The following is a 288,358-nucleotide window of genomic DNA, read 5'->3' as shown; positions in this document are numbered from 1 at the left end:
GACGTGCTATTCCCAAAATGCCGCTCTGCTCTTAAAGGAGCCACAACATATTCCACCCTTTACACCGTGTAACAGACACTCTCTTTCGGTAAAGCCTGTGTAAAGTTAATTAGTTTCAGTGTAGACACTGCTGCTTATAAACAGGTGCGGCTTATTTATGTTAAAAAAAAAAAATCTTTTTAAAATTCAGTGGGTGCGGCTTATATAAGGGTGCGCTTTATAGTCCGGAAATTACGGTAGATTAGATTAGATTAGATTAGATTAGATTAGATTAGATTAATAGATAGATAGATAGATAGATAGATAGATAGATAGATAGATAGATAGATAGATAGATAGATAGATAGATAGATAGATAGATAGATAGATAGATAGATAGATAGATAGATAGATAGATAGATAGATAGATAGATAGATAGATAGATAGATAGATACCTTTTTCCTCCCAATGGGAAATTTACAAATAGGGGGACTAAATCTGAATAAGATATTCATCTGGAACATATGGGAAAGATGGTCAGGTGTCCACAAACATTTGGCAAAATAGAATATACACCATATAAGTTGTATAAATAACCAGGCTGCTAGGTGCTACAGCTTATATTTCATTTGTTGTATCGAATCAGTTAAACCCTAATAATTTCCTCTGGGTTCTGCAGTTTCCCATTATCCACATTTTTTCACATATACTCACTATGTTCAGTTGTTTTCGAATGTGTGTGTGTGTGTGTGTGTGTGTGTGTGTGTGTGTGTGTGTGTGTGTGTGTGTGTAGTCATGGCATTCTGTGATGTACCGACATTAAATGTGAATTTCTATAAAGATGACTGAGTGAATTAATAATCTCTTAGAGAATTGTTTGTTTACAGCACACATACACACATGTATACCTGTCGTGCTATACCTGTGAAGACCCTTTACAGGCATCATTCAGTCTCCAGTTCCCAAGATATATATATAGCACGCAAACACACTTGCAAGTCATAATTGCGGTTGATGTTATGTGAACTCAATGGTGTTTCTATTCCGCAAAAAAAGTTGTGTGCATAGATGAATGCAAATGTTTAGGTTGCACTCCTGGAATTAAAAAAACGAAAATGACACAATGGTATGCAAAGACCAGTTCAACTCGCCAGGTGAGCCAACGTCTGTAAGGAAGAAGTAAACACAATAATTATAATGGGACTGGCATTTAAAGCTGGCAGGAAGACTGACCCTTAAAATCCTTCTTATCTGACAGGTTCAGCAAGGCAAACACCTTGGCTATAGCTGTCTTGGCTTATACCATTTAAAGTCATTGACTGGTAAAAAAAAAAAAAAAAAAAAAAAACCCCTGCAGTGACAAAACTGAAACAAGATTCTCTATAACAATGCCTTTTCCAGGTGTAGGTCATGCCAGGTCTGGGTTAAGGGCAGCTGAGGTAAAGAGCTGAGGGTCTTGAAGATTACAAAGACATCACACTATGGTTACAGGGCTTTATTTGAGGTATCCACCGCAATTTATTTGTGTATAATAACTAGTTATTATGGAGAATTGGACATTTATCGTCCAACAACCTCAACAGCACCAGGGGGAGGGTCAAGGATCTCAGTCAGGAGGCAGAAATATACAGAATGCTAAGGTTGGGGCTGATTTTTCTACCCCAGGCTGTGGGGAACATGTCAAATGGTTACACAGCGTGAAACCTTGTCTTGTTTAACTGGATGTAACAATTGTCAAGCAATCGTTGTTGTAATATCCGCAGAAATTTAAGGTCAATTATTTTGTAAAATATATTACACAAAATTTGTAATGCTTTTGTCACATGTATAGTGTTGGCTCAATGATTAAGGTTTGGATCTTCTGCTTGGAAGGTCATGAGTTCAAATCCCAGCACCATAAAGCTGCCACTGCTGGGTCACTAAGCACGGCAAATAACCTTTAGAAATTGACCTGTATAAATAAGATGAATGTAAGTCACTGTAAAAAATGGCATCTGCCAATCACACATTTTAAATAGCCATGGTCTCCCCCTAAGTGTGAGATTTGCATAATAAGGCTTCTCAATTCCACTTCATCTAAAAGATAAACAATCTAATTCTATGTAAACAGGTTTATTACCATATAACATGTTTCTCTGTACTCATTTTCAGATGCAGATGAGTTGGCTCTTGATTAAACTGCATCCAAGATTGAATTATAGGGTTGCTTTAGACTTGAACATTTGCTACTGTCTGCATACGACAGAAAAAAAAGGTCAAGGCAAAGCAACAAAGAGATGTTTTTCCCATATGGAAAGAATTCTTTTTTGTCCCTCTTGACCTTTTTTCAGCAGCAACGTGCTGTCACAACGGTTAGATTGTTTATTTAATGAAATTCAATTACGTGTCTGTTTATAAGCCCTCCCATGGAACCATTACTGACCAAAAGATGACACCAAATGGCCCTGTTCAGGGCAGATGAACCCCCGACTCCACTCCATATTTTAAAAACAGCTTAGAAATTGTTTAAAGCAAACAGAATACACTTAACAGGGACAACTTAATAGTCTTTTTGTTTGAGTAAAAAGTAACCTTTTCATAGCATTAGATAAAGTTCTTTTGAGTAGTCATTTTATTCTGTTTTCCAGGGTTTAGATTGAACGAAACACACACACACACACACACACACACACACACACACACACACACACTTGCTGGTTGAAATTCTGCCTTATACCCCCTACTCCCCTAATCTCACACCCAATGATTTTTCCCTCTTCCATCACTTTTAGGAATGGCAGGCATTTAAAAGACGATGACAAGGTAATTACGAAGGTGGAACTTTTCCTTAAGATGGTCTCCACCAACTCATCCATCGTTTGGTAGAAGTGTGCCACCTTAGGTGGAGGATATGTAGAGAAGGACTAAGCTCATGACCAACGCTTATTTTCATTAAATAGTTTTTTCTTAACAATAATAACAATGTATATATACAAATACCTCTAGACTTATATATTTCTGTGACAATACCTATTGTCACATCTCCCCATGGCTCCGCCCTATCAACACACCCACCCCCACCACAATATAAATAATTCACAAGCTTCCATTAAAAAGAAACACATTTGATAATCGTTGCAAAATTGCCTATAATTAAGTATGTAAACATATACAGTGGTACCTCGACATACGAGTGCCCTTACATACAAATTTTTTGAGATACGAGCGGTCACTCGGTCGATTTTTTGCTTTGATACGCGAGCAAAAACTTGAGATACGAGCTCGAGACGCCGCTGCTAGATGGCGAATCGAAGCCAGAAAGCGAAGATTGTGACAAAAATTAAGATAAGCAAAAAAGAAAAAGTTAAAATTGTTAAGTTTGGGGATACGTAGTGTGCAGGAGTTATAGTAAAAAAACGAGTTTTCCCTCCGCCTCCGCATATCGCCTCTACCCCCCTCTCCACACACACACACACACACACACACACACACACACACACACACACACACACACACACACACACCCCACCGGCGTTTTCTTTAGCTCAAGTCGTCTCATCTCCAACGAAAATATACTGAATAAAACCTTATTATATCTTTACATTCTATCTTTACAACTGGGGTGGCATTTTGGGGGCTGGAACGGACTAATGGCATTTCAATTAATTTCAATGGAGAAATTAGCTTTGAAATACGAGCAATTTGACATACGAGCAAGGTTACGGAACGAATTAAACTCGTATGTCGAGGTACCACTGTACTGTACATTAATCTTCAGTAAAAAAAAAACTTCACTGAAAAACGACAGCTGGCTGCACCCTAGGCGACTGCCTGGTTTGTCTATGCCTAGAAATATTTATACCCCTCACATTTCAGCAAATGTTTTAGAATACCTTCTCAAGGGACAATACTATAGAAATGAAACTTGGATATAATTTAGAGTAGTCAATGTGCAGCTTGTATACCATTACAGATTTTATGTACTCCGAAAATAACTCAACATACAGCCATTATTGTTTAAATGGCTGTATGTTGAGTTATTTTACCGTACTGCTATATATTGGTTTTAAAGTCTTGTCTGAGCCAGATTAGCTGAATTCTTATAAAGCGAATAAATGTATTACATGATTATAGACTTGACTCTGACTCTGGTATAAATAATGCTTGTAGAATCAATAAGTAAATGAGGCCTTCTGTTGGTTAACCATGACTAAAAGTGGAAGTGGTACATCCACTAAACTACTGCTGGGCCCCAAACCCTCAACTGCTCAGCTTTCTAGATAAGATAAATGAATAAGGGTTTCTGCCAAATGCTGTAAATGTAAAACTGAGTACTACTAAATGAGTATTGGCTGTTAATGAACACACTGAAGAAAACAGTGCTCTTTGGAGGATCATTTGTTACAATATACTTGGATATGCACATGTTTTTGTTTACTTTCTCACAAAAAAGAATAGTTAAGGTAGCTCAGTTAGGGGGGAAAAAGCTGGTAATCATAATCTGCTATTGTGCAGCGTAATCTTTTTGAAGCCTGTGAGGCTATCGCTGTGACCTTTAGAGAAGTGTATTAGCCACATATCACAAAGCTCTAGATTTAATCATTTGATAGTCCAATTGTGTGCCATATGTGGCTTTTTTCAGCCTCCACTTTTAGGTGAGTCTTTGAGATATGGCTTATATTTTTCTCAATTGAACAGAGATACAGGCACACTTGCGACCCAAAGTTCTTAGGTTTAACAATGAACCAAGCAGGACTTACCAAGATGGTTTGGTAAAATTTGAAACTAGGTTTATTGTAGGTGAATTAAACAATATGGACAAAAGTATTGGGAACACCTGACCTTTTCAGCCAAATAAGCCCCCAAAATGTTGGTGACGCCATCGCATGTGCGTGTGGCATGGTGCACATGAGAGTGGTAAAATGGTTAATAGGGTTATAGGCTTCACATGTGCTGCTTTCCAGGTAAAAGATGGAGTATCATTCATTTATAAAGTAAATCTAAATGCTTGGATAGGATTGCAAATTTCTTGTACTCGTGTTGTTTACTGGAGAGTGATGTATAATGCAGTAATTTGTGTGGATGCAAGATTTCGAGGTGCAATTGTTAGCATAGTGCGAGCTTACGCATCACGTCAGTGGTCTCGGATGTATATTAGTTTAAAAATGCATCAAATGTGCGATTTGTGTTTTTTTTTCTAAAAAGAGATTTCAGAATTTTAAATGTTCATGAATGTGTTCATTCATGTAGCACGAGCAAGCCATTCGAGTTCCCCTGGTGTGTTCGGCCTATTGGATATATATATATATATATATATATATATATATATTGTTAATTGGAATAAAACAACCTCAGTAGAATTTGTTGGTCTTCTGCATATCATTGCAACGGCCACAAATATATGGTTAAAATGACAATAAAAGCTTCTTGACTTGGCTTGACATTTGTCCCTAGGACTATTATGTTCTACACAATTTGTAACCTTTTTTTTTTGCCCTTTTTCTAATACAAATCCAGTCTGGCAGGATCACTTCAACTTGTCTAGCAGTTGGATAGAAAATGTGTAAGATGTAAGTTATTCTTCCTCTTTAAAGTTTACAGTCCATATACTGCAGTTTAGCATTACCCAAACATTCTACATTCTCTCTTTGCCAAACATGCCATGGGAGTGTGAGTGTCCTACAATACGTCACAATTCAGTCTGAGGTCTACATCCAGCTTTGACCTTATATAACCCCTGAACGTACATGTATTGCTACAAGTGTAGGAAATAAGACTTCCTCTTTGTAATGACTTTTTCTCTTTCTCATTCTCTCTCTCTCTCTCTCTCTCTCTCTCTTTCTCTCTCTCTCTCTCTCTCTCTTTCATTCTCTCTCACACACACACACACACACACACACACACACACACACACACACACACACACACACACACCTATACACTTGCCTCAGATGCTCACATGCTGATACACCACAGATATCAGATATTGCTATGATTGTGAAGGAGAAGGCTTAGATACAGCAAGCTATAGTTGTGCCCTATTAAAAGCTAATTCCATTTGCCAGGTCTGGATGAAAAAATTTTTTTAATCTTGCCATCCACATAACCAACCCAAACAACCATGACAACAAAACATTATATTGCTTTTCTCTTACAATTAAATGGTCAAATAATCAGATATAAAATCATGTGCATTATGAACTTTTACAAGTTTACCAACTTTACCACATCACCTCAATCCCCAGTGTGTTATAATAATAAAAAAATATAAAAATAATGCAAATAATTTTAATTAACAACTACAGTGGAACCTCGGAGCTCGCGGCCTCAGCGCTCGCGACCTCGCATGCTCGCGACTTTCATTCCGACCGGCGACTCTCATTCAGATCGGCTTGTGAGCAACCGCGAGCTGCTCAAAACGCTAGTTTTAACATTTCTAATCAAGGTTTATCTCATTAAAATTGTCTAATAATTAAGTGTTATGGAGTGAAATAGTGTTATTTACTCATTTAAATCGATTCCGTATAGTGTTCTTTGGGTTTTTACTGGGTTGGAAGAGGCGAATCAAAAGGTCGCGAAAATTCGGAACTCGCGACCGGTCTTGGTCCCTAACCCTCGCGAGCTCCGAGGTTCCACTGTATATATAAACAATTAACAATGAATCAATAAATAAATAATGTCAATTAAAAACAGTGACTCAAACCGCATTGTAATAATAATAATAATAATAATATTCATAATAATAATAATAATAATAAATTAATTAAAATTTTTAATAAAATTAATAACAATGGTGCAAGTTTGCCTAAAGCCTGCAAAGGCCTGGAGCCATTTACTGCAAATGTAGCAGTAGCAAGGGTGCTCTGTTACATCTGTGATGCTCTTCTTGATAAACTTTTGTGATCTTAGCCAAATCACACCAAAGCAACAGTGTCTAGTTCACACACCAGCTTAAATACCCAAGATTAATCACCCTCTTTTTGTATAGGCTGGTAGGTAGGTGTGAACGGAACTGCTTTGTTTATTTGAGCACTAATACACCCTGCAAATCCAATCATAACTAATGAAAGTCGACTACTTTCTGTTTTCATTTCCAGCCTGTAAAATGGGTGAAAAACCAGTTCACAAAGAAACCAAAAACAAGTTGTTGGGAGATCTGCTGTAGTGATGTAGTGTGTTATCCAGATTGTGGAAATAAGCCTAGCACAAATATAAATGTCCATGTGTAAGGTCCTGCTCAGTTATTGTCACTAAAACCTGGAGTCTGTCTGGCAAATGGACGGTGCCTTGACTGTCTGCTAGGTATTCATGGAGCTAAGCACATTTTCATCTACTAACATTCAAAGGCTAAAATTCAGATACCTTTACCCCATCCCCCTCTCTCTAGGCGTGCAATTCAATCCTGGCCTTGAAAACGCTGTAACTTTACCCACCGTTCCTAACCGTACAAGGCAACCACCAGCGGGTTTAATGGAGGCCTGAAAACATATAACCAGTGGGGGGATGAACAGACATTTCTCTATAGGGCCACTGGCCATATGGAGAGCAGGACTAAAGGTGGTAATTGATGATATCTGTCTGTGGCCCTCCGACCCAACAGACACACCGAAACAACAGGATGGAAGTCGAAGGAGGAAGGAGGCAAAAGCTAGTGTTACATCCCTCCTGTCCCATTCATTTGTTCATTCATTCATTCATTCGCATAGGGAAGAGGGGGGTCATGATCACAAAGAGTTAAACCCACTCTCTCCCCCACTCACCCAAGCCAACAATAAGGTCTGTGGTAAAGGATATAGCTCAGCTCATGATGCCACACAGCTACTGTATGTTCATGTGCAGACACACTGCACTCTACACTTTTAACCTTTTACAAACTAAGGCAGCGCTGACAAGATGGTGGTTGAGCTGTGCTTTGCAGATGTGGTGGTGACACAATGCCAGCACAAACTGGCACCATATGGGGCAAAACACTGCTATTAAAAAATCTAAGGGAATGGCCATGAACAACAGCTAGTGTACATCTGGCTTTCCACAGCTCCACTGTATGGCCATGATACATTTACATACATATATATTTAATATTCTTTAATATTAAAGATACTTAAACAGAACAGCTGAGAATTACATTATTGCACAAGAGCCCAAAATCTGCTCACTTGCATCACTGCCTCACACTGACAAGACTGAGAAAAGGCTAACAATTCATTATCTATCATATGTATTTTTATATATTTGTTCTGTAACCAAAAATATCACATCCGAAACAAATATTTGCCAGACACTTGACTGATGAACACATTTTCCGGCCACGGAAATGAAGGGAAAAATCTTATTAGTATTAGAATTGCACATTTAAGTTGATTTATATGGCTGTCAGTTTTTAAAATCTAATAATATACAACACCTTCATGACAATATGTTGATTGGTCACATTGGTATAAATATTCTCTCCCGGAGTTTAGCTCCCAAATTGCAGCACCTGAATTGTCACATGGAACATTTACTATTTTGTCACACATACCATAAGCTTATTTGGTCATTGTCGAGATCTGCATACAAGAAAGAAACCCTGATAGACACTATGCTCTATTGAAGGGTCGTTTAGATGGTTAGTGATCCTAATTGAATCAATGTATTTTAGCCTCCAGCTGCTGCAACCAGATTGTAGGCTAAATACGCTGATAGCAACCATACAAATGTTATATTTACATACAAAGCTTAGTGCACCTACCTTATATTTTGAGGCAGACCTTCCACATGAACATCATGTGAGTCAAACCAGAGACCTGCAAATGTCTTCAAAGCAGGTTTATGTCTTTATTATTGGCTCTATCAAGAGGATGGCTGTTTATTTAGACAGTTGACTGTCTAGACAATTACTTTTTTTAGTAGCAAGTGAAGAGTCATATGGAGCGCTTGATTTTACATGCAGACACTCTTGGAGAAAAACAGCAATATAACTCCTTTATGTGGCGTGCAGTTTACTGGCTTGGAACTCATCTTTCTTTTGACGAAAGACAGAGCAACCTTGATTATAAAGGCAATCAGGGAACTTGAAATGCAAAAAAACATCCAATGAGGTTTATTGACAAGACAGTGACTGAGGCTCTAGGCCAGGATGCAGTCGCACACAACTGGCTGACGTCACTGTTTTGGATGACACTGCAGTCCATCCAACAGAATATGCCCCATTCTGGTGAAAGTTACTGATGACTCCATGAAGACTACCCATCCAATCAGACTTGTTATTTCAGAGACAAAAATCACACACACAGCAGACCCCAAATTCTGATGTTATAAGAAAAAAAGGTGCTTTACTTGTCACAAGGGCGTTGCTCAGGGGCCCTATGAGTGGCAGCTTGGTAATACTGAGGCTTGATCCCTGTGAGTAACCCAGAGCCTTAACCTGTGAGCTACCAAATCCCCTTTATATCTGCAAATAACTTTTGTTAGGTCTTACAGTAGGTTCTGGATGTGGTGCTGGATGGTTGTATAAATGTCCATATGAACCAATAAAAGGCCTGGGCATTAATACAGATCATCTCGAGGTTATGTATGTAACCCTAGTTCCCTGAGGGAACAAGACGCTGCGTCGAAACGCTTTGGGAACGCCTTCGAGTTGTCCACGCTCTGAATCACGTGTAAAATCCACCCAATAGGCCAGTCGTGACGTCATCGGCGGGCGACATCATGCAAACCAGGAAGCTACAAAATGGCTGAGCAATGGAGTATGGCCTTTTGACGCAGTGTCTCATTCCCTCAGGGAACTAGGGTTACTTACGTAACCTAGAGACGTTTCCTTTCAGGAACACGAGCTGCGTCGAAACAATTTGGAAACAAGTGTCCAATCACGCCGTACTGACCAGTCCCTGCCTAGTGTGTCTGAGCACCACCAGCGTGCAGGACAGAGGAGCCAGGAGTGGCTCTGATGTCAAGGTCATAAAACCTGACAAAGGTCAAAGGGGTAGACCAGCCAACAGCATTGCATATGTCTCGCAGGGAAACTCCCGCGGACCAGGCCATAGAGGCTGCCATTTCCCCAGTGACTGCACCGCAGGAGGGGTACAATAAGCCGTAAATGCGGACACGTGAACCTTCAGGATGGACGGAGCCAACCCTGTGGCAAACTGATCCTGCAAGAACTCCAGAACTGAACCAACCGGCCATTTGACTGGGTCTAACTGGTGGTGCTTACACCACGTGGTAAACAGATGTCATCTAGCGGCATACGACCTCCTCATGGAGGGAGCTCTGGAATGGAGGATGGTCTCAACCACCAACTTAGTAGAGAGACCAGCTGCTAGAAACTGTGCCCTCAGGGGGCCACAGCCATAGCCACAGCCATAGCCATAGCCATAGCCACAGCCATAGCCATTTCCCCTGCCTGCGAGAGGAGATCCCTCTTGGGAGGATTTCCCAAGGAGGTCCCTCGAGGAGGGACAGCAGGTCCGTGGACCATGGTCTGCCCGGCCAACAAGGTGCCAACAGGAGGAGACGTACTCCCTTCTAGTGGATTCTCTCCAGAACTCCCAGGAGCAGCGCAATAGGGGGAAGGCGTACAGACATAGCCTCGGCCATGTCTGCACCATGGCGTCCAGCCCCAGTGGGGCTGGGTTAGAGAGAGAGAACTAGAGTGGACAGTGCGAGGTCTTCCGAGTCCCAAACAGATCCACCTGGGCTCTGTAATATCTCTGCCATATCCGCTCCACCACCTCGGGGTGGAGCCTCCATTCCCCTGGCCTCAGCCCTTGCCTCGTGTCTGCTTTCAATGTATGAGACCACCAACATGTTGTCCATACGAACCAGCACGTGGCAATCTCTCAGGTCTCGGAGGAAGTTTTTTAGTGCTAAAAGCACGGCCATCATCTTCAGGCAGGTTATTTGCCATTATCGATGTAGCTTGTTTCACCAACCCACTTATGACCGCTCCCCACCCTGTGAGCGATGTGTCCATTGTTAGCGTTACGCAATAACAAGGAGCTCCCAAGACGGGGCCCTGAGACAGGAACGTATGTTCTCTCCATATATAGAAGGTTCAAAGAGCTCGCCTCGAGAGTGTGTATGAAGTGGGTTGCACCCTCTGTCTCTGAGCCACCACTGACACAGAATGCAGATGCCCTAAAGACGTAGTGGGCTAAAGCCATAATCATGCATTTTTAAAAGGGCGGGGTGAGAGTGCTAGGCCGAAGGGGAGGACCCAGTATTGGTAAGCTTCGACCCCGAAAGTAAACCTCAAGAACCTCCTGTAAGCAGGAAGGATGGCTATGTGGAAAAAGGCGTTCCTTAGATTTATCGTGACAAACCAGTCCTTGGACTTGATCTGAGACACGACCTTTGTAAGGTAAGCATCCTGAACCTGAGCCTCATGAGTGAGCGGTTCAAAGAGCGTAGATCTAGAATCAGCCGCAATCCGCCGTCCTCCTTCGGACCAACAAAGTACTGGCTGTATTGGCCTGACTATTTGACTCATTGTGTGAAGGCAACCCCCGGCCTAACCTGCCGCCGCATAAGCCCTACCTACTAGAGCCGAAGTGGCTTTTGTAGGCAATACCGGAGCGTGTCACGATGCATCACCTGGGGAGAGATAGCCAGCTCTTCAACCCTGGGCATCTCCCTATAGCCGCACTCCCTGAACCCTATTATATTCGCGTATAGGGAATGTGGGGCCACATATGGGGTCTCCCATGACCTAGATACCTCAGTGTGTAAGTGACAGAACGGTAGGCCCTTGGGCAGAGGCTGGGCCGAGGAACGCAGAAAACGCTCATCCAGTTCGCTGGGAACGCGTTTCTTCCGCTTCTCATCGGGCCAAGCTATCTCTAGCTTACCGACAGCCTGCACGAACTTCTGCACCACTTCGCCTTGGCTAGAGAGGACCTGAGCCACGAGGGAGAGCACTCTCCTCGGGAGCGCATAGCAACACGGCTAAAAATGCTAACAGTTGACTCTCTCTCACTCCCAACTAAGCATGCTCCTTAGTTAAGCAAACACATCGGCTGTGTGCATCTCCTACCACAAATGAAGCAGGGCAAGAAAAAACACACAGTCGGAATTCTGCTTGCATTTAAAGCTCATGGCTGCACAGATTCACACACAAAGCGCTTACCTGAACAATTAGAAGCTAATGTCGCTACCATCGTTCAGCGATTTTGTTTGTGCGACGTCACCCGTCGATGACATTAAGACTTGCCTATTGGCCGGATTTCACGTCATTCAGAGCGTGGACATTGCAAAGCGTTCCCAAAGCATTTTGATGCAGCTCAAGTTCCTGAAAGGGAACTCTTGCTGTCATCATTACATCCATCATTACATGCCAAGCCAGAATGCATGTCAGCATGCAGCATTTCAAATGATCACACCTTAACTTTAAGATGATTAAATAAACTACAAAATACAGCAGCCAAAGCATGTATCTAAATAACTACTGTATTTTCATGTTTTGAAAATAAAAGATAATTTCATTATTATACTACTTAAATACTTTTTATTTCTTCACAAACCTTCCATCAATTGGCCATTAAACAGCTATAGCAATAAATCTTACATATAGAGCCAGTTAACAGATCAAACATTCACATATAAAATCCCTGTGATCTCCCAGATAAAGTTTAGTTTAAAAGTAACCAACAGTTTAATATTTAACAGTTTGAGAATGACTCATTTTTGTATCCTAATTTAGTTACTTGGTGTTTGGTAACAAAGGGCTACTTTGCATCAGCAACACCGACTCAATGAAAAAAAAGTCATTCATAACAAGACGACTGATGGCACCTGCATTCATAGCAACTAGTTTCGAACTTATTAATCATTTGATCATAAATATACAAATATATTATGTGTCAGGCAGTCGTTCATTCAGTGGGATGCAAAATCATGATCCTACTAAACAGCTACTTCAATTAGGGTACAATATTGAGCAATCAGATATTTATTTATCAATCATTGGACACCTATTTAAAAGCTGGCAGCCCGCACATTTTTTACCTTCACCACCTTCTTGCATATGGATAAATTTTCTGTACTGATCTCAACAAGCCTGGGCAAAATACTGAGTGGGCACCAATCAGAGGCCGCATTTTTATGATGTTATCATGTACATTTCTTACAAAGTATTTTAGTGTTTTAAAACTACAAAAATACAAGATGCTAAAGTATTTTAATATAGAATATTAAGCCATTTTCATCATCCCTATCAAATACAAATGACAAAATCCTTTTTTATATTTGAAATACGTATTTGAAATACATGTATCATAAATACTGCCAATCCCTGGTAAGGTCAAGTTTTTTTCTATAGCGCTTTTCACAACGGACATTGTCTCAAAGCAGCTTTACAGAATTTAAGAGTTAAGGTGAGCGATGTGTATTTAACACTAATGAGCAGCCATGGCGACTGTGGCAAGGAAAAACTCCCTTAGATGTTATGGTGAAGAAACCTTGAGACTGATCAGACTCAAAAGGGAACCCATTCTCATTTGGATGGGTTTGATTGATATCAAGAGTGTGATTATAGTCTTTAAAACAATAAAAACCCTGGAGAGTGAGAACTAACATGAAAGATTATAAGTAATGTCCTTTCTACAGTCTTAAACAGGCATTTGAGGTTATAGAACCAGGAGCAAATCATAAAATAGCTCAACATTTGAAATCATCATAGAGCCAAGATCAGCTTCTCCATGCTAGAGCCTTTAAACACTCAAAGAGGTCCAACTATGGTCACACTATGGTTAAACCCAACACTACTCTCGAAAAGACTGACACTGCAGCATATTAACAACCCTGTTAACATACTTGCTATTGTAGACGGCACAAGCCAGTCCTGCAACCAGGGAGGGCTCTCATGCACTGTCGATTAGTGCCTGCCAACTGGAAGTCAATGACCAGCTTTTTGGAGTCACTCAGAGGAGGGTCAATTGAGAAGCAGCGACACTTAATTTACAGACTGTGTACCTTCACTGGATTGTATAAAACAAATGCTGTCATTACTTATGACTTCTCTGTTGTGTTTCAGAGATTAAAATCAGAACTGATCAGTAACTGATCCTGAGTAATTATCATCCATAGCCTAAAAATATAATTTCACTAATTCCTCTTCACTGCTTCTCTTTTTCTACCCATTCTAAGGCATCCAGAGATTGCGCCAGCTCCAGTTGTGTGCCATCTCATGAACATTTTGGACCTTTGAAAAGAAAATAACGACCCCGCGAGGAACCCCAAGGAATCTAGAGGTTGTGCCGGCTCCAGTTGTGTCCCATTTCGTGAAGATTTGGGACCTTCGCAAAGAAGATGCTGACCCTGCAAGGATCCTTCATCTACTAATGTTATTTTGAGTATTGATTAAGTCCAAAATTGTACAATAAACAATATGTAAGTGTGGCATTAAAATATATAAATATAACAATATCTATATTATCTATATAATATAACATCTCTATTGTGGATCAGCCGATTAACCCTCAGAGGGAGGAGTTATATAGTTTGATGGCCACAGGCGGGAAATGGTCTCCTGTGGCACTCTGTGATGCATTGTGGTTGTCTGTCACTGAATGTACTTTTCAGACTGACTCGTGTTTTATGTAGTGGGCAGGAGGAGTTATCTAAATAGAATGTACTTTGGACAGCATCCTTCTTTCAGACACTATCGTCAAAGTGTCCAGTTTCTCCCCAACAACATCACTTGGCAGTCTCAAGGTTTCTTCCTCATACCATCTAAGGGAGTTTTTTGACTTGCCACAGGCAACCCGGGGGATAAATCAGGATAAATACACAAAAATTTAAATATGTGAATTTTGTTCTATAAGTCTTACATTCTGTAATGCTGCTCTGAGACAATGTCCACTGTTAAAAGTGCTATAGATATTACATTGAACTGGATTGAATTTAATTGAGTTTAATCATTATCAGAAATCAGTACTACTGAGGGCAGTAGCAGTACCATGAAGAAGTTTCATTCTTAGTGTATCCTTAATAGAAATACTATCAACAAACTGATTCATATCCTCAAATAAAATCAGTATCAGCAAGTGAGTGGATCTCAACATTAAAAAGGATCAGCGGTATGATGAGCACATGTTATTCCTTCTAGAAAATGGTATCATAACACAATGATATTTTGCCAGTGTCAAACTCTTCTGATGGAATTGGTTACACCGCTTTAACTAGTCTACAGTATGGTGTGCCAGAGTACTCTATAAGGAAATAAAGAAGTAGGTATTCCCAGTTCTATGACCAACTGGAGTACTGCAAGGCCACCTGGGTCACATGGGCTGACAAAAACATTTCCATGTGATGTAGTGGAGGCTTTTTTTAGTCTACACACATGAGATCATAACCAAGGTCACAAGGTGAAGACTTTATTTTGAAAGTGTGAACAAATGGAAAAAAAAACCTTTTACTTCCTTTTAAAGGTATCTACCCCGGTGGCCTTCCATTCTGTAAGGAAATAAATTGAACAATTTCCTGATTTGTTTGCCACAAAATCAAAGCAATGTCACAGAAAAATATGAGTTTCTTCTTCAATAATGAGTCACATTCCTTCTTTCTGTCTGAGATTCACCAGAATTTGCAAATTTAGGAGAAACTGTAGAGACTCTTATGCAGATTTAAAAGCAGTTTTAAATGCAATGGAAATAGATGTTTAATATAACTACTATTTAACTGTGCTTATAGCACTTTTCCAGACATTATGGCTACATTCAGGCATTTAACATTTTGAACATTCACCTCATAGTACCTCAAGGATTTTTCTGCTGATGAGCCATCATTTTCCAAACCAAACCCTTACTACTCAACTATATAAATACAATTTTACACTTACAGAAATGGTAGATGTCCTTATCAATAGTGACTTATAATTATCTCATTCATACATTTTAGGGTTAAGGGTTACTCAGCATAGCAGTGATGGGATTTGAGTTTACGACCTTCTGATCAGAAGTCCAACAATATTTCTAAAATACAATCCAGAAAGTAACAAGGCTCCTCTTTCTTTTATTTTTTTTTAAATTGTAAAACACAAAACGGGTCAGAAATCCGGATCTACACCTGATGCAACCGGTTCCCATAAAACGAGTAGGTAGACAGCCTCAGTAATCCGGCCACCAGTCAGTGCTCTCTTCCTGCAAGGAGTCCTTTTGTGCGTGCTGTTTGCGTTGGTGCGCCCTGGCCGATTCTGTTTGCATGAGGACACAAAGTGATGTGGAGGTGGTGAGGAGCCTCTCCATTTGTTTAACTCTCGTCCATTCAACTCTGACAAACGCGGGCCGTTAAACCGCGCTGACGCAGCAGGGCTTCGACAAGCCACCAGTAAAATAAACGGTATACGGGCATCGTGAAGGGCTTTATGCTGTTTCAGCAGCGATAGCTTTGTCCTTACCCTGTCCAGCTGTGACTGTGAAATGAGACGGTTTCAAATAAAGCATTATGTTTATTAATATAATTTTCATCATCATTATTAATATTATTTACTGAAGCCTTGAAAATATTTTTTTATCTTTTGTCTGATTTTGTTAAATTATAAACAATTATTAATGTTGGTTTTGGATGAATATCCCGGTAAACGGGACAGTATTTGCCGTCCCACGCTCCCTATTTAAGTCAATGACAGGCATTTTATCACACTTGTTGCACCAGCCCAACTTCAGACTATTGAAATTCAAATGAGAGAAAGAGAGAGAAAGGCGAAGGGGGGGCTGGAGGGGTGTCCTAAAGCAGTGAGTAAACAAGTCCTCCAGTGTACGACGGGGACGTTTACACTCTCGTTTCTGCATGTGGAGGCCCTAAACTTTCTAAAGTACACAATCACCACAAAAAACACAAAAGCACACACACACAGTGGAGGCATGTAATTAGTGACCGGGCAATATGCAGGACTGTCAGTTCAAGGGTGTTTGCAAGTCTTCATAATCATCATAAGCAACATTATAAACAAATATCATAAACGAAACACAAGGTCACTGGCAAGTGAAGTAGACAAACCATGTAGTTGAGTTAAAGTAGAGATACTACTTCTTCTTCTTCTTCTTTCGGCTGCTCCTATGAGGGGTCGCCACAGCGGATCATCCGTCTCCATACCACCCTGTCCTCTACATCTGCCTCTTTCACACCAACTACCTGCATGTCTTCCCTCACCACATTCATAAACCTCCTCCTTGGCCTTCCTGTTTTCCTCTCTGCCGGTGGCTCCATCCTCAGCATTCTCCTACCGATATACCCCATGTCCCTCCTCTGCACGTGTCCAAACCATCTCAATCTCGCCTCCCTCACCTTGTCTCCAAAACGTCCTACATGCGCTGTCCCTCTAATAAACTCATTTCTAATCCTGTCCATCCTCGTCACTCCCAAAGAAAACCTTAACATCTTAGTTAAAGTAGAGATACACTCAGTATAATATGACTCCAGTAAAAGTACTTTGCGGACTTAAGTCAAATCATTTATTCCTCTCAAAATGTTCTGCTTGCTATTAAAGTGATGCTGAACTTGTTCGTGATAAGTAGATACCACCAAGCGCCAATCAAAACAATAGAGCACATGCTCAGCACTGATTGGTGGATTGCTGATGTTTGACCAGTTATTTTTTTATCCACTCAAATAAAAAGGAATGACTGATTTTGCAAAATGTAGTTGAGTAAAAAGTCAGATATTTGACATTTTTTAATGCAGTCAAATAAAAGTGTCCCTAAATAAAAATGTTTCAGTGAAGTTCAGATACACAAAAAAGGTACTCAAGTGCAGTAATGATTTACATTTACTTCCTTACTGTCCACAACTGCAAAACATCATCTAATAAAATACAGCGATTGGTTGGTGTGTCAATCATTGCATCCTGAAGCCAAAAGTGCTACTTCACACCAGAGCTGAATATTCATAGCCAGCATCTTACTCATACCATTCCATTGGCAATTGAATGCAAATGATGAGCTCATGCTCCGCACTTTCAATAGAAGTTGAATATGATGCCACAGCCAGTTTACACACACACTTTCTCTCTCTATGGGGTTGTGTAAAGGCCTAGAGAGAGTGAACTTTAGATCGACGTGAAGAGATAGTCAAGAAGGGGAGAAAAAAAAAGAAAAAGAAAAAATAATGGGGGAGGATCGCTGCGTGTCATTTTCTTCCTCCATATTCACAGTTCAAAACACAGGAAGTCTGGATGTACGACATAGCAGCCGCATAGCTGACATTCTTCAGTTACTGCATAAAGTCTCTAGAATGTTCCTGGTGTGATTGTTTATCTTTGCTAGAGAAAAAATTGACAGAATAATACAATTTGACTAAGACCAAAGTTGGGTTACGCTGAATTTGAGTTGGCTGCATTCAAAGTTGAGTAGTGAAAAAGTCTATTCTTTCAACGTTATTCCTCAAATACATACCACATACATGAAGTAACGTAGGGAAATTGTTTTATCTTAGCTTCTCCTTGTGCCTCTACTAAAGTAGATCAGATAAAACAAATACAATAGAGATTTTATATATATATATATACCTAACGTGTAGTATACAGGGATATATTTTAAAAAGACTTCCCTGTGCAGTATATAGAGAAACTATACAGTGGGGAAATTTCATAATGATTCATCTGTAATGGTGAATAATAGTGCAAATGTGTCCAAGTGCAAGTGTGTTGCTCCAACCTGTTTTCCCAAAGGGTTCCAGCACAAAATAAAACCTGAGGCCAAATATGACGCAAGAAAAGATGAAAGAGTCTGATTTAAAGAAAGTCGTGTATGACAGATTGAAAACAGATACAGTATGTGAGGGAGAAAAAATGGGTGAATATTACGGGATTATTCTGATGAAAAGTCCACTCGCAGGTAATTATCTTAAATTATATTATATTCAGGTTTGGTCTTCTAGTTCAAATGAAGAGAAAATTTCATGCACCAGCATTCAAAAATGTTCTCAATTGTGTTCCTCCAACTTTGTGGTAACAATATGGGGACGAACCTCATATGGTTTTACCTTCTCACTTCTGTTATTTACACTATACCTATTTACACAATGTGCATTTAATTACGATTAATCACATGACTGTCATTAATTAAAATAAAATCATTCTTAATGTACCTTAATACTTCTAAAAGTTTTTTTTTCTTTTAAAAACTTTTTCAAGTTTTTAATACTCTAATCAATATAGATAAGTATGGATGCTTTATGCAAATGTATGTTTATTATTATTGAAACCATACTTAACATGTAAATTCATCAGTCCACCCTGTTTCCACACAGACGGCAGATTTTAGTGCGTGATTTGGGACTTTGGTGGAGTTTATTTTTTTCGCCTTTTTCATATTTATTGACTGATATTTTTTAAATAAATAGTCATAAAAAATGTTATTTTGCATTAATCCCACATTAAGAAAATCAGTGCAATTAGTTAGTGTGTTAACATGCTAAAATTAGAAGCATATATATATATAAGAAAGTCTATTTCTGCATTCTAATTCATGTAAATACTGTGTGACTACAGCTGACTGAAAAAATTTATTGCAAAGGAAAATATTGTATGCTTCTGTATAGGCAATACAAAATAATACAAATTATATCAATTAACACTGATTATGTTGTTCAAAACTTTACACTCGCCCCCTTCTTAATGCAAAATCCAATTCTTTCAATTTGTAGATTCGGTACATTTTGTATGTAAATGTATGACTTCAACTGCTGTAAAAAAAAAAAAAAGAAAGAAAGAAAAAAATGGCGAGAAAAGTGATTAAACAACTTTTATATTCAATTCAATAAAACTGTTTTGATTTATTTTGTTTTCTTCAGCCTTATTTCTACCCTTTTTGTTACCTGTGGTAATAATAATAATAATAAACCACTCGAGGCAAGCCAGCACTCCGCGTTTGCTTGAGCTCTTATCTGGCAAAAGACCCAGAACATATCTGGATGTCATCCAAAGCTAATATTTCACAATGTGGGCCTGCCACAAACCTTCACCACTATCACCCAGCTTTTTCTGATAAAAGTTTTTTTTTGCTTTCTAACACAGGCACTTTGCCTGCTTTTTCATCTGTAACTAAACAGTGTGGGAGGCAAATGTGCATGGGACTCGACTGAAGGTTGATGTGAAAAAACTTGAACATTTCATATCAATTGACTCGCAGGTACAATAAAAGCGAGACTTTCACTCAGGTGTTGCAGTGAAAACTTGAGAGGTGAAAGGAGCGAGTGCATTGTTTCTGATATGTAGGAACAGAAACAGACCTTAAGTTTGTGTGTGAATAAAAAGTGGATTCAGTCTAATGTAATTATAAGACAAATTCCGATATTGATGACGAAGTAAAGAAAGCAAAAGATAATTGCTGATAGATCGACTAAGGGGTATGTGTGGAAAGGAAGAAAGCAACTGAGAGAAAAGAGAGAGAGAGAGAGAGAGCGATGGGGGGGAGCTTGAACTTGAATGTCAGCAAACAGAGATCAAACCACACCGTCTCATCAAAAAAGGATTGAACTGAGAGTCTGTGTGTGTGTGTGTGTGTGTGTGTGTGTGTGTGTGTGTGTGTGTGTGTGTGCGCGCGGAACAGCAGGTGTGAATGCCTTTTCGGCTTTGACGAGGCGAAGCTTTAAGATGAGTAACAGCACTTGTATTGAGGCCGTCCTGTAGGCAAGAGACCAGCTGTGTTGTACGACTGACATGGCAGTCATATACACACACACACACACACACACACACACACACACACACACACACACACACACACACACACACACACAGAGAGCCACACACCCATGACCTGCATGACCTTCATGCTAAACTGGACCACCAGCTACTTATTAAAGCCTGTCTCATGGAATGTGAATGTGTGTGTGTGTGTGTGTGTGTGTGTGTGTGTGTGTGTGTGTGTGTGTGTGTGTGGAGACAGACTTGTTCAAATGGATGTCTTTGCAACGTTTTAGTGTTTGCCTGCCCTGTTGCTTGTGTTTAGGCAGAAATTGCAGGAGGTTAATAGCACTTAGAGTTTGGAGAAGTTTTAGAAATAAACAAATAAGAGAATTAAGCTGCACTTTATTATTAGTTTTAGTTCGGTACAATGATTTATTTTCAGATTTGCTGAAGAGCAACGAAACTTTACAACTGAGTAAGTGGGAATTTTCTCAAAGCGTTCAAACCACATTACATCCTGCATCATAAAAAACACCCTCACACAGGCCACTTAACACTAATCATATCATTATATCGATATGAAAATATTAATATACACTGACTAGGCACAAATTTATAGTCACTGTTTAGACATAACATTATGAACACTTGATGTGTTGGTGCCACTATTGCTGCCAAAACAGTCGTGACCCATCGAGTATTAACATCATTTACTTCTTCAGTAATTTAAACTGCAGGAGCTCATCTGTTGGATCGAACCACACGTGCCAGCCTTGGCTCCTCACGTGCATCAATGAGTCTTGGCCACCTGTCGCTGGTTCACCACTGTTTCTTTCTTGGACCACTTTTGATAGATACTGACCACTGCAGACCAGGAAACCCCAAAAGAGCTGCAGTTTTGGAGATGCTCTGACCCAGTCGTCTAGACGTCACAAATGATCAAACTCGCTCAAATCCTTACACTCGCCCATGTTTCCTGCTTCTAACACACCGACTTTGAGGACAAAATATTCACATATAATATATAAATATCTATTCTCATGGGACATATTTTAGAGTAGTCAATGTGCAGCTTGTATAGCAGTATAGATTTACTGTCCTCTAAAAATAACTCAACATACAGCCATTATTGTCTGAATAAGCTTCTTAAGGGTCGATCAAAGAAGGTGAGTCCTCGTGCTGTGCGTCAGGTGCAGAAGCTGGCTTCAATAAACAGACTCATGAGTTCTGCCAGCATTGCTTTAGAGGTCGCAGAAGTTCACTTAGGGTGTACTAACTTTTGTTTCCAGCTATTTTGACAACAATGGCTGTATGTTCAGTTATTGTCAGAGGACAATAAACCTGTACTGCTACACAAAATGTGAGGGTTTTTATATATATATATATATGCATGCACACACAAACTGCATGACTTTGCAAAGAAGGACATTTATACCAAAACCTTTATAGAAAATAATATACAAGACACTATTTACGCATTCTGTGTGTGTGTGTGTGTGTGTGAGTGTTTGCACTTGGGACCCTTTTTTTGACACAAATCATAAACAGATCCCAGTGCACCTCTTTTTTTTTTTTTATAAGCAAAAATCAGCACATTATGTATCTGGTTAAAACACTGAACCACAGCAAGGGCTCAAATGGAAAAGCAGTGTCACCCTTGTTTAAAAAAAGAAAATGACTATTCAAAAAAAAGGAAAAAAAGAAAGCAAAAGACGTGTGTACAACCCTTTGAGTGCTGTGCCTCGGAGGGGTCGCACTCTTCTTATTATTTTGATGTGTGTGCAGAGCTAAATACAGACACACATGCCCTAGTCATTTGGGTGCACTGTGAATTCTTTGTGCTCCTTTTAGCCCACTGAAATCTCCACTCCAGTCGAGCATTAAATGTGAGCTATGTTAAAATGAGTTACAGTGTTGTCACGAAGACGCCAAAAAGCAAAAAGAAAAGCAGCACCCGTGTCTTTCAATGAGCTCGTTATAAAAACGGCGTGTTGAAAAAAACATGAGGTGTTAATATATCTTTTAACCACTGTGATTTTTTTATGCTTTGCAAATCTGGGACATATATCACCGAATTATGGAATAGTGTTTGGGGATGTTTCCTGTAGTATGCATACAGCAGTGCTTTCCTCTTTGCAGCGTCTTGGCAAGGAACGAGAAGCCGTTAGTACAGTATGTGAAAACATTGTGAATGTAAAAACCCTGATATATCAAAAGAATACATTAGGGTGAACGCGAACTAATGAAACCCATGCTGTTACAACATATAAAATGTTTCTGGAGAACCCCATCCCCCTCAGCAATAAACCCCACAGACACACACACACACACACACACACACACACACACACACACCAGCCTTCTTTTAGTTTAAAAAACTGCCCTCGTTCCAAGAGCGTGAAGTTGAGCCAGAGTTGAAGAGGCACAAAAGGAGCTGGGTACGATACAGAACTGCTTCGGAGCAGCATGCACAAACAGGTTTCAGTTTTCATGACCTGACAAAGTGCCAGGTTCTGTTTTTTTTTTTTTGTTTTTTTTTTTGTTTTTTTTTCCGAGACTGTTAAGTCGAGAACTTGCTTTTTTTGGCAAAACTTGTAGATCTGCCATGCAAGACACAAAAGCAACTACAACAAGCATTTAAAAACATATATAAAGCTTTTTAAGGGGGAAAATATCACATGTTTAAAGTGCTGATATGATCTCCAACCGTAGCTGTTTTTTTTTTTTTTTAACTATCTGAAGTATCCCAGTCATTTTAATACAGATATTATTAAGTATGATATGATGCATGCAAAGACAGGCTGATAATATGACAAATACATTGCATCTCTCTCGCATCCGTTCTAGCACACGGCACATGCACACATTCAAACACACACACACACACACACTGTACACCCATGCAGGTGAAGATGCAGGGTTGGGTGCAGCTGGCTTAATGACAGATATGCGGCTGCTCTGTGGCCTCTGTTTCACATCAAAGCTGTAATAAAGGCTCTCTGCTCTGCTCATCACACATTCCCATCAAACAGCAGCTGGTCCTTCAGGGCTTCAACACCAAGCCAGTGCCCCACTCATTAAAGCTCCAGCCTCAACTAGAGCAAATCCGTAATATACAAACAAAAAAACGCCCTTATAAAAGCACCAAACGAACAACATGGTTTTAAAATGCAGCGGTACTGTATAAATAGAATTAAATCGTCCTCTTACATTTTTACTTAAGGAAAAGTACAAAGTACTCGCTTTTTGAATGGATTTTAAAAGTGAACGTTCTGATCTACTGAAACTATATTTTAATAATTTGTGATTCAGTGTCCTTTTGTCAGGCTGCTGCACTATTTTCCTCAAACCATAATGCATTTCTTCTATTGTGCTGATCCTATTTTTTTTTTATCTTACTTCTTAGGTAAACAAACATATGTTACATTTATGGCATTTGACAGACGTCGTTATGCAGAGAGGTTTACAGTTATACAGCTGAGCAATTGATCCCAGCACTGGCAGCTTGGTGGTGCTAGGATTTGAACCCATGACCTTCCGAGCAAAAGTTTATCATCTAGGGTTAGGGTTAGTATGGAATGTGTTTTTTGTATAAGTATTTTTTTTTTTTGTATCGCATTTCACATTTAGTCTCAATATGCTCTTTTAATTCCATCTACTCTTCTGCAAAGATGTTGCACTAGATTTTGGAGTGTAGATTTTGGAGCCACAAGGGTGTTAGTAAAGTCAAGTACTGATGTAGGTGAGGTGAGGAGGCCTGGGGATACAGTCAGTGTTTTAGTTTACCCCAAAGGTGTTTCTTAAAGGAGCTCTGAAGCAGACCAATCAAGATCTTTCTCTCCAAATCATGTAAAGCATATCTTCATAGAGTTCGCTTTGTGCACAGGGGCATTGCCTTGCTGGAACAGGTTTGGGTCTCTAAGTTCAAATGAACTCCAAGTTCCAAGTTCAATTGAACATTCTGGAGAAGAACCACATATGGCAGGAAAGGGCATGTGTCACAATACTTTTGTCCATATAGTGTATCTACTAAGCTACCACTTCCCATGCATAAATAGAGAGTATGAGCTTCCAGACTGCCCAGAGTAACTTCTATGTCGAATACAGCCTACAGAATATACAGCTTGAAGAATAGTCTTTGTGGTAAACATACAGAAAAGATTTTGTTGGACTTAAGATACCACCAGCCTAAAAATAAGTGCTAGATTAGGTGTTGCTGGAATAAGTAGGTCTTCACCCATTGTTTGAAGCCAATGACTCAGCTGTATAGATATCTAGAGATGGTGGAATGAATTCGGTGCCAGAATAGAAAAGTCTTGATGTATACCTAACTCTTACCCTGAGAGATGGTGGGACCAGTCAAGCATTCCTAGAAGAATGTGTTCCACCTGGTCGAATCGATCATTCTATTCTGAAATGTACTGCAATGATCCCCTGCTTAAATATGATAACTGTGCTGCTTTTACTTCCTTCTACTTGAATCAAACTACAAAAAAACTCGCTTTTGAATGTATATAAGCATTTAAACACACACATGCGCCCTCTCATCGGCACTTGCGCTCATGGTCTCGTGACAGGTTCTCGTTTAATATAATTTATGTAGTGAGGAACAGCAAGATCAAATAGATTATAAATATACATATTAATGTCAAAAGATTTGTTTTTGATTATAGGAGATGGTAACAAAACGTTTCGAAACTTGCGCACTACAGATTCAGTCGCTTTCGCTGAATGTCCTCCCTCAGACCTCACTTGAAGCCTGGCAGTAGAACTTCCTATTGATGGGCTGGCCACTGGGGATGGTGAAGAGCGTTGCTTCGTCTCAGGGTTGTACCCGTACAACTAAGTTCCATCGCTGGTAATGATCCTTAACATGATGGACAGGTCTTTGATGCGATATTCCTTTTGCTCCTGGGTCAGCAGCCTGGGGACGAACTTGGCAGCAACACGGCAAAAGTTCATATCACACGTGAGGGTCAGCTGGACTGTTCTGTTTTCTGACAATCATTATGCACTGTTTGCTGAATGGTTTAAGCTCGTTGAAGGTCTTCCTGATTTCTCGTCATTTTCCAGTGATGTTCCTCAGCTCTTGGTCGCACGTGCCGCTTAAAACACAACTTGCAAAATCATGCCAAACATCTCTGTGGCAGATTTGCCCAGAATATTACATTTGCTCTTAGTTCTAACTTGCTGGGCATGATGAAATGTCTGGCGTGGTAACTCATGTGGTCAGAATAGCACCAGGTGCACAGCTGTACACAGTGTACACAGAACGATGTCTTTTGGCACACTGACTTATGAAATCGGTGCTCCCTGTGACGTATGCTGCCATCCGTTAGTCTCTAAACTTTTTGATGCCACACGTAAGTGTCAGTGGCAACAGTGGTGAGAAAAAACTTCCTGGATGGTATAAGTAAAAAACCTTGAAAGAACATGATTCAAAAGTTAGCGTTAGCATCTTACAAAACTAGTTTTGAAACTTTTTGATGCCACACATAAGTGAGTCAGTGGCAACAGTGGTGAGAAAAAAACGCCCTGGATGGTATGAATAAAAAAACCTTGAAGGAACCTGATTCAAAAGGGGCCCCATCCTTATTCTGAAATTCTGGTTAATGGTTAGGATTAGGATTTATATTAGATTGTTTAATATATTCAATGAGATCCAAGGTCTAACACCATGACAATGCTTTTACTTTGCATTCTTTTGTGATTTTTGTAGAAAATATTTTATTATAAAATATATTATCAGCATTTACTCAAATTAAATCCATTCCACACAGCTTTCCATGAAAAAAATTATAATATAACACGGCTGGTCTGATCTTTTCTACTAAGGAAATCATTAATATCCCAAATAAGTGCTCTGGAAAAGGTGTAGAAATGGTGAGTATTGATTATTATGGAGATCTTAACTACTTTCTTTCCGTCTAAAATTCTTTCATTTAAAATGAATACAGAAAACAAATTCCCTGCTTTGGACCCCATGGCATGCCCAGTAAATGAAAGATGATGTCATGGGGCCTGGAAAATAAAGATTCTTAACATTGGTTGGTTTCATCAAATAAGTCCCCCATTGCTACGGGTGCATTTGTTAGATATTTCAAATGCCTGCTTTTCAGGTGACCGTGCTTTCGGAGAGATGAAGAGGTTTGAGCTGGGCTCGGTTATGAGGAGACCGGCCGGCGCTCGAGGTCCCAACGTCACTCGCATCTAATCTGATGTAAGCGCTGGAGCGTAAAGAGCAGAACCACCTGGAGACAGACACTCTGGTGATAAGAGTCAGTGCTGCACTCCAATAGAACTCTGAGGATATTTAACATGCCAGGGGCGTTGATAAGAGAGTTACGAGACCTGGTGATTTTCTAGTCTGCAAACATGTTCAGAAGGAGTTCAGACTGAAATGAAAAAAGCTCAAAGATTTTGCACAACGGATTGCAATAGTTTCAAGCAGTTTAGGAAATAAACAGTGCAGCTTTATCATTGTACAGAGCCATCTGTTGATTCGGTTAACAAATTCTGCCTCTCAACTGGCATCTTATTTACAGTTTCAGACGTCTCCATTTCAATTCATTTCACGCCGGCTTAGGCCTGTCCCTGATGTTTTGGCTTGTTCAGACTCAGTTACTGCTGCTCGCGCCATAATACCTTAGTGTATTAGTGCTCCTTGTTAGCCTAAACGGCTAAATCTCACAAGAATGTTTTATGCACTTTTGATAAATTACTCTGAGCACAATCCCTTTAGTGTTAAAGGCCGTGGATAAGCAGTTTACATGGCTGGCAGGAGGGGGGTGAGGAGGGGAGTTGCGGGGAATGGCGTAGTGTGGTGTTGTGGTGCTTAGGGACAGCATGTGGTATTCAACTGAATACCCAGACAAAATGAGTTCTATGCAAACAAAGGGAACGGTTACACAAGAACAAATTCAATGCATCATGCATTTGCAAATACATGATGCATCGAATGCATTAAATGCATTATGTTAATGCATCCCCCCCATCATCATACCAGAGCTGAATCTATATTATATAACCTGTATTACTGTATTATACTATATATCAATATATTTGATCATCATATCTATTTTATTTTTATACCATGCTATCATTATTGAATATATTTTCTCATATATTATTTTTATTTAATGCACCATTTCTGAGTGGCCAATCAGGTTCACATTTCACTGAAAGTTATATTCTGCATATAACTATGTTTGTGACAAATAGAAATCTTGAATCAGTGTTGCGAGGAAAGCCCAATGTGATTTGGAGCAAAAAATATTCTTTCATCAGTACATAAATATCCCTGGTCATGTCTTAACTGCACTTCGATTGTATCTTTTAACATTAAAATAGAATTACGACATTGTTCCGAATAGAAATGTTAACATATACCAAGAAAATCAATACAAACATTGAAAGTTGAGAATGAGGGTGATCATAATGCCAGTCTAAATACTCATTACTTTTACAGGCTTGGAGCAGGAGCCTGTAATCGCTTTATCAGTACAAAAGCCCCTAGAGGGTTAACAGTATTGAGAAGGGGTGGGGGGGGGGGTGGTCACCAAGCCACTCCATGGCTACATAAGAGACTCCTTTTGCACATCGGTTCTAAACTGCCCTCGTCCCCCACCCTAGACACCTGTGTTTAAAAAAGAGCCTTTGTCCAGCCTGGCTTAATTTGATCTGACGCTCCCCCACACATGTGGAACAGCTCAGCAGCCCTCATACCCTTAGCTGATTATAGCTGGAGCTCGGAGTGTGCCATTAGACTCTCCCAAAATGGGAGTGTGTCGAGGGAGTGCGTGTTAAGCGATGCCTTTCGTGAGCAAGTATGTCTCTTCGTACGGGAAAAATGGAGCTCCACCTCCGCTCATTTTTACTTTCGTGATAAAGCAGGAGGAGGTGAAGGGAAGCACGCCGAGACGAGAACGTGGCAAAGGTCGGGTTGCGTCGGCGCGGCTCGCTTACACGACCCTCCTCCACCCCCAAACCCCCCACCTGAGGAGCCTTGGAGATTACTTTTACTTTGCACAGGGCCAGATTTATCAAAATATTTTCACATGCTAAATTCTTGACCCGCCAATGCCAGCGACGTGACAAACAGTGTCAGGGCTTGCGATGTATCAATGAATCACTGTTTTTCGAACTGTTCTAATAGGCAATAAATCAAATGTATAAACAGATGCTTCAGTTAAGCAGCGCTGTTACATTCACCTCATGGGAATGATTAGCCAATAGTACAGGAGGAAACTGTTACTCTTCTGGAAGACAAAGAAGCCAGTAAGTTTAAAGGAAATGTGTTATGACTTACTTATCAGAATTATACAGTGAGTTTTCAACTTGTGTGTTTTAGTTCTATTGAGTTATCAGGTGTCCTGAACAAAAATGTCAACCGAACTACTTCCTACTTGAACACAATTTTTAAAACTAATCTAAATCTACTCTAGATACAAAAAAAACTCAATCTAATAATCGATTACAACAACTCTAATACATCAATCTACATACAGCTTCATTCTAGTCTTATGACCTTAAGCTGATTTAAAATGAATGCAAATCATGAAAACTTGTTTTTTTTTTTTTTTATTCAGGGACACAATTTATAAAAATTCATCTAAATCTACTCTACATCAAGAAAATCTAAATCTAATAATCTAATACAATAAATCAAATACTATCATCTACATAGAGTTTCATTCCAGGCTTTTGACTTTAAGGCCATTTTAAATCAACACAAATCATGAAACTCACACACTCTAGTCAATCTATTTAGTTTATTAATAATAATAATTATATATATATATATATATATATATATATATATATATATATATATATATATATTTTTTTTTTCCTGTTCTGATTATTTTCATTAAATAATTATTTCATATATATATATATATATATATATATATATATATATATATATATATATATATATATATATATATATATATATATATATTTTTTTTTTTTTTTTTTTTTTTTTTTTTTTTTTCTGATTATTTTAATTAACTTATGCTCTAAGCATGAATAAATTCTTCTGTGGCTGCATCTGATTAACTAACATGCTCAATCATTAACCGCCTGGTTGTGCAAAGATTTGACCTTCTGATCAGAAATCCCAAAAGATTCAGCTACCACTCACTAAAGATATTGTGTAGTCACACTAATATGTGCTTTTTGAACATCTCGGTTTACATTTGGTCCAAATGTAATCATAATAATCTCCAAAATTCAGGAGAAAATGTACCCAGATTATTGCTCATTTACCCACAAGGCTGTTAGTAATTAGTATGTAGTCAGGTACTGATGTAGGTGAGATGAGGAGGTCTGGGGTGCAGTCAGCATTCCAAGTCGTCCCTAAGGTGTTTAATAGGGATGAGGTCAAAGCTTTATATCTAGCCACTGGACATCTTTTGCTTCAACCCATGGAAAGTTTGGGTCTCCTAGTTCAAGTGGAGGGAAAATGTCATGCTTTCACATCCAAAGACATTATTTACAATTGTGTGCCTTCAACCTTGTTGTAACTTTTTGGGGAGGAACCACACATGGCTGGAAACGTCATGTGTCCCAATACATTTTTCCATATTGTGTATTTACATTACATTAGCAGACATGTAGTGTCCCGTCTCCCTGTCTTTCCTCTACTCCTGCTATCACGTTGGCTTTGACAGTCTTGGCCTATATGCTTCACCTCATCAACACACACCGAAACTCTGCACCTCCTCCTTCACTACTGGGAGTTTGCTCAGGGCATGTTCAAAACAGAGTCGGAGCCAAGTACTACAGCAGCACACTAACGGACACACACACACACACACACACACACACACACACACACACACACACGAAGCGGACGGATCTTACATTGTGATCAAAATATATTCAGGTTCAGCCTGCAATTATTATGGGATCTTTTCCAAAATGATACTGGACCGTGTGGATTACAGTTTTTCTCAGTTGCTTTGGAGCGTTTCGATCAAATCAAATTCCCCAAACTACTTGTTCAAAATCCACATCATTTAGTCACTTGTGGACATAAAAACTTTTCTTGTTGCTTTGATCAAATTGCGAATACTTTGGTACATTCCTTTAATTGATTGTGTACAAGTGTCTGCGGTTTCCTACATTATCAATTGTTTGTCATGGTGATCAAAATATATTATACTGGTTACACCTGAACAGTCTAAACCCCCAAAACATCTCGGCATCAGTTCATTGCGTAAGTCATTGAACGCAAAATAGTTAAACAACTTGTCATCGTCTGTCATCTAAAATTTCTATCCAACGGTTTTTTTTCTGTAAATGTGTTCTAAATTGATGAATTGTGCAAAATAATCTTCAATGCCAATGAATCAATTCATTGGCATTGAACATCAATTCATTCTTGTGAACCTTCGATTGATGACAGAGCAAAACACAGCATTACAATTTCTAAATAAAGAAACGAACGAACACTAGTACAGTACAGTAAAAGTGTACATCCTGTCTGGTCTCTTGCAATCAATATAAATCAGATATGCAATTAAATAAATACATTTGTGCTGCTGAAATTCATAGATGCCAAACAGAAGAACTGCAAATTTGTACATTTTCAATCATCGTAATCCAAACCGTAGTTTACATCAAGAAATACCGAAACCGTGTGCCGACATACTGACAACATGACTAAACATGTTGACGGTCTTGTTTATGAACAATGACAAAAGGGACTTTTCCTTTTGATGGCAATAAGATATTGACACAAATACTTACTTTTGAGAGATGAACTTAGGATTTTACAGAAAGTAAAGGCATTTGCAAGAAATCCAATGTATTGTGCTGTTTGTACAAATAGTTTTGAGAAATGCACTTACTGGTTTGCAAATATTAAGGATGATTCGAGAAAACACTCCATAGCAACTGAGAAAAACTGTAAGCGAGGCAGGGACATATGTGGTTAGTGATTGGAAGCACATCTGCTTCGAAATGCAACAATGTGTGTTTAGGGGATTTTTTTTTTTTTTTTTTTTTTTTGGGGGGGGGAATGGGGGTCTTTGGGATGCTGTTGCAAACTTGGCCAACAAATGTCCAAACACATGTATCCCACGTGCCAAAGAGACAGCTTTCACAAACAGCGTGTTTTCATGCTTGGGCTAATCAGAGCGACAGAGCACAGAGATCGAAGATGTAAAAAAAAATCAAGAAAATAAAACAAAAAAAAAAAACAGAGAGAGGGGAAAGAAAAAGAGAGCGAGCGTGAGGATGTAGTTCGACACCAGTGTATCGCTCCAGATGGGAATCCGAACATTTTCTCTGAGTGACTGATAGATTTTCGCAATATTTTCACTGAACAAATGGCATCTAATGTATTACATTTCTCAACATCCTTTTCCTTTAGTTCCTACTAAAAAGCAATAAAGAACACGGACCCTTTATTAGTTTATACAAAAGAGGAAACTGTTTTCTTATAATAATGTAATAATTTTGCATCTTTTGACTTTATCCAGAAGAACTATTGAGACTCGTGTCCCAAAATAAAGTCCAGATGCTCCGGTTTTCCAATAATGTAGCGGATACCAGTGGGCTTTGGACTGACCCGCAGCAAAAGGGTAAAGCTCACATTGCACTAATGCAGGAGCTTTTCCTCATACCGACAGCTGAGATTAGCTGTTCCTCAAATCCACCTGATGTTAAGGAGACAAGCTGAAAATGGTTACGGAATAAAAAGCTTTTTTCATTACGAGACGTTTAGGACCATATAATAAGCGCAAAGTGTCCCTTATTATTATTTATTAACCCGACGCACGGAAAGAGGGGGAAAAAAGAGAGTAGAAATGCTCTAAGACAAAATACACTCACTCAACAAAGAGAAGGAAAGAAACTATTTTTTTCCAAACTCCAATCCAGAAGTAGTGGTGCACATTGATGTAATTTTTTGAGGGTTTTTTTTTTTTTTTTTTTGTCTGACAGAAAGACTACTACAGCAAGTCCCATTAGAGCAGAACTACATTCAAGATTGAGGTCTGTGTGCCAGATATGGGGGTGGAAAGTAAGAGAAAAGGGGAAAAGGCTTTCCAGGGGTGAGACCGACGGGGCACACACACTCCTTTCTGGCACTGGAAAACACTTGACAGCACTGTTTCCACTTTTGCTAGTCTGTTTCCTCTGCTTCAGGGCGAACGTTTTAAAATGGGCTCTATAGCAAATAAATATGCTACTCCGAGCTGGAGTGAAATCAGTGTGTGTGTGTGTGTGTGTGTGTGTGTGTGTGTGTGTGTGTGTGTGTGTGTGTGTGTGTGTGTGTGTGTGTGTGTGCACGTACATGCACGTACGTGCGCATGTGTTAGCATGTATGCACAGACAAATGCTGCTACAGCACAACCTGCTGGTTAATTTCCACAACAAAAACGGTGTAAACTACTTTTTTGATAGAAAAAAAAAAAATACTAGTTGTTGGTGCATTTCGATAATTCAGTATAACTGCTCTTAGTCCGTGGAAACTCGCTTCGTTTAATATCACTGGCACATTTTGCTCACTGCAGCCAAAAGCAGATGTGAAAGTAATTTAGTAACATAAACATACATGACCCAGACGTCTGGCGCTGACCAATCGCACAAAACCCATCTATGTTTCTCCACAGTAGGCCGATAGAGAGCGGTGCATTCGAGACGGCAAGGCCGCGATTGCTGCACTCAAGATGACCCAATTATCGGTTTAAAAAAGGTCAAAAGCAGATCCTTAGGGGCTGCGTAATAACTTTAAATGGGTTCCTTGGATATGTATGATTGTAACTGGTCCTTTTACTTTGTTCTTTTATCTGACTGAATATTTCTTTTAATGTTTCAATGGATGCGAAATGAACCGTTGGTTAAAAAAAATGGCGGCCATACAGCAATTCTATGGATTTATGCTACACATGCTGGACATCTGACCATCTTATAAGTACATCTCCTTCCATATTTAGTCTTCATTTGCTAATTTAATAAAGGAGGTTATAATTAACCTCCACTCTTCTGGGAAGAGGTGCCACAAGATTTTGGAGTGTAATAGTGCAGATTTGTGCTCATTCAGCTACAAGGACTTTTGGTAAAATCAAGGTGAGGTGCATTAAGCATTTCAATTCATCTTAAAAGTTTTCAATAGGGTTAAGGATTCTAGATCAGAATTCTATAGCAGGAAATCTTTCCAGATTTCTGCTGGAACAGGTTTTGGGTCTCCTAGCACAAGTCAAGGAAAAAAATTTCATGCAACCAAATTTAAAGACATCCTATACCCCCAACATTGTGGTAACAGTTTGGGAACCGCATATGGACAGGAAAGTCAGGTATCCCAATACTTTTGTCCATTTAGTTTATCTGTGATTATAATCACTTACATATATCTGCAGGCATAGCAGAATTTGTCCAAATTTCTTAAATGGAAATTTCCAGTAAATTTTTTTGGTGGACAAAACCGCCTCTGTATCGAATTTTTCCAAACCTTTTTAAATATTACTTTCGCAAAGTCATTACTTCGTCGGAGACTCATTAATCTTTCCTGCTTTCTCTTCATTGAAGCTGAATGAAAGTACCGTTTTCTATTCCTATTTACCACGAACATACAGTTCAGCGCCAGTTCAACAGTAAGCAGAACATTTTGAGAGGAATAAATGATGGAAGAATCTCCTGACTCGAACTCGCAACAACGTCTATGGGCTTATTTGCATTCATTTTTTTAAGTAATTGAAAAGAAGATTTGGGCTCATGATAATTTTAATAGAAATCAGTGTTTGACTCATTAGTATCATTCTATTTATAGATCGGTGTGATGAGAGTAACATTAGAGTCTTTTCACATAAACTGAGTTGATTAAGCAAAGAGTCTTGTGACAAAAATGATATTAACATTATAGCCATAATAAATCATAGTACTTTGGATACTTAAGTACATTTAAATGCAAATACTTTTGTACTTTTACTTAAGTGAATGTGTAAAGGAAGCACTTTTACTGGAGTCATATTTTATCTACTGTATCTTTACTAGTACAAGTACATGGTTTGTCTACTTCGTCCACCACTGGAGGAAATTTTCAAAATTTATTCGGAACCAAGGAAATAAATCTCTTCAGCAAGAATATGGAAAGCGCTCTATCCGTTCTATCAGACCGGTTCATTATTGCGCAGCCACGAGTGCGTTACGAATCAATCAATCTGCTGCTTGCCGTCTCTGCTTTTGTCTTGTCTTTTATTGTGTTTAAAGACGTCTTGCTGCGATGCCCCTGCTCATGAGGCACACAGGAAATGGAGTGATGCCTTCCTTGAGGCCCACTACCAAAGCTTATTGTGCAACGCTGATCTAGGATCAGTTCTCTCTGTGTTAAAAAAAAAAAAAAAAAAAAAAGTTTGGGGATTTCAGGAAAATAGTAATCTGTAGACAAAAAAAAAAAAAAAAACCCAAGGCAGGGACTTTTCTCTTTAATCATGCTTTAGCGATTCCGCTGCCTTTGCTGGTCAGAGGGATCTTACACGACTCAGCAGGGTGTCCAGTCTTATATGCCGTTCCTAAAAGCCCGCAGCATACTGATTCAAAAGCATTCCTTAACAAACACTAACATCCTACACTGGTGTAGAAGGTTCCTTTAATAATATGGTCACTTTTGGAGATGTAAGATTCGTTGAATTCTTGGCTTGTCATAAGTTTTATGGGGGCATTGTAAAAAAGGAGTTGACCTTATATTTCAGTCAGGCTGTATTTGACAAGCCGAGATATATATATATGTATATATGTGTGTGTGTGTGTGAAAAAGTAGTCATTTGAAACGCCATTGCAAAAAACTATTATAAGGCTGCTGACTCCCAGAAGCCATTTAGTTGCTTTGCTGCCTGATAAATGCATGTGGTCGAGGTTGAGGGAGGGGGAGCCCTGCTTTTCAACACCCAGTGAGACTTATTTCGAAACATTATAAGTGCCACTTAGAGCCAAAGCCCCTGGGAGAGTCCCAACTAGGGCAGTATGGACCTGATTAAGGCCAGAGTGTGGGCAGAAAGGGCAGTTCTTGCGTGGATTTGATTTGAATAATTCATACAGCATTCATATCGCTCTTACTATCTATGCAGCGAGACTGAAGGTCACATCTGCGGCTGCTGCAGAACAGAGCAAAGTGTATTTTTTTTTTCTTCATTATTATAATTAGGTTCAGATAAATCAAATGAGATATAATGCCGGCAAAGAAATAAAGAAAGCGCCTAAGACTCCGTGTTTTGCTTTTCTATCCTCAGTTCCAGTCAACTTTCCTCCTTTATCAACTCAACCGAAGGCTTGCCTTGTCTCACGCAATGACTCACTGACACTCACTTACTCATGCTGATACACTCCTTCAAACAGACAGACACTCGAACGTGCAGTGGTGGAATCTGTGATGACTGGATTCATTTTGTCCTTAGGTCACGAGCACAGTTTGAGTTGTTTTTTTTGCTCTCATTTTAGAAGGACTTCAAGGATAATGTTCTCTAATCATCTCGGGGCAGCATGACATGAGACAGGGAGCCGGGAGTGATTGCTCAAACATTTTCCCTGAACTATCCATCATACTGTAGCTTTATCTGATAGGGAATCATGGGATCAAAAAAAAAAAAAAACACGGCAAAAGATTGAGCTTTTAATGGTCTTAAAAAACAAAGCACTGGCCAGAAAATGAGCATGAATGAAACAAGTGCAAACGCGGGCTCTCCTGTGCTGCCATTTGATTGGAGTGAAATTTGTGCTGCTCTTTGCTTGGAGTGAACTTTTTGCATTCACAAGTTTTTTCAGATGAAGCTTATCAACATTGATCCTGAGTGGGTTTTTTTTTTTTTTTTTTTTTTTAGCAAAAATCTGTCTCACAAGACTTACACATTTAAAGAAACAACAAAAAAAATAAAAGCTATTCCATATTAAAAGCTTCATATTTCACTATTTGTGGCTTGGCCCCTTTTTTTACCCTCTAGTGTAAATATGCACAAGCATGAAGCACATTCCTTATGTCCAGAGTACCACTGATATGTGATATTAGATCTTGAAGATGATCATAGTCAGAATGCAGAGAAAAAAGGGTAAAACAGACACACACACACACACACACACACACACACACACACACACACACACACACACACACACACACACACACAGGACTAAAAAGAAATAACAGTTTTCTTGCTTGGAAAGCCGGAGTCCTGCAGTAGCTGCCACACACAAAATAAAACTAAGCTTGTAGAAAACCTGAGACCGAAAGCTTGATAAAAAGTATATTTTTTGAGTCAGAGTCAAGACCTCAGCATTCTAGAACCAGTTAAACTGAGTGTAAATTTATTTGGGCTGGCCGTTATATGTATTACAAAGTACAGACTTGGTTCAAAAGTCTTATTCCAGTCCACACTCCTAGACTAACATCCCTCTCTCTGCTCTGAACACAAAGAGGTGTTCATTCGCTCCAGGTGTGTCCTGTGGTGCAGTCAGCAGGAGAGCGAACAAGACCTGGGAGGGATCCTTTACTCCTGGGTCTGCATGTGTGAGCAAATTTATATAGATATATAAAAGAAACTGAGGCTGAATCGATTCACATCTCGATGCATAACCAATAATATGATACATTAAAGATACATATGCAGATACGATGCAATTTGATCCAATTTTGATTTGATTCAACACAATGTGATTCGTTGCAATATGATGCAATGGAAGAAATATGATGCTGTGAAATTCATTATGGTACAAATCACTTTTATATCGTTGTTTAGACAGACAGCAAATCATAATTTTTTTTAAATGCCATGCAAAAAATAAATCAAAAATAAATCAAAACCAAATGTTTCTTTCCTGTTGTTTCCAGGAAGATGCAACTCTACCTCTGCCATGTTAATCTGTATTCTATGTAACTTTAAGGACACGCCTCGGTCTCCGTAGTGTTGCGATACGTCGTATTCACGTAGCAGCAGCGGTGCTGAGAGAACGGAGGAGAAATCGATCTACATATAAAATATTGGTCAGAAATCATTCGTCACTTTTTAAATAATAAAAGTATAGTGTATCTACTATACTATAGAATGCTATATAAATAAATCAGCAAATATGTTCAAAACAATGCATCACGATGCAAATGTCAACTTGTATCCACTGCACACTTTTTTTAAATCAATGCATCACATCTTAAATTTTTATGCCGATGCACAAATGCAGAAAATTCACTGCTGACATAAACCTTTATGACCATTATGAACTTTAATGAGCAATTTTCTGATTGGCAAAAACCAGAACCGAAGCTGAACAGAATGTCCCAATAGTTTATTCATTAACATTTAGTAGCATGTAAATATGTTTTTGAGATAAATTATTGTAAATTCTGTTTGTAAACTAAATAAAAGTCAGTAAATATGTGTTTTTGTTTGTTTGTTTTTCTTTTTTACAGTAACACAGGTCAGGTAATATGGTTTAATTACAACCATATAGTTCATAGTTTTAACTAATGGAGAAAATAATGTTATTGAAAAAGGTATATTTTTATCTTAAAAAATGTTTTCTGTCTCTCTCTCTTGCTCTCTCTCTCTCTCTTTTGCTCTCAGCAGGTTGTTCTTTACACCCAAGCCCACCTGAACAAACCCATATTAAAGCCTTAATATCATGCTACCTGAACCCAATCCCTCTGCACCCGGTGCAGAGTTAGAACAGATAAACACACCACATCGAGAGCTAGGAACCAGAGCTGAGAGAGCGGGAGGGGTCTGGTATTTATACAGGTGCGTTGGAAACTAACATGGGCCAAAGGAACACCTTTGAAGGAGAGAATGAAGAACCAATTCAATTTTTGTGCTTTCTCAGAGCAAAGGCTGGAAATAGCTCAAACAACATGTAAAAAAAAACTTAAACATATAAGTATGGCACTTCTGAAATGATTTATCTGGCAAGCATGTTAACATGACGAGACTTTACTATTCCAACCCAAAGTTCATTTTTATATGGTCCTGTAACATGCTTATCTGGCTGTACGTTTGGCCCTTAATGAACTCACCCAGAGCGAGTTCATTCAACCGAATGAAAGAAAAACAAAAGAAAGCAGATACACCGGCAGGAGGGAAAGCGAGCTGGAGGGAAACTTTCATCACTTTCATCATGTTCAGTGTGGTGTGAGTGAGATTGACTTCAGATTTCGCTGAACACTTTTTTCCCCATTAGGATTTCTGTTTACTCAACCTACTGATTAAAATCAGCTATTAAAATTATATAAAAGAAAACAAATCAAATGCGCTGCCAATCACAAACTCCACCAATATAGTACGGAAAACAACGCAACAGATTACTCTCAGCTCAGTGCTAAGATAATGCAAGGAATTCAGCAAAACTTTTAGAACAAACAAAAACCTACCATCGATGTCAGTTTGCAGGAACAGGTTACAAAAACATCAATTTCCTGAGTATGTTTTTGCTTTCCAATTTGTGACAGATTTGTCATGTCATAGCGTCGACACAATTAGAGTGAAATCGGCACCCAGATCATGACAGCGAAGCCGTTTATAACAAACATTGAGGGTTGGGGAGAAGAGTTACCAACAATGTGGAACTTCAAGTAAAATTTAGATAGATAGATAGATAGATAGATAGATAGATAGATAGATAGATAGATAGATAGATAGATAGATAGATAGATAGACAGACAGACAGACAGACAGACAGACAGACAGACAGACAGACAGACAGACAGACAGACAGACAGATAGATAGATAGACACAAACAGACAGATAGATAGATAGATAGATAGATAGATAGATAGATAGATAGATAGATAGATAGATAGATAGATAGATAGACAGACAGACAGACAGACAGACAGACAGACAGACAGACAGACAGACAGACAGACAGACAGACAGACAGACAGATAGATAGATAGATAGATAGATAGATAGATAGATAGATAGATAGATAGATAGATAGACAGACAGACAGACAAATGTGGGATATAAAAATGTACAATATGAAATATGTACCGTTTATGTGTAACTGTACATGGTTCTATTCTATTCTATTCTATTCTATTCTATTCTATTCTATTCTATTCTATTCTATTCTCATATCATATCGATATAGTGTATAGTTCAGTAGCGTGATGGTAGATGGAAAAAATCTGCTTAACCTGCTGTTTCCAGTGCACATGTTCCTGTATCTCCTTCTGGATGGAAGGTGGTTAAACGGTTTGTAACTGGGATGTGAGGAGTTTGTGATGATGTTGTGAGCTCTGCACAGACATCCGCTGTGGTGATGGTAATATGCACTAGGGGTGATATTTGGAGTTGATTAGACTCCAAACTATTTACTCTTGACTGCTGACTGAGAGGCGGTTCAGCTCCAGTCACTTGCCTCTGGGCAGGAGAAGTAAAGATCCTGAGTAAAGATACCATGCATGTGCTAATCTGTATGGTGGATTTAATTATGATAATAGCAAAACAATAAACTAGGTCAATTTTTCTTGAAAGGACCAATGAATCTGGGATTTCGTTGCATACATGAATGAAGGCATGTATGGAAGTAAGTCTCTGGTGGACTAAAAGAGCATCTGGCCTAGGCGTAGGTTTTTGTACTGATTGTAACCTAACATGTGCTCTCAATATGTTCTCTCAGATCCCATGTACTCTTCAGGCTCATGCCTGACGCCATGGAAAGTGTGGAGGTTGGTCAAACGGAACACACTGGAAGGATTTGAGTCCCATAGAGAAGTAAAGGAAAAAATGTGTGCATCTTTTAGCTAGAGGAGGTAAAGACTGCAATCATGTCGGTTATTGGTACAGTATGGATTGAATCTACCAATTTCCTGTATTAACTCTTCCGCTTGTCTGTTAGTTTGTGGATGGTAACCAGATGAGAGACTGAAGTCAAGGTTACAGAAGCACAGTACTACTGTCTCCTGCACACACTCACCCCTAAAATGAGTATTTGCGACTGACAGGTGCGTTTCTGGTGCATTTGCTTTGCCACAAATCTAAATTAACAACAAAAGGCAGGAATATTTGATCTTCTTGGTCAGTTTCAAGACTATTGAAAGAGGTAAATGAATCATTAAATATGCTTTGTTCCAGGGTTGTGGATAAACCAGAGGTTGTTTAGTACTGACGCAGAATGTAAATAAGTGTAATAAAAATGTTATTCGTATGAATTAGGGCTGGCAGTTGCATGCCATACAGTTGGCATTTGCATCACAATGCATGATTTTTTACATATTTACATCAGTAAAACAACAATTTATTTATATATAATTATTAGTAGATGCGCTATACCTTTTGTACTTAGTGTCCAATAATTTGTGGGGGCAATATTTTATATGTAGATAGATTTCTACTTGCTAAACAGTTTCTAAAGTAGGCTCTCTCGGCGCCACTGCTGCTACGTGAATATGACGTATCGCAACACTATGGAGACCGAGGCGTGTCCTAAAAGTCAAATAGAATACAGATTAACATGGCAGAGGTAGAACTGCATCTTTCTTTAGACAAAACAGGAAAATAACTTCTAGTTTTATTTCATCTTTTCGATAGCTGCTTTATATGTATGTTTAATTCATCGTATCGTTGGCAATGCATAGAGATGCAACTCGCATCGGCCTCAAATACGGAGATGCACATCCCAAGTATTAATGCTTTTATAATTTATATTCAACAGAAAAATAATATCCTCAAAATAAGTTTTTCCTTTTCTGTTAGTTTAGTATGATTTGTCAAATGTCAAATACTAGTTTCGACTTTCTGGCTTCTAAAAAACTACTCCGGCTTCTAACAAACTACAGTATATAGCCTTGCAGATGTCTGAGGCTTAAAATCTTATCATTTCTGATAGCCAGTTCGAATGAATTGGATGAGTGAGACTTTAAGGTTATCAGCCTGAGGACAAAATGTCCTTTTCAGGTCAGCCTTTTTACGGTCACATTCTGCAGTGATTGTGCTGCAGCTGGTTGCATTCTCAAAAGAAGGTGATTATCCTTGGTTTTGATTTAAACAGATGTAATCCGTTTTAGCTGCTGCTTTGTTGGAATGAAGGTCTGCACCCGCAATAGCCAAAAACCTTCATTAACCTTTAGCTTGTTCAGACTGCCACCAGATTTTTTTTTTTATTTCTAATAAACATGCAACATTACCGTATTCAGATATTCAGAGAATAACCTGGTGCTTCAAGAAAGCCTTCACATTTGCCTGCAGACCCATAATCTTTTTCAGGTAGGGCTACACAAGGCTTCCATGTTTATTAGATAAATTGGGCATGTTATTTTTTGTGTAAAATGGCCTATACTTTATGGACAAAAGTATTGGGACACTTGACTTTTCCAGCTACATTTGGTTCTTCTTCAAACTGTTACCACAGTTTTGGAAGAACACAACTGTATGTCTTTGGAAATTTTCTCTCAAACCTCAAAGACTCAAATTTGTTACAGCATGACAATACCCCTGCGCACAAAGCCAGCTCCATTAACATATAGTTTACATGGATTGGTTGGAAGACCTATAAACTTTATTTACAAAATTAAAGTGACATTTCAATAGTGCAAAAATAATTGTGCAGCGAAGGAAAAGTGAGATGGTGTTTCCTGGTCTAGACACAGAAAGCTCCTTCTCATTCTCTCTGTGTTTGCCTTCAAGGATTGGAGATGCTTCCCTAAAAGCAACAGAGAAAAAAGGCCATTGTTGGGATGGCTGAGGTCCTTTACAATCTTCCTAGCCCTGCTCCGGAACGGCGTGCTGTAGCTGTAGCTGTCCTGTAGGTCAGGGAGCTCGGTGCGGATGGTATGGTATGTTCAGCTGACCGCACCAACCTGCCTCATTGTTGTTGGAGATCAGACCGACCACAACAGTGTCGTCAGCAAACTTGATGATGGTGGTTGAGCTGGAAGTGGCCACACAGTCGTGTGTACAGAGAGTACAGCAGGGGGCTCAGAACACAACCCTGTGGAGCTCCAGTGCTGAGGGTGAGGGAGAAAGTGTGTTTTCCCACCCATACAGCTTGTGGTCTTTCTGTCAGGAAGTTGGAGATCCATTGAAACAGGGGCAGACTGAGTCCCAGGACCTTCATCTTAAAGGTAAACATGGAGGGAATTATGGTGTTAAATGCTAAACGGCAGTCCACAAACAGCATCTTCGCATAATTCCCTTTTTTGCAGTCCAGGTGGATAATTGTTGTGCGTAGAAGATGTGCAATAGCAGCCTCAGTAGAGTGGTTTTGGCGGTACGTGAACTGTGGAGGATCCAGTGTGTCTAGTAGTGATGCATTGATGAAGTTTTTGACCAGTCTTTCAAAGAACTTCAACACTACTGAGGTCATGGCTACAGGGAGGTAGTCGTTGAAGCAGGTGGGCTGGGGTTTCTTTGGGACAGGAACAGTGGTGGACCGTTTGCAGCATGAGGGGACAACGTCTCTAGGTATGTAACCCTAATTCCCGGAGGGAATGAGACGCTGCATCAACAACCCTTTGGTAACGCGACTGCATGACCATGTTCTGATCCACATGCGTAATCTGTCCAATGGAAGGGTCCCGCCGGTGATGTCATGAGCATGAAGCTAAAACCGCACATGCAGTGTAGACGGCGCTAGCTTTGAAAAGGGATGGAAGCACTTGCAGGGATGCAGAAGGTGTGGCACCGAAATGCAGCATCTCGTTCTCTTTGGGAACCAGGGTTACATACGTAACCTAGAGACATTCACCTTCAGGAACTCGAGCTGCTCAACAAGGCTTTGGGAAGAAGAATACAACAATGCCAGACTGACAAATCTCTGTCTAGTGTGGATGGGCACAACTAGGTCGAAGGACTGAGGTGCCAGGAGTGGCATTAAGGTCAAGGCTGTAAGACCTTGCACATGATGGACCATCATTATGTACGAACCAGCACATGATGGCCCCTCAGGTCTGAGAGGAAATGCTTCAATGCTAAAAGCATAGACAGCATCTCCAGGCAGTTGATGTGTCATAAGAGTTGGGGCACTTTCCAGAGACCTCAGGTGGAGCGGCCACTTATTACCGCCCCCAAGCCCGTAAAGGGGAGGCATCCATCGTTAACACAACGTGACAACGAGGAGCTCCCAACATGGCACAGGAATCCAAGTTTCTTCCACATGTCTAAGGCCCGTAAGGCTCGCCACATGACCTTTATCATGTGGAGTGGGTTGCCCCTCCAGGAAAACCCTCTGGTCCGGAGCCATCACTGCAGGGGTCTCATGTGCAGGGGGCCATGCGGCACCACGTTGGACGCAGCTGCCATTAGATCTAGCAGTCTGCTTCACAATAAGTGACTGGCCTTCCGAACAGGAGACAAATTTGCCCAAATTGTGGTCAAATCCTCCACTACGCCTAGATAGGTGGTCTTCTCTGGGAGCGTAGCGTATGCATAGACATGCACACACAATGCGGGCATTCAGCTTCCTTGTTAGACGACCAAGTATCCTCCACTCTCAAACAAGCGACAGGCTGTGATAAAGCGGGGGCAAGGAAAGGCACACAGCCTGAAAGATTGCTTGTCCTTACTTTCCATTTTTTACTGCATGTGCTTCTATAGCTTTCTGGTCGTGAAGTCACCACGCCCCTCTGTTGGACAGATTACACACGTGGTTCAGTGTGAGTGTGCTCACGCAGAGGTGCTCGCAAAGCATTGTTGATGCAGTTAGAGTTCCTGAAGGGGAATAGATTGTTCCAGGGAGGGGTTGAAAATCTCAGTGAACAAGCTGGACAAGCTGGTCAGCACAGGCTTTTAGTACTCAACCTGTGATGCCATCTTAGGTGAATGGCAGGGTGGCACGCATTGCAAGTGTTTCTGTGTCAATTTAGCGGGAAAATATTATGTTTTCATTAGAGAACTTACAAAGGGAAAGAAAATGTTCTAAATTTAAAATGCTAAATACTCTTATATGGAGTATAATTATGATTATTATTATGATCATTATTATTAATATCATTATTATATGGATAGATAACATCCTTATCTTCCATATATAATATTTCAAAGGGACCAAGTTGCATGACCAGAAGAAGGACTAACATAAAGTGTATATGAACATATGAACACCTGTGGTGGGCCATGCATTTCACACCTAGGGCTTCAGTGGTGTCCTATCTAAATCAATCTACCTTTCCTACCATTATTATGACACCACGGCTATAAAAACCATTAATATTTTACAGAAATGCAGTGAGAATTAATTGCATTACTAAAGAAAGAAGCCCATTAAAGGCAATTCAGTAAGTCTCTTTTCACCGCAAGAACAACTGCTACGCCCTAATTTTTTCAGAACAGCTATAAAATCTTTATGAATATATTTAAACTTGTGTACTTTGCAGCAGATGCATTTTGATAGCTCTAACCATCCATTGAAAGGACTAGCTCTGACACATGTGAGCGGGCCTTTGAGTACGCAAAGCACAGTCTGATTGGTTAAAGCAACAGCTTCAAGCAACATCGATTTTTTGATAAACTGTGTTGTGCTGGTCTTCAAGAAATATGTAATGTGACGGCTGAAATCTGATCGGATAGAAACTCGTATACAGAGAAACGCTATGAAATTAAGAGTATAGACTATTTTGAATAATTTAATACATATTCATGGACAAAAATATTATATATATATATATATTATATAAAAAAAAAAGTAAGTCAGTAATTCTGATAGAGTTTAGGTCAGCAGAGAAGACTTAGCTGGTCCTGACACAAAATCAAGAAGAATAGCAACTATTAATAGTAATAGTAATATCTATTATTATCATCATGCACAATATCAAGGTGTGTGTAGACTGGCTGGACTGTATGAGTATCTTCAAGAGACATTGAGACAGTTGCTCAGAAACAGTATGTGAAAGACGTATGTGAAAGTATGTGAACAGTATGTGACAATGTATGACGAATGCAGTTGAAGAAAGAGTGGATATTGTTTTATCAGCAAGACAAAATAAAAACACAATGATGTACAGTGAAATGTTAACAGTGAGACACCAAGTACATTCACTAACACATAAACAGCGGAAAAAAACAGACCTCAGCGGATAATCTTATTTCTAACATATTATTTATAGGCCTACAGCACTATTTTTTTGAGTTATTGTGCTTTAAATTAAACCAAATTAAAATCATGTGATTAGTCATATTGTCCGATTTAGGCCAGCTGGCAACTCCAATTTCCAGCAAACATCACAACACACAATATGGTCCACAAGCTGCTTTCTGAAACTGCTCCTTTTCTCATATATAGTGCAATGTATAAGGTGTTGGCTATTTTGTAGTGGTGTCCGAATGAACAACTTCATTCCCTGCATTCGCTCACTCATTTGTACCCACAATGCACTCTGATTTCGAGCACATATCTGATGTACACTATAGAATATTTAAAAGAAAACAACGTTCTGTATGTAATACTATACAATTACAACATAATAATTCACATACTTGTATGTTATACATAAATATTTTTATTTTCTGTTGTTTTATTCAAAGGTAATAAAATAAACTTACGGTAATGCGTTTTTAATCATTTTTCATTTTTAATTAGTTTTACAGTTATCATATTTTTACATAATGAAAATAATGGTGAACAAACATGACAGACATAACCTACAGTTTTATGGTGGTTTTTATCCAGATAATAATACAGAGTAAGTGTAACATTTATGACCACGACTGCTTCTTCTCTCTAAAACATGATATTTGTGTCAAAGTCTGAATTTGCTTGTAAATCTTCATTTCCTTTTTACTATATAGTGCTTTTTCTATAGAGCAATACAATAAATATACTAGTTATAGCTACTAGATAAGTGCAGGTGTGCCTAATTACACACAAACACACAAACGCACACATACACACACTAAAAAAGATTTCCTTGCGACATCGTTTTAGAAAAACAACACTAGAAAAAAAATCTATGTATCCATGTTAAACTCGATGAGGTGTTTTCTATTTTCTCCAAAAGATCTAGCTTTTTTGAATTTGTAAATACTTTATCACAAGAAACGTTTGTGGTCATATTGCCCAAGTCTACAAACTCAGCTCTACAGGCCAAAGTAGACCACATATAACGTTAAACTTTGTAACAGAAATAGAACTGCTACACGAAAGAAAAAAGTCCCCTCTCTTCACACCCTTAATCCTCTTTTAGTAACACTGGTCTAACAGTTCTCACACAAATCATTAACACCTCCAACTCTGTGTAGACAACACTCAGAATGGCTTTTGCCAGCCAGTGAGGTCTCGGTTAAACAGATCTACAGCTTAAGTGCAGAATATGACTTTAAAAGACATGCAGTGGTAATAAATACAACTTAATCTGATGTAAAGAGTACCTGGAAATCACACTTGAGTAAAACTATAGATACCTTACTGCAAAACCTACTCCATAACAAGTTAAAAGGCACCAATTCCAATAAGACTTGAGAAAAACTCTTAGAGTATCTGATTTAAACAGGTCTTGGGTATTTGAGTCATATTGAAGTTAAGGCTCAAAGATGCACAAGTCCTCAACAACAAGACACGTGTTTATGCACAGCCAAAAACAGTTGAATTGTGAGGTTTTGTTTCCTTAAATACAAATCAAACTGTGGACCACAACGCTGCATTAACCAAAATCGTCACAACAGCCTTTTCAGCATGCCAGAATGAAACGAAGATAAAAACAAGTCAGTCAAAAAAAAGGTCAATGTAGTTAGGAAATCTTTTAAAAAGGGATCTTCAGAATAATTCAATTACAGTATCATGTCACAAAGTAGAAGAACGATTAGTATTTAATAGACAAATAAAATTAAAGTAAATAATTGAACATAAATTTAATATTCACAGCTGACTGTGATGTGATGCACTTTTCAGTTTTCAGGTGTATTATTTTTATTCAACTACAACTAAAGTTTTTTAAAAAAAATAAATTTTTTTTAAAAAAAATTTATTTGCTCAGGCATTGAATCCTTAGTGTAGTTGAATAGAGAGTAAATTGGATCATATATGTACAGGTAGTTGTCGACTTACGACCATGATTGGTTCCGACAGACACGTCGTAACACGATTTGGTCGTATGTAGAGTAGGCTATATGTACAGTACTGTGAAATGATGTTCTAAAAATCTTTAAGTAGTATTTTATCATCATTTTCTTTCATTATTGTTATACTGTATATATCATCATTTTCTAGTAGTGCATGGCATAATTATAAGAAAAGAAGAAAAGCATGCACCACATTGCTGGAATGTACATATTCACCTTACAGGTTTCCGTTTTAGCGTTAAGATGCCGTTTAACACAGAATTGAAAAAATGCAGAAGAAATGGAAGTGAAAATACCCGGTGCAACTGGACAATAGTAAGGCCTCGCTTATCAAATAACGACTTCTCAGTGAAATGAAAGTGATAAGACTGGCTACGAGAAGTGTGCAAATGAACATGAAAATGGAAAATGTGGCATATAATTTTTTAGTCAGAACTTTCAGATGTACTCGCAATTAGTAATGGATAAAGACTTCTTACTCTTACAACTATATTTAGTAGTGTTTTTTTATTAGTTCCTCTATAATTATTTAATTAATAACCTTCTTTGAAATAATTAATAATAATAAGTTTATTTAACATATAAGTGGTTAAATATTCTATCACACTGCCTTTATTGCTTGAGCTTTTACAGCATATAATGTTCAGTTTGTTCAGTGTGTGTGTGTGGTGGGGAAGTGGTGGTTGGGGGGGGGGTGTTATGGGACAACGTTTTCACCTGACTTAAATAGATTGAGGTTATCACACTTGACTTGCACTGTAGGCTACTATTTAGTAAAGGTTTAGAGTGACACTGTAATGACCAGTTGAAAATGTTGCAGTCTAGCAGCAGATGTTATTTCTTCAACTGTATTTAAAGTAATTTATTACGTTGAAGGGCTGACAGTTTTCTGCAAATGTTTCTCCTCCAAACACTAAAACACTGAATTAGAAAAAAATGTCTCAGAAAATACAGAAATGAGCATTCCAAAGAACTTTCTAATGTGTGAAACATAAATATTTTTATCCATAATTCATAACCACCCCTCCCTTCTTCTTCTTTAAGGCTGACAATGTACCTTGCGATAGAATTTTCTTTGGTACATCATACAGTACTCACATTATTTAGCCTTTTCGCTATAAATTGTTTAGTCTTTTGCAATTATTCATTCATTCATTCATTGTCTCCCGCTTATCCATAATTCAGGCCGCGGGGGCAGCAGTCTAAGCAGGCCCCCGCCTTCAACTGCTGCCCAATCCTCACAGCACCGTCCCTTATGGTCCCTCCTGCAGGTGGTGAGCCCACGGGAAGCTTTTGCAATTATTTGGTATAAAAAAAGATCTTGGACTATATTAAACCTGTCCAATTTGGCAATCCTGTTATTAACTGCTCTGTCTGCTAATAATTCCATGAACATGGGCAGCAACTTTCCTGCCCCAATGGAACAATTTTTGCACCAAGGCCTCTTGGGACAATAACACAGTACTATGGAAGCTATTGGAAGATATAATATATATAATATACTATAAGAAGATAGTTGCATTTGATACAAACATTTTTATATAAATACCCCTGAGGAGTAAAATAACATAACCACCCACACCTTTACACCATTTCAGGGCAAACAGTAGTTCAATAGGCCTCATCTCACATACCTAGAAGACTTAGAAGCATCAAACCCAAAAGTATTAGCACCCATTTTTGAAGGAAATAAAGCAGTTCACACATGGGAAGACAGGCTGTATAGACTCTCCACATAATGCAGGTATCAGTTAGCATACCAGTTGCATAGCTTTAGCCTTGGTGAATGCATTTCATTCTTGCACCTCACAACAGAGTGCACTAAAAGCCCATTACTCTGGATTCTGAAGTACTTAACACATCACTGAACCCTGAGAGCAGGAAAGTGCTTTAGGAGGACCCTGTATACAAGGGCACGTAATTAATGGGCCACATTCAGTGTGCGGACCTGGGCGGATATATGCGTCGACGAATGAATGATTCGAATTCATGGTGGATAATGCAGGAAGTACTGCGTACTCACTGTGAAGCATCTGTCACCATGGGGAGGGGGATATATTCACTGGCGAAGTCCATGTCTTCCACTAGACTGCTGGTGCGCGAGATATCAGGAGGTCCATCTAACTTTTTTCGAACTGTAAGAAAATAAAAAACAATTTGAAAGCAAAGGGAAACAAATTCTAATAAACTTGATAAACTACTGAGATGATCAACGGAATAAAGTCAGAGAACGGAAATGCAGTTGACGATACCTGGAGAAGGAGGACATGTAAAATTAAAAGAAGACCATGAGTGCTGGCGGTCTGTGGGCATGCATAGGAAAATGCAAAGCACAGACACAAAAACACACACAAAATACAAGCAAATGAAATACATCAGAAGAAAATATTTTTCCATTTACACAAAGAGCAGCATTACTTATCAAAACACACGATATTGGTGGAAATTACTATTAACTATATTTATCGCATTCGGAAGAAGCCCTTATCTAGAGCAACTTACAATTGATACTAATTTATACAACTGAGCAAATGAAAAGTGCTCAAGTGCCTAGCAGTGGCATGTTGGGATTTGAACTTCATGACCTCCTGATCCTAATATTGTAGTCCCTGAGCTACCTTTTTTCAACTAGGATCCAGATGTAGGTTTGAAACCAAATAGCAGCAGGGAAAAAAGTGAAATTGAGGTAGGAGTAGGCGTTTCCTTTCCTGGTTGCCAAAGTAATGTTGTCAGTGCCAGTGGATGTTGTTAAATAGTGTTAATATAGTATACTTTTGACAACAAATCAGGTCACATGCGCTCCACTGTCGCCACTCTTGTTGGCTCTATATTTGCATAAAGAGCATTAGAAATGCACACATCTAGTCACCAACATTTGTTCTCGCACAGGTTGGCTTCTAAGAGTTTGTTGGCTAAAAGTGAATGTGACATACATTATACGGACAAAAGTTTGTAGACACCCGACTACACATTTAGTCCCCATTTTGCTGTTACTGTAACCTCCACTCTTCTGGGAAGATATTCCACTAGATTTTGAAGATTTGTGATCATTAAGCCACAAGGGTGTGTTAGTAAAGTCAGGTGCAGTTGTAGGTGATATGAGGAGGCCTGGGGTGCAGTCAGTGTTCACATTCATTACAAAGATTTTTAATAGGGTTGAGGTCGGAGCTCTATAGAAGGAGATCTTCCACTCCATATCTTAATGGAGCTCACTTCCCACACAGGGGCATTGTCATCCTGGAACAGATATGGGTCTCCTAGTTCAAGTGAAGGCAAAATTCTATTATATCCAAAGACATCCAATGCAATTGTGTGCCTTTAATTTCGTGGTAACTATTTGTGAAAAAAACACATATGGCTGGAAAAGTAAGGAGTCTTAATAATTTCAATACTAGTCTCAAAGTCTTTATAGTGTAGATTTAGTGTCACAAACTGAACACTGCTTTGTGTTCACGAGTTTTTTAAACAAGATATTAAAACTATCGAAGGGGTCCTTCAATGCAAAAAAAGTTTAAAAACAATTATAAAAATCAATTATAGCACTAGTGCTAAATTGAATGTACTGTTTTATATTGCCGGATGTTTCATTTGGAAATAAAAACTTGGCTTGGAGCTGGTGGATAATCACATAATCGTCAGAGTAATACAGTTGGCACATGAGAGAAAGGGAAAAACAAACAGAGGCAGAAAGGATAAGGAAACATGCTGAATGAGTGGGTGAGAGAATAATAGGGGAAAAAGAAAACAACTCATTTTTATTAATAGCTCCCCAGTTTTGCACAAACACGATGGGTTATGTAGGGCCCCCGCCAATCCAAACAAACACAGTGCCTGGTGACAGCAGGGTCCTGGAGCCACAACCCCATTCAGAGATTGTCTCAGACCACCGGAGCAGATTGATAACGCCGAGATAAGCGGATGTTGAGCAAACTCGACCATGACTGAGTCGGATTTCTGAACACTGATGGTCCACAGATGCTGTTATATTGCAACACTGTTATACTGCTGTTCTTCATTGGCTGAACATATTAGAAAACTTAACTACTTAAGAGTTATAAGATTGATATCTATCTATCTATCTATCTATCTATCTATCTATCTATCTATCTATCTATCTATCTATCTATCTATCTATCTATCTATCTATCTATCTATCTATCTATCTATCTACCTATCTGTCTATCTGTCTATCCGTCTATCTATCTATCTATCTATCTATCTATCTATCTATCTATCTATCTATCTGTCTGTCTGTCTGTCTGTCTGTCTGTCTGTCTGTCTGTCTGTCTGTCTGTCTGTCTGTCTGTCTGTCTGTCTCTATCTATCTATCTATCTATCTATCTATCTATCTATCTATCTATCTATCTATCTATCTATCTATCTATCTATCTATCTATATCTGTCTGTCTGTCTGTCTGTCTGTCTGTCTCTATCTATCTATCTATCTATCTATCTATCTATCTATCTATCTATCTATCTATCTATCTATCTATCTATCTATCTATCTATGTCTGTCTGTCTGTCTGTCTGTCTGTCTGTCTGTCTGTATCTATCTATCTATCTATCTATCTATCTATCTATCTATCTATCTATCTATCTATCTATCTATCTATCTATCTATCTGTCCGTCTGTCTGTCTGTGTTTATCTATTTATCTGTCTGTCTGTCTGTCTGTCTGTCTGTCTGTCTGTCTGTCTGTCTGTCTATCTATCTATCTATCTATCTATCTATCTATCTATCTATCTATCTATCTATCTATCTATCTATCTATCTATCTATCTATCTATCTATCTATACACAGTGAGGAAGCAATCAAACCTCACGCTATTAAAGAAAAAGTCAGAGTTGTTGCTGCTGATGTACTTTGTTGTAGCTTATACGTAATACAATCACCCATAAAATCGCCTAGTAATGATGTCTGTACATGACGCTAGCTGCCACTGATGGGTTCCCGAGCCCCTGACCAAGCTTTCTCACAAGCTGGGATATGCATAGAAAGAATTTCTGTGTTCTGTTATACAGGTATATAAGCAGTGGTGGACAGTAACAAACTAAATGTAATTCATTACTGTACTAAAGTATCTTTTTCATGTATCTGTATTTTACTAATGTATTTTCATTTGGGGAGACTTTAACTTTAACTCCAGTATCTTATTTTTTACTCAGCTACATTTTGTGAAATCAGTCGTTTCTTTTTACTATGAGTTTGAATTCCAAACTTAACTGGTCAAACATGCAGCAAGCCATCAATCAGAGTAAACCGTGTGCTCTGTTTTGGTGGTTTCTACTTAACACCAACATACAGTTCAACAGTAAGCAGAACATTTTGTGAGTAATAAATGATGGTAGAAACTTCAGATTCAATTTATTTTTAAATAGTTAAAAAGAAGGTTTTGGGCTCATGATAATTTTAGTAGATATAAATCATTGTTTGACTCATTAATATCATTCAATTAATTGATTGGTGTGCTAATAAAAGCATCAGAGTCTTTTCACATTGACTGAGTTGATTAAGCAAAGAGTCTTGTGGGGAAAAAATGATAATAGGAACATTATAGCCATAATAGAGTTTAAGTACTTTTGAAGTCAAATACTTTTGTACTTTTACTCAAGTAAATGTTTAAAGGGAGCACTTTTATTTTCACTAGAGTCATATTTTACCTCAAGTATCTCTACTTTAACTCTAATACATGCTTTGTGTATTAGAGTACCTTATCCATGACTGTAGGTAAGTGATAGTGTAATGAATGAATTAGGCATGCCCACACATTTTTAGTGGATTCTAGGTTTTCATCGCATGCTAGCAGTATGAGGAAATGGAATTTCTTCTGATAAAACCAGATCTGCCAGATCGTCTTCTCCTCATACGATAAACATTAAGTAATTGACAGGAAGCTACTACAATGTGTTGTAAAATTGTGTGATACCAGTGGTGGGCGGTCAGGGCCAGCAAAGCCTTCTCTGCCTGCCTAAACACTATCAGAAGCACTGAACTACATTTAAAACCTAAATTCTAATATTTGTTCCATTAAATTGTATTAATTTATTTCCAAAAGTTTATTCTCCTCATTTCGTAGCGTTTCTCTTAGCTGCACTGCTTCCAGTACGTGGATGTGGATGTGGATTTTTTGTCCAATTAGATTTCAGCCTCTATGTACTGCCATGTCAATCTAATCTGCCCAGGGCCTGCAAGGTCTCCTCTGCTGGCTCTTTACCATTGAGAATATTTCAAACCAGTCTGTTTATTTAACCAATCAGATTTCAATTAGCGTCAGCATTTTTCTGTCCTCTGATTTGTTGGTCAGTGGGGAAACTGTTACAGCCAAGTTCAACTGGCAAAACATGTCTGTAGCCTGCACACATTAATACATCTAAGTTAGACTTTTTTATGCCTACGGAGGAAGAGTAATTAATTTGGTCTTGGACATACTTAAAAACACATTTTCCAGAAAAGCTAGACATTGTGAGGAGGTGGGCCAACCCCGAAGCTAGCTAGCGTGTCTCAGCCCAGGAAAGGGTTTGTTCACCACTTCCAGACCAGTGAATACGAGCGGTACCACTGGCTTACAGCCTCTGAGGAGCAGTGCAAATTATGAGTCTGTATCTCTGGTAAATAGGTTGTATTTTTTTTTTACATTTTATGTTTTTCTCATGTTATTAGACAAATATTGATTCTGAACTGCTCCAGATGATGTAGGTGGCACAGTTGTGGTTGTAGTGTAGAGGTTTGGAGTCTTAACTGGGTTTCTTGCTTTAGTAAAATAGTATTCACCCTCCATATGTGAAAATGTCTCTCTCTCTCTGTAATGCCACACCTTGTTATATTGCGTTTTTGTATTGTATTGATGGTTTCTATAATTGCGACGTGATAGTGGTGGTATTAAGAGGTGGATTAAGTCGGGTAAGTCCCCACTGAAGGCCCAGGTATCAAATGCACGGCACACCACTGTCTGATTAATCCTGTTTATAACCACAGTAATTTGTAGCCAGTAAAACAAGTTTGGGCCAAGCTCTGCCTCCAGGAATTGTGGTTCTGCAGTGAGAACATAACCAAATAGTTTTAATGATGAACCCGTTGGCCTTGAATATCATTATAGAGCAATTAATGCACAATAGATGTTCCTTGATTTTCAGTTGAGTAGAATTAGCTGCCCTGTATGTGAAAAGGTAAAGGTGGTCACATGCACCTTAAAGCACAGTAAAATTCTTTCTTAGCATATACCAGCAATGTTAGGAAGCTGGGGTCACAGTGCAGGGTCAGCCATGACACAGGTAGTATGGAGTACAGAGGACTGGAGTACAGAAGACTAAGAGCCTTGCTCAAGGCAAAAACCCAGAGCCTTAAACACCTCCATTGTGGAGTCCACAAATTCCACAAACTCGTTTGGAAGTGCAAAATGGGTAATATAAAGCAGGGGAAAACTGCTGTGAAACACAGAGTTGGTTTTCTACTTCTGGATTAGATTTTTACCACTTGTAAATCTGCTAGTGATTAACACTCTTTCATGAACTTTTTCATTTAGCTCTTTCATCATTACATAAAGATGTACATACTAGATATTACTAGATATTCACTGTTTGATTCTTTTACTACAGACTAAAATTACCTTGTTCCTTGTTTGTAGAATCATTTGGTTCTTTCCAATTTCCCCATCCATCCATCCATCCATCCATCCATCCATCCATCCATCCATCCATCCATCCTTTCAGCTATCTGCTCTGTATCAATATTGCGTTTGTTAGAGCATCTATTAGACACCAATGATATCCAGGAAGCACAAAAGTGTACAGCGGGAAAAAAAAATAGATCAGTACCCTATAAAAGCAGAAATCAAATTGAGATATGAGGCTCACCTGTCTGTCTGAACATCTTCGTGATACCTGTGGGAGAGAATAAGGATGCCATGTCAACCCAAGCATTTATTTTTTACATAATAATCTGCTGCTTTATTAACATTTGCATGTGATCAAGAAATACATTTAATAAATTAGATAGACAAAAGTTTGTGGACATCTGACCATTCAAGTTGTGTTTTTAAACATCCCATTCCACATTTATTGCTTATTAGCTGTTATAAAAAAAACCTAGCGCATATAATAACCGGCGTGCAGTCAGGGTTTTAATTTATCCCAAACATATTCAGTAGGTTTAAGGTCAGTGCTGATGTATAGCAGGAGATCTTCCACTCCAACCCATATACACCATAACTTTTTGGATCTGGCTTTGTGCACAGGAAATGAAGGGGAAAATTCTACTGCATCCGAAGGTATAATATGCAATGGCTTGAATTGTGTGGTAACAGTTTGGAAAAGAAACACATATGGCCGGAAAAGTCAGGTGTCCCAATTATTTTTTCCATACTGTGTAAATGGGGTGTTTTTTTAATCAGTCTTTCTGTAAAGTATTTTGCCTAAGCCAGATGATTCCACATCTGAACGCTGAATTTTTTCCCTTTCTTACTCTTAGATACCGCTACATCTTGAAATCTATTTTATTAAGCACCATGGTCAGTGTTAATGCTTAGGGTTTTCTTTTTTTCCTTTGGTTAGGTTCAAAGCCTTACAGGCATATGGTTCTATGCCATAATCTCTCCGCTAAACTAATTAAGCCTCAGAAGAGGGTTTTTTTGCCTAAGAACTGGTTTCTTTGCTCGGGACTGTATACGAAAATGTCTCCGCTTTTATGATAAAGCTATTTGACAGGAAGAACCTGTAAAAGGCTGTCAAACAGCCTTATTAACAGCAAGAAGGTGTGGATTTGTTTTGCATCAGGATGTTTTGATCGGAATTTTTTTCATCAGGATGTGTTCCAGTCACATGTGGAAAATGGAAATGCCTCTGCAGTATAGAAAATGATCAAGCGCTCTTTTTATCTGTTTAATAGTTTTTTTCTCTATATTACTCCTTATAGTGTTTACTTTAAATGCACAGGGTATAAAGACTGGAAAAATGTAATGGACCTTAATTAAAAGCAAGCTTGAATAAAAAAATTACATTTAGCATGATTGCTGACTAATTGTCGTTGGGTTGCCAAATACTATGACCTGTCAATAAGATTTGTTTCGAATAGAAACATTTTTGTGACTTAATAACAAGGATGCTAAAGAAACATTTTGGCAACCATAGAAAAGAAATATAAATAGTTAAATTATAGCGAAGTTTCAATAAAATGATCTTTTTTTTTTATTTGCTAATAAGATTAGAAGATATTGGCTTTGCATCTCGGATAATGCTCTTTGGACAAATGAGACAAAACTGAACTCTTTTTTTTTTTTTTTTTTTTTTTTTAAGGAATTTTATGTTCACCAACACAAAAATAAATCTTAAAAAAAAAAACAAGACTATACCTACTGTGAATACCTACATGGAGGAGGATTGATTACGTTTTGGGGCTGCTTTGTTGTGTTAGGCATTGGGGAGCTTTAAATCTGTGCAGAGCACTGCGGTGTAAAGTATTTGAGTAAATGTTCTTTGTTACTGTACTTCAGTCATTTTTTGTGCTACTTTCTAGTTTTACTGAGTTTTAAAAATGTAAGCAGCTTTTACTCTCTACTCAAGTGAAGCACATTTATCATTCAGTATGTGCACTTTTGACTTTATTATATTTTAATTGACAAAAAGCGTTACTTATTACATTTTGCACTTCTGTTGAAGATGTCATTAAGACTTAACACTCCTCTACTCACAGCTGCTGCCCGTGAGCAACTTTTTAACTCAGCTGGCCTCGTTGGAAAAAACTTTGAGAACCAGTTTTTGTTGAAGTTGAATAAAAAGATTTTTTAGTTTGCTCATTAAGAGTGGTCCACAGTTGGGCAGAGAAAATATTTGGTAAAGAGATTTTTGTCAAATCTTTCTTCCCCTTTATTCATTAATTAATTAATTTATTGCCATAAATTGCTGAATTAGTTTCTGTTTGTACCTGTGGATTCCTCCAAGAAGAAAGGCACGTCTCGCTTGTCCTCCTTGTCATCTATATGATCATAAGTAATCTGAGGGATGGACAGGGTTTTTTCTCCCGAGTTTCCCAGAGAACCATTATCGCGTGTTGACTTCAGCCTCCGCCTGTATCGTCTGTTCTGTACTCAAAAGCAGAATGGAGATAACAGAATTGCCAGATTGTGTAGGACCTAAAAGAGAAGCATCTGTTCTTAAATTGACGATGAGTTATTCCGAGTACCTTTACGACCATGGTATTTTTCGGCTCAACTCAAAAGAATATCTTGAACATAAATATGAATTATAGAAAAGCTTTAATAAAGTTAATAGTCAAAGAATGAAAAAGAGGACATTATGAGTAATGGTGATAAAAAAGCTCCATTTCTTTGAAGTCAAAGACGAAATTCATAATCACTTCGACTGTGACGCAAGTCATTTTCCACACAATTTGGCCAACAAAGAGTCACTTCAGCGAACTGATTCGAAATGTGATGCAACTGACAACTGCCTTTGTTTTGCTTTGGCATGGAGGTATCGAAAATCTGTGTAACTCGCATTACAGGTTCAGACACATTAGCAACTAAAATTAAAATGCAAATCTGCTCTTCGGAGAGAATTTCAATAATGTTGCATGCATCTGAACAGAGAATTCCTTGATTCTTACTGTATTCTGGTGTGTCTTTGTTTATCTCAACTTTAGTTGAAACTATTTCATTTTCACCTACAGAATTCTGAGAGAAAGCAGCTAAAATAACTTTCCCCCATTAAGAAATCCCAATGAAGGAGGACAGTAGATGGGATCAGTGAATGACTGCTTTTGGAAATGAGGCAGAAATGAATGGCTGGTTTGTGAACAAAGGACAGTCACACACCCATGCAGAGAAAGAGGTGGAAGTGGCGGAGGTTTTTCCCAATATGTTTGGAGTAAGCGCTACACAAAGATTTTTTTGTTGTTGTTGCGCTACACAAAGGTTTGTTCCCAGGAAAGAGGCGGCCGTGACATCATCTCAACTGACTGTGTCTTTGTGTGCGGAAGACAAAGGGGACCGAGGTCAACTGGGTGTCCAGGGGAAGCGAGCGAAAGAGAGAGGGAGTGAAAGAGATTGAGAGAGGCGGGCGTTTCATTCAGTGCCTGTCCCATGACTTTCGGTGCATTTGCTGAAAGCCGGCCAGAAAACAACATTATCATACTTTGTCCTACAGCGGCATTTGTTATTCAAGTCATATTCACGGCGCAAATCCCGGGCTTTATGCTCGTCTCTATGTTACACGCCTAAGATTAATTCAAAGAGGAGGACTGTTGTCGCTACCGACGATGTCACTTTTAATATGCCTCGCTCTATTTACCTTCACCTGGTGCGCTAAATAGGCAAATCATACAGTAGTGTCATGAGGTTTACCTCAGACCTACTATAGACGAATAACCAACAGTAACATTGATAAGTCACTTAAAAGATTTTAAAAAGCTATTTAAAACAAAAGAAAGCATTGTTCCTCACAAGTTTTCTGGGGTTTCCAGGACTGGAGTTTTCCGAGTTTAGAACCGGGATGTACTCCCCAATCAGGACGTATATTTTCCACGTAGCTGGACAGCCATTGGGTTTCTCACATGCATAGCATCGCCACAGTGTCTGCAAACAAGCCGAGGGATTGCACATTGTTTCTCAGAGATGTTTCACAAAACGAATCATTTTAGCATGAAAACAAGCTGTAGTTTCACAGGCACCTGTATTAGTGAAGCGGCAGCTGGGATTTGGCGGTTGAAATGCTTTTGTCTTTGCTTCTGCTGCACCTTCAGGGCGAACCCCGAGCCCAGAATACCCTGCAATGAGAAATGTTTGTGCCTCCTTAGAATTATTATGAACATTTCAAATGAGACTCATACTAGATCATAGTAGAAGAAGTCAAAACAAGCAGATTTTTAAATGCCCCATTGCATCAAGCTAGAATCTGAAATATAGATAAATATGTGAGATTAGCTGTTTGTAAACCCGTTTTACATGGTACTCAGCAAAATACATGCTTGCTTTGTGTGAAATAATGTTGCATTATGAAGAAGTGGAAATGTGAGAAGCAAGGCCCCTGGGGGAATGCTTTCACTTTAATGGACCCCATTAACCTTGGTCCCCATTACTGCATAGATTTTTGTAGGAAAACACTGCTCCAGGGCACTAAACAGGGTGTGTGAATTCTGAGATTTGTATGTGTGTGAGACAGAGAGAGAGAGAGAGAGAGACAGAGAGAGACAGAGAGAGAGAGAGGGGGGGGTATTTACCGCTGGCAAAGCAAAGAAGGAGATAGCAAACACACTAAAACAGGAGGCAATGGTTTTCCCTATCCAAGTCTGTGGAACTTTGTCTCCGTAGCCTATTGTGGTCACGGTAACCTGGAGAAAAGAAGCAGATGAGATTAGATTAGATTCAATTCAACTTTACGGTCATTGTACAGAGTACATTGTAATCCAGTTCATTCCAGAGCAGTTCAATAGGATTTAGATGCGGTGAATGGCCAGGCCGTTCCATGATAGATAACATGGTGAAGTTGGCTCCAATTAGTCACAGTCCAAACAAAATTGCATGGTGTTGAACCTGGAATAAGTCTCCAACTTTCCCTGCTCGAAAACAACCTCAACACATATATCTCCATTTTCGACTGTGGATGTGAGGCAGTCTGCTATCATCTTCTCTTCTGTTTTCATCTTACAGAGGTTGTTCTTTCTTTCAGACCTAAAAATATCAAGAGAACCTTTTTTCCACTCATTCACTGTTCAAATCTTGGATGTTCTTGTCTAGTATGTTCAGTGAGGATACATAAATACAAAGATTATGTAGTAATTATACAGTAAGCAGTGATGGGAAGTAACGAAGTACAAATACTTTGTTACTGTACTTAAGTAGATTTGTCTGGTCTTAGTACTTTACTTCCTACATTTTCAAACCAGGCTCGTTACTTTAGTTTTAATCTGTTAGGTGACAAACATTTTTCCTTTGCATTTCCTGGCTCTCACGCACCGCAGACGTAGGCGAGGCTATGAAGCAAACAACGAGCAAAGCAGAAGGCAGTGAGAAGTCTGGAGTTAACGTGGATGAGACAGAGGGAGTCAGTGATGTAATCATGACTGAGAACAGAGACATTCCTGATCACCTGATCATCATCGTCTTTTCTCTGCTTGTGTTCTATATGGTGGCTGTTCAGCTTGGATACATTCATTAGATAACAACATTTGAAATTATTTTGTATTAATAAATTAATTTGACGTGAGGTCCAGTTACCAGCGTGACTCTAAAACAGGTAGTAGTAATGGCTACGTTTTAATTAAATACGTGTCAATACGTGTTAAAACAGGAGTATCTGTACACTGTGTACTTTTGGCATCTCTGGTTTTAGGCAAGTAACACGGTCGTGCAAATGACAAGGAACGATTGAATAATTATACTAGAGAGATAGAGAAATCATCAAGAAAAAAAAAATACTGAAGCGTCAGCAGTTCCCTGATGCTGATATGCATTTAAATCCATACGTATTTAGAAAGCATCTTTCTTCTTAAAAATTATATATACACACACACACACACACACACACACACACACACATACATATATATATAATGTGTCTCAGATTAAGGTCATGTTTATTTCATGCTTTATTACATGCTAAAAAAAAAAAACAGTCAAAAATTAAAAACTCTCTTGTACCACGCGTTGTACCATGCGAAATGTGAAATTAAATCTCAGCGCTTGCTTCATTGTTTGTTTGGACAGGGAGGACTCTCTGTCTGACACATAACTCTCACAGCCCACGTTTTTCTGAGTGTACTCTGACTCATCAAACATCACCCAGTCTGAAGTGTGAAGAAAAAAGTGTGCACGCACACACACACACACACACACACACACACACACACACACACACACACACACACACACTGTTTCCTCTAATCCGTTATAAAGTGCAGGAATTCAGCAAACACAGGAAAACAAATACCTCTGGAGCCTTGTGCTGAAAGAGGAGCCAACTCTGACACGCTGAGAGAGCTCTCGGCTCACGGCAAGTGTGTCTGGGGCTTTACTTTTACAATACCTAGAATAGAAGCTGAAGGAGGCCAAGGCTCTTACACACAGACTTTGGAAGTGAAGAGCAGCAAGGAGATCTTAATCCTAGCTTTCAGTGCTCTCGGTCTCTCTCTCTCTCACACACACACACACACACACACACACACACACATAGACACATAGACACACAAAACACTAGCAAGGAAAATGGGCACGCAATGGGCCAGTGTTCATAAAGTTCAAGTTAGAAAACTGGCTCGGCGTGTCCAGGGCAGCGCCGCAGGCTCCGTCGGACACGTTTCGTGTGCACATGACGTGACATAATGGTATCCAAGGCTGCGAGGTCTGCAGATGCACAGTTTACTCAGACCATGAAGCCATGTGCATGAGCCACTGAGTCTGAGTGCAGCCTATGGTCTACGTGTGTGGCCAGGACAAAGCTGACATCTCAGTGTTGCTTTTGGGTGTAGAGGCTGCTGTGTGTGTGTGTGTGTGTGTGTGTGTGTGTGTGTGTGTGTGTGTGTGTGTGTGTGTGTGTGTGTGTGTGTGTGTGTTGGAGCTAGAGCGATGTGTGTGGCACTCCCAGTCAGTGAGTTGCTTATCTCATCATGTCTTAAACACATTTCTAGCACTCACACACACATACACGTGTTCATTGACCTATTTATCGTTCCATCTCCATTTCAAGCCTTGTCTTCTGAGGCTTTTTGTCCGTTACTTCGCTCTCAAATTCGCTTTCTTTATGAGAAGAAGGCTACGTGTGAACGTGCGGATTCATAGGACAGTGAGAAAGAGAGGTATGATTCATGGCGTGTCTTGGCTCCTTCCTCTTGCTTGTTCTCTGCACCTGCAGCTCCTATACATAGAACAAAATAGGATTACACCTTCCATTTCCTTACTAAAGCCTATAGACAACATAAACCTCTATCGCAGGCTCACAAGCTGTTCACCAGAAAAAAACGTGTAGAAATATACGTGGATTCGACTATCCAGTGCTTCACATTTGCAACGAATTTACCGCAATTCTACATCAAAAAATACAGTAGGCATCTAAAAAACAGGGTTCTTTCTCGCCCTCTATTTTTGCCCCTAACCTTCGTTTGCTCAAGCCCTTTCCCTGTCTGCCTTCCCGCCTCTCGTTCACCTCCCTCCCGCTCTCTGTCTTCCTCTCTTTGTCCTGCTCTCCTTCGGAAAGTTCGTTTCCTTTCCCTCTCATCATGCTCAAGTTTACAGTTTTGAGGGGGAAAAAAACAAAAGGGAGCAAATCCCCCTGTCGAGGACTTCTCCTCGCTACCGCTCCGACACAAACAACCCCTATTGTCCTCCATTACACAGAGCTACAGGAAGCCTCATGCTTTCTGACCCTCACCACAAAAAGGTAGAAACCCTGTAATTAAAGATTTAATTAAAGACGCTGACGCCTCCGAGTGTTGGCGAAGGGAAAAAAAAAACGCTAGAGAGAGAGAGAGTGCTTTCAAAAGGAAAGCAGGCGAGGTGAAAAGAGGTGAAAGGAGGCCATTGCCAGGGCTTTTGTATAACCCCGATCTCGTGTGCAAGCCTGTGATTGGTGTCTCATTACTCTTCGCGTTGAATGAGACTTGTTAATTAACTAGCCTGGAAACTTTATCTGAGAAGCATTCAAACTGCCATTTGATTGAAGAGTTTTGGATTAGTGCATACTACAGTTACCGCATTCTGCGCCGCGATCACACTCTGTTGCTGATAAACAAGATCTATTGAACAACTAGCGCTTTTCTGTTCTAACCAGCACTTTAAAGGCTTAATAGTTTTAATTAGTGGTTTGATATTACTATAGAAGCCTTACACAGGAGCTAAAACAAGTAGGCAAAAATATGAGTTTAAATAATTCAATTAAATTCAACAAACATATACGTCGGTATAAAAGATTTAAAAAAAAGGGTGCATTGGATACAAGTTGGCATTTGCATCACGATGCATCATTTTTACCATATTTTCATTGCTAAAAAAACTATTCATTTATATATAATTATTAGTAGATGTGCTATACTTTTATTATTTAGAAAGTAACAAATAGTTAGTTTTTTGTCGCTTTTGTGGTTTTCAATGTTTGGATATTTATTTTATGCATATATCATGTAATTATTATACAAAATTTTATTAAATGATATTCTTGATGCGTAGTTCTTCACAAATGAACATAATGTCTGTGTTTATTTCTTTCAACAGCAATTGTCATAATGTATTATATTTTAGAATTATTAATTTAAGCACGGTTGTCAATTTGCTATCTGCATTTATCATTAAAACAATACAAATGTTGATTTACACAAATTGTTTAACTTTGCATACTTAAATGCAGTTTTTTGCTTTTTTTTTGTTGTTTTTTTACAAAAAGAAAAAAATGAAGCATGAGTGAAGTTGTTTAAAAGAGAAATTCCCCACACACTCCTTAACACGCAGCCACTATAAGATTTCAAATGTATAAATTAAAGCTACAAAATGTAGCCTTTGCGTTTTTTTCAAAGTACACTTTATACATAAATACTTTGAATTATGGTTTTATATAGTTATAATAAGCAAAACATACAATTTTGTAAAAAAAATCCAAGTAATCGATTAATCAAAAGAATATTTTTTTTCTAATTAATCATCGATCAAAATAATTGTTAGTTGCCTAATCCCTAATTTCTATGAATGCAGAAGCACATATAGTAGGATTTAGTCTGAGACAGCAAAGAACAGTAAACAAGGGCAGGCAGAACAGTTTGCAAAATATTGTGGAATGCAATTGTTCCCACTCGCAAACGTTTTTTTTACGTTTTTGTATGGCTGGTATTTATACTCATGATCTTTGGATCCAAGGTCCAATGCCCTAATCACTAAGCTACCACCTCCCCTGTCAAGATTTATCAGTATGAGGTTGAGTCTCCCTATAGATCATACACTATAGACCATACTGTCATAGAAACATAATCCACTTTAGAAGGTTGCTGGAAGTTTAATCTGGAATACTCTAAATGGATAAAAACACTGGGACAGTTGACTTTTCCAGCCATATGTGGTTTTCCACAAACTGTTACCAACAAAGTCGAAGGCACACAATTGTATAGGATGTATTTGGATGCAGAACCAAACCTGTTCTAGCATGACAATGCCCAAAGCCAGCCAGATAGTTTACATGGGTTTCCATGGGTTGGAGTGGAAGATCTCCTGCTGTAGAGTCGGGCCTCAACCCTGTTGAACACCTTTGGGATGAATTATAACGGTGACTGCACCCCAGGCCTCCTCGCCTCACCTACATCAGTATCTGACTTTACAACACCATTTTGGCAGAATGACCAGAAATCTCTCCAAACACACTCCAGAATCTATTGGAACATCTTCCAAGAAGAGTGGAGATTATTATAAGTGCAAATGGAGACTAAATGTGGAATGGGATGGTGAGAAAGCACATACTACATTGTGTGCTTACAACACGCTTAGGTAAATAAAATCATAAATGCCAGACTTACAACGCCCCACCAGAGTGCATCTGCATAACTCGAGAAGCCAGTCTTCCCCTCTTCGTCCACCGTGTCTTTCTCCGCCAGGTACACAAAATACGAGGAGAAGATCAGACCCAGGAAGCCGATATACAGAGTCGTTATCAGCTCCTGTTTCCGAAAGGACACACAGTTTATAAGGTTATTAAAAGACATTATTCCGAATACTCTGATTATCTTACAGTTACTTTGATACAGAGTGCATACACAATCAAAAATACCTGTTTAGTACCTAATAATTTAATACAGTTTTATAGCCCTGGTATTGTTAAGATGCCACTCTTGGGGCCCCTGAGCAAGGCTCTCAGTGCTGTATCATGCCTGACCACAGCTTCTTACATTACTGGGATACGCAAAGAAAGAAAGTTTGATGTGACAATGCACCTTTCTTTTTAGCTTACATGTATATGAGGATAATAAATGCATACTGATATGAGTGCTCATAAGTTGCACAAAATAGCAGAAGATTCATTAGATGTTTGGAAATTGTATTTTAAATCGTGACAGACATTTCCAATGCTGACTTTCCTCTCTTGAGGTGCTTTCGCCAGACCGTGTAGTGGCTTGATTGTGGGTCTTTCTGGCTTCAGTTTTACCCTACACTTCGATTACATCTTGATTCTTGAAGTTTAGAAAATGTTGTATTTTTTTTGTCCAAATATAGAGAGAGAGATGACTCCATAGCATGTGTTGTATTGAATGTTGTGTACCTTTCTCATGGCACTATTTTTATATTTTGTGGATGGATTTAGTACATAAAAATGTTCACGGTTACCAGATCCTTTAATGTCTTTGTTAAAGTGACAGTACATTTTATTAATAATAATAATCATAATAAGATGATGCAGAAAGAAAAAAAGTCTGTCATCAATGCTCTGTATGTGTGTATCGACCTGTCGATGAATAAAGACTACAGAACCCAGAAGTCTCCAGGTGCCTCCCTGACGATCCACATGGAGCATGCGCAAAATCTGCAGGAAGCGGATTCCCCTAAAGATCGAAACCTTGGGTTGATATTCTGTGCATTTTCCAGGCATCATTTTAAATACAAACATGTAGTTTACTGTTGTTTTTGGTGTAAGTTGTTTTTTTAGGGCTAAATACTGTATTTTACAATCACAAAAAAAAAACGTCACGAAACATGATTCAGCTGACAATTTAAAGCATGAATACCTTATTGCAGAGGTGGCGAAAACTTGTCCGTTTGAGCCCACACTGAGTACCACAACTGAGGCAACCACCACTATTAGATCTGCTCAAAACCACACAAACACAAAAGGGTTTTCGGTTAGAGATGTTAGCAGTTCTGTTAGAACTTTATGTCGATGACGTGCATTTTATTTGTGGAAATATATGAAGCAAAATCGAACAGCAATATCATCATCATACACTGATCAGGCATAACATTATGACATGAGCGGTGAAGTGAATAACACTGATTTATCTCTTCATCATGGCACCTGGTGGTGGGTGGGATATTATAAGTCAGCAAGTGAACAGTTTGTCTTTAAAGTTGATGTGTTAGGAGCAGGAAAAATGGGCGAGTATAAGGATTTGAGCGAGTTTGACAAATTGTGACGTCTAGACGGCTGGGTCAGAGCATCTCCAAAACTGCAGCTCTTGTGGGATTTCCCAGGCTGCAGTGGTCAGTATCTATCAAAAGTGGTCCAAGGAAGGAACACCGGTAAACCGGTGGCAAGGTCACGGGTGGCCGAGGCTCATTGATGCATGTTGGGAGCAAACTCTGGCCCATGTGGTCTAATCCAACAGACAAGATCCAGTAGCTCAAATTGCTGAAGAAGTTAATGCTGCTAACGATCGACGGTTTTGGCAGCAAAAGGTGGACCCACACAAAGTTATGCCTGATTGGTGTATGTATATCTGTGGATGATATACTGGATGACTGGGTGTACCTATGATGGAGATGGGTTTACGAACATAGCGCAGTCTACCCACAATGCCCACGTATTTGCTCCTGCAGCCTGCTGACCACAGCCGCACCATGTACTCCGTACCAAAAAACACCACCAGCACTATTTCCTAAGGGCAGCAGAAAAAAAACCACAGGGTGTATATCAGCATGACTCCATGATGAGTGATTGTAAATTGGGTGTGGTGAGCAAACTGAGCTGTATCTTGGTTACATCTAGGCAAAAACAAGGAGACCAGCAGGAGGTGGCTTCAGAGTGGCCTTGTGTTATCGAGAAAACATGAAACCAGTTTTTCTCCTCTCACCACCCGCTTAGAATGAAGTGACCCCGACTGGCAGCGTGACCTCTGAAACAATGCGAGCACTGAGCTGGCGTGGGGGCCGAAATGACAGCCTGCTTACGCCGCAGATGTAGACTGTATCTCAGATGTAGTAACACCACACACATTATTACTATTACTTATACTACTAATTATAATAATAGTAATTATTTTTTTATAAATAGTAATAATAATTAGCAAGTCATTCATGTAATCTGCACATAGCATCTGGTATATTCAATTATTGGTAAGGAAATGCAAACAGCACCCAGAGTAATTTATTTTTATAGGGGTGGCCAGGCAGGGAGCATCAGTTACTCTGGGGTGGCACAGAAAATATTATTATGCAACAAATTTCCAACCTTTAAATTATAATTTTTTTGTATTATTGTAGGTGCTGAAAATCACAATGATATACAATGTGTATTTGCTACAGGATTTTAATTGTAATAAAAATAAATATAAAATTCACATCAAATATATAGTCATAATTTACTCACCCTTATATTTTTCAAAACTATATGATAGTTTTTTAAATAAAAGTTGAATTACTGCAATGAGCAGGGTGGCCAGTGGGGTTGCTCCGCCCCTGGTAATTACGAGGTGGTATCAAATAGTTTCAAGACTAGTTTTGTAACAACAGATGGTAGCACAAGGCTGCACAGTCACAGGGAGCACCAACCTTCATAAGTCAGTGTGCTGAAAGACATCGTCCTGTGCACATCCAAAGCTGTGCAACTGGTGCTCCTGTGGACTTCACTTTTAAAGATCCAGCTCAAAGGTCACCGTTTTGACACCGTTAATCATAGTAATTGAGATCCAGCGCAAATCGCAGGAGGTGTATAAAACTCTTCGAGAAGAAGACTTCCAGGAGACATTCCAGAAGTGGCCGGAAAGCTGGGAGCGCTGTATTGCTGTGCAAGGGGACTATTTTGAAGGTGATGGTGTGTAAACATTAATAAATTAAGTGCTTTCTTGTAAACAGAGCTAGTCTCGAAAGGTTCTGATACCACCTCATATATTTTAGGCCTCATTTATCAACCATTTAGATTTCCAGATTACTTGCATGCATATGCCGATGTCGTCGTTGGGTCAAGTCACACGTAAATTACCAAGCACAATCGATCCGACAAAGAATACGTGTCAAAGAAAGACACAGCATGCATTAAATCTTCCAATAATGCAGCTCAGCAATTGCAGTACATAAACCACCACACTAAAACAGTAACTCTTTTTTCTTAGTATTGGGTGCTATTTCTTTTGTCCTAATGCAATAGCTTTATACAACCCATGGACCAGAATACTTTAACAAGTGGTGGTGAAGCAGGATCTCTCTGAGGATATATTAAAAAAAATATATATACTGTGTGTGTATATATATATATATATATATATATATATATATATATATATATATATATATATATATATATATATATATATATATATATACTGTGTGTGTAAATATATATATATATATATATATATATATATATATATATATATATATATATATATATATATATATATATATATATATATATATATATATATGACTTGAATGAATTAGCTTGTATTCAGCTTAGCAAATAAGGCCCAGTGTTAAGCAAAGAGGTTTGAACAAGTATAGCGTCAACGCGAAAAGGTCTTTGGATTTGCATGTGCATTTTTTCATTATTGAGTATCAAATGTCAAACAGGAATATTTTATGCTTTTCTGGTTCTCCTTTTTTGTTATTATGCTCTTACTTTTGAGTCAGTGCTGCTTAGGTCATGGGGTGTTTCTACCATTTTACACTTCTACTGAGCCTCCTTCATGTCATCCTGCTCTTTAAGAAACATTTACCACAAGCTGATAAAATATTAATGGCTCTTAATATTTAGAATAAACTGATGATTAGTACTGAATGATTTATGTACGAAAGGGCACTTGGCAGTGCACAGATTTCTGTTGAAATTCACTGTGACAAGGCTCGACATTTTTCTTTCTGTAGTTTAACACACGGTTTGCAACCATCCAAAAAGGAAAGAAAGACAGAAAGAAAGAAAAAAAGGCATGACTTTTTGTTGATAAGTTTCCTTAGTAAGATATACCATCTGGTGGAGGCTTATGGTACTGCAGCATACAAACCCATTTCATATTGAGCTGAAGCATGTTGATGTGCACTATATGGACGAAAGTGTGTGGACACGTGACCATAAGATTGGCTTTTTAAACATTCCATTCTACATTTAGTGCCCATCTGGTTTTATAATAACCTCCACTGTTCTGGGGAGATGTTTCACTGCATCTTGGAATGTGCTAGTGGAGGTTTTGGTCATTCAGATACAAGGGTTCTGGTAAAGTCAGGTACTGATATAGGTGAGGTGAGGAGGCCTGGGGTTTAAACAGCGTTCCAACTGATCTCAAAGGTGTTCTCCAACCTTGTGGTAACAGTTTGGAGAAGAATCCCATATGGTTGGATAGTGTCCCAATACGTTTGTCTATATAGTGTATTTTAACTCAGATATTAAATTAAAAAAAATATTTTTTTAACACTTACCATCCAGAATAGAGTCCCAGTGGCAAATTCTGCATACTGTTCAATGGTGGAGAGCACACTAAAGATAAGGCATATGAGGACCATGAGGAACCTGGAACAGGAAAAAAGCTACACTGAAAAACAAAACAAAAAATCCTGAAGTGTCTCATCTATGCTCATAAAAATGTAAGTTCATTCATTCATTCATTCATTCATTCATTCATTCATTCATTTATTCATTCATTCATTCATTTATTCATTCAATTATTCATGAAAATTAACACAAGATACCATAGAAATTTGAGTAGAACAACAATGAATGTATACATCAGCTATGATAAAGACACATCTTTCCAAACATTTTATAATGCACCAGCCTTAGGCCTTTAAGTCACCAAAAAACAATTAAAACAGTCCACATGGACAGTCCAAAGATTCATGAAGTAACTGTGGAGCATTAAACTGAAGAATCATGAATATGGATTTAGATTGTAATTAATCACCAAGAACTGTTTTGTATTCAAGCATCCATCAGTGAACAGTGAATAACCTGAAAAATGATGGAACTATAATAAATAGACTTTAGGTGTCATCAGGATGAGGATGGTTTCCCTTCTGCATCTGGCTCCTCTCAAGGTTTCTTCATATCATCTCAGGAAGTTTTTTTTCCTTAACATTGGTTACACAGTTTACACAGACTAATCTAGACATTTACAATTTGTATTTGTGATCTATTTATGACTGTAAAGTAGCTTCAGGAGACTGTTATAAATAAAATACATGATTTTAGATATAAATAAATCTGAATTTAAAGCATCCTATTAATTATGCTCATAATTGCTTACAGTGAATATAATTACCTTACATTATATACATTTTATCAAACAATTTTAAGTCACTACAGCATTTAAAGTTTTGAAGGAATTGTAATAGATAGATGGATAGCATGGTAGTTTACTCCTGGGCCCCTGAGCAAGGCATTTAACTGCTCAGTAGTATGAATGAGATAAATTTAAGTCACCCTGGATAAGGGCATCTGCCAAATGCTTGCTATAGACAGCCAGCCAGACAGCCAGACAGCCAGCCAGACAGCCAGCCAGCCAGCCAGCCAGCCAGACCGATAGATAGATAGATAGATAGATAGATAGATAGATAGATAGATAGATAGATAGATAGATAGATAGATAGATAGATAGATAGACAGACAGACAGACAGACAGACAGACAGACAGACAGACAGACAGACAGACAGACAGACAGACAGACAGACAGACAGACAGACAGACAGACAGATAGATAGATAGATAGATAGATAGATAGATAGATAGATAGATAGATAGATAGATAGATAGATAAAAGACAGGCAGGCAGGCAGGCAGGCAGGCAGGCAGGCAGGCAGATAGATAGATAGATAGATAGATAGATAGATAGATAGATAGATAGATAGATAGATAGATAGATAGATAGATAGATAGATAGATAGATAGATAGATAGATAGATAGATAGATAGATAGATAGATAGATAGATAGATAGATCTTTTATTTGGTTGTTTTACTAATCTCAAAGACATTTCAGGTTGTTTGGAATGAAAAAAATTATACCAAAAAATAAATAAAATGAGAGTCCCGAAATTCCTTATTATAAAAAAATATGGAAACACTAAATCGCTTCGAGACTCAATTAATTATCTTCCTGTTGTTTGGAGAAATGCATTACACCTTTTCTTTACACATCTCTGAAAAAATCTTCCGACGAAAGACTGTGAATTTGTATTATCATCCATAACCATGACCATAAGCACCCTGATAAACAAGGAGACACTGAGACTCCTCAAGACTCAAATTAATTCAATCATTTAATGAATACAAATTTTGTAACAAAATTTTCACTCATCCACTTTCCAGATACACTAACAAGAGAACAAAATATTGATTGATTAGATACGAGAGTCTGGATATGAGCGGTGTATACATTTCATGTGGATATTCTTACGACCAAACAGTGTTGCTGAAGACATATCAAGGATTTTCTCTCCAGATGGTAGTGAGATCTTGTGAGGGATTATTTTTACACACACACACACACACACACACACACACACACACACACACACACACACACACACACAAGCAGAAGTTTATAAAACATCCTGTTTTCCTTTCTTTTTTGCAAACAGCTTAGAAAGATAATGGTTTGTTTAAAAAAATAAATACGAATCCCTACACTTGTCATTGCAACTCATCTATTAATCTTTTGTTCATATTTTTTATACATTCGAGATTTCTTATATTCTACCAGGATGCCAGATGGTAAGACTTGCTAACAGGCTAGTATTGATTATTTGAAACCATTTAAAGACATATCACTGTTAAGGGATATATAGACCACCCCATTTGAGTGCAGTCCCAGTCACTTGCCCTATTAGGTACTACACACTTTTCAATCCAAATTCTAGCCCAGATATTCTGTAATTCAAAAGAAGTCACAAAATGTATATAGAGAGCTGCGCCTGAAGCCAAAATAATCTCAGGTTTCCTTTTGTTTTGTTTTTTGTTTGTTTGTTTTTTAGCTTTTTCCGTTTAGTTTAATCCTAGGATAAAAACTTATTCTCCGGCATAATCTAGATCAGGGGTCACCAACATGGTGCCCGCGGGCAACTCATCTGGTCCTTGCGGGCTGATATAGATGAATATCATTAATTAAAAATAATAACATAATTAAAGGTAAATTGAGCAAATTTGTTATTTCAGAACTTGTGTGTTATTTCGACTTGTGTGTATCAAACTGGTAGCCCTTCACATTAATTGGTACCCAAGAAGTAGCTCTCAGTTTTAAAAGGTTGGTTACCCCTGATCTGGATAATAAAAAGATAAAAAAAAAATATATATATATATATACAGTACAGACCAAAAGTTTGGACACACCTTCTCATTCAAAGAGTTTTCTTTATTTTCATGACTATGAAAATTGTAGTCACACTGAAGGCATCAAGGGCTATTTGACCAAGAAGGAGAGTGATGGGGTGCTGCACCAGATGACCTGGCCTCCACAGTCACCGGACCTGAACCCAATCGAGATGGTTTAGGGGTGAGCTGGACCGCAGAGTGAAGGCAAAAGGGCCAACAAGTGCCAAGCATCTCTCGGGGAACTCCTTCAAGACTGTTGGAAGACCATTTCAGGTGACTACCTCTTGAAGCTCATCAAGAGAATGGCAAGAGTGTGCAAAGCAGTAATCAAAGCAAAAGGTGGCTACTTTGAAGAACCTAAAATATGACATTTTTCAGTTGTTTCACACTTTTTTGTTATGTATATAATTCCATATATAATTCCACATGTGTTAATTCATAGTTTTGATGCCTTCAGTGTGAATCTACAATTTTCATAGTCATGAAAATAAAGAAAACTCTTTGAATGAGAAGGTGTGTCCAAACTTTTGGTCTGTACTGTATGTATGTGTATATATATATATATATATATATATATATATATATATATATATATATATATATATATATATATATATATATATATATACTATATTGTTTAGGGAAAAAATCCATTTGCTTGTTGATCTGGTTTTGATTACTAGATATTATAGTCTCTTTTATGGAGAAAGTCTCAGGTATTTTCAGTTTTAAATTTTTCAGGAGTTTGTTTTGCAGTTATATCACCGCATCCTATTTTGGGGCCAGATCATATTATGGCATCGGATATAGCCTTTATATGTCTTTGCAAACCCATCTAAATGATTCATTTGTTCATCATAGGCATCCAGTATACAGGTAACCAACTCATTACATGCCAAGTAGAATTAAGAATAAATTGTTCCTCTGTAAAGTCTCAAGGTCTTTTTTTTTGTGGCATCAACTTAACAGCTGAAAGGCATGTGAGCAATTTTAATAGTGAGGACAGGAATTTATTTGTTTTACAGAAGTTCCACAGCATTTAAAGTGAATTTTGAACAGTTAAAAAGGGCCAAAGTGACACTTATTAATAAATAAAGCTTTTATAATTGGCAAATGATTGTGGTACAACCCCACTTCCAAAAAACAGAATGATAAGATGCTTTTATTTGACACATATGCATTACAACACAGTGAAATTTCTTTTTTGCAAATCTCTTCAGAAAACATTGTAGCGTTAGCCTGGAGCACAAAGGGTTAAGGGCCTTGCTCAAGGGCCCAAAGAGTGGCAGCTTGGCGATACTTGAACCGCCGACCTTCCGATCAGTAACCCAGAACCTTAACCACTGAGCTACCACCCTGCCCCCTGCAAAGAGTTGCATTTATTTCATAAATCTATAATCTATTCACAACAAAACAAAAAATATACCAAATGTTCAAACTGAGAATATATACCATTTTAAGGGGGGAAAAAAAACGATCATTTTTAATTTGATAACTGCGACAGGTCTCAGGGCCATGTTTACTGCTGTGTAGCATCACGTCTTCTGTCCTATACTTCTGGGAATTGAGAAGACCTGCTGCTAAATGTTTGGCAGAGGAATGTTGTCCCATATGTGTCTGATACTGGATTCCAGCTGCTCAACAGTTTTGGGTGTCCTTTGTTGTATTTTTCGTTTCATGATGTGCCAATGTTTTCAAATGGTGAAAGGTCTAGAAATTAGTCAGGCCAGTTCAGCACCTAGATTCTTTTACTACGAAATTATGCTATTGAAATAGATGAACTATAAAGAATTAGGAGAAGAAGAGAAGAAAGCTTGTGATGTTTGTGATCTTCATTTAACTGTGTAAAAGTTTGTGTTCTCTTTAAGCTCTCTATTAATGCATTAATGCCTTTCCTCATTAAACACAATAGCACATATTCACTGGCTATCCAAATAAACAGACAGGTCATTATGCTGTCCAGCCTGATGCACTAAGGTCTTTATAGACACACTTTAGATTTGGCAACCAGAGCGAGAGCAAAGAACAAGAGCTTGGAATCGATAACCATCGACAAGTAAATAGGTTAGTTAAAGGAACACTGTGGGTTGTCAGTTAAAGGAGCTGAATTTTGTAACAGGCTGAGATCAAGTTCTACTTAACATGCTGCCATAGTGGAGGTTCAGTTACAAACACGGAAGCTAATCAGACAGCCATATCACACGTACATGTACACATACAGAGCGCAAGGTTTCCTAGTTTCCATAACTGAGCCTTGCCTCACTCAACTACAGAAAACTCACTCGTAAAGGCTCTATTATTAAGGCTCCTGAAGCTCCTAACAACGTCTATTACTCGTCATACAATCATTCCCGATTTCAGAGGTAATACTCGCTTCAAAAATAGTCTAAAAGATTTACAAAATGTTCCACCAAATCATCCTATAAATCATCCTACCCTGATTATCTGTGTGCCAATTTCTGCTTAACATTCATGCCCTGTGTTTCCATTATAGTCCCATTATAGAAGCCATCACAACCCTAAAGAACAATTGAATATAACACAACATGAGAGGCTTGAACATGGCACATTGGATGACCACACACACCCTTCCCATTCAATTAGCATGCAGAATTCAAGTTTGAATCTTAAAAATGTCTATGATCTATAGCCAATTATTAGAGACTGGGAGATGATGTAGAGTCATCGAATTTCCAGTTCCTGACTCAACATTCCCAATTTGTCTGGCTAGAGAGGAATATCTAAAAACTAGTTGTTGATCCTGAACTTGAATCAAAGTACAAATCCCCACAGGTTTTTACTTGATTAAAAGTCCAAATGTACTTTCTATTTAATAGACTTAATTAAAATTTCAATTAAAAAAGGAAAAGTACTGAGTTATAAGAACTATATTAGAACAACAGTAGTTCAGAGCTCCATTCTCCTGCTCATCAGACCTTTTCATGAAGAGTTTTCTATTGTTATAGCGCCACCTTCTCAATGGAACTGTAGGGTTAACCTTGTAGTCTTATCCCAGCTAGTTAAAAAAACGACATGTTTTTAAATGTAATGAAGTAAAAAGTGACATATTACACATTAAAAATGTAGATGTATATTTAAATCAAATGTAAATGTCCTTTCTTTTGATCATAAAAGAACGTTTCTGATAAAGTACAAATACTTGAAAAATGTCCTTAGATACACTATTTACACTGGCTGGCCATCAGGTCCAGCAAGGCTTTCTCTGAATCACTAGTCTATTCAATATCAATAATCTATCAATAGTCTATTATCTTAATTTCATAGCTTGTTTTTCAGTTGTGCTGCTTCCAGGAGTGTACGTTTATGTTAGAGTTTCTATCCAAACATATTTCAGCCATCATGTGTTGACAGGAGTCTAAGAAATCTGGCTTGAGGCTTTTAGAATCAGCAGTGCATGCACCTGTAGCTCAAAATACATAAAACTGATACTGCTGCTTTTAACCAATCAGATTTGAATTGACAACACCGGGGCCCTCTAGCAGGTGTACAATAATGTCAGCACTTTCCCGTCCTTTGATCGGATTGGTCAGAGCGTGTACTAGTCAGAGTGTACTAGCTAGAGCTTTTTTTAAAAACGTTTATACTTTTGTATTATTTCCCTGTACAATTTGCACAAAAACACACAATTTGCCTTAATTCCAAATCCCCAGGAAAACCTCATGCAGCTGTGGTTACAGTGAAAAGAGGCTTGTTGAATTGTGCTCATTGGGTTTCTTGCTTTAGTAATGCCATTCATTCTCTCTACATGAGATCCCTCTCTGTGGTGCAGTGCTCAGTTATACCGCACTTGTGTATAATATTGATAGTTTCTATAGCCATGCCATAATAATGATGGTATTAAGAGGTGGATTGATTCACGTAGGACATCACTGAAGGCCTAGGTGTCATCTGGGTATCTGACAATACCAAACAACAGACTACATTACGACTTTATATTCAGTTTAAGGATAGATAACACCCAGAAATTGTGCAGTTACTTAATAGGCTTATGATCAATGATAGACTGTCAAATATTTATCTCAGAAGCTACATCTATAAAAGACATGGTTGAAATTATTTAAAGATAAGCTTGTGTATGCACATAAGTTGCAAGGAATTTTCGATTACCCATAAATACTCCTTGGGCTTAACTCAGGTCACTCTACGCTGTTTCTGTACATGTTCTTTCCATTCCCATGTGGATTTCCTCTAAGTTCTCTGATTTCCACCCTCCTCCCAAAAGCATGGAAGTAGTTGAATTGGCTCAGATGATTTGCCCATGGGTGTGAACTTGTGTGTACACGGTCCACTGCGGTAGACTGGCATCCCATCCTGGCTAAAGTCCTGCCTGAGTTTTCTGCCAAATCAGTGCTCAAATTGAGGTGGGCTGGGGGGATCCGGGACCCCCCATAAGGCATTAGGGACCCTCATGACAAGTAAAAAATAGACTTAGGGGGTCCCCAAGATTATTTTAGTAAAAAATATATAAATTACACAGCAACTGGGGACCCGATAAGACTCGACCCAATTCGAGCACTTCCTCAAATGACTTCCAGATCAGAATAATACGGTTACTGAAAATGAGTGAGTGAAATAGTGTGGCCCAGTCTTGTGATCAGTCTAGAATACACAGATATGAATAAATTTTTTCAGGTGTCCCAATACTCCTGTACTTTGTTTGAGTTAAAAATACTGTTTTGATGTAAATCGTTTAATTGGAAAGAAGAGAGTTGTAACTTATAGTGTAAAAAAGAGATGCAAACAATCTTACAGCCAGGCTTTGTCCTTATGGCAACTGATCAGGGATAACATTATTACCACCTGCCTAATGTTGTGTTGGTTCCCCTTTTGCTGCCAAAACAGTCGTGACCTGTCGAGCATTAACACCATTAACTTGTTTAGCAATTTGAGCTACAGGTGCTCGTCTGTTGGAATGGAACACACGGACCAGCCTTCGCTCCCCATCAGTGAACCTTTGCTACCCATGACCCTGTCGCCGGTTTACCACTGTTCCTTTCTTGGACTACTTTTGATTGATACTGAACACTGCAGACTGGGAACATCCTACAAGAGCTGCAGTTTTGGAGATGCTCTAAACAAGTCGTCTAGACATCACAATTTGGCCCTTGTTAATCTTGCTCAAATCCTTACGCTTGCCCATTCTTCCTGCTTCTAACACATCATCTTTGAGTTATGTTATGCCTGGTCGGCATAAATCCCAGCAAACACAAGTTTGATTAGTGGGACCCATGATCTGTGGAAAACCATGTTCATTTGTATTCATTATGGTCTGTATGAGACAATCTGTCCCTGTAATTCGGAATTGTTTCCAAAAATGTACCCCAGAAGACTACTTGTCAGGTGACTTTTGAAAGTCCTGATTGAATTGTCTTTCTAGCCAATCAGAGAAGGGATTACCATGATGGGCTCTGACATAGGGTGATTTGGCAGACCAAAAGTTAGCCATTGTAAAACAGAATTATGGATTGTGTTACCACATTTCACCAGGGAACTTTGGAGACCAGCTATTGTGCAATGGCAAACCATGACAAAATCAACAGACCTGCAAATTGATGGACCCAAAGCTGAACTTATCCAAATCATACCTATTTGCAATCGACCTCAAAACAAGTGAATTTACTCACACCAGGAAGTGATAGAGGAAGCATTTCCGGCCTGCGGGTCTCTCTAGGAAATTGTAGACATCGCCCTGCATGCTAGTCTTGGTGCGGTAGGGTTTCGGTTTGAAGGGAGTAGGGCTGCTGGAAAGCGATGGAGAGGAGTAGGAGCAGGGTTCCCTGTCTTCTTTTCGTGGTGGTAATTCTTTTGTTTTCCCGTCTAGTACGCCTGGTCCATTATTAACCATGGGTTTCTGTTCTGCTGAAACAGGAGAGCAGCATAAGCTATCTACCGGGGCCTCCGGCATGGCCACTGAAGCTTCTTCTAGACTGCGCTCGGAGTCCAGGCTCATCAGAGTGTGTCCGTTTGGAGTGGCGATTTTGGTTACTACAGCGTCGTTGCTCACAGACCAATCAAAATGATGTGTGCGACACAGGAGACGAATGTGACGCCCCTGAAGCTTTTCCATGGCTCTTAGAGAAGATGGATTAGATAATGGTCTGACCACCTTTTATCAGTGACTCCAAAGCTGTGAAAGTACAAATGAAAATAAATATGAATTCAGGTTAATTAAAACTGGCTAGTGATAGAGTACAGGAATATGACTGTAAAAATTTCGGGTTTGGGAATTAAGAAGGCTTTATTCACATCCTATTCACTATGTTTAAATAGTGCCATACATACATATTGCACATATGATTTTCTATCTATCTATCTATCTATCTATCTATCTATCTATCTATCTATCTATCTATCTATCTATCTATCTATCTATCTATCTATCTATCTATCTATCTATCCATCCATCCATCCATCCATCCATCCATCCATCCATCTACGGTATGAAACATGAAAAGGAATCAAGCCATGTAAATAAGGTGGGTGTAACTGCATACGTTGACATAAAGCCCTGCATATTGCATGAGAATGATTAACAGTGGTTACTGGACCACACATTACATGGAGATAAAATATCTGATGTGTTCATGTCATCTGTCAGACAAAGCGAGATCCCCTCAGGTGCTCTACATCTGAACAAGAATTAAAAATTGGTGACAGTTGCAGTCATTAATGTTACATACATCATGTATATACAGTCATGTACTATTTTCAGCAACAACAAAAACAAAAATTATTTTTAGGCACTATCCTGCCAGTTAACTAATGTCTATTTCCTATCTATTTATCAGACCATCAGGAACACAATTGAGGCAGGCTAATTCTCAAAAAGGTCAGTCGTTTCCTCAAGGCCACCATCAGTCTTTGCATGATAAACAAGCGGCTGGACATTTGGCCTCTGGAAACATGTCTTTGTAAGTTTAAGAGGATGGAAACAAGAGCCTCGTGTCCACTCATTCCCCTGTCAAGCAGGACAGCAGATGTGCTGACAGAGTCTACTAAACATCTACTGTCCTTATCTGGATTGGGTTTCATAGTCGTTCAAGTTCACCTAGACAACCAGGTGAACCAGAGACACAGAAGCACAGTGCATGTGGATTTCAAATGCTTCAAGTTAGCAACAGATAGAGAGGAACACAGTTCATTCTGATGAGGCCAGGATTGGAATAAGCTAGACCAAAACTAAACAAGAGTAGTTGAATTACCACCATTCCACAGCACATATCCATATGCACTTCTACTGTACTTTACTGTACAGATTCATTTTTCTGTTTCTACACTGTTTACACTGTATTACAGGACAGGACTGTGAAATGGAATTGGAATTAAGAATTTTTAATTCACATCCTATCCACTATATTTAAATTGTGCCATACATACATATTGCACATATGATTTTTTTTTATCTATCTATCTATCTATCTATCTATCTATCTATCTATCTATCTATCTATCTATCTATCCATCCATCCATCCATCCATCCATCCATCCATCCATCCATCCATCCACCCACCCACCCATCCATCCATCCATCCATCCATCCATCCATCCATCTATCTATCTATCTATCTATCTATCTATCTATCTATCTATCTATCTATCTATCTATCTATCTATCTCTCTATCTCTCTATCTATCTACACAGCCTTAATGACAAAATAATGCTTCAACTTATGTTGTTTTTAAATTATAGTTTGTGTTACAGAGGCACAAGAGTTTTATCACAGACCCACAGGCACTGATCAACTACAAAAAAATGCTAGTTCTTTCCATTAAAGCTAGCTAAAAGTGGCTCAGAGTTTGTACAGTTGCTATTTCCAATTTCTTAGAGCTCAAGCATTAAGCCTGATTATTATTCACCACCCATTAAAGACCATAAAGACCCATTAAAACATACCAATTGAACTCTATGCACATCACTAGCTATATGACACCACACAGTTTCTTGTTAAAAAAACTTTAAACAGGAAAATGTATATATAAAACAACATCCAATTGTGAATTGTAAGGGTATAATAATATAGGGAAAAGGAACCAGAAGGGGGAAAAAAAAAAACATTTAAAAATAAAGAAGATAAGAAAACAAGAATTGAGTTTTTTTTTTAAGATAATCTTTAAGATAGCAGACTTGATGTCTAAGTAGGACATCTGGTAGTGTTACAATATGCCATAAATGCAAGGGGGTTGGATACTGCAACTAAGAGGATACAAAAGCTGTTCAGAGGATAGAAAAGAGGATATAAAGGAGGTTGATGGTTGTATTAAGGCATTGGACATAAAAATATTGTTCAGATTTAGCAAAGATAATGTTACATGCATAGATATTTTGGCCATTTTGTTTTTTAATCGTTTTTATCTTTGTTGTGCAGTTTTAAAGTAGTATCATATATTCTTCTGTATCCTAAAGTGCATTTTTCTATAATGTCTTTGGTTTAATTTTTCCATAATCATCATATGCTAGAAGGAATAGCACAACAGGATAGTCCAGGAGGATAAACAAATTCTTATTGTTTTTCTTATCATTAAATAGAAAATCGGTTTAGCCTGAGGAAAAACGATCAGTCTTCAGACCCACCAAACTGCTCCAAAGATGTGATTTACTGTTAGTAATATCTGTATTTTTTTGTTTAAATAATGGTAAAGATAACATCATAAATAATGTCAGTAAAAATATTAAATTTTGTTGCAGAGATGTTAAAAATCTCCATTTCATTAATTCGAGTTAATCTGTACTTTTCAATCAAATAAAATAATTGATATTTCTAGAAAGAAAAGGCAAATTTACCTCTCTAAAGCCAACGAAGGTCCAAACACTGTGAAGAGAGAAAACTGTGTGCTATCGATAGACAGACTCTGTGCAGTGATGCTGAACTTGGAAAGAGAGAGGGAGGGGAGGTAGGGGGAGAGAGTGAGAGACAGAGAGAGGGAGAAATCCATGTTGCCTTCTTGTTAATTGCTTAATTGACATCTGATAACATAAGCAGCAAGACTGGAAAACGGAAGAAACCACTTTATACTATACTACACTACACCACATTATACTATACCACACTACACCACATTATACTATACTACACTACACCACATTATACTATACCACACTACACCACATTACACTATACTACACTACACCACATTACACTATACCACACTACACTACATTATACTATACTACACTACACCACATTATACTATACTACACTACAGCACATTATACTATACTACACTACAGCACATAATAATATACTACACTACAGCACATTATACTATACTACACTACACCACATTATACTATACTACACTACACCACATTATACTATACTACACTACACCACATGATACTATACTACACTACACCACATGATACTATACTACACTACACCACATTATACTATACTACACTACACAACATTACACTATACTACACCACACCACATTATACTATACTACACTACAGCACATTATACTATACTACACTACAGCACATATACTATACTAAACTACAGCACATTATACTATACTACACTACAGCACATTATACTATACTACACTACTGCACATTATACTATACTATACTACACTACACCACATTACACTATACTACACCACAGCACATTATACTATACTACACCACAGCACATTATACTATACTACACTACACCACATTATACTATACTACACCACACCACATTATACTATACTATACTACACTACAGCACATTATACTATACTACACTACACCACATTATACTATACTACACTACACCACATTATACTATACTACACTACACCACATTATACTATACTACACTACACCACATTATACTATACTACACTACAGCACATTATACTATACTAGACTACAGCACATATACTATACTAAACTACAGCACATTATACTATACTACACTACAGCACATTATACTATACTACACTACACCACATTATACTATACTACACTACACCACATTATACTATACTACACTACACCACATTATACTATACTACACTACACCACATTATACTATACCACACTACACCACATTACACTATACTACACTACACCACATTACACTATACCACACTACACTACATTATACTATACTACACTACACCACATTATACTATACTACACTACAGCACATTATACTATACTACACTACAGCACATAATAATATACTACACTACAGCACATTATACTATACTACACTACACCACATTATACTATACTACACTACACCACATTATACTATGCACATTATATACTATGCACATTATACTACACTACACTACAGCACATTATACTATACTACACTACAGCACATTATACTATACCACACTACACCACATTATACTATACTACACTACACCACATTATACTATACTACACTACACCACATTATACTATACTACACTACACCACATTATACTATACTACACTACAGCACATATACTATACTACACTACACCACATTACACTATACTACACCACAGCACATTATACTATACTACACCACAGCACATTATACTATACTACACGACACCACATTATACTATACTACACTACACCACATTATACTATACTACACTACACCACATATACTATACTACACTACAGCACATATACTATACTACACTACACCACATATACTATACTACACTACACCACATGATACTATACTACACTACAGCACATTATACTATACTACACTACACCACATTATACTATACTACACTACACCACATTATACTATACTACACTACACCACATTATACTATACTACATTACAGCACAATATACTATACTACACTACACCACGTTATACTATACTACACTACACCACGTTATACTACACTACACTACACCACATTATACTATACTACAAAACACCAGATTATACTATACTACACTACACCACATTATACTATACTACACTACACCACATTATACTATACTACAAAACACCACATTATACTATACTACACTACAGCACATTATACTATACTACACTACAGCACATTATACTATACTACACTACACCATATTATACTATACTACACTACACCACATATACTATACTACACTACAGCACATATACTATACTACACTACAGCACATATACTATACTACACTACACCACATTATACTATACTACACTACAGCACATATACTATACTACACTACACCACATTATACTATACTACACTACACCACATTATACTATACTACACAACACCACATAATACTATACTACACTACACCACATTATACTATACTACACTACCGCACATATACTATACTACACTACACCACATGATACTATACTACACTACACCACATGATACTATACTACACTACACCACATTATACTATACTACACTACAGCACATATACTATACTACACTACAGCACATTATACTATACTACACTACAGCACATATACTATACTAAACTACAGCACATTATACTATACTACACTACAGCACATTATACTATACTACACTACACCACATTATACTATACTACACTACACCACATTATACTATACTACACTACACCACATTATACTATACTACACTACAGCACATATACTATACTACACTACACCACATTACACTATACTACACCACACCACATTATACTATACTATACTACACTACACTACAGCACATTATACTATACTACACTACACCACATTATACTATACAACACTACAGCACATTATACTATACTACACTACACCACATTATACTATACTACACTACACCACATTATACTATACTACACTACACCACATTATACTATACTACACTACAGCACATATACTATACTACAATACACCACATTACACTATACTACACCACACCACATTATACTATACTATACTACACTACACCACATTATACTATACTACACTACACCACATTATACTATACTACACTACACCACATTATACTATACTACACTACACCACATATACTATACTACACTACACCACATTACACTATACTACACCACACCACATTATACTATACTATACTACACTACAGCAAATTATACTATACTACACTACAGCACATATAATATACTACACTACACCACATTATACTATACTACACTACACCACATTATACTATACTACACTACACCACATTATACTATACTACACTACACCACATTATACTATACTACACTACAGCACATATACTATACTACACTACACCACATTACACTATACTACACCACAGCACATTATACTATACTACACTACACCACATTATACTATACTACACTACACCACATTATACTATACTACACTACACCACATATACTATACTACACTACAGCACATATACTATACTACACTACAGCACATATACTATACTACACTACACCACATTATACTATACTACACTACAGCACATATACTATACTACACTACACCACATTATACTATACTACACTACACCACATTATACTATACTACACTACACCACATTATACTATACTACACTACACCACATAATACTATACTACACTACACCACATTATAATATACTACACTACAGCACATATACTATACTACACTACAGCACAAATACTATACTACACTACACCACATTATACTATACTACACTACACCACATGATACTATACTACACTACACCACATTATACTATACTACACTACAGCACATATACTATACTACACTACAGCACACTATACTATACTACACTACAGCACATAAACTATACTACACTACACCACATTATACTATACTACACTATACCACATTATACTATACTACATTACACCACATTATACTATACTACACTACACCACATTATACTATACTACACTACACCACATTATACTATACTACACTACAGCACATATACTATACTACACTACAGCACAAATACTATACTACACTAAACCACATTATACTATACTACACTACACCACATGATACTATACTACACTACACCACATTATACTATACTACACTACAGCACATTATACTATACTAGACTACAGCACATATACTATACTAAACTACAGCACATTATACTATACTACACTACAGCACATTATACTATACTACACTACACCACATTATACTATACTACACTACACCACATTATACTATACTACACTACACCACATTATACTATACTACATTACACCACATTATACTATACCACACTACACCACATTACACTATACTACACTACACCACATTACACTATACTACACTACACCACATTATACTATACCACACTACACTACATTATACTATACTACACTACAGCACATTATACTATACTACACTACACCACATTATACTATGCACATTATATACTATGCACATTATACTATACTACACTACAGCACATTATACTATACTACACTACAGCACATTATACTATACCACACTACAGCACATTGTACTATACAACAATACACCACATTATACTATACTACACTACACCACATTATACTATACTACACTACACCACATTATACTATACTACACTACACCACATTATTCTATACTACACTACAGCACATATACTATACTACACTACACCACATTACACTATACTACACCACAGCACATTATACTATACTACACCACAGCACATTATACTATACTACACTACACCACATTATACTATACTACACTACACCACATTATACTATACTACACTACACCACATATACTATACTACACTACAGCACATATACTATACTACACTACAGCACATATACTATACTACACTACACCACATGATACTATACTACACTACAGCACATTATACTATACTACACTACACCACATTATACTATACTACACTACACCACATTATACTATACTACACTACACCACATTATACTATACTACACTACAGCACATTATACTATACTACAAAACACCACATTATAATATACTACACTACAGCACATATACTATACTACACTACAGCACATTATACTATACTACACTACACCATATTATACTATACTACACTACACCACATATACTATACTACACTACAGCACATTATAATATACAACACTACAGCACATATACTATACTACACTACAGCACACTATACTATACTACACTACAGCACATATACTATACTACACTACACCACATTATACTATACTACACTACACCACATTATACTATACTACATTACACCACATTATACTATACTACACTACACCACATTATACTATACTACACTACACCACATTATACTATACTACACTACAGCACATATACTATACTACACTACAGCACACTATACTATACTACACTACAGCACATAAACTATACTACACTACACCACATTATACTATACTACACTACACCACATTATACTATACTACATTACACCACATTATACTATACTACACTACACCACATTATACTATACTACACTACACCACATTATACTATACTACACTACAGCACATATTCTATACTACACTACAGCACACTATACTATACTACACTACAGCACATAAACTATACTACACTACACCACATTATACTATACTACACTACACCACATTATACTATACTACATTACACCACATTATACTATACTACACTACACCACATTATACTATACTACACTACACCACATTATACTATACTACACTACAGCACATATACTATACTACACTACAGCACAAATACTATACTACACTAAACCACATTATACTATACTACACTACACCACATGATACTATACTACACTACACCACATTATACTATACTACACTACAGCACATTATACTATACTAGACTACAGCACATATACTATACTAAACTACAGCACATTATACTATACTACACTACAGCACATTATACTATACTACACTACACCACATTATACTATACTACACTACACCACATTATACTATACTACACTACACCACATTATACTATACTACATTACACCACATTATACTATACCACACTACACCACATTACACTATACTACACTACACCACATTACACTATACCACACTACACTACATTATACTATACTACACTACACCACATTATACTATACTACACTACAGCACATTATACTATACTACACTACAGCACATAATACTATACTACACTACAGCACATTATACTATACTACACTACACCACATTATACTATACTACACTACACCACATTATACTATGCACATTATATACTATGCACATTATACTATACTACACTACAGCACATTATACTATACTACACTACAGCACATTATACTATACCACACTACAGCACATTGTACTATACAACAATACACCACATTATACTATACTACACTACACCACATTATACTATACTACACTACACCACATTATACTATACTACACTACACCACATTATACTATACTACACTACAGCACATATACTATACTACACTACACCACATTACACTATACTACACCACAGCACATTATACTATACTACACCACAGCACATTATACTATACTACACTACACCACATTATACTATACTACACTACACCACATTATACTATACTACACTACACCACATATACTATACTACACTACAGCACATATACTATACTACACTACAGCACATATACTATACTACACTACACCACATGATACTATACTACACTACAGCACATTATACTATACTACACTACACCACATTATACTATACTACACTACACCACATTATACTATACTACACTACACCACATATACTATACTACACTACAGCACATATACTATACTACACTACAGCACATATACTATAATACACTACACCACATTATACTATACTACACTACAGCACATATACTATACTACACTACACCACATTATACTATACTACACTACACCACATTATACTATACTACACTACACCACATTATACTATACTACACTACACCACATTATAATATACTACACTACAGCACATATACTATACTACACTACAGCACAAATACTATACTACACTACACCACATTATACTATACTACACTACACCACATGATACTATACTACACTACACCACATTATACTATACTACACTACAGCACATATACTATACTACACTACAGCACACTATACTATACTACACTACAGCACATATACTATACTACACTAAAACACATTATACTATACTACACTACACCACATTATACTATACTACATTACACCACATTATACTATACTACACTACACCACATTATACTATACTACACTACACCACATTATACTATACTACACTACAGCACATATACTATACTACACTACAGCACAAATACTATACTACACTAAACCACATTATACTATACTACACTACACCACATGATACTATACTACACTACACCACATTATACTATACTACACTACAGCACATATACTATACTATACTATACTACACTACACCACATTATACTATACTAGACTACAGCACATATACTAAACTACAGCACATTATACTATACTACACTACAGCACATTATACTATACTACACTACACCACATTATACTATACTACACTACACCACATTATACTATACTACACTACACCACATTATACTATACCACACTACACCACATTACACTATACTACACTACACCACATTACACTATACCACACTACACTACATTATACTATACTAAACTACACCACATTATACTATACTACACTACAGCACATTATACTATACTACACTACAGCACATAATAATATACTACACTACAGCACATTATACTATACTACACTACACCACATTATACTATACTACACTACACCACATTATACTATGCACATTATATACTATGCACATTATACTATACTACACTACAGCACATTATACTATACTACACTACAGCACATTATACTATACCACACTACAGCACATTATACTATACTACACTACAACACATTATACTATACTACACTACACCACATTACACTATACCACACTACACCACATTATACTATACCACACTACACCACATTACAGTCAACCACACTACAGCACATTATACTATACCACACTACACCATATAATACTATACTACACTACACCACGTATACTATACTACACTACACCACATTATACTATACTACACTACACCACATTACACTATACTTTACTACAGCACATTATACTATACTACACTACACCACATTATACTATACTACACTACACCACATTATACTATACTACACTACACCACATTATACTATACTACACTACACCACATAATACTATACTACACTACACCACATTATACTATACTACACTACACAACATTACACTATACTACACCACACCACATTATACTATACTATACTACACTACACCACATTATACTATACTACACTACACAACATTACACTATACTACACTACACTACACCACATTATACTATACTACACTACACCACATTATACTATACTACACTACACCACATTATACTATACTACAGTACACCACATTATACTATACTACACTACACCACATTATACTATACTACACTACACAACATTACACTATACTACACCACACCACATTATACTATACTACACTACACCACATTATACTATACTACACTACACCACATTATACTATACTACACTACACAACATTACACTATACTACACCACACCACATTATACTATACTACACTACACCACATTATACTATACTACACTACACATTACACTATACTACACCACACCACATTATACTATACTACACTACAGCACATTATACTATACTACACTACAGCACATTATACTATACTACACTACACCACATTATACTATACTACACTACAGCACATTATACTATACTTCACTACACAACATTACACTATACTACACCACACCACATTATACTATACTACACTACAGCACATTATACTATACTACACTACAGCACATTATACTATACTACACTACAGCACATATACTATACTACACTACACCACATTATACTATACTAGACTACAGCACATATACTAAACTACAGCACATTATACTATACTACACTACAGCACATTATACTATACTACACTACACCACATTATACTATACTACACTACACCACATTATACTATACCACACTACACCACATTACACTATACTACACTACACCACATTACACTATACCACACTACACTACATTATACTATACTAAACTACACCACATTATACTATACTACACTACAGCACATTATACTATACTACACTACAGCACATAATAATATACTACACTACAGCACATTATACTATACTACACTACACCACATTATACTATACTACACTACACCACATTATACTATGCACATTATATACTATGCACATTATACTATACTACACTACAGCACCTTATACTATACTACACTACAGCACATTATACAATACCACACTACAGCACATTATACTATACTACACTACAACACATTATACTATACTACACTACACCACATTACACTATACCACACTACACCACATTATACTATACCACACTACACCACATTACAGTATACCACACTACAGCACATTATACTATACCACACTACACCATATAATACTATACTACACTACACCACGTATACTATACTACACTACACCACATTATACTATACTACACTACACCACATTACACTATACTTTACTACAGCACATTATACTATACTACACTACACCACATTATACTATACTACACTACACCACATTATACTATACTACACTACACCACATTATACTATACTACACTACACCACATAATACTATACTACACTACACCACATTATACTATACTACACTACACAACATTACACTATACTACACCACACCACATTATACTATACTATACTACACTACACCACATTATACTATACTACACTACACAACATTACACTATACTACACTACACTACACCACATTATACTATACTACACTACACCACATTATACTATACTACACTACACCACATTATACTATACTACAGTACACCACATTATACTATACTACACTACACCACATTATACTATACTACACTACACAACATTACACTATACTACACCACACCACATTATACTATACTACACTACACCACATTATACTATACTACACTACACCACATTATACTATACTACACTACACAACATTACACTATACTACACCACACCACATTATACTATACTACACTACACCACATTATACTATACTACACTACACATTACACTATACTACACCACACCACATTATACTATACTACACTACAGCACATTATACTATACTACACTACAGCACATTATACTATACTACACTACACCACATTATACTATACTTCACTACACAACATTACACTATACTACACCACACCACATTATACTATACTACACTACAGCACATTATACTATACTACACTACAGCACATTATACTATACTACACTACACCACATTATACTATACTACACTACACCACATTATACTATACTGCACTACACAACATTACACTATACTACACTACACCACATTATACTATACTACACTACACCACATTACACTATACTACACTACACCACATTATACTATACTACACTACACAACATTACACTATACTACACCACACCACATTATACTATACTATACTACACTACACCACATTATACTATACTACACTACACAACATTACACTATACTACACTACACCACATTATACTATACTACACTACACCACATTATACTATACTACACTACACCACATTATACTATACTACACTACACCACATTATACTATACTACACTACACCACATTATACTATACTACACTACACAACATTACACTATACTACACCACACCACATTATACTATACTACACTACAACACATTATACTATACTACAGTACACCACATTATACTATACTACACTACACCACATTATACTATACTACACTACACCACATTATACTATACTACAGTACACCACATTATACTATACTACACTACACCACATTACACTATACTACACCACACCACATTATACTATACTACACTACACAACATTACACTATACTACACTACACCACATTATACTATACTACACTACACCACATTATACTATACTACACTACACTACATTACACTATACTACACCACACCACATTATACTATACTACACTACAGCACATTATACTATACTACACTACACCACATTATACTATACTACACTACACCACATTATACTATACTACACTACACAACATTACACTATACTACACCACACCACATTATACTATACTACACTACACCACATTATACTATACTACAGTACACCACATTATACTATACTACACTACACCACATTATACTATACTACACTACACCACATTATACTATACTGCACTACACAACATTACACTATACTACACTACACCACATTATACTATACTACACTATACCACATTACACTATACTACACTACACCACATTATACTATACTACACTACACAACATTACACTATACTACACCACACCACATTATACTATACTACACTACACCACATTATACTATACTACACTACACAACATTACACTATACTACACTACACCACATTATACTATACTACACTACACCACATTATACTATACTACAGTACACCACATTATACTATACTACACTACACCACATTATACTATACTACACCACACAACATTACACTATACTACACCACACCACATTATACTATACTACACTACACCACATTATACTATAGTACACTACACCACATTATACTATACTACAGTACACCACATTATACTATACTACACTACACCACATTATACTATACTACACTACACAACATTACACTATACTACACCACACCACATTATACTATACTACACTACACAACATTACACTATACTACACTACACCACATTATACTATACTACAGTACACCACATTATACTATACTACACTACACCACATTATACTATACTACACTACACAATATTACACTATACTACACCACACCACATTATACTATACTACACTACACAACATTACACTATACTACACTACACCACATTATACTATACTACACTACACCACATTATACTATACTACACTACACTACATTAAACTATACTACACCACACCACATTATACTATACTACACTACAGCACATTATACTATACTACACTACACCACATTATACTATACTACACTACACAACATTATACTATACTACACTACACCACATTATACTATACTACACTACACAACATTACACTATACTACACTACACCACATTATACTATACTACACTACACCACATTAAACTATACTACACTGCACCACATTATACTATACTACAGTACACCACATTATACTATACTACACTACACCACATTATACTATACTACACTACACAACATTACACTATACTACACCACACCACATTATGCTATACTACACTACACCACATTATACTATACCACACTACACCACATTACACTATACTACACTACACCACATTACACTATACCACACTACACTACATTATACTATACTACACTACACCACATTATACTATACTACACTACAGCACATAATAATATACTACACTACAGCACATTATACTATACTACACTACACCACATTATACTATACTACACTACACCACGTATACTATACTACACTACACCACATTATACTATACTACACTACACAACATTACACTATACTTCACTACAGCACATTATACTTTACTACACTACACCACATTATACTATACTACACTACACCACATTATACTATACTACACTACACCACATTATACTATACTACACTACACCACATAATACTATACTACACTACACCACATTATACTATACTACACTACACAACATTACACTATACTACACCACACCACATTATACTATACTATACTACACTACACCACATTATACTATACTACACTACACAACATTACACTATACTACACTACACTACACCACATTATACTATACTACACTACACCACATTATACTATACTACACTACACCACATTATACTATACTACACTACACAACATTACACTATACTACACCACACCACATTATACTATACTACACTACACCACATTATACTATACTACACTACACATTACACTATACTACACCACACCACATTATACTATACTACACTACAGCACATTATACTATACTACACTACAGCACATTATACTATACTACACTACACCACATTATACTATACTACACTACAGCACATTATACTATACTTCACTACACAACATTACACTATACTACACCACACCACATTATACTATACTACACTACAGCACATTATACTATACTACACTACAGCACATTATACTATACTACACTACACCACATTATACTATACTACACTACACCACATTATACTATACTGCACTACACAACATTACACTATACTACACTACACCACATTATACTATACTACACTACACAACATTACACTATACTACACTACACCACATTATACTATACTACACTACACAACATTACACTATACTACACTACACCACATTATACTATACTACACTACACAACATTACACTATACTACACCACACCACATTATACTATACTATACTACACTACACCACATTATACTATACTACACTACACAACATTACACTATACTACACTACACCACATTATACTATACTACACTACACCACATTATACTATACTACACTACACCACATTATACTATACTACAGTACACCACATTATACTATACTACACTACACCACATTATACTATACTACACTACACAACATTACACTATACTACACCACACCACATTATACTATACTACACTACACCACATTATACTATACTACAGTACACCACATTATACTATACTACACTACACCACATTATACTATACTACACTACACCACATTATACTATACTACAGTACACCACATTATACTATACTACACTACACCACATTACACTATACTACACCACACCACATTATACTATACTACACTTCACAACATTACACTATACTACACTACACCACATTATACTATACTACACTACACCACATTATACTATACTGCACTACACTACATTACACTATACTACACCACACCACATTATACTATACTACACTACAGCACATTATACTATACTACACTACACCACATTATACTATACTACACTACACCACATTATACTATACTACACTACACAACATTACACTATACTACACCACACCACATTATACTATACTACACTACACCACATTATACTATACTACAGTACACCACATTATACTATACTACAGTACACCACATTATACTATACTACACTACACCACATTATACTATACTGCACTACACAACATTACACTATACTACACTACACCACATTATACTATACTACACTATACCACATTACACTATACTACACTACACCACATTATACTATACTACACTACACAACATTACACTATACTACACCACACCACATTATACTATACTACACTACACCACATTATACTATACTAAACTACACAACATTACACTATACTACACTACACCACATTATACTATACTACACTACACCACATTATACTATACTACAGTACACCACATTATACTATACTACACTACACCACATTATACTATACTACACCACACAACATTACACTATACTACACCACACCACATTATACTATACTACACTACACCACATTATACTATAGTACACTACACCACATTATACTATACTACAGTACACCACATTATACTATACTACACTACACCACATTATACTATACTACACTACACAACATTACACTATACTACACCACACCACATTATACTATACTACACTACACAACATTACACTATACTACACTACACCACATTATACTATACTACAGTACACCACATTATACTATACTACACTACACCACATTATACTATACTACACTACACAACATTACACTATACTACACCACACCACATTATACTATACTACACTACACAACATTACACTATACTACACTACACCACATTATACTATACTACACTCCACCACATTATACTATACTACACTACACTACATTAAACTATACTACACCACACCACATTATACTATACTACACTACACAACATTATACTATACTACACTACACCACATTATACTATACTACACTACAGAACATTACACTATACTACACTACACCACATTATACTATACTACACTACACCACATTAAACTATACTACACTGCACCACATTATACTATACTACAGTACACCACATTATACTATACTACACTACACCACATTATACTATACTACACTACACAACATTACACTATACTACACCACACCACATTATGCTATACTACACTACACCACATTATACTATACCACACTACACCACATTACACTATACTACACTACACCACATTACACTATACCACACTACACTACATTATACTATACTACACTACACCACATTATACTATACTACACTACAGCACATTATACTATACTACACTACAGCACATAATAATATACTACACTACAGCACATTATACTATACTACACTACACCACATTATACTATCCTACACTACACCACATTATACTATGCACATTATATATTATGCACATTATACTATACTACACTACAGCACATTATACTATACTACACTGCAGCACATTATACTATACCACACTACAGCACATTATACTATACTACACTACACCACATTATACTATACTACACTACACCACATTACACTATACCACACTACACCACATTATACTATACCACACTACACCACATTACAGTATACCACACTACAGCACATTATATTATACCACACTACACCATATAATACTATACTACACTACACCACGTATACTATACTACACTACACCACATTATACTATACTACACTACACCACATTACACTATACTTCACTACAGCACATTATACTATACTACACTAAACCACATTATACTATACTACACTACACCACATTATACTATACTACACTACACCACATTATACTATACTACACTACACCACATAATACTATACTACACTACACCACATTATACTATACTACACTACACAACATTACACTATACTACACCACACCACATTATACTATACTATACTACACTACACCACATTATACTATACTACACTACACAACATTACACTATACTACACTACACCACATTATACTATACTACACTACACCACATTATACTATACTACACTACACCACATTATACTATACTACAGTACACCACATTATACTATACTACACTACACCACATTATACTATACTACACTACACAACATTACACTATACTACACCACACCACATTATACTATACTACACTACACCACATTATACTATACTACAGTACACCACATTATACTATACTACACTACACCACATTATACTATACTACACTACACCACATTATACTATACTACAGTACACCACATTATACTATACTACACTACACCACATTACACTATACTACACCACACCACATTACACTATACTACACTACACAACATTACACTATACTACACTACACCACATTATACTATACAACACTACACCACATTATACTATACTACACTACACTACATTACACTATACTACACCACACCACATTATACTATACTACACTACAGCACATTATACTATACTACACTACAGCACATTATACTATACTACACTACACCACATTATACTATACTACACTACACAACATTACACTATACTACACCACACCACATTATACTATACTACACTACACCACATTATACTATACTACAGTACACCACATTATACTATACTACACTACACCACATTATACTATACTACACTACACCACATTATACTATACTACACTACACAACATTACACTATACTACACCACACCACATTATACTATACTACACTACACCACATTATACTATACTACACTACACAACATTATACTATACTACACTACACCACATTATACTATACCACAGTACACCACAATATACTATACTACACTACACAACATTACACTATACTACACTACACCACATTATACTATACTACACTACACCACATTATACTATACTACACTACACCACATTATACTATACTACAGTACACCACATTATACTATACTACACTACACCACATTATACTATACTACACTACACAACATTACACTATACTACACCACACCACATTATGCTATACTACACTACACCACAATATACTATACTACACTACACCACATTATACTATACTACAGTACACCACATTATACTATACTACACTACACCACATTATACTATACTACAGTACACCACATTATACTATACTACACTACACCACATTATACTATACTACACTACACAACATAACACTATACTACACTACACCACATTATACTATACTACACTACACCACATATACTATACTACACTACACCACATTATACTATACTACAGTACACCACATTATACTATACTACACTACACCACATTATACTATACTATACTACACAACATTACACTATACTACACCACACCACATTATACTATACTACACTACAGCACATTATACTATACTACACTACACCACATTATACTATACTACACTACACCACATTATACTATACTGCACTACACAACATTACACTATACTACACTACACCACATTATACTATACTACACTACACCACATTACACTATACTACACTACACCACATTATACTATACTACACTACACAACATTACACTATACTACACCACACCACATTATACTATACTATACTACACTACACCACATTATACTATACTACACTACACAACATTACACTATACTACACTACACCACATTATACTATACTACACTACACCACATTATACTATACTACACTACACCACATTGTACTATACTACAGTACACCACATTATACTATACTACACTACACCACATTATACTATACTACACTACACAACATTACACTATACTACACCACACCACATTATACTATACTACACTACACCACATTATACTATACTACAGTACACCACATTATACTATACTACACTACACCACATTATACTATACTACACTACACCACATTATACTATACTACACTACACCACATTACACTATACTACACCACACCACATTATACTATACTACACTACAGCACATTATACTATACTACACTACACCACATTATACTATATTACACTACACCACATTATACTATACTACACTACACAACATTACACTATACTACACCACACCACATTATACTATACTACACTACACCACATTATACTATACTACACTACACCACATTATACTATACTACACTACACAACATTACACTATACTACACCACACCACATTATACTATACTACACTACACCACATTATACTATACTACACTACACAACATTACACTATACTACACCACACCACATTATACTATACTACACTACACCACATTATACTATACTACAGTACACCACATTATACTATACTACAGTACACCACATTATACTATACTACACTACACCACATTATACTATACTACACTACACCACATTATACTATACTGCACTACACAACATTACACTATACTACACTACACCACATTATACTATACTACACTATACCACATTACACTATACTACACTACACCACATTATACTATACTACACTACACCACATTACACTATACTACACCACACCACATTATACTATACTACACTACACCACATTATACTATACTACACTACACAACATTACACTATACTACACTACACCACATTATACTATACTACACTACACCACATTATACTATACTACACTACACCACATTATACTATACTACAGTACACCACATTATACTATACTACACTACACCACATTATACTATACTACAGTACACCACATTATACTATACTACACTACACCACATTATACTATACTACACTACACCACATTATACTATACTACACTACACCACATTATACTATACTACAGTACACCACATTATACTATACTACACTACACCACATTATACTATACTACACTACACAACATTACACTATACTACACCACACCACATTATACTATACTACACTACACAACATTACACTATACTACACTACACCACATTATACTATACTACACTACACCACATTATACTATACTACACTACACTACATTAAACTATACTACACCACACCACATTATACTATACTACACTACAGCACATTATACTATACTACACTACACCACATTATACTATACTACACTACACCACATTATACTATACTACACTACACAACATTACACTATACTACACCACACCACATTATACTATACTACACTACACCACATTATACTATACTACAGTACACCACATTATACTATACTACACTACACCACATTATACTATACTACACTACACCACATTATACTATACTACACTACACAACATTACACTATACTACACCACACCACCTTATACTATACTACACTACACCACATTATACTATACTACACTACACAACATTATACTATACTACACTACACTACACCACATTATACTATACTACAGTACACCACATTATACTATACTACACTACACCACATTATACTATACTACAGTACACCACATTATACTATACTACACTACACCACATTATACTATACTACACTACACAACATTACACTATACTACACTACACCACATTATACTATACTACACTACACCACATTATACTATACTACACTACACCACATTATACTATACTACACTACACCACATTATACTATACTACACTACACAACATTACACTATACTACACCACACCACATTATGCTATACTACACTACACCACATTATACTATACTACACTACACCACATTATACTATACTACAGTACACCACATTATACTATACTACACTACACCACATTATACTATACTACAGTACACCACATTATACTATACTACACTACACCACATTATACTATACTACACTACACAACATTACACTATACTACACCACACCACATTATACTATACTACACTACAGCACATTATACTATACTACACTACACCACATTATACTATACTACACTACAGCACATTATACTATACTTCACTACACAACATTACACTATACTACACCACACCACATTATACTATACTACACTACAGCACATTATACTATACTACACTACACCACATTATACTATACTACACTACACCACATTACACTATACTACACTACACCACATTATACTATACTACAGTACACCACATTATACTATACTACACTACACCACATTATACTATACTACACTACACAACATTACACTATACTACACCACACCACATTATACTATACTATACTACACTACACAACATTACACTATACTACACTACACCACATTATACTATACTACACTACACCACATTATACTATACTATACTACACTACACCACATTATATTATACTACACTACACCACATTATACTATACTACACTACACCACATTATACTATACTACACTACACAACATTACACTATACTACACCACACCACATTATACTATACTACACTACACCACATTATACTATACTACAGTACACCACATTATACTATACTACACTACACCACATTATACTATACTACACTACACCACATTATACTATACTACAGTACACCACATTATACTATACTACACTACACCACATTACACTATACTACACCACACCACATTACACTATACTACACTACACAACATTACACTATACTACACTACACCACATTATACTATACTACACTACACCACATTATACTATACTACACTACACTACATTACACTATACTACACCACACCACATTATACTATACTACACTACACCACATTATACTATACTACACTACACAACATTATACTATACTACACTACACCACATTATACTATACTACAGTACACCACAATATACTATACTACACTACACCACATTATACTATACTACACTACACAACATTACACTATACTACACTACACCACATTATACTATACTACACTACACCACATTATACTATACTACACTACACAACATTACACTATGCTACACCACACCACATTATGCTATACTACACTACACCACAATATACTATACTACACTACACCACATTATACTATACTACAGTACACCACATTATACTATACTACACTACACCACATTATACTATACTACAGTACACCACATTATACTATACTACACTACACCACATTATACTATACTACACTACACAACATTACACTATACTACACCACACCACATTATACTATACTACACTACACCACATTATACTATACTACACTACACCACATTATACTATACTACAGTACACCACATTATACTATACTACACTACACCACATTATACTATACTACACTACACAACATTACACTATACTACACCACACCACATTATACTATACTACACTACACCACATTATACTATACTACAGTACACCACATTATACTATACTACACTACACCACATTATACTATACTACACTACACCACATTATACTATACTACACTACACTACATTACACTATACTACACCACACCACATTATACTATACTACACTACAGCACATTATACTATACTACACTACACCACATTATACTATACTACACTACACAACATTACACTATACTACACTACACCACATTATACTATACTACACTACACCACATTATACTATACTACACTACACCACATTATACTATACTACACTACACCACATTATACTATACTACACTACACAACATTACACTATACTACACCACACCACATTATGCTATACTACACTACACCACATTATACTATACTACACTACACCACATTATACTATACTACAGTACACCACATTATACTATACTACACTACACCACATTATACTATACTACAGTACACCACATTATACTATACTACACTACACCACATTATACTATACTACACTACACAACATTACACTATACTACGCCACACCACATTATACTATACTACACTACAGCACATTATACTATACTACACTACACCACATTATACTATACTACACTACAGCACATTATACTATACTTCACTACACAACATTACACTATACTACACCACACCACATTATACTATACTACACTACAGCACATTATACTATACTACACTACACCACATTATACTATACTACACTACACCACATTACACTATACTACAGTACACCACATTATACTATACTACACTACACCACATTATACTATACTACACTACACAACATTACACTATACTACACCACACCACATTATACTATACTACACTACACCACATTATACTATACTACAGTACACCACATTATACTATACTACACTACACAACATTATACTATACTACACTACACTACACCACATTATACTATACTACAGTACACCACATTATACTATACTACACTACACCACATTATACTATACTACAGTACACAACATTACACTATACTACAGCACACCACATTATACTATACTACACTACACCACATTATACTATACTACACTACACCACATTATACTATACTACACTACACCACATTACACTATTCTACACCACACCACATTATACTATACTACACTACACAACATTACACTATACTACACCACACCACATTATACTATACTACACTACACCACATTATACTATACTACACTACACATTACACTATACTACACTACACCACATTATACTATACTACACTACACCACATTATACTATACTACACTACACTACATTACACTATACTACACCACACCACATTATACTATACTACACTACACCACATTATACTATACTACACTACACCACATTATACTATACTACACTACACAACATTACACTATACTACACCACACCACATTATACTATACTACACTACACCACATTATACTATACTACAGTACACCACATTATACTATACTACACTACACCACATTATACTATACTACACTACACCACATTACACTATTCTACACCACACCACATTATACTATACTACACTACACAACATTACACTATACTACACCACACCACATTATACTATACTACACTACACCACATTATACTATACTACACTACACATTACACTATACTACACCACACCACATTATACTATACTACACTACACCACATTATACTATACTGCACTACACCACATTACACTATACTACACTACACCACATTATACTATACTACACTACAGCACATTATATTATACTACTGTATGTCGAGTTTGCTTTCATGAATAATAAACATGCATTTGCATAAAACATTAAAATTTGCCCATGATCATGTTGATTATTGTATTAAAAACTTGGAAAGTATTAATTTAGGGTACAATAAGGAAAGCGCGATAAAATATTGTAATCGATTGACAACCCCAATATTAATATGACATGACGTCCAGTTACCAGCGTGACAATAAAACAGGTAGAAGTAATGGCTACTTTTTACTAAAGTACATGTCAGAGCCCAAACTTCCTTACTTTAACTTGAGTAAAAATGTATAATTAGTAGTTCAACTTTTACCTGAGTATTTTTTAAACATAAGTCCTGACTTTCCATAAAAGCTGTGACCTTATTTGTATGATTTTGAAGAAGTCGAGGGGTTTGGGGTTCATGAACATTTAAATAGATATGAATCAGTGTTTGACTGATTAATATCATTCTATTATTTAACTGTATATATATATATATATATATATATATATATATATATATATATATATATATATATATATATATATATATATATATATATACACACACACACACAAGAGAATTCTGAGGAGAATTTTTGTAGTCTACACAGGTCATATGACATGACATTTTTTTTATTATTATTTATTTCATTTCATAATGAGTTTTTGAAAGACGTGCGGATAAGTGCCATCTGGGCCACCGTAGTAGGTTGGTTCGTTCCTCCGCTTCTCGCTGTAATCGTTAAAGTACCCGGATGAGGAAGTGATTTGCGTCTCAGCGCATGTGCACGCCTTTGGACGTTGTGTGACATTCCCGGGCACGCGCACCATGGCGACGTCTGCGCTCGGCCCCGTGATGTCGCGTTTAATGAAGTTCAACTGTAGTAGAAGCGGATTTTATCCGCTTGCTGTCATTCAGCACACAGCTGCATACTCCATTGCACTGTCTACTAGTAATAGAGCTGAGAACCAGGGTGAGTGTGTGTGTGTGTGTGTGTGTGTGTGTGTGTGTGTGTGTGTGTGTGTGTGTGTGTGTGTGTGTGTGTGTGTGTGTGTGTAATATGAGTGTGTGACGAGTGTGTGGGTGATGAGGTTGATCAGGTTGTTGACTGTGTTTAATGAATGTGTCTGAGAGTGATCAGGTGTGATCAGTTTGGTGTGTGTGTGTGTGTGAGGGTGGTAAGTGTGTTATGGTGATCAGTTTGGTGTGTGTGATATTGACGAGGGTGATTAGGTTGTGTGTGTGTGTGTGTGTGTGTGTGTGTGTGTGTGTGTGTGTGTGTGTGTGTGTGTGTGTGTGTGTGTGTGTGTGTGTGAGGAGTGTGTTTGTGTGAGGGTGATCAGGTTGAGTGTGTGCGTGTGTGAATAGTGTGTCTGTGTGAGGGTGTTCAGGTTGAGTGTGTGTGTGTGTGTGTGTGTGTGTGTGAATAGTGTGTCTGTGTGAGGGTGTTCAGGTTGAGTGTGTGTGTGTGATGAGTGTGTCTGTGTGAGGGTGTTCAGGTTGACTGTGTGTGTATGAGGGTAATGAGTGTGTCTACATGTGAGAATGCAACTAAACTGAACACAATAATGTGCATATTTATATTATACATATGTAATTATGAATTAAGTGGAAGTGGTTATTTTTTCTTCTTAATTGAACATCCTGCAGACTGTGAAAGTCAATAAAAAGTTTTCTTCTTTCTGTATGATCCATGGCCCAGTCCTTCTCTGCAGCCTGGTGGTTGGGGACCCACTGGTTATAGGATCAGGTTTTTGGGGAATCAATGCTGTATATAAAATAGTGAGATTAAAGCATCAACATGTCCGTTTGCATGTCCTGTGCTGTTTAGCGTCTTGCATTCTGTTAGTTAACAAATCGAATACATTGTTGAGATCTATGTGAGATCTATGGGTCTGAGATACAAGACGTACTGTATGTACTCTATGTACAGTCTAGAATCCCTTTTGAAATTGATCAAGAAAATAAAAAAACACCTCTAATGTCCTCAAAGCAAAAATAAAAATCAATAAGTTTTCCCACCAGTCACAATTGAAAAGGTCTTTAACTCTTCAACCATTTTCACACTATTTTTCCCCTCCATATCCGTAGTCCGAGGTGGTCGGGCTCAGAGGAAACCGAGACGGGCGGTAAGTGCTGAACAATTTTTCTCTGTGCTATGATCGGCTTTGCACAAATAGCAGGTATTTCCAGCATCTACAGAATTTACTCTGCTCTGTGATTCGCAGGCTGGAGAACCACGCACACAGCGGATGGAAGTGGATCAGGACTGGACTGCAGTCTTTCCCACTGCCAAGTCTTTTAAACCCGACGCGGTGCCGCTCCCAGTGCGTATGGGCTACCCGGTAAAAAGAGGGGTTCCTCCAGAGAAAAAGGGCAATCTTGAACTCCTAAAGGTAAACGCAGCTGCCGGACGAGCCGGTGATATTGTGCTGGTATCCACATTTAGTCCCCATTTGCTGTTATAATAACCTCCACTTCTCTGGGAAGATGTTCCACTAGATTTCGGAGTGTGCTTGTGGAGATTTGTGCTCATTCAGTCATTCAAGTGTTAGTAAAACCAGATACTGATGTAGGTTGAGGTGAGGAGGCCTATGGTGCAGTCAGCGTTCCAATTCGTCCCAAAGGTGTTCAATAGGGTTGAGGTCAAAGCTCTAAAGCAGGAGATCTTTCAGTTATGTAGAACATATCTCCATGGAGCTGGCTTTGTGCATGGTCATCTGGAGCAGGTTTGGGTTTCCTAGTTAAAGTTCATGCTACAGCATGAAAAGCCATCCTATAACAATGGTGTGCCTCCTACTTTGTCGTAACAGTTTGTGGAGGAACAAGATATGGCTGGAAATAGAGGTGTCCCAATACCTTTGTTCATTTTGTTCATTTCGTTCATTTAAAATTAGTTCTTTATTCCCTATTTTTTTCATAATCACCATCTTGTGACTGTATTACAGGTTCCAAACTTCTTACACTTAACTCCAGCTGCCATCAAGAAACACTGTGAAGCCCTCAAACGTAAGTCTTTTATGATCCTCTCCTTCTTTTTATTAGTAGCCCCAAACATTTGTTTTATTGTTTTTGATTCCCACACGGTTCTCTGATGCAGAGTTCTGCACCGAGTGGCCTCCTGCTCTGGACTCTGAGGCTAAGTGTATGGACCATTTTCCCATCCAGATTCAGACTAAGGACTACGTATCTTCTGGACCATCGCTCAGGAACCCAGACACTCGAATCGTCACCCTCACCGTGAGTCTTATCTAAACTTCATTCACAATGTACAGTGCATACTGAAAATATTCACGTCACATTTTTTTTTATGTTACCGCCTTATTCCAAAACGTATTAAATGTATTATTGTCCTCAAAATTCTGCAAACAATACCCCATAACGACAACGTGTAAGAAGTTTGTTTTGTGAAATGTTTGCAAATTTATAAAAAACAAAAAAACAAAACCCCACATGTGCATAAGTATTCACAGCCTTTCCCATGACACTCGGTTTTAAGCTCAGGTGCATCCTGTTTTCACTGATCATACTTGAGATTTTTCTACAACTTGACTGAAGTCCACCTGTGGTAAATTTAGTTGATTGGACATGATATGGAAAGGCACACATCTGTTTATATAAGGTCCCACAGTTAACAGTGCATGTCAGAGCATAAACCAAGCCATGAAGTCTAAGGAATTGTCTGTAGACCTCAAAGACAGGATTGTTCTGAGGCACAAATCTGGGAAAGGGTACAGAGAAATTTCTGCAGCATTGGAGGTCCCAATGAGCACAGTGGCCTCCATCATCTGTAAATGAAAGAAGTTTGAATCCACCAGGACTCCTCCTAAAGCGGGCTGCCAGGCCAAACTGAGTGTTCAGGAGAGTAGGGCTTTAGCCAGGGAGATGCCCAAAAACCTGATGGCCATTTTAAGAGTTCCAGCGTTTCTCTGTGAAGAGAGGAGAACCTTCCAGTAGACCAACCATTTATACAGCACTCTACCAATCAGGCCTGTATTGTAGAGTGGCCAGATGGAAGCCACTCCTCAGTAAAAGGCACATGACGGCACGCCTGGAGTTTTCCAAAAGGCACCTGAAAGACTCGGACCATGAGAAACAAAGATGGAACTCTTTGACTTGAATGACAAGCGTCATGTCTGGAGGAAACCAGGCACCGCTCATCGCCAATACCATCCCTACAGTGAAGCATGGTGGTGGCAGCATCATGCTGTGGGGATGTTTTTCAGTGGCAGAAAAAAGGGAAAGATGAACGCAGCTAAGTTGAGAGACATGAAACCCATCTTGGAAAACCTCTGTATGACCCTGGCACACTGTACTGTTATCTTCCGATCTTCTTGTAGCCTCTGCCATCTTTGTGGAGAGCAGCAATTCTGATTATCGAATCCTCAGAGTTCTTTGCCATGAGGTGCCATGTTGAAATTCCAGTGGTCAGTATGAGAGAATTGTACTCATAGCACCACATTTAAACTGCTCTAATACAAGATACACAAATGTGTATGGTCCTGTCAGGCAGATAAAAACATGATCATGATGAATAACGTGGCTTTGCATGCGCACATGATGTACAGCTGTTATCATTTGTGTTCACTCACTTTTGTTGGCAGTTATTAAGACAATAATGACTGTATGTTGAGGTATTTCTGTACTGTTGAGTAAATCTGTACTGTTGTACAAGCTGCACATTGATACTCTAAAATATATCCAAGTCTCATTTCTATAGTATTGTCCTTTGAGATGATACACTACAATGGTTGCTAAAATATGAGGGGTGTACTTACTTTTGTGAGATACTGTGTGTGTGTGTGTGTGTGTGTGTGTGTGTGTGTGTGTGTGTGTGTGTGTGTGTGTGTGTGTGTGTGTGTGTGTGTGTGTGTGTGTGTGTGTGCATAGATCAATGTTAGGGCTGTCAAAATTAATGCGCTGTTAACCCAAATTAATTTTAACGGCACAAATTTTTTAAAGCGCGATTGATGCAACTGTTTTTATTAAAATATTTATTCTTCTATTCTTATTAACATTTATTCATGACGTCTTTTCTTCACTTAGATATAACCACTGAAAATTAATTCCGAACCACTAAACATTTGTTTTGCTGTTGCACCAAAATCTGCCATGACGCACACACATCCGGCAATTAAAACCGTCCGTGTGGAAACGTAGCAAAAGTTCCTTCTGGTGTCCTGCTTATTTACAGAATTTAAAAAGCCATAATTACTTTAAAACAAAAATATGTTTGAATTAGTTTCACTAATTATAAAAATACGTTTTGCTGAAAGCATCCATTTTTGTCCATGCGCATGTTGATCGAGGACGAGAATTCGGACTAAACTAAAAATGTGCGATGAATGCAATTAGCAAGTGCATTGTAAAGCATAACCCCTCCCCCTCATCCCCTCCTCCCCTCCCCCCAATATTTATTTTTTGCTTTAGGTAAAGCTGTCCAGTTTGAATCTCGATGATCACGCCAGGAAGAAAATGATCAAGCTCAGTGGAGAACGCTACAACAAAGATACCGACATACTCACCATTACCACAGACAGGTATCCTGAACTACACGCTCACCTTATACCCATTACATTAAACTTTTCAAACCACAGCCTCTCAGGCTTTAGAGTTACGGCCCCGTGTGGAGTCTCCTGGTAGTTTAATCAGCCGTTATTTCAAATGTATTTATTTCTGCGCAAGTTGAAATAACTTTTTATTTATTACATTTTTTTTTCTTTTTTTTTTAGAACAATCCAAAAATCATTACAATGAATTCATGGTTCTTTATTATATACAAGAAGGAAACACAACAAAACAATAATAATAAAATAACATTATCAACAAAACAGAACAAAGAATCAGATTCTAACCATAGGGACTTAAATCCTTCCACAATAGTAAAAAAAAAAATAATAATAATCTATTATACACGATCAAAATACACTCGGAGATAACAGAAAAGGGGAGACCAAACCTTATCATTGTGTTTGTTTAACAAAACAAAATCTTTTTTCAGATGTGGTGATTTTACCATTTGTTTCATCAATAATTTAACAGAGACTTTAGTACTTTTTTCTAAAAGTTTAGTATTCATTTCTTGGCAATAAGGAGCACGTAGGACATGAATGAGTGGATCAGGATCTTAACCTGAAACATATCAGATAGAATTTGAAATATATTGGTCTAAAATGGGGAATGACTATATAAGAATGGGGTCTCCTCAGTCTGTCACTTATCACATATTCAGAAAGAAATCTGAAAGGTTATACAGGAAACGGTCTGGTACACCATATAATAAAATTCCTACTTTGTAAATTCCCTAAGCAGCCTGACATAAGTTGACATAAGGAAAGCAAAAAAAAGACACTAGACACAAATTGCAAATGTACAAATATAATTGGGCAAATGCAAGAGAAACAGAGTATGCGTGCACATATAAAGTGTGCATGTGCAATATAATATCATCGAGTCCTGCCGAGGTAGACGGGGGTCCATGTCGGTTTTCTCGTTGTAAAGCGGTGCAAATGCAAAATATGCAGAAGTAATGTGTAGTCAATGTTGCTCTTTGTATTGTATGTTTCTGTGGGTGTGGGTGGGTGTGTGTGTGTGTGTGTGTGTGTGTGGGAAGGATGGGGGTCTTACAGAGTAGTGGATGGGTGTCATTCACAAGCCTGATGGCCTGTGGGTAAAAACTATATTTCCAGCTTTGATATTCTGCTTCATCACTCCTGTAGCATCTGTCTGATGGTAGAAGTGTAAAAAGCCTTGAGAGTGAACATGGTCTTAGTGCCTGGGCTTTTACATAAAAATAATCTAATTTACAATGTATTAAAAGAATGTTGTTGTGAAGTAAAATGGAATTTACAATAAAAATAAATATATATCAGCAGCATTTGCAGCTTTTTGATCCTGGGAAGCAGAAACAGTGTGATGGATGGAATATTTCAACAAAATCTGATGTTTTTCTTGGTTAATAATAAACCTGTTTTCAGTAGGGGTGCAACGGTACACGAATGCAATACTTTTGACGTGCAGAACACGGTTAAAACCCGAGTTCTCTCAGGAACGTATTAAGCGGCGGACCGCAAGGTTGTTTAGTCTCCGCCCCGCTCTTTGATCAGTTGTTTTTATTTTTATTATTATTAAACTTGACAACATAAACAATAATAGCAGGCGTACCGGAAATACAATTTGTAGTGCGTTGTTTTGCATTTGTGTGAAATCGCTGCCACCTCCTGGTCATCGCCAGCATTGCAATGTAGATTTTTTTTTTTTTTTATCGTTTTATGTCCAGCTTTAAGAATTTCTCCTAAAAGGAGAAAATCCTGACAATTCTGCATATCAGGGGAGTGAATAAATGAAGGATGGAAGAAATGAAGACATTAAGATATGTAAAACACACACATTTTCCATTTATTTTGAAAATTTGTGCCAATTAAATTTATTACCCAATTTAATCAATATGATAAAGGTGTATTCCATTCATTAGATTTATTCTATTTTAATTGTAGATATTTTATATATTATTTAACCAAGCAGGCATTTTATTTACCATTGTTTTTAAAAATTCACAAATGTTAAAAATAAAAACAACAAGCAATTTTTCGCATTCCCCCCGCTGTCCCACCCTGAACGTGACTTACACCCCTAGTTTTCACCGAATGCTCCTCCGAAGTCACTGATGTCCAATGAGTAGACTTTTTTTGCTGGACACTCCGAACCCTTTAAGTAGAACCCGTGTCTAAACCCTGCACTCTACTTTAGTCCTACCTCTAACCATGACTGAACTGGGTCAGTGTTTGCTCGAGTGTTTGCTCCTGTGCGACACTAATGAAGGCGATCCAGCAGTGTTTTGCGATCCCACCACGCCAAAAACATCAATTGTATGAAAATCATTACAATACTTTGGTCCATATAAAGAGTTTACAGCTCTCGAATGATAAATACGGGGCAGTTCTTTCTCTTCATCTCCCTTTTATACTCTTAAACCAATGCACTCCCATAACAGCTTATTAATTGTGTCATGTGACTGTTTTTCCACAGTTGTCCACTAAGGCAGCAGAACTATGACTATGCCATGTACCTGCTCACTGTACTGTACCATGAGTCCTGGGTGAGTTGGTTGAACTGTTCTTTTTAAATAAATGATGTGCTCATGTCTTTTTATGTGTCTTGATGTATCATGCCAAAGCTCCTATTCACTCATGTGTTCAATGAACTGATCTCATTGCTGTAGATTGCAAGTTGGATATACACTGAAGGCTTTATGCATTTAAACACGCACCCCTGTGCGGCATGTCTGTCCTCCCAGACATCAATTTTTCAGGCTTTTCCATTGTATCCTCGCTCCATTTCATTGAAGGCAGTCGTGTTTTCATGATCCACACAATGCGCCATTAGGGACTCAACCGAGGGGCCTCCAGAGTTTGTGCGCTTTTAGTGCGTTTGGATGCCTAAGGGACAGACCTCTACTCAATCCCTGATGGTGTATTAGGGATGGGTAACAAGAACCGGTATTTTTTGGGTCAATACCAGACAACCGATAAGCTTCAACAATAGTTATCGATACTTGCATTGTTTTATCTACGTGTACTCCGAAGCTAATGGCGAATAAGAAGCTGCTGCTCGTCATTTTCCCGTCCCCGAATGATATCACGTGAACGTCGTTTGCTCGACGTAAGTGATATCCATGCGCATGTGTCTCCGTCCTCTCCCAGCTCCAACTCCCCCTGCCTTAGCCTTTAGTTAGTAGTCTTTGGGGACACCACGGTGGTTTTAAAACGTAAATCTAAATATGAATAAGTCTGGGCTCTAGAAGGGGTTTCACCATCAGTGAGGAGACACCTAGGAACAGCCCCTCACTATTGCGATGTGGGGGGAACTTCTGGGCTTTCACTAAATTTATAGTAAAAGATTTAATGCCCTTCACTACATTACATTCAGTTGTGCTCCTATGCACATGCTGTTCAAATATATTTTGCTATGGAATGCTATGGAATATAAAGAAATTGGTCTTTTTGCACCAAATTATAGAGTATTAGCGATCGATAAATACCTTTTATCGATAAGCAGCATCAGTATCGATAAAATGTAAATGATACTCATCCCTCTAGTGAATGAAGGCCTCCAGTGTTCTGCACTTTTTGAGGGATTTGTACAACTCCTTGGACAGCCCCTGTTTATTATCGACGGCATCAACGAACCGGTATTATGCGGTACTTGTTCAGAGCAGTAGACTTGTGCGATACTTGTTATTCACCATTTCTAAAGTAGAAGGGAGTCTTCAGTTTGTGACTAAATGAATACGATACAGTTGAACTTCTCCCAGGAATGTATTTGTTCCGTTTCACATTTGTAAAGTCGATCATGCACGCAAAAGACCACACCTTTTCCTGGGTACAAATGTTCTAATAATTACGTAGACAAGCCTAAATCAACCCCCCCCCCCCTTTTTTTTTTTTCCTTCATTTGCAAGTCCTCCCTGAATACTTCCGAAGGGCAGGCTAATTCGTTCAGGTGCATTTCCCAGCATGCTGCGCTCCCGCAGGACCACAGGACCCGTGTGTTTTGTAACATGCGCCGTAGCTTTGCTCCAAGTCTACAGCTTTGGCGGAGAAAGGACATGGTGGGGTATTGTTTAGCCTTCCTGGACGAGAAGTGTAACCGTGTCCACTGGCCTTTTTTCAGCAACAATGGCAACCACAGAGGTGCCAGCGAATGGCTCCACACAGCTAGTGACGCTGAATTGTCGGGTGGGGCCAAGAGAGCAAACAATAGTAGTGATTGTCTATGTGGCTGTTCTGGTCTTTTAACACCGAGAGAACGCATGTATCCTCTTGTGTTAAAGGGTAATTGCATTATCAGGGCTTCGACTAAGTGCGCTCCCTTATTAATCACATTCTGTCCTGAATTAGAGGGTCAACACATTAGAAACATCGAAATAAAATCGAATTATTGGAAGTGTTGCCTAAAGCACTGGGGACGAGTCGCATTTATCTTATTTTCTTTCCATTAGCAGAAATTTTAAGTCTTTAACTTTATTAATAGTAAAAGTTTTGACATATAAGCAGCAACAGCATGTGCACAGGATACCAGGATTTGGCCTGCACGAGGTAGAATTAACCGAGTTCTATATACACCGGACTTTCCGACTACAATCAGTCCAAAAGGCAATACTAAGATGCCTAAAGAGCTTCATCACAGCCTGCTTCATCACAGCCTGCTTCATCACAGCCTGCTTCATCACAGCCTGCTTCATCACAGCCTGCTTCATCACAGCCTGCTTCATCACAGCCTGCTTCATCACAGCCTGCTTCATCACAGCCTGCTTCATCACAGCCTGCTTCATCACAGCCTGCTTCATCACAGCCTGCTTCATCACAGCCTGCTTCATCACAGCCTGCTTTCAAAATCCAACTCATTGATGCACCTCCGGTTCTCCTTTAACGCTTTCTCTATTTCAGAAAACGGAGGCGTGGGAGAAAGACAAGACGCGCGCCGACATGGAGGAGTACGTTTGGGAGGACAGCCCCTCTCAGAAGAACGTTCTCGAAACCTTATTGCGCATGCATCCGCTCAAGGAGAAACCCGAGGACGAAGGAGCCGTACGGGAGGAGCTGCTGAGACGGACGGAGGTGCAGGAGTACAAAAACTCCGTGACCAAGCTCAAGAACGAAGGAGAGACCGAGAGCAACATGCTGCAGTACAAAGAGGCTGTGAAGAAGCTGCTGAATATCTAAATCTGTACATTTTAGCGAGGAGTTGGCTTTCAGTTTTCCCTGTTTTAGTCGTATAATGCGATTATTGCCATTATGTTCATATGGTGGATCTCAGTGTGAGCCATCATTTCGAGTCCCTTGATGCGTATGGACTTTGGTCTGCAAAGAACCTTCATTCTTTGCAGTGTGTTTTTGTTTATCGGTTATGTAAATACCATCTCTATTAACAGTAAATAAAATCGATTCCTTCAAATATATACATGTGATGACTAGTGGTTTTCTACAATTAAAGTTTTGCTCTTTTTTGTAAGAATTCATTAAGTTTTTCTCAGTTGCTTTCTCAGATCAGAAACAAATTTCTCAAATCTACTCGTTCAACCGCCACATCACGTAGTCACTTGTGCACATCATGAACGCAATTTTCTGCATTTGAACAAACTGTGAATGCTTCAGTGCATTTTTAATTGATTGGCTATGATCGTCTGCTGTTTTCTACATTACCAAGATATTTTATACTGGTTCTCACCTGAATAGTCTGAAACCCAAAAACATAATGGCATCAGTTCATTTCATCTCTGAATACAAAATGGTTATAAAATGGAACATATTTTTTTTCACATTTCTATTCAGCTTGTAAATGTGTCATGAATTGATAAATTGTGCAGTTGGATCTATGTTCTCAGATAAACCAATGATCAACTGTCAAAAATAGGTCAAAGGTGAATCTTTTTAAAGCAAAACACAGAATTACAATTCCTGAAAATGGAGGAACAACCAGGAAACGAAAGAACACCAGTACAGAACAGTACAAGTGTGAATCCTCACTTTCTATTGCAATCAATATCCCGCATACTGTACAGTAATGTGTACATTTGTGCTGTTGAGATTCATAGATGCCACATGGAAGAAATTCAGTTTTGTGTATTTTCAATCATCGTAATCCAAACCATAGTTTACATCAGGAAATGCTGAACTCGTGCGCTATTGACAACCACTAAACCTTTTCAGGATCTTGTTTTTTGACGATGACAAAAGGACCTTATCATTTTTATAGCAATGAGATGTTCATTGAGACAAATACATACTTTTGAAAGACTGTTAGGGTTTGGAGAAAAGTACAGGCTTTTGCAAGACATTCCTTGTGGTGCTGTTTGTAGAAATTGTTGAGAAATGCACTTAATGGTTTGCAAATATTAAAGATGATTTGAAAATGCTATTAAGCAACTGAGGAAAAACTGTAATAAAAAAAAAAAAGAAAACTAATATTGAATAGTTTCTAGTTACCCATCTGCATTTGTACCTGTTCCACCAGCTATATTGTGAAATAAGAGTGTGTGGTTCATTAAAAAAAGAAAAAGATGAAGCTTGGACACCTTCCTATGAACGAATATGACTCAGTCTACTCTAGCAACACATGATCAGTAAAAGCAAAAGCCTTTCTATGGACGCCTTGTTCAAATAATTCTCTCAAAGTCTGGTAAGTATACCCAGTTGCACCATTAGTTTCTGCTCGGATCTGTGGGTTATGGGAAAAGAGTAACCCGACGCCTTTAACAAAAAGTTCCGGCTTTTTCCATTTGAGCAAAAACTAGGCCATGCCCAGGTGACTGTTGCACTCTGAACAGCTTCTAGCACTTAAAGCCCAAGTGCCTTTACAGAACAAAACCCAGCTTGTTAGCAGTCTTGCTTGGAAGCGTCCATCAAACTACTTAACGTGAACATCAAGTTTTCTTTGCTGGTTTTGGTTTCTCAACAATTTGGTATTTGAGTACTGTCTAGTGCACATATTGTTTATCTTTTCTTTTTTTTTTTTTTTTTAGAATATTTTTGGACCGGATTTATGTCATTGCAGACTTAAAAAAAAAAAAAAAAAAGATTGGATGTGAAGAAAGAAATACAGTATGTATGAGTGGCATCACATTCGTGAGTCTGATTGTATTAGGCCATGTCCACATTAATACGTTTTCGTTTGAGAACGCATATTTCTCTCTCCGTTTTGGCCTTCCATCCACACTTACGGCGTTTTCAGCCAAAAAAAAAAAAAAAAAAAAAAACGCTCTCCAACGCAGATACATTTAAAAACGCTGTCGCACTGTGAAAACGATGACACATTTTTAGTCATTGCCCCGAGGTTTCGAAGAACCGCAAAGTAAATACATCTTACGTTTTGCTCGTGTGCAGTACAGAGGCGTAAGCGTTTTCAAACGTTTCGGTGTGGATGAGCAACTTTTGGGAAACACCTGAAAACTAAAGTGTGGATGCGGAGCGTTTTTAAATGAAAACTGCGTTTTCAAATTTATCTGGATTCATGAAGACAAAGCCTAAAATTCTAAGTAATGCTCAAAATATTGTGTCCTGGTTAAGGACGAGCATGAACGATGACGCATATGCATTAACACCATACCTGGAAGCGTTTTTGTATCCAATTTTGGTCAATAATGGCCATATTGCTTTTATTTGGGACAGAAAAAAACCCCCACATTGAATAGTGTCTTTGTGCAAGTTAATATAATAAGAATTCTGGATTCTTTAAATCTGGACATCTTTTGTTCAAAGTAGCTGTGATTGTGCGACAGGGTGCGACAAAAGTGGCATTTGCGGAAAAACTGACTAAAGTGTCTGAAGAACCTGATTCATGAGCTCTCCCTCACGAAGACATATTTGATTAGGCGCATGGAGCCCTTATTACCTATTAGAGTGGTCTGGTATCTCCCCTTCCTCCTCCTCCTCCTTCCTCTCCAACTCGCTGCCATCAACACGGAACAACAGCAGCCACAAGCTAAAGCTGCACAGGTTGCCAAGGTCACCAGGACAGTGTTGGCTGCCAGATGCCATGCTTGTGTCAATCCTCCATCACTTACAGGATGTTGACTATTACCGGTTGTGATATTACGGCTAATATAACCTTTGGTGTCGTTGAGGTAGGGCTGGCTGTCCTCTACGAGGGTAGGGGGTGTTGGTGAGGTGTTTAGGCCCGAATTGGTTTCTGGAGATGCTGTAGTTGAGTGATGGATATTTAAAGCGGTCGGTCCGATTGTGGTTGAGGAAACATCAGTGGAAGCCGATTCAGAACCTGTCGTTGGAAATGGAGTGTTCCTTTTTCCCATTGGAGGAGATGCTGTTATCTGCGGGTGATTATGGGACCAGGAGGTGGTTGTGAGGCTATTAGTCATCACTTGTCCTGTTGTTACATACCCTGTTGTGGTTTTTGGAGGAGTAAGAGGAGTTGAAGTGAAGGGAGCATTTGAGGGGCTTAGCTGGGCCGTAGAAAGGGTAGTATGAGCTGTAGTCTCCTCTTTACTACTTTGCAGAATACTTGGCAGAGGTACAGGTATGGTTGTAGTCTCCCCTTTACCACTTGGGATTGTACTCTCTTGTGTACTAATTGGTAGAGTATCTGATAAGAGTGTAGGCATTGTTATAGTTTGTTTTGTACTACTTTTGGGAATACTTGACAGATCAACAGGCAAAATACTTGAGAGAGGGTCAGGTGTGGTTGTAGTCTCTACCGTAATACTATGTAGGGCACTTGAGAGGGGGGCAGACATTGTGGTAGCCTCTCCTGTAATACTTTGCAGACTATTTGGGAGAGGGAAAAACAAGCTTGGAGTTGCTCCTGTCCTACTTTGAGGGGTAATTGTGAGGTGGACAAATGTGGTTGTAGTTTCCAGAGTATCCGAGAAAGGGCCAGGTGTGGTTGATGTGGTATGACCACTACTAATGGTACTAATGGATAAAATTGGCATGGTTTCAAACTGTGTGGACGTGGGATGGCTGATAGTATATCTTCTTGTGATTTCAGCTCCTTGGGAAGAGGATGGTGAGCTTGATGTAACATGACTGGATAGTTGTAAAGGTGAAAAAGTGGTCCTGAAAGTATGTACAGGTTGGGGCATTGAGCTTGTTTGCCTGTTCGTAAAGCTGAATGAAGGTTGCATGGTACTCCTTGGAGGTGGGGATCCCTTTGTGGTAGAAATTATACTAGGGTCCGTCAAGGGATTGCTAACAATACGAGTAGAAATGAGTTGAGATGATCGCTTTAAGGTTGTGGATCTCTGTATTGCTGAAGTAGGAAGTGTGCCTCGGTTATCTTGGGTGGTGTAAACAGGGAAAGGAGGAGGAGTAGAGATGCTAATGTTGGATGTTGTTGCGTTAGTAGATGTTTTGGGGCTAGTGGCAGGAAGAGTTGGATGGGCTGGGCTGCTGGGCTCCACTTGAGGCCGGTTGAACTGACGTTTGTCCGTACCAGACAAGTCAGAGGTGTTAAGTGAGGCCAGGTGAGGTAGCACTTGGACATTAGAGGGGAAAAGGTTTCCAAATATCAACAAGTCAGGATCCATGCCTGGAAACACACACAATTTAAACAGTCACATCGGCAATATATGTTAATTAAAATGAGTTCTATACAACTCATCTTAATGCTTCAAGCAGTTAATCACAGACACCATGTACATAGATACTTAAGCTCACCTATTCACATTTATGACATTTGGCAGAGGCTCTTATTCAGAGCCACTTACAAATTACCAGTTAAGAGTTAAGGGCCTTGCTTAAGGGCCAGCTGCTGGCAGTGCTGGGATTTAAACCTTTTGATCCAGAGTCTAATGCCTTAACTTAATTTTTCATCTAGTTCTTCCATGTTTCCCCCCTAGTTTTCCCATATTTGTCCTGTAGACTCCCACTAATTTCTCATATTTTTCCCTAGTTTTCCCATATATTCCATCTAGTTTTTCCATAGTTTCCCCTATTATTTCCACACACACTATCCTAACTAGTGTATTGAACAAATTTTCACAACCAATACTCCAAAGCAGTGTGTTTTTGGGATGTGTATTAAACGAAAGAACATACAGTAACCTAAGCTCAGGATCCAGCTGAGGATCCTGGAGCTATGAGGCATCAATACAGCCTGTTGTGCCACCATTCCATCCTAACATTATGCAACATTTTAAACCATAGAGTTAAATGATAGCGCGTAAATATACAGTCTAATGCCCACTGATTTGTGGATACCTGACCATTAAAGCAATATGTCATTCTCCCCTAAACCATTGCCACAAACTTGCAAGCACACAATTGTATAGGATGTTTTGAAATGCCGTAGGATTATAATTTTCCAACAGGCCTAAAATTATTCCAGTAGATCAATACTGACCAAGACATTGTTTGCTGGGTATCATGTATAAGAAACTGAGGGGTCCTTCAGAGCCCTGAACTACACTTTGTGAAGAACCAGAACAGTGTTTTTTCCACCAGTCCTCGAATCCCCAGTTGTTGTGTAATTCATATATTTACAGTGGAACCCGGTTATGTCGACGACCTAGGGGACGCCAAAAAGCGTCGAGATAACCGATGATCGAGATAAACAAAAACCAATATGGCAGCAAAATATTAACGTGCTTGAAATTTCTGTGTACATGATGTGCGTTAATAAATGAGAATGTACATGCACATGTTTTTGGAGTTTTCTTTTCACAACAGCGTTGCCGCGATTTGTTTGATAAAGGCATGCTATACAAAATCATAAAAAACGTGCGGGATGTAGTTCGTTTTTACAAAAAGCTAACCAGTGTCAACATTAAATTCTTGAGTAATTTCACTCTGACGCAGCTCTGAAAAGTATCCTACACCTGTAGCATCTGTAAGGCTTGATTTTTCCGCCACTTACCGTGAGTTTTTCTGCGGCCGCACAGTGCCGTCTCACTACCGTATTTTCGCGTATATAAGATGCACCCTGGGTGAGGGGTATGTAAAACTTTCTATAAGACGCGTCTTATATAAGCGAAAATACGGTAGTGAGATGCAGACGTGGCAAAAGCCAGCAATTGGTCATGCAGATCGAGATAACCGACGTTAAGTGGCAAATTTGCCCCCCCTTTTGCTCGAGATATTAGGGTCCGTCGACATAACTGATTAAAAATGCTAAGACAAAGCGAGAATTTGGCGGTTCCACTACAAAAACATCGACTTAATAGGGTTGGCGAGTTAACCGAGGTCGAGATAAGAGGGTTCGACTGTATTACTTAAATAATCTTGTCATTAGGGGGGTCCCGCATCCCCCGGCCCCCATCAATTCGAGCACTGCTTCCCACAACGTTGGATGCATATACTTGTACATGATGTCTTTGGATGTGGTAGCATGAAATTTTCTCTTCACTTGAGCTAGGAGACCTGAACCAGTTCCAGTATGACCATAGTCCTGTGCACAATGCCATGAAGATATGGTCTACATTAGTGGTCCCCAACCCCCGGGCCGCAGACCGGCACCGGTCGGTGGGTCAATTGGTACCGGGCCGCACAATACATAGCCTACATTATTTCCGTTTTATTTATTATCTGATTCTGAACGATGTTTTATCTGTCTATGCGTCACTCTTGATGCATGTCATGATGCCTCGGTCACGTGTCTTACCTCCATCCTCTACCTTCTTAAAGGGGCGGCTCCGGCCCCTAACACATAATACATTACCGCTAAATTAAAACCCCCAAGCTAGCAAAATGAACAAACAACAACACAGTGGATTCACGTTTAATATTATATGTAGAAAATACTAGTTTTTAAACCGGTCCGTTAAAAATATTGTCCGACAATAATCCGGTCCAAAAAAGCGCACAAAAGGTTGGGGACCACTAGTTTACATGAGCTGGTGTGGAAGATCTTAAGTGGCCTTAAATAGAGCTCTAACCTTCACCCTATTGAACACCTTTGGGATGAACTGGAACACTGACTGCATCCCGTGTCTCCTTAGGTAACATCAGTGCCTGGTCTCACTAATGATCCTCTACCTAAATGAACACAAATCCTCACAGCCACACTCCAAAATCTAGTGGAAATCAAACATTTGGCCATATACATTATAGCATTGTAATTGTTTTCTAGATCTAAAAAATCAATATAATACTTGAGCACCCACCTTTAGTAACATTGAACAGGATGACATTGGCCCTTTGATGGAGTGCACAGCTTTGCAGCGAAGGGCAGTGGAGGTGAAAGCAATTGACACTGTCCTGAGTGGTGTTGTAATGAAACACAGCCACGTTACAGGAAACTGCAAGTCGGGGAACACAGCACGTTAACTTTAACCGTAGACCCAACAGGTTTTAATTCCGAATCAAGTAAGCGGCAGCACACATCACACGCAAAAACACATCAAAACCAGGACATTTGTGTACGTTATATGTATAATAGATGCACTTGCACAAAGCAGTTTGAAATCCAAAAAATAATTTTTTGTTACACATTGTCCCCGTGTTACTTTTCGATCTTTACGATGACGAGAGCGACAAAATTTCACATGGCAGACAAATGTAGCAGCGTAAGCTCCGCCCTCCACTCACCAAACGACACTCGTCCATGCGCACGCTGGACATATATATATATACTGTATAGTTTACAGTACGGTACTGTAAATTGCTCTATTTTTGTGTACTGTACTGTAGTGCATTAAATCATTATTAAATTACAATATACTACCCCATACTGATCACCATTCTCCTGGGTAGCCTAGGTGATGTCTCGATTTACGATATTTTCAAATTTTCGAAAGGGTCATCGGAAAAGATCTCATAAGTCAGGGACTAGCTGTATACGCATTGTACTGTTTTGCACTATTGTGCTTTTTTTTTGTAATGTTTGCACTGGTTGGAGATTTAAATTAGGAATATTACTGCATGTATTATACACCACAGCTGTCAAAAAAAGTAATTAAATTTGAAATGTTAAAAATGTCTGGTTTTTTTTGTATTACTATTATTATTTTTTTAAATTAAATAACTATTTGCAAAACGCATTTTGCATTTTTGTTCTTTTATTTTGCATGAAAACTATTTTACATTTCAATGTTTAACAATAGTCATTATTATTATTATTATTATTATTAAAGATTAAATAATTTAAAAAAAATCGGAAAATAATTTTATGAAGATTTTTTTTTAATAGGTAATTCTTTTGGTCATTTATTTAATCTCATGAGTAGATTCTAGATCAGAGTCTGGTCTGGAGAGTTGATAGAGCTGATAACAGAGAGCTAGTGGGATGCTGGAACTCACAGTTGGAGGTGAGGCAGCAGGCTCGGCTGCAGTTCTGCGCGCTCTCTTCGCGGTAAAGCCGCAGCAGCTGCGCGCCTCTGCGCTGCGACTCCTCCGCGTCCACGTGCAGCCCCGGAAAGCGCCGGATCCAGCAGTTCCTGTAATAGGATGTCGAGGAGCATTGGGACTTTGTGTAACTCACCAGACTCAACACGGACAGGAACCACCAGGTGACGATCATCGCGCGATTTATTTTTATTTATTATTTCGGTCACGTCAACGTGAACATGTCTAGAGCGCGCCGACTTCTGGACGCAGGTGCTGAAGGTGTGCGTGTGCGTGTGCAGGTGATCGAGAGCGTGCAGGGACGTACGAGAACCGCTGCCACGCCCTCCTCCCATTTTTACGAAATAAATGGCAAAAGTATTCGGACACCCACATACAATTGTGCAAAATGTCTCTGGATGCAGAAGCATTGATTTTTTCCTTCATTTGAGACCCAAAACTGTTCCAGCATGACAATTAAACCAGCTTCATGAAGATATTTTTTTTACATGCGTTGGAGTGGAAGATCTCCTGTTATAGCTCCATGCCTCCAATCCTATTGAACACATTTGGAATGAACAAGAACTGTGTCTAAATGAGCAGAGATCTCCACAAGCACACTTTGGTGGAACATCTTCGGAGACTGTTGAATGAAGTGTTAAATGGGATGTGCAAAAATATACCACATACCAATCTTATAGTCAGGTGTCCACAAACCTTTTGTCCATATACACAGATCAGGCATAACATTATGACCACCTGACTAAAATATTGTGTTGGTCCCCCCTTTTGCTGCAAAAGCATTAACATTGAGCTACGAAAGCTTGTTTGTCTGTCACCTTCACCTGCCACATACCAAGGCATCAATGTGCCTCAGCTGCCCACAATCCTGTCGCCGGTTCACCACTGTTCCTTCCTTGGACCACTTTTGGTAGATACTGAGCACTGCAGACCGGGAAACCCTACAAGAGCTGCAGTTTTGGAGATGCTCTGCCCCAGTCGTCTAGACGTCTAGATGTCACATTTTGGCCCTTGTTAAACTCGCTCAAATCCTTACGCTCACCCATTTTTCCTGCTTATAACTTTATGGACAACTTTACTTACTGCCTGAAATATCCCACCCACTAACACCCCAGTAATTAGAAAAAATATCTTTTAGGTAACATTTGCTATCATTCTCAGCCTTTTTAGTTACTGGCCACTTCCTGGACCTGTCTTGTATGGAAGATCCGATCATTATGATAAAATGTGTCAGTATCAAAAGTACCAGACAAACAGTTCTAAGATTGCAGTGAGAATACTAATACATTTGCACCCACTGTCTTCTTCTTCTTCTTCTTCTTTCGTCTGCTCCCATTAGGGGGCATCCGTCTCCATACCCCCCTGTCCTCTACATCTGCCTCTTTCACACCAACTACCTGAACCTCCTCCTTGGCCTTCCTCTTTTCCTCCTTTCTGGTGGCTCCATCCTCAGCATTCTTTTACCAATATAACTCATGTCCCTCCTCTGCACATGTCCAAACCATCTCAATCTCGCCTCCCTCACCTTGTCTCCAAAACGTTCTACATGGGCTGTCCCTCTGATAAACTCATTTCTAATCTATGAAAGCTAAATCATTTTAGGAGTTGGTAGCTCAGTGGTGAAGGCTGTGTGTTACTGATCAGAAAAGAGTTTAAGTGGCAGCTGGTATCGCCAAGCTGCCACTCTTGAGCAAGACCCTTAACCCTCAGTGCTCCAGGGGGCACTGTATCATGGCTGACTCTGCGCTCAGACCCTCAGCTCCAAAGAAAGTGCATGTAAAAAGTATGAAGCACCTTTTATATATTGTTTTTTCAAAGAACCTTTTTATGATCAGAAATCTTTAAGAAGAGCGCTCCTATTTTTTCTTTAATATGGATACACACAAGAGGGAATCAAGAGGTATACAAATCAATTTGTTACTTACAGATGAATGGTTTAAATGAAACCAGCTGCTATTTGGTGAAATACTACTAAGAGAAATAAATACCTGGTCTATCAGCCTCAGAAAAACATCCCCTTGCAATTCATCATTGAAACAACCGGTGTGTGTTTTGCAAGCTCTCTGGGGATCCATGCAGTTGATGGTGAAAGGGTCCAGTGTTGCTCACACAAAGATAGTGGCACAATCAGACTCAGTCTTAAAGGGTATTAGAAATGTAGCCTGGTGTGAATGTGGTGTTTGACTTTGTTTGTTCATTGGTCATTAGTTATGGCCAGTAAATATATGTCATGTCATGTTGGAGCAACACGAGTTCGACAAAAGCATCATGCTGCAAGAAGATCAAATTAAAATACGAATAATACACACATATTTGCTCTTTGGTGATGTCTGTAAAAAGGCTAGACAATTTAGACAGGCTAATTACAGACATCTTGTTGCCATGGTAATTTTAGATTGTTGTAGCAATTTGGGATAAAAGAAAGAAATAAACCAAATCAAGATGGCAGACAGAAGACCATTATTATGAACCACCAGAGGGCGTCATTGCTCAAGTACTAAAGAGCATTCTACTAGTGTACAAGTGATAATAATTCAAAGCTTTCTTTCTTTCTTTCTTTCTTTCTTTCTTTCTTACTTGCTTGCTTGCTTGCAAAATTTTTTTTTTGTTTTTATTTCTTGTTTTCTTTCTTTTTCTTGCTCACTTGTTTCGCTGTGTTCTGTTTTCTTTCTTTCTTTCTTTCTTTCTTTCTTTCTTTCTTTCTTTCTTTCTTTCTTTCTTTCTTTCTTTCTTTCTTTCTTTCTTTCTTTCTTTTCCTTCTTTCTTTCTTTTTCTTGCTTGCTTGTTTCACTGTGTTCTGTTTTCTTTCTTTCTTTCTTTCTTTCTTTCTTTCTTTCTTTCTTTCTTTCTTTCTTTCTTTCTTTCTTTCTTTCTTTTTCTTGCTCGCTTGTTTCGCTGTGTTTTGTTTTCTTTCTTTTTTTCTTTCTTTCTTTCCTTTTTATTGCTTGCCAGCGTTTCTTTCTTTTTTTCTTTCTTTCTTTCTTTCTTTCTTTCTTTCTTTCTTTCTTTCTTTCTTTTCCTTCTTTCTTTCTTTTTCTTGCTTGCTTGTTTCGCTGTGTTCTGTTTTCTTTCTTTCTTTCTTTCTTTCTTTCTTTCTTTCTTTCTTTCTTTCTTTCTTTCTTTTTCTTGCTCGCTTGTTTCTCTGTGTTCTGTTTTCTTTCTTTCTTTCGTTCTTTCTTTCTTTCTTTCTTTCTTTCTTTCTTTCTTTCTTTCTTTCTTTCTTTCTTTCTTTCTTTCTTTCTTTCTTTATTATTGCTTGCCAGCTTTTCTTTCTTTCTTTCTTTCTTGCTTGCTTGCTTGCTTGCTTGCTTGTTTGCTTGCTTGCTTGCTTGCTTGCTTGCTTGTTTGCCTGTGTTGTTTTTCTTTCTTTCTTTTTCTTTGTTCCTTCCTTTCTTTCTTTTTTTTGCTTGCTTTTTTGCCTGTGTTCTGTTTTCTTTCTTTCTTTCCTTCTTTTTTTCTTTCTTTCTTTCTTTCTTTCTTTCTTTCTTTCTTTCTTTCTTTCTTTCTTTCTTTCTTTTTCTTGCTCGCTTGTTTCGCTGTGTTCTGTTTTCTTTCTTTCTTTCTTTCTTTCTTTCTTTCTTTCTTTCTTTCTTTCTTTCTTTCTTTCTTTCTTTCTTTCTTTCTTTCTTTCTTTCTTTCTTTCTTTCCTTATTATTGCTTGCCAGCTTTTCTTTTTTTTTTATTTCTTTCTTTTTCTTTGTTCTTTCCTTTCTTTCTTTTTTTTTGCTTGCTTTTTTGCCTGTGTTGTTTTCTTTCTTTCTTTCTTTCTTTCTTTCTTTCTTTCTTTCTTTCTTTCTTTCTTTCTTGCTTGCTTGCTTGCTTGCTTGCTTGCTTGTTCGCCTGTGTTGTTTTTATTTCTTTCTTTTTCTTTGTTCCTTTCTTTCTTTCTTGTTCTTTCTTTCCTCTGCCCCACCTTCTACAGATGAACAGAGAGCATAAAAACTCACAGCAATATGTGAAAACTGATGAAACGATCTCAGAAATTTCAACCTTTATGAAATAATTACTGTATCTGAAAAACCACTAGTGTTGCAGATTCATCCATCCCATGGACTTTTCTCAAATCTGGCAGAAGTTACAGGATCATCTGCCACCAGCAGCAGTCTCTGAGAGGTTTTTTTTTCCTGAGGGAGTACTGTAAGTTTTTTCAACACTCTGCTGCCTTCCAAAGCTCACCTGGGCTTGTCAGTCACCTCAACCAGTATGACTCAATACCAGTGAGCGCTGCACTTTGCATTGCTGCATTAGACACTTTCTAGTAATGTAACTGCTCTTCTTTTTTAATATTGTTGCGACACGACTCAATACTCAAAAAAGAATTTATTGCAAAAGCCTTTCACTGCTGTCATCTTTATTTCAGTGTATTTTTTCTATGTATTCTCATTTCTCTGATTCAGTTGTATTTTGTGTAGTGTTGTATGCTGTACTACTGTGCTGGTTTGTGTTGCATCATGGTCCTGGAGAAATGACATTTTGTTCCAATGTATACCAGCTATAAGTATCGAGGGATGACAATCAAACCCACTTGCCTTGACTTTGGCACCTCTTGAAACTAAATGTGTCTGTGGCTAAAACTCACACAGATTAGTCCATCCATAGTAAAATGTAGTTCCTTTGGGATTTGCTTGCTTTTAACAGTTGACTTTGCTGATGATTTGTAAGTATCCAAAAAAGCATAACAATCAATCAGATTATCAGAATAAGATCTGGATTATACTTAGCATTAGTGTGTGTGTGTGTGTGTGTGTGTGTGTGTGTGTGTGTGTGTGTGTGTGTGTGTGTGTGTGTGTGTGTGGATGCATTGTTCCCATTGCCTGCTCACCTTATGAACATCCACAGGATTAAAGCAACATAATACATTGCACGTCAGAGCAGGAACATCAGTGACCATCAGGTTTCGGCTAAAGGTTTCATCGTTTTCATTGGAGAGATCGTGTTTTTTTGGAAGAACCAGGTAGCCCGCAAGGACCGCACGAGTAGCCCGCAGACCTTTTCTAAGAATAGCTGTTTCCTACTTTTTTAAATCATTGTTGATAGTTATTCATGAGAAATCAATAACCTGATCAGTGTCTTCACATAGATGAATATCATGAATTATTAATAATAACATATAATAAAAGGTAAATTGAGCAAATTTGTTATTTCAGATCAAACTGAAAACTGTGTGTATTAAACTGGTAGCCCTTCATGTTAATCGGTACCCAGAAAGTAGCTCTAAGATTCAAAAAGGTTGGTGACCCCTGGTCCAGAATAACGCATAAGTATCTGATTTGAGATACAATGCCACATGGTGCTATTGTGTTGCCTCTATTTACGTCGGTTCAGCAACTTATTTTTCGAAACACATACAATTGTCACTGCAGCCATTTTAACGTAGAAAATGTAATTCGTTACTGTACTTAAGTGTTTACTTTCTCTTCACTAGATTTCAAAATCAAATATAAAAATTTTGACTCAACTATATTTTGCGAAGTCAGTTGTTCTTTTTGAATTATGAGTGGAGAAAAACTTCCAGGCCAATTCACCAATCAGGGTCGAGCGCACTTTTGAGCTCATTTTGATTGGCGCTTGGTGTATCTACTTATCACCAACATACAGTTCGCAACATCAGTTAAACAGCAAGCAGAACATTTTGAGAGGAATAAATAAGGGAAGAAACTCCTGACTAGAACTCGCCACAACACCCGTGATTTTTTTTAGTAGTTAAAAAGAAGGTTTTAGGTTCATGATCATTTGATTAAATATCGACCAGTGTTTGACTCATTAATATCATTCTGTCATTAGATTGTTGTGCTGAGAGTAACAGAGTCTTTTCACATAAACTGAGCAAAAAATCTTGTGACAAAAATTATAATAGAAACATTATAGCCAGTAATAAATCATAATACTTTGGATACTTGAGTACACTTTTACTTGTACTTGAGTAATATTTTCCCTGCTGTATCTGTAACTCAAGTACATGATCCACCAGTGCCTATAGGTATCTTGTTATAACTTATTTTTTTAAACAAGTAAAAATATGTAATCAAATCAGAGACATTTTCTTCATTTAATATCATTTGTCAAAAAAGGTTATTTTTGGTAGATTCCCACAAAGTTCCACATTTCTTATCCCGTGTTTTCTTCTTATCCTGGGACACTTTTTGGCTTTCCTTCTGTCCATTTCTGCACATGCGACAGAATTCTGCTTCAATTTAAAAAAGAATACCTCATGATTTCTTTCTTTTTTTTTATAAATGATAAATAGTACATAATCAATTAAAATCAAACAGAATATGTCAGTAGTTTTCAGCTCCAGTCTTAAAAGACCCCTTGCACATCTAAGATGTTTTTCTCCTCATGATTTAATACACCGAATTCAGCTCGGGAACGCCAAGCTTCCTAAACCGAAGCTATTTTAAACAAGAAATTTTTAAATACCACATTGTCTTGCTTTACAGACGTTGCTTGCAATACTGTGAAATGATTACGCAGAATCGAGCTGAACAAAACTTTGGTGTACCGTTCCTTTTTCTGCACTTCGGAGTCAACACAAGATTTGATCGAGATCTATGGTCACTAGGTGAGCGCCAGACAGGATGTCACACATGCAACTGTGTAAAAAGACATAACAAACACTCTTGAGTAAAACTGGATTAAAGAAGAGGAAGCAAAATAAAGAAAAAAAAAAACATCTTCATGCATTTTCTTTCTAAACAGAGGTTCTGTAATACAAAAAGAGAACACAAAATGCCTGTTACAACAACATGCACTGTGAGCTCCTGACATTCTCAAGGCGTTCCAATGGTTCCCATATGTATGGTTCCTGTAGTGAAGCCTCGTCTGCTCAGGCCACTGGACAGCAATGTTCTGTGGTAGACGTTCACCCCAATGCACTGGTCTTCCCTGACTAGAGAAAAAGCAGTCAGTAGGGTGCGCTGTGGTGCTTTTTGAACTGAAGTAGTTGTAGCAGTAGTAGTTGTAGTGGCACAAAATAAAAAGGGAATCTGATGGCCTGAGCCTCTGTGGATCAGTCTTTGACCAGTCTGTAGATGTGATGCTGGGCGCCGTGCTCGCTGGTCGACACTTCGAACACGTAAGCCACGCACAGCAACGTTTCCAGAGTGTCCCTGTTCGTAACAACCTGAGACAGAGCAGACACGGGGGCAGAAAGTGAGCGAGGGTTAAAGGACAGCTGATGTCTCTTCAAGCTACAGATTCTCTTTAGATACGGAAATGACAAGCTTTATTCCAATAAAACATTATCCTTAGTGCATGTATAATGTCTTTTATAAGTACAGAATGTACTTTTCCACGTTGTAAGTTTTTTTAACTGCTATGAATTTACACAAAAATCTATCTCCTAAATTAGCTCTGGTGCTAACCATTCTATCGACTTCTTTTTACCAGGTGCGCAATTAAAATGTCACATGATCTCACTATCAAGTCACCTGTTCCTCTCCATTGCCTCTCTCTTTAGCCCTCTTTTTAGACTATCTATTGTCCTATATTGTGTCCATGGTTCCATTTTTAATATCATCTAGAGGTCGACCGGTACGGATTTTCTCTGGCCGATGCCGGTTTTTTAAAAAATCAGTGCAGTTGATGGCCGATATACAATGGCATTTTTTTGGCTGATATGTTCAGCCGATATTAGTTCTTCCTGTTTTGCTGTTTGAATGCCAACGACAGACTACAGCCACCTGCAGGTCGAACCTATATGCTAATTGCCGCTGGCTGTAGTCTGTCCGGTGTGTTCTAGTGCTACTTTTTTCCCTGACGCAGGCGAGATGAAACGAGGCGATGCCACAGTTTGTTTCTTCACAGCTAGTTCGTTAGCATTGGTTTGGTGTGGTCTTACCTTAAGTCTTACCATTTTCTTGGGAAGTTACTAAGGTAGTTCTCTTTAAAAAGTTAGCAGGCAGAGGGGGGACATCACAGGGTTAAGCCGTTGGAATGGCAATCTGCCACGTGTTTCACCACAAAATGCGCCTGCCTATCAATCGGCCTAATTTACAGCCGATGATAATGAATTAAAAAATGCCAAATTTACTCTCATTTCAACTCAATGGAGCTCCATAGGACAGTCGAAGATTTGGAGATTATTTTTAATAACCAAATCCCTGATCAATACATTTATGGCCGATGCCCTTATACAGAATGACTCACAATGATCTCATTCATACAACTGAGCAGTTGAGGGTTAAGCGCCTTGTTTAAGAGTTCAGCAGTGGCAGCTTGATAGTCAGAAGTCCAACATCTAAACAACCCACTGCTTTATTTCAGCTCTTCTCCTTAGTCAGGGAAATGTATGTTCAAACGTGTCCTCTAACACACTCTGGGGCTCTGGTGTAGGCTATTTAGAGTAAAAAAACGAGATCACATGACTTTCACGTAACTCTTTCGTGACTTTTGGTATTTGTGAATCATTTTATACAGTATATATAGATGATTGCGATTTTCATTGAGAGTGATGAGAATGGACACGATTAGAAGTGAGTTTATTTGAGGGACCACGCAGGCAGAACTTTTTGGAAACAAGGTGAGAGAGGTGCGATTGAGACGGTTTGGTCATGTGGGTACAGGGAAAAATGACAAGGGGTATATCTGTAAAAGAATGCTGCAGATAGAGCCACCAGGCAGAAGGACAAAAGGACAGCCAGGAGGTAGTGATGGGGAGATCAGATCATTCTAGTGACTTGGTTCTTTGAATCTCGTTTATCAAAATGAACGGATCTTTTTTGAGTCATTTAGTTTATATCATTCCTTTAATTACCTTAATAGCATATATGGATGTCACGCGACAAAAGAACGAATGAAGTAAATACTCAATTCGGTTTCCTGTCTAATGCACTGCATAGCGTCTATGGGAGTCATTTGACAGAAGAACGGACGACTGGGACTCGAAGAGTCAAAAGGTAAACTACTCAGTTCTGTTTCATGTACATAACCTACAGAGATTTCGCGATGCTTCGCTCCTGTGCGTCTAGTAGAAAGTATACGAAAAAAAAACACTCTTTGAGGCTACTCGTTCTTCTGAATCACATTAAAGACTCGTTCAAAACGAATGAATCGTTTATGAACGACCGATCACTACAAGAAGGAGGTTTATGGATGTGGTGAGGGAAGACATGCAGGTGGTTGGTTTGAAAGGGGCAGATGTAGAGGACAGGGTGGTACAGATGATCCGCTGTGGTGAGCCCAACTCGGAGCAGCCCAAAGAAGTAGAAGAAGAAAAACAAGATATTTTGTATTTCGAGTCACAACATAATTCCAATGAAATCTATTTCAGTTCCTGAGTGTAACCCAACAAAATGTGGAAAATTTCAGGGATACTTACGCCAGCCACAGTATGTGTGCTTGTCTGTCAGTTTTTGTCTCAAACAGTCAATCTGGGCTAAATCAGACTTTTGAGAGGGCACTGGAGCCCATGAGTGAGTCTCCTATACTGTTCAATGCATGCTCAGTAGATCATTGTCTTAGAGTCATAATGTGTGGGCAGAGGCTAACACAGTTGACACCAGTGTTCGAGCACTGTTGTTAAGAACTCACTGTTGCGCGGATAATAGCCTCATTTTCATCTGACTCAACGCACTTGTCTCTGCTTAGCAAAGTCAAAATGCCACAGTTATAAGGTTAGTTATTGAAGAGCACGAGGAATCTCTCACACCACAACGATATTTGCCCCGAGTGCTGTATTTGCTCTCAACCAACCTTCACTTTAAGGATGCGCTCAGCAAAAACTGTCTTTTTTGTGGGACTGCTTACCTGTAGTATAGTGAAGTTCTCCAGTACGCTGTTCATCATATATTTCTCCGGTAGATGTTTGAGTTTGTGGATGAAGTTGATCATGTATTCACATAGAGGCGACCTGTGGATCCTGAACACGTATCGGCCATTCTCAAAGCGCGCATACTCCGTCTGCAAAGAGAGCAAGGGAAAAGGGATTGCTTGTCTTGGTAAACACAATCAGAATTCGTATCACATTAAGTGTTCGAACTTATGAGCCAATTTGAGGCATCGTAATTGTTCGGTGATTCATAAGAGTGCAATTGCTTATGTGTCATGAAATGTGATTTCATTACTGTCTATCTTTGCTAATCTAAATGCACTGAAGCCACTGGCAATATTGCCCCCCCATGCATCGTTCCCACCTTCTCGACCTCTCTTACCTCCACTTTTTCCACCACCTGCTTGCCGAAGGAGCACACTTTAGTAGAGGAAGTGATGATCATGTTTTCGGAGCTCTCGTACTGGCTTGAGACGCCGTAGAAAAAGCTACTGTCGTCCTGGAGGTTCACGCTGAGATCCGCCTGGACCGAAACAAAAAGGTGTTTAATCATTTCTGTATATGATATCTGCTTTGCAGTGCAACAGGTGCGCAGTGCACAGAGAGTCAGGCATAATTCAGCCAAAGGTGACCTAAATGGTATCAAGCAAACACATCTGTCTTCAGGTTTGTGCTGTAATGCTTTTTGGAACTTGAATTACAGCACTACCAGACCTGTACACAGAGCAAGAGTGAGGTGTGCACAGTCAAATCAGCCACCAAATGTTAACTGGAACAATAAAAAGATACAGTTTATTGGATTAAATTGACAGATTTGCTCTCTTTACAGTCTTCCAGCTTTCATGGATAATCTTGTAGTTGTAACTCAATAAGATTACTGCCTTGTAAAGAACAGGGATCGACTGCGAGTTCAGAGAATGTTCAACAAAAGTTAGAGGTCGACCGATTCATCAGTTTTGCAGACCAATCGGCACCGATAGATGATTGCTGGAACTATTGGCTATCAGCAAAAATACATACGATAGTTTTTCCAGGTTGCGTCATACAGTACAAGAGCGGCCTCTAGAGGCGAATCACTGACAATATTTGCTGTTTATTTGGATGTAACTGCTTTTATTTATTTGGTGTTACTTTTTGTTTCAGTATGAACGCATTTTAATTATTTTCCACAATATTTATTAAAATAATTCATACATTCTTTTGTATTCAATGTAGTACATTTTTATGATTTAGTACTTTTTTTTATTTTTTATTTCTGTAATAAAGTTAGGTACTATTTTTCATTGAGTGTTATGTTTGGGGTTGGTTTATATCCAGTATCCATTTACATCTGTTGATTAATCGGTTATTTGCAAGGACGATCCAACCACTAGCAAAAGTACAAACAAAAGTAACAAAGATACCATATCCTGGTCAATACGTCATAAAGAACATAATAACAACCATTTAAGACAGGGGTGTATATACATCTCACCTTTCACAGCTCTTTTTCTTTCACCTTTGTCTTTTATAAGGGGTGTCCAATCTTTTCCACAAAGGAACGGTGTGGGTGCAGGTTTTCATCCCAACCAAGCAAGTCCACACCAATTCCTAGCTTTTTTACCCTTGATTCGGACATGTGCTAATCAAGGGTGTCTAGAAACTGGTGTGTGTGATTAGTATCATGTGATAGTGCTATAGCTTAATTGTTAATAAACTAAGTACTAAATTACAATGCAATGTGTCACGAAAGCGAAAAATGATGTGTACGCTATTGCGCACTTAGACCGATTGACAGATTCGTTATTTATATAAACTGTATCTTATTAAATGTTTTGTTAACAAGTCCGCAATCCCTGGCTAGGTTTTTACCCAAAATGGATGCTTAGGGAAGATAAAGGAATGATATTCCACCTCATTACAGTGTATTTCACATGCATCGCAGAACAAATGTGTCAACAAGGCAAACCAAGAATGACCAGATCAAATGCAGACAAATCTAAGAGGTTTTGTTTTGTAAATCTACAGTCTGGGCTTGACAGATGCTTGTTGGTGGTGCTGTTACACTTGTCCAGAATAATCAATCTCAAGACATTGACGTTGAGTTCCTGAACCTTTTTCATCAATATAGTTGTACTGTTGTGTAAGATCCACTAGCCAAACATCGTCCTTGCAAAGGTCAACCAGCCACTTTGGCCTACTTCATGTTGACTTAAATCACTGATATGCCCTGCCATTCATCACATACCACCTGTCTGAAAAACCTCAGATATGCAGTTAAAATATGTATCGTCTGTGCATATTACCAGACAATAAATACATTTTTTGCAATGCATTGCACATAGCAACCATGTATTATGAGATTTCAAACGTTCAATAATGACCCAGATCTATGTAAACCGTAACATTAGGGTGACCTGTACGATGGTCGGGCAACGGCAAACCCTGTTCTCATCTTAGCCCTTAAATAAGCACACTCAAGGCAGGTTCACCTTTTCCCCTCTAGCTCCCTGCCTCCTAATGCCCCATTATAATCCCCCTGACACCTTTCTCCTCCCCGCACCGCTCTTCCATCTCTATTCCTTGCGCTCGGTTATTCCCTCATTTATCTTCATTTGTGAGCCAAACCCGTGCGCTCTCCCTTTCTGCGAGGGAATTCATCCAATTACAATCAACATCCCGCAACGTTCGAAATTGCGTTACGCTGCCCAGCTCCCTGTGTAACAATTTAGCACGGCCGACTCAAATCCGATTGCGGCGGCACTTCAAAAGCGCAAGGTGATCCGTTAGGACATGGCCGCGGGGCGCAGTGCGAGACAGTGGCCATAGCCGGTGTGCAAATTTAATCTAGAATGCCATAGCTTTGGAGTACCGCAGGAGGCCTGTCAGTGCTGTCATGGCAACCAGGGCACGTGGACGCCCAAGTCATGACCCATACTTATGAGTTTATAGAACAGCTCTCATTGGTTTAAATTTCTCAGAGACCATGTTGTGGACAAAGCTTCAAATTGGACTAGGTTAAAGTGACAAATTATGGTGTCAGTGGGTATTGGAGAGCTAAAGTGCTTTTTCAGTCTAATCTTTGCTATAGGACCAGACTTTGGCTACATATTTGTAGTGTACACGTAGTCTTTTTGGATATCCACTGTTTTTTTGCATATCTATTTGGCCAGTAATGTAGTATCTGTCTGTCTATCTGTCTATCTGGGTTTCTGTTAATTGTCCTAAGTTGGTACGGGCTCTTGATAAAATTTTGGGCTTTCTTCCACAGCCAGGCAGGTTTGCATCTGTTGCACAAGATTTAAACTTCTGTATAAGAGCTCGCAATGTCTCTTGGAATGTTAAGTTTTTTGGAAATCTTATAACCAAGGCCCTTCAGGTGTGATACACTAATCTTCTCTCTCAGCTTTTGTAGAAGCTCCTTTGTCTTTCCAATGATTGCAACTCACCTTGAATACCTTCACAGGTGGGGTTTATACACTAAAGTAGTGGTCCCAACCTTTTTTGCACCACGTACTGGATTATGTCAGACAATATAAGTACAAATACAACAAATTAAAATAATACAACCGGCATAAAAACTGATCTTTTCTAAATATAATAATAAACGTGAATCCATTGTGTTGTTGTTTGTTCATTTTGCTAGCTTGTTTGAATTTAGCGGTAATGTATTATGTGTTACCGGCCGGAGCAGCCATTTTAAGAAGGTAGAGGATGGAGGTAAGACATGTGACCGAGGCATCATGACATGCATTAAGAGTGAGTCATAGAGAGATGTGGCGGAGAGAATCCGGTAATTTTCCAAAATAAAACATCATTCAAAATCAGATAATAAATAAAATGGAAATAATGTAAGTTATGTATTCTTTCTGACCGGTGTTGGTCGGCAGCCCGGGGGTTGGGGACCACTGCACTAAAGTATATGGACAAAAGTTTGTGGACACCAAACCTAAGATTGCTATGTGCCTTTCTACATTTAATCTCTATTTTCAATTATAAAAACTTTACTCTTCTGGGAAGATGTTTCACTAGATTTTGGAGTGTGATTGAAGAGATTTGGGCTCATTCATCACAAGGGTGTTACTAGAGACTAAAGTCATGTACTGATGTTCTGTAGGTGAGGTGAGGAGGTCTGGAGTGCACTCAGCATTCACAGACATCAACAAGGTTGAAGTCAGTGTTCTATAGAAAGAGATCTTCCACTCCAACCCAGGTTTGGGTCTCCTAGTTCAAGTGAAGGGAAAATGTCATGCTACTGCATCCAAAGACATCCTATACATTTTGTGTGTCTCCGACCTTGAGGTAAAAGTTTGTGGAAGAACCACATATGACTGGAAAAGTAAGGTGTCCCAATACTTGTCTATATAGTGTATATACATAATGGCTAAATTCTTGGCATCCTCATATCTATCTATCTATCTATCTATCTATCTATCTATCTATCTATCTATCTATCTATCTATCTATCTATCTATCTATCTATCTATCTATCTATCTATCTATCTATCTATCTATCTATCTATCTCGGCTTGAAGGTTCTATAAATAGGCGGGTGCGTGTGTTGTAGGATGGTGTAACAGTGAGAGGGACAGGTGGCCAAGCTCAGATTTCCCCACCAAAAAAGTAGAACCTGTCACTCTCCCCGAGCCAAGGCCCTAGAGATCTACAACATCCCACCCTCCCTCCCTTTGTGCCCTCTGGACAACTGTCAGCTTGGCCAAGTGTAAAGAAAACACTTCAACACTACTGCACAACCATTCCTAAACAAGCTCTCATGTGTTTGACATCACTATATCCACTATATGTCTCTCAGAGGTAGTTTCGCTAATGTCTGATATTTCACAGTCTTTCTTTTCACGCACTCTGTAAGTCCGATAACCTGATAAGCAGCAGCGATGGAAGGCCGAATCATCAGCACGTTAACGTAAAGTCTTACCCAGAACTTGACGAGGAAGAACGCGTTCGCTGGTCCTTTCTCAAACAGCTCCTTTAGACCTCCTTTCTTCTCTGGGAATTTGTCGTAGATCTGCCGGATGTCTACCGCCTCCAAATAAGGGTCGGAGTATGCTGGGTTTGACTGACCAATGTGCACAAACAAGTGCTTGTTGAACTGCAGAACAAAGCGCAACGTGAGAATCTAATCTTTTAAAACATTACAAAATTAGTTCAATAAAATGACAGACTGACATTCTCTGGGTCTTGTGGTTGCTCCAGAAAGGCTGAGAACTCCAACATTCGAAGTTTAGAGCTAGCTATACTTCTGCCCTGCCAAGAGGGGGCACTAGGGGACATAGACAGACCAGATGCACTCTCATACCCTGGAATTTGGGAAAAAACAAAGCAATGTAGAACCAGCTGTTTGACTGTATTTTATGTTTTATTAAGATTAAGACAGACAGACCTGTGATAGATGGACCTGTTGCTTGCATGACGTAGTTCTGTTGCGAAAATGGCTTGATGCTGTATCATAGACGTTGTATTACTTTTTGTTCATATTGGACTTTAGTATGATGACTATGAAAAAGCATACTTACTCTTCATTAGGTGCTGGTTGGCCTGGGAGTGCTCCATGCCAAAACTACAAGAAGACAACAGTTAGGTGATCATGGTACATTCATGGAATATTCAACTCATAAACGTCAGCATGACATATAGTCCACTTCTCAAACTCCTCCACCATGTTCCATTAAAATGAGCTTTAAACATTTGGTTTAAAGATGTAATCAGAAATCAGCTTCCATGAACTCACCCCACCGGCAGTTGGATACGCCGGCCGCGAGAGGCTCTGCAAGGCCATTTTGTTCTGGAAGGCAGTAGGTGAGATGATCTGTGCTGATGACATGTTGGCCATGCTTTGGAGGGCCTTGTCTTTGGCTGCCTGGTCCTTTTAAAGAAACAAAGTAGACAATAGTGACATTACCATGGCATTAGACGTCTATCACTACAACCTATCAAACAAAAGTAGTCGGGATCAGTGTCAAATACTGGCCTTCACCCAGACAGCATGAAGTCTTAATTTAGATACGAATGTAAGCAAAAACCTCCTGATTTAATTAAAACTCTATATAGACTCTATACAAAAACTTGTAGCTGTTTAAAATCATAAACTAGCTGTGTAAAAATTGAGATCATGTTTTTAGTTCTTTTTTGTTTATTTTTGGAATTGCATTATACATGGGCTCAGCCTCAATATAATTAAAACCAACACTTGTTTAAAACCAATTGTTTGTAAAATTTGCAGGAGCACAAAATAGTATGTTTGCGAGAGTTTCCCGTCCTGAATGAAGTGGTACTAATACTGCTGTGAACCTTTCAGAGTCAGGAATTTAAACTTTATGCTCCTGCCAGACTGCAGCTCGTGTTGACAAGCTGCCTGTTACTTCTGGAGGTCAAACTACCAGCTCAAAGCTCCAGCATTATGAAACCTCAGACCAGCCTGGAAAACATCAAGTGGAAAAACACAGTCTCTGAACTAGCTGCTCCTGATCCTGATCCCCAGCTACAGCTATGTGTGAACCTCTACGCGTAAAAATCTCAATTAATTAATTATAATGCCAGAAGATTAAACCTGAATCATCAAAGTTTTCGGTGGTGACGTGAGTGCAGGTTTGTCAATCGAGCAGGATTTTAAAATGAGCTGGTTTCAGAGCTGTAACACAACAAGTCCTTGAAACGCTACAAGCCATGCATTCTTCTGTATAAACCATGTATGGTACAACCAAAACCCTCAGTACGGGCATGTGTGTGTGTCTGTCACTGTTTCAGAAATGTATTTAAAAGGCCTGACAGTGGTAGCCTTGTGACCAGCTTGGGGCTTTGACAGCTGGACTATGATGGCTGATGGCCAGTGGGAGTGTGAGCAAACTATACTGTGCAATAAATGACATGAAAGCATGAGACGAAAGATAGAAACTGTAGGAGGGTGAACTTGACCCTTGTGTACTTAGAGGTCAGGGACTGATCAAATGTCACAGCATGGACGAAGCATATAAGCACAGCTGATGTGAAGAGCTAGTGAGAATGTGTTAATGGGTGCATCCATATCAGAGGAGCTACCTTTAGTTTCACCTGTATCTCCCGTGCCTTCCTTCGTGCCAGTACTTGAATATGACTGGACACCTGTAAAAAAGACATGAAATATAATATCTTATTAATGGCCAAACAAGGTGGAGGTGAAGAAGATACCGAAGGATGTTATGAATGCAATCCACAAACAAAAGCATTGGCTTAATACTATGCTATATAATTGTAATTATCAAATCCAGCTATGCCCCTGTTATTAATTAATATATATATATATATATATATATATATATATATATATATATATATATATATATATATATATATATTTATATATATATATATATATATATATATATATATATATATATATATATATATATATATATATATACAGTGAGGAAAATAAGTATTTGAACACCCTGCTATTTTGCAAGTTCTCCCACTTAGAAATCATGGAGGGGTCTGAAATTGTCATCGTAGGTGCATGTCCACTGTGAGAGACGTAATCTAAAAATAAAAATCCAGAAATCACAATGTATGATTTTTTAACTATTTATTTGTATGATGCAGCTGCAAATAAGTATTTGAACACCTGAGAAAGTCAATGTTAATATTTGGTACAGGAACCTTTGTTTGCAATTACAGAGGTCAAACGTTTCCTGTAGTTTTTCACCAGGTTTGCACACACTGCAGGAGGAATTTTGGTCCACTCCTCCACACAGATCTTCTCTAGATCAGTCAGGTTTCTGGCCTGTCACTGAGAAACACGGAGTTTGAGCTCCCTCCAAAGATTCTCTATTGGGTTTAGGTCTGGAGACTGGCTAGGCCATGCCAGAACCTTGATATGCTTCTTACAGAGCCACTCCTTGGTTATCCTGGCTGTGTGCTTCGGGTCATTGTCATGTTGGAAGACCCAGCCTCGATCCATCTTCAATGCTCTAACTGAGGGAAGGAGGTTGTTCCCCAAAATCTCGCAATACATGGCCCCGGTCATCCTCTCCTTAATACAGTGCAGTCGCCCTGTCCCTTGTGTAGAAATACACCCCCAAAGCATGATGCTACCACCCCCATGCTTCACAGTAGGGATGGTGTTCTTGGGATGGTACTCATCATTCTTCTTCCTCCAAACACGTTTAGTGGAATTATGACCCAAAAGTTCTATTTTGGTCTCATCTGACCACATGACTTTCTCCCATGACTCCTCTGGATCATCCAAATGGTCATTGGCAAACTTAAGACGTGCCTGGACATGTGCTGGTTTAAGCAGGGGAACCCTCCGTGCCATGCATGATTTCAAACCATGACGTCTTAGTGTATTACCAACAGTAACCTTGGAAATGGTGGTCCCAGCTCTTTTCAGGTCATTGACCAGCTCCTCCCGTGTAGTTCTGGGCTGATTTCTTACCTTCCTTAGGATCATTGAGACCCCACGAGGTGAGATCCTGCATGGAGCCCCAGTCCGAGGGAGATTGACAGTCATGTTTAGCTTCTTCCATTTTCTAATGATTGCTCCAACAGTGGACCTTTTTTCACCAAGCTGCTTGGCAATTTCCCCGTAGCCCTTTCCAGCCTTGTGGAGGTGTACAATTTTGTCTCTAGTGTCTTTGGACAGCTCTTTGGTCTTGGTTATGTTAGTAATTGGAGTCTTACTGATTGTATGGGGTGGACAGGTGTCTTTATGCAGCTAACGACCTCAAACAGGTGCATCTAATTTAGGATAATAAATGTAGTGGAGGTGGACATTTTAAAGGCAGACTAACAGGTCTTTGAGGGTCAGAATTCTAGCTGATAGACAGGTGTTCAAATACTTATTTGCAGCTGTATCATACAAATAAATAGTTTATAACTATTTTAAACTATTAAAATAGGATTTTTTTTTTAGATTATGTCTCTCACAGTGGACATGCACCTACGAAGACAATTTCAGACCCCTTCATGATTTCTAAGTGGGAGAACTTGCAAAATAGCAGAGTGTTCAAATACTTATTTTCCTCACTGTATATATATATATATTGCAAAGCAATGTGGCCCAATTCTCTCCAAATTATATCCTATACCTTTATCATCATTTTTTAAACCCAGTGGTGTAAAGTATTGGAGTAAATGTACTTCGTTTCTATTGTTTAGTTTTTACTTATTTTTTGGCTACTTTTTAGTTTTACTGACTATCAAAGATATATGCAACTTTTAATTTCTACTCAATGACTTTTTTTTTCAATACAGTATATGTACTTTTTTTTTTTAAATTTTTTATAATTTTTTAATTTTATTTGACAAGTCAGTCAGTCATCTTTGAATATATGGTTTTACCTCTAAACCTAAATCTAAAATGATTAACTTCCATTTTATTTGTCTATTAAATTCGAATGTTTTTTCACTTACATGTGTCTTGGTGTTGAGTACTAGTGCATCTTTAAACCTACGTTCAATGTGAGTCAGATACTTGGTGACTTTTAATTGGTAATTGAGTAAGTTTGCAGTAAGGTATCTATCCTTTTACTCAAGTACGATTTTCAGGTACTCTCTACACATCTGTTGAAACCACACTTTGGTTTTAAAAACATCCAGAAATGAAGATCATAGTGACTTAAAAAATGGGCTCTTGTTTGCTCTGAATGGCACAAGACAGTTATTGGAGTTCATTTTCTCATACAAACAAGCTAAATAAAAAACTCAGGAAGGGGAAGATGTTCCACTAGATTTTGAGTGTACTTGTAAGTTAGTAATGCCATTCAAGTCCACTCTAGATCTACAACTTCAAACCATGTAAACCATATCTCCATGGAGCTCACTTTGTGCACAGGGGCATTGTCATGCTGGTGTTTTTTTTTCTCCTACTTCAAGTGAGGAGAAAATTTCATGCTAACACATCCAAAGTACAATTACAAATACAATTGTGTGCCTCCAAGTTTGTGGTAACAGCTGACAATAGACCATGTTTATTACTTGCTTTGTTCACCCTGATGTTATCCCAGATTTGATGAATAGGTGTCTGATCTCCATTTTCCAGGAGCACCACCTTTCCCTGGACTCAAATTCTAGCATTCCCATATCCATCCTTCAAAATCTCTCTGTAAAGCTTAAGCCTTATGTATGTTGCCAATTGTGGACGAGATGGTGCAATATTGAAGGCCGGAAGGGGTACTATCAGATTCCAAGGCCCTAACTTTGGCCAGCATGGCCCTGATTGTGAGAATAAGGCTGGTTATGGCTCTAACAAGCCGGGCTATGTGAGGTGCTGAAGAGCGAGCCCGTTATTTTATCCAGCAGCATCTGTGTGCGAGTCCTCAGGCATAAATCACATAACTGGGCTCGATTTCAGCACAGAGGCCCACAGGGGCCTAATAATCACACGCTCACTACACTGTGAGCTGCCAGTCTAATTAAGTTCCGATATGTTTTTTTTTTTTTCCTTTTCATTTTATCCAGATCTGTGCGGTCTAAGATTATAGGCTGACATCACGCCCGCACGAGTATTTTACTGAGGACTTTCTCACCTGTTTCCTCGTCCGCGTCTTTCCCGTTCGCAGTTTGATGTAGCGCGCTATCAGCTCATTCCGTCCTAGCGATAGAAACACAAATCCGAATATCAAAATCTAGCTGAGCAAACAATAAAAAAAAACACATTATACAGTACAGTACAGATGTTAGACGTGTATCAGGCAGTGATGATAAATAGAAGGTTAGAAACAGATGTAAAATAGAATTAAATGTGAAAATTAAAAATGCTTCTGGAGGAAAAAAAAAAAACCATACAATATAATAATACATATAAAATATTGGTCACAAATTTTTGGTCACTTTTTAAATAATAAAAGTATAGTAATAATAATTATATATAAATCAATTGTTTTCAATGCACCGGGATACAAATACCAACTTGTATCCAATGCACACTTTTTTATATCGATGCATCACATCGTTAAATTTTATGCTGATGTAACAATCTGTGAATCTTCATATCCCTATAGTATACAGTATCTCACAAAAGTAAGTACACCCCTCACATTTCAGCCACCATTTAAGTATATCTTCTTAAGGGACAATACTTGTATGAAACTTAGATTTAGTGTAGTGTACTCAATGTGCACCTTGTATACGGTATGGATTTATTGTCCCTAAAAAATTATTCATTTCTGTAAATATTGTAGCACTTGGTCATTAAAAAGTCTACAACGTTAACGCATCTACTGTAGATTTGATCGCTGTATTCTTCTCTTCCTTGCACAAACGCTGCAGCTTTCTCAAATTATGAGGGGTTCTCCTGTATACAGCCCTCACCATGTCATTGCACTGGTTTTCTGTGGAGAAAAAAGCGTTCCGAAGAACTTTTTCTGAAACAATTTCTCGATTTAGATTTGTTTTTTAGGTCATTTTTATTTATTTTTTTCAGCTCTCAAACAGAGATCTGCAGTCTTACTGCTGTAATAGAGGTGTATTTGGATCCATTATTCCTTCAAGCACCGGTCCCAGTCCCTCAGCATGATGCTGCCTCCACCATACTTCACTTACAAAAGTATGCTGTTCTTCAAGTGCCTTGTTTTTCTTCCATATATATATCATACGATTTGATTTGATTCAAGTAAGCTCTTAAAACCTACTTTTTCAGGATAGCTTCCAGGTGATTTATTTGTATTTTTTTATGCTAAGAAAGCACTTTCAAAGGCACTATATAAAATAAAGTTTAATATTATTATTATTATTAACTTTTTGTTGAAATTCTTTAATAAATTCTGATCGGAAAAATTCCACTTGTGATTGAACTTTCAGCAACAAGATTCTTTACATACTTTGTAAGCTCTTAGCAGGACACGTCTTCACCAGTCTGATGAAACCATGAAGAAGTCAAGAACTTCCTTGCGATAAAGCTTATGATTATTTGGAGTTAATCAGAATCACAGCATTGACGGCAAGAGCATGAGCATTGGTTCTTTCTGTTTCGTTTTTTTCTAAATATATTTCGAATTGTTTTAAAATTGAATATTTTTGGTTGCTTTATTACATATAAAATTCTCTGACATCACTAATATCGGGTAAAAAAATGTTTTGCCGACATTTATATCCGTCGTTCGTATTTGATGTTTGAATGTTCATAAAATGAAGTACGTTCGAATGTTCCTGACTTAAATAGTTTGTTGCAAATATTTTTGTATACAATTACATACAAGGATTTATGGTATATATACGAGTGAACAGAAAGATATAAGTATATAGTGTAAAATTGGATCTTGGGCAACTGTTTATGTTAGTGCGAGTGAGTGAAAAGGGAAAGAAATGACTGTGTACGTGTGGGCATATGTGCGAGACAAAGAATGACACCTAGAGCAGCAAGTTGTTCTAAAGCAACCCTGGCTCAGGGAATCTGGATAGCAGCTGGTGTGTGTGTCAATGTTTATGGAATATGCCTTTACTCCTGCCATTAATCATCAGGGCTTGTTCTCTCAGCTGCTCTCCGGTTACCATCCACGGCGAATCGCCGCACTAGTCATGTGCCAAAGAGCTTCTAAAACCACTTCACCGACCCACGGAACTCCTTAACCCGCCCGCATACCTTGTATGAGTACTTTATAGGAGAAAACAGAGCTGTGAGATGACCTTGTGAGTGTCTTCAAGAGCTTGAAAAGAAATTTAACAGCTGATACAAAGTGCCTACTTCAGCTAATTAGACACCAGCTTTACTATTTCTTTTGGAAAAGTAATAGCAAACAGGATTTGGCGAGAATAGGCAAGGGGGAGAACAGTTTTAAAAGGAAACTCCTAGCTTATAGTGCTGACAGCACAGGGGAGAGTGAGGCAAACGATGGCAGAGAAGACGAGAGGCTCGAAGCTGAGCATTGCCAGGCGATTAAACAAAAATATTTGGATCCAAATGCTAAAATTTCTTAGATCTTCAATGGCTTCCATTAGTGCTAGCATCTTTTGGATTTCTGTCTCAAGTTCAGTTTATCAATGATGCATAACGTAAGCGATTGACTTGGCCAATGATCACCTAGATGTTTTAGTACTAGATTTCAGGTCAGTGTCCTGTTTTCGGGTTGAAGCAATGAGGTAGAGTTCATCCTGATGTTTGCCATTACAGACTGGATGACCACTGTATTTTACAGATTATGAGGTTTGGATCATAAGATGTTCCTTTTCTTCTTCATACTTTATTTAGCCCAAAATGCAAATACACTTATCCCACCAAATCCTTGATTCTCTGTTGCTTTTATACAAATTTACCTTGATCTGCCCAAGCCTTCATGTTTGAATACCTCTTACTTGAGTCCATTATTCTGGCACAATCAGCTTGTATCCCTTTTAAAAATCTTAGTGTGGTGTTGCTTCTCACCATATAACAAGACCCAGTGTTTTTCTCTCTCTGATCGGTAACTAATATATCATTGGTGCACTTCTTCACTATCCAGGCCCTTGGTTTACTAAAAAATTAAAACCGACAGACTCGAAATACTTCATACACGTATGGTCAGCTCAAGAACGATTATCAGTCTTCTTGTTCTTAAACAATACAACGTTTTTGAGAAAAGAAATCATGGTCTGGAGCTATCTTGGGAGAAAAAAATCTATACATCCATTCATTTTCTATACTGTTTATCCTACACATGGTCATAGGGGGCCTGGAGACCATCCTGGAGACTGAAGGTGGGGGGAGACACCCTGAAAAGGGTGGAGTGATGCTTTCTTCTAAGTGAACTATTGGACAAGCAAGTTCCATTAGCATAATGGGCACCTTCAATTCATGCTGCTGAAAATTTGCCATTTGGATCTTAAGAGTGAGTGTATGTCTTCAAATTGCACCTTCTAAAGTATTATTGTAATATATATTGCACTTTTGCACTCACATAATTTATATATTTATATTAGATTTATTTATATACATTGGTATTTGCACTTCTGGTTTAATGCTACATCTGTAACTGCATTTCATTGGCCCTGTACTTGTACTCTGCACAATGACAATAAAGTTTAATCTAATCTAATCAAATCTAATCTATGTGGCTAAACCCGGCATTTCTGATATGATATACAAACCTATAATCTTCTCTGATCTCACAGATGAGACTGTGCCCAGGTCAAACCTGTGTACAGTGAGGGATCTCGAGCGCTATGTGAAAGTCACTGCCAGCTGGCCTGACTTTGACCAGCTTTGGGGAACTTCATTAAGGGCTTCGCTGTAACCCTAATCTTAGGATAGCTGGGTAAGTAAATGTAGACAAGAGACTGGTATTGTTATAAATGCTATTCGATATGCACTCTTAGGGACACATCCAAAGATTAAAAAGTATACACTGATTAGGCATAACATTGACATTATAACATTATGAGCAGTGAAGTGAATAACAGATTATTGGTGGGATATATTAAGCAGCAAGTAAACATTTTGTCCTTAAAGTCGATTTGTTGAAAGCAGGAAAAATTGGGAAGGGGTAAGGATTAGAGCGAGTTTGACAAGGGTCAAATTGTCATGGCTAGACGTCAGAGCATCTCCAAAATTGCAGCAGTGGTCAGTATCTATCAAAAGTGGTCCAAGGAAGGAACATTGGTGAACCAGTGACAGGATCATGAGTGGCTAAGGCTTATTGATGCACGTGGAGAAAGAAGGCTGGTTATTAACCCATAGCCTATATTAGTTCCTAAAGAATAAAAGGGAATATAAGAACTTTGACTTTTGCAGAACATTTTTAAAGCCTACTGTACATGCATGAGATCATATCACAAAATCACGACTTTGCTGGCAAACAGCAAGAAAATTAATGAGAAGACTCTTTAAGTTTAGAAGGAAATTGGAAAAAACTAAGATGTAACTGGGTGGAAAGTTTTAGAGTAGATTTCCAAACATAAAATAATGAAAATAATAAGAATCTAGAATAAATACGAGAAAGAAAGAAAGAAAGAAAGAAAGAAAGAAAGAAAGAAAGAAAGAAAGAAAGAAAGAAAGAAAGAAAGAAAGAAAGAAAGAAAGAAAGAAAGAAAGAGCAAATGTCAGGGCCAGACTGTTTCACAACTGTGTGTGTGTGTGTGTGTGTGTGTATAATGTTTTCTGGGCCAGAGCCAAAAAGCAGTCTAGAGAGCAATAGTGGAAGAGTGGACAGCCGCAGATACCTAAACACACACACACACACACACACACACACACACACACACACACACACACACACACCCCATCCTGTCCTGTCCTCTGTTCAGAGAGACAGAGGAGGTCATACAGGACAGAATTGATGTCATGCAAAGGAGCTCTCTCAAGGTCCCGTACCTCATAAATCTCTCTGACCCTTTGGACGCCCTATTTCTCTTTCTCTCTCTCTCACCCTTTTTCCTCTTCATCTCACTATCTCTCTTTCCAACTCTCTCTCATTGAACCCCCCTCCAGTCCCCTCCACCTCCCCTGCACATTCTTCTCATTCCTAAGCTCTGAGTTCTCTTCACACTGAGTCCTGCATCTGCTCTGAACGGAAGGAGGGATAGGGATCGACACACACACATGCACACATTCACATTCGCACAACACACACATGCACACGTGTAAACGCAACCACACGCAAATCAGAGCACGTAGTGTGGGAGCGAAGTGTGTCTGTGTCTGTGCACGTAAATGTGTGTATCCTTATTTTGTTTTTCACTTGCCCGCTGTGTCCTTGATGGACTTCAAATATAAAACACACTCGTAAAGTTAATGAATGAAATTCTGACAAAAACTAGCTAAGAGAGTTAGCAAAATTCTAATTAAGATCAAGCTGAAATCATCAGAATTGCTTCTTTTCTGTTTCGTTTCATCTAAATGCTCTTTTAAAGTAAACTATAAATGTGCTTTGTTGTTCTCTTTCTAACACTTGTTTGGTATCTCACTATGGGAATGCCCCAGGCATGACCGATTGCGAAAGCACCAGTGTCACCATGTCTGCCGATTATCGCTTCCCTGTATATAAACTGCAGGCACCTGTTCATTCGTCATTCTTGCTCGCTTTCTCATGAAAGATTACGGAAGCTGTCCTCAGCAAAACCTTGGAGTTATTGATAAACCGTTTACAGACGAATCTGCAAGGCATTGCTCTAAATGCAATATTCCTTTTTGTTTGTTGAGTGACCACACCTAGTGTTGTAAACTAAAGTTTTAAGGTGAGTTTTCAGCTTTAAACATGGCCACCCCGCTAGAGTGCGCCGGTGGGATGTGGATCACCACCAGAGATTTACACAGTCTCTGCATCTCCTGTCTGGTCACTAAATAAGCTCAGGCAATGCTATCCAACCCCGATAGCTGCCCTCAATTTGCGATTTTCTTGACTAAAATTCCACAGTCCACAGTCTTCAAACTCCTGGGGAGATATGATGAATGGTATGTTGCCCATCCTTCCCCCGCTGTTCGAAAACTCTTTAGCGGGAAAAGGAAGATGCCGATGCCGAGATGCTGTCGACCATCCTCAATGACAAGGAACAAGACGACGAAGGTGCCATTCTTCCCCGAAATCAGTCCTGTACATTAAGTGCACAGGATGAGAGCTCACCCTCCCCTGTACAGGGAGATGTGAACCTGCTGGAGGTCTGTTGAGGGCCTTGACTAAGTTGTCCATTGACTGGCCTACCCAACCAGCAGGAAAAGGTGCTGACAGAGACCTCTATGACAGAAAAAGGTTTCTGTCACACCTCCCCCGGCGAGACAATGTATTCCAGCCATCTCCATCTGTGTGTCCAAGATGAGGGGGTTTTGAAGCTTCTCAAGGTTGGACATAAAGGGAATTGAGGATTCAGGAATGGCGGATTTTTCCCTTGGTAGAGACAGCCATAGCGAAACATTTCTGTTTTCCAAAAGATTTACAGATCTTCTGCACTGGCAATTCGCACTTTGAGCACAATGTCTCTCTTAACAGCCTATCGTGACAACCTTTTTGAAAATGGGCTGTCAACTGGACTCCGGTTCTCCCAACCCAGTGCTCTGGGAGGAGATATGGAGCCATTTAAAGCTCCTGACACATGAGCTTAGCCGTTGTGAGTGAGAGGTCGCTGTGGCTGGGCTTGTCCTAACTCTCAGAGAAAGCTAAAGTAGAGTTTTTGGACACAGCCATTGATCCAAAAGCTCTGTTTGGGACTACTGTTACAGAAATGCAGTAGCAGTGCGATCTGCAAAAAAAGGGTAGGAGAGGCATTTAAGGCTTGTCTCCCCAGAAGCCAACAGCTAAGCCTTATCTAAGCCAGTCGATTCTTAGACCCTCAGGAATAGGAGGTCAGCCTTCCCATCCTGTTCTGCCACAACAGCCAGCAGGTGCAGATAAATCCCGGGTTCATAAAACCAAAATCGCCATACACTATTCAGCTGACCTCGAGAGTAGCAAAAAGAGGTGGCCTACCTCAAACTCATAGCTTCAAAGAGGGTTTGGACACAGCACTCAAGAGTTTCTCTGTCCTATCCCCTTAGAATGTTCCTCATGCAGACCCTACAGTGTGCGGGAGTGTAGCCCATGTTAGTGTAGCCACTAGTTTACCAGAAAAAAACCCTCCCTCCGCTGTTAGTCGATACTACAACACTACTTATGAGAGAGAAGGGGAATGGCCCTCTCACTTTTCAGGTACAGAACTGGTGTGCATGCCAGTTACCTGAATTTTAGCCACCATAGACAGGGGTTACAGACTCCAGTTCGCCACAAAATTTACTGTGTTCAATCGAGTGGTAATTTCAGTGGCACAGAGAAAGGCACCTCGGTTTCTGGAAGGTTTCCTCCTTACTGGAAAAAGGAGTGATAAGAATAATTCGGACAGAAGAATGGCAACAGGGCTTTTACTCCCATTATTTTGTGATTCCCAAGAAAGGGGGAGGCTTCATCCAATCCTCCATAGATCTTCAAGACACACATAGCTTTTCCTGCGCACAGGAAATATCTGAGATTCGCATTTCAGAACACAGCATATGAGTATGTGAAATTCTCTTCGGCCTATACCTGGCTTCGAGGGAATTCAGCAAGTGAGTGGAAGGAGCTCTAACTACGTTGAGGAATTTTGGGAATATTGGAATATTAGGTAAGATATTGTTGTTGACTTCAACTTGTTGCGCTGAACGATTTCTATGCCTGGTTTGAGGTGCAGAACAACGTGGAGGCAAGGAAGACCATTCCTCCTCCCAGTGACCAGGTGCTCTGTCTAACCATGACTGTATAGAGAAAACTCTATACAGAGTTAACCCACGGAAGTCTGCTGGACAAGACAATGTTCCTGGCAGAGTGCTCAGGGAATGTGCATAACAGCTAGCAGATGTCTTCATTGACATTCTCAACATCTCCCTGAGCAGCACCGTTGTTTCTACGTGCTCTACATCGTCCCCGTGCAGAAAAATTCCATAGTCTCCTGCCTCGATTACTATCATCCTGTCGCACTCTCACCCACCGTAATGCAGTGCTTTAAAAGATCTGTCATGAGGCACATCAAGACCCAGCTTCCACCCTCACTGGACCCCATGCAGTTTGCATATCGTCCAAACCGTTCCATGGACGATGTCATCTCCACAACCTACAAGCCCTCACCTACATGGACAATAAGGACACACGCGTATGAATGCTGTTCATAGACTTCATTTCAGCATTCAACACAATCATCCCTTAGCTACAAATTAAAAAGCTGAGCCTACTGGTTGTGAACATCTCCCTCTGCAACTGGATCCTGGACTTCCTAACTGAGAGACCTCAGTTAGTCCAGATTGGGAACAGCATCTCAGCACCTCCACACTGAGCACTGGGGCCCCTCAGGGCTGTGTGCTCAGTCCACTGCTGTTCACTCTGCTGATTCATGAAGGTGTAGCAATGCACAGCTCGAATCACATAATCAAGTTCACCGATGACACAACCGTGGTGGATCTCATCAGCAAGAATGACGAGTCAGCATACAGAGAGGAGGTTAACAGCCTTGTGTAGAGCCAACAACCTGTATCTGAACGTTGTCAAAAACCAAAGAGATGGATGTTGCCTTCAGGATAGCACACAGTGACCATTCTTCACTGATCGTTAATGAATCTTCCTTGGAGATCGTCAGAAGCACCAAATTTCTTGGTGTACATCTGGCAGAGAACTTTACCTGGTCACTAAACACCAGCTCATTCACCAAGAAAGCCCAACAGCGCCGCTACTTCCTGAGAAGGCTGAGAAAAGCACATCTGCTTCCCCCAATCCTTACCATGTTTTACAGAGGGACCATTGAGAGCATCCTGAGCAGCTGCATCACTGCCTGGTTTGGGAACTGCACCGTCTCGGATAGCAAGACGCTACAGAGGATAGTGAGAACAGCTGAGAAGATCATCAGAGTCTCTCTCCCCTCTATCATAGACATTTACACCACACACTGCATCTGCAACGCCAACAGCATTTTAGACATTCCCACACACTCCTCACACACACTCTTCACCCCTCAACCATCAGGAAAGAGTTTCCGAAGCATTCGGGCCTCACATCCAGACTGTGTAACAGTTTTTTCCTTCAAGCGATCAGGCTCCTCAACATATAGAAATTAACTCTACAAAACACACACACTCTCACTCAAATGTGTATTATTGAACTGTACAACCTGAACTCAACACACATTCAGTTCTCATATCAATCTATTCCACCACCTGTATTATATTTATATTATATTTATCTTTAATCATATCATACAGTTTACATGCGGTTTTGCACCTCTCGACTGCTGCTACTGCTGTTTTTGCACAACATTGTATTTATGTTTATTTATGTATTTACAAATACACTCTTGTTTATAGTCCTTTATTGCACATTACTGTATAATCATATGATACACTAAGTTTTACTGGTCGGCACAATTTAGTATTTTGTGTATTTGTCCCACACTGTCTTGTTGTGTTGTCGTGTTGTCTGTCTGCACTGTTTTTTGTCTGCAATGTTTGTACTCGGTCGCACACGATGCACTTTATGTGGCAAGGACACTTACTTTAGTCCTTAACTTTGCATTCTGTTATGTTTATGTTGTGTGATGTTGCTCTATGTTGTTTAATGTAGCACCAGGGTTCTGGAGAAATGTTGTGTAATTTCACTGTGTACTGTGTCAGCTATATATGGTAGAAATGACAAGTGTTGGGCAGTAACTTTTTGACAGTACTTTTGACAGTAACTAATACTGTAACACGTTACTTTTAAAAATAAAGTAACTTCGTTACCGTTACCGTATGGTGCGTTACCCGTTACTTTTTTAAATGAATTAATTTCGGCTGAAGTGTAGACTACAGTCTAACTTGCTTACAGCAGAGACGCATTTTAGGATTTGTGGATAAACCACTGTATACACAAAGAAGACGCACTGTGGGCATGTCTCCGTTTATTCAGGTCTGTACGGCAGTAATGGCGAGGCGAGGCGAGAGCAAGACGAGTTTCTCAAAGTGGAAATATGCTCAATATTTCACTTTAGTTGAATATAAAGACAAAAACTTTTAAGTCAAATGTAAGGTTGTCTTTCTGGTTTGAAGTTCGTATCTACTGCGATAAACACCAACCTCCAGGAACTCCATGCTAGAAGCTAGAAGCTAACCCAGTGTTCTGTTCTACATTGTTAATAGTTTTCATACTTCATCTGTGAAAGGAACATGTTTAAGAGCTCAACACAACAGCAGAAGCCACTTTAGTTTTTGATTGTGAATATATGTAGAGCCCTGCTAAATTAGGGTCTAATAATTATTTGGTTTTTATTTTCTTTTACAGAAAGAGTTAAAACTTGTTCATTTAAAAACTAAGAAAAAAACTGTTATTAAAAAAAAAAATGTTTAAAGAATAAGGTGTTTTCTGACTGACCTCTGAGGTCAGAGGTGAGAGGTGAGAGGGGGGGGGAAGTGAAGTGTGAGAGAGAAGGACGACACAAGGAGTCTGGGAAAAAGAAAAAGGTGCGGTGCAGGTGTAAAGTCTGACTACTGGGTTGTGGACTATATACAGGAACACTGAACAGATTAAAGACTGTTTAGAAAAATAATTGTGGATGAACTCTATGTAGAGAGTGTGAGTTTAAGAGTGACGGGACTCAGGTGCACGCGTTAATGTGAAGGACAAAGATGATTGAACCCGAATCGATTGAACGGATAATCCAAGTGTGTGCTTCGTGTACAAGTTTCACTGTTCCATTGGATTTCGTGAGTACTAGCAACTGCACACACTTTCACATGAGCTCCAACGTAGCGCGCCAACCAGAGACTTAAATCCCATCTGGGTACTATTTCTTTTGTGGGGTTTTCTTTTATTTTGTCTTCTTTACATTTGGTTCTGTTAATAAATGTTTGTTCATACAATATATTCTCAAGTTATGTCTGAGTGCTAGAAGAGAATGTCTACAAGAAACACTGAAGTCTGAAGCCAGAGGTTAATAACAGTATTTTGGGGTTACTTTGGTAGTAAACAAAAATACACCAAGAAAATGTAGATGTGCCTCTCATGTGTAAAATTACCCTAGACATAGTTTGAGCCAGTGAATCAGCGAGAGGGCTACATATATTATTCAGCTTGTTTTGTTATTTATTTCAGAAATCCTTGTGATGTTTTAAGTTTGTGCTGCTCTGACTTTAATAAAATAGTGTTTAAAAATGACTTTGTGTTTAAGTCAGTTTTGTGTTTGAACATTAAAGAAGGTTCTTTAAAAAAGTAACTAAAAAGTAACTTTTAACAGTAACGCATTACTTTTTGGTGTAAGTAATCAACAAAGTAACTAAGTTACTTTTTGAATGAAGTAACGAGTAACTGTAACTAGTTACTATTTTTTAGTAATGAAAATGGAAATGACAATTAAAAGCTTCTTGACTTGAAATGGCAGGTGCCTGCGGTTGATATACATGGAGGTGGGATTTCCTGATTGCTGCAGCGATTGGGCCGCCGTGTTTAGCAGACATAGTGACACTGGTGCTTTCACAATCGGTCACGCCTGGTGCGTTCCCATAGTGAGATACCTGTCATCAGAGAACCGGGGTTACTATAGTAACCTAAAATGTCCTGAAAAAAGTATTGGGACACCTGACTTTTCCAACCATAAGTAGTTCTTTCACAAAAATTGTTACCACAAAGATGTATGTATCCAGCATGACAATGCCCCTGTGCACAAAGTCAGCTCCACATAGATGTGCTTTACATAGGTTGGAGTAGAAGATATTTAGCTATAGAGCTTTAAAGCCTAAAACATTTTTGGGATGAATTGGAACACTGACTGCACCCCAGGCCTCCTCCTTTTAAGAGCAAATAGGGAGTTAAATATTGAATGTTCTAAAAACCCATAAGAATCTTATGGTAAGGTGTCCACATACTAACCTACTCTTTCTTTCTTGTTTGCTTGCTCGCTATCATTCTTTACACAAATGTGATTTTGTGTGTAAAAAATTTATGAGGTGTCACAAATGCCACTTTGATCAAAGATTTACAGTTATGGCCCACAATAAGCAACTTTTCTATGAAAAAAACATCACTCCCAGAAGTCCTATTCAGATTGGACTGGTTTTCTACGAGGTAATGTGGTAAAGAAATGATTACTGGAGTATCTCATAGATTTGTTATATATATATATATATATATATATATATATATATATATATATATATATATATATATATATATATATATATATATATATATATTTTTTTTTTTTTTTTTTTTTTTTTAAACTCTGTCCAAATGTAAATTATTACATTTACCTTCTGTTAAATGACCAATAGAAAGAACCACCATGGTGATATACTGTGTAATGCATCCAAACTGACATATTTGAACAGGTTTCTATTGTGTCCTGTGGGGAAGAAAAGGACTTGCTCCAGGAGGTGTTCTCTTTCCTAACATCTCCTGCCGTACCAGAGTTGTCTAAATAGGCATGTGTTGTCTAAATATAAAATGTCAAGCAATAAAATATAAACGATTAAAAGGGCATGTCAGAGTAGGGGTGCTTGGCATCGCTCATGTCCCTGGCACACTTGCAATCATGTCATGATCATGTAACCTAATAATGAGCTTCTTATGGTCCGGATCATCAGCTCTCTAGAAACACCTAGTCCTTGGTTTTTGAGACAGATGCATGTTCTTTTAGTTTCTGTGCAACATAAGTGCCAAAATCACATCAGAATTGGACAGTGAATGAATGGAAGAAAGTTCTGTGTAGTCCAAATTCAACAGAAGAACTTCTGTAAAATGGAGAACAGGAGAAAAGATGTTAGCAAACTGCCTCACCCCCACAGTCAAACATGAAGGTGGAAGGTTGGAGACTTATTTCAGGTCAAAGAAAAACAACAAACATTTCTACCATTTCATATTTCAACACAATGTAATTCCGTCTGGACTGTGGCTCATTAAAACCGACATCACCGTACAACAAGACAATGACCCGAATCATAGATCCAAGTTCTGTAGGCATTAATTTAGAGAGCAAACAGTTGGCTGGAGTCTTATCTATCATGGAACGTCCTGCCCAGTCACTGCATGCAAATCCTGTTGAACTGCACTGGGATGAACTGGATCACAAGTTCATAAAGAGATGTCCAACAATTGGAGAACACCTCCGCATGCCAGGAGTGTGTAAAGCTATGTAAAAAATGAAAAGTACATCTATACATTTATATATTTGTTTGTTTAAAGTAAATTCCTACCAGGTTTGTTGCATATAAGCCAAACATGTCTGTGTCGCTCATAACGATAAAACACAACTTGCCTAATAATACTGTAACAATCAAAGGATCATAAAAGGATCATAGATAAAACCGTCAACAGCGTCCAATGAGATTTATCTCCTATTGATTCAAATGAATTCACACAGGAGTTGTTTTAGGACATAATGGCCACAATTATTTTTGCACAATATTACAACCGCTGTCATGGATCAAAATTAGAAAGCTTTTACAGAAAAAAACAAAAAATATATGTTTTTATACTATTTTAAATAAAATCATCTCAAATTCTTCTGATATTCTTGTAATAGTACAAATATCTGAACTGAAATCAGATTTGTTGTCAACACCATTGAATCTATTAGCAAAATCTGCATTTCTTTTAGCATATTCAAGCCCAGTATATATAAATATATGAATATTTATATGTATATGAATATATAATATATTCTAAAGTAAACTCGTACCTGACGCACAATACTGTTGCACGCTCACACTGTATTTACATCACTGATCTGTCATCTGCCCTATTTAATACTCATAATGTCTATATTGTCTCACATTGTACTGTATTGTCTTGTATAGTCTGTTTTGTCTTGTCTTGTCTGTTGTCATGTATAGTGTTATTTATGTCAGTACATTTGAGAGTCACAAACAGCTGGAAACAAATTCCTTGTGTGTGTCAACACACTTGGCCAATAATCTTGATTCTGATGAAATAAAGCTGCAGACACGTGAGCATAAAACTCATATGTGCTTTTTAAAACATCCCATTCCACATTTATCCTGTTAGAATGACCTCCAATCTTCTAGAAGGATATTCCACTAGATTTCCAAATGTGTTCTTTTTGAGATTTGTGTTTAAGTAATGTAGGGTGAGGAGGCTTTGGGGTGCAATTCATCCCAAAGGTGTTCAGTAGGATTGAGGTCAGAACTCAAGATCTTCAACAACAACCCATGTGAACCAAATCTTCATAGATTCATAGATCTTCAATTCTGAAACAGGTTTGTGTCTCCTAGTTTAAGCGAATGAAAAAAGTAATGCTACAACATCCAAAGGCATCCTACACAATTGTGTGCTTTCAACTTCATTGTAAAAGTTTGGGTACATCTGGAAAAGCTGGGTGTCCCAATACTTTTGTCCATATATCTATTTTGTCATGGTTGTGCTTCAATGCAGCTCGGTGTTTAATGTTAGCATTGCCGAAGTGTAATTTATTCACTTCATACTGTATTTAAACCATTATATATGCAATCATTTACATTTCTAAGGCTATAGATGACTGCAGGGAGATTAATATTCATTCACTGTTGATTCCAACATTCTGTTTGTTTCATCTACGACTCTGTACTTATATAAGAGAGATGCCTGAATGTTCTGAAACAGTCAGAGAAATACAGGAAATCCAGATTAGTTTAATATTTATTCCAATGATCTTTTCCTTAAAAAAAAAAAAAAAAAAAAACACTTCACAGCCACAATGTTGCGTGCCAGGGGGATACAGAATTGCTCAGAACCGGACATTGTTGTGATATGAAAACTTTGAAAGATAGAGGTCAGAGCATCACATAAAAAAAGGAGCTCTGGTACTTCTAGAAGTCTTACATCTTTGCAATTTGTTGCTTCTGTAAAAAAAAAAAAAAAAAAAAAAAAAAACATCAAAGCAAAACCCATGTGTCCAGACAGACAGGAAAGCAGACAGCAGGCAGTGAGGGTGACGGCCAGGGAGGCAAACAGATAAACAATCCAGCTGCCAGACAGACAGACAGAGTGAGAGACGGGCGACTGAGCCGAGGCTTTTCACAGAAGCTCCTCTGTCTTTCCCTGAAGACTCTCTGAAATCACATGTACAATGAAAGGTCAGGAAGAAGGCTAAGTTTACGCTCGGGGTACCGACTGGCTCGAGTTATCAGCTGTATACCACCGACGAGAAGTGTGTGTGTGTGTGTGTGTGTGTGTGTGTGTGTGTGTGTGTGTGTGTGTGTGTGTGTGTGTGTGTGTGTGTGTGTGTGTGTGTGTGTGTGTGTGTTAGAGTATGAAAGGCAGAAAGAGACTCAGTAACATTTAAGACTGCATTTTGCTGAACCAGCAAAAATTCTGTCTTATAATGGAGAGATAGAGAAAGAGAGAGGGATAGAGAGAAAGATAGTAAAAGGCAGATATCTTATTAGAACCCATATTTACTCCCAAATGAATCTCTCACTCAAGCGTTAAAGTTGGAGTCTAGGTGAGGGTTGGGAAGCTTTTTCCACCGCTCTCTCTCTCTCTCTCTCTCTCTCTCTCTCTCTATTTCTTTCTTTCTTTCTCTGACCCTCTCACATATCAGACACCTAATTAGCGCCGGGGCAATTGTGAAAAAAGTAAAACCTTTAAAAATTATCTTTCAGGAATGTTGCGTATTTTAAATGTCCATCTTTTTTTCGCCAATGAATCATGTGAATTTGTCCTTTCTTTTATCCCCCTGGTTGATTTTTTTTTTCCCCGCACAGCTATGTGACAGGTAAAGAGGTGGAAAAAAGGCCCATTATTGACTCGGGGGTGATGGGAAAACTGAGTGCGCGAGAGCTGAGTGAGAGATCCGGGTGAAAAACATTACAGCGCAGCAGTCGTGGAAGCTGTGAAATGTTTTCTTTGGCAAAGCCTGGCGATTTTAGCTCGCCGCATCTCACAGCGGTAGTTGTATCGTTTAACGAGGGAATAACTGCAACGAGTGATGAGAGTATAGGCCGGTGGGCATTCGAAGAACGGTGGGAAAATGACACACATGTTTAAGAAAAAGGGCCAAGACGGTTACAAAAAAAATCCTTTCCCAGCTGATGGAGCAGCCGAGGAATGCAGTCGGGTTTATTGATTTTTTTATAGCTTGTATGCCAGCTGCTTCTCTGGAAGAAGGAGGAGAAGTGGTGCACATTGTGGGAAACGTGGCCATGCGGTAATGTTGCGTTCCGCACCGCACAATGCACTTAGTCATTAGCTGAAATTGTTTTATTCGCAGCCAATTAATGCTGTCAACGAAGCTCTGTTTGGATGCTGTGTCAGCTAGACCAAATTCTGAATTAAATCTTTAGTTTCTGTGGGTTTTTCTCAGAAAGCAGAACAATAAGACTTCACATGAAGCCCTTCAGCTCGAGTCACCGAGCTCCAGACGATAAAAAACAACTGTAGAAATGTGACAAGGTTGTGGTTCTTCACGTTTTTACTCTCCTGATATATCGATTTACATTTTACATATAAGTCTCGGACTTATTTTTGGTATGTTTTTTTTTGTTTGTTTCTTTCTGAATGGCTACACATTGTTATATTTGAACCTGGTGCAATTGAATGCTGTAAATGCAGACTCTGAAACAGAGACCTATTCTGGTGTGAATGATTGCGTTTATATTTTTTGACATGTTAGTTGTTTAATTGTACTTTTATATTTTAAATTTAATTGTGAAATCTCACATGTCATTTGGTGAATTTTTACTGCATCCTTGAGTACATTAAATTAATAAATAAATATTGTTGTTATTATTATTATTTACAGTTTACTTTTACTTATTCAGTTAGCTATTTATTTAGTTAGTTAGTTTTTGTTTGTTTATTTGGGTTTAAGTCATTCACTAATTTATTATTGTTATTATCACTGTTATTATTATTATTATTATTATTATTATTGTATATCACAAGATTTACATTTAATTATTAATTTGTTATTGTTTATTCTGTTTTTTTTTGTTTGTTTATCTGGTTATTTATTCAGTCATATATTTTGTATTATTATTATTATTATTATTATTATTATTATTATTATTATTTAATTTTTAAAAATTATTATTATTACATTACCTTCATTTTTTTTAATCTTTTACAACGTGAGCCAAAAGCATGTACATTCACATTCATTCATTTTAAATTTACTAATGAAATCTTTGTCATTTGGTGAATCTTAACATCGTCATTAGGTACCTTAAATGAATAAGTAATTACAATAATAATTATTATTATTATTGTAATTATTATAAATATTATTATTATTATTATTGTATATAACAAAACACAGGACAAGTTTACCTTTTTCTTATTTACATAGTTACTTAGTTTTAGTTTGTTTATTTGTTTATTTATTCATTCACTCATTTATTATCATTATTATTATTATTATTATTATTATTATTATTATTATCATTATTATTATTATCATTATTATCATTATCATTATTATTATTATTATTATTATTATTATCATTATTATTATTATCATTATTATTATCATCATTATTATTATTATTATCATTATTATTATTATTATTATCATCATTATTATTATTATTATCATTATTATTATTATTATTATTATTATTATTATCATCATTATTATTATTACTATTATTATTATTATTATTATCATTATTATTATTATTATTATTATTATTATCATTATTATTATTATTATTATTATCATCATTATTATTATCATTATTATTATTATTATCATCATTATCATTATTATTATTATTATTATTATTATTATCATCATTATCATTATTATTATTATTATTATTATTATCATCATTATCATTATTATTATTATTATTATTATTATCATCATTATTATTATTATTATTATTATCATTATTATTATTATGATCATTATCAATTATTATTATTATTATTATTATTATTATTATTCATTATTATTATTATTATCATTATCAATTATTATTATTATTATTATTATTCATTATTATCATTATTATCATTATTATTATTATTATTATTATTATTATTATTATTATTATTATTATTATTGTAGATCACAAAACAGAAAATCTACATATTTATTTTGCTTGTTTGTTTATCTGATTATTTATTCATTCACTTATATATTATTATTATTATTACTACATTACATTTATCTTTTTTGAATCTTCTACAAAGAAAGTCCAAAGCATTTACATTCACGCCACTATGAAATATTCCTCCGCATACGAAAATTGGAAAAGAACGCAATATTCGGTGTGAGCAACATGTTGCTTTTAAAACCTCCCTCATTTCCCTCAGGTCCACTTTATCCACCTCTATACTTGCTGCGGCAACAAAAGCAAGCCACGATTCTTCAGCAGATATTGACTTTGTTTTGTTGTGTAACTTCATCCGATACATTCTTTAACACGGGTCCAAATTTCTCCCCAACTCTCGCAGTAAATAATGATCTACGCCACGATGATGTTATTACAGTGTGGCAACAGTTTGAATATTAAGCGTAATATATGTGATATATGTTTGTGTTGTCATATATATCAATATTATATCAACAGAAAGAAATAATACAGTGGTGTTTGTGGCCTGGGGGTTTGTGAATTTTGAGAAGAATGTCTGGAGACAGTGTGTTAACACTACTATGATTATATTTTTTTTGCATGTTATTAGACATAAGTGACGAGGGTACAGGGGGCAGCAGTGAGATCACATGCATGTTAATCTCTGCTAAGAGGAGAGAGGAAGATTTTGAGTTCGTCTGTCTGTCTGTCTGTCTGTCTGTCTGTCTGTCTGTCTGTCTGTCTGTCTGTCTGTCTGTCTGTCTGTCGTCTGTCTCACTTCCCTTCTCATATATATGTAATAAATATGGTCATGTTGCAGGGTTGAGGGGGAGAAGCTCGAGGTGACCTGAAAGTCAAACACACACACACACACACACACACACACACACACTGACTGACTGACTAACAGGCTGACAGTTCAGGGTTGTGTGTTATACACTAAGAGAAGGAGGGAGGGATATAGAGACATAGGGCACAGGACAGGTGCAGAGCCCAAGACTGGCTCTCGTCCCTCGATGTTTATCTGTCCCTCTCTGCCTCCTCTCCATCATCGCACACACTCAAAGGGTAAACGTCTATTCTGGTCTCCGGTTACAGCCACGCTGCCTTGAACCCCCGATCACATGCCATTCCTGACACTCCCTACCCGTTACTCACATGCCCCTTGCCTACCCCACTGGGAAGGACAGGAGCAACATAAGCACACTCTGCCCCCCTCCATCAGTATTCAGTGCCTGACTTCACTCCTTCTGCAGCAATGGCTTTGTTTAGTTGCACAAGCTTTTCCCAGCAGCTGGAGGGAGACGGTGAATAACGGCTAGAAGGATGATGACACATGATGTTTGACTGAAGATCCAGCACATGTCCCTACTCATTTTCCTTCTCTCGAACCCTCCACTTTGATCTGTCTGTGTATGCACCCTCATCAAACCATCAGCAACTCGTCTCTTATCAGTCTACAGCTCTATTTACCTACACACACAGAGTATTAATGGGGAAAATCGGGTTTTCCAGCATACAAAAGTAGGAAACTTGGGAATAAGGAATTTGTTAATTGGAGTCTATGTGGTTTTAATATAATAAAATAAATTCAATTTGACTGATATCTTTACTTTCTCCTAGAATGTGCCATTGCTGCATGTCATTTGAAAACCTCTTTCTGAACTTTGCAAAAACAGGTCATCCGTGCCACGTTCGTTTCTTCCTCTCAGTGTCATGAGGGTCAGATTTCTGGTTCTAAGCTCTAACACTAACCCATGCCAACAGCAGTCACCACACAATACCTCAAATACAAAAAAACAAATACATCTTAGGAACTTACTCAATCTTGAATATAGTCGAACTGAACTAGTGTTTCCTTTTTATAAGATTACAATAATCCAAAATGTTATTTTGAATAGTTATTAATAATAACTAAATAGTTATTTGTAGACTTTTTATGTAGAACTTTTAGTCACAAATATCAAATCCGATTTCAAGCAGGAGGTAATTTTATGTTTAAAAAAAAAAAAGCACCTTGAAATAAAATTACAAAAATTTCATTTTTCTTTTCCTTTTCAGTTAAAGATTTCTCTTAAATAAATATGACAATATATCATAAATATTAAACATTATATTAAATATTTGCTTGTTACACAAGTCAAGTTCGAAGAGCAGATTTAAAAAAACACTCAGCTAATGTGGAAAACATTCCAGTTTTGGTGCACAGGCAGTTAAAGCCCGATCCCCTATAGAATGGTAGAAGGAACGACTAAAAGACCAGAATTAGAGGATCACGTAAAAGCAGCAAAACTTCAAATGCAATGCAGTATGAATGTATGACTTGACTGTATGTATGTAGAATGTTTAACTACCTGGTGTAGCCTGAGAGCTTTAATGAGCATGCCCTGGCTGATAATGGGAAGGAAAGACTACCTGAGAAATCATATCCCTATAAACAATTTCTATAGCCTTGCTGTTTCACTACAGCACCACTAGGGGTGAAGGTTGACATTGGAAACCTTTAACATTTCCATAGTCTCATCTCCATGCCAGGTTTATAGAAGTCCAACTTTCTTTAGATACAGTATGTAGTTGAACTGGTATAAAAACTAAACATTATTGACCACAGAGGTAATAAATAAATAAATAAATAAATAAATAAAATAAGTGACAGACCGATTTAAGCCAGATTGGGATTCAGACAAGGTATACAACATATGTATATTTAGTTTTCCAAGCCTCCCATGGAAAAAGAAAAAGGAAAGGGCTCAGCAGGAGGGGCGTACCGTACATCTTGCCCTCGTCAGAGAGGATGATTTTGCGGCGACCACAGGGCGGGTAGATGGCCAGCGCCTCCTGGAAGCTTTGTTCGATATCAGGGCTCCACACGCCCTCTGCATCGTTCTCCAAAGGCTTGTCCAAAGCTTCACTCAGCTCCTCGCTGGCGCCCCCTGGAGAGGACGCCGAGACCCACTCTGCAGACAGGGTGGTGGTGGTGGTGGTGGGGATGCGCGAGACCTCTGATGGAGGGGGGGGTCCACAGAGTCGGTGCAGATGATCAGGGAGAATAGCTGACCGATCCTAAGTACACAGAAAGACAACAGTACATTGAACTACATTGAAATGCTTTTCAATTCAAGTGGGTTTGTATTGTTTGTATCTTCTGTATAGCTTATATATTTATCCTGAACCTTGCAACAGCACAGAATGCTACACAACGACTGCAATTATTGTGAGATCAGTAAATGGAAATAGGTACTGTGAAAACAAAGTTATTGCTAACAAAATGTCTGCATGAAGTATTGAAATGAAAACAAGATCATGAAGATTTCACTAGACCCTGAATGTAAGCGTATGTATTTCAGAGGCATCTAGGCACTATTACAGTCATGTGACTCATGGGTATCACTGGATTAAGTCAGATGCAAGATCATTTCGTATATATATCCCAAGATGTGTTAATCCTACTTGAAAATGCACCTCGGACAAAGACGTATTTTAGGAGGTATGAAGTGTCGCCTCACATGTAACCATGTAACCAAAACAAAGAATCACTTCGCAGCCAGACGGTCTGCCTCAAATCTGATAGCGATTGCTTCAGGTCTGGCTGATGGTACAAAGAAAAGCGGGTACACTATAGTAATTCACGATCGAGGTGGTGGAAATCATTAATTTCATTAATGGCTTCTTCTGCTCCTCAGTCAGACAGTCCACATGTTACTTTAATAAGGATTGGAGGAAAGGGGGAGATAAATATGCAAATAGAAGAATGTATATATTTTTTCAATGTTATGAGGGATATGAGAAATCACTGATATACAGTATCAACATAGCATATGCAATAAATAAAGTTGCTTTCCTTACTTTTAAATGAGTTATAATGTTTTTTAGAGTTACACTGTTGTTTTTTTTTTTTAATCAATTAACATCAAACCTCACTTGTGCTGCTAACATTAGCTGATAGCACTGTTGCTAATGAAATATTATATATTTCCAATGTCTTGGATGACTTGGGACACACACTTTTTCCTGCTGCGGCTGTGTTACTTTTTCATCACGCTAACCCATAACTTGAGCAGCCCAGCTAATTAATAACGGCGACATACATGAACTAAATTTCTTTAACGATTATTATACATTTTATCGATTAGTTGTTGCAGCCCTACTATATGGACTAAGGTATTGGGACACCTGACTTTGCCAGCCGTATGTGGTTCTTCCCCAAACTGTCACCACAAAATCAGACGCACACAACTGTATAGAATGCATTAGCATTAGATTTTCCTTGAACTAGCATGGAAATGTCCCTTGCACAAAGTAAGCTCCATGAAAATATTGTTTACTTGGATTGGACTGGAAGATTCTCCCGCTTTAGAGTTCTGACCAGAACCTTACTGAACACCTTTAGGATAAATTGGCGTCCTAATCTGACCCTACATCAGTACCTGACTTTACTAATGCCCTTGTGAGCACAAATCTCCAAAGTCTAGTGGAAAATCTTCCCAGAAGAGTGGAGGTTATTATAACAGCAAATTGAGACATGTGAAATGGAATGTTCAAAAAAGCACATTACTGATCTTATAGTCGAATGACCACAAACTTTTGTCTATATAATGTATATAATGTATCCTAGCCATTAGTTGCACCAAACATAGCAGTGTCCATGCTGTTGATTAAGTATACAGAGACAGTTCTTGCTGTCACATTCACATACACAATGAAGGACTGAAAGCATTAATGCATATCTGAGAAATTTGTGCTCGGAACTGTAGTGAAAACAGAGCTTTGACAAAATCCATTGTAAAAGGATGTGTGTGTGTGTGTGTGGGGGGGGGTGTAGCGTTGACTTGCGTACGGGAAAAGGAGGGATAGTGAGTTACAATACGTCATGTATGTGTGATTCACTTTGCCTGCTGATAGCACACAAGCTTCCTTACTGTCCTAATTAGGAATCACTGCAGCAGTGGGGGTCAGCACCAACACTAGTACATAACACAAAAATAGAGAATAGTCTGTTTTCAGTGTGCTGGGGCATGTGTGAGAAGATCAGTACACAAGAAGAATATAAATTCATAAATCTGAGATTGAAATGACACATTTACATACACGTATTAGTGAACAAAAACACAATTACATCCACATATTGGTGAATTTCAAACCTACAAATGTGAATACAAGACATTCACATATACACACACATATAATATATAGGCAAAAGTTTGAGGACACCTGGCCATAAGATTGGTACATGCTTTTTTGAGCATCCAATTCCAGATTTAGTCCGCATTTGCTCTTATAATAACCTCCACTCTTCTGGGTAGATGTTCCACTAGATTTTGGAGTGTGTTTGTGGAAATTTGTGCTGATTAAGCCCCAAGGATGCAGTCAACGTTCCAGTTCATCCCAAAAGGTGTTCAATAGGGTTGAGGTCAGAGTTCTATAGCAGGCTACTCAAGTTCTACCACTTCATCCCATGTCTCAAGAGCAGAAATGCAATAGCAAATATGTTGTATTTAATTTAGAGCAGATAAAATCAGTATAAAAATGTGCTTTCATTAATAGAATATACTGTATTTTCTACAATTCTATTTTTACAATAAGACAAGACAATGAAAGCTGAATTCTTTTTCACAATATCATATTATGAAGAATTTTAAATCGATGCAGAACATGCCATGAATGAATAGAATACATACCGTAATATCCGGACTATAAAGCGCACCCATATATAAGCTGCACCCACTGAATTTGACAAAGATTTTTATTTTGAACATAAATAAGCCGCACCTGTCTACATTGAAACTAATGAACTTTACACAGGCTTTAACGAAAGACAGTGTCTGTTACACGGTGTAACAGGTGAAATATGTTGTGGCTCCTTTAAGAGCAGAGCGGTATTTTGGGAATAGCCTGCCACTGCATTTTTCCGCTATTACTGCATGTGTGCAAGACCGAGGAATATGTCCTTATTATTTTCTGTTGCTCATTTCTTTGATAAACCCGTAACGCTGTTGCCAAGAAAAATAAAAAAGCATGAGTTTTGGAAACCTGTCTGTGATTTCTGTTGCAACTGGAGTTAGTGAGTGAGCGGTAGGTCAAACATCATAGGAACCTCATCCATATTTATGATGTGGTGCGGTCCGATTCAGTGGGAGCGCGTCTGATTTAATATAAAGAGTTTCATTGGTTCATCTGAACCCGTTTCGCAATTACATTTGTCTAATGTTATGTCGCTCAGTTTTTTGACTTTGAAGTTTGTGAAACTGGAAAACCCAGAAAAAATCTATAAATTAGCCGCTTCATTGTTTAAGCCGTGGGGTTTAAAGCGTGGGAAAAAAGTAGCGGCTTATAGTCCAGAAAATACGGTACATAGAATATCGATTAATATAGATTATTGAGTGTTGGCTTTATATACATACATAATTGGTACCAGATGTGATCAGATCAGTTACAACTGGATCTGGTGAGGTAGATCAAATACTATGCAAAGTAGAGGTTGAATTGTTTCCAGCAACAGGACACCTTGAAGTGTTTTACTGACTATGACCATTTGAATTCAATTGTAGTTGAATCATTTTAACTTACATTGTTTATAATTGCATTTGTCTCTGTGGAACAAAGGAAATCATGTTATGGCTTACTATATTAAATCTAACAGATATGTGAATAAAATAAAAGTATTGGGACACTTGAATTTCAGCCATATGTGGTTCGTTCCCAAGCTGGTATCAGAAAGCTGGTGGTGCACACTTGTTTAGGATGTATTTGGATGAAATAACCTTCAATTTTCCCATTCAATTTTTCGATAAAGATATGTTTTACATGGTTTGGAGAGGAGATCTTGAGTGCTGTAGAGCTCTCTCCTTAATCCTGTTTAACACCTTAAGGATGAATTGGAGCACTGACTGTGCTCCAGGCCTCCTCACCTCACCTGCATCAATACCTGACTTTACTAACACCCTTGCGGCAGAATGAACACAAATCTCCACAAGCACAAATCCCAGAAGATGTGGAATGGGTTTGTACAAAAGCACATAGCAAACGTTATGTTTAAAAAAGAAGGCACAAAAGATAAAGATTAAATATTTGATCATTTTTAGCATTTATTGTGCTGCTCCTAAAATGATGGTTGCTTCATTTTTATTTCTCAAGTGCTTTATATATATATATATATATATATATATATATATATATATATATATATATATATATATATATAAATATAATAAGTAATGATCTCCTCAAGCACACTCTATAAACTAGTGAAAGCTTATTATAACAGCAACTAGCGACTAAATGTGGAATGAGACGTTCAAAAAGGGCATACAAATCTTATATTTAGGTGTAAGCAAACTTCTGTCCAATTCCCAAGCTTTGGTGCACCGGAAGAAAAGCTCGATCACCAATAGAACTGGTGAAAGGAACAACTAAAACACCATAATCAGAGTAACGGAGATCACGCCTGAGTGTAGACAGTATATTACTGTTGTATCTTGGAAATCTTTTAGGAAAGTCCCTGTGTAAGTTGTTGAATCTCAAATCGTAAATCTTCAATGTTTGTCTTTGATTCGTTAATACAAATTTGCTGTTATCAAACATCAGATCATTTAAAATTCTGTATGGTTTTGCTTTAGTGATAAAAACTACTGTTTATTCGAAGTTCATGCACACGGGTCTGCACTACTGCAGATATTCCACTTCAGCTGGTTTCTAAGCACACACATGCACACAACACCTACAAATGGAAAATGAAGCATGGAGATCATGCATAATGTGAAAGAAAACTGCTAAAACCAGATTCAAATATCCTTTTAATCTAGCTACATGTGGAAAGTATGGAATATAAGTCATGAGGAGCCATAATCAAAATAATCAAGGTTCAAAAGTGTACACTGTCACACTTAGTCACCCAGTGCCTCACAGTAAAATAAAGAGCAAAGAGAGAGAGAGAGAGAGAGAGAGAGAGAGAGAGAGAGAGAGAGCGAGCGAGCACTTGTTAAATGTCTTAATGAAGTGGTGGTTAAGAGTACGTAGTTGGATTTCTGGTCCGAAGTTCAAATCTCAGCACCACCAAGTTGCCACTTCTGGGCCCTTGAGAAAGACCCTTAACCCTCAAGTGCTCAGTTGTATAAATAAAAACGATCTCAAGTCACTCCATATAAATAGTCTGCCCCTAACTGTAAATGTAATGTAAATGCATGGGGTTAAGTGAATAAGCAGTGTACTGTTAAAAAAAAAACCAGTTAAATCCAAACTTAGATGCAATCGATGGTGTAAAGGAAACTTTGTCGATTTCATTCACGGCTGCTAATCCAAGCGCGCACCACAAAGCTGAGGGACGATGACAGACTTTCCCAAGTCTTGTGTCAACCGCACTAATGAGAGGCGTGTTGCGGTTATGAGGGGACTCTAAAGATCGCTGTCGCTGCTTCGCTGCTGTCAGTCATATCAAACTCCCGATTATTCATCGCTCCCATTCTTACATATTACCTTTACGCCATATTACACTGCCGTAAATCAGGAATCGGTCCGATGAGAAGGTGTTGGTATCCTGTTTTTCTGATTCTAATCACTATAATTTAAATCAAATAATATATGTTTTATATCATTTCTTTCATTATTGTTCATATAATATGAATTAACCACATAATCAGTTATTCAGTCGAAAAAATGTATGTTGGTTAATGCCGCTTTCAGTATTGAGGTTGTGTAGTAACGTTGTGTAAGTTTTAACCCACAGGAGGGGTTTAAGGACACGGGAGTTTCCTGTTCCTGGTTTTCTCTGTAACAATGAGTCTGCTCTATAAAAAGAGAAAAACAAGTGAGAGGAATTTTTATTTTGTTGTTTGTTTTTATTTTTATATTTTTGGTATTTGGCAGACTCCCTTATCCAGAGCAAACCAGGCCCAGGAGTGGCTGCATGGTGTGGCTGGGATTTAAACTCATGACCTTCAGATGCAAAGTTTAAAGCTTTAACCACCTCCCTACTATCTTTTGATACAATTAGGAGTCAGATGAGCAATTGATTTGGAGCTATGCCTCCATATCTATCTATCTATCTTTCTATCTATCCATCCATCCATCCCTCCCACTCTTGGCATTCTCTTGATGAGCTTCAAGAGGTAGTCACCTGAAATGGTCTTCCAACAGTCTTGAAGGAGTTCCCCGAGAGATGCTTGGCACTTGTTGGCCCTTTTGCCTTCACTCTGCGGTCCAGCTCACCCCTAAACCATCTCGATTGGGTTCAGGTCCGGTGACTGTGGAGGCCAGGTCATCTGGTGCAGCACCCCATCACTCTCCTTCTTGGTCAAATAGCCCTTGATGCCTTCAGTGTGACTCTACAATTTTCATAGTCATAAAATAAAGAAAACTCTTTGAATGAGAAGGTGTGTCCAAACTTTTGGTCTGTACTGCATATATATATATTACTGTTGCCATTACTGCCGCACAGACTTGCCTCTCTCTCTGTAATGCCACACGTTGTTATATTGTGTTTTTGTATTGTATTGATGGTTTCTATAATTGCAACATGATAGTGGTGGTATTAAGAGGTGGATTAAGTTGGGTAAGTCCTCACTGAAGGCCCAGGTACCAAATGCAAAAGTGCTCCTTTACTCTGTCATCATTCGGCAATTACCCACAGGCTTTAAATCATGTTGTATACATTTTAGCGCACAGTAATACAAATTCAATCATACCTCTGGAATTTACCAAGATATATATATATATATATATATATATATATATATATATATATATATATATATATATATATATATATATATATATATATATATATATATATATATATAAACTTTTAACCCAGGTGCATCACGTGGTCCTTTCCCACCATCACATAATCACCACCGCGCTTGATCAGCTTATTAACAGTGTGTCCATGACGTATGTTTTATTCCTCACTTTTATTCCTTTACTTATTAGGCACATTTCGTTTGCATTTCTCATTTCCGTGCCTTTCACATTGCATCTGCTTTTTCCAGCTAGTGCTGAACTGTCAATGCACAGCAAGTCACAATCCCAAACCACACACTCACACACACACACACACACACACACACACACACACACCACACACAAGTGATGTGTGTGCTGACAGGTTGGATTGTTGGTTCTGTCAAAACTATCATAAACATGCATGTTGTTACATTTAGATTAAGTTTGACACAGTGATGCAACCAGCCCACTCTATACGAACTCTGGAGTGTAGTGATGATGTACTGTACAACAACGGTCACTCTTGTGTTACTTTTTCCCGCCCTTCAAGCCAAAAAGTCTCACTTTCTGTAATCTTTCAAGGGGCAAATAATTAGTCTTTGAAATTCCACACAGTTTACTTTTTCCTACCTTGCCTTTTTTTGTTCGGATAAACTGGTGACGTGAGTAAATAAATGAGATCTTCTACTAGCTATAAGTTAATCTTTAGCGCTAAATGGAACGTGTTCGAAAAGTGTCATTTTGCCTAAATATGTCTCGTTTAAACAAAAACAGGCTTAATGTGAAAAACAAAAAAACCTCTAATCTACACAAGATTGTGTTTGCATTCCGAGTCAATGCTTGTTGCAATCCTTTTAGGATCTGTTCTATTATTTCTGCATTCAATTCTGATCTAATTCATTGCTTCAGAGCTTAAAACATCTGCTGTTCATCTGCGTAAGGATGTCAGTGCGACCCTGGCACAATCATCACGGGCGAGACGGAGCACATACCACCGGTGTACTTTGGGTAAAGTCGAAAAAGTTACGTTTAAAATGAAATACCACTTCGAATAGCTTTAAAAGTGATCAGAGAGGTTTCTTTTACATTCGTCTGTATCAGTCTGTGTCAGTCTATGAATTATTACTTATGCAACACCTCGAAATAAACACACAAACATTAAGACGTGCGTTATAAGTAATGCGAATGGTTCCTTTACATTTGGAAAAGCATCAAGTGATAATTGGATGAACATTGTTATAGTTCTTGAGGTAAAATACAAATCCCATATGTTATATATAGAAAACGTTTAAACATCAAACTCCTCTTTTTACATTTCTACTTTATTTTTGCAATTAATGCAATTTGGTATCCAAAGTCCTGATCCTGAAGTGGTGTATATGTGAATAATGGATGCAGTTCAGAGCTCCATTCTCGCGCACATCAGACCTTTTTTTCTATAGTTACAGACACACGATGAGAGAACCCTTACTCTTCACACACTCTTGTGGCCACGCTACAGCTTCTCATGTAGTGGCGAGTTTTGTGAATGATAATGAAGTTGAAATGAAACTCTAATAAATTAGAAATGAAATAATTCACAAAATGAAACTATGATAAAGTAGAGATGCTTAAATAATGTATTTAAGTTAAATTTTTTCCATTGTGGGAAAAAATACAATGAAAAATATATGCTGTATGTTATGCACTCTAAGGTGCATCTATCAACGTAAAAATCCAAACTATGAGTTATTATTATTCGTTTGCAAGAATTAATGGGAAAACTAAAAAAAAAAAATACAGATGTTTGTTATTGGACCTTTCCTTGACTTTGTGTCATTCCTATTCCTTTGTTGCTCAGGATTATCGTAACGCGTCACTCAAGCTTTTCTGACCGAACGCCTCATTAAGAAAATGAACATCTTCACATTACACTTTCACCAAACACACAAAGCCAGATTCACAAACCAAACACCTCAAACGTGTCACACCATTCATGCTAAACCACAGCCCACTGCAGAAGTCTCCATACAACAGAAAAAGGAATTAAGTAAAATTTTTCTAGCATAGATTATACCGTCATTTTTTTATTTTTTTTTCTAAAATGTCGAGAACGTTCTCACGGCCAGATCGGGAAGCTTTCACCAAGGCTACGAAGGGGCTTTTACAGGAAGCTTGGTGAGCACAGCTTACACAATAGAGTTGCCAAACTGGGAGAGACGACCGACTCGGAGTGTGTTTGCAACATAACGTCAATCATTCAGAAGAGACATTTTGTGAAAAAGTGCTCTTTTTTTGTTTTACATCCACACACAAAAACATGAATGCATTTGGAAAAACTGAAAAACCTGTTCGTCTGTTACTAATATAATATATCATATATATTTATATACATAATACACACATCAGAACATGATAAAGGCCGCAAATGCAACGTGAAGCAACTCAACCCTTTTTTTCTTTTTTCTTAGCAAAAATGGCGAAATGAGTGCAAAATTGAGAAATACAAATCAAAAACTAGTGACAATGTTTAAAAAAGTTTGCATCTCCCTTTCTGAATGTGGTACATTTACTATAATAACACACGCATGCCCGATCTCCAGCTTCAACATCCTCGAAATAGCTTCTGAAGTTGTAATAGCCACTAGATGTCGGATGCCGGGCTTTTGCGAAATCAGGTCGAGATACAGGTAAAAAAAAAAAAATTCAAAAAATTATAAAATAATAAAAAAGGTTTTTCCAAACAAATTATATTGTAATTTAATTAATTTCAAAGACGAATGTCTGTACCTGCACTGCACTGTTTGTGTTAATAGGAGTTTGTGAAATGGAAAAAAAGGAGGAAAAAAGTAAAATGATAGATAGATAGATAGATAGATAGATAGATAGATAGATAGATAGATAGATAGATAGATAGATAGATAGATAGATAGATAGATAGATAGATAGATAGATAGATAGATAGATAGATAGACTGACTTTGTTCTTTTATGATTCAGCAGATAAACAGATTTTTTTAATTATTATTATTATTACTATTATTATTATTATTATTATTATTATTATTATTATAGATACATTATTATATTAATATTGACATGCCTACAGGCTGCAGATATTGGCCTGTTACATTGTTTCTGTGTATTGTTTTACACACACACACACACACACACACACCTGAAGTTTGCTGTAAATGTAAAGCTTATTACACATAATAATACATTTATTATAAAATAATAAAATAAGTTGTTGGTGTGACCTGTCCTGGTTAAAGTTCCAGGCTACTCGCGGGAAGAAGCGTGTAGTCGGATCGAAATGTTAGAATGAAAGAAATGGGAAAAAGAAAGTGGACCCAAGCACTAAAAGTATTTCAGAAACGTCAACTATTTGAGTATAATTGCGAATAATCGTCTGTGCTGAACTGTCAATGCTGCTCTGAGATCCTGAGCTGTGAACATGTTGTGATCGAGATAAGTTTGGCTTTAGAGAGCAGAACTTCATGCGGGATAAAAACACAGATGACTATTCTGTTGTTGTCTTTTTTTGTTGCTGTTGTTGTTTTTTTGTTTTGTTTTGTTTGTTTTAAGAAATGTCGTACTTACCGCTCCTGAGAGAAGAAGGCCGAGGCAGTCAGACAGTCGCTGAGTCTTGGTGTGTCGTTTGAAGGGGCAGAATGTGGAGGGAATAAGCGCAGTATTTCTCCGGCTCTGACGGTGCAGCTCGAAATGCGAGGAGGCAGGAATGTGAGGAATGGACTCAGGGAATGAGGGAGAGAGAAAGAGAGGAAGGAGAAGGAGGAGGAGGAGGACGAGAGGGGTGCGTAACGAGGGGAGGGTCCGACTTTGAAAAGGAAAAAGGAACAGTCCGGCTGTTGAATGGAACACAATCAGAGTCACGGCTCTTATCAGGATATGGATACAAGTGACCTGGGGAATGGAAATGTATAGAGATTTGAGTCAGGATCTGTTCCGATGTTGTTCTGGGTCCATTGTTTAGCTGCTGTGTTTCGTTTATAGCAGTTATTTGATATTTGAGTTTTATATGATTATAAAGAACTCTGACATGGCAGAATTGTTATATGGTGTGCCTTTAGTTTTACATTAAACAGTTTTAAACTTAACAAAGTCGGGATTTCGTTTTACAATTGTTTACGTAGTCTGATGTAGACTTTGTGTCTTCGCATCTTCCATTCAAATAAAACAGAAAAAAAAAAAAAAAATTATTTTTGTTAGTTTGAAAATTGCTCTATTCGTGAATGTACTGTTTTCTACTCAACCCAAGTAATTTACCCATTTATTTATTTTTTATGTTAGTTATCCTACACAGGGTCAAAATAGAAAAAAAAGCCTACTGATTATCCCAAGGAACTACTTTAGACACAAGGCAGAGGGACATCCTAAATGAGATGCCAACTACACACACACACACACACACACACACACACACACACACACACACACACACCGCCTGAACAATTGGCAATAGAAATGGCTATGCAGCAAGTCTTTGGACTGTTGGAGGAAACCAGAGAACCCAGAGGAAACCCCTGATATTCTGGTAATACAAAGCAGAGGTGGGATTCGAACCCAATACCCTCAAGGTTCAAGGCAAAACATGCAAACCACAAAAAAACTGTGCCTCTGAAAATTAATAACTGTGTGTGTGTGTGTGTGTGTGTGTGTGTGTGTGTGTGTGTGTGTGTGTGTGTGTGTGTGTGTGTGTGTGTGTGTGTGTGTGGAGGACAAGTGAACCTGTAGTGTATATGCTATAAATTGTACATATAAAAGTAAGTATATGTAGTTTTACATTCATTGACTCTTGAGTTTTTGAACACTAGCTGTGTGTGTGTGTGTGTGTGTGTGTGTGTGTGTGTGTGTGTGTGTGTGTGTGTGTGTGTGTGTGTATATGCAGTATATTATATGTATGAAAATGGAGGTCAAGAATTTGTATAGTTTTTTTATGGTTCAAATGAAGGAAAAAATTAATTCCACCACATCCGAAGGCATCCTATACAGTATGTCTGGTAAAGTCCATATAGTCTATAGACATAAAATGTATGTATAGTAAGGGACAGAACGTCAAACAGAAGTGTTCAAAGCTATTTTTGATGAAGTAAGTAAGGAGGTAGGTTCCCTGGTGGTCTAGTGGTTAGAATGCGGCGCTCTCACCGCTGCGGCCCGGTTCGATCCCCGGTCAGAGAACCAACCCCAGCCATTAGGGTTGCACAAGTCTTAGTGCTCGGTCCCAAGCCCGGATAACTGGGAAGGGTTGCATTAGGAAGGGCATCCAGCGTAAAAACATGTGCCATATCAAACATGCGGATGGTCCGCTGTGGCGACCCCTAATGGGAGAAGCCGAAAGAAAGATAAGTAAGAAAGGTAGCTGTTTTAATCATCACAATCTGAATGTGAAGAGACTCAGGGATATCTGTGTACCAGGGAAAAATATTTTTCATACATTTAGTGGTTAAGACATTTTAGTTCCGAAGGTCTTGAGTTCAAATCTCACCCACACCATGCTGCCATTCATAAGCTCCCCCCTCCTCTCAAGGCTCCTCCTCCACCTAGGGCTCCTAGACCATTAAGCAAGGCCCTTAACCCTATAACTGCTCAGTTATATAAATGAGATAAATGTAAGTCTAAGATAAGTGCTTCTGCCAAATGCATTCTTATGAGAGCTATAAACGTTCATCCGTAAAGTGTATATTCTCCATTTAGTAAAGCACCCCAGTCCTAGTTGTATGACGATTAAGTTGTGGACATCATATATTTGTACAGCTCTGTGAACCCTGCTACTTCCATGTCATTGACGAGATCATTTGTGTTCCAAGGTTTTGGTGGATGTAAGTGCAAGATTATAGTAGGAAAAAAATGCAGAGGAAAAGAAAACACACACACAGTAATAAAGACAGCAGAAATCCTAAGACATAAAGGAAAACATGCCTCCTTGTTGCACACACGAGTTCCATGTGTACGTATATAGGGTCTGGTGCTCATAACCGATTTAGTTTTATTTTTTCATGAATTCCATAATATATACTTCTTCTTCTTTCGGCTTCTCCCATTAGGGGTCGCCACAGCGGATCATACGTCTCCATACCCCTCTGTCCTCTACATCTGCCTCTCTCATCCCAACTACCTGCATGTCTTCCCTCATCACATCCATAAACCTCCTCCTTGGTCTTCCTCTTTTCCTCCTTCCTGGTACCTCCATCCTCAGCATTCTCCTACCGATATACCCCATGTCCCTCCTCTGCACATGTCCAAACCATCTCAATCTTGCCTCCCTCACCTTGTCTCCAAAACGTCCCACATGCGCTGTCCACTAATACATTTAATAAAACATACTAGTGCATGATATTGTCTTTTTTTTTCACATTTATTACTAATAAACCCTTTCATGATTTAGAGCATTAAGATGTACACTACATGGACAAAAGTATTAGAACACCTGACCTTTCCAAGTATGTGGTTCTTCCCCAAACTTGTTCCAGCTTGACAATGCTACATGAGGCTATGCTTTACATGGGTTGACATTGAAGATCTTTGGGATGATTGTGAACCCTGACTGCACCCCAGGCCTCCTCACATCACTTACAACAGCATGTGACTTTACTAACACCCTTGTGGCTGAATGAGCACAAATCTTCACTCCAAAATCATGTGAAATATCTTCCCAGAAGAGTGGAGGTTATTATAACAGCACATGGGGACTAAATGTGGAATGAGATATTCAAAAAGAAGCACATAGCAGTCTTATGTTTAGGTGTTCACAAGATCGTTTTTAGCATTTATTTCGGTGGATAAAGATCCTGCTTCATTTTATTTTGCTTTATATATAAATAATGGATATCATTGAAATTATATATATATATATATATATATATATATATATATATAATATATCCACATATATTGCATGTCTTACTTTTCACCACAGAAGTATATGTATTTTTCTTTTTTCACTAATGCGCAAAAGTATAGAGGCACAACATCGAAATGATTTTCTTTTAATGACATTTTTCTGTAATTAGCATCTAATGTGATTTATTTAAAATTCTTGAAATTGCAAATTTATTTGTATTTAAAAACGGTATGCTATATAATGCTCTACAATTTCATAAATATTTGAACTCTATATTAATTTTTTTTCAACATGCTACATTGCCATAAGTTTGTGGACACCAGACCTTTACACTCATGTGCCTTTTTTTTTTGAAAGTCCTATTCCAGATTAGTCCGTTCTTTGTTTGCAATAATATCCTCCACTATTCTGGAAAGTCTTTCCACTAGATTATGAAGTGTTGCTATAGGGATTTGTGATAATTTACCTTCAAGAGCATTAGTGCATAACCATCCTGATTGGTGAGTGGTGTTAAGGTCAGGGCTCATTGCGGGGCCACTTGTGTTTCTATCAATCAATACAATTGTGTGCTTCCAACTTTGTGGCAAAAAATTGAAGAAGGCTTATATGTGGGTCTAACAGTCAGGGGTCCTACATACCTTTGGATATACATTGCACAGAATATAAATTAAATAAACATGTGTAATGAATCCTATTGAAATGTGATTTTGGCAGCCTGCTGCAGTCGTGGTGATCGTATGAAATGCACAGTTTGGTCTGCTCCAGTTTCTTATTCCAATCTTCCGCAGCTGAACACTTTCACTTTCATATTCAAAGACTTGAGCCCTTCAAAAATTCACAAAGATTTTCCACAAAACGCTGGATAAGAATCGCTTTATTTCATACGGGTTTAAACAACTGCTCCAAACAAACAGATCTTTATTTTGAAATTTGCAACAGCTTCCAATCTGACCTTGCTCAATGTAAAAAAAAAAAAAAAAAAAAAAAAAATGAATACACTTATTATTTGTGATTACTTTTCTTTTATGGATTTATGCCATGGAGTTCTGCTTTGGTTTCTTCTGCTTGGAGTACAGCCATAATAAGAAATCAAGATGAAATCTTCTCAGAGGGGAAGCTAGGGATTTAAGTGAGGGAGTAAAAAAAAAAATACAAAAATACAAAAAAGAGGATTTTTTTTTTTTTTTTTTTTAGCATAATCCTGATCTTTACATTAAATGAAAATATAGGCGATATGTGTTTGTCAGCTTTTTATATATATATATATATATATATATATATATATATATATATATATATATATATATATATATAATTTGAACAATGCTATTAAGCAGGTTCTGTGAGTTGTTTCTCTTTTTTGTGGGAATTAAAAAAAATGAATAAAAATACTAGCATCAGCATAGAAAAAATGAAAGTCCTCTCTGTAGTGACCCCTAGTGGTGTAGATGGAAGACTGAATCCTTATTACTGGTGAATGAAAGTAAAAATGCAACCTGGTTATACTTTGAAACTCAAATCACAGCAACGAGACCAGCAGCTTTTTTGTTTCAGGTTTCATTTAGTGCTGTTTTTTTTTTCATTTGTTTTTTTTTTTTTTTTTAACATAACCTGCAAAAGACATAAGATATCTACATGAAGTTTATTCATCGATACAGTCCATGTCCTTGCATTTATATGCAAGTTTGTATCCCAGAACAAGTTACCCGCATCCATTACTTTCACATTCCATTCATTCCTTTCGGTTCCCAATATAAATGTCCAGTCACAGTGGTATTTTAATCCAAAATCTAAAATATACTGCCGATAAAGAGTCTGTAACCACCTAGCAAGATTTTCTGTTTATTTTTGTATTGTAAAAGCGACAAAAAAAGTATTCTGTACGATGTATTTTTTCTCTAAAAAGAATATAAATTAAATTATTGCCCCCTGTTACAGAAGTTGTACTCTATTTCTGTAAATAGAAAAAAAATATATATATATTTATATATCAGCAATACTAAAAAAATCACAAATTTTTTGGGGGGACAAGACTGTACAGGAAATTCAACTTTGGTCTGTGATTAGATTCTCCTCTAGACTTCCTACACGCATACACACGCTTAAAAACATACCAGTCTATGGTGAAACATGACCTTGGTACTGTTTAATGCAAAAAAAAAAAGGAAGATGAGCATTTATTAAAAGTTTGTTGCCAAGAATTCATGTGCAAGTTTTGTGTTATTGCTGAGCTCATGCCGTTTCTCCCTTCGGTCTCAGTCTCAGTGCTTTCATGAGGCTTCAGGTTCACGCGTTTGTACAATCGCCACTGTGGCGCTTCGTCGGCTTCACTCGCTTCACTTTTTGGAAAGGAATTTCATTTTGTGTCCTGCAAAAAAAAAAAAAAAACAGATTTATTTTAAAAATGTAGTAGTATCTGAGGGAAAAACAAAAAAAAACTAATGTATTCTTTCTCCTGAGCACCACAGAAAAGCTTACCTAGACCTTTGAGGAACTTGTTGACCCCTCGATTCTCAGCTCCAGGCAGCGAGTCCAGGTAATCTTGAGCCCTGACCTCAAACAAGCCTGTACAATGAGAGCGCGCCAATTTAATGATGTACTGTATGTGTTTAAAAATGAAAGAAAGCTGGAGGTAGCTAAGCATCTATCAATGGTGGATGAAGTAAACAAACCATGTACTTGAGTTAAAGTAAAAATACACTCGGTAACATATTACTTATGTTCTTATAAATATTTTATGTGAAAAGACTCTGTATTTCTCAGCACACTGATCTATTAATAGAATGATTTTAATGATCATGATCTCAAAATCTTCTTTTCAACTACAGTAAACAGTAAAATCACGCAAATGAGGTCACGGGTGATGTGGCGAGTTCGAGTCAGGAGTTTCGTCCATCATTTATTCCTCTAAATGTTCTGCTTGCTGTTGAACTGATGCTGAACTGTATGTTGGTGATCAGTAGATACACCAAGCGCCAATCGAATCGAGTTCAAAACAGCGCGCGCTCGACTCTGATTGGTGGCTTGGTGATTTGACCAGTTACGTTTCTGTATTTGAGTAAAAAGTACGATATTTGACTTGTATTGTAGTGAAGTAAAAGTCGCCCCAGACACACGAAAAAACAGTACAATTATATTAATTTCATTACTGTCCACCACTGGCATCTAGATCCTACCTCTCAATCCCTGCCTGCGCATCTCCCTCTCCTGAATAAAGGCCGCGAACATCTGTGTCTCCATGAAGACCTCCAGGAAACGACGCAGGCTCTTCGAGGACACGGCCTTGCGGAAGGCCTCGCGGTGGAACGATAAAGGTGTCGGGGACGAGGAGGAGGCTGAGGACTCTTCATCGCGTTCGCTGCCTCCCATGAACAGCGAGTAGTGTCCGACGATTTCCACAAAGAAGCGGACAAAAGCCTCAGATACCACAGTGCTCAGAGAGCAGTGTTCTGAAGAAAATACATAGGAATACGTATGTTTTTGATGCAATCAGCAAACACAGGGTTTGTGCATCAAATCGGTAATGAAGCCGAAAAATGAATTGACCCTTAAAAGTCCTTAAAAGTTTGTTATTCTGTTTACTATTATGAATCACTCAGTAACTACAGAGGACAAAGTATCACCTTAAGTTTTAGAATTATTAGGGTGTAGACTAGAAAAGGTTAGTCATGAAATGGACATTTTTTTCTATTTATGCAAGCTTATGGTCATCTAGACAGCTTCCAGAAACAGAAACAATACCCGTGGGGAGGTCTCCTCTGTCAAAGGCCAATTCTCTCCTCTTCTCTAGAACATACTCAAGAGCAGTCTGCAGTTTGTGAGGAAGAATAGAGTCTTCATCATCCATCTAAATAAATTAAAAAAACACACACAGTACGACCGGTGACGAATGTAACGTAAGACCTCTATGAAATGAAATTGCCATTCCACTCAGCAACAGCTTGTTACCAGGCTTTCACAGGAAGGTAATAATGTTCAACAGTACCTGTCGTAGGAAACGGCTACTGCCAAGGTCCACCACCAGGACCTGTGCAAGAACAGAGGAGAGAGTAATGTCATTTCCTGCGAGTGTGCCAGTTTCGGCGTTATCTCTGCACTGCTATTGTTAAACCGAGAGAAAGTAGGTCAGGGTTCAGGGCAGGCCGGGTAGCCCACCTGAACAGGAAGTGTTCATGGAAAATATTAGAAAACAGATTGCCCCTTTGACCTCCTGGCCAGTACCATTTACTCTCCACAGACACTATTATTAGAAGGATTCGCTCCTCTTTTTTTCATTGCGTTTTTCTTTCTTGAGTCATGATATAAACGCATCATGACTCGCAACTGGTGATTATTTTCCTACCGTGTTTTGTACCGACAAGCTAAACACATACTAAAGAATGAAACTTTCCCGGGACACTTAAAAGAGTGAACTATACATTACGATACTGGTATTAAATCTTTTTCCTCGCCACAGTCGCTCCCTGATCTTGCTCATCGGGGATAAATTCACATAATTCATCTATGGTTCATTTTTGTTCTACAATTCTTACATTCTGTAAAGCTGAAAAAACATAAACTTGAATTGAATTAAATAATAATAGTATTTACCAAATCAAGCTTTTGAAAACGGATGGACAAGGGGGTCTTACCTCTTCTAAAGGGAGCTCCTTGAGTCGAGGAAGAGAGCTGGACAGCAGGCCCACAATAAAAGGAGTTGGAGTGCAAACGATGTCCATCATAGCAGGGGGCAACACAGGGATATATGTGTGCTGCCATGTGAAGGGATAGAGCAGGGCCACTACTGCATGACAACACTGAGACAGTGTGCTGGATAGAGACAGAGACCGAGAGATTACATGACATTACATTGTAATTTTCCAAGCACTAGTACAACAAAATAGCGTTCAGTATCAGTACCAGGTAGTTCAATAGTAGTAAATTGGTTACAAATTGTTGGACACCTGACCATCATTCATAGGAAGCACAAAATATCCAATAATATATTAGTATCTGATCTCACTAATGCCCTAGTGGCTGATTGAGCACAAATTTCTCCAAAAATCTATTCGAAGGTTTTCCCAGAGATAATTTTTATAAAATAGAAAAGTCTTTATTTGTCAGATATACATTGTTGTGAAACTCTTGCTCAGAAGCTGTGGTCAGAGCACAGAGTCAGCAATGATACAGCGCCCCTGGAGCACAGAGAGTTAAGGGCCTTGCTTAAGGGCCCAAGAGTGGCAGCTTGGCGAAACTGAGGCTTGAACCCCCGACCTTCCGATCGGTAACCCAGAACCTTAACCATTGAGCAACCGCCTCCAAGCAAATGGAAATAAATCTGGACAAATGGCTGCGCAAAAACCATTGGTTATTTAGTAGAGAATTTAGAGAGAAATGCCAGCAAATTCACTAAATAATAAACACAGTAATACCTTTAAACAATATGTCTTCCTTTTTATTATTATAGTTCTTATGCCCAGAATTTTCTTTTATAACTTGGACAAAAGTATTGGGACACCTGACTTTTCCAGCCACATGTGGTTCTTGCCCAAAATGCTGTTCCAGCATGACAATGCCCTTGTGCACAAAGCAAACTCCATGAAGATATGCTTTACATGGGTTGAAGTGAAAGATCTTCTGCTATAAAGCTCTATAAAGCTTTCTGACGCTAAACAAGTCAGTCAGTGTTATGTGCTTTAACATTTTGACCACGAGGGGGCGCTAAGGTACAATACTACTACTTTTACTAATTCGATAACTTAAATTTAGATATTAAAGATGAGTTTATTATACGAAATAATGATTGCATTCTTTAACAAATCACTCACATAAATCATTGTGGGCAATATTAGATTAAATCCATCCAAAATTTGTCATTAGCAAAACTGCAAACAACAACACAAAAGTTAATTTGTTGCATCTGCAAGCGAGTCTGTTTTCATTTATACTCCTTCAATAACAATTTGATTAGATGGAGCCAAATTTCCACTCATTTCTGAGCAGTGACACGTCATCCTTCTCTGAAATCATCTTGTTCATTCGAAACGAGCACAGCGCAAGGACATCCGTTTCGGTTGCGTCAGGTCGTGTTGCACACTGCTGGCAGCAGGATTTCGGGACGGAGGAGAGGAATTTGATGTTTTTAAATTTGTCAAAATGTACACAATGCAGTCGATCTCTATTTCGCTCACTCCAATGCCTGGCCCATAGCAGATTTTTCCAATAGAAATAAATAATAATAAAAAAAAACCTGTGACTTTTGTTTCCATGGCAACGTTATAACAGTTCGGCATTTTTTCCTCTAAGACGAACGATTCCAGGGGCCACAACTTTTTTCCTTCACTTCTGGTGCCACATCTCTGTTTGTCTCCTCTGCAGAATGTTTATTAGATTAGGAGAAACTAAATTCTCCAAATGGTAAAAAAAAAAAAAAAAAAAAATTACCAAAAAAAAACAATCTCAAAATCTCTACCTCAAAAAAAATGACAAGCACGTATAAATATTTCACATATAGGCCAAATGAACTATAACAAGATAATAAATCCAATTTTCAAATCATTTTTATTTGAATTTCCCTCAATGGACAAAACTTTGTGGACACCTGACTATATGATCTGTATGTGATTGTGTGTGTGAACAACCCATTCCACATTTAGTCCCCATTTTCTCGTACAACAACCTTCACTCTTCTGGGAAGATTATACACAGGAACTGAGAACATTGAGGAGGTCTGGGCTGCAGTCAGCGTTCTAATTCATCCCAAAGGCGTTCAGCAGTGTTGAGGTCAGAGCTCTATAGCAGGAGATCTTCCACTCCAAGGCAGGTAAAGCATATCTTTATGGTGCTGGCTTTGTGCACAGGGAACAGGTTTGCGTCTCCTAGTTCAAGTGAAGGGAAAATCCAATGCTACTGGCCATTCTATACAATTGTGCCTCCCAAATTTGTGGTAATAGTTAAGGAAGAATACATACAGCTGAAAAAAAATAAAATAAATAAAAATCAGGTGTCCCAATACTTTTGCCCCTATAATGTTGATTAATTCTACATTCGTTTTTTTTTTCTTCTCGTAATAGAAGATCAATCTGACTATTGTTTGCGCTCTTGCCAAGATGTTAGTTTTGTTTTTGAAGTGCACAACGGATTCAATAATACCTGAGCTTATCTGCTGTGAAGATCACTCTCCGCTCCAGGACCAGTGAGGCGAAGACTCTCAAGAGGAGACGCAGATTCAAAGACGAGAACAGACACTCGAAATCTACGTGTTCCAGCCGGGAATCAGAGGGACGACACAGCTCTATTACCTGAGAGACAGAAAGCGAAAATGAATGAGATTAAAATGTAAGCTAGTAGTACTACTTAGAACACATAGTTTATTAATGATATCAGCTGATATCTTCTCTAATGATAGAACTATTGTATGATAAGGATAGTTTCCCGTTGGAGTCTGGTTCCTCTCAAGGTTTTTTTTCCTCATATTATCTTAGGGAGCTTCTTCTTTCCACCATCGTCACTGTTAGAGAACTTTTAAAGAGTAATTTATGGATTTGAAAGTTATATTCTTTCTTTCTTTCTTTCTTTCTTGTTTGTCTGTGTTGTTTTCTTCCTTTTGTTCTTTCTTTCTTTCTTTCTTTCTTTCTTCCGTTCTTTCGTTCTTTCTTGTTTGTCTGTGTTGTTTTCTTTCATTCATTCTTTGTTTCTTTTTTCTTGTTTGTCTGTGTTGTTTTCTTTCTTTTTTTCTTTCTTTCTTTCTTTCTTTCTTTCTTTCTTTCTTTCTTTCTTTCTTTCTTTCTTTCTTTCTTTCTTTCTTCCTTCCGTTCTTTCTTGTTTGTCTGTGTTGTTTTCTTTCTTTTTTTCTTTCTTTCTTTCTTTCTTTCTTTCTTTCTTTCTTTCTTTCTTTCTTTCTTTCTTTCTTGTTTGCCTGTGTTGTTTCCTTCCTTTCGTTCTTTCTTTCTTTCTTTCTTTCTTTCTTTCTTTCTTTCTTTCTTTCTTTCTTTCTTCCGTTCTTTCGTTCTTTCTTGTTTGTCTGTGTTGTTTTCTTTCATTCATTCTTTGTTTCTTTTTTCTTGTTTGTCTGTGTTGTTTTCTTTCTTTTTTTCTTTCTTTCTTTCTTTCTTTCTTTCTTTCTTTCTTTCTTTCTTTCTTTCTTTCTTTCTTTCTTTCTTTCTTTTTTCTTTCTTTCTTCCTTCCGTTCTTTCTTGTTTGTCTGTGTTGTTTTCTTTCTTTTTTTCTTTCTTTCTTTCTTTCTTTCTTTCTTTCTTTCTTTCTTTCTTTCTTTCTTTCTTTCTTTCTTTCTTTCTTGTTTGCCTGTGTTGTTTCCTTCCTTTCGTTCTTTCTTTCTTTCTTTCTTTTTTTCTTGTTTGTCTGTGTTGTTTTCTTTCTTTCTTTCATTCATTCTTTCTTTCATTCATTCTTTCTTGTTTCATTCATTCATTCATTCTTTCTTTCTTGTTTGTCTGTGTTTCTTTCTTTCTTTCTTTCTTTCTTTTTTTCTTTCTTTCTTTCTTTATATAAATAAATAAAATTGAACTGAACTGAAGGTTCCATCCATGCTGTCCCACCGGAGGAACCTCATAATGTTTCACATTTTATGGGACACGTGAATTTCCTAGCCATATGTGGTTCTTTTTCAAACTGTTATCGCAAATCTGAAGGCACACAATTGTACCCAAAAACCTGTTCCAGCATGACAATGCCCCTGTGCACTAAGCAAACTCCATGAAGATATGCTTTACATGGGTTGGAGTGGAAGATCTCCACACTGACTTCAAGCATATATATAGAACAGCTTTGGGTTAAATTGGAATACTGACTGCACCCCAGGCCTCTTTACCTCACCTACATAAGAATCTGACTTTACTAATGCCCTTGTGTGAGCACAAATCTCAACAAACACACTCCAAAATCTAGTGGAACATCTTCCCAGAAGAGTGGGAAGAGAATAAATAAGAGAATTATAAGAGCAAATTGGGACTAAATGTGAAATGTGATGCTCAAAAACCGATGATTAGGTGTCCACAAAGTTTTGCCAATATGGCAATGTGGAATCCCACACCCCTTTAGAAAACACAGAGCTTTTGGCTATCCATATAACACCAAGTGGCCTGTGGATTTAATGCAACTTCTCTCAATATATTGCTCAGGACCAACACCCTGACCAACTAATTCTTGGTTTATCTGGTACAACTGGCTGTGTTGAGTGTATACATTTAAAATCCAGTGCAGCATGTGCAGTGATGGACAGAAGTCAAAGTCAAATATCGTACTTTTTACTTAACTACATTTTGCAAAGTTTTGATTGGCGCTTGGTGTAACTACTTATCAGCAACATACAGTTCGGCATCAGTTCAACAGCGAGCAGAACATTTTAAAAGGAATAAATGATGGAAGAAACCCCTGACCCGAACTCGCCCCAACACCTGTGGGACTTATTTGCATGATTTGTTTTTTAAGAAGATGGAAATAATGTTTTGGGTCCATGATAAACTGGTGTGTAAAGAGTCACAGTAGAGTCTTTTCACATAAACCGAGTTGATTAAGTAAAAGTCTTGTGACAAAAATTATAACAGAAACTTTGGATACTCAAGTACATTTGAAGGCAAATACTTTTGTACTGTAACTCAAATGAAAGTTTAAAGGGAGCACTTTTACTGGAGTCATATGTTACGCTGTGTATCTCTACTTTAACTCAATTACATGGTTGTGTACTTCATTCACCACTGAGCATTTCCAGAAAAGCACTATTGTCTGAACAAACCTCGGTGCCTGAGCCTGGTAGGAAGTTCTTCACAGTAATGGTTTTGCCCGGGGCGGGGAATGGAGCCTCCATGATGCCTCTCATGAAGGGCTGCACCAGAGCTGGGGAGATCGCTCTCCGTTTCTCAACCTCATCCAACATCTAACCCAAAGAGAAACAGATAACAGGCACACATGAAAGATTTATGGACAGTCATGATATTGTATATTTCAATAAGTCAATGTGAGATGTGAGAACGTACCTTTGAGAAAAGGTCAAAACATCCCAGTCGACTCACTATGCAATAGACTTCAGGTAGACGCCTTCCCTTCCCACTAGGCTGTACAACAACAAACATACACAAACAAACACATGCTTAAACCCACTGCAATCGCAAGAAGCAGCTGTTATAGAAAGTCTCACAAAGTCCCAATTCTACAAAAGCAAAACATCCTACTCGAGAACCGAACAGCGGAAATGACAAAAGTATTTTCATTGTTTCAATAAAACCGCATCATTATACTGTTCCACATGTGGATGCCAAACAGCTGCCCAGCCTAATTTTGGGTAAAAATACATTCAAGAATAGAAATTTGTCCTACAGCACGAATAAAAAAAAAAGCTGGTCACCAATAAACGTCGACAGTAGCCAAATCTTCTGCTCCCATCTTCCCCAGTCAAGACAAATGAGAAAGTTTCACTAAAAATATTCACGAAACAAGACAAGGTTAGAGACCATCCTGACATTTTAATGATGTTTAGTGCTCGTGCAGAGGGTGAGTAAGTTACCTGGGAAAATTGTCCACAGGGGCCCAGTCTTTTGCATCAGGAAAACAAAACTGAGGAATGACTTTTAGTTGGTCTTCAGTCTCTCGCATGAACTTGAAACTCCTCTCCAGCTAAATGAAGAGAAGGTAGACTTTTAACACATTCGATGAGGCTAAAATGAATGGCAGCACTTTTTAGATGGACTTTAGAGATGGTGAGCAAACAATTAAACCCTTTAAACTGAGATTATTTTACTGCTTCTAGATCCAAATTGTGAAGAACCAAATGTGTTACCAAACCAAGGTTCTTTAGACCAAGAAAATGGACCAATAAGATGACAGGCTACCTTTAGTGGGAACTGCTGGGTGACTTCAGGCAAATAAGGGACTCCTGCTTTGGTTTTATGCAGTGCTACTACTAGGAAGTACTCAAACAGTTTCCTCTCCTGAAGGTCCATGAGATCTCTGTCCAGCGTGTGATACCGACCCGTCTGCTTTAACATAGTCTGCACTGACACCAACCTTTGGCTGTGAGCTAGTACACCATGGACAAAAATCAGCATTAGACCAACGAAATAGAGATACAAATCGGTATCTGGTATTTATGTGTTTAAACAGTGTTTGATTCAAAGCCCACCTTTCAGCTTTTCTTCAGTGTCACTCTCTGATTCGCTGTTTTCATCTGTTACTATACATAAAAACACAATCAATTGGTATGTATGTAGTGACTCACACATACAGTGGTGTGAAAAAGTCTGAAACATTATCAAACTAATTTAAATATTAGTAAAAGATAACACAATTAAACACAACATGCAGTTTTTAAATGAAGATTTTTATTATTGAGGGAAAACAACATACAAAACTACATGGCCCTGTGTGAAAAAGTGTTTGCCCCCTTAACCTAATAACTGGTTGGGCCTCCCTTAGCAGCAACAACTGCAATCAAGTGTTTGCGATAACTTGCACTGAGTCTGTTACAGCGCAGTGGAGGAATTTTGGTCCATTCATCTATGCAGAATTGATGTAATTCAGCCACATTGGAGGGTTTTTGAGCATGAACCGCCTTTTTAAGGTCATGCTACAGCATCTCATTAGGATTCAAATCAGGACTTTTACTAGGCCACTTTGTTTTTCTTCAGCTATTTAGAGGTGGACTTGCTGGTGTGTTTTGGATCATTGTCCTGCTGCAGAACCCAAGTTCGCTTCAGCTTGAGGTCACTAACAGATGGCCAGACATTCTCCTTCAGGATTTTTTGTTAAACAGCTGAATTCATGGTTTCATTTATCACAACAAATCTTCCAGGTCCCGAAACAAACAGCCCCAGACCATCACAGTACCACCACCATATTTTACTGTTGTATGATGTTCTTTTTCTTAAATGTGGTGTTACTTTTACGCCAGACGTAATGGGACACACACCTTCCAAAAAGTTTACCTTTTGTCTCGTCAGTCCACAGAGTATTTTCCCAAAAGTCTTGGGGATCATCAAGATGTTTTCTGGCAAAACTGAGACGAGCCTTTAAGTTCTTTGCTCGGCACCGCTTTTCGTTTTGGAACTCTGCCATGCAGACCATTTTTGCCCCGCCTCTTTCTTATGATGGAATCATGACCTTAACTGAGGCAAGCGAGGCCTGCAGTTCTTTGGATGTTGTTGTGGGGTCTTTTGTGACCTCTTGGATGAGTCGTTGCTGTGCTGTGCTCACTCCTGGGACAGTTCTCCACTGTTCCATGTTTTTGCCATTTGTGAATAATGGCTCTCACTGTGGTTCGCTGGAGTCTCAAAACTTTAGAAATGGCTTTATAACCTTTTCCAGACTGATAGATCTCAATTACTTTCTTTCATTTGTTTCTGAATTACTTTGGATCTCGTCATGATGTCTAGCTTTTGAGGATCTGTTGGTTTACTTCACTTTGTCAGGCAGGTCCTATTTAAGAAATTTATTGATTGTGAACAGGTGTGGCAGTAATCAGGCCTGTGTGTGGTGAGAGAAATTGAACTCAGGTGTGATAAACCACAGTTTTAACAGGGGGCAAACAGTTTTTCACACAGAGCCATGTAGTTTTGGATTTTGTTTTCTCTCAATAATAAAAACTTTCATTTAAAATCTGCATGCTTTGTTCACTTGTGTTATCTTTTACTAATATTTAAATGAGTTTGATGATCCGAAACATCAAAGTGTGACAAACATGCAAAAAAAAAAAGAAATCGGGAAGGGGGCAAACACTTTTTCACACCACTGTATAGTATGCCAGGATTTTTTGAGATACATAACCGTCCATAACTCTACAATCCTTAAAAAAAATAATTTAAACACAACTGACCCGAAGATGTAAACGTGTCCATAAAGATAAGTGGATACACGTGTGGAAAGGCAATGTATAGAATGTGTATAGTATAACATGGTGAAGTCTCTTAATGGGTGCTCACAACTGGGAAGCATTTGCAATCATATTCACATGTGGGACAAATAAATGAATCGATAAATGCCACGTGTGAATGTGTGGGATAGACTTACACACACCTCGCCCTGAGCTGGATTCAGTTGACTGAGAAACACGCTTCATTTTCTTTTTCCCTCTCCGGGCTTCAAAGATGCCATTTATTTTCAGCACCATCTGTTAGAAATGAAAACATCCAGTCTCCTTTATCGGGAAAAAAAAAAATCTATTTGATTTATTTTATATATTTATCTTCGAATGGCCAGAACAGGAAATGTTTCTTTGCGTTTTTCGACCATTTCTAGCTTTACTGTAGGTGAATACTGCTCCCGAATCCGTTTTTCCCTAAACAAATTCACAGAACAGTGTCTTTTTAACAATACCTTAGAGATTTTCCTCCGTCTGCGGTTATAGGGATCTCCAGAGAGGCATGGCGTATCATCAGGACTGCTGGGAGTTGAAGGTGGGCTTATTTTTGAGGGTGACGCAATGCCCCCATCTCTGTTTGTCTTGCGCAGATCCAACAGTTTGAAACTCCGCCGTTCCGAACTCTGCCTGAAGAAACCAGGCTTCGAGGCGAGCTAGTGAAAAAATAAGGTCAGTATAATGTACTTTGCCATTGCGGTGTTACTTCTCATTAAATATCATAAGCCAGAAAAGGTACCTTAGTTGGCGTGTCGAAAGTGGGCGAAGACGGTGACATTGGGTATTTGTTTTCAGGACAGTAGCTTTCCAATTCTATGTCTTCGTAAGGGTTTTCTTTCGATGGAGGATCTGCAAATGGTGCAAAGCTTTTGTTATTCAGATTTTCTTACATATTGGGGTAATATATCACTTTTCATAAATGCACCTGAATGTTTAGTGTTGCTCAAGACATCAGGAACTGAGACATATTTACCAATTATACTTAATCAATACTTATTTTATAGGATTTCTGATCAGTAAGTCATGAGTTCAAATCCCAGCACTGCCAAACAGCCACTGCTGGGCCCTCATAACAAGGCCTTTAAGATTGCACAAGGATAATTATACATTGCTCTGCCAACTCTACATAAGTCTGCCAAATGCTATCAATGATAATATCTTCCAACAAGGTTCGTTTATTTGGGCATCAATTTTTATCTTTACTGTTTAGGTCAATCTAACCTAATACATAGTGAATTACCTGCAGCATTAACGTATGCAAAATGTCTTTAAAAAAATCCACCAACAGCAACAAAAGCCCAAAACTAAAGGCCTTGCTAATGCTGTATAACTAGCAGTCATGCTAGCAGTCATGCTTTTTCCAGACGCTGTGTTATTTGCTATAGTTAAAAAGTGGGCTAATGATTTTAAACTGTCTTGAAACTCTTCATACTAGATATCGTTCTAGGTAACTATCCAGCAAATGTAGGCTAGCAAGGAACGTTAGCTAAAGTTGCTGTTTGCTTCTCTTGAACTTATTACAATATGAAATAATATGAAACATATTTGTATATGATAGTGTGTGAATGTAGCTGAGGCATAAAATGATATAGGGTCTCTTACGAGTGTTTGTGATACAGCCTATTTGTGTTCTAAATGTAGTTAGCACAATTCAAACAGGGACTGACTATTACATGTACTATCAGAGGCATACTATAACTATTATTGATTTGTTGTTTGGATCACCCTTCTTTCCTTTCTCTCCCCTATCACTTTCTTGTCATGTTCAACCATTTTCCTATTCATGCCATCACTCTCTATATTTGCTAAGGTATACGCTGCTTGGAGCTTGTCTCGTTGTTTCCATTATAGGGTTCAAACTGACGTAATGCATTTATTTCGCTCCATATTTCTGTATTCCAGATGGTTGATAGTTTGCCAAAAACTAGCACCAAATGCCAGCAGATCCCGCATGATCTGCATAAACATGCAAGCAGAATTGGAAGGAGATTTTCTCTTTTTTTTTTTTCTCAGATTTTTTTCAGACCCAGACCCCCACTCTTCCACGACAATTTATCTACCAGATGCGACTAGTGGGAGGAGAGTGTTAGACAGGGACATCCAGTCCCAGAACTGAAGAGCACACACTGCTCTTCACACTCATACTGAGGCAAAAGTGAAGTCTGGAATTCCTTGTAATACTCTTTGGCGTTATTCTTATATTTCACGTCTAACCAAGCTGTTCCTCGATAAAAACAGTGGTATTAAAAGAACACAAACTTTTTACTGACGTGAAAATGCAAGCAGTCTTTCAAATAAATACTCTCGTAAAAGCTTAATGGACTTGGTTTAAGAGGAACGGAAAAGTGTAAAACCTGAAAGTTACTAAAAGTTTGAAAGAAGACTGCAAAAAAAGTTAATGATGTCTAGTCTAAGCCCTATTCACATTTCTGGCACTGATGATAAATCAGTGCAAAAAGCTCCCACATAAAGGAGTCGTTAATATTGGCTAATGGGTTAGCTTAACATTTATTTAATAGCTAGTTTCTTTGTCTGATGCTAATATAGAGAGCTGCAGTTGAGAATCAAAGTGACTTTATATACATTTACAGTGGTACCTCAGAAAAGAATTTAATCCGTTAAGGAATTAGGAAGGAATAATGTAAAGTGGGATAATATGTTCCGAAAGACCCCAAATATTAATATAAAAATAAAAATACAACCAATATGCATAAATATTATTTAGTATTTTGCATTTCATGTTGGTGCCTTAACATCTGGATACTTTACCGTGGGAGAAGAGTGAATGCTGACATGATGGAGAGGACGTTCGGAGGAAAAGGAGAAAGAATTATTGTTTGGAAGGAAACGAATCTCCTTCCACTATGATATTGGACAGACTGTCACCCGAATCACTATCACGTAATTTTCTCTTTTTTGATACACTTTGCTTCGTTTTTACTGCTTTCACTACTTTCTTTCTTCTTTTTTTTTTTTTACACTCATGGTGTATGCGATACTGTGATGAATATTAAGGAAACTAAGACACAGCGATAAACACAGCGCTGAGACAGTGCTCTGACTATGAATTGAAGACGCTAACTGATGGCTGAGAGGCGTGGGAGATTTGGGCAGCAGTACGGAAGAACCATCATCCATTCGAATCTTAGCCAGCGATATTTGGATGATTCGTATTCTGAATTTTTATGCGTAAATTTATGCGATACGAAAATGTTTATGAATTTCGATTCGTATTCTGAATTATACGTATTCGGCGGCATTTGTATTCAGAGGTACCACTGCATATCTGTATACATACATACATACATACATATATAATATATATTTAATTATATATTAATTTATATTTTGTGGGGAAAATTCAGTGACTGACTGCTTCACAAGTAAATATGGCATATCACATATATTACATTAATCTTCCAGTAAGAACGTTTATGCTTTTCTTTCCGGAATAAATATAGAATTAGAATTTTTATTTCCAAAACAAACTATTGCCAGAAAAAATACCAGTTTGGAAACATGCTGAGAATCTGACTTAATAACCATTTAGGTTTCCCCAAAACAATATGCGTGTGCTCTCTTTGACTATACAGAGCCAAAACAAATGAGCAAGACTTGGTTTTTCCACTTCTTTTTAAAATTGGAGTAGTTGGTTTCGCCTATTCATTTCACCCAAATGTAATCTATAAAGCAACTGTGGAAGAAATGTCTATTTTCGGCCACTCTAAATAAGCACTACTAATCAAACATGTAGTCCAGTGATCTAATACACCTGATATTCTAAATTCAGTTTTTGACTGCATGTTGAGGTTTATGCAGGAAAGCTCTTGAAGGAATGTCTGCATGATAGGTCTTGATGGCACCAGTTATCATTAGTGCAAAAAACAATGCAGGGTGTTACCTAAGATGTCTTCATAGACATTCTCCTCGGATAACGTATGTGTGAGTCCCAGCTTGGACTGAGCATACCAGTCCACTCGACAGCCTTCGGTGGACGACTGCAACAAATCCTCGAACTCATACGACTTCCTGCATGGTCAGCATAAAACACAATGGATGTTACTGATAAGGGTAGAAGAAACTATTTTTAATGGCACAGATGTGTTATTCATTTACTGCTAGCATTAAAGTTCATCAGATAGAGTTGTGAAAGAGGAATATCAACCTGGAGCGAAAGAAGAGAAAGTAGAGTATGAGAAATAGAGAATGAAGAACAAGGTCAAGCAAGGAGACAGCAAGGACTACAGGAAATTGCTGAACTTAAAGCTCTGTTGGGATAACATGCGGTTGTGTACTTGACTGGCTAATGTGTAACCTTAGATACAAGTTCATGCAAAAAATAATTTTTGGCATGGAAAGAGGTCAACTTTTGAAGTATGAGAGATATTTAGTTTCATAAATCACATTTCTACGGTCTTAAAGCCGAAGACTGACCGACCTTCAATGAACCATTTCAATAGTCTTATTAAAAAAAACTAAAAAGAAACCCTGGCCGGTTTTTTGCACAGCCTGAAGGCTTTACGGAGCAGCGTTATGCCAAATGATCTCATGAATATGTAACATTAGACCTCCATAGTTCTCATAAAACATGCTGTCATTTTTTGGTATGCCAAAATAACAGTACAGCACACGATGTTATTGGGGTCATTCTTCCTCTGTAGCCACAGAATTTGGGGTGGGTCAGTGTTGGCTTAACAGTTTAGGCTCTGATCAAGCCCTAGCAGGGCCAAGCTGCCACTGCTGGACCCCTGAGCAAGTCCTTTAACCCCTTTTGGTTAAGACTAGATTCCTATAAAAAAAATTATATGCTGTACCATATTCAGTCATTTTTTATTTTAGAATGTAATAAACATTTAATTTCCACAAACACACTTTACTTTACACTCCTCAAACACCACTGCATCCATTACTATAAGTTTCAATCTAGTTGCATGATTCATTGTACTGCTGCAATAATAGGGTGGATGAATAACTGCATAATAATTCATTTATGTTCAGTTCAGTGCAAAAGAAAAGTGTACTGCAAGCTGCGGACCCCCTCACCTCTTATTACTGTCTCGAGTGCGGTTCTGCCAAGGCCTCTGACATACGCCAGGTGGTGGAGGGCAGGAGGGAAGTGGTGGAGGGGGTATCGAGGGCAAAGGGGGCAGATTCCGCCTCCCCTTTGCTGAACTATGGGGAGGTCCTGGGTTGTTTGTCTGAGTGTGGTGCTGAAAAGTACGTTGAGGTTTGGGCAGAGGGTTAATGGACGGCGTCCCGGGCTCAGTGTACACATTCTCAGGGTCTTTGTTTCGACCACGGCGGCTGCCGGGCCTCACCGCTTCCACAGTCCCGAAGATGGGTTCTGCAGCCTTTTCCTCTTGTTTATCTTTGGAAGGTGGGCAGAAGTAGTTGCCTGGCAAAGATGGCTTCGTAGGCGTCTCCTTCATGGCCTGCTCAAGTTTCTTAATGTGCGTCAAAACAGACTTCTTGTCTTGGACGATTTCAGCTTTCCCCGCAGGCATTTTGTCCAGTATCACATCTCGATCTCTTGAATACGCCTTGGAACTTTTCCTCATATCTCCAATCTTATTTCCATTCTCTTTGCCAATGTCCTGTCTGTCCCATTCGAACCCTCTTTTACTCTCTTTTCTATGTACCTCGGTAGATTTTAGATCCTTCTTCCTCACACTTTCGGTCTCCTTCTGAATGACAGGCTGTGGGTTTGGTCCAGTATTATCTGTTTTGCCCTCCCATTGGGATATTTTGTCCCTAATGCTGGCAGTGCTTTTGAGTCCCGCAGGAGTTTTCGTGAGCTTGTCGCACCCCCCCAGGCCATTTTCAACAGGATAAGTGTCGCTTGGCCTCTTGGGAGTGAGCATTTCCATGTTCCCAGGGAAACGATCAACGTTGTCCAGGGATGTTAGGGGGGACTGTGTGTCCACAACCCTGGACAGGTCCGGCCTATGTGACACCACAGATTGAGCGTCTTGAAGCTGCAAGCCACAGCACTGGAGCCTTCATAGAGCAGCGAAACAAAGAGAACAAACACACTGTAATATCTGTTGTTATTTTCTTCAAATGAAATTATGTCTCTGTTAATAAAGTCTTTGGAGGACAACACTAATTTCAGTACAATTCCATATATGTACACTATACCACACAATTGTGTACTATGTCTTTAAATGTGGAAGCATTAAATTTCCCCTTCACTTGAGCTAGGAGACCCAAACCTGTTCCAGCATTACAATGCTCCTGTGCACAAAGCAAGCTCCATGAAGATATGGGTTGTAAGGGTGGGAGTGGAGGATTTTTATTGGCCTGCTATAGAGCTTTGACCTCAACCCTATTGAACATCTTTGAACCCCAGGCTTTCTCACCACACCTACATCAGTAGCTGACTTTACTAATACCCCCGTGGCTGAATGAACACAAATCTCCACAATGACACTCCCCAATCTAGTGGAACATCTTACCAGAATAATGAAGGTTATCCTGTGTCGATGTAAACAAAATCAAATATAAATTGTTTTTAGTTTTTAAAGCCTTGGGTAATATGCTGATTTTAGATCTGCTCTATTATCTGTAGAATTTCTTTGTAAAAGCGAAAAAGTCACACACATACATGCAGGTTTCTCTTTCTGTAATTATCTCCGTAAAGATATGCTAGCTTGGATTCCAACCAGCACATCCAATCTCGAACAAATGTAGGAAATACGAAGGTTTAAATTTCAAAGAAACCACTGCACAACGGGAAAAAAATACTTCTAGGAAAGTCTATATGCAAGCAAATATTTCTTTTCTTTTTTATAAAGTTTTTGAATTGAGAAGTCGTATCCAGTTAAGTTCAAAATAATTTGGTGAGACTCTTTCGTTTTAAGAAGCATAAGGCACAGAAGTGAGGAAGAAATCTAGGTCAAACTCCATAAAGCCAACAAGAAGGAGAGGGAGAAAAAAAAAGAGAATGGGGAGAGGGAGGGAGGGAGGGAGGGAGGGTGTGTTTGTGGGTGGGGTGGGGGATGAAAAAGAACAAAAATGACAAGCAGACCAAAAAAGGCCAGGGTGATTGTATCCTTCTTCTTGCTGGAAGGAAATGGACTACTTGTTAAAAAAAAGAAAAAGCCAAGTGTGGAAGCCCGACTGAAAGAAGGTAACATCACCCGCCACCCACGCCTGCCGAGAAACCCTTTCCACTAACTGAGCTTGGCAGGTAGAAAAAAAATATGCTTTAAGACAAAACCAACCGAAAAGAAAAACGAGGAAGCCTGACACCATTAACTGATTGGTTGAGAAAAATTTCAAGGGGGAATGGTTGGGAGTCTTTAGCTTTTTGCCCTTATTTGTTCAGAATCTGGCCTTTACAATGATACAATACTCAGTGACATACAGTACTTAAGTAAAATGGATGATCTCAGTCTACTCAAAGTTCCACCACGGTGGAGGTTTTACAGCCTGTAATAGCATGCTACGGCATTCCACCCCTACTCATTACTTAGCTAAAGAACGGCCTGGCGCTCTAGTTCGATTTTAGTAAAACACACAATTAGAAACCTCATATCAATGTACGTAATATCTAGAAATACAGTACTATAGGGCCAGAAGTATATCGACACCCGACACCATACGTGGTTCCTCCCTAAAATCTCAATCTTGGGGTCATAGAATTGTATAGGATTCGTGCTTTGTGTTGTAATATTAAGATTTACATTCATAGGAACTATGAGGCCCAAACCTGTTCCAGCATGACAATGCCCCTGTGGACAAAGCCAGCTTCAATAAGAGATGATTTGCCAGATTTTGAAGTGGAAGATCTCAAGTGTCCTAAAGAGAGCTTTGAACTTAACCCCACTGAACCCCTTTGATGGAATATCTGATGACATACCAAATCAGTGCGTGATCTGTCCAAAGCTCTTGTTACCGAATGAACACAAATACTACAAAGTGTAGTGCAATCAATGCTGTAAAATAAGTAAATAAATAAAAAAATAATGCATGCGTTTCATATTACACATATTTCTCAGATGAGGTATATATATCTCCTTCAGTGTTTTTTATTAAGTATTATTTTTAACATGGTCCATTAATGCCAACACGTTTGGAATTGTGTAGTAAACCAAAAAGTATTAAACAACCCAGTTTTATATTTTCAATTCCTCAAAGTAGCCACCTATTGCTGTGATAACAGCTTTGCACACTCTTGGCATGCTCTCAGTCAGCCTGATGAGGTAGTCACCTGGAAAATTTTTGTTCCTGGAGTGTTTGTTGGCTGCTTTTCCTTCACTTTCTGGTCAAACTCATCCCAAACCGTCTCAGCTGGATTTAGATCAGATGATTATGCAGGCCAGGTTATCTGATGCAGCACTCTTTTACTCTCCTTCTTGGACAAATAGTTCTTACATAACTTGGAGGTGTGTTTGGGGTCATTGTCCTGTTGGAAATGCAAACCAGATGGGATAGCATGTCACTGCAAAATGCTGTGGAAAAATTGTGCCCTCGTTTTTTGAGCAAATCACCAACAGTGTCTACAGCAAAGCACCCCCACGCCATCAAACCTCCTCCACCATGCTTCACAGTGGAAACCAAACATTCAGGAACCGTCCTCTGGGTTGTTTAACACTTTTTTTTACTACATATTTCCATTTCCATAGTTTGGATATCTTCTTCTACAATGTTGCAAATAATACAGATAAAGAAAAAACATCAAAAGAGGTGTAGGTATGTACATACATTTAAGGAGAAAGTGGTGGAAAAAAATTTTTTTTTTAATCTATAAAAAAAATTTATTATTAATGTGTTTCGGAAGCGTAATGTGTTGCTCCATACCCGTTGACTGACTGGTAGATGCAGTTCTCTGTGTTCGTACAGAGCAGCAGCGCTCTTCCACCAGTCATAATGCTAGCAGCTGGCATCCTGAAAAAGCAAAGAAGGAGAAACTTAGCTATGTCTCATAATAACAACTGATATTACAACTCGTCGTACACACAAACGCTAAAAAGTCAAAATTACACACCTTACACAACCTGATGCAAATGCAAAGCCTTTTTAAATAGAACAATAATGAATTTAGTGATTTTAGATTAATTTGAATTAAACAAATAATTTCTGGGCTCTCAGGCTTTAATTTTAGCTCGAAATGTTCTCCTGGGTTATCGGAGCTCTTCAAATAAACACAGATAAGCAGCTCATTATGGGACGTGTAATTTATTCCTGATCTTAATCCATTTTGAACTCGCATGTCTGTAATACTTCTTTAAAACCAGCAAGTTAAAATGCCGGCGTAGACGCAAGTAATAGTACGATATTTAGCCTAAACACATTTTGCTTAAAAAATCTACTGTTCTTTCATCTAACATCTTTCATTCGGATCAAAACACGCTCACACGTTTGTTGGATGCGTCAGAGATGGTGAGTGGAGACGAAAACAAACTGGCTCGTTTTTAGGACGAACAGATTTCGGACTGAGTCATACATTATTTGCCACTTTTGCGGGCTGTCCAAAGCCACAATGCACGCAATGCTCACAAACCAAAGTCAGGAACAAGGGGAGAGTGTGAAAGGGAGAGAGAGATGGATCCTGTACTGTCTAAACCCTGAGTAAATACAATGAGGCTCGGTTTTAAAAAGTTTACAACCATCCACTAAGCAATAGTATGAAAAAAAAATAAAGATAGACGAGTCATGCTTGTCACATGAACATTGCAGCATAGTGAAATACTTTCTTCACAAATCCCAGCAAAGTGAGTAAACTGGGGTTAGAGCACAGGGTCAGTCATGTTACAGGGCCCCTGGAGAACAGAGGGTAAAAAGCATTGCTTAAGTGACCCAAGAGTGGCAGCTTAGCGATACCAGGACGTGAACCTCAATCTACTGATCAGTAACCCAGCGCCTTAGCCTAAATCACTGAGCTACCACCTCCCTAAACACCATAAATGTTCCCTTACAAAGAACATTAGAGAAAAAGCCAAACAGGTAAACAGGTGGACCAAGTTCCTACTACAGTTCCTTTGTAAGACTTTATTACAATCCTTAAAAAAGAAATATATAGAATAAAAAAGTCTGTATAAAAAAAAGCCGTGTCATGCTAGCATAAAAGGATGTCAGAGCACTAAGCACTTAGCTCTGGAATATTCACAGCATTCGACACACTTGGTCCTACTGAATAGACACATTTGGGACAAACTGTCACTTGTAGGCGTGAGCATGTGTGCTTGAGGTCTAAGTACCCGCTAGCCACTACATCTCCTGCCAAGAGGAAGTATGACGTAATGCAGGAAGGGGTTATAAGTAAGCTTGGAATGACAATCCACTGTGTAACACTCGACTAATTTAACTGCAGATGCATGTTTATGTTTATGACCTTACAACATTATAACATTGTGAGCGGTGAATTGAATAACACTGATTATCTCTTCATCATGGCACCTGTTACTGGGTGGGATATTATTAGGCAGCACTTGAATATTTCGTCCTTAAAGTTGGTGTGTTAGAAGCAGGAAAAATGGGCAAGCATAAGTACAGTATTTGAGCGAGCAGACAAGAGCCAATTTGTGATGTCTAGACGACTGGGTCAGAGCCTCTCCAAAACTGGAGCTCTTGTGGGTTGTTCCCGGTCTGCAGTGGTCAGTATCTATTACAAATAGTCCAAGGAAGGAATAGTGGTGAACCGGCGACAAGGTCAAACGGGCAGCCGAGACTCCTTGATGCACGTGGGGAGCGAAAGCTGGTCCTTTTGGTCCGATCCAACAGACAAGCTCCTGTAGCTTACATTGTTGAAGAAGTTAATGCTGTTAATGCTCGACTGCTGTTAATGCTGTCAATTTATACAGTATGCAGTGTTTATTGGTGCATTAGGTTAATAGGTTGAGCATCCTTTTACAGCCACTGCCAATTTTTTTCACCATAGACTTGAAGTTAGAGTCGGGTGTGCTGGACGTGTCATGTGCAGCTCCATTACCTGTCCTTCGGAAGCTCTTGCCATTGCTGTAATCCCAGCGGCAATGCTGGCCCGCAGCGCAAACTGATTTAGAGGGTCTGCCAAGAACAATATTAAAGCCATTCTGCATGTGGTGTTCTCCACTTTGGTGTGGCTAAGGCTCAAAGGTATCGCCAGTTTTACTGTTTGTCCTTTTCTTTAAAACTTATTCATAATAGTTATAAATTATCTTTCTTTCTTTCGTTCTTTCTTTCGTTCGTTAGTTCTTTCATTCGTTTGTTCGTTCGTTAATTTTTTTTCCCGCTCTTTCTTTCTTTAGTTCTTTCTTTCTTTCGTTCGTTCTTTCTTTCTGTCTTACTTTCGTTCGTTTGTTCGTTTGTTCATTCTTTCTGTCGTTCTTTCGTTCGTTTGTTCTTTCTTTTCTTTTTTTTGTTCTTTCGTTCCTTCTTTTTTTCTTTCTTTCTTTTGTTCTTTCTTTCTTTCGTTCTTTCTTTCATTCGTTCTTTCTTTCTTTCTTTCTTTCTTTCTTTCTTTCTTTCTTTCTTTCTTTCTTTCTTTCTTTCGGATAGCATGACCTGCATGCCTAAATGATTTTCAGCTGTGTAAAGGGGTCACATGTTTTCAGAGGAACATACAACTTTTTTCCCTCTATGCTGTTCCTCTTGCTGAAAGCTAGAGGAAAAATACACACACACACACACACACACACACACACACACACACACACACACACACACACACACACAAACTTTCTCTCTCTCTCTCTCTCTTTTTCTTTTTTTCAAATAAAGAGCAAAGACAAACAAGCAAAGACAAATACTTTTTTTTTTTATAGACACACTCAACAACTACATACCATGTGTTCTCGGTCATTAGGATGTTTGGGATACTGTGTACAATTAACATTCGAACTGTGCGAAATGCAAACTAATGGGCAAGGAATGATGATATTCCAGTTATACGGCCAAACCTGATCTTTTAAACATCGATCTGATGTATGGAGCTAAAACATCCATGCCATCTCTGTTCCAGGTTGGAGGAACACAGCATGAAACAAAATCCACAACTTGTATGGCGGAAACTGTAGCAGTAGCCATATTTACTGCTCGACTGCTTTACAGCCTTCAACTGCTTGCAGTCATTTTCTTTGTCTCATTTTCCATTGTTAAACGTGACCTTGTAACACACAGCTACTTCCTCAATGATGTGGAGAAAAAGTCAGCCATCTGGTTCAGGCAATAAAAAATCTCCATTTGCCCAGACTGACCTCGTACCTGTCCCTCTTCCTGACCCACGCCTCAGCAAAATGATAGGTCTCGCATAAACTTGTTCTGCTATGCTGTTTTTCTGCTAAGCATGATAGTTGCAATGCTTAATATAATGCTTTGTTTCTTTTTTGGTTTTGTACAAACGTTTGTGAACACCTGACCAAAAAAATTGGATGTACTTTTCAGACACCCCATTCCACATCTAGTCCATATATACTGTTACAGTAACCTTCACTCTTTTAAAAAAGATGTTCCACTAGATCTTCAAAGTGTGTTAATGGAGACTTGTGAGATTTTATTTAGCCACATGCATGTTGATAAAGTCACGTACTGATGTAGGTGAGGTCAGAAGGCCTGGGGTGCTGTCAGTGTTCACATTAATCCCAAAGTGCTCTATAGAAAAAGATCTTCCACTCCAAACCATGTAAACTATATCTTCATGGAGCTGGCTCTGTGCACAGAGGCATAATTGTGCTGGAACAGGTTTAGGTTTTCCTAGTTCAAGTAAAGGGGAAATTATGCTACAACATTGTGGTAACAGTTTGGGGAAGAACCACTAACAGCTTGGAAAATGCAGGTGTCCCAATACGGTCGTTCATATAGTGTATCTTTATCCAATTATTATTTTTTAGTAAATATACATGGCTTTCGTTTCGGTACACGTGTGTTCACTGAATGCAATCCTTTTAACGTGTGGAACATAGACAGTTAAAATCCCTTAAGCACGTATTAAGTGGCTTTTAAACATTGTTTTCATTTCCGCCTCAGACTTAAGCGCATTTAAAAAATAAAATATAATTCAACTTGAAAACATATACAACACTGCCAGGGGTGTAAAAAAAAATACTAGACTTTCACAGTGTCACTGTGGCCACTAACTCCATACTGGAAATAAGATTTGTTTTGCGCATGCTAAAGAATCCATAGCACTAGCATTAGCCGCTAGCCACTTCCTGGTTAGCGGCTAACGCTAGTATTGTGGATTCTTTAGCATTTTATGTCCAGCTTCAAGAATTTCTCTTAACAGGAGAAAATCCTGACAATTCCACATATTAATGGAGTAAATGAATGAATAATGGAAGAAATAAAGACATTTACTAAAGTATGCTAAAATAAATAGAACAGTAAAATAGATCATCTCTTTAGGAAATTAAATATTCAATGTAAAACACACACACACACACACACACACACACACACTTATTTACACATCTGTATTACCCAAAAGGGGTCTAAAAAAAGTTAACTATTTAATTGCATTTTTTTAATTATTTTATTATATATATATTTTTTTATTTAATCAATACATTTTGGGCAAATTTAATTGAATACTCAGTTTAATAAACATAAAAAATGTATTGCATTCATTTAATGTATTATTTTTTTAATACAATTATTTTATATACTATTTAATCAAGCAGGAATTTGATTTAAAATGGTTTAAAAATGTAAACTGTTTAAATGTTAATCACGAATGTCATTAATAATACTAAACTGTTATGAAAAAATGACAAACAATTATATCATTTTAAAATGTTTTCCCTAAAAGAACACCAAAAACTGAACCGTAACTTAAAACTGTTTATAAATCTATCTATATATATATATATATATATATATATATATATATATATATATATATATATATATATATATATTCATTCATCATTCATTCATTTTCTCCCGCTTGTCCGTAATTCGGGTCACGGGGGCAGCAGTCTAAGCAGGCCCCCGCCTTCGACTGCTGCACAATCCTCACAGCACATTATATATATATATAATTGTTTCTAATTTTGATCGCATTGATGTGAAAGAAATATAAATTCGTCTGTCCATTTACAAATGCCTAGAAATTATCCATCTTTATGCGTCATTACACTTTCGCATTCAAGGTGCCCCCAAAAGGCTATAAACACAAAGAGACACAGAAGGAAGCTGACAGTATAATAGCAGTGGTAGGCTCTTTAAAAAGTGATAAGCATCAGTTTGTGGACTCTGTCCAAGGTTTGTGGATATTCATTAGGGTCAGAGCAGGGCCATCACCCTCTATCAGTTACATAACTAAGCGTTTGCTTCAAACAACAGATCGGTATCAAGGCACTGTCACCAGGGGTTTTGGTACACACAACATTAGAGGAAGACAAGAGAAATAAAGAATCGCTGGAGGCTAATCATTATGAGGATAAACATAAACAACCGTTTGTGGGACTTCCCAAAAAAAAAGGGGGTAACAATTATACAGTTATGTTTTGGTGCTTGTTTTTCCTGCATATTTACTGAGAAAAGATATAATAGATTGTGTGTATTTGGTAAGCAGTATACTAAATATGGTGTATAATTTGGTGCATTTGTATTTATTTGAAAGCAAATTGTACACAGTATAATACAAAATTTTAGCAGATATAGATAAAAGCCGTGTGTGTGTGAATGCACGTGGCTGAGCAAGCCATCTGTGTTTTATTTTAAATCCCCTATGCAAAGAAAAGTCAAAGAACTCCTTCTTTCCAATGCTCTTTTCTGCTGTGGACAATAGAAGCCAAACCCTGGATAGTAGGAGTATTCTACACACGCACGCACACGCATGCACACACACACACACACACACACACACACACACACACACACACACACACACACACACTCAATCACAGGGCCGGGGGCCAGGTCAAAGTTTAGCTCTTTCCTTTTACAACCACAGGACATCCACAAAAAAAATGGAAAAAATAATTAAAAGGAGAAAGTATTAAACATATTAGAGATATGGGATTGGGATGAAGTAACCCTTGACTAATTAGAAAAAGAGTGGTTATCTATACTGTAAAAAGAATATGAAAAGACTGTGTTTGTGCACCTTTGGACACTTCCACTTTGTTTCTTAACCCTGAAGCTTTGACATCACAATCCTGGATTTTGTATTTAGTATTTTGTTTTTGATTGGAGTCTTTGTCTTGTTACTGAATTTGTTTGTCTCAATCAGTCACGACACAGCATGCTGAAGCACTGCGAGTGAAAAATCGGCCTTAGGTTTGCTGTTGTCACTGATAGACCTTGGTATTCTGAAAAGTTAAGCAGCCAGATTTCTCTCTCTCGTTCTCTCTCTATCTATCTGGCCTTCCTCCTCCTCCTCCCGCTAACAGCTGCTTCTCATAAAGCCTGTCCACAGCGGCCAGCCCTGGAGGACCCACTAAACGCATGACATCATGCTCGCTGCAGCTCTCCACTGCACACAGTGAGAAAGCGAGAGGCTGAGAAACCGTGTGAGAGACTAGGAATGAATCTTTGCTTTCCACATACAGAAAATATGCTTGATGCAATGCGAGCTATCTATCATATTTGGTAACGTGATTACACTAAATAAATCACGGAGAATTACATATAGGTTTTCTATTGTAGCAGATACTTTGCAACTAAGGCAAAACCTTTGGATTGAACCCTGGATTTTAGGCAAAATCTAAAGATTTAACACTTTTGTCAAGATGAAGAAAATAAAAATCATTAAATCATTTCACGTTTGTCCTGGTTTACGAGAGGTCCTCACGAACGAGGCTTGAGCTGACTCGTGTATTTATTCCTTCTTTGGTCTTTTTCGCTTCTCAATTCACAAGAGCACTTTCTCTGCAATCAATTTCATGCACCACTAAGCAAGGAGCAAAGCAGCCATCGAGACGCAGTGTGTAAAAAAGTGTGGAGTGTGTGTCTGTTCTTCTGCACCGGTGGAGGCACTCGGCGGGGGACTAACTTTCACCCAGTGCCTCCGCGTTCAGTGGAGGCACATTCCACCAATTTTTTTGCAGATTGAGTGAGTGTATGTGTGAGTAAGAAAAAAAAGAGTGTGAGAGGTGTTTCAGCACTTGTAATCATGTGATTAATATGTACAGTATGTTGTAATTTCCCCAATTTTTGTTTCATGTAATTTACACTTTTCAGGGATTTCGATACAATTATATGATACCATTAATAGAGCGAATGCAGTATCTCATTCTCGGAGGCTGTCAGAGTGTGTGTGTATATATATATATATATATATATATATATACAGTGAGGAAAATTAGTATTTGAACACCCTGCTATTTTGCAAGTTCTCCCACTTAGAAATCATGGAGGGGTCTGAAATTGTCATCGTAGGTGCATGTCCACTGTTAGAGACATAATCTAAAAAAAATAATCCAGAAATCACAATATATGATTTTTTAACAATTTATTTGTATGATACAGCTGCAAATAAGTATTTGAACACCCATCTATCAGCTAGAATTCTGACCCTCAAAGACCTGTTAGTCTGCCTTTAAAATGTCCACCTCCACTACATTTACTATCCTAAATTAGATGCACCTGTTTGAGGTCGTTAGCTGCATAAAGACAACTGTCCACCCCATACAATCAGTAAGAATCCAACTACTAACATGGCCAAGACCAAAGAGCTGTCCAAAGACACTAGAGACAAAATTGTACACCTCCACAAGGCTGGAAAGGACTACGGGGAAATTGCCAAGCAGCTCGGTGAAAAAAGGTCCACTGTTGGAGCAATCATTAGAAAGTGGAAGAAGCTAAACATGACTGTCAATCTCCCTCGGACTGGGGCTCCATGCAAGATCTCACCTCGTGGGGTCTCAATGATCCTAAGGAAGGTAAGAAATCAACCCAGAACTACACGGGAGGAGCTGGTCAATGACCTAAAAAGAGCTGAGACCACCGTTTCCAAGGTTACTGATGGTAATACACTAAGACGTCATGGTTTGAAATCATGCATGGCACGGAAGGTTCCCCTGCTTAAACCAGCATATGTCCAGGCACGTCTTAAGTTTGCCAATGACCATTTGGATGATCCAGAGGAGTCATGGGAGAAAGTCATGTGGTCAGATGCGACCAAAATAGAACTTTTGGGTCATAATTTCACTAAACGTGTTTGGAGGAAGAAGAATGATGAGTACCATCCCAAGAACACCATCCCTACTGTGAAGCATGGGGGTGGTAGCATCATGCTTTGGGGGTGTTTTTCTGCACATGGGACAGGGCAACTGCACAGAGGATGACCGGGGCCATGTATTGCGAGATTTTGAGTAACAACCTCCTTCCCTCAGTTAGAGCATTGAAGATGGGGCAAGGCTGGGTCTTCCAACATGACAATGACCCGAAGCACACAGCCAGGATAACCAAGGAGTGGCTCTGTAAGAAGCATATCAAGGTTCTGGCATGGCCTAGCCAGTCTCCAGACCTAAACCCAATAGAGAATCTTTGGAGGGAGCTCAAACTCTGTGTTTCTCAGCGACAGGATATAAACCTGACTGATCTAGAGAAGATCTGTGTGGAGGAGTGGGCCAAAATCCCTCCTGCAGTGTGTGCAAACCTGATGAAAAACTACAGGTAACGTTTGACCTCAAACAAAGGCTACTGTACCAAATATTAACATTGACTTTCTCAGGTGTTCAAATACTTATTTGCAGCTGTATCATACAAATAAATAGTTTAAAAATCATACATTGTGATTTCTGGATTTTTTTTTAGATTATGTCTCTCACAGTGGACATGCACCTACGATGACAATTTCAGACCCCTCCATGATTTCTAAGTGGGAGAACTTGCAAAATATTAGGGTGTTCAAATACTTATTTTCCTCACTGTATATATATATATATATATACAGTACAGACCAAAAGTTTATATATATTATATATAAAGTACAGACCAAAAGTTTGGACACACCTTCTCATTCAAAGACTTTTCTTTATTTTCATATTGTAGAGTCACACTGAAGGCATCAAAACTATGAACTAACACATGTGGAATTATATATGGAATTATATACATAACAAAAAATGAACTGAAAATATGTCATATTGTAGGTTCTTCAAAGTAGGCATCAAGAGAATGCCACGAGTGTGCAAAGCAGTAATCTAAGCAAAAGGTGGCTACTTTAAAGAACCTACAATATGACATATTTTCAGTTGTTTCACAATTTTTTGTTATGTATATAATTCCATATATAATTCCACGTGTTAATTCATAGTTTTGATGCCTTCAGTGTGAATCTACAATTTTCATAGTCATGAAAATAAAGAAAAGTCTTCGAATGAGAAGGTGTGTCCAAACTTTTGGTCTGTACTGTATATATATATATATATATATATATATATATATATATATATATATATATATATATATATATATATATATATACTCAGGCAGACCCCTTGTAGTGCTATTGTTACAAAAGGATGCATATCAGACAGGAACATGGCTGGACAATACCAACAATTTTTTTATCGATACATTACCGGTCTATGTTTGTTTTTTTTCGTCTGTTATAGAGTATTTTGCTTGGCTGAATAGTTAATCGATCCACAAATGATTGCAAATGTAACAAAGAAATTATTTCTGTATGTGATAAATGGCTTGAAGTCTCTGCTTCAGCCCCAGGGTTAGGCCCTAACCTTAACCCTAGCCCTATAGTGGCAGCATGGCATCATCAAGACAAAGAGAAGGATAGTCTCAGGAAGAGAGGGGGCAAGAAAAGCAGGATGGGAGATCCTGGCTTCTATCCTGCCTTCAATACACACCCATTTGTGTCCTAAACTGAGTGAGAAAGTATTCTGTAGTCGGTCCCAGTTGACCAACGGGTCAAAAAAAAGAAGAGGAAGTCTTTAGTCCCAGTCTCGGCCCATCTGTCTGTCACTGCAGAACAATAGACTGTGCAATTGTTGAGCTGCCATCAAAGACAAAGCAGCTATTTTTCAACACTCGCTATTATATTGTGTCCAGCAATACAGTACATTTAGAAAAGGAAAGCTTTAACATAAAACAAGTATGAGTCTTGCTCTTTTGTGTATCTGGTATGAACACTGGTCAAAAAAGATGAAGGCTCTGTCTAGGGGGGGAAAAAAGGAAAGATTTCCTGTCTTACTTATTTTTAACCCCTAAAGCCTTTCTGCTTTGCTGAGCCAGGGAATGCGCTGAAATAATGAAATATTTCCACAGATCCCAGATTTGAATAGAGCATCCTCCTGAAAAAACTTTAAGCTGTTTAATCTAATTGAGGGAAAGACTGTTTTCTATTTCAGCCACCGGCTTCAGTGCAGCTTTCTTTCAATTGTCATTTAATCATTCTGTTTCTGTGTAGAGGTGGGCAGACACACTAACCTGGGCCAACAGATCGAATACAAAACCTAAGAATACTCAATACACTCAAAACAACAACAATAAAACTGCTAGATAACTCTCGATGGATGTTTACTGCGATTTAAAGAGGTATAACAGTTCAATGGATATTTCCAAATTTTATAAAGTATATTCATGTGGACCTTGTTGGAAAAATGAACTTGTGAGTTATTTGAGCTAGTTTAGGGTGTTTTGATTCAAATAAGAAAATTTTTTGGAACAAACCAAGTTCACGTCTGTAAACAGCTCCGAGTTCGCTGTTCTTTCCAACCAGGCCTGAGGGGAAACATATTTTTTTATGAAATGCACTTAAATGCTCACTCAAATATATTTTCCTCAAGAGAAAATAATCCAGAAATGGCTACAGTACTTCTAGCTGATAGATCCTGTTACCTTGGAAACCACTTTTTATCTGTTTACTCATTGGCTTTGTTCAGGGCCGTTTTTAGCCTTTTTTGGCAACCTAGGCGAAATTCCTATTAATCCCCGAACCCCTATGACCGCCTAGTTTGCCTAAGCCTAGAACCGGTGCTGGCTTTTGTTTAGAAATGTTTACAGGTTTTGTATAGAGAGAAAGCCAATTATTGACTTACAGTCCACATGCATTACATGCATTCTCTTTCTGTCCACTAGGGACACTGAGCAGATGTTATTTAGAGAGTGGAGCAGTCTGAGTGTTGTGTATGATGTATAGTGTAGGAGTGTGTGCAACGTGCACACGTAATGGTCACTTACAGGCCAAACACATCTACTCTGAAGGTGTATAGTTTGAGATTTGTCTTTTGGTCTCAAGCTCTTCCTAATTTTTGAGATGCCATTTGCTGGATAGTTTTGGTTAGTGGAATGCTGTCAAACTCAGTAATTATATTGAGGTTACCCCTCCAACATTACCTTGCTCATAAAAAGGGCAACACACACACTACCATGCCATGATCATCACTTAATCATCAGCCAATCTATTGCACAGCACAGTCCACACACATATGCATACACTTCTACATGCTTAAACATGGGCAGGTTTGCACCGTTCTTCGTTTTTTTTTTTTTTTTACAAGCTGTTAATAATCGTCCCTTCACATTGGACAAGTAGCAGCAAATGTGGTATAGTCAATACCTTTCAGTCAGTATAAATTGTTTTTGTTGGCCAGGAATAATTTTGATAATATACCTCTATTTATTCACATATCCATCTTCCATACCATTTCCCACATACACTCACACACTAATTCACACACTGAGGACAAATTGGAAATGCCAAATCAACCTACAATGCATGTCTTTAGACCAGAGGAGGAAACCAGAGCACCTGAAGGACCCCCCAAGCATATACAGTATATACATATAATAAAATAATATATTATATATAAATGTACTGGGAAAGCATGCCTTTATAGTTGGCATGTGCATATGAATGATTTAAAGCCAGTTTGCATAAAAATACTTGAATTCAAAGTAAAAAAAAAAAGTTTACTTGGATTTATGACTAAATAAAAGATATTTCCGATATGACACTATTTTGAGTTAAAAGGATTTTGGATCAGTACAGGATTTAGTCATATAACTGTGATTTTTACCCTTCAGCTTCCTTTGACTATGGTTTATCAAGCAATTTCTTTCCCTATTTCCCTGCGTCTTTTCGCTGCTTTTCCCCGTGCGCTGACTCTGTGCCAGGTCTCCAGTTACCCTTCCTGTTTCCCCCTTCACGCTTCTGCGGTTCCGCCTGACTATTCCCACCGGCATTCCTGCTCCCAGCCCTGCGCTCAAAGCACAGACAGATTCCTACAATTCCCTGCAGTATTCCCAAAGGAGTGCAGCGTGGCGAGAGCTTGGGAAAGTGCACTTCCGAAGTCAAGGATCCACCGAGCAAACAGACGTTTTTTGGTCCTTGTTTACTCCCTTCACAACCCCCCATTTTCAAAAATCAGCATTTCCAGAGTGAATGAAAATAAACGATAAAAAGAGATTCTAAGCAAAAGACAGAGCTTGTGTGGCACAATGTCTGAGAGTCAGAACCGCCCATGGAAAGCAAAAAAAAGTGGATCAAATATGTTTGATAGGTCTTTCAAAATAGTATGGCTCCATTTTTCTTGTCGAACATAGGGACATTAGAACCGCATTCCTCATAACGATAATTGAACAGTTTCGAAGAACTGAAATCCTCCAAGAGACTGCAATTACACAGCTTTGAGGCACGGCATGTCTAATTCAGCGTTTTCTATTCGAGTGAAATAATTGTCACAATACTGAGCGAATCCATTACATATACAGTACAAACAACTGAACAACTGCAGATGAGCTTTACAGATTAGTTTACATAAGAAGTCAGTGTAGCCGTCCCCCAAAATTGTGCTGAAAGCCAAAAGCCAAGACCGGGGTGGAAAGATTTCGCTCCACTACAGCAAGATAATAGATGAAGATGTTGTTGTCTATGGTACATATCCTTAGAGTTTTCTCCTCACTTTACTCCCAAAATAGGGTTATGGAAGTGAAGTCTTTGACCTTGAGATAGTTCAAGGACCCAATGATTTGAACCCGGTAACTCAAACTATGAAAACGCTCTTATATTGTTCCTTATCCAGGCAGTTTACCCCCCACGCGACACAATGGAAAGAACAAATGTTGGTTTAGTTAAGTTTATTTTTAAGTTTAGAGATATAAACAGTGCTGTTTACAATCAGAAAGCTGCCATTCGGAAGAGAAATATCTTTCACAGACGGTTGAAAGTTTGCTGACACCACTGGCCTGGTTGCAATACATTTGGTTCGCTCTAACATTTTTTTTCTTTTTTTATTCCTGCATATCGATTCTCATCTAATCCGACAAAACGTCTCTAATACGTGTGTCCTTGCTGAAGCCGTGCCATATATGGAGTGGAGATTTACATCCAGTACTTCTCACTATAGAAAACAAACTTCATCTACTGCCACTTCCTCTCCCCCTTCTTTCTCATCCTGGGTTAAAAAAAAATAACAGCTCTACAAAGTGCACTGAACCTTGACAGGGCCAATGTCAGAGCAGCAGCTTGCAAGCACGGCTCCAGCGGCAGCAGGGGGTGAGAGAGAGAGAGAGCCGGGCTGAAGGAGGAAGGGAATGTAAGGAGTATGTATGTATCTGTGTGTGTGTGTGTGTGTGTGTGTGTGTGTGTGTGTGTGTGTGTGTGTGTGTGTGTGTGTGTGTGAGAAGGAAGGGGGCGGGCAGTGACCACAGCATCTGTGCTCCGTTCCCAACCACTGCAGCACAAAAGGCAGAGAGCGCTCGTGGAATCCTGAGCAGCCAGAAATTCCCTCACCAGCAGAACACATTCTGTAAGTGCTTCCACGGAGACGCTCGAGCTATGAAAGAGACTCGGGGTCTAAAATTGCTTTTCATATTAAAGACTCCCTGGTGAATTACAGCAGCAGTATAGTTTCACTGCGGGGTCCTATGATTGAGCGTCAGACAAGATCCATGGGCTGGATTAAAGCATTTTGATCGAGGCCAGATGTCAGTTAATAGATGTTTGATGGGTGTTTGGCATTAATCAGGAATACAAACGGTCGTACACACATATACACACACACAAACACACACACATATACACAGACATTCCTGAGTTTTATATTGCTAAAAAGCAATTCAACATGTTATGAACTGAAATTTCAAACGCATGACACTCAAATGACTCAATTCATCACGTTAATATTATGTGATAAATAAAACCATTTGCCTACAAGTAATAGAACATATACATTTGTAGGGAAATCACATAAAATGTGATAAATAAATAAATTATTTATGCATGGGGTAAAAAATCCCATGTCAATGAACTATAAATTTTTTTTTTTACAATTTATTTAAATATAAAAAAAAAATCACGTGAAAAATAAAAACAATGACAAAAATGAATTGCATGAAAATTGCTTGTAAACCTAAACGAATCATCTAATTCGCTTAGAAAATGTTTTGATAGAAACGTCATGTCTAATATATAGATATAGAAATAATAGTGTATATACCTGTATATTATAAATACGAATGCACTGTACTTAATACAAATTTCAATCATTAATAAGGTTCAAACATGCTATGTTAGACTGTTATTACTGTTTAACTGTGTAATAATCCCACCTGTGTGCAATACTACCTGCAATACGTACTTTTTTTCCTTATTTGTATTTATACATTGTGTTGTGTATATACTGTATACTATATGTCTATTCTTTTATATTGTCTATTCTTTTATATATTTGCATTTATTTATTTTTTTTCTTTCTTTGCTGTTGTAACAAAGAAATTTCCCCACTGTGGGACGAATAAAGGTATATCTTATCTTATCTTAAACATATCAAGTAGGATGATAATCCTTTGCTTTTTTCCTGTATGCATCCTTGAGTTATGACGAGATCAGTGTAATCAGCCTTTCCCCTAAAACAGGCCTGCAGTCCCATTACAGCAGACTCCAATGTGACCAGGCTCCTGTCCAAAATTCCTTTCAATGCACACACTGGTTTTACTGCCATACACAACTCATCCTGCTGTAGAAAATCCTCTTTGAAACATTCTCGACCACCTGGAGATCCGAAGCGTAATAAACTGTGTCTCTGGACATTAATTGCATGCTTGGTACCTTAAGCCTGTAACATGCTGAAGAGGTGAGTTGGACACTCGGGAACATTAACAATAGCATGAATATGAGTCAGTGGATACGTGACAGGGCTGAGAGTCACCCGGAAACAGCTCAGAAATTCAATCAGACTTTTATTTCTCTTAGAAGTCTTTTTTTTTTAGGTTGTGTGTGGCTGCAAGTGTGGAAACATTGCAAGCCAGACTCAGATTCATGCCTTTAAGAGTACCAACATATATACAGTGAGGAAAATAAGTATTTGAACACCCTGCTATTTTGCAAGTTCTCCCACTTAGAAATCATGGAGGGGTCTGAAATTGTCATCGTAGGTGCATGTCCACTGTGAGAAACATAATCTAAAAAAAAAAATCCAGAAATCACAATGTATGATTTTTTAACTATTTATTTGTATGATACAGCTGCAAATAAGTATTTGAACACCTGAGAAAGTCAATGTTAATATTTGGTACAGTAGCCTTTGTTTGCAATTACAGAGGTCAAACGTTTCCTGTAGTTTTTCACCAGGTTTGCACACACTGCAGGGGGGATTTTGGCCCACTCCTCCACACAGATCTTCTCTAGATCAGTCAGGTTTATGGCCTGTCGCTGAGAAACACGGAGTTTGAGCTCCCTCCAAAGATTCTCTATTGGGTTTAGGTCTGGAGACTGGCTAGGCCACGCCAGAACCTTGATATGCTTCTTACAGAGCCACTCCTTGGTTATCCTGGCTGTGTGCTTCGGGTCATTGTCATGTTGGAAGACCCAGCCTCGACCCATCTTCAATGCTCTAACTGAGGGAAGGAGGTTGTTCCCCAAAATCTCGCAATACATGGCCCCAGTCATCCTCTCCTTAATACAGTGCAGTCACCCTGTCCCATGTGCAGAAAAACACCCCCAAAGCATGATGCTACCACCCCCATGTTTCACAGTAGGGATGGTGTTCTTGGGATGGTACTCATCATTCTTCTTCCTCCAAACACGTTTAGTGGAATTATGACCCAAAAGTTCTATTTTGGTCTCATCTGACCACATGACTTTCTCCCATGACTCCTCTGGATCATCCAAATGGTCATTGGCAAACTTAAGACATGCCTGGACATGTGCTGGTTTAAGCAGGGGAACCTTCGGTTCCATGCATGATTTCAAACCATGACGTCTTAGTGTATTACCAACAGTAACCTTGGAAACGGTGGTCCCAGCTCTTTTCAGGTCATTGACCAGCTCCTCCTGTGTAGTTCTGGGCTGATTTCTCACCTTTCTTAGGATCATTGAGACCCCACGAGGTGAGATCTTGCATGGAGCCCCAGTCCGAGGGAGATTGACAGTCATGTTTAGCTTCTTCCATTTTCTAATGATTGCTCCAACAGTGGACCTTTTTTCACCAAGCTGCTTGGCAATTTCCCCGTAGCCCTTTCCAGCCTTGTGGAGGTGTACAATTTTGTCTCTAGTGTCTTTGGACAGCTCTTTGGTCTTGGCCATGTTAGTAGTTGGATTCTTACTGATTGTATGGGGTGGACAGGTGTCTTTATGCAGCTAACGACCTCAAACAGGTGCATCTAATTTAGGATAATAAATGTAGTGGAGGTGGACATTTTAAAGGCAGACTAACAGGTCTTTGAGGGTCAGAATTCTAGCTGATAGACAGGTGTTCAAATACTTATTTGCAACTGTATCATACAAATAAATAGTTTAAAAATCATATATTGTGATTTCTGGATTTTTTTTTTAGATTATGTCTCTCACAGTGGACATGCACCTACGATGACAATTTCAGACCCCTCCATGATTTCTAAGTGGGAGAACTTGCAAAATAGCAGGGTGTTCAAATACTTATTTTCCTCACTGTATATATATATATATATATATATATATATATATATATATATATATATATATATATATATAAAAATATATATATATATAAAATGGGTGCTGTATCATGGCTTACTTTGTGCTCTGCCCCCTGCTTCCTACATTGCTCAGAACACAGAGTAAGCCATGACACAGCACCCCTGGAGGGTTAAGGGCCTAATGCAGGGGCCCAAGAGTGTCAACTTGGTGATACCAGGGCTTGAAACCCCCGACATTTCAATCAGTAACCCAGAGCCTTAACCGCTGAGCTATATATATATATATATATATATATATATATATATATATATATATATATATATATATATATATATACACATACATACTATACATACACAGAAGGAGTTCACATGCTTTACACACATGTGTTGGCAATGGTGATAGTAAACACAGTGCTGTTTGGTGCAAGTTATCTTTACTCCAGCTGCTCTGTGTTTACCACCTCCCCTTTCACTCTATCTCTTTCAGTGGAGCGGTGAAGAGAGACCATTGTTCTGTGGGTTCAAATGACTCGCCTCACTTATCCAATTACCCACTTCTCTATCTGTGCTGTCTCTCCCTGCCTGCACTGGAATGCATCTATTTAACACACACCTCTCCCTTAGTGAAGAAACACCTCTGAGTGAACCCTGTCTGCCACTTAGTGTCCGAATGGAGGAGAAGTTCGGATAGGAGTATCTTCCACAGAGCTACACTCACACACTGTCTTCACACAAACATGATCGTTCGGCTGGATTCCAGCTCATCTGATTTAAACCCAAGTGTTGAAAACTTGATTAGAAGAAAATGCTTTTTTATCAAGCACACACACACACACACACAGACTGCTGTACCTGGCTTGGTTGGTTGAGCCTTGCAGAAGCGCTCTTGTAGTGGTCTTTCATTTTGCGAAACCTGACACTACTGAGTACGCCAACATCCACTCAGTGATTCCTCCTGGAGCAGCCAGTCCTTCTTCCTCTTCTTTTTCTTCTTCTACTTTTTATTATTTTTCGTTTTCTTTTTTCCCCCTCCTTCTTTTTCCAAACACTCTTTCCTTGATCTTCTTCTGTTCCTCTGGATGGCCCTCGAGGCTTCACCCCCACCAAGTGTGCAATGAGAAAGAAACAAGAACCAAACTCTAAAACTATCTTCACCAACTTCAGCCCAGGCAACCTTATCTCTCCCTCCTGCTTCTCTCTGCACTCTTGCCTTCCTCTTCTTCTCTCTCACATGCTCTTTCTCTGCACTTTTCCCACCCCTCCCTCCTCTCTCTCTCTCTCTCTCTCTCTCTCTCTCTCTCTCTCTCACACACCAAGACCCCCCTCCCACTCTATCCCTCTTTCTCTCCTTCTCTCCCTCCTCCCCTTTCCCATTATCCCTCCACCCCCTACTGCTGAACTAATCTGCAGCTGGCCCAGTGATTGGAGGTCTGGTTGTCTTGGTGATGAAGTGTCCTGTTTTAGCTGCAGAAGAAAGCAAAGCTGAATGGCCAGAGAAACCAAAACATTCATTAGACCCATGTGTATCAAGTTAGATATATACAGTGTACAGAATTTCAGTAAATCTCCTTTGTTACTGTACTTGAGTATTTTTTGTATACTTTCTAATTTTACTGACTAACAAAAGTATATGTGACTTTTACTCTCTACTCAACTACATTTATAATTCAATATATGTACTTTTGACTATATGTACTTCAGTAATGATGAAGTGAAAGCAGCGATTAAGAGGATGAAGAGTGGAAAGTCAGTTGGACCAGATGACATACCGGTAGAAGCATGGAGATGTTTAGGAGAGATGCAGTGGAGTTTTTAACCAGATTGTTTAACAAGATTTTGGAAGGTGAGAGGATGCCTGAGAAATGGAGAAGGAGTGTGCTGGATCTTTACAGATCTTTAAGAATAAGGGAGGTGTGCAGACCTGCAGTAACTACAGGGGAATAAAGTTGATCAGTCACACCATGAAGTTATGGGAAAGAGTAGTGGAAGCCAGGCTGAGAGAAGAGGTGACCATCTGTGAGCAACAGTATGGTTTTATGCCAGAGGGGAGAGAGGAAGAGCACCACAGACGCATTATTTGCTTTGAGAATGTTGATAGAGAAGTATAAAGAAGGTCAGAAGGAGTTGCATTGTGTGCTTGTGGATTTAGAGAAAGTGTACAACAGGGTGCGGAGAGAGGAGTTGTAGGTGTGTTGTATGAAGAAGTCAGGTGTGGCAGAGAAGTATGTGAGGGTCGTGCAGGACATGTATGAAGACAGCGTGACAGCAGTGAAGTGTGCAGCAGGAACGACAGACTGGTTCAAGGTAGAGGTTGGACTGCATCAAGGATCAGCTCTGAGCCCTTTTCTGTTTGCAGTGGTGATGGACAGATTGATGGACGAGGTCAGACAGGAGTCTCCATGGACTATGATTTTTGCGGATTATATTGTTATTTTTAGTGAGAGTAGGGAGCAGGTTGAGAAGAGCCTGGAGATTACTTACTACATTGATAAATCACCAATTACAATATGACTTGAGTAAAAATCTCAGAGTATCTCATTTGAACAGTACTTGAGTATTTGATTCATATTAAAGTTGAGGCTCAAAGATGCACTAGTCCTCAACACCAAGACACGTGTTAGTGAAAAGCCAAAAACAGTTGATTTGTTATGTTTTGTTTCCTAAAATATGAATCAAACTGCACACCTGAATGCTGCATTAACCAAAATCAACACAACAGCCTCTTTAACATGCCAGAACAAACTAAAAAAAACAAAGTAGTGAAGCAATTTTTTAAAAAGGGATCTTTAGTTAACAAATACAATGATTGTATCATGTCACAAAGTAGAAGAATCATTAGTATTCAATGGACAAATAAAATAATTTATGTATTCGCTAATACAAATATATCACCCAAATGAGGATGGGTTCCCCTTTTGAGTCGGGTTCCACTCAAGGTTTCTTCCTCATAACATCTAAGGGAGTTTTTTTTTTTCTTTCAAAGCATAAAACAAAATGCTAAATAAAATCATCCTGTGGTTTTGTTAAAAAAAAAAAAAAAAAAAAAAAACGATATCTGTTATTGTTGGTTACAAAAACAGATAGGTAGAGTGTGGAACAGAAATATAGACATTTTAAAAATGGTTAAAATACGGTTTTAAGTTTAAAAACATTGAACCGTATTTTAACCATTTATAAAATGTCAATATTTCAGCCATAAAATTCTAACTTTGTGCTGTTTGGCTCTCTTAATACAATCACTGCAGCTTATCATCTGTGTGTATGCATATTTCTGTTCCACACTCCACCTTCCCAGCACCACCTGGATAGATCTATGGTTCTTGACCCCTATATGTTAGAACATGCCTAACAAAGCAGTGTTCCAACACGCTAGCAGATAAATTCCACCAACAACAAACCTTTCTACACAAATCTACACACTATCCTGATAATGGTCATGACTGAAATGTACTTGTTTAAATGTTGCCTGTTTTTTTTTTCTCCCCAACTTGATCAAACTGCCAATTCCCACTTTAACATACAAGCAAAAAAGGCTAAAACTTATCATGGGCCTCCATAAAATGTTTTTAAATATATGAACCACTGATGGACATGCTGTTTAACAGAACAGTACTTTCTACCCTGACATATAATAGAGTGTATACACCACAGAACATTGTGGCATTACTGGCTTTCAAAATTCCAAACTCCTGACCATCATGCATACACTTTTCATGTTGCATCACTCCAAAGCCCCGATGTGGAATTATTCGAGGTTCTTCCAAACTTTGAAGAAAACCAAAAGAACGCTTTCGATTCTGGATTTTTCCTTCTCACAGTTCACAGATCCCACACTCACTCAGTTCTGTTCACATGTAACTCCATAAAACAATCCAGAGGCACCATTGCTGGACATGGGGAAAGAGCAAGAGGTTTAGAAATTACTTCTGGCTTGTATTCAAGAGAGGAGGAGGCTGGAGAAGTAGTGGATCGCATTTCACACAGATACTGGCAACTTTTTGTGTAGAAATGCACATACATGTTCTTTGTTGCATGCAGTTGTTTTTTTGTTTTTTTTAGTTTTGCTCTAAAAGACAAGAAGGCAAATGAGCAGAAGGTCCTGTTGCATTTAAAACTTTTAAGTAATACAAAAATAGAAGGTAAAAGTGGTAGCTGTATGAGATTTTCTTAAAGCTTTATAGCCATAGGGAGGATAAAACTGTAAAGAAACATGGTGTCATTATAGTATAAAATAATTTGCCCCAATCAGCAAAATATGGTTGCCTGTTTTTATTGTGTATCGTCTGTATTCTGCCGAAAAATAGAGCAAAATACATGTAGCAACAAAACGAGTCTCAATGTTCTACTAACTACTATCAAAAGCTACTAATTATCATAATGAGCACCACATCTGTGAGAAGCAAGACAAGGTAATGAGAGTCTGAGTGCAGGGAGAGACAGATGTGGACGCAACATCTGTTTAGGGATGTTCCGGATAAGGGATGGGGGACATGTTTATTAACCCTTTAAATGACAGCTAAACCTCAGGTCTGTAAAGTGTTACACTCTGATTTTTTTCCTACTGTGTTCTTCTGTGAACTGTGCAAAAAGGGAACTAACCAATCACAGGTACCAGATGATATCAAAAACTTAAAAAAAATGATGGTGTAATTTGAACCGGTGTTATCCTGGCCACGTGCGTTACCACGTCTACCATGCAACTTGTGTCAACAATCCACATCATCTCAATTCTGCCCTCACCCTACTCGCCAGGTTTAGCTCCTGTGGACTTCTGGGGAATTCACCTGAAGATCCAGCTCGAATGTTACAGTTTTGACACCATTGCGGAGATCCAGCACGAATCTCGGAAAGTATTTGACACACTTCAAAATTGAGACTTCCAGGACATATTATAGTAGAAAACCAGTTTGGACAAAACCACTAACCTTCTTTTCGATATGAAGTCCTTTTAAGACCAGTATTGTTGATTTTGATACCAAAACCAATATATTCATAAGATATTATTATTAAGATAAAATATACAACAATAGACTGGACTTTACCGAATAGACTGGGGGTTACAAAACATTATAAATCAACAAACTTTGGACAAATTTTATTCAAACTGTCATGATGATTTTACATTCCCTCCACTTCCTTTTGTAAAGGAATACAAGAAACTCAACATTTTTTTTCTTTGATTGATCAACTCTCCTTCTTTTAAAAAAATTCTCCCAGAAGGTTCAGATGACACAGTAATCCACAAGATATATTTAATTCATTTCAATTCAGTTTTATTTGTGGAGCACTTTTAACAATGGACATTGTCCCTTAGAAGCTTTACAGTGATAAAGAGGTTATGAACAATATATGACTATGACTATGACTATGATATATGAGGGACAGAATGCTGACTTGTTTGTAAAATACATATAATCAATACAATCAATCAATTGTTAAAAAAAATTTGATATTTTAATGTAGGAATCAATCCTTCTAATACAATACCTGTATTTATGCTTCAGTACAAGGACTGATCCACCCAACCCTATTTGCTGTAACAATGAAGCCACAGAAACAATTTTGCAGCTTTAATTGTGATATATAGTGAAATATAAGCGTACATTTGCCTTCAGATAAAGCAAGCTACAAGGTAAAACGTTTTTAAAACAGAAACCACAAACAGTAGAGCTGCAATAATCAACGAAATTGACTATAATGACAGCAATTCATCAACGTGAATGTTAAAAGAGAACATAACTGTTATGCAATATGGTGTAAGCTTGTAGTTTTTGGCCCGAATGCAATTCGGCATTAGAGCCATTTTCAGCAATGATGTATGTAACCTGCTGATTTAGTAAATGAGCACGAATTGGGTTCGAAACAAAACAAGAGCAACAGATGAAATTTCTCTGATGTAAAAGGCAATCCATTACCATGTGAAAGGGTGCTGGAACGTGATATTTAAATATCTCTGCAGGCAAAGTTCATCAAGATTTTCGAACTTCCTGTAGAGAGTATCTGTGAGCATCAATAACTGCCTGTACATCAAACAGATCTTTTCTAAAAGACAGCAGAATGTGATGTTATGCTTCATTCGACTGTCCAGCATTTAAGCATAAAATGGATAGAACTAAGGATAAAAATAAAACAGAAAAAAAAGGTAGATAAATAAAAATGATAAACTATATCAAATATATGATATACATGAATGAGTCATTTGTACTTCCAATATCTGCCATAAAGTAATTAAGTGTGATTGTCCTTAAAGAGTCCATGTGCAGTATGGTGTGATATAAAGTGGCACTGTGCTGTTCAAGTTCAAGTGTCATAGTGCAAAAAAAAATTTGTGCCGAAATGAGTGACGAAGGAGAGGGAGGTCCAGTACTAGATCCTGGGTGTTTCCTGATTTAATTCCTTTTTATAGTTTTAATAAATTAGAAATAATATTATGGCCGAATGTCCTTCTTCCCGCAGGCCATTTGGCCATAATATTATTTCTAATTTATTATTATTATTTAAAAAAATAAAATAACAATATTTCCATTTTCCTAAACAGTGAACAGCCTACATGAAAGAAAATGAATTATTATTAATTTTGTTGTTTGTTGTTGATGTGACATATCTGTGTATCTTGCAATGCTCAGTAAAAAATGACCCAACTGTTGTCCACTCTTGTCAGAATGGGAGACAAACACGAATGTGAGTCATTATGGGGCTCTTAAATTAAAAGTTACAGTTAAAATAAGACCTGTACAAAAAAACCTTGGTCTTCAGCTGTTTGATTTGATTTGATGAGTCTTTTCACATAATAGCAATATACTCCAGTTCTTGGCTGACAGGAATGGATCCTGGTGTGTTATTTTGCTTTTAAAAGTTATAAACCGTAAGGATGGATATAAGGTGCAGTTTGGGATGCTTTTTTGCTCACCATAGTTGTACAGAGTGATTATTTCAGTTCCTATAGATTTCCTGTCAGCTCGATCCAATCTACTCATTCTTTTCTGAGGATCGAAGAATTTTACACCAGTGAACAATCAAGTGCTCACTAGCAGCCCCTGATGGACAAAATAGTGTAAAGCAGCCAATCCCATACTGTAGCTGCTGTAGCTTTTTTGGTAGCATAATATTTTGCAAATAAATATCACAAAACTGTTTCCTTTTTACATTATCTCCATTTCTTTTGATGCTAGCGCTCCAAAATCTCACTTTTAACGTCGAATTGACTTACCTTTACAAGTGTCTGGTGTATTGTATAAATATGAAGACATACTCTTGTGTGATACAAAATAACTAGAATGTTCAGGAAATATAAAACATTTTATCAACAATATTTGCTTAACTGTTTAAAGGTTAAGAAAAAAAAGAACAGTTTCGGTTATTTCTCAATTTCTCCTCTTAAAAAACACAAAAAGAAGAGCACAATGCACAAAACTGCAGCTCCAAATAAAAATTGTGATATTTCATTCTCTCTTATCTATGATTGACTGACTGGTTTCTTTTCATTTTATCACCCCATTTTGTTCTATTGGTAATCCTTGAATCATATATTTCAAATAAATCTTTGCAAACGTGTGCTTTGTCTTCTTTTACAAGATCATATTATTTAGTAGACAGGAACATGCACTATACTGCCAAAGGTTTGCGGACACCTGGTCATAAGTATGGTATGTGCTCTGGAGCATCACATTCCACATTTAGTCCCAATTTGCTTTAGAATTCCCTCCACTCTTCTGGAAAGATGTTTCACTAGATTTTGGAGTGTGCTTGTGGAGATTTTGCTCATTCAGACACAAGCGTTTTAGTAAAGTCAGGTACTGATGAAGGTGAGGTGAGGAGGTCTGGGGTGCAGTCAGTGTTCCAATTCATCCAAAAGTTGGTTGAGGTCAGAACTCTATAGCAGGAGATTTTCCACTCCAGCCCATGAAAACCATATATTCATGGAGTTTGCTTTTGTGTACATAGGCATCGTCATGCTGGAACATGTTTGAGTCTCCCAGTTCAAGTGAAGGGAAAAATACACGCTACTACATCCAAAGACACCCTGTACAATTGGGTGTCTATTGTGTGCCCTGCGATATCAGTTTGCAAAAGAGCCACATATGACTGGGAAATTCAGGTGTCCCAATACTTTTGTCCATATAGTGTATATGAAATAAAGTGAGCATTGAACTAAAGTTTCTGTGTCTCTGGGTCTAGACAAAAAGTTTCATATGCTTGCTATCATAGATTAAATAAGTTATTATTGTATATATAACATTCACCAATGTTAAAATTTAGCATACATTAGGGATGAGTGAATTTTATTCATATGAGGGAACTTTTTTAGAAAGGTACTCATATGTAGTGTTAGAGTGTAGTGTACAGAACAGGCATAACATTATTTCATTATAAAATTATGAGCGGTGAAGTAAATAACACTGATTATATCTTCATCATGGCACCTGTTAGTGGGAGGGATATTATTAGGCAGGAATTGCATTTTATCCTCAAAGTTGGTGTGTTAGAAGCAGGAAAAATGGATTTAAGAGAGTTTAACAAGGGCCAAATTGTGACGTCTAGACGACTGGGTCAGAGCATCTCCAAACCTGCAGCTCTTGTGGGGTTTCCTCGTCTGCAGTGGTCAGTATCTATTAAACGTGGTCCAAGGAAGGAACAGTGGTGAACCGGTGACAGGGTCATGGGCGGCCGAGGCTCATTGATGCACGTGGGGAGCGAAAGCTGGACTGTGTGGTCCGATCCAACAGACGAGCTCCTGTAGATCACATTGCTGAAGACGTTAATGCTGTTAATGCTCAACAGGTCAGGAGTAATTTTGCAGTAAACGGGGGACAAACACAATATTCGTAAATGGTGATAATGTTATGCCTGATTGGTGTATATCCTCACCTCATCCTCCATCAGTATCTGGTTTATTTAACAACCTTGTAGCTGAATGAGCTCAAATCTTCACAAGCACACTTCGAAATGAACATCTTCTCAGATTATTATAACAGCAAATAGGCCTAAATGTGGAATGAAATATTTGAAAAGCACATAGCAATCTTATGGTCAGTTGTAGCTCAAATTCCTCAAAAATGTTTTGGCAGCAACAGTTGGTCCAACACAATATTAGGCAGGTGGACATAATGTTATGCCTGAGTCGTGGTCATGAAATTATGTCTGATCAATGTTTGTCTGAGGAAGTCTTACTGTATTAAATACTTGAGAACTGAACCTTTGGACATTTCTGGGACTACTATTTGGTCTCTAAGAAGTTCATAAATGAGTTATCCACTGTTTGGTTCCACATGTGGTGCTTTTTCTTTTTCTTTTTTTTGTCTATTTGACATCAGAAACGTGTGTGGTTATAGTCAAGTTGCACTTAGCACTGAGTATATTGTACTTCCAGAGATTTGAAAGAAACATTACTGGTTAAGAAGAAAAATAAAAACAGCAACAATTACCATATCATTATAATTTTTTAAATAAATTTCGCAATAGATGTTACTAAATCTGTAATGTTTTATACAAAACACCCCGGAACGCTTCTTACTAACGCGGAACACCATATTACTGTCGTAAAAACCTAGCCGGAAGGATTTAACGGTGGCACCGAAGAGAGTGCGGCCAAATTTCATAGCAAGGATGAATGAACACATAAACGCAACCATGTGCTGTTTCAGGGTGATGTGGCTGAGCCGGTGCTGTATAACGAGTCGTACTTATTAGCAGAATAGTTCAAATAAACGTTTATTGATTTTATCGATCAGTTTTATTGATCGTCTATAGCCTGATGTTTCCTGTATACAGTAGGTGATACACCTTATAGGTATTTATACTTCGGTGTAGCTCAGTGCGCATGCGTCGGTTTACAAGCTTTAATAATGATTCAGTGCAATAATGTGGATCAGTTGTTAATGCAGTGTGTCCATAGGAGCCTCATCTATATACACATGTAGCTGAAATGTGAATTTTGCACCAATATATATTACTAACTGATGCTAAGGATATACAATGTCAAAAATGTCTGTATTTTGCACTAAGGTTGTTTTCCGAAGCCTCAGGTTTACCATTCAGAGAGTCTCAGTGTCCATTCGAATGATCCCATCCAGAACTTTGTTGGTAAAAAGGAGCTATCAGATTCTTTCTCAAACCCCAAAGATGGTGTTGTGGTGTTGGGCGGCAAGTGGATTTACTTACGCTTCAGCCCAGGAGGCAGTGCTTTCTCGGAGAACTACAGAGAAAAAGACCCTTGCCAAAGTGCAGGTCCACAGACTGACCTTTGTGTTCAGGCTGGGCATCCGTGCCTTGGTCCTCCTGCTGAAATTTAGCCCATTGTTGCTTCTGTACCCACTAAGCCTGCTCTCGAAGCACTGGGCCACATGCTGGCTTAACGCCCTGCTCTGGGTCACAGAGACATCCGGGCCGACGTTTATCAAACTGGGCCAGTGGGCAAGTACACGACGAGACATCTTCTCTCAGGAATTCTGCGATCGATTTTCTCGCCTCCATGTCAAGGTGCATCCGCATTCTTGGAATCACACTAAGCAATGTCTGAGCCGAGCCTTTGGGGAAGGATGGAGGCAGCTCTTCGTCTTTGAGAGTAAGGAGCCTGTGGGCTCAGGATGTGTGGCACAGGTGTATCGGGCCAAGGCTTGTGTGGCAAGTGTGAAAGACCCAGCATTCCAGCAGCTGGTGGAGGGGCTTGAGAAGGAGGATCTCCTGGAAGCCTGGGAGGTTCCTGGTTTGGGAGGCACTTTGGGTTATTTATGGGGGTCAGAGAAAGGAGATGGAGAGATGTCTGAGAACTTGGATGGAGGTTCTGCTGAGCTTAGACATGAAGAGTATAAGGGGTTAATACCAGTAGCAATTAAGGTACTGTAACTTCTGAAAGGTAAAATAACTGTCTGTGTGTGTGTATATATAGACACACACACACACACACACACACACACACACAAAACACTGTATGGACAAATGTATTGGGACACCTCACCTTTCTGCCATATATAATTCTACATCAAACTGTTACCACAAAGCTAAAGTTACACAATTGTATAGGATGACTTTGGATGCGGTATAATAAAAATTTGCGTCCACTTGAACTTGAAAACCCGAACCTGTTCCAGCATGAGTTTTATAAAGATATGGTTGACTGTACATGGTTTGGCGAGGAAGATCTTGAGTGTCCTGCTATTGAGCTCTGATCTGATAAAGTACCTTAAAAAACAAATACCATATTTATCACCAGGTGTCCACAAACTTTTGACAGTATTGTGTGTGTGTGTGTGTGTGTGTGTGTGTGTGTGTGTGTGTGTGTGTGTGTGTGTGTGTGTGTGTGTGTGTGTGTATTTTTACCTCATCCACATTCACCGCGTTATATAATCATTTTCGTTATTGTATGGAAAAGTGTTGCAAAAAATGTTCCTACATTTCCATGCAGGTGCTTCATCCTGGCATCAGGAGACAAGTTCAGATAGACCTGATTCTGATGAAGGCAGGCAGCATGCTCATCAGCTGCTTACCAGGCCTGAAGTGGCTCAGTCTCCCTGAAATCGTGGATGAATTTGAGAAGCTTATGACCAAGCAGGTAGTACTAACGTTCCCCAGATATTCTTTACAAACCCTGCGTTCATTTAATTTATTCACAAATGTATTTTTTAAAACCTTCGCCTGCAGATTGACCTTCGTTTCGAAGCCAAGAACATGGAGAAGTTCAAGAACAACTTCAAGGATTTGGAATATGTCAAGTTTCCAACACCATTAAGACCATTTGTCACAAGTACTGTCCTGGTTGAGACGTATGAGGTCAGTCAGTGTCTTGGCACTTAGTGGCTGGTCTGTATGGTCGTCTTCTCGGATTTTGTCGTTCCAATAGTTTTTCGGTTTTTTTTAATTTAAGGAGAGTGAACCCATTTCGAACTACCTTAAATCAGATGTTTCTGTGGCTATGAAGCAGAGAATTGCCCGCATGGGGGTGGACACGCTACTGAAAATGGTGCGTATCGGACTCGCATGCATACTCATGACATACAGACTTAAATGCTTTTACTTATAATGTAGGATGAGGTGAGGATGTACAGTGTGGGGATAAAAAATATTATATATATAAATTATTTTGTATTTGATCAAGTGAAAAGAATTTGATCCCACACCAACCAGCAAGAATTCTGACTCCCACACACCCAAATTAGTCCTGTAGAACTCCTAATATCAACTCGTTATGTGTATAAAAGACACCAGTCACAGAATCAACCTCTTCCATTCAAACCTCTCCATCACCATGGGAAAGACCAAAAAACTGTAGACCTGCACAAGGATGGAATAAGCTACAAGACCATCAGCAAGAAGCTTGAGGTGAGAAAGAGGCCACTGTTGGTGCGATAATTGGAAAAGGGACGGAATACAAGATGAGTCAATCTATTTGAAACTGCACACAAAATCTCACCTCATGAGGTGAGGAGGATTCTGAGAAAGGTGAAGGATCAGCCCAGAATCGCACAGGAGGAGCTTGTTAATGATCTCAAGGGTGCTGAGACCACAGTCACCAAGAAAACCATTGGTTACACACCAAAGTCCTTCTGCTCAAGAATGTACATGAACAGACCTGTCTGAAGTCTGCTAGTGAACATCTGAATGATTCAGAGACATCTGATGTGGTCAGATAAGAGCAAAATGTAGCTCTTTGGCATCAACTCTACTCACCTGTGTTTGAACACAGAGAAATCCCCACTGTCAAATATGGAGGAGGAAACATTCTGCTTTGGGACTGTTTGTCTGCTGAGGGTAGAGGAAGACGTCACCACGGGGCCATGCACTGTAGAATCTTGGATGAGAACCTTCTGGACTTAGCCAGAACACTAAAGATGGGTGGTGGACGGGTCTTCCAGCATGATGATGACTCAAAACCTATGGCCACGGCAACTTGTAGCCCATTTCAGCCTTGTGCAGGTCTACGATTTCATCCCTGACGTCCTTTGACAGCTCTTTAGTCTTGCCCATGGTGGTGGAGAGGTTTGAATGGCTAGCCAAAACACTAATGATCCATCGAGTATCAACAGCATTAACTTCTTCAGCAATGTGAGCTACCGGAGCTCGTCTGTTAGTTCGAACCACACGGAGCAGCTTTCGTTTTCCACGTGCATTAATGAGCCTCGGCCGCCCATGACCTTGACGCTGGTTCCTTGAACCACTTTGGAGATGCTCTGACCCAGTCGTCTAGACGTCACAATTTGGCCAGGGTCAAACTCAAATCCTTACGCTCGCCCATTTTTCCTGCTTCTTAGACTCCAACTTTGAGGACAAAATGTTCACTTGCTGCCTAATATCCCACCCACTAACAGGTGCCATGATGAAGAGATAATCAGTGTTATTCCCTTATCATGTTATGCCTGATCGGTGTGTGTACATATAATGTGTGTGTCATAAGTTCTCCGCCATGTTAGTTGTGTTCATTTGTGTCGACGTGGCTTTGTTTCTGTGTAGGTGTTTGTGGATAATTTTGTCCATGGAGACCTGCATCCAGGGAATATCCTTGTTCAGGTGGATCAGGGGGTCTCGGGCCAGGACAAAGCCACTCTGACAGATCTGTGGGACACTGTGGTGGTTAGCATGAGACCTTCACCTCCTCCCTTACAGCTGGTACTGCTGGACGCAGGAATCGTAGCCCAGCTGAGCGAAGAAGACCTGCGAAACCTGAGAGCCGTATTTACTGCCGTCGTTCTCCAACAGGTAATGACTCATGAGGTATTAGAGTTCATTTGCATAGGCACTATGTAAAGAAAAACTTGCATATTGTGTAATGCTTTTATGCATGTAAGGGGGAGCAGGTAGCAGAGCTGATTCTACACCATGCCAGGGCCAACGAATGCCAGGATGTGCCACGCTTCAAAAAGGAAATGGCTGAGCTCGTGGACCTTGCTGTGAGCGAGACGCTGTCTCTGGGGAAGGTACAACCACATGCCTACTACACACACACACACACACACACACACACACACACACATTTCTTATCAAAGTGTTCCTTTAGGTGACTTAAATATAAATGTTTAATCATGTTTTGCTTTGTAATTGTGTAAAGATTCAGGTGTCGGAGCTGCTGTCGCGGGTGTTCGGCTTGCTAATCCGCCACAAGGTAGGTGAAGGGTTTACATAAGAGCACACACATACACAGTGTTAGCCAAAAGGTACACACACAGTTCCCGACAGTGTGAGCTATTAATACATAAAAAGAAACAGGAAAAGTGGAAAGATTTGCTCATTTTTATTCTAATCTATAAAATGCAAGAGGAAAAAATCCAAAGCGATTTCACAAACTGGGCGGGGTAACGAATAAGATGCACAATATGATGTTTGCATTGAATCGTTTGTGAAATTTCTTTGTTACCCATACGGATACCAATTTTTTATTTTTATACACAGCGTTGATTACGGCACGCAATTGCCGTGGCATCGTTTCGATAAACTTCTGCAATGTCACGACATTTATTCCTCTCCAGAGTTGCAGTCATTTTTTTTCTTCGATATCTTGAAGTCTTCTTGAAGCACATTCCAAAGATTCTCAATGGGGTTAAGGTCTGGACTCTGTGTCTTATTATGTCTCATGCTCCCTGAACCAGTCTTTTACAATTTAAGCCCGATGAATCCTGGCATTGCCATCTTGGAATATGCCTGTGCCATCAGGAAAGAAAAAAATTATTTTTGGAATAACCTGGTCATTAAGTATATTCAGGTAGTCAGCTGACCTCATTTTTTGGGCACAAAACCTTGTTGAACCGAGACCTGACCAACTGCAGCAACCCCAGATCATAGCACTGCCCCCACAGGCTAGGTACAGGTAGGCACTAGGCATGATGGAACAGTGTAAATCTAGACTCATCAGACCACATGACCTCCTTTCATTGCTCCAGAGTACAATCGTTATGCTCCTTAGATGTTTTCTTTGCTCGATGCATGCCAGTAATTTGACCATTCTGAAACAGATTAACATCCTTTCCAAGATCACAGTGTCTTCCGATATGGTTGTTTAGGAAATGAGAAGCTGCTCACTGCATCAGTTAGGGTTTAATAACGCTCTTACTTATTTGCTTAGTTAAATTCAGGTGGTGGTCAGTGTATTTCAGCATATAAACTTTCTTTCGGCTTCTCCCATTGGGGTCGCCACAGCGGCTCCATATAAAAATATTATGTCTTTGAACTAGGCTCTCGGATCATATGCCCACTGGTCCCACTCTTCTTTAGTCCAGAGGATCCATCAATGGTTTGCAAAAAATCAGTTTTATTTGTGTAGCGCTTTTAACAATGGGCATTGTCCTAAAGCAGCTTTATAGAGATAAAGGTTATAGCGTTAAAATGCCTATAGTGCCTATAAGTTTGTTCCGTATCATTTTTAAGTTTATCCCTAATGAGCGAGCGAGTGCCGACTGTGGCAAAGAAAAACTCCCTGAGAGCACATGAGGAAGAAACCTTAAGAGGAACCAGGTTCAAAAAGAAACCCATCCTCATCTGGGTGACAGCGAATGTGCATTCATTTCAGATTTATGATGGTGGAGGTGTACTCCTCGATTTGCTCAGTAACTTTGTGGATCTTTAGACTGTTCATGTGGAACCATCCTCACACAGAATGGTCTCCAATTAAAGAGAATTTAATCCAGAGGAAGGGTGTCAGGATGAATCAGGTAGATCTGAAGAGAAGAAAGAAACAGGAACACTAGTCACTGGTACCTCAAGAGGAAAAGAATTTCAAATGAACTACAGAAGGTTACCACCTTTGGCTCATTCCATTTTAAATGTGCTTCGGCCCAAAAAAGACTGTGGACGGCATGGTGTGTTCACAGACAATGATTTCTGGAGGTGTTTCTGAGCACATGCAGTGACTTCAATTTTTCGAATCATGCTTATTTTTAATGCAGTGCTTCCTGAGGGACCAAATATCACAGGCATCCAATATTGATTGGTTGTCTTTGTCTCTTGCGGAGAGGAATTTTTCTTTTTGAATCTTTTGATATTCAAAGTCTTCGCAGTTTGATGCTGAGGAACATTAAATTGACGTTTTATAGACGTTTTTAATTAAATTTTTTGTAGTTGGTTAACCTCCGCCCATCACAATTCTGTTTCTCTAAGATAGTCTTTTATATACTGTATATAATTGCAAAATGTTCCTCCTGTTTCTTCTTTTTAGTAAACATTTTTTTTCTCACGTTTTCTATGTTCTACTCTGAATAAAATGAGTTTACAGGTTTTTTAATCTTTGCATTCTGTTTTTAATGACATTTTTTCCCAAGTTTTTTGTATTTGACATAGGAATATAAAATTGACGATGGTCCTACAGTGCATCCAGTATATTCACAGCGCTTCACGTTTTCCAAATTTTTTTACGTTTCAGCCTTATTCCCAATTTGAATAAATTCATTATTTTCTACAAACAATACCCCATGCAAATTTCTTAAAAGAAAAAAAGAAGCACAGCACTTTTGGCACCAATTACAGCCTCAAGTCTTTTTGAGTTTGATGCTACAATCTTGGCAGTTTTTCCCCATTCTACTTTGCCGAACTTCTCAAGCTCCATCAGGTTGGATGAGAAGAGTCAGTGAACAGCTATTTTCAGATCTCTCCAGAGATGTTCACTCGGGTTCAAGTCTTGGCTCTGGCTGGGCCACTCGTTAACAGAGTTGTCCTGTAGCCACTGCTTTGTTATCCTGGCTGTGCTCAAGGTTGTTGTAATGTCGGAAGATGAACCGTCGCCCCAGTCTGAGGTCCAGAGTGCTCTGGAGCAGATTTTCATTATGGACGTCTCTGTACATTTCTGCATTTATCTTCCCCTCGATCCTGACACAGTCTCCCAGTTCCTGTCACTAAAAACATCCCCACAGCATGATGCTGCCACCACCATGTTTCACTGTAGGGATGGTATTGGCTAGGCGATGAGACGATGAGCATGTTTTTTTTCCAGACATCACACCTGGCATTCAGGCCAAAGTGTTCAATCTCTGTTTCTCATGGTCTGAGAGTCTTTCAGGAACCTTTTGGCAAACTCTAGGTGGGCTGTCATGTGCCTTTTACTGAGGAGTGGCGTCCGTCTGGCCACTCTACAATACAGGCCTGATTAGTGGAGTGTTGCAGACATGGTTGTTTTTCTGGAAGGTTCTCCTCTCTCCACAGAGAAATTCTGAAGCTCTTTCAGAATGGCTTTTGGATTTTTGAGCACCTCCATGACCAAAGCCCTTCTTCCCCGATCGCTCAGTTTGGCCTGGTGGCCCTGGCAGTCCTGGAGGTTCCAAACTTCTTCCATTTACGGATAATGGAGGCGACTGTGCTCATTGGGACCTTTAATACTACAGAAATGTCTGTTCCCTTCACCAGATTTGTGCCTCTTTACAATCCTGTCTCTGAGGTCTACAGACAATTAGTTTGTTGTCTGACATGCATTGTTAACTGTGGGACCTCATATAGACAGGTGTGTGCCTTTCCAAATCATGTCCAATCAACTTAATTTCCCACAGGTAGACTCCAGTCAAGTTGTAGAAACATCTTAAGTATGTTCAGTGAAACAGAATGCACCTGAGCTGAATTTTGAGTGATATGGCAACCGCTGTGAATACTGAATAATGATTATTTTTATTATTTATAAATTTGCAAACATTTGTCCTTGTGTTCGCAGGTGAAGCTGGAGAGCAACTTTGCTTCCATTGTGTTTGCGATCATGGTCCTGGAAGGTTTGGGCAGGTCACTGGATCCGAACTTGGACCTGCTGAAAATCGCTAAACCTCTGTTGTTAAAGAACTGCACCTCGTTTCTTTCCTGAACTCTTTACAATTATGCAAATTTTGAGCCAGTGTCTGAATGTAGCCTAGACAAATAAACCTCCCGTACTTAATCTAGAAACTTAATATTTACAGCAGTTATTCCTTTACCAAAGATAATGGATAATACCTACATACATGGGACAATGGGACATCATAGCCAGTGTGTGTGATGGATATTTTTTTCTTTTATTTTAAGAAAATATTTGTAACTCTTGATCCTTTTTTAACATTATAGTGAAGCCTCAGGCTGTTTTTCAGCATAACAAGCTTTAATGCTTCCCACATTATCGACTGAAGACCTCATCATCCTGCCTGCCAGGAAACACTGCTCACACACACACACACACACACACACACACACACACACACACGTAAGCTCTTTGGGAATTCTGTATTACCTGAATGCATCATGTGTTAAGACCGATCTGAAATGTCCCTGGAAATATGATGCAGAATGAAATACATATCCATAAATTGTACGTATGTAATTTTTTTTTATTAATTGAATCTTTGTGTCTCTAAAATCAATAAAATATGGAGGTACTTTCCTGATATTTGATTTACAGATCTGTCAGTTGGCAGACTCACACTTATCCAGATCGACTTACAACTGAGCAATTGAGGGTTAAGGGCCTTTCTCAGGGGCCCAGCAGGGAGAGTTTAGTGGGCATCTTCCAATCCAAAATCCAATATCTTAAGATATCTTGAGTTATTGGAGGCAAAATCAGGTGTTCTTTAATAAAATAAAAACATTTTCTAATCTTGAAAACCCTGGTTTTTATATTCAACTGTAGATGATTATAAACATTTACATTTGCGGCATTTAGCAGACGCCCTCATCCAGAGCGACGTACAGAAGTGCTTAAAGTCTCTAGTAATGAATAAATCTACACTGGTACACAAGATTACAAACTTAATATAAAAATTCTACAATTCTACAACTTTGAAAGTGCTAATTTAAGTGTTTCAAGAAGAGGTAGGTCTTCAATCGTCGCTTGAAGATAGCCATGGACTCTGCTGTACGGACATCTAGGGGAAGTTCACCCCACCACCACGGTGCCAGAACAGAAAAGAACCTTGAAGTATACTTACCTCTCATTCTGAGAGAAGGTGGTACCAGTTGAGCAGTGCTGGAGGATCTCACAGCGTGGTGCAGTGCGAGATGTGATGAGGTCTCTGAGATAAGATGGTGCTGGTCCAACTTTAGCCTTGTAGGCAAGCATCAGTGTTTTGAATCTGATACGTGAAGCTATTGGAGGCCAGTGAAAGGGAGCGCAGCAGTGGGCCAAGTTTCGCCCTATTTATTATGATCTGTAATAACATTTAATGTATGTAAAAGTCATATAATTGACACAAAAGTATCAAGAAAGTGAATTTCAATCGCTCCAGCTGACCTGAAATTCTACCATGTATGCTTTATGTTCTAGGATGAAAATGATACTAGCTATGGATGTATTTGTTGTTGGAAACACTTATTAGCACATCCTACATTGTAAAGTTGCTCCTTCATTATTCCCTCTGTTAGTGAGTGATAATATGGAAGGATTACAGCTCCAAGAGAAAATCCTGTCCTATAATAGAATGGATTGAAAGCAGATTTTACTAGTAAGCTTGTGACCATGCTGAGTAATAGTATATGCACACGCATTCGATGCTGTGGTAGATGCAGTTTTTTATTATATACAAACCAGTTCTTAATATGTGAAACAAGACCTGATGCTGAAAATGAGAGCTGAAATGTAACATCATCACATAGATGTGAAGCTCAAAGGATATTTTTTTCTTCTTCATTTTCTGTACATATTCTGATCGTAGATCATTACGGCAATCGAAAAATTATATGTAGTTTTCAAAGTCCAGGATTTATAATTTTTTATTTTTTTTTGGATCGGCAGAAGAGCGTTAAAGTCCATGTAGTCATCCTGTTGTATTTTAGTATATTTAGTGTATATTCATGCTGATATATAAGTACACCAATCAGGCATAACATCATGGCATTCTAACATTATGACTAAGTGAATAACACTGATTATCTCTTCATCGTGGCACCTGTTGGGTGAGTGGGATATTATAAGTCAGCAAGCGAACATTTTGTCCTCGAAGTTGACATGTTAGAAGCAGGAAAAATGGGCAAACGTAAAGGTTTGACAAGGACCAAATTGTGACGTCTAGACGTCTGGGTCAGAGCATCTCCAAAACTGCAGCTCTTGTGGGATGTCCCAAGTCTGCAGTGGTCTGTATCTATCAAAAGTGCTCCAAGAAAGGAACAGTGGTGAACCGGTGACAGGGTCGTGGGCGGCCACGTGAGGAGCGAAGGCTGGTCTGTGTGATCCGATCCAGCAGACGAGCTCCTGTAGCCAAAAGGAGAACAAACACAATATTAAGCAGGTGGCCATTATGTTATGTCTGAGTATATTTTGGTCTGTGATGAAGCATCAGGGTTCCTTTTGTGCTGCCCTAAATTCTCAGAAACACTGACTTACGTTTTAATGCCATGGTCAAAGGAACCTTCCTCAGAGTCTTCAGAATAAGCAGTGCAGGCAAAGTACATTAAAATAAAGCTGTTGCTTTAACCAGAGTTGTGGACACCAGGATCATCTACTGTAGATATATTAATACAACACAACATTGTCCCTATTTTCACGTCCTTAGATTTTAGGGTCAGAAAGTGCACGATATATTTATATGGATTTAATAGAGGGTTTGGCGGTACATTGTTGCCACGGTAACGGCTGGGCGTTTGAGGGCGCCTCGAGAAACCGGAAGTGCGTGTCGTTGTAATCCGCTCCACAAAAAAAGAATGGCTGACGACGAGAGCGTCAAAACGGTGAGGGTTTTCATTTATTCTCGGTTTAAAACGCCTTCGCACGTCCTCAAGTGCAAACTGTATATAATTCCACGTTTTTGTTATGTAGCGAAATAATTTAGAGGTGTAGTTAGAGAAGGAGGGGGTATAGAGAGATTTGCGCATGCGCACAACCTGAATCAGAGGAAGTTGTAAGAGCTATAGGAGTATCTGCAGTAGAAAATCTGTACTTAATGGTTATTTTCAATTCCAAATTCCAAAAATTTCCCAAAAAACAACAACAATGACTACATCAGATCTCTCATAAACAGATCTTTATTCATAAACATCTACTACTGAAAAGACAAAATAGTTCATGAAGAGGCACACAGTCATGTTTACTTCAAGCCTTTTGGCCTCTTCTGCTTAAGGTGGATTTCCAAGAAAAAACCCAAACAGATTTTTCCTACACTTCATTCTCCCAAGCTGCTCTCTGCCGTATTCCCACCGCCCCCCATTACAGGCTACTGAGCAACCAACAGTGACCCAGAAACTTATTTTCATCATGCTTTGATTAACCATAGCTACCCTAAAAATAACAATCTCAATTAACTTAATGTAAAATCAAACAAACTCCCAGCTCCTGGTATCCTGGTCTCGGGTTATACACTGATCCTGTGTATATAAGATTTTCACATGGCTTCCAATGTGTCCTGAAAGTCTTCTTTTTTGAAGAACCTTTGAGCTGGACCTTTATCGTTGGGAGGACGGCAAAATCCGCAGAAGCCAAATCCGGTGAGAAGGATGGGTGCGGAAGTGAGATCATGTTGTTTCCCCGCAGTGTCTTTTGGCACACTGACTAATGAAGGTTGCACTCCCTGTGACTGTGCATGCAGCCTTGTGCTGCCATTTGTTGGCGTGTTGCGAAACTAGTCTCGAATCCTTTTGATATCACATTGTGTTGAAGTACATTTGTTAGTTGTACAGCTCATAGCTGACTGTCATTCGTTGTTATTCATTTAAAAAAAAAGCAAGTTATTCTTATGGGATGTGTAACCGAATGGATTAGTATTAATGTAGTAATGCCTTGATGTAACTTGTGATATTTCGATCTGTTTATCAACTTTAGGAGGTTTCGCTGCCTGTGTCCTTGAAAGCGCGCCCTAAAAAAGGTACGTACCCGAAATCTAGGGTTATGGAACCTACCAATAGGATCCTGCTGAGTTCTCCCAGGGTGCTTTGGAGTATAATGTTCTTGGAAAAGGTTTAGATTTCATCAAGTAAAATGAGGTACGGTTCTGGAAGAGGGTTCTGTTTAGTTAGGTGTGGCCCACTTTTCAAGTAAGCTCAAAGAGGCATAGAAAAAGTAATTAAGTGTTCTCGAACAAATTGAGTATATACAGTATCTAACAAAAGTAAGTGCACCAATCACATTTCAGCAAGCAAATCTTCTCATAGAAATGAATCTTGGATATATTTTAAAGTGTAAATAACGACAAATAACTCATTCATCATGTTCATGGTTTTATCTGCTTGACAGGACCATAAAACATTTGTGTATCTTGTATTTAAATAGTTAAAATGTGGTGCTTTGAGTACAATTCTCTCATACTGACCACTGGATGTTCAACATGGCACCTCATAGCAAAGATTTGAGAATTAGTATTGTTGAGTTATAGTACAGTAAACTTGTTTGGCTCAGATGGTGTCCTGGTGAGGACCAAGAAAATTGTTTACAGTCAAGCATGGTGGTGGTAGCATCATGGTCTGGGGCTGCATGAGTGCTGCTGGTACTTAGTGAGTGCTGTGGCTCATTGATGGAAACATGGATTTCAACATGTACTGTGACATTCTGAAGCAGTCTTTACTTGTCTATCCATATGTGTGTGAATGGTAATCATGCAATCATACCTCCATGATTTTGAAGCCATTTTAAGTCTCATTCTGACATATGTCTTGGAGAGGAATCTAGGTTGAGGAAGTCTAATCCTGATTGCTGACATGAGCAGGTATTTTGGTGTTTTGACCTATATAGAGCTAAAAACCTCACTTTGTCTTTATTTGCATACATTTACACACCATCACCTTCAAAATTGTCCTATTCGCATAGCAATACGGTGCTCTCAATGTGTCCTGAAAGTATTATTTTTTTGAAGAACCTTTGAGCTGGACCTTTATCGTTTGGAGGACGGCAAAATCCGCAGAAGCCAAATCCGGTGAGAAGGATGGGTGCGAAAGTGAGATCATGTTGTTTCCCCGCAGTGTCTTTTGGCACACTGACTAATGAAGGTCGGCGCGCCCTGTGACTGTGCATGCAGCCTTGTGCTGCCATCTGTACTGTGACATTCTGAAGCAGAACAGTTTTCCTACATAATAACGACTCAAACACACCACCACGATGACAACTGCTTTGCTGAGGAAGGTGAAGGCGATGGAGTGACCAAGTATGTCTCCTGACCTGAACCCTATTGAGCACCTGTGAAGATCCTCAAGCAGAAGGTGGAGTAGCGCCATGTGCCTAACATCCAGCAGCTCTGTGATGTTATTATGGAGAAGTGGAAGAGGATCCTGGCAACAACCTGTGCAGCTCTGGTCAGTTCCATGCCCAGGAGAATTAAGGCAGTGCTGGAGAACAGTGGTGTTCACACAAAATATTGACACTTTGTAAACAGTTTTGACATGTTCACTTAGGGTGTACTCACTTTTGTTGCCAGTTATTTAGATAATAATGGCTGTATGTTGTTATTTTTATAGTAAATCTGTACTGCTATACAACATGCACATTGACTAAAATATATCCAAGTTTCATTTCTAGAGCATTGTCCCTTGAGACGATTTACAAAAATAGTTGCTGAAATGTGAGGGGTGACTGTAGATATACACTATTTGGACAAAAGTATTGGGACTGGGACTGAATTTTACCTAATGGTGTTCAATAGGCTTGAGATCAGAGCTCTATAGCAGGAGATCTTTCTCTTCAACCCATGTAAAGCACATCTTCATGGATCTGGCTTTGTGCACAGGTGCATAGTCCTGCTGGAGCAGTTTCGGGTCTTTTAGTTCAAGTGAAGGGAAAATTTCATGCTACTGCTTCCAAAGACATTCTATACCTTTTGTGTGTCTCTAACTGTGTCCATATAGTGTATTTATAGCTTTAAAATAATAGTTTCTGTTTTGCCTTTTGTAATCTACTAGATTAGTTACGGTTATTTTGTTTAGCTGTACCCGAGTCTGTAGTCTTGAGTAATATTACAATCATACTTCAGTTTATCCTGTGGATGGTGCTGTTCGTTAAGTTTTTAATCGCACTAGTTTCATCCAAAGAGGATCAAAAGCTCAGAGGAAAAAAGCCCTGAATGGTTATACGTTCCTGCTGCGAGGCGACGAGGCAGTTTCCTGAAAAGCAAATCAAACACAGAACATTGTGCTTTTTTTTTTTCTCTTCATCTGAAATAAGGCCTCTAGAGCTTCTCTACAGAGTCCTCTGCTGCTATAACTGACATTAGCCAGACATTGTAGATCGACAAAGACTGTATCATAAAATTTCACCAGGAATCCTGAAAAACGTCTATACTAGGATATCGAAAGCATTCAGGCCCAGTTTGGTCTGGCAATTGCTCCAAACAGTACTGTTAATATCATCAAGAACCCCTAATCATTAAATTAAATACACGTTCAGTCCGCTGCAATCAGGCAAGCACTTCCACATGTCTGATTCAAATCTGAGAGGCTTTGGAGGAGCTTCATCCCACAAGTGAGCATTCAAGTCTAAACTAGAACTTCTCCCTTACAATCATACTCGTGTTTGTTATGCACTTGCACATGTCATCATTGTCACTGTTACTGTTTTTGGTTGTTGTCACCCCTCATTATATTTTGTCCTTCCCGTTTCCACATCTAAATATCCAGAGGCATAACATTATGACCATCTGCCTAATATTGCTGACAAAACACTCCTGACCTATCGAGCATCAACAGCATGAACTTTTTCAGCAATTTGAGCCACAGGAGCTCGTCTGTTTGATCAGATCACACGGTCCAGCCTTCGCTCCTCACGTTCATCAATGATCCTCGGCCGCCCACGACCCTGTCGCCGGTTCACCACTGTTCCTTCCTTGGACCACTTTTGATAGATACTGACCACTGCAGACCAGGGAACATCCCACAAGAGCTGCAGTTTTGAAAATGCTTTGACCCAGTTGTCTAGACGTCACAATTTGTCAAACTCGCTAGAATCCTTACGCTCGCCCATTTTTCCTGCTTCTAACACGTCAACTTTGAAGACCAAATGTTCATTTGCTGCCTAACAATATCCCACCCACTAACAGGTGCCATGATGAAGATAATCAGCGTTATATACTTCACCTGTAATTGATGATCTATTTAACTAACCTAATATCTTCTCATATTTTCTTAAATTTTATATTTATAGTCTGTTTTATCTGTTCTGAGCAGCTGATCAGGTCTGCATTTCACTGCAAGTTGTATTCTGTATATAACTGTCAGTGACAAATTTTATCTTAAATCTTGAATTAAAGGCAAAACTTGAAGTGAAATGGCAAATAACGCTGCTTAGCTCACTACCGAATCAAATAAACTTGTTCAGATGTTCAGAACTCCACATCTTGGTGACTTTAGTACTGGATTGAAATGATTGTGTGTTGTTGCTGCAGGCTGAATGCACATTTTTATATCTCAAGGTAACACTAGTGTAGATTGAGACTTGGCGTTGGTTGGAATATAAGAAAATATATGTACAGTAATTCGGTATCCGGTTTATCACGGTGGTTACGTTCCAAAACCACCCGCAATAAACAAAAAAAACCTGCGATAAACAGGCACCACCCCAAAAATTTTATGTATACAATACTGAACAAATTGTGAATAAAAACAGAATGATATGATGTGGAAGTTTCAAATTTCAATATTTTATTCAGAATACAACATAGATGACATATCAAATGTTTAAACTGAGAAAATGTATAATTTTAAGGGAAAAATAAGTTGATTTTAAATTTCATGGCATCAACACAACACAAGTTGGAACAAGGCCATGTTTACCACTGTGTGGCATCCCCTCTTCTTTTTATAACAGTCTGCAAATGTCTGGGGATTGAGGAGACTCAAGTTTAGGAATAGGAATATTTTCCCATTCTTGTCTAATACAGGCTTCTAGTTTCTCAACTGTCTTAGGTCTTGTTTGTCGTATCTTCCTCTTTACAATGTGCCAAATGTTTTCTATGGGTGAAAGATCTGGACTGCAGGCTGGCCATTCCAGTACCCGGATCCTTCTTCTACGCAGCCATGATGTTGTAACTGATGCAGTATTTAGTCTGGCATTGTCATGTTGGAAAATGTAAGGTCCTACCTGAAAGAGACGAAGTCTGGATGGGAGCATATGTTGTTCTAACACTTGGATATACCTTTCAGCATTGATGTTGCCTTTCAATATGTGTAAGCTACTTATGTAACAAGCACTCATGCAACCCCATACCATTAGAGATGCAGGCTTCTGAACTGAGTGCTGATAACAATTTGGGTTGTCCTTATCCTCTTTAGTCGGATGACATGGCGTCCCAGTTTTCCAAAAAGAACTTCAAATTATGATTCATCTGACCACAGAACAGTTTTCCACTTTGCCACAGTCCATTTTAAATGAGCCTTGTCCCAGAGGAAATGCCTGTGCTTCTGTATGATGTATCATATGGCTTCTTTTTTGACCTGTAGAGTTTTAGCCGGCAAAGGCGAATGGCACGGTGGATTGTGTTCAGCGACGATGTTTTCTGGAAGTATTCCTGAGCCCATGTTGTGATTTCCATTACAGTAGCATTCCTGTATGTGATGCAGTGCCGTTTAAGGGCCCGAAGATCACGGGCATCCAGTATGGTTTTCCGGCCTTGACCCTTACGCACAGAGATTGTTCCAGATTCTCTGAAACTTTGGATAATATTATGCAGTGTAGATGATGATAACTTCATACTCTTTGCAATTTTTCTCTAAGAAACTCCTTTCTGATATTGCTCCATTAATTTTCGCTGCAGCATTGGGGGAATTGGTGATCCTCTGCCCATCTTGACTTCTGAGAGACACTGCCACTCTGAGAGGCTCTTTTTATACCCAATCATGCCAATTAACCGAATAAGTTGCAAATTGGTCCTCCAGCTGTTCTTTATATGTACATTTAACTTTTCCGGCCTCTTATTGCTACCTGTCCCAACTTTTTTGAAAATCCAAAATGAGCCAATATTTGGCAGGACATTTCAAAATGTCTCACTTTCAACATTTGATATGTTATCTATATTCTATTGTAAATAAAATATAAGTTTATGAGATTTGTAAATTATTGCATTCCTTTTTTATTCACAATTTGTACAGTGTCCCAACTTTTTTGAAATCGGGTTTGTATATTTGTATTAATAAATTTCATCATTTCAAAATAAAACTCCATAAAAACAATTCCCTATAAGTGTTTTGGTCAATCGTGCTATCCACGAGAGATCGGGAAAATCAGCCAAACGAATTAGTTGTGGAAAATGCGATTCCGCGATAAATTTTTAAATATATATATAAAAAATATATATAATATATATATACATTATATAATCTTTTCCCAGCCCCGGAGCTTCCAATCCTTGAGAGGAGGAACTGGCTGATCCATCTACACTACATCCGTAAAGACTACGAGTCCTGCAAGGTAGGAGCTTGTGTGTCTTCGTGTTTTCTGCTGGCATCTTCTTCACCTTCTTAACTTTTCAAATTCTTGTATAATTCCTTGATTGTGTCCGATTTGCTTTATAATCTTCTCAGGCAATTATAAAAGAGCAGCTGCAGGAGACTCAGGGTGTGTGTGAATATGCCATATATGTCCAAGGTAACTGTAATCAGTTCTTACGTAGTTCTTATGGCAGTTTTGCACAAGTTACACTTTCACACACGTTATCCATTCAGCCAAACAAACTGTACACATGTATCACTGTGACCACAATGAGGTTTGGGACATTTCTGTAGTTTTGACATTGTTAAATTGTATAGAAAATAAGTGAAAGTGTAACGTGCAAAACTACCGTTCCACCCAGTTTCTTACTCTGTAATGACTTTGATACACAATGTATACACAAAAGTTTGTGGACACCTGACCATAAGACTTTTTTGAAGTACATACTTTATTCCACATTTAGTTCCTATTTGCTGTTATAATAACCTCCACACTTCTGGAGATGCTCCACTAGGTTTTGTAGGGTGCTTGTGGAGATTTGTGCTCAATCAGCCACAAGGGTGTTAGAAAAGTCAGTTACTCATATTCCACTTTGTCCATACAAAAAGTGTTCAATAGGCTTGAATCTAGAGCCCATAGCAGGAGATCATTTTGAGATTTGAGAAAACCACATATAGCTGAAAAAAGTCAGGTGTCCCAACCCCTTTTGACCATGTTTGACTATATAGTGTAATTTGTTTCTGTCTGTGTGTGTGTAGCTCTGATTTTACGTTTAGAGGGAAAGATCCAGCAGTCTCTAGAGCTGTTTCAGAGCTGTGCCATCCTCAACCCAACCAGCTCGGACAACCTCAAGCAAGTGGCTCGCTCGCTGTAAGCATCCTGGGTATATCTTGGGTGGTTTGTTTCCGCTTTGGAGCATGGACTCTAACAGAATTAAATAATGTGTCATTGTGTATGTGGGTTTTCAGTTTTCTCTTAGGGAAACATAAGGCCGCCATCGAGGTTTACAACGAGGTGGCTCGTCTTAATCAGCGAGACTGGGTAAAAGTTCAGCACTTTTAAACGTTAATCCTAATTCACAAGCCAAGAATTGCAAATAAAAGCGACATTTCGGTTTATTTGCAGGAGATCAACCATAATCTCGGGGTTTGCTACATCTACACTAAGGACTTCAAGAGCGTAAGTTAGTTTCAGTTTTGTAATTGGAGTTGGTCATTTTACATTACATGGCCAAAGGTATGTGGTCACCTGACCACCACACTTATATCTGGTAAAAAAGCAGAAAGAGGCCCCAAACCTAGGTCCAAGTTTGGGGTAGAACTAATCAACAATCTAGCAAGGAGTCCTGACGTCAACCCCATTGAGCGCCTTTGGGATGACGACTATGATCTGGTCCTTCTCACCCTGCATCAGTATCTGACTTTACTAAAACCCTTGTAGCTGAATGAACACAAATCCCTATAGCCAAACTCCAAAATCATCCTGCCCATCCTGTGTTAGTAAAGGTATTGACTTAGATAAAGGTGAGGAGAGATGAGGAAGCATGGCTGCAGTTAGCGTTCACATTCATCCCAAAGGTGTTCAGAAGGGGTTGAGGTCACTGTCATGCTGGAACAGGTTTGGGTCGCCTTGTTTAAGTGAAGAGAAAAAATAATGCATCCATAGATCCGATACAATTGTGTGCCTCCAATTTTGTGGTAACAGATTGGGGAAGAATCACAAATGGCTTGGAAAAAGTCATCCGGTAACAAAAAATTCCGAGATTAGTTTTGCAACACGCCAACAGATGGCAGCACAAGCCTGCACGCACAGTCAGAGGGAGCACTTACCTTTATAAGTCAGTGTGCCAAAAGACATCGTCCTGTGTGTACATCAGGAGCTGTGTAACTGTGGATTTTGCCACACGGATATATATATATATATATATATATATATATATATATATATATATATATATATATATATATATATATATATATATATATATATATATACTTTTTTTTTTTTTTTTTTTTTTAAGATTGAATGAAAAAGACAAATTTTCACATTTTGACTATTTTGCTTATATTTTCCAAGGGTGCCAATATTAATGAGGGGCTCTATAAATGTAAAGAATCTTTAATTATCATTATAAAATATAAAATAGATTTTTTTCGTTTAGTATATTTTTACGTGCAAATTTGTAAAGTTTGTCTCTTATGACAGGCTGAAGAGCATCTAAACATGGCGCTCCAGCTTAACAAGCACAACATGACCTACATGATGCTGGGAAAGGTCTACCTGTTACAGGAAGACACCGAGAAGGCCATCGAGATCTACAAGAGTGCAGTGGAGTAAGTGTGTAAAAAGTAAAAAAAAAAAACAACAACAACAATATGCAGTGCAGTTGCAGTTGTTACTTTTTCACCCAAATAGTTTTCCAGCTCTGAGCTTTGTTTCTGTGACCCAGAAGACACACGATTGAAGGTTCTCGGTGAGGTTCACAGTGTGAACACGTGCAGTGTGACAGACGAAGTCACCGCTTTAGGGGGTAAAAACGCGTCGCCCCGCTGAGAAGAGACTCAAAGCGGCGGCTGCAATTAATCACAATCAGGTTGACACGTTTCTTTTGTTCCGACCGTTTCCGCAAACCTCCCTTTAGGAATAACGAGTCTTTTAAGATATGAGTCATGTCTCAAACTCGCACGACGATCGGATATCGCTAAAGTATCATCAGCCACCCGAGTGGACATGGTCAACCCAGGTAGGAGTGTTTACTCCTTGTTGACTTTTTTGTGGCTTTTATCGAAATAAGGAAATAGTCATCGAAGTGTTTAGTAGGCACAGTTATCAGTAGTTCTAGAGAGTAAATATGTGCAGGCAGAGGAGGCAGTTCTGGGCTGAATCTAGAAACCTCTCTTCGTGCTCATTTACACCAGAGATAGAAGAAAGAGGCTCCCTCGCTCCATTCTTCTCTCCGAGCTAAAAGGGATAACTAACAGCACTATGAGATGAGGAAGGCAGATATGATTCTGCCAGACAGAAGATGCTGAATGATTTGGTCGTTGCAGAAACATCCTGTGTCTGTGGCAAAATATTTGGGTCAGACCTGTTCCAAAAGAGGACTGAACATAAATAGATGCTGTGAAACTTCTGTGAAGAATGATGTTACTGTAGCTGAATACACTTTGTGTGTCTATATATTGATAAAGCCTTCAAATATACAGTGGGTACGGAAAGTATTCAGACCCCCTTAAATTTTTCACTCTTTTTTATTTTGCAGCCATTTGCTAAAATCATTTAAGTTCATTTCTTTTCCTCATTAATGTACACATAGCACCCTATATTGACAGAAAAACACAGAATTGTTGACACTGTTGCAGATTTATTAAAAAAGAAAAACTAAAATATCACATGGTCCTAAGTATTCAGACTCTTTGCTCAGTATTTAGTAGAAGCCCCCTTTTGATCTAATACAGCCAGGAGTCTTTTTGGGAAAGATGCAACAAGTCTTTCACACCTGGATTTGGGGATCCTCTGCCATTCCTCCTTGCAGGTCCTCTCCAGTTCTGTCAGGTTGGACGGTAAACGTTGGTGGACAGCTATTTTTAGGTCTCTCCAGAGATGCTCAATTGGGTTTAAGTCAGGGCTCTGGCTGGGCCATTCAAGAACAGTCACAGAGTTGTTGTGAAGCCACTCCATCGTTATTTTAGCTGTGTGCTTAGGGTCATTGTCTTGTTGGAAGGTAAACCTTCAGCCCAGTCTGAGGTCCAAAGCACTCTGGAGAAGGTTTTCGTCCAGGATATCCCTGTGCTTGGCCGCATTCATCTTTCCCTTGATTGCAACCAGTCGTCCTGTCCCTGCAGCTGAAAAACACCCCTACAGCATGATGCTGCCACCACCATGCTTCATTGTTGAGACTGTACTGGACAGGTGATGAGAAGTGCCTGGTTTTCTCCACACATACCGCTTAGAATTAAGGCCAAAAAGTTCTATCTTGGTCTCATCAGACCAGAGAATCTTATTTCTCACCATCTTGGAGAACTCCATGCGGGCTTTCATGTGTCTTACACTGAGGAGAGGCTTCCGTCGGGCCACTCTGCCATAAAGCCCCGACTAGTGGAGGGCTGCAGTGATGGTTGACTTTCTACAACTTTCTCCCATCTCCCGACTGCATCTCTGGAGCTCAGCCACAGTGATCTTTGGGTTCTTCTTTACCTCTCTCACCAAGGCTCTTCTCCCCCGATAGCTCAGTTTGGCCGGTCGGCCAGCTCTAGGAATGGTTCTGGTCGTCCCAAACGTCTTCCATTTGAGGATTATGGAGGCCACTGTGCTCTTAGGAACCTTAAGTGCAGCAAAATTTTTTTGGAACCTTGGCCAGATCTGTGCCTTGCCACAATTCTGTCTCTGAGCTCTTCAGGCAGTTCCTTTGACCTTAATGATTCTCATTTGCTCTGACATGCATTGTGATCTGTAAGGTCTTATATAAACAGGTGTGTGGCTTTCCTAATCAAGTCCAATCAGTATAATCAAAAATTTCTGGACTCAAATGAAGGTGTAGAACCATCTCAAGGATGATCAGAAGAAATGGAGAGCACCTGAGTTAAATATATGAGTGTCACAGCAAAGGGTCTGAATACTTAGGACCATGTGATATTTCAGTTTTTCTTTTTTAATAAATCTGCAAAAAGGTCAACAATTCTGTGTTTTTCTGTCAGTATGGGGTGCTATGTGTACATTCATGAGGAAAATAAATGAACTTAAATGATTTTAGCAAATGGCTGCAATATAACAAAAAGTGAAAAATTTAAGGGGGTCTGAATACTTTCCGTACCCACTGTATATAATATTCAAAACATTTAAATACACAGACTTTATGGACAAAAGTATCTGGACACCGGACATTTACATTTATGGCTTCCAGAGGTGGGAAGTAACGAAGTACAAATACTTCGTTACTGTACTTAAGTAGATTTTTCTGGTATCAGTACTTTACTCCACTGTTTATTTTTCAGACAACTTTTTACTTTTACTCATTAAAGTTTTACACAAATATCTGTACTTTCTACTTCTTACATTTTCAAAACAGACTCGTGACTTTAGTTTTAATCCATTGATTTGGTTAAATATTTTCACAACCGATTTCCTGTCATTGTGTGTCTTTTTCAATCCACTGGTGTATAAAGTCCTGACTCTCACTCACCACAGATGTAGACTAGTTTATGGAGCTAAGAATCAGCAGGCAGAAGGCAGTAAGAAGTTTAGGGTTAATGTGGATGAGACAGAGGGAGTCAGTGATGTAAACATGACTGAGAACAGACACATTCATGATCATTATCATCTTTTCTCTGCTTGTGTTCTATATGTGGATCTTCAGCCTGGACACATTCATTAGGTAACAACATATATATACATATATATGTGTATGTATGTATATGTATATTTGGCTGTAAAAATAAAAATTATTAACTTTAATTAATTAATTAATTTTATTAACGCGCTATCAATTCAGCGCGCATTTCTGTTTCACCATTTTTATAAAAAATTTAAATACATAAATAAATAACTAAATAAAAAAGAGGCGAAATTAAAACCTTCGGCAAAAAATACATTTATCCACGATGTCCTTTCTTTACTTCGATATAAAATAAATAAATAAACTCCAAATAAAAATATTTTTAATCAGTAAACTTTTCTTTTATTTCTGCGGCAAGTCTCAAATCAAACACCAAATCTGCCATGTTTTACACATTTAAACCTCTAGGTGGCGTTTTGTGGGTTTTTCCCTCATAATGGCGACACAAACTTAAATTACTGTCTTTATTGATCGTACAGATTAAAACAATACATCATTTAAATCTGTAAAATGTCTATATTTTCTATATATAAGCTTCCTGACTTGACTTGAAGAGGTGCAGTTTCTCCGGTATCACCTCATTAACTGTCCGTGTGGAAACATAGCAATGGCTCTTAATGATGTCCACACGTCTTTGCACTGATTTAGCCTTTATATTTAATCACTGTACATATGCTTACATATATATCACATACTGTACATATGATACATGTTTAACACCTCCAAGCTGCCAGTTTTGGGCACCTGAGCAGGCACTTAACTCAATACTGCTCATTTAGTAAATGAGATCATTAAGTGTCGCTCGGGATAAACACTTCCAACAGGAAGTGGCTATATCTCGCTATCTTTGTCTCTCTATTTTCTCTATCTAATTGTCTCTGTGTCTCTTTTAGTAAATGTCTATGTCTCACTGTATATGTCTCTCTCTCTTGCTGTCTCTCTATTTGTTTCTCACTCTTTCTAAAGCTGTGTCTGTGTCTCTTTGTCTTTGTCTCTGTCTTTCCTGCTTATTTACATGTCTAACAAAGTTTTGAGTTTTGAAAGTAATGCCATTAGTGATCTATGATGAAAGACTTCTATGGTTTAAATCTTACCTCTAGTTTCATATTGAACATTATAAGAAGTTTTTAAAAACAGAACAATAAAAGATCATTAAAACTGGTTGCTGGTAAATCATGGTATATCAGTGGTGCAGGTGTTGGAGATGTGGTTCTTGTACCTGAGTCACTTCTCATAGAGTTCCGGTTACTGAGAGAATGTACAGGAAGGAGAAGTTTTGACCCTCTACCATCATGATCTAAGAGAAAACAGTGGTTTCCTACCTATAGAAAAGCCAAGAGTCCAATAAGCAAAGGCTTGTTTACCTCTCCTGTGTTGGTGTAATGGTCAGTGAAGTGGTCGCTGCTATCGGACTCACCCGGTTCGATTCCTACCCCTTAGCTTTCCTTTAAAATGTTTAAAATGTTTTAAAAAAGAACCAAAAAAGGTCCTAAAAATCAGTTTCTTGCAGGAGATCCTGTGGCTCAATTGGAAGAGCTTTGCCTCTGGGTTGAGAGGTTGCCGGTTCAAACCCCGGCCAGGGCTTGAAGTTAAGAGTGTGGAAGGTGTCAGAAATGGCTGCGTGGAAGGTTGGATGTGGATGGTTTCGGAGGGTGTATCCTGAAGCAGGGGGGCAATATCCGGGCATCTGCCCCCCCAGCGTCTGAGAAGCTGAAAACAGGGGGTTATGAAGCAAAAACGTCCAAAAAAGTATCGACTTAGTTTTGCATATAGGGAAAAATTCTGCCAAAAACCTATCACCCTCACTTTTTCTGAGGCTGTGAAGCAGCAGGTCTTCATAGCCTTTGTTCACAGTCAACCACTCCATTGCTCACCACACACTACTTTCCACACAGCTTACCCAGTAAGGGCACAAGCCAGATTCGAACCAGCAACCTCTGAGCTCAGAGGCAAGGCTTTTACCACAAAGCCATCAAGTCCCACAACACACCTTCTTTTTTTTGGGGGTTTATCCTTCGTTTCATGTTTCAAAGCAAGAAATTCAGACCAGACAGAAACACAGAAAGCAGGATTCGAACCCTGAACCCCACCCACAGCGAAATACCAGTCTTAACCCACTGAACCATCGGGAAGGACCGGCTACGAAGATTGTTTAGAGCAGGTCTATCTTTTCTTTCAAACCATCAACACAAGACTATAATGCTAAAGACAGACATAGGAAGCAAACCCATAACGTGACTAGCAGGGACCGAACCCTGATTCACACATTTAGCGTGACCACCCTGACCACCAACATTAGCAAAGTACCAGCCTTAACCCACTAAGCCATCAGAAAAAAACAGGATGGGAAGCTTGATTAGAGCAGGTCTATCTTTCTTTTTAAATAATCAACACAAGAATTTAACGCTAAAGAAAGATGTAGGAAGTGAATACAGATGTAAGTAGCACAGGTTAAACCCACATTGTAAATAACAGGAAGAAAGCAGGATTCGAACCCTGATCCTCACCATTAGCAAGATACCAACCTTAACCTGTTGAACCATCGGTGAGGACAGGCTAGGAAGCTTGTTTAGAGCAGGTCTATCTTTCTTTTCAACCCATTAAAAACAAAAATATATCACTGAAGAAAGATGTAGGAAGTGAATCCTGATTGTGACTGGCAGACAGAAAACAGGATTCGAACCCTGAACCCCACCAAAAGCAAGACACCTGATTTAACCCACTGAACCATCAGGGAAGACAGGCCAGAAAAGTTGTTTAGAGCAGGTCTACCTACCTTCAAACCATCAACGCAAGAATATAAAGCTAAAGAAAGATTTAGGAAGCAGGAACATAACCTACATCGCAACTAGCAGGATTCAAACCCTGATCCTCACCATCACCGACGCACCAGCCTTAACCCACTGAACCATGGAATAGATCAGACTGGAAAGCATGTTCTTTCTTTATTTCTTTCTTTCTTTCTTTCTTTCTTTCTTTCTTTCTTTCTTTCTTTCTTTCTTTCTTTCTTTCTTTTTCTTTCTTTCTTTCTTTCCTTCCTTCCTTCCTTCCTTCCTTCCTTCCTTCCTTCCTTCCTTCCATCCATCCATCCATCCATCCATCCATCCATCCATCCATCCATCCATCCATCCATCCATCCATCCATCCATCCATCCATCCATCCATCTATCTATCTATCTATCTATCTATCTATCTAATGATGTGAGGTCCAGTTAACAGCTAAAACATGTAGAAGTAATAACTACTCTTTAGTCATGTCAGAGTTAAAACTTCTTTACTTTCACTTAAGTAAAAAAGTTTAATCAGTACTTCAACTTTTACCCGAGTATTTTAAAACATGAGTATCTGTACTTCTACTTAAGTAAAGGATGTGTGTACTTTTGCCACCTCTGCTATATAGACAAAAATATTGGGACACCCGAGTTTCCCAAACCTATGCGGTTCTATCCCAAAACTGAAGGCACACAATTTGTACATGGTGTCTTTGGATGCAGTAGCATAACATTGTCTAATTAATATTAATTAAAATTCCCCCTGTGCACAAAGCAAACTCCATGAACACATGGTTTTCGGGTTGGAGTGGAAGATCTCCTGCTATAGAGCTCTAAAATCAACTTTTGAACACCTTTGGGATGAATGTGAACTCTGACTGCACACCAGGCCTCCTCACCTCACCTACATCATTACCTGACTTTACTAACACACTTGTGTCTAAATGAAGACAAATCTCCATTAGCACACTCCAAAACTAGAACATCTTCCCAGAAGAGTGAAGGGAATCATAAGAGCAAATCGGGACTGAATGTGGAGTGCGATCCTCAAAAAGCACGTACCTTACTTTTGACCAGATGTTTGCACACTTTTGCCAATATTGTGTGTGTATGTGTGTATATATATTTCAGAGTCTCTGAATTAATTTTTGCACATTTTCTGACCAATAATTTGTTGTTAAGAATCTTATAATAAGGTGTTGACTTATGTCTATATAGTATAATGTAGTTTAATGTAGGACAGACAGATTGATTTTTTTTTGTAATAAATGTGTATTATAGGTTTTCCCCTGAGAACACAGAGTTGCTCACCACGCTAGGACTCTTGTACATGCAGGTCAGTTCCTGCACACAGCCTTTTCTTGGACATTAATACTTCCTTGGATGTTTGATGCCATACATCAAACCTGTAACAATGTTGCATTACTTCTTAGCTCGGCAAATATCAGAGGGCCTTTGAACATCTCGGGAACGCCCTGACGTACGACGCGAACAATTACAAGGTCGGAAAATCTTTTCTTCCCGTGTTGTACGTCTTAGGAATTTACACCTGATTGTCTCAGCCGGTGTTTTTTATTTATTAATTTTTTGCCTCAGGCCATCCTGGCAGCAGGAAGCATGATGCAGACACATGGAGATTTCGACGTGGCCATGAACAAGTATCGTGTGGCAGCTTTCACCGTGCCAGAAAGCCCTCCGCTCTGGAACAACATCGGCATGTGCTTCTTCGGCAAGAAGAAATATGTAGCTGTGAGTTTATTCGTTAGATTTCTAAGATGCCACACTCATTTTTTCTTGATTTCCATTTGTTTTGTTTTTTTCATTTGTTGGTATTTAGGCCATAAGCTGTCTGAAGCGAGCGAACTACCTGTCTCCGTTTGACTGGAAGGTCTTGTATAATCTCGGCCTGGTGCATCTCACCATGCAGCAGTACGCCTCAGCTTTCCACTTCCTCAGCGCCGCTATTAACCTTCATCCACGCATGGGAGAGCTCTACATGCTCCTCGCTGGTATTTACACCTGTCTCCTTCCTTCCTTAAACGAAATAGAAGGGAAAAAAGGTTCGAGCTCACCAAGTCATGCATTGAAATCATGCATTCTGAAATGCCATTCTGCTCGCCACACTTGTAATCAGACTTCCTGTCAACTCGAACCAGTCTAGGAGATTAGAAAGTAGAATGGGCAGACCAATTCAAGAAGGCTAGACAAGCATTTTAGAACAGTCTTTGCTACAGTAGCAGAAGAGCAATCAACAGATCAGGTTCAGCTGCTGTCAGCTTAAAAGAGAAACCTGGAAACGACAATGAGCACAATCCCATTTCCAAAAGAAACGTCAGTGGGGTCTAAAAACAAATTCAACCGTCTGCCGACTACAGAACAGTTTTCCATTTTAAAGAAAAAACTGTGGCATTTCTTGATCATGTTCACATGTGGCTTCTTCTTTGAATGACAGAGCTTTAACCTGCATTTGTGGTTGACACGAAGAACTGTGTTCATAGACAGTGATTTCTTATCGTGTTTTCTGATTCCCATGTCAGAGATTGTCACACTTTAATGTTTCAGATCATCAAACTAATTTAAATATTAGTAAAAGATAACACAAGTGAACACAACATGCAGTTTTTAAATGAAGGTTTTTTATTATTAAGGGAAAACAAAATCCAAAACTACATGGCCCCGTGTGAATAAGTTTTTTGCCGCCGAAACCTAATAACTGGAATCCAGCGTTTGTGATAACTTGCAGTGAGTCTGTTACGGCGGAGTTTTTTGGTCACTCGTCTATGCAGAATTGTTTGCAATTCAGCCACATTGGCGGGTTTTCGAGGATGAACCGCCTTTTTAAGGTCATGCCACAGCATCTCAATAGGATTCAGGTCAGGACTTTAAATGGTGTGTTTTGAATCATTGTCCTGCTGCAAAGCCCAAGGTCGGCCAGCCACTCCTAAAAAAAGGTTTATCATGGACAGCAAGTTAGAACAAAGAGCGAACGTGAAATTCCGCACAAAACTGGGAAAATCCGCAAGAGACGTTTGACATATGGCGATGCTACAATGAGTCCTTCGAAGCGTTTGGAGTGGCTCGCGCGATTCAAGAGCGGAAAAACATCACTGGAAGACGATCAGGGAAAACCTTCACCGAGCTCAGCCTTTGAAAATGTGCAAACCGTTCGCCAACTTTTACATGATGATCGCCAGAGACAAAGCCACACGATCTCAATTTCGCACTTCACCCCTACATGAAGATGAAGATCCAGCTCAAAGGTCTCTTTTGAGATTGTGGGGATCAGCACAAATCGCAGAAAAGGAGACTTCCTGGAGATATTCCAGAAGTGGTAGGAACACTGGGGGGCGCTGTATTGCTGTGCAAGAGGACTGTTGTGAATAATGGTGTGTAAATATACATAAATACTTTCTTGTAAGAAGAACTAGTCTCGAATCTTTTTGATTCCACCTCATATGTATTCGATGTTTACTATGTTCTATTGGGAATAAAATATGGGTTTGTGAGGTTTTCAATGTGTTCTGCTTTTATTTACATTTCACAATTGACAACAATGAGCAGAAAAGCATGTCAGAACATCTCAGAACTTGACACACCTCGAGTCATGGATGAATTGGTTTAGTAAACGTTTTTTAACCTGTCCTGCGTAGACTCGGAGCATTTCCATGGCATGGTTTCTTCTGTGGTGTTGTATCGTGCTGGGAATTTCTCGTCAAGATCTGAGCCATTGTGTTCATAATCGGATCGAACTTCCCAATAACCTTATTTTTTTCCCAATAGCCTGACGTGTTGACTAACAGTCTTTCGTGTCTTGCTTCGTCACAGTTGCCCTGACCAATCTGGACGATGTGGAAAACGCACGCAGGTCATACGAACAAGCCGTTCAGCTCGACGAGTGAGTCTTTGAAAAAAAACTTGTATCAAAATGCATTTGAAAATAAAATACCAAATACCTTAACTTTCAATGTGGAGCAAAATAAACTACCAATAAACTACTGTTCCTTCACCATCAGATGAAGCGTAGCAACAGCTTTTCTCTGGCTGAATCATGTAATATATCTGACATACACAACCAGTTAACGGATGAAATATTCACATGTAAAATCCCAGTGATCTCACAGATGAGAGTTTTAAAGTAACTAAAGTTTGGGGCCTCCAATCAAAGGCCTCATTTTTATGATGTCATCATTTCTTATGAAGCCATTTTTATCAAACCCTATCAAATGACAAAATCCTATTTTATATTTGAAATACATGTTTTATAAATACTGCACATGCTGATCGCTTTTCTCCGTTAAATACTTCCAGATCGAAACCGCTGGTGAATCTGAATTTCGCCGTGCTGCTGTATAATCAGGGCGACAAGAAGGCGGCGCTACAGCAGTACCAGGAGATGGAGAAAAAAGTCAACACGTTGATCGAGTGCAACAGCAACACCGAGTTTGACCCCGAGGTAGAACTTCACTACACAGATACGCCTCAGACAACGGAATGTCACATTTTAGCGTCGAACTGGAAACACAACTGGGGAATATTATATATGTATTATTTTAAATCATTTGACTGTCAGCCTTGAACTTTGTGCACATTACCTACTTTCTACCTTTCTACCATATGCTTATATACAAACTGCAGTTTTGTCACTTTATTAAGAATTTTCGGAATATATCCTGGTATATGATAATAGCTACTCACATATGTAAATATGTGCCTCCACATTCATACCTGCACGTATTCACTCCAACATAACTGTTTTAGATTCCTGCACTCTAAAAGCATCTGGTTTCTCCATAGCTTGTGGAGATGGCTAATAAATTGGGTGCAGCCCTTCAGGCTGGGGACAATTTATTCTGGTCGAAACCAGGCAAAGAGTCCAAGAGCAGTCAGCGCTTATCTTCCAGCAAGCCGTTCTCCTCACAGCAGCCCCTGGGTTCCAATCAGGCGTTGGGTCAGGCCATGTCATCTGCTGCAGGCTATAGCAAAAGCATGCAACTGGCTGCAGGTACATCAATTTTGCATCCTGTTACTTTTTTACAAAAAAAAAAAAAGACTCAGATTATACACAGTATGGAGAAGTTTGTGGACAACTCACCGTAAAATGTGCTATTTTTGAACATCCCATTTTACATTTAGGTTCTCATTTGTTCTTATAAAAACCTCCACTCTTCTGGAAAGATGTTCCATTACATTAGTATGTTTCTGAACATTTGTGCTCATTCATCCACAAGGGTGTTTGTAAAGTCAGGTATTGTGAGGTGAGAAGACCTGGGGTGCAGTCAAAGTTCTGATTCATCCCAGTAGGTTTTAGAGCTCTATAGCAGGAAATCTTCCATTCCAACCCATGTAAAGCAGATGTCCTAAACCTGTCTATATAGTGTAACTTCCACAGACTTATTACATGTTCTAATACACGGACCAGTTTAAAATACCGATTTTGATAAGAAATTCCTGGAGTTAAATAACAAAGTTTTTCTGGAAAAAAAGTCGGGGGGAAAAAACAGTGTCGTTTAAGGATTATTTTTATATATTTATAAAAAATTATATATATAACTTTTGAAAATCTGAGAAAAAAAAAACTGTAGTTTAAGGATTATTTTTTATATATAATATAACTTGAAAATCTGAGAAAAAAAAAATCTAGATTAAGGATTATTTATATTTATATATTTATTTAGCAATGAGGTCCTCATCAAAGTTGTCCTGATTCGCCGAAATCCATAGACACAAGCTGCTGCTGCACTCAGGTTCTGTCCACCCTTAACTTTTTTTATTTCCTGTTTAGAGCCAGATGTTGAGAATGCGCCAGCGCCTCCCTCTGAGCCACCAGGGGACGCTAAAGGTGATGGTGATGAAGAACATCTCAAAGTCAGGGAGAAGAAAAGGAGCAAACCCAGAGCAGTGGCAGAGTAAAGCACGAACAATTGCAGCCCTATTCATAGCGCATTTATTTATATATCGTTTATACAAAGAGCTTTTGCGATACGATCTCTGTGACAATATCGCTCAGACACACTCTTGGTTCTCGAGTCTGCCATGTTTTTGACTTTTTTTTTTTAGTCTGAACCTGAGGACGCCACAGGAATTATTAGACTTGTACAGAAATATATAGACATATAGACATGGCTATGTTGTTTAAAGCACATGAACACTAACAGCGTGTACTGTAATGTACCATATGTATTTTTTTGGAACTAGAATAAATATCTGCGTTTATTTGTTTCGTTTTTTTGTGTTGAAAAGGAAAACCAAATAAAATAATTGTGTTCAAAACGCAATTAACAATCGGTTAAAAGAACAATTTATTTGTATCTAATTATTAGTAGACGCGCTATACTTTTATTATTTAAATAAAACAGTGACCAATTTTTTCTATGGAGATCGATTTCTGACCCTAGATTTACATGGCAGAGGTAGAGCTGCATCTTCCTGGAGACAGAACAGGAAAAAGCGTCTGGTTTTATTGATAGGAGTGTTTGTGAAAGGGTCATGCACTTAAGTTTGTTGATTTGCTGTCTGTCTGAACCGAAGAAATAAAAGCAAACTATCGCGCTGCATCCTAATAGGTGTGAATCGTATCGCATCCGTCGCTGCTTCATATGTAACGCATCGTTGGCTATGCGGTTCGAGATGCGAATCGCATCGGCTTTAGTTACGGAGATGCACATCCCTACGCTCCTTGGAGTTAATATAATGCGTCGTTTTTCTCCTTTTTTCTGCTTTTGGTATTAAATCGAAAAAAAGAACAAAGGCATCGTAATTCACATTTTGAACACTAGGGTTCATGTAGATCCAGTGTCTGTATTCTTTCCCCAGATTTAGGTTTCTTTACAGGAAAGAAAAAGAAAAAAAAAAAAAAAACTTTGAGACAGGATTTAGGATCGACCGAAATATTTTATTGATAGAAAATATAATTAAAAGTCTTAATATCCCATAACCTAAATATTCCTGTTATCATGTTGAAGACTTTGCATAATTTATATACTAATGTACAGTTCTTATCAGAATAATATGGAGAGGTTTTAAAAGAAATAACGAGTCAAAATGCTGGTCGAAAGACAAATAAAAAAGAAAGTATAAAGTTATTTCAAGAAGAAAAAAAAAAACAAAAAACATATATTTGCATCAGTTTCATATCTCGGTGATATGTGCAGCTTTTTTTGGCCATCGTCGGTCCAGGCTAGATACAGCGATCACATCTTGTAACCTAAATCACTTCGCTTATAGTAGCAGCTTTTTGACCTGTCAGGGTTGACGTCTAGACGTCTGGAGGATTTATTTTTTCTTCTCCAGCTTAAATGTTTCTTCAGGACTAAACGAAACGGTCTCAACATTCACTTCTGACAGCTGGCCTACATACAGTACTGCATTTTGCTGCATCAGAAGAAGAAAAAAAGGTTTCTTCTCATCAGAAGAAATTTCAAGACTTCTAACAAGCAAAAAATCGTATGAGTGCAGTACTGAGGTCAGATTTTCTTTTTCACAAGATTAAAAACGTTATGTATGTAAGGATACGAACTGATTTAAAATAGGAATAATACAGGCCGTGACTAAACAAGTAGGAAAAGTTCCCGGACTTTCTTTCAGCCGTTCGGCATTTTAAAAAAAGCTGATTTATTTTCTTTTTAACTTAAGTGAGTACAATGATCTAAATCATGCGGAGGATGAAGTGAATGCTGGTGTTCTTACAAATATGCTGATGCAGAACACCAAGATGGCCACCATTTCTATAAGCGTGTGTACTGCTAATCAAGTCGGTACGAATACATCATTTCAGTAATCAGAAAAACCTATACTACAGGTATTTTTTATATTATTTATATATAGGGTTGCAAAATTCCAGGAACTAAGAAACTTTTTATGGGAATAAACTGCCAATTTACAAAGTTGCCGGGAAACCCATCATTGGGAAGTTAAATGTAGTTCTTGCAGGATAATCTTGCAATTGTATTCGAATTTCTGACCTACACATTCCTCAAATCACATGCACGCAGCACACTTACTGCAGGGATGCTGAGGCTACGCCCCCTACATGCACTGTGCGTGCCTCCGTAACACAACACGCATCATGTCAAAACATCATCTTGTCGAGTATCCACGTAAATTACATACAATCTTCCTTGTGCTGTGTGTAAACACTATTGTGCAAGAAAATTATACTAACCACAAAATCATAGGCAAAAATGTGATAAAAAAAAATCTGTATTAGTTTGCACGCATCTCAGCTTATGAGCAAACAAACTGTTTATTATTAATGTTTAGATATGATAAATTGCCATAAAATCTCTCAAATTACTGTTAAGTGTCCAATTTTGACTATTTTCAAAAATCCCCAGATAACGTTCCCATAGAAAGTTACAGGAAATTCCCCACCCCTTTGCAACCCTATTTTATATATAACGGGGTTTTTTCCCAACCAAGTAGATTTATTCCAACGTAGTAGATTTTAAGAGCTTGGAGTTTGGTTTATTTGAGGTAAAGCCTTCTGGATGAAGCTCTTTCATGAACCTGGTTAAAAACAGGGCATAACTGTGTAAAACTTAATAAAGAACAAGGTTTTTGTGGCAGTTTTTACAAAATATCCTGGGTAGGGGTGTCAAAACTTATGGCCTATTTGAGATCTAGTTCATTTCATCTACCGCTATTAGATTTATCATGTTAGAAGATGAATGAAACAAATCCAGGAGGGAATATAAGAGGATCTGGTTAAGGCATTTGATTTTGTGGGGGGCTCGTGGGATTCTTATGCCTTTTTTATTATTTCATAGCAGCGCAGGGTTTCTGCTTCTTGCTCAAATCTAAGTCATAGTAGTCAGTGGAGTAAAATGTCTATGGAGTGTGAAGGGGGAAAAAACTAAATAAAACAGTATTTTCTACTCAGTGCAATATGGTCTCAAGTAGGACGAAGTACAGTACTCACCAAACGGATTAAGACTACGTACTGTGTTTGGACAAGAAGTGAGGTTCTCAATCCTTTACCTATGAACAACATCCTCCGCTATTCGTTACTGTTCACATTAAAGACTTAAGTGAATGGAGGAGCACCTACAGGAACATCCCTCCGGCTGGTCAGATGCTCAGCAGGCTTTGTAGAGAGGATCAGGGTAAGGAAATGTTTTTAAGACATTGTTATTGGACATCTGGGATCTTCAGATTTAGTCATCAGAGTGCAACTGGGGCACGATCTCAGAATAGATAAGTCCCTCTGCTGAGATCGCATCCCCCAGACCTACTGTCCGCAGCGGCTGTTTGCATATGAGTACCGGACTGAGATAGAAGGACACGTTCCCTCTTCGCCACACCGTCACCGGGTTGGACGGGTCCAAAACTAAGCCCTCTTTTGGTTCTGAGAAAGAGCTATTGAAGCTGAGCGGAGCTTTGAGCTCTACCTTACTGATGTCTACAGCTCGTACACCGCAAGCCTGTGTGCTGGCAACGCGAGCCCCGGCTGCTACGGCTCCCCGCTGGTTCGCCCAGTATCCGTCCACCGTGGCCAGCACGTGGTAAGCCAGAGTGTGGAAGTGGATGCGGGTCAGATGGGCTTCGGAATCCATGTTGGCTCTGCCGTGCTGCTCCAGGATCCAGAGGAGGATGTCAGAGACGCGGCCCACGTCAGGAATGCCGTTCCACAAGGGGAGTTCGGCGTGAGGACCTCCGCCAGCCTGAGTCAGGAAGAGCAGCTCCTGCTCGTTCAGGCCGATCGAGTTCACTAAGGGTAAGACCTGCTAACAGAAGAGAGCACACAATACTGAATGTGGTACGCATGTGGTGCCGCTGCTCAATATGTGGCTCTTGTCCTATCTGTTCTAGGTAACGTTTTATAGCCTGATTAATTCTGTCATTTTGTATCTACTGTATGTAAAACCAATCTGCCACATCTGGTATTTAAGGCTATAAATACACTATATTGATACACTATATGGATAAAGACTATATCCAGCCATATGTGGTTCTTTTACAAATCGCTACCACAAGGATCTAGGAGACCCAAACCTGATCCAGCATGACTATACCAGCGAGCACAAAGCCAGCTCCATGAAGGTGTGCTTTATATGGATTCGAGTGGAAGATCTCCTGCTATAGAAATCTGACTTGGAACACTGCATGCACCACAGGCCACCACCAACTACAAAATCTACTGGAACATCTTCCGAGTATTTTGGCAGTTATTATAATGGGAAATGGGGACTAAATGTGGAATTGGATGCTGAAAAAAGCATCTCATGCTCAGGTGTCCAGAAACCTGTGTACACAAAGTGTGTTTTAATTCAGCCCAAATTCTTCTTCTTCTGGCTTCTCCCATTAGGGGTCACCACAGCAGATCTTCTGTCTCCACACTAATCTGTCCTCTACCTGCATGTCTTCCTTTACCACATCCCTAAACCTCCTCCTTGTTCTTCCTCTTTTCCTTCTTTCATCCTCAGCATTCTCCTACTGATATACCCCATGTCCCTTCTCTGCATCCATCCTCGTCACTCCCATGAAAACCTCAACATCTTCAGCTCTGCTACCTCCAGCTCCACCTCCTGCCTTTTACTCAATGCCACTGTCTCTAAACCATACACCATCGCAGGTCTCACCACAGTCCTATACACTTTTCCTCTCACTCTCGCAGATACCCTTCTATCACAAATCACTCTTGCCACTCTTCTCCACCCACCCCATCCTGCCTGCACTCTTTTCTTTACTTCTCTAACACACTCTTGATTACTTTGCACTGTTGACCCCAGGTACCTGAACTCCTCCACCTTTTCTCCCTGCAACCGCACCACTCCACTGCCCTCCCTCTCATTCACACACATGTACTCTGTGTTACTGCTTCTGACTTATTTCCCTTCTCTTCAGCGTGTACCTCCAGCTCTACAGGCTCTTCTCAACCTGCTCCCTACTTTCACCACAAATCACGATATCATTCACAAACCTCATAATCCATGGAGACTCCTGTCTGACCTCGTCCGTTAACCTCTCCATCACCACTACAAACAGGAAAGGGCTCAGAGCTGATCCTTGATGCAGTCCAACCTCCACCACCTTGTCTGTCAATACTACTGCACACTCCACTGCTGTCACACTGTCCTCATACACGCTCATACGTGTCATACCTGCACCACCCTCACATACTTCTCTGACACACCTGACTTCCTCATACAATACCACAACTCCTCTCTCGGCATACACTTCTCCATTCCTCAGGCATCCTCTCACTTTCTAAAATCTTTGTGTCGGACTAAAGGGAGACGTTACAGACCAACTCTCCCGTCTATCGTCATGGGAAATGTGAGATCTTTACCCAACAAGATGGACGAGCTAGCGGCTCTTACCCGGCATCAGAGTGAATTCTGGGAGTGTAGCATCATGCTGTTTTCAGAGTCATGGCTAACTAAGCTAACACCAGATACAACCGAGGCTATAGATAGATTTCAACTACTGTGCGCGGAGAATGGTTTAGGGTTTGGGGGTTAGGGTCCCCACAGAACGATGGAGGGGTAAGAGAAAGGAAGGAGGACTGGCAGTTTTTGTGAATAATAGATGGTGTAAACCTGGTTATATCACTATTAAAGAGCAGATCTGCTTTAAGGACACTGAGCTGTTAGCCGCTAGCATGAGGCCATACTGTCTGCCCAGGGAATTCTTGCATGTTATCACGATAGCTGCGTATATTCCCCCCTCTGCTGACGGTGAATCGGCATGCGATGTCCTGCATTCTGTTGTTAACAGATCGTTAACACAGTGCCCAAATGCCCTTCTCATTATCTCTGGAGATTCCATTCATGCCCTTCCATCCTCCACTCTGCCCACATTTACCCAGTATGTTTCATGCCACACCAGGGACAATAAAACACTGGACTTATTTTACGCCAACTCAAAGGAGGCTTACACTTCAGCACCCCTCCCCCCTTGGGAAGATCAGATCACAACCTGGTTTATCTCCTGCCTGTTTACAACCCCCTTGTATACAGGCCTGATGAGACCAGTGAGGCTCTGAAATCGGGATACAAGGAAGAGCTGAAAACTGTTTGGAGAGGACTGAGAAAGAAGATCAGGGAAGGAAAAGCATGCTACAGAAGGAAGATGGAGGATCAGCTGCAGCAGAAGTGGGTGAATGATCTGAATCTATTATTTAACAGATTTGATCAGCTACCCTCCTGCCCCCATCCAGCCCCCCCTGCTGCAACCCTCCTTCTCTGCCTCCACAGCAAGCTGCTCCAGCCCCACCTCTCTCTGCACTGCTATCAGCTCACAGCCTACACACAACACACCTAACTCTCCCCTCTCCACTGCCGCCAATTCCCTCCAGCCCCCACTCAAACCAATACACACTGCCCCTTACAGAAGCCCAGGTGAGACTGGAGCTCAGGAAGATCAAAGTGAGGAAGACGGTATCAGCTCCAGGCTCCTTAAGACCTGTGCAGACCAGCTGTGCGGCATGTTGTACAAGTTTGACCAGAGCCTGGAGCTGGGGAAGGTGCCACAGCTATGGAAAACATCCTGTGTGGTGCCTGTACCAAAGACGTCAAGCCCAAAAGACTTTGGGCACTACCGACCAGTAGCACTGACCTCGCATCTGATGAAGACATTGGAGAGGCTGGTGCTCACTCATCTCCAACCTCTGGTGATCCATCCAATCAATGAATCCACTTCAGTTTGCCTACCAACCTGGCATTGGCATGGAAGACGTGGTCATCTTCCTCTTAAATCAGGCTATTTTGCACCTGGAAAAGGCTGGGAACACAGTGAGAGTCACGTTTTTCGACTTCTCTAGTGCTTTTAACACCACCCAAACTGTGCTCCTGAGGGATAAGATGGTGTACATTGGAGTGGACCATCATCTGTCTAGCTGGATATTGGACTACCTCACAGACCGGCCACAGTATGTGAGGACTCGTGACTGTGAGTCTGACATGGTTGTCTGCAACACTGGAGCCCCGCAGGGAATGGTTCTAGCCCCGTTCCTCTTCACCGTCTACACTGCAGACCTAATGTTCAGCTCAGCAACCTGTCACCTGCATAAGTTCTCTGATGACTCAGTCTTGTCGGTCTGATCACGGATGACGACGACAGGAAGTACAGAGAACTGATCCAGAACTTTGTGGACTGGTGCCAACGGAGCTGCCACCAGATAAACATGGGAAAAACCAAAGAACTGGTGGTGGATTTCCATATGCACAAACAAACTTCATTACCCCCAGTGAACATTCAGAGAAAGGACATTGTGAGAGTGGACTCTTACAAATACCTGGGTGTTCATCTGAACAGCAAACTGGACTGGACAGATAACACTGAGGCAATTTATAAGAAAGGACAGAGCAGACTCTTTCTGCTGAAGAGACTAAGGTATTTTGGAGTGCAGGGAGAGCTACTTAAGACTTTTGTTGACTCTGTGGTGGCCTCAGCCATATTCTATGGTATAGTCTGCTGGTGCAGCATCTCTACTGCAGAAAGAAGGAGATAGACAAGCTGATCAGGAAGGCCAGCTCAGTCCTGGGGATTCCCCTGGACACTGTACAGGAGGTGGAAGAAAGGAGGATGTTAGCTAAACTATCATTATTGCTGGAGAACGTCTCTCACCCCCTGTATAGACCAGTTTCATTGTTGAGCAGCTCCTTCAGTGACAGACTGTTACATCCTAAGTGTCTGAAGGAGCGTTACAGACGGTCTTTTCTCCCTGCTGCTATTCGACTTTACAATCAGAGCTGCTCCCAAAGAACCAGACACCAAATTATACACTGTATTACTGTTTAACTGCAATAATAACAATAACAAATTAACAAAAAAAAAAAAAAAAAAAAAAAAAACACATTTGCAAAAACAAATTTTACCTGTGTGCAATATGCCTGTTAACTACTTACTCATGGTTTCTTTTCTTCTTCTTCTTTTGTATTTATACATTGTGTTGTGTGTATATATACACTGTATACTATATTATGTCTCAATTTTATATATATATATATATATATTTGCATATATAATGTAACAGAGAAATTTTCCCACTGTGGGACAAATAAAGGTTTATCTTATCTTGTTTTCCTCGTTCATTAGCTGTTTAAAATACTCCCTCCATCTTCTCAACACACTCTCCTCACTAGTCAACAAATTTCCATCTCCATCCTTTATTGCTCCAACTTGCAGCACATCCTTCCCAGCTCGGTCCCTCTGCCTGGCCAATTGGTACAAATCCTTTTCTCCTTCCTTAGTGTCCAACTTCTCACACAGCTCCTCATATGCCTTTTCCTTGGCTTCTGCCTCACTCCAGAAAATATCCTCCATCTTACAACCCACTTGTGGAGCATAAGCACTGATGACATTTATCATCACCCCTTCAACTTCCAAACTCTATTCACCTCCACTACACTTTCACTGTTCTCTCAGAATCACCCCTACACCATTTCTCTTTTCATCCACACCATGATAGAACAGTTTAAACCCACCTCCAATGTTCCTGGTCTTACTCCCTTTCCACTTGGTCTTCTAAACACACAACATATCTACCTTTCTCCTCTCCATCATATCAGCTATCTCTCTCCCTTTACCAGTCATAGTACCAACATTAAAGTACCAACCCGAACCTCCACTCTCCTACACTTCTCCTTTTCCTGTTGTCCCTGTAGACGTCTTCCTCCTCTCCTTCTCCTCCTTCAGCCAACAGTAGCCAATTTGTTGACTAACAATACCTGTGGCGGTCGTTGGTAACCTGGGCCTCGACTGATCCAGTATAAAAGTCGTGATCCGCATATTTGATTTGGCACATTTTATGCTGGATGCCCTTCCTAACACAACCTTGTTAGGGTTGTCTTGTGCAACCCTAATGCCTGGGGTTTTCAGCCTACATCAAAAAAAACGATAAGAAATGTGGTGATTGTGGTAACTGATGCCATTCCTACTTTCCAGTACCAGAGTTTTATTAAGTCATATCGGTGTTTTGGTAACAAAATTACGCGTGTGTGAGAAGAGAGCGCTCAGATTGGAGTGCTGTAGATCTGAAGATCAGAGTGCTGCGTCTACAGAGCAGCAAAAACTTGCACAGCACACAATGGGGTGTTAAAAATTTGGATTCTGGAAATTCTGAATCAGGTAGTGACAAGGCTGTGTGTAAATAGGTCTATGTTCTAGCTCATACACACAGAGGTTAACAGGTTATATGCCTAAAATAGCACCAGGTGGTCATAAACATAGCAAAGCATCCAGGACCCATATCTTTCACATACATGTGCAAGGGTTATAAGAAGACATGTGCTAAACATATACATTTACCTCTTTCGTAATGATGCTCATGTAATCTCGATCGGTCATGCTGGCCAGCTCCAGATGGATGGGCGCTTCGTTTCGGACGTCAGAGATGGCGACCGCAAACTGTCAGAGATAAAAACGTTTTTCAAGGTTGGACAAAGATAAAACTATCTGAAGGGCCAAATATTCTGCGCTATTTTTGGTGTACGGTCACATTTCCTATACCGGTGGTGACGAATGTCACAAAAAGTGTTTTCATTTAACATTCTACAGCTTATAGTATGGATGGAATTTCCGATCTTAACACCAATTTTGCTTCTCTGAGGTAGATCTAAGAAGGAAATGCTTAATATTGATAATACCTACCCACAATATTCATAGCACAGACATTCCCAAGGGTAGTTGCTGTAAATGCTGGTCAAATAAATACACAGTACAGACCAAATGTTTGGACACACCTTCTCATTCAAAGAGTTTTCTTTATTTTCATGACTATGAAAATTGTAGTCACACTGAAGGCATGAAACTATGAATTAACACGTGGAATTATAAATGGAATTATATACATAACAAAAAAGTGTGAAACAACTGAAAATATGTCATATTGTAGGTTCTTCAAAGTAGCCACCTTTTGCTTAGATTACTGCTTTGCACACTCTTGGCATTCTCTTGATGCCTACTTTGAAGAACCTAAAATATGACATATTTTCAGTTCACTTTTTTGTTATGTATATAATTCCACATGTGTTAATTCATAGTTTTGATGCCTTCAGTGTGACTCTACAATTTTCATAGTCATGAAAATAAAGAAAACTCTTTGAATGAGAAGGTGTGTTCAAACTTTTGGTCTGTACTGTATATATTCATTCATTCATTTTCTCCCGCTATAATATATATACAGTACAGACCAAAAGTTTGGACACACAAGGTGTATTTCGCATAATTAAGCTCGTTAATAAATGACTTAAGGCAAAATATAGCAAAAAATATTTTCTATACTAGTTGCATTACCATAGAAATACATTCATCACTTAAAAGGATCAACATAACATTAACAGGAGTCATTAATTTGTAATAATATTTAGGGGTAATTGTCTGCCACATGAAAATATTTACTTTTTACAATTTTCTCGTATTGTCATCGTAAGAGCAGAACGTCTGAAGTTGAAAACATCGGAGAGCATCTGCACATTAAGCATTTAATAGGTCGAGAATAGAGGAAATTGCACCTCAAAAATCCTGATCTACTTTTTTTTTTTTTTTTATCAATATGATATATTGGGATGGTTTAGCATGTTGTTATTACAAAATACATTTCTAAAAATATATTGAATTTTTAAAAGTTGGTTAATGAATCTTGTCTCAGGTGCTAGAGACTAATTTTTAAAAGCAGAGCTGCTCATAGATTCTTCTTGGAATAGTGATTTCTTGAAAATCCTGCATAGTTCACACCTCTTTGAGTCGGTCCTCCCAGAGCGCACGACCCATTCCCTCCATCATATGGAGTCCAGACAGAACCACGAGACCGGGCTGAAACTCCTCCAGACTGGCCAGAAAGGTCTCTAAAGTGCTCATCTCCCCGTTCGACACATCGTGAGAGAAGATGAAGCGATTGGCTTGAGGGGCCTTACTCGAACCCCACTGCTCCCCTAGACACACACACAAAAAGAGCAGACTTCATCCTTTACAATCTGATTAACAAAACCATAGTGTGATAACGCATTGTCATACGTGCTTAAAAATTTTTTAATAATAAAATCGTCTGTAAGTAGCCTTTTTATACAGTCATGCATATAAAGAAAAAGGAGTGAATCTATCCTGACCTGCCTTGAACTCAAGGATGAGATGATACTCATCAGCCTCCTGAAGTGATTGTGGTGGAACGACGATCTGTTCATCCAGCAGTTCGTGCAGCTTAGGTCCAATAGGGCCGCACAGCAGAACCTTAGGTGAAAAGCAATAAATGAATGAGGTACGGAAACATGCAGAATTATCAGATGTCAGATAATCAGACCAAAAACACCACTGCTAGAAGGTGTCAGAAGTGTACGCACTACACTCTATGAGTCAGATCATTTAGCGAGAGAGAGGCAGATATGAACTAACCACCAGCTCTGGGTAAGAAGCGAGTTTCTGGCCAATCAGAGCAGCATTTCCTCCCACGTACACCTACGAGAGAAAGAAAAATGAGAAGCTGTTCATTATGAAATATCCTCAGTCGTCCATCGGGTTACAGTCCTCCCCGGAAGAATTTCAATTGTGAGGCAAAAGTGTCAAAAGAAAATCAGGTCTCAACCCAATTGTACGGCATTTCACATTTGGAAAAGAGAAGCGAAGCCTTCGATACTATGGTGGCTATGCATCCAAATATTACCCATTATTTACTTCGATCTGTTCCAATACTTTTGCATCGTGAAACCCAAAAGACTCGGCCTTGCCGTTCCAATACTTTCGGAGCGGGCGGGGTTTCATTACTTATGAGAGGACACCGGGAATAACTCAGAACTTCTACGCTGAAAAAGCCATGAGTGAGCCAAACCTCCAATACACACAGAGTAATGTGTGGAGTGCTGCTGAAAATATTAATCACAGTCAACCCAGCAGAATTAAATTTGACACGGAAACTCAATCCTCCCTGGACCAGGCCTTCGTTCAATATTTAAACTGTCGGCTCGAGTCAGAAAGCACTTTCTATACACATCCCAAACATGTTCATTATGGATAAGTTCAGCTGTACTTACGCAATACAAATAAGAGCAGGGATGAATAACCGACAGACAGGATGTTTGTGTTTCGCAATGCAGAGCGCATGCTGCGTTTTGTAAAAAGTTTAGTTTTTGCTAAATAATGGGTCGTAATTACTGTTAAAACAAATCTAATTCTATTATCTTATTCTAATTACTCCAAACTAGGCTACTGATGGTGCACTGACAGAAGATATACACTGATGAGGCATACATTATGAACACCTGTCTAATATTGTGTTGGCCCCCCTTTTGCTGCCAAAACACTCCTGACCTGTTGAGCAGCAACACCATTGACTTCTTCAGTAATTTGAGCTAGAGGAGCTCGTCTGTTCGATCGGACCACACGAATAAACCTTCGATCCTCACATGTATCAATGAGCCTCAGCCACCCATGACCCTGTCGCCTGTTCAACACTGTTCCTTTTTGGACCACTTTTGATACATACTGACCACTGCAGACAGGGAAACCCCACAAGAACTGCAGTTTTGGAGATGTCCTGACCCAGTCGTCTAGACATCACAATTTGGCCCTCGTCAAACTCGCTCAGATCCTTACACTCGCCCATTTTTTCCGCCTTCTAACACGTTAACTTTGAGGAAAAAATTTTCACTTGCTTATGCACACGTTTAAGGCGACTACTACAGCAGCTCTAAAACCGACCCAACGTACCTGAGCACCAGGATACTCCGCAGCGGCCCTCGCGATCCTTTGGAAGATGACTTTATCGGAAAAGAAACGTTCCGCAGCCGCTCCTCGTTCCATGTAGTGAATGAAGGCCTCTTTTAGGTCCTCTTTGGAGTGCAACACGTCGTGGTCGTGTCCTGATCCCGGGTCAAGAGCCAAAGCCTGGAGCAAGTTGACGCCCGAGACCACCACGTCAATACAGGCGTTGACCCTGCAGAAAGTAAACAGAGATCGCCACTGAGTCTGTAGGCGAGTTGAACTGTTGGCTTTCAAATCCGTTCGGTTCGATGCAGTTAAAACACAACTGCTAATTACACAGTTTTGCAACACAGCGTGCAATTGTGGTTATGACGAACTGAACAGAAGGAACTAACAGTGAACAATAAAGCTTCCCCTTAGTGTTTTGTTCAGAGAAGGAAAGTCAACTATGAATAAACTATTACCGTAATTTCCGGACTATAAAGCGCACCCAAATATTTTTATTTTTAAAATAAATAAGCCACACCTGTCTATAAGCCGCAGGTGTCTACACTGAAACTAATGAACTTTACACAAACTTTAACGAAAGACAGTGTCTGTTAAACGGTGTAACGAGTGAAATATGTTGTGGCTCCTTTAGGAGCATAGCGGTATTTTGGGAATAGCCTGCCACTGCATTTTCCCGGTATTACTGCATGTGTGCAAGACCGAGGATTATGTCCTTATTCTTTTCTGATGCTTATTTCTAAGTTTCTTTGACTAACCCGTAACGCTGTTGCCAAGAAAAAATAAAAAAGCACAGGTTTTGGAAACCTGTCTGTGCTTATATGATTTCTGTTGCAACTGAAGTTAGCGAGCTCTCCCTTGACCCTGATACAATGAGTTACAACGGCTTGTATCTAAACAGTTGCCTACCAAGAAAGTCATTGTTTACTGTCTTCCCCCTTCCTTTCACAACTATTTCTCTCAAGAGTTTTTCTTTTGGCAAAAAATCGTTTTTTAGAATACAGGTGAGGTGCGTTTTTTCGTTTCCGTTCGGAAATTTCATTGGTCTAATGTTATGGGGCTCAGTTTTTTGGCTTGAAGTTTGTGAAACCAGGAAAAACCCAGGAAAAATTCAAAAGCCGCTTCATCATTTAAGTCGTGGGGTTCAAAAGGGGGGGGAAATAAGTAGCGACTTATAGTCCGAAAAATACAGTAATTTTCTCCATCCGTCGCACAAAAAGACTGTGTGCTGCTACACATAATGATTTTAGCCATGTGTCCACTGCAAATAGCGACTTCATATATCACATATACACAGCTACAGAATATGATCAAGCTTTCTTGGCTCTATCCAAGCAGAACATCTAAACCCACCCATGTACATATCCATGTGTTTCTCTCCAGATGTTTCCAGTTCACCAGAGTAGTGAGCACGATTCTTCAGGTTTTTTTTGTCAATTTAACTACACATGGAGCACTGTGTTTCCCCACGGACCATTATTACTGATGCACCACCCTTTAAAATCTGGATTGCTCTGGACAGGTAAACACAAACGAACGCTGCAGAATAAAAAATGAAGGACAAAACAGCAAGGGGCAAGGAGAAGATTCAGGCCAAATTAAAACGACAAAAGGTTTCCAAACAAACACTTACAAATATATATATATATATATATATATATATATATATATATATATATTTGTATTTTGATGTAATATAGCAATTAAATGGAAAGTTTCGTTTTATTTTAAAGGGGTTTCAGATATTCCTGTATGCAAATTCAGCAATAAAAATTTAACATTTTCTATAAAGGAAACAAATTAATTGTTCATTTTAAGAGACTAGTCTTATTTTCTCTTTTCTCTATTTTCTTAAGAATACCCGATTACTCAAATAATTAACAGCTGAAGCCCTAATTAAATGGGTGGGTTTACATCTTCTGTATCAAGCTCAATACAACCAATATAGATCTATTTATCTAAGTCTATATACACATACATACACTTTTTCAAAAGTATTGGGTCACCTGGTCATAAGTACGGTATGTGATTTTTGAGCATCGCATTCCACATTTAGTCCCGATTCGCTCTTATGAATCCCTCCTCTCTTCTGGGAAGATGTTCCACCAGATTTTGGAGTGTGCTTATGGATATTTGTGTTCATCCGCCACAAGGTTGTTAGGAAAAGCAGGTACTCACCTCACCTACATCAGTAGGGATGAGATCAGAGCTCTATAGCAGGCCACTTAAAATCTTCCTCTCCAAAGCATGTAAACCAGATCTTCAAGAAGCTCACTTGCAAAATTTTTGTCCAGTTTGGAAAAGAACCTCATAGAGCAGGAAAGGTCAGGTGACCCAATACTTTTGCAATATAGTGTATCTCTATACACACTCACCTACAATATTTTTTATATATACACACACAATACCACAAAACATATAAACATCTTAATTATTCAGATCACTGAGACTCACCCGACCGCTATTCGACCCCATTGCTTCGACGGTGCGGTGATCAGGGCGTCCCAGGCTCGGGAGATGGTTTCTTCGAGGTTTGCAGTGCTATGTTCATGCAGTGAGGAGAACAGTGACCGAGAGCCGGTGATTTCTCTGACCAGTTTGTACGTATGCTCCTGAAGGTTGGAGTTGGTGTGATAAAGGTAACCCAGAGCAAAAGCCAACAACGCCACTCCAGCTGCCTTCCTCCACATGGTTCAAGCCAGAGAGGTCTGGAAGGGAAGAGAACCGAGCAAGAACACAAACATGCAAACATTAGAGAACCTTAGTATGGGACAGGTTCGTTGTTCAACTAACTGGAAATAACTTTGTGTAACCTTCATGTGAGAGGAAGTGGGTTTTGTTTCTTGGTTGACAAACCTGGTCAGAAAAAATTAGATCTTTAGCCTAAGAAAGGTGTTTACTCCATAATAGACCTGGTGGTGGTGGTGGTGGTTTTTGATTGGTTGGTTGGTTGTTTGGTTGATTAATCAAATTTCTTGTTTGAATAAAAACCTTACAAGTTGCCCAACATGATTCCAACCATCTACCCAACTATCTTTTAGTGTTTATTATCTATTTTTATTTTTTTTTTAAGCATAAAATCTCTACAGTATAACAATACATATCAAGTTTTCCCTGCTGAGTAAACAAGCTGGTTAGCTGCCTCACTTTAAACACACACACACAATGCTAGCGTTAGCCTAACGTTTTATTAGCAAACCAATGCAACTAGGTAACAAATAAAACAGCAATAAAATATCAAGCCGGTTTTTTTGTGTCGTGTATAAACGCAACGCATACTAACCGAGTCGATTAATCGGAAAGCCAGAGCTGGAAATGAGACTGGCTGCTGAATGAGCTCCACCGGCGCCACGTCTGAAACGCGGAAGAAAGGACTCTTGGGTTTGTACGCAATTTCCGCTGGTTCCCCGGCGTACTGGCGGTTTCTGAATCGCACCATCATGAAGATCATAATCATCATCATCATTGACGACTTCTTGAGGAACTCTGTAGAAGTCAGGCAGTTTAACAGACCAGTCGCTGAAGCATCTTCTCCCTGTAAAATTAACCTCTCCTGTGCACCTCTCACGTTTTATTTAATTACATTTTCACAATGAATTGTGTACAGTAATGTTTTGTCTTTTTAGCAGAACATATTTTTTTCCTTTTGAGTTATTGAGATTTGGACTGAATTCCAGGTAATTTGGTGAATAGCTTGCTGATAATGCCTGATAATTGTGCTATACTAGTCAATAATACTAGAAAATACAAATAATTGGACTTCTTAGTGAGTTTTTATGTGGCAATAAGGTAACAGTGGTATTATGACAGAGGATTTTTTCAAGTTGCTTTTCAAGGCACAAAATAGGTCTCTAGTCTTGTTACTGGTTAAAACAGAAAGTCACAAGTCAAGGCAAGTCAAGACGGACAAATCAGACAGGTCAGGTTACAAGTCGAGTTCTAGGTCAAGAGAGACAAGGCACAAGTCAAGTCACAAATCAAGGCAAAAATCACAGATCTGGATGCTAGTCAAGTTTCAAATAAAGCAGGCAAGTCACAAGTATAGACACAAGTCAAGACAGGCCAGACACAAGTCAAGTCACGTCACAGTTTGGTAGTCACACGTCACAAGTAGTCACAAGTCAAGACAGTCAATACAGAAGTCAAGTCACAAGTCAAGACAGTCAAATCACAAGTCAAGTCACATGCTAAGATAGGAACGTCAAGACAGGCAAGTCAAAAGCTAAGTCACAAGTCAAGACAGGCCAGACACAAGTCAAGTCACGTCACAGTTTGGTAGTCACACGTCACAAGTAGTCACAAGTCAAGACAGTCAATACAGAAGTCAAGTCACAAGTCAAGACAGTCAAATCACAAGTCAAGTCACAAGCTAAGATAGGAACGTCAAGACAGGCAAGTCAAAAGCTAAGTCACAAGTCAAGACAGGCAAACCACAAGTCGAATTACAAGCTAAGACAAGGAAGTCAAGACAGGCAAGTCAAAAGTCAAGACAGGCAAACCACAAGTCAAGTCACAATAATAGTCACAAGGCAAGACACTCAATACAGAAGTCAAGTCACAAGTTAAGACAGGCAAACCACAAGTCAAGTCACAAACCAAGACAAGAAAGTCAAGACAACCAAATCACAAGTTAAGTCACAAGACAAGAAAGTCAAGACAGGCCATTCAAAAGTCAAGTCACAAGTCAAGACAGGCAAACCACAAGTCAAGTCAGAATAATAGTCACAAGTCAAGACAGTCAGTACAGAAGTCAAGTCACAAGTCAAGACAGGAAAGTCAAAAGTTAAGTCACAAGTCAAGACAGTCAAACTACAAGTCAAGCCACAATAATAGTCACAAGTCAAGACAGTCAGTAGAGAAGTCAAACCACAAGTCAAGTCGCAAGTCAAGGCACAGGTAAATCACATGTCAACTGGCAAATAAAGTCACAAGACACAAGTCAAGTCACAAATATGACACAAATTAAATTACAAATAAAGACAAGCAAGTCACAATCAGAATCAGTTTTATTGTCCAAGTATGCTTGAGCATACAAGGAATTTGTGTCCAGTTTATATTAAACCAACAGTGTGCGTTTAACATCCCCAAACAACACATATATTAATACAGACATGATCACACCTTACACAACTAAATGACAAACAATATGGCCCATGACAGACTCACGAGGCAAGTAACAAATCAAGACAGAGAAGTCACAAGTCAAGTAGCAAGTCGAGACAGATTAGTCATGTCACTCTTGGGATACTAGAATATTACAAGTCTTCCCAAATAAAACGGCTCAAGTCCAAGTAAAGTCATTGATGTCAAAGTAAAGTCATACATTTGTAATTTGAATCTGAGTCCAAGTTATGTGAATCGATTCCATATCACTGTAGTAGAATATTGCACAGAGTAGAATGCTGCACACATCAATATTGCACACAAAACTTATTGCATCTTGAACACAAAACACAATGCTGTCAGTGACAAAGTCATCATGTTCCTGAGGCAATCAAGTGTTCATGTAAGTCTAGCTGTATGTGGAAAGAAGCTTTTTCTGTGTCTGGTGACGTACATTGATTTGATGCTCCTGTCTGTAGGGAAGGAAGTTGTGGTGGCCTGGGTGCTAGGGGTTGGTGATTATTTTCTTCTGCCTGCTTCATGCCTCTGGAGGAGAATAGTTATTTTAGGGAGGGCAGGATTCTTCCTATGAGCTTTTCAGCCAACCTGACAATATGTCACAGTCAGTTCAGCTCATTACTGGTTGCGGAGCCAAGCCACACTGGTATTGACAAACTCAATGATGGCTGTGTAGAACCGGGCCAGCAGCATCTGCGGTAAGATGTACTTCCTCAGCTACAGGACGTACATCCTCTGCTGGGTTTTTTTGCCAGCATAGTCAATGCTAGCTTCCTATTTCAAGTCCTAAGATATTGTGGCTCCAGAAATATGGTGGGCTACGATTTTCAACATTGCAACTCAATTAAAATTTCATAGACCCGCTGGCTTTGTTTCATAGCATGCACATTGAGAACCACTAATTTATAATAAGATATTACTTACTCATCAAAGGAAACTGGAATACCTGGAGGAAACCATATAGACAGAAGGCAGAACATGCACAACAGAATAGTGTCTGCATAAAATAATGCCTTTTAAATAAGAATATGGAGAATTAAAGTAATGAATTGTAAGAAACTATAAAAGATACAGTAACATGCATAGGTTTTTGGTGGTCACAACAGCAGACTATCCCAATCCACACAATCAATTTGCACTGTCTTGTGCAACCCCACAAGACGTGACTGGGATTATTGGTGAGAAGAAAACCAATGCCTGACCACTAGACCTCCAGAGACCCTATTCAGAATTCAGAATTAGAATACTTTGTTGATCCTATAGGGAAATTGTTGGCTTGCAATTGCTCATACTGAAATTCAAGTAAAGATTAAGGTAAGCTACAACATAAGACATTTTAATAAAATATAAAATAGGAAACAGAAGGCAAAAAAATTATACAAATAATTGCACATGTAACAATTAACAGGTTGGGTTGTAAAATGCTCAAATACTGCCCTGAGATTGTAAAAATATTAAGAATATTAAGGCATATTCTTGATTTATGATTGATTTTACTTTAGAAGGTAAACTGCGTCGTGTGAATCCTTCGATATTAATGATGTTGTATTGACTCATCATGCATCAGCAGCTTTTCCTTATTTTGAAAGCATGATATCCATTTCATATGTTCTATCCTATATTTTTATACCTTGTCCCAATGCACTCATAACCTAGGAATTTCTTAGAGCTTTTCCTAACCAAAGTCACCATTGAGAAGTGGAACATGCTATTTCTGCTGTTCTCCTTTCTACCAAAAGGTGGCTGTATTACCTAGGCAAAGATGTATACAATCCGTGTCTATTACCAAAAAACTGTGACAAATGACATGATGACTAAAGCTAGATATCCAAACTATTCATGTCAATAAGCCTAAAGAAATAATTATAATGTTGTTGCAGCAATTTGATACAGTCTAATACAGGCTACATGTCTGTCCTGGATGAACCAAAACTTGTCACATAATGATGCAGTCATCACAGCGTCCATCAAAAGAATTTAAGAGGCAACTTGAGTAACCAGGAATTCCATCTGCATCCCAATTATCTTAATTTAGAGACTCATTTTGCGATCCAAAATTGTTTTTATTGCAGGTTTAATTACATACGTCTCTTCTCAAAAGCTTCAAAAGAACTGTAACCGTATCCAGGATGAAGAACCAAATATGACCACCTGGCTTAGGACTACTATCGGTATGAACAGGTTTGCATTTAAAAAGCCCATCACTGAACAGTACACCTTGAAAATGATGCAACTATACTTATTGGATATTTGGTGCCTCCCTGATAAGGATGGGTTTATTTTTGAGTGTGGTTCCTCCCAAGGTTCCCTCCTCATACCATCTCAGGGAATTTGTTTTTGCCACAGTCGCCTCTGGCTCACTCATTAGAGGGTAAACTTATAAGCATTAAACGTATGAGCACTAACATGAATTCAAAATTTAATAACCTATTTATCTTTGCTTTGGGACAATGTCTATTGTTAAAAGCACTATACAAATACGACTGAATCATAAGACAATGTTGTAAACCGATGGCATTATAAGCACGTGTTTATATACATATGTACAGGAAAAGGTCTTACTATGCAAATCTTCCCAGCAACCACTGAAACAATCGATACAGAACATAAAAAGAAGACAAAATTACAGTAAAAACGTAAAAAAAAACAAAAAAATAGAGAGTTCCACTCTGCTGGGAAGATCTTCCAATAGATTTGGAATTGTGGTCGTGTAGATCCGTGTTCGTTCAGCCACAAGGGCATTGTGGGGCATAATGTCAGCTACTGATTAGGTGGGAGGAGACTTGAGGTAAGTCAGTGCTCTAATTTCTCCCAAATGTGTTCAATAGGTTTGAGGTCAGAGCTTTATAGCAGGCCAATCAAGATCTTCCATTCCAAACCATGGAGATGGTTGTGTGTATGGGGCATCGTCATGTTGGAACAGATTTGGGTCTCCAATTTGAAGTAAAGGGAAAATTTGATGCTACAAGGTCCCAAGATGTTCTATACAACCATGTGCCTCCAACTTTGTGGTAACAGTTTGGGGAAGAACCACATATGGCTGGAAAAGTCGGAAATAGTGTGTGTGTGTGTGTGTGTGTGTGTGTGTGTGTGTGTGTGTGTGTGTGTGTGTGTGTGTGTGTGTGTGTGTGTGTGTGTGTGTGTGTGCAGATGTAGTATCCAGACGTGGACTCAGTAGTCTATGATGTTATTTGCATTTTGTAAATGTGTCTGTGTGTGTGTGTGTGTGTGTGTGTGTGTGTGTGTGTGTGTGTGTGTGTGTGTGTGTGTGTGTGTGTATATACAGTGGGTACGGAAAGTATTCAGACCCCCTTAAATTTTTCACTCTTTTTTATTTTGCAGCCATTTGCTAAAATCATTTAAGTTCATTTCTTTTCCTCATTAATGTACACATAGCACCCAATACTGACAGAAAAACACAGAATTGTTGACACTGTTGCAGATTTATTAAAAAAGAAAAACTAAAATATCACATGGTCCTAAGTATTCAGACCCTTTGCTCAGTATTTAGTAGAAGCACCCTTTTGATCTAATACAGCAATGAGTCTTTTTGGGAAGGCTGCAACAAGTTTTTCACACCTGGATTCAGGGATCCTCTGCCATTCCTCCTTGCAGGTCCTCTCCAGTTCTGTCAAGTTGGACGGTAAACATTGGTGGACAGCTATTTTTAGGTCTCTCCAGAGATGCTCAATTGGGTTTAAGTCATTGCTCTGGCTGGGCCATTCAAGAACAGTCACGGAGTTGTTGTGAAGCCACTCCATCGTTATTTTAGCTGTGTGCTTAGGGTCATTGTCTTGTTGGAAGGTAAACCTTCAGCCCAGTCTGAGGTCCAAAGCACTCTGGAGAAGGTTTTCGTCCAGGATATCCCTGTGCTTGGCCGCATTCATCTTTCCCTTGATTGCAACCAGTCGTCCTGTCCCTGCAGCTGAAAAACACCCCCACAGCATGATGCTGCCACCACCATGCTTCATTGTTGAGACTGTACTGGACAGGTGATGAGCAGTGCCTGGTTTTCTCCACACATACCGCTTAGAATTAAGGCCAAAAAGTTCTATCTTGGTCTCATCAGACCAGAGAATCTTATTTCTCACGATCTTGGAGAACTCCATGCGGGTTTTCATGTGTCCTGCACTGAGGAGAGGCTTCCGTCGGGCCACTCTGCTATAAAGCCCCACTGGTGAAGGGCTGCAGTGATGGTTGACTTTCTACAACTTTCTCCCATCTCCCGACTGCATCTCTGGAGCTCAGCCACAGTGATCTTTGGGTTCTTCTTTACCTCTCTCACCAAGGCTCTTCTCCCCCGATAGCTCAGTTTGGCCGGTCGGCCAGCTCTAGGAATGGTTCTGGTCGTCCCAAACGTCTTCCATTTGAGGATTATGGAGGCCACTGTGCTCTTAGGAACCTTAAGTGCAGCAAAAAAATTTTTGGAACCTTGGCCAGATCTGTGCCTTGCCACAATTCTGTCTCTGAGCTCTTCAGGCAGTTCCTTTGACCTTTATGATTCTCATTTGCTCTGACATGCATTGTGATCTGTAAGGTCTTATATAAACAGGTGTGTGGCTTTCCTAATCAAGTCCAATCAGTATAATCAAAAATTTCTGGACTCAAATGAAGGTGTAGAACCATCTCAAGGATGATCAGAACAAATGGAGAGCACCTGAGTTAAATATATGAGTGTCACAGCAAAGGGTCTGAATACTTAGGACCATGTGATATTTCAGTTTTTCTTTTTTAATAAATCTGCAAAAAGGTCAACAATTCTGTGTTTTTCTGTCAGTATAGGGTGCTATGTGTACATTCATGAGGAAAAGAAATGAACTTAAATGATTTTAGCAAATGGCTGCAATATAACAAAAAGTGAAAAATTTAACGGGGTCTGAATACTTTCCGTACCCACTGTATATATATATACAGTGGGTACGGAAAGTATTCAGACCCCGTTAAATTTTTCACTTTTTGTTATATTGCAGCCATTTGCTAAAATCATTTAAGTTCATTTCTTTTAAGGTTCCTAAGAGCACAGTGGCCTCCATAATCCTCAAATGGAAGACGTTTGGGACGACCAGAACCATTCGTAGAGCTGGCCGACCGGCCAAACTGAGCTATCGGGGGTGAAGAGCCTTGGTGAGAGAGGTAAAGTAAAACCCAAAGATCACTGTGGCTGAGCTCCAGAGATGCAGTCAGGAGATGGGAGAAAGTTGTAGAAAGTCAACCATCACTGCAGCCCTTCACCAGTGGGGCTTTATAGCAGAGTGGCCCGACGGAAGCCTCTCCTCAGTGCAGGACACATAAAAACCCGCATGGAGTTCTCCAAGATGGTGAGAAATAAGATTCTCTGGTCTGATGAGACCAAGATAGAACTTTTTGGCCTTAATTCTAAGCGGTATGTGTGGAGAAAACCAGGCACTGCTCATCACCTGTCCAGTACAGTCTCAACAATGAAGCATGGTGGTGGCAGCATCATGCTGTGGGGGTGTTTTTCAGCTGCAGGGACAGGACGACTGGTTGCAATCAAGGGAAAGATGAATGCGGCCAAGCACAGGGATATCCTGGACGAAAACCTTCTCCAGAGTGCTTTGGACCTCAGACTGGGCTGAAGGTTTACCTTCCAACAAGACAATGACCCTAAGCACACAGCTAAAATAACGATGGAGTGGCTTCACAACAACTCCGTGACTGTTCTTGAATGGCCCAGCCAGAGCAATGACTTAAACCCAATTGAGCATCTCTGGAGAGACCTAAAAATAGCTGTCCACCAACGTTTACCGTCCAACTTGACAGAACTGGAGAGGATCTGCAAGGAGGAATGGCAGAGGATCCCTGAATCCAGGTGTGAAAGACTTGTTGCATCTTTCCCAAAAAGACTCATGGCTGTATTAGATCAAAAGGGTGCTTCTACTAAATACTGAGCAAAGGGTCTGAATACTTAGGACCATGTGATATTTTAGTTTTTCTTTTTTAATAAATCTGCAACAGTGTCAACAATTCTGTGTTTTTCTGTCAATATAGGGTGCTATGTGTACATTAATGAGGAAAATAAATGAACTTAAATGATTTTAGCAAATGGCTGCAAAATAAAAAAGAGTGAAAAATTTAAGGGGGTCTGAATACTTTCCGTACCCACTGTATATATATATATATATATATATATATATATATATATATATATATATATATATATATATATATATATACACACGAAGAGTGGGTGTCAGTTTACAGGATCTTACAGGATCAGAGGGCAATCTGTAGTGTCTGAAAGAAAAAGATAATAACTATACAAGAGATAATGAAGCCTGAAGATTTACATTTTGCTGCATCAAATTTTCAGCATGTCTTTCTTGCTTAATAATGTGCCTCCTTTAAAAAGGCCTTGTTTCTCACCTGCTTTCATAGCGCAGCGTTAGACAACACTGTGCCTTCGATATCCATCAGGGAGAGCTGGGCGGAATGTGTCGGGATTTCGAAAGAAAAAAATCATTCATTCCACAGATTGATGGATTTAAAATAGAAGGGAGAATCCAGCTAGACTGCAAGCCAAAGCTTTCTTTTTCAGTTTTATCAAAATGACAACTAGATCACACACACACACACACACACACACACACACACACACACACACACACACACACACACACACACACACAAAACCACACACTCCACCAAGCATAAAGTCATTAAAAATTCAGTGCTGGTCACCAGTCTTTGATTTTTTGAATTACCATCCATCTGTTTCTTCACCTCAATTCAATTTCCTTTTTTTTTTACTTACTATAAAGTCATAAATGTTTGACGATAACTCGCATAATGTTTCATTCGGAAAGTACAAACTTCACCCGCCTTCCAGTGTCATCTTTTCTCTTTTCTGTTTGATATAGCATTTGAAGTTGTTGTACTGTTGGCCAGTGAAATTCTGGCTGCCACTAAAGCACTAATCAGTGGTTTCTCCTTCCCCCTGACTCTAATTTGAGTTGTAAATGACCAATATGGTCCTAACTTTCCAAAATAGCATTTGTCTTTTTTTCCCTTTGACTTTTTTGCTCTAATTTGTTTTCGATCAGCAGCCATGGTGGAAAGCTGCACCGAATAGTTTCTTAATGAGTTTCGGAAGCAGCAAGCGGAGGCTTTACTCCATCAACTGGTCTCTTCTTAAACCACGCTCGCAAACCACCGGCTCCAGGATGTACCACTTTTCTCAGTTAATGAACACGCGAATGTCATTTCAGATTTCAGAAACAGTGACTCAGCTTTTCCAGAATAGGCAGATATCACGAGGCATTAATACAATTATTTGTTATATAAATTCACTACTATGTGATAAAATAATACATTAATGATAATTTAACCTAAAAACATTGTGTTTTAACCCCCTTATTTGGTTGATAGGTGCTACAATGTGTTTAGAATAATGAGTACTCAAACCCTGTCCAAGCCTTGTGTCCATTCTGTTCAGAAACTCTAAAGATTGCACCAACATGGCTATGGAAGATGGCAGGTTTATGAATAATTGCCCCTCTAACTTCCCTTTGGCATTAACAAGTATCTTTCAAATTGCCCAAGGGTATGAATGAGTCAAGTCAAGTTTATTTCTATAGCGCTTTTCACAACAGACATAGTCTCAAAGCAGCTTTACAGAAATGTAAAAGTTAAGGTGAATAGTGTGTACCGTAATTTCCGGACTATTAAGCGCACCCAAATATAAGCCGCACCCACTGAATTTTACAAAAATACTTATTTTGAACATAAATAAGCCGCACTTGTCTACACCTGTCTACATTGAAACTAATAAATTTACACAGGCTTTAATGAAACACAGTGTCTGTTACACTGCTTGTATGTAAACAGTAGCCTACCAAGAAAGTCATTGTTCACTGTCTTCCTCCTTCCTTTCACAACAATTTCTCTCGAGAGTTTTTCTTTTGGCATCGTCGTAAGTTTAAAAATCACCATCGGTGAAGCTTTTCTCCCGATGCCGTGCAGCTCAGAACAAAGGTGAAGTGCGTTTTTTTCATGCCCGGTTGTTTTCAGCGTGACGAATGATTTGCATTTCCTGTAGACAGTCCGAGTGAGCGGCAGGTCAAAAGTCAAAGGAACATCATCCATAATTAAGATGTGGTGCGGCCCGATTCAGTGGGATCGCGAATTAATATAAAGAGTTTAATTGGTTCCCCTGAACCTGTTCGCATTTTCATTGGTCTAATGTTATGGGGCTAAGTTTTTTGGCTTGAATCTTGTGAAACCGGGAAAAACCCAGGAAAAATCTATAAATTAGCCGCTTCATTGTATAAGCCAAAGGGTTCAAAGCGTGGGAAAAAAGTAGCGGCTTATAGTCCGGAAAATACGGTATTTATCCCTGATGAGCAGCCATGGCGACTGTGGCAAGGAAAAACTCCCTTAGATGTTACGAGGAAGAAACTTTGAGAGGAACCAGACTCAAAAGGGGAACCCATCCTCAGTTGGGTGGCATCAAGAGTGTGATTATAAAAAGTGCATTTCAAAGTATCCATTCTATTCAGAATCCCAGCTTGCCAGGGGACTCACAGCATCAACATGGCTGCCAAAGATGACTATAGACAGTTTTATGTATAAGTCTACATCAAACTTCCACTGGGTGTCAATAAGTGCCCGCAATCTGCCCCTGGGTATGAATAATTGCTCCCTGAACTGCCCCTAAATATGAATTAGTGCCCTTTAATGTACCCCTGGGTATGAATGAGTACTTAATTTCAAACCCTGTATCCATTCTATTTCAAATCTCAGATCTCCAAGGGTCTCAAGCATAGCTACTATAGCTACTAAAGATGACTTTGGACAATTTTGGTGGGTGTGAATGACTGCCTCCTATACTGCCCCTGGGAAAAATGAATGCCCCTCAAACTTCCCTTGGGTATGAATGAGTGCCCATTCGACTGACCTGAGTATGACCCTAGTAGTGCCCCACAAATTGCTGTAGGTATGACACCTTTAGGAATGCCCCCAGACTTCCTTTGAGTATGAATGAGTCCCCCCCAAACTCCCCCTTGGTATGAATGAGTGCCCCTTCAACTGCCCCTGTATTATTTGTGAATATTCTCAGTCATCCTGGTGGGTTATCTGGAACTTGAGTCATGTTAACTTGACTTCTGTCTGCTTGACTATCAGACTGAAGAAGCTGCTCAGATGAGTGGTGAAACATCTTGATTCAACAGAAGTCCAGTTGACATGACTCAACTTCCAGGTGCCCCTGGATATGAATAAATGTCCCTCAAACTGCCCATGATTATAAAATTTGTATTTCATCCAAACCCTGTCCATTCTATTCAGAAGCTCAAGCAGCACCAACCAACCAAAGATGATTATAGTCAGTTTTGCTTGGAATGCAGCCCCTTAGTGAGATTGTTAGTGTGTATGGCTTCAGAACTGCCCTCACCTTTCTCCCTACAGATCCATCTGTTAATTACTCATATGAGCATGATGCAACCTCAGGCCATTTAGGGCAAATCTAATGAAGTTCCTTCCACCACTGATCTCCACAGGAAGTGTGCATGTGATGTGAGTTGAGGTGAGGTGAAGTGAGCGGCATGAAGTAATTACAGTTTCAGAGAGGTGTAATAATGTAGAATTGTCTGATGACCATACACTGTATAATGCCTTTGCCTAAGGTTATTTGTGTGTGTGTGTGTGTGTGTGTGCGTGTGTGTGTGTGTGTTGGTTCATGAATATTTATATTCAAAAATGATCATTCAGCATATAATAAGGCACACATCGAAGTGATGAAAATGGTGTACTGTGATTTCCTGCATTCGAACGGCTCCGTTTGTTTAAAGTCGTGTGAAGCGAACAGAGCACAGATTGCTCGCTTTCTTGCTTTCATTCAAACAGAATGTAGAATGAATTCCTCTGATTGCAGCGTGGTCTGATCAGATAAACCCGCACGGTCCTGACGTAGCACGAGAGAAATGCAATCTGTCAACGCTCAGGATTGCCCTGCACAAGATAGTCTTTAACGTAGGGCGAACCTGCTGTGTCCTTCATCACCGCATACTTCCTAGATTTAATATATCCCTCGGAAGGTATTCATTTGCAGTCTTCTATCTGGATGAGCACGCTTTTTGTTGAATGCAGAATGGGTTACATTTGCATAGGAAATATAAACCAGCAGGTTGTCTCCTCTGCTGCAACTGACCAAATCTTTCTGAGAAAAGCCTGCTGCATGCATATTGTATTTCAAAATACATTTATAGTTATATTTCCCTCCTAAAAGAAGCCTTTTTCGTAATTACGCCTAATCGTGGTATATTAACGCTCTGCTTTTTTTAATGCTATTCCATATTGCCTTATAGAGCTAATAGAATTTTGGACGAATACTTCCAGAGGCAGGTGCTTTATAGAGGTTAGAGGAAAGGGAACGGGAGGGGAGAAAGGAGATTACGTGGGGTTTTTTTTTGTTTTTTTAAATTGACAAACGCTCCTTTCTCCTGGATCGCCTGGGACCGGCGCATCTGCCCGAGGCCATCTGCTGAATCCACGACATCCTTCGGAAACACATTTCAATTCTATCGCGGCAGATCGCGATATCACTTTCCATTTGGAGGCCATTCACCTTGTCAAAACTCCAGGGACGCGCGAGACACTTGCGGTACATTCTCAAACACGATTAGTTACAGTGAGTGCTATCCGTACCCTTTTCCAGCATTCCTATGAATGAGTGGAGTTCACAGTGAGGGTAGGTCCAAAACAGGAAATGACTGTATCAAAGAGCTAACTAAAGACATAGCTTTTTATATCTATTTAGGTTTATATTTACGCCGTTTGGCAGATGCCCTTATCTAGAGCGACTTTCAATAACACTTTAAAGTCTTCTTGCCCAAACTGTTACCACAAAAATGGACGCACACAACTGTATAAAAGGTCTTTGGATTCTGTAGCATTATAGGTTGATAGGTTGGAGCGGAACCTGCTCCTGCTATAGGACACTGATCGCAACCCTACTGAACGCCTTTGGGATGAATTGGAACGCTGACTGCACCTCAGGCCTTTTCACCTCACCTACATCAGTACCTGATTTTACTAACACCCTTGTAGCTGAATAAACACAAATCTCCACAAGAACATTCCAAAATCTAGTGTAACATCTTCCCAGAAGAGTGGAAGTCATTGTAAGAGTTGATGTGAGTAAAATGTGCACATTTGGGTGTTTAGATGTTATTATAGGTTATAGGTGACTCAGTTGTTGGTGTGCTGATCCTTAATCGGCTTTATCTTCTAGCATTAGTGATTTGAATCTGATGCAGGCAGATAGAAGCAAATAAAGGGAACCAGAAGTAGATATGAAGTGGTGTGTGAGATATACAGAGTTGATAGAATTACTTATTTTATGCTACCACCTCTTTGGTGTTTTATTCTGGTCAGGGTCCTGGGAGATCTGGTTTTTCTATTCTGGGAATGTTGAGTGTGAAATGGTGATACGCTCTGAATGGGAAGTCATTCTGGAATAAGGTGCACTCATATTGTCTCCCACATACACATTCGTCCTAAGGAGCAATTTAGAATCGCATCTTTTTCCTCTAGGGGAAAACCGATGACCGCAGAGGACATTCACATGTCAAACCTGACACGGTGAAGCGGCGACACTACCTGCTACATCAGCTTGACTTAATATTGTGCATATATACAGTATACCAGACCAGGGTTTTCTTCTTTATGGTGGATTTTTTCATTACAGTATTTTATTTGTATGTGAATACATAAACATTAATCTGCTTTTAATACAATTTCAGCAAGTCCCATGAGTTCCCATCAATATAGTAAAATAAAAATCATTCTCAAGCCCATTTGCAGC

General features: G+C 38.6%; 8 protein-coding genes across 13 annotated transcripts in view; 3 read left to right on the top strand and 5 right to left on the bottom strand.

Moving 5' to 3' along the window:
- Window positions 1–78,882, bottom strand: part of kcnq1.2 (potassium voltage-gated channel, KQT-like subfamily, member 1.2) — a 162,417-nt gene extending 83,535 nt beyond the window's left edge. Inside the window, exons 1-12 of the mRNA XM_083546318.1 lie at window positions 78,392–78,882; window positions 69,860–69,950; window positions 66,981–67,107; window positions 66,241–66,319; window positions 65,961–66,057; window positions 65,038–65,178; window positions 59,767–59,877; window positions 59,218–59,313; window positions 58,991–59,122; window positions 57,475–57,631; window positions 55,410–55,436; window positions 49,579–49,690 (exon numbers count right to left, since the gene is read on the bottom strand). Coding sequence (XP_083402444.1) covers window positions 49,579–49,690; window positions 55,410–55,436; window positions 57,475–57,631; window positions 58,991–59,122; window positions 59,218–59,313; window positions 59,767–59,877; window positions 65,038–65,178; window positions 65,961–66,057; window positions 66,241–66,319; window positions 66,981–67,107; window positions 69,860–69,950; window positions 78,392–78,834 — 1,613 coding nt within the window. The 5' untranslated portion in view covers window positions 78,835–78,882. The remainder of the gene's footprint in view (window positions 1–49,578; window positions 49,691–55,409; window positions 55,437–57,474; window positions 57,632–58,990; window positions 59,123–59,217; window positions 59,314–59,766; window positions 59,878–65,037; window positions 65,179–65,960; window positions 66,058–66,240; window positions 66,320–66,980; window positions 67,108–69,859; window positions 69,951–78,391) is intronic.
- Window positions 78,883–105,945: 27,063 nt separating this feature from the next.
- Window positions 105,946–116,179, top strand: mrps35 (mitochondrial ribosomal protein S35). Its single transcript, XM_083546476.1, has 8 exons — window positions 105,946–106,192; window positions 107,311–107,348; window positions 107,448–107,615; window positions 108,168–108,228; window positions 108,320–108,459; window positions 110,650–110,759; window positions 113,248–113,317; window positions 115,668–116,179. Exons 1-8 carry the CDS (start codon window positions 106,048–106,050, stop codon window positions 115,941–115,943), a joined length of 1,008 nt encoding a protein of 335 aa, XP_083402602.1. The 5' UTR covers window positions 105,946–106,047; the 3' UTR covers window positions 115,944–116,179.
- A 1,991-nt stretch (window positions 116,180–118,170) lies between these two features.
- Window positions 118,171–124,307, bottom strand: mansc4 (MANSC domain containing 4). The gene is made up of 3 exons (XM_083547403.1): window positions 123,972–124,307; window positions 122,837–122,971; window positions 118,171–120,264 (listed from the first exon to the last, which is right to left on the bottom strand). Exons 1-3 carry the CDS (start codon window positions 124,189–124,191, stop codon window positions 118,556–118,558), a joined length of 2,064 nt encoding a protein of 687 aa, XP_083403529.1. The 5' UTR covers window positions 124,192–124,307; the 3' UTR covers window positions 118,171–118,555.
- Window positions 124,308–130,046: 5,739 nt separating this feature from the next.
- tead4 (TEA domain transcription factor 4) lies at window positions 130,047–175,653 on the bottom strand. Of its 2 annotated transcripts, none has more exons than XM_083546466.1 (12): window positions 175,504–175,653; window positions 164,974–165,268; window positions 144,288–144,352; window positions 140,821–140,883; window positions 139,514–139,648; window positions 139,299–139,342; window positions 139,166–139,224; window positions 138,952–139,082; window positions 138,701–138,874; window positions 134,168–134,308; window positions 133,764–133,916; window positions 130,047–131,139 (listed from the first exon to the last, which is right to left on the bottom strand). In XM_083546466.1, the coding sequence occupies exons 2-12, from the start codon at window positions 164,978–164,980 to the stop codon at window positions 131,026–131,028; spliced, it is 1,086 nt and encodes a 361-aa protein (XP_083402592.1). In that variant the 5' UTR covers window positions 164,981–165,268; window positions 175,504–175,653; the 3' UTR covers window positions 130,047–131,025. The 2 variants fall into 2 exon arrangements, with proteins under 2 accessions (XP_083402592.1, XP_083402593.1); XM_083546467.1 differs by having other exon boundaries at window positions 164,979–165,268; window positions 175,504–175,628.
- Window positions 175,654–180,504: 4,851 nt separating this feature from the next.
- On the bottom strand, window positions 180,505–218,736 carry LOC310728578 (DENN domain-containing protein 2A). 3 transcript variants are annotated; one of them, XM_083546234.1, is made up of 20 exons: window positions 218,256–218,736; window positions 200,415–200,501; window positions 196,656–197,609; window positions 195,514–195,641; window positions 192,352–192,461; window positions 192,071–192,268; window positions 191,771–191,864; window positions 189,882–189,932; window positions 189,592–189,779; window positions 189,267–189,376; window positions 189,108–189,177; window positions 188,740–188,817; window positions 188,499–188,639; window positions 185,897–186,045; window positions 183,397–183,574; window positions 182,751–182,792; window positions 182,507–182,612; window positions 181,942–182,214; window positions 181,244–181,330; window positions 180,505–181,133 (listed from the first exon to the last, which is right to left on the bottom strand). In XM_083546234.1, exons 2-20 carry the CDS (start codon window positions 200,498–200,500, stop codon window positions 181,102–181,104), a joined length of 3,075 nt encoding a protein of 1,024 aa, XP_083402360.1. In that variant the 5' UTR covers window position 200,501; window positions 218,256–218,736; the 3' UTR covers window positions 180,505–181,101. The 3 variants fall into 3 exon arrangements, with proteins under 3 accessions (XP_083402360.1, XP_083402358.1, XP_083402359.1); XM_083546232.1 differs by having other exon boundaries at window positions 191,765–191,864; window positions 218,256–218,666; XM_083546233.1 differs by having other exon boundaries at window positions 189,882–189,926; window positions 218,256–218,666.
- Window positions 218,737–226,943: 8,207 nt separating this feature from the next.
- adck2 (aarF domain containing kinase 2) lies at window positions 226,944–235,720 on the top strand. The gene is made up of 8 exons (XM_083546349.1): window positions 226,944–228,239; window positions 228,808–228,954; window positions 229,044–229,172; window positions 229,267–229,362; window positions 230,850–231,095; window positions 231,185–231,313; window positions 231,445–231,498; window positions 235,024–235,720. The coding sequence occupies exons 1-8, from the start codon at window positions 227,379–227,381 to the stop codon at window positions 235,165–235,167; spliced, it is 1,806 nt and encodes a 601-aa protein (XP_083402475.1). The 5' UTR covers window positions 226,944–227,378; the 3' UTR covers window positions 235,168–235,720.
- A 2,169-nt stretch (window positions 235,721–237,889) lies between these two features.
- On the top strand, window positions 237,890–258,987 carry bbs4 (Bardet-Biedl syndrome 4). 2 transcript variants are annotated; one of them, XM_083546376.1, is made up of 17 exons: window positions 237,930–237,995; window positions 238,689–238,748; window positions 239,083–239,125; window positions 244,568–244,647; window positions 244,761–244,824; window positions 245,427–245,538; window positions 245,637–245,709; window positions 245,794–245,847; window positions 246,874–247,001; window positions 254,056–254,110; window positions 254,208–254,276; window positions 254,371–254,523; window positions 254,612–254,783; window positions 256,600–256,669; window positions 257,083–257,227; window positions 257,569–257,776; window positions 258,557–258,987. In XM_083546376.1, exons 9-17 carry the CDS (start codon window positions 246,892–246,894, stop codon window positions 258,682–258,684), a joined length of 1,110 nt encoding a protein of 369 aa, XP_083402502.1. In that variant the 5' UTR covers window positions 237,930–237,995; window positions 238,689–238,748; window positions 239,083–239,125; window positions 244,568–244,647; window positions 244,761–244,824; window positions 245,427–245,538; window positions 245,637–245,709; window positions 245,794–245,847; window positions 246,874–246,891; the 3' UTR covers window positions 258,685–258,987. The 2 variants fall into 2 exon arrangements, with proteins under 2 accessions (XP_083402501.1, XP_083402502.1); XM_083546375.1 differs by lacking the exon at window positions 238,689–238,748 and having other exon boundaries at window positions 237,890–237,995.
- A 658-nt stretch (window positions 258,988–259,645) lies between these two features.
- adpgk (ADP-dependent glucokinase) lies at window positions 259,646–274,913 on the bottom strand. 2 transcript variants are annotated; one of them, XM_083546404.1, is made up of 8 exons: window positions 274,700–274,913; window positions 273,871–274,124; window positions 271,417–271,642; window positions 270,106–270,168; window positions 269,823–269,943; window positions 269,452–269,648; window positions 268,024–268,122; window positions 259,646–262,493 (listed from the first exon to the last, which is right to left on the bottom strand). In XM_083546404.1, the coding sequence occupies exons 2-8, from the start codon at window positions 274,104–274,106 to the stop codon at window positions 261,927–261,929; spliced, it is 1,509 nt and encodes a 502-aa protein (XP_083402530.1). In that variant the 5' UTR covers window positions 274,107–274,124; window positions 274,700–274,913; the 3' UTR covers window positions 259,646–261,926. The 2 variants fall into 2 exon arrangements, with proteins under 2 accessions (XP_083402530.1, XP_083402529.1); XM_083546403.1 differs by having other exon boundaries at window positions 259,646–262,496; window positions 274,700–274,824.
- Between the last annotated feature and the right edge of the window lie 13,445 nt (window positions 274,914–288,358).

The sequence above is a fragment of the Silurus aristotelis genome (genome assembly GCF_946808225.1).
Source record: "Silurus aristotelis genome assembly, chromosome: 7".
NCBI classification, from domain to species: Eukaryota; Metazoa; Chordata; class Actinopteri; order Siluriformes; family Siluridae; genus Silurus; species Silurus aristotelis.
Note: the sequence above shows the minus strand (reverse complement) of the source record. Positions and strands in the feature narration are given on the sequence as shown.

Excerpts from the sequence above, each read along its gene's own strand:
- bbs4 (XM_083546375.1), top strand. The coding sequence starts at position 237,969 with ATGGCTGACGACGAGAGCGTCAAAACG. Across the intron at positions 254,111-254,207 it reads TAGGACTCTTGTACATGCAG|CTCGGCAAATATCAGAGGGC; the intron begins GTCAGTTCCTGC and ends ATTACTTCTTAG. Across the intron at positions 254,524-254,611 it reads GCAAGAAGAAATATGTAGCT|GCCATAAGCTGTCTGAAGCG; the intron begins GTGAGTTTATTC and ends GTTGGTATTTAG.
- adck2 (XM_083546349.1), top strand. The coding sequence starts at position 227,379 with ATGTCAAAAATGTCTGTATTTTGCACTAAGGTTGTTTTCCGAAGCCTC. Across the intron at positions 228,955-229,043 it reads AGAAGCTTATGACCAAGCAG|ATTGACCTTCGTTTCGAAGC; the intron begins GTAGTACTAACG and ends CTTCGCCTGCAG. Across the intron at positions 231,096-231,184 it reads CTGCCGTCGTTCTCCAACAG|GGGGAGCAGGTAGCAGAGCT; the intron begins GTAATGACTCAT and ends TATGCATGTAAG.
- mrps35 (XM_083546476.1), top strand. The coding sequence starts at position 106,048 with ATGGCGACGTCTGCGCTCGGCCCCGTGATGTCGCGTTTAATGAAGTTC. Across the intron at positions 108,460-110,649 it reads CTCGAATCGTCACCCTCACC|GTAAAGCTGTCCAGTTTGAA; the intron begins GTGAGTCTTATC and ends TTTTTGCTTTAG. Across the intron at positions 113,318-115,667 it reads TACTGTACCATGAGTCCTGG|AAAACGGAGGCGTGGGAGAA; the intron begins GTGAGTTGGTTG and ends TCTCTATTTCAG.
- LOC310728578 (XM_083546232.1), bottom strand. The coding sequence starts at position 200,500 with ATGCCAGCTGCTAGCATTATGACTGGTGGAAGAGCGCTGCTGCTCTGT. Across the intron at positions 191,865-192,070 it reads GACGGAGGAAAATCTCTAAG|ATGGTGCTGAAAATAAATGG; the intron begins GTATTGTTAAAA and ends CATTTCTAACAG. Across the intron at positions 182,215-182,506 it reads CAGAGGAGACCTCCCCACGG|AACACTGCTCTCTGAGCACT; the intron begins GTATTGTTTCTG and ends TATTTTCTTCAG.
- adpgk (XM_083546403.1), bottom strand. The coding sequence starts at position 274,106 with ATGTGGAGGAAGGCAGCTGGAGTGGCGTTGTTGGCTTTTGCTCTGGGT. Across the intron at positions 271,643-273,870 it reads TGGGGTCGAATAGCGGTCGG|GGTCAACGCCTGTATTGACG; the intron begins GTGAGTCTCAGT and ends TACTTTCTGCAG. Across the intron at positions 262,497-268,023 it reads TGAGCATCATTACGAAAGAG|CAGGTCTTACCCTTAGTGAA; the intron begins GTAAATGTATAT and ends CTCTTCTGTTAG.
- mansc4 (XM_083547403.1), bottom strand. The coding sequence starts at position 124,191 with ATGATCGTCACCTGGTGGTTCCTGTCCGTGTTGAGTCTGGTGAGTTAC. Across the intron at positions 122,972-123,971 it reads CTGCTGCCTCACCTCCAACT|TTTCCTGTAACGTGGCTGTG; the intron begins GTGAGTTCCAGC and ends CCCGACTTGCAG. Across the intron at positions 120,265-122,836 it reads CCTGTTCAATGTTACTAAAG|GCATGGATCCTGACTTGTTG; the intron begins GTGGGTGCTCAA and ends GTGTGTTTCCAG.
- tead4 (XM_083546466.1), bottom strand. Across the intron at positions 139,225-139,298 it reads CAACCAGCACCTAATGAAGA|CATCAAGCCATTTTCGCAAC; the intron begins GTAAGTATGCTT and ends TCTATGATACAG. Across the intron at positions 139,083-139,165 it reads AACAGGTCCATCTATCACAG|GGTATGAGAGTGCATCTGGT; the intron begins GTCTGTCTGTCT and ends CCCAAATTCCAG.